The 288,358-nt window shown below is 44.4% G+C and overlaps 1 long non-coding RNA gene across 1 annotated transcript; it reads left to right on the forward strand.

Annotated features, from left to right (window-relative positions):
* The first annotated feature begins 58,740 nt into the window (after nucleotides 1–58,740).
* Nucleotides 58,741–213,344, forward strand: LOC138247358 (uncharacterized). Its single transcript, XR_011194466.1, has 3 exons — nucleotides 58,741–58,868; nucleotides 128,844–128,990; nucleotides 212,194–213,344. It is a non-coding gene; the product is annotated as an uncharacterized lncRNA (long non-coding RNA).
* Nucleotides 213,345–288,358: the final 75,014 nt, after the last annotated feature.

Here is a 288,358-nt window from a genome sequence, read left to right on the forward strand (position 1 = left end):
ATCTTGGTCAGTCTCCAACTCCTTCATGGGGGGGTGGTTTGGCGGAAAAAAGGTTGGTAGGCCGATTAAGGTGGAACTGAGACACCACATCTTTAGTAGGAAAACACCTGTTGAGCAGTAATTTGTTTAGGACAAAATATGTAAAAGGTGGGCAAGTACCAGAGGCCTGTAAGTGACAAACACGAAGGGCTGGAGTAAGAATTATATGTGGCAACAATGGAAACTCTCAAATAGAAGTCCAATTAGATTACAGCTAAGAACGTTAAAACTAAGCCCAAGCCATATTCACGAATTTTAATTTAAAATAAAAATTAAAAAAAATTACATACATTTGAGTCCCTTGAAAAAGCGAATGGCACTGGTGACCTGAATAATGATGGTCAATCTGTCTGGCACAAAAAGGTTGACAAGATTACAATGTGTCCTATGACACTGCCAAGAACATACCCCAGTTGGGGTAAGGACAAAGCAAACTGCAGAATATTGGCCACCCTAGCCTTCAGTGTCAATAATAGAACACAAGGAAACAGGTTTACTCCACGTACCAGAAAGGACTGATTTACTTGATGGCAGACAAGCTGTTAAGATAATGTCAACCACTTCTGATCAGAGACAGAAAGCACTCAAATGGCCCCACTATCTCCAGGCATGAAAGTGGAGAGCCTGGAGATTGGAGTGCAGAATTTGCCCTCCCCACTGGAGAGTACATTCACTCGGAGATGAAGCACACCATATAGAGAGGTGCAGAATATCTGTGTATCACATCTTTCCCACCCAATCTGGTGTGATGAAGGTTAATTGGGCCTAGTGTTGGAAAGCTTCCTCACAATTACAGGAAATTAGACTACAGGAGCAAACATAGTGTAGCGGAAAGAGCAAGGCACCTACCTTTGGCAATGCCTTTTCTGGTACAGACTAACTGCAGATTACTCTCACCTTGTGAACAGATACCAAAGCAGTGCCTCCCAGGAGGGTCTGTGGAATGGGTCAGAGCAGAAAATCCTATGGGATTTTGCATCACATTGAGCTTTGTTTCTTTGCTCCAGACACTCATGATCCATATGGCGCTGTTGGCTGAGGATGCCAGGGCAGATGTTGCCATACTCTTTGGAGGAAAGTACCCTTTTTGGCATGGTTAGCCCCCACTTTGTGCCTGGTTTGTGATTTGATTTCAACTGTTGATGCACTAGGTGCCTGCTAACCAGGTCCCCAGGGTCAGCTCTCTTTCCCAAAACTGCAGTTTTGCACAATTGGCACACTCTTTAGCACACACTGTAAGTCCCTAGTAAATGGTGGCCTGGGGTACTAAGGAAGGTCCCCAAGGGCTGCAGCACCAGTTGTGCCACCCCTGGTTCCCCACACCAAACCCACACAGTACTGCCACTGCAGGCTCTGTGTGTTCGTGCAGGACACATTTCAAACACGACCTGTCACACACACACAGTGTGCCAGGTCCCCTAAGGCAGGGTGCATTAAGGCACATGTGAGGACATATGCGAAGGACCAGATATACCCCAGGTATATCCCAGTTGTTTCTGAGACATAGTAAGTGAACAGGGAAGCCATTTTTAATGCATATGCCAGACACTGGTCATTACAAGTTCCCTAATTACATGATCGCCTCTCTGAATCCTGGTATGTTTGTAATTCAACATCTCAGAATAATAAACTCACTGATTCCAGTGACAGATTTATTAATAAATGCACCAAGAGGGCACCTGAGAGGTGCCCCCTGAAAATGTACCAGCTACTAATGTGTTGACTAGTAGGTCCTAACCATTCAGCCGCCACAGACGCGTTTCTAACCCCCCAGGACAAAGAAGAGTTGCACCCGCAGAAGAGGTAAAGAAGAAGCAGTTGACCATGCCAGACTGCCTGCTGACCTCAAAGGACTTTCCCCAAAAAGCATTTGGGTACCCGGCACCTTACTGGACCCTTGCACCCAACTGCCCTAGTGCCGCCAGGTGTGACTTGGTGTGGTCCTGATCAGTGCCTAGTTCTTACCTTTGTTCCCTGAAATTGGCCTCATAAGTTGTTGTTAACCCTGTGTTTGCTGAACATTGTTTTCCTCCATGGGATAACATCGAAGAACTTTAATAATTGCACTAAGTGTTTATTTTTTAATCTGCAAAGTATTCATGCTTGAAAACGTAGTTACCCAATTACGAAGTTCTTGGGCAAAACATATAAAAAGAAATGTTTTTTCTCGAACTTGGTCTCGGATTCATTCTTAGAGTGTGTCATTTATTGTCTCTTTGAGTACAACAAATGCTTAGCACTACCCTCTGATAAGCCTAACAGTTTTCCCACAAAATAGAGCATTAGTCCTATCTACTTTTGCCTCTGCAAACCAATTGGGGATCCACTGAACTTTCTGCAAACTTGAGTGCACCATACAGCAAGCCAGCTAATTACACTGTTGTTTAAGATCTGTACCAACTGACCACAAAAGGGAGGAAGGCCTTGAGCACTAGTCAATTAGTCTGTAGCTCTGTAGCTCTAGCAGACTGATATGTAATCTCCAGATCACCCAGATGCACACACCCCATCCAAAAGGTAAGGTGTCCGTCACCATTGTGGCCACTACTGGCAGTCAGGACTGGAATATGAGAATGTGTTGAACCATAAAAATCATGTTCCGAATGTCCTGAATCCTCTGTGGAGGAGGGAATGCTACGAGTATGGTAGTATCTAGTGCTGCTTCTATGAAAATGACAAACAGGAAGGGCTCCAGATAAACCTGAAGACATTGATTGAAGAGCCCAAGTAGAACAGACATACTGTCCTATGTAAGTGGTGCAAAACCATCTTGTGTGAACCAGCTTTCAGCACTCAACTGTCAATTTAAGAAAACACTGATTCCTTCTGAAATAAGCTTCTATCACTTTCATGAAGGCTTGCGGAGCTGATGTAAGGCCTAATGGAAAGGCTTCTAACTAGTAGAGAACCTCACTATAAATTGAAGATACTTCCTATGCTCCAACAGGATTAGGGTGTGAAAATAGGCATCCTTCAGGTCGATAAATACCATCAAGCCTTCTGCATCTATCGCCAAAAGGACTAGAGTTAGAGACAGATTCTTGAACTTCTACTTGCATGAGAAGAAATTCAAGAGCTGGGGATCTAAGATCAGAGGAAGACTGCCATAATTTTTGGGGATTAGAAGTATTGAAGGTAGGATCCCTGTCCTTTATCCTGCTCTAATACTAACTCCACTGATCCTTTCTGCAGCAGGGCTGCCATGTACTGCTGCAGATTGCTCAGATGTTCTGCTTGAAGATACAGACAGGAATGCATTCTGGGGGAGTTGCTGAGGAAAAGGTAGTGTAGAACCCTCTAACTATTTGTACGAACTATAGGTCTACTGTAAAAACCTTCCAATCCTGTAAATAAGATGTTACCCATCCTCCCACTGTCTGTACTTTATAGCAAAACTACTGTGGCTTCCCCAGTGGTGCCAGGGAGGAGGAGGAGGAGGTCATACATCTAGCAATGGAAACAGTTATGCCCAGTTTTGATTGTGTGACAGGCTTCATCCTGTGTATTGTGATCTTCCTCAGCAAAGCATGTTTGAGATGGTCTGGTAGGTTAGAAACAACAATAGCTGCTGTATACCACACGGCATACATGTAACAGCCAGAATGACATGCTGCATTATTGGCTCTTAGACCTAGGTTCCCCAAGGAAAATACTTTGTCTAAACTTTAATGTTTGGGATTTTCTATCAGGCTGATGAGTGAGGAAGGCACCTGGGTTTAGCCTATTAGTTCCTGAGGACTTGAATTAGTAAACTCTCAGAGGAGGAGTAAAGGTAAAGAAAGACTAGATCCCTGGGAGCAAGTCTATAGCTTCTTACTAGAGTTCTATTCACCTCATAAGTAAAGGAAGCATGTGTCTAGGGTTTTTACTGTTTCTATCACTCCTTCATTGAAGAGAAACAGACGTACATTGGATGGAGCTGATGTTTGCAGAACATCTGTTAATATGGACGATGCTCTACTGAGGAACTGATGTTAAAGAGTATCTGCTTATATATATATATATATATATACATATATACATATATACGTGTATATATATATATATATATATATATATATCACACAAAAGTTACAGGGAGTCCTCTAGAGCTTGTTATGTCCCTGTTGCCCAGACAGGAGACAGATGGGTGGTCAGCCAATTGACCTTTTAATTCACTCAGGTTAGCCTTAGATGAAAGGAGATGAAAGGAGATTAGAGAAAGGAGCAGATCAAATCTTCCTTCTCAGGGTGCAAGTCAGTTCTTCAGCAGTAGGGCAGACCTGCAGGGTACAAAGATTGATAGAGAGGCCAAGTCAAGTGAAGGAGATAGAGGTATATGAAGTTGAGTGAGGTATAGTGGGTACTTTGAGAAAGAAGAGAGATAGACAAAAGTGGGTTCGAGAGAGCTGAGGTCAAGAGAGAGTGTGTAAAGTCTTACAGCTGTAGTGTTAGAGAAAGAGCAGCTAACAGAGAGTGATAATGAAGAAGTTGAGGTGAACTAAGTTGAAGGGAACGACTCAGGAAGATTATTTGCAGCAACTGCCTGAGAGTGTAAGAGTTGGGATTGCACAGTACAACCATGCACATTAAGGGCTTAAGTGTCAACATTAAGGCCCTCATTACAACCCTGGCGGTCAATGTTAAAGCAGTGGTAATACCGCCAACAGGCCGGCGGTAAAATAAAATGGAATCACGACCATGGCAGAAACCACTAACATAGACAGCCACTTTAACACTCCGACCGCCATGGCAGTAGAAACAAACAATGCAGACAGGCGGACCATAATGTACCGCCCACTGTATTACAAAGCACCAATCCGCCACCTTTTCCGGGGCGGTACCAATGTCATCAAAAGCACAGCGGAAACAGGACTAGGAAGGGAAACCACTCAACCCTCAACAACCTACAAGGAACCAGGACGCCATGGAGCCCGAACTTCAGGTGCTACCAATGTTGGTTTACCTTCTCTTCTACTAAGAGCAGCTATGACGGCGGTGACGACCACGGTGAGTACTGTGCCTAGCACACAGGGTAGGTGGGGAAGAAAAAGAGAGTGACACACACATGCAACACCCCCACCCTCACCCACAACACCATACACACAAATACATGCCGCAACATTACATATACACCCCGTAACCCCCTGGAAGAACGCAAGGACAAAAGAAAATGATTGTAATGAGTGTAATCATCGAAAATTCAGGTATGGAAACTGTAGGAGGCTGGCCTGGATTGTAGTGGGTACCTTGTGGTACTTACACCTTGTGCCAGGTCCAGTTATCCCTTATTAGTAGATTAGAAGTGTTCTAGCAGCTTAGGATGATAGAGGTAGCTATAGCAGAGCAGCTTAGGCTGAACTAGGAGACATGCAAAGCTCCTACCATACCACTTATATCATGTAGTACTATATCAGAAGAAAACTGAATACTCAGAGTTACCAAAAATAAAGGTACTTTATTTTAGTGACAATATGCCAAAAGTATCTCAGAGGATATACTCCCTTAGGAGGTAAGTAATATACACAAAATATACATGCAAACCAAAATCAGGTAAGTAAAACACTTAGAAAAGTAGTGCAAACACCGTAGAACACATTAGAATGCATTAGGAGAAAATAGGCCTAGGGGCAACACAAACCATATACTCCAAAAGTGGAATGCGAACAGCGAATGGACCCTAGGCCTAGTGTAGTGTGCAGAGGGTTGCTGGGAGTGTAAGAAAACCCTAAGGGTGTCCAAGATACCCCACCCCAAGACCCTGAAAAGTAGGAGTAAATTTACCCTACTACCCCAGAAAGACAGTAAAGTTGAGATAGGGGATTCTGCAAAGGCAACAACAGACTGCAAAGCACTGAAGATGGATTCCTGAACCTGAGGACCTGTAAAGGAAGGAGACCAGAGTCCAAGAGTCACGCAAGTGTCCAGGGGGGGCAGGAGCACACTAAACCCCGGATGAAGGTGCAAAAGGACTGCCTCCGGGTAGAAGAAGTCAAAGACTCTGCAACAACGGAAGGTGCGAGAAACTTCTCCTTCAGTCAGAAGATGTCCCATGACGTGCTGGAGGATACAGAGTTGTTTCCATGCAGAAAGACCACAAACAAGCCTTGCTAGCTGAAAGAGTAGCAGTTGAAGATTTTAGGTGCTGCCAGGGCCCAGGAAGGACCAGGAGGCTGCCCCTTGGAGGAAAAGACATAGGAGGCACCCTGCAATAGAGAGAGCCCACGCAGAAGCAGGCAGCACCCGCAGAAGCACCTGAACAGGCATTCAGAAAATCTGATCATGGCGGTCGTCTCAGCACAACAAAAGACAGTCCCACAAATTTTAAGGCCAACTCAGTGAGTTGGGCAATGCAGAACGGGGTGCTGGGAACCTGGGCTGTGCTGTGCACAAAGGAAGTCTTGCAAAAGTGCACAGAATCCCTAGCAGCTGCAGATCACGCAGTACACTGGATTACTGTCTGGAGTTGGGAGGCAAGGACTTACCTCCACCAAATTTAGACAGAAGGGCCACTGGACTGTCAGGGTCACTTAGATCCAGCTCCTGTGTTCCAGGGACCACGCTCGTCAAGATGAGAGTGGACCCAGACGACGGTGATGCAGAAATTTGGTGCCTGCATTGGCAGGGGGAAGATTCCGTCGACCCACGGGAGATTTCTTCTTGGCTTCCAGTGCAGGGTGAAGGCAGACAGCCCTCAGAGCATGCACCACCAGGAAACAGTTGAGAAAGCCGGCAGGATTAGGCGCTACAATGTTGCTGGTACTCTTCTTGCTACTTTGTTGTGGTTTTGCAGGCGTCCTGGAGCAGTCAGCGGTAGATCCTTGGCAGAAGTTGAAGAGAGAAGTGCAGAGGAACTGTTGTGAGCTCCTGCATTTGTTATATGAAGAGAAACCCACAGGAGAGACCCTAAATAGCCCTCAGAGGAGGATTGGCTACCCAACCAGCTAAGAGCCTATCAGGAGGGTCTCTGACATCACCTGCTTGCACTGGCCACTCAGAGGTCTCCATTGTGCCCTCACACCTCTGCATTCAAGATGGCAGAGGTCTGGGACACACTGGAGAAGTCTGGGCACCACCCACGGGATGGTGATGGACCTGGGAGTGGTCTCTCCCCTTCCCTTTGTCCAGTTTTGCACCAGAGCAGGGGCTGGGGGCTCGCTGAACCGGTGTAGACTGGCTTATGCAAGGAGGGCACCATCTGTGCCCTTCAAAGCATTTCCAGAGGCTGGGGGAGGCTACTCCTTCCTAGCCCTTAACACCTATTTCCAAAGGGAGAGGGTGTAACACCCTCTCTCAGAGGAAATCCTTTGTTCTGCCTTCCTGGGACTGGGCTGCCCAGACCCCAGGAGGGCAGAAACCTGTCTGAGGGTTGGCAGCAGTGATAGCTGCAGAGAAAACCTCAGAGAGCTAGTTTGGCAGTACCCGGGGTCCATGCTGGAGCCACGGGGAAGCATGGAATTGCACCCCAATACCAAAATGGTATTGGGGTGACAATTCTATGGTCCTAAACATGTTACATGGCCATGTTGGAAGTTACCATTGTGAAGTTACACATAAGTATTGACCTATATGTAGTTTACGCGCGTAATAGTGTCCCCGCACTCTTAAAGTCCGGGGAATTCGCCCTGAACAATGTGGGGGCACCTTGGCTAGTACCAGGGTGCCCTCACACTAAGTAACTTTGCACCTAACCTTCACTAAGTGAGGGTTAGACATATAGGTGACTTATAAGTTACTTAAGTGCAGTGAAAAATGGCTGTGAAATAAAGTGAAATTGCTTGAGCTCCCTATGGATGGCAAAAGAAATGCTGCAGCCCATAGGGATCTCCTGGAACCACAATACCATGGGTACCTAGGTACCATATACTATGGGTACTTAGGTACCATATAGTAGGGAATTATAAGGGTGTCCCACTGTGCCAATGAGAATTGGTAAAATTAGTCACTAGCCTGCAGTGACAATTTTAAAAGCAGAGAGAGCATAAACACTGAGGTCCTGGTTAGCACAGCCTCAGTGATACAGTTAGGCACCACACAGGGAACACAAACAGGGCACACTTTATGAGCACTAGGGTCCTGGCTAGCAGGATCCCAGTTACACAGTCAAAAACAAACATACATACAAGTAAAAATGGGGGTAACATGCCAGGCAAGATGGTACTTTCCTACAGAAACAGGTCTGTAACAGATCAGTATATACAAATATGTACAGCAACTACACAAGTCCGGATAGTGTTCCAATCATTGTCCGTGGACAAGTGGTCCAAAAATGTATGGGCGAAGCCCACTCATGATACCTGACTGTAAACGGAGAGAACACTGCTCGGGCATCAGGTCAAAAATAAACAGGCACCTCAGGGGGAAGGGGAGGAGGGCACCTCAGCCGGATGAAGGGACAACGCCACTGCTCCACAAGGGGGCTCCATGCCACAGAATGGTCCTGGGGAGTGCAAAGCCAGAGTCTCTCAAGTCTCTCAAGTGGGTGGTTTGCCCACTGCTTTATCCTGGGGAGTGCAAAGCCACAGTCTCTCACGTTTCTCAAGTGGGTGGGTTGCCCACTGCTTTATCCTGGGGAGTGCAAAGCCACAGTCTCTAAAGTCTCTCAAGTGGGTGGGTTGCCCACTGCTTTATCCTGGGAAGTGCAAAGCCACAGTATCTCAAGTCTCTCAAGTGGGTGGTTTGCCCACTGCTTTATCCTGGGGAGTGCAAAGCCACAGTCTCTAGTCTCTCAAGTGGGTGGGTTGTCCACTGATTGGTCCTGGGGAGTGGAAAGCCACAGTCTCTCAAGTGGGTTCACTGCCCACTGCTTGCTCCTGGGGAGTGCAAAGCCACAGTCTCTCAAGTGGGTGGGTTGCCCACTGCTTGGTCCTGGGGAGTGCAAAGCCACAGACTCGCAAGTGTGTGACATGTTCCACTGGTTCTGGAGGGGGTTTGTGCCCAGAGTGCTTCATCCTGTCAAGGACTGGGGTAGTGGATGGATCTCTCCACTTGTTCTAGAGGGGGCTTTCTGCCCAGAGTGCTTCATCCTGCCAAGGACTGGGGTAGTGGATGTATCTTTCCACTGGGTCTGGAGGGGGCTTTGTACCCAGAGTGCTGTACATGCTGTGTGGCAGGTCCCATTCCCTCACTTGGGTGTGTATGCCACAAGATTGCCTGGGAACAGGTAGCATGATATTCCATGGAGTCAGGGACACACTCCACCCTGCTGCGACTTTGCCTGCCAACTGCTGGTACTAACAGTGATGGTTGTGGTGCATCACATACGCTGTGCAGGGTCCAGGACGTCTCCTGCAGCCTCGGACAGCTGTCCACTGGGAATGTTGTCCATGTCGGCTGAGGTTGCACTGTCTGTGCACGTTGTGGGGGCTGGTGGCGGTGGCAGCGGTGGTGTCTGTGGCGGAGATGCTGCCGGTGGTGCATGAGTCAGCCCCTGTGAAAGGAGACAGCAGAACATCTCCTGCAGCCTCGGACGGCTGCCAACTGGGGATGATGCTGGGGACTGTTGCTGAGGCAGAAGATGTGAAGGTGGCGGTGCAGGTGGCAGTGCAAGTGGCGGGGCAGGTGGCGGGGCAGGTGGTGGAGCAGATGGTGGGACAGGTGGCGATGTCCAATGCCATACTGGTTGCTGCTCTGTTTGCCAGAAGGGGTGAAACAAGTCCCTCAGCCGGAGGCTCCGTGCCCTGTGCTAACTTTCCCTTGGCCTTGTGTCCCTTCTCCACCTTGGAAGTGGCTGCTGGGACCTTGGCACTGTCCCATTTTGGCTTGGAGGAGGCCTTTCTGGGTGGTTAGTGTGGCTCTTCCCTACAGCATGTGGGCACCTTCTTCACCTTGGCAGGTGGCAGAATGGACTGATCCTTGGCCTCGTTAGGTGGCACACTGGCAGCCCTGATGGGTGCCACCCGCTATGTTACAGGGCTTGCAGGGACCACAGTGCTGGAGGATTTGGTGGCTGATGTGCTGGGCTGGGATCTGGACATCCTGGCCCTGGGGGGTGGGTATAGGGAAGAGGTCAATGTTAGCCAGGTAACGTTTTTTAGACACATTGGGATGGAAAGATGGAGGGGGTTTGGGAGTGGAGGAAGAGGTAGTGGTTGTAGGAGGTGTACGTCTACTGAGTTTGGTTGAAGGTGCATGGGCTGGAGGCTGTTGTGAGGTGGATGGCTATTGAGTGGGTGTATGCCTGTGTTTGTTTACTTTGTGAGGAGGGCTCACAAACACACTGGGGGAGGACACAGGGGATGTGTGAATGATAGTGGGAGTGGTGATTGCACGTAAGCGGTGTGTGGTGATGGGCGTGCTGGTGATGGAGGTAGTGGCTGAGGATGTAGTGCATGCAGGTGTGAGTGGAGACAAGACTGGGAGGGGGGAGGAGGATGTGGAGGAGGGGGACACAGTGGAGGCAGTGGATGTTGCAGTGTCTGCAAGGGGATGGTGCTTGTGTGAGTGCCTGTGGGATGTGTGGTGATTATGTTTGCCTGGTGTGCTTGGGATAGGCTGAGGTACAGGGGATTGGGTCTGGGAGGTGGAAGTGGAAGGGGGGAGGCTGGACACAGGGACAATAGCTGCCATCAGTGCTGAGGTCAGAGCCTGAAATGCTCTCTTTTTGGGCTGCCACGCCAGAATGAATGCCCTCCAGGTATGCATTTGTTTGTTGCAAATGCCTCTCAACACCCTGGATGGCATTCAAAATGGTTGATTGCCCAACAGTGAGGGCAATAGCCTCCTCACTGAGGGCAGCAGGGCTGACTGGGGCAGGGCCGAGGTGCCTGGGGCAAAGGAGATGCCCACCCTCCTGGGGGAGCGGGCACGGGAAACACGCTGAGGGGCTGCTGGGAGGGCGGTGCTGGTAGGGGGGTGGCAGCTGTACCTGTTGAGGTGCCCACCACCGCACGGGAGCTCCCATCAGAGGAGGAGTTGCTGGCGTCTCCTCCTATCCCCATCATGGAGCTCCCCTCGCCCTCCAGCCCACTGGTGCCTTCAGATTCTATTAATTCACCCTCCAGGGTCATGGGGGTTGCAGCTCCCTCCTGCTCCAGTGCCAATGCTCCTCCGCCAGATGATGCTAATGCCCAAGAGCCCAAGTAGAACAGACATACTGTCCTATGTAAGTGGTGCAAAACCATCTTGTGTGAACCAGCTTTCAGCACTCAACTGTCAATTTAAGAAAACACTGATTCCTTCTGAAATAAGCTTCTATCACTTTCATGAAGGCTTGCGGAGCTGATGTAAGGCCTAATGGAAAGGCTTCTAACTAGTAGAGAACCTCACTATAAATTGAAGATACTTCCTATGCTCCAACAGGATTAGGGTGTGAAAATAGGCATCCTTCAGGTCGAGAAATACCATCAAGCCTTCTGCATCTATCGCCAAAAGGACTAGAGTTAGAGACAGATTCTTGAACTTCTACTTGCATGAGAAGAAATTCAAGAGCTGGGGATCTAAGATCAGAGGAAGACTGCCATAATTTTTGGGGATTAGAAGTATTGAAAGTAGGATCCCTGTCCTTTATCCTGCTCTAATACTAACTCCACTGATCCTTTCTGCAGCAGGGCTGCCATGTACTGCTGCAGATTGCTCAGATGTTCTGCTTGAAGATACAGACAGGAATGCATTCTGGGGGAGTTGCTGAGGAAAAGGTAGTGTAGAACCCTCTAACTATTTGTACGAACTATAGGTCTACTGTAAAAACCTTCCAATCCTGTAAATAAGATGTTACCCATCCTCCCACTGTCTGTACTTTATAGCAAAACTACTGTGGCTTCCCCAGTGGTGCCAGGGAGGAGGAGGAGGAGGTCATACATCTAGCAATGGAAACAGTTATGCCCAGTTTTGATTGTGTGACAGGCTTCATCCTGTGTATTGTGATCTTCCTCAGCAAAGCATGTTTGAGATGGTCTGGTAGGTTAGAAACAACAATAGCTGCTGTATACCACACGGCATACATGTAACAGCCAGAATGACATGCTGCATTATTGGCTCTTAGACCTAGGTTCCCCAAGGAAAATACTTTGTCTAAACTTTAATGTTTGGGATTTTCTATCAGGCTGATGAGTGAGGAAGGCACCTGGGTTTAGCCTATTAGTTCCTGAGGACTTGAATTAGTAAACTCTCAGAGGAGGAGTAAAGGTAAAGAAAGACTAGATCCCTGGGAGCAAGTCTATAGCTTCTTACTAGAGTTCTATTCGCCTCATAAGTAAAGGAAGCATGTGTCTAGGGTTTTTACTGTTTCTATCACTCCTTCATTGAAGAGAAACAGACGTACATTGGATGGAGCTGATGTTTGCAGAACATCTGTTAATATGGACGATGCTCTACTGAGGAACTGATGTTAAAGAGTATCTGCTTATATATATATATATATATATACATATATACATATATACGTGTATATATATATATATATATATATATATATATATATATATATATATATATATCACACAAAAGTTACAGGGAGTCCTCTAGAGCTTGTTATGTCCCTGTTGCCCAGACAGGAGACAGATGGGTGGTCAGCCAATTGACCTTTTAATTCACTCAGGTTAGCCTTAGATGAAAGGAGATGAAAGGAGATTAGAGAAAGGAGCAGATCAAATCTTCCTTCTCAGGGTGCAAGGCAGTTCTTCAGCAGTAGGGCAGACCTGCAGGGTACAAAGATTGATAGAGAGGCCAAGTCAAGTGAAGGAGATAGAGGTATATGAAGTTGAGTGAGGTATAGTGGGTACTTTGAGAAAGAAGAGAGATAGACAAAAGTGGGTTCGAGAGAGCTGAGGTCAAGAGAGAGTGTGTAAAGTCTTACAGCTGTAGTGTTAGAGAAAGAGCAGCTAACAGAGAGTGATAATGAAGAAGTTGAGGTGAACTAAGTTGAAGGGAACGACCCAGGAAGATTATTTGCAGCAACTGCCTGAGAGTGTAAGAGTTGGGATTGCACAGTACAACCATGCACATTAAGGGCTTAAGTGTCAACATTAAGGCCCTCATTACAACCCTGGCGGTCAATGTTAAAGCAGTGGTAATACCGCCAACAGGCCGGCGGTAAAATAAAATGGAATCACGACCATGGCAGAAACCACTAACATAGACAGCCACTTTAACACTCCGACCGCCATGGCAGTAGAAACAAACAATGCAGACAGGCGGACCATAATGTACCGCCCACTGTATTACAAAGCACCAATCCGCCACCTTTTCCGGGGCGGTACCAATGCCATCAAAAGCACAGTGGAAACAGGACTAGGAAGGGAAACCACTCAACCCTCAACAACCTACAAGGAACCAGGACGCCATGGAGCCCGAACTTCAGGTGCTACCAATGTTGGTTTACCTTCTCTTCTACTAAGAGCAGCTATGACGGCGGTGACGACCACGGTGAGTACTGTGCCTAGCACACAGGGTAGGTGGGGAAGAAAAAGAGAGTGACACACACATGCAACACCCCCACCCTCACCCACAACACCATACACACAAATACATGCCGCAACATTACATATACACCCCGTAACCCCCTGGAAGAACGCAAGGACAAAAGAAAATGATTGTAATGAGTGTAATCATCGAAAATTCAGGTATGGAAACTGTAGGAGGCTGGCCTGGATTGTAGTGGGTACCTTGTGGTACTTACACCTTGTGCCAGGTCCAGTTATCCCTTATTAGTAGATTAGAAGTGTTCTAGCAGCTTAGGATGATAGAGGTAGCTATAGCAGAGCAGCTTAGGCTGAACTAGGAGACATGCAAAGCTCCTACCATACCACTTATATCATGTAGTACTATATCAGAAGAAAACTGAATACTCAGAGTTACCAAGAATAAAGGTACTTTATTTTAGTGACAATATGCCAAAAGTATCTCAGAGGATATACTCCCTTAGGAGGTAAGTAATATACACAAAATATACATGCAAACCAAAATCAGGTAAGTAAAACACTTAGAAAAGTAGTGCAAACACCGTAGAACACATTAGAAGGCATTAGGAGAAAATAGGCCTAGGGGCAACACAAACCATATACTCCAAAAGTGGAATGCGAACAGCGAATGGACCCTAGGCCTAGTGTAGTGTGCAGAGGGTTGCTGGGAGTGTAAGAAAACCCTAAGGGTGTCCAAGATACCCCACCCCAAGACCCTGAAAAGTAGGAGTAAATTTACCCTACTACCCCAGAAAGACAGTAAAGTTGAGATAGGGGATTCTGCAAAGGCAACAACAGACTGCAAAGCACTGAAGATGGATTCCTGAACCTGAGGACCTGTAAAGGAAGGAGACCAGAGTCCAAGAGTCACGCAAGTGTCCAGGGGGGGCAGGAGCACACTAAACCCCGGATGAAGGTGCAAAAGGACTGCCTCCGGGTAGAAGAAGTCAAAGACTCTGCAACAACGGAAGGTGCGAGAAACTTCTCCTTCAGTCAGAAGATGTCCCATGACGTGCTGGAGGATACAGAGTTGTTTCCATGCAGAAAGACCACAAACAAGCCTTGCTAGCTGAAAGAGTAGCAGTTGAAGATTTTAGGTGCTGCCAGGGCCCAGGAAGGACCAGGAGGCTGCCCCTTGGAGGAAAAGACATAGGAGGCACCCTGCAATAGAGAGAGCCCATGCAGAAGCAGGCAGCACCCGCAGAAGCACCTGAACAGGCATTCAGAAAATCTGAGCATGGCGGTCGTCTCAGCACAACAAAAGACAGTCCCACAAATTTTAAGGCCAACTCAGTGAGTTGGGCAATGCAGAACGGGGTGCTGGGAACCTGGGCTGTGCTGTGCACAAAGGAAGTCTTGCAAAAGTGCACAGAATCCCTAGCAGCTGCAGATCACGCAGTACACTGGATTACTGTCTGGAGTTGGGAGGCAAGGACTTACCTCCACCAAATTTAGACAGAAGGGCCACTGGACTGTCAGGGTCACTTAGATCCAGCTCCTGTGTTCCAGGGACCACGCTCGTCAAGATGAGAGTGGACCCAGACGACGGTGATGCAGACATTTGGTGCCTGCATTGGCAGGGGGAAGATTCAGTCGACCCACGGGAGATTTCTTCTTGGCTTCCAGTGCAGGGTGAAGGCAGACAGCCCTCAGAGCATGCACCACCAGGAAACAGTTGAGAAAGCCGGCAGGATTAGGCGCTACAATGTTGCTGGTACTCTTCTTGCTACTTTGTTGTGGTTTTGCAGGCGTCCTGGAGCAGTCAGCGGTAGATCCTTGGCAGAAGTTGAAGAGAGAAGTGCAGAGGAACTGTTGTGAGCTCCTGCATTTGTTATATGAAGAGAAACCCACAGGAGAGACCCTAAATAGCCCTCAGAGGAGGATTGGCTACCCAACCAGCTAAGAGCCTATCAGGAGGGTCTCTGACATCACCTGCTTGCACTGGCCACTCAGAGGTCTCCATTGTGCCCTCACACCTCTGCATTCAAGATGGCAGAGGTCTGGGACACACTGTAGAAGTCTGGGCACCACCCACGGGATGGTGATGGACCTGGGAGTGGTCTCTCCCCTTCCCTTTGTCCAGTTTTGCACCAGAGCAGGGGCTGGGGGCTCGCTGAACCGGTGTAGACTGGCTTATGCAAGGAGGGCACCATCTGTGCCCTTCAAAGCATTTCCAGAGGCTGGGGGAGGCTACTCCTTCCTAGCCCTTAACACCTATTTCCAAAGGGAGAGGGTGTAACACCCTCTCTCAGAGGAAATCCTTTGTTCTGCCTTCCTGGGACTGGGCTGCCCAGACCCCAGGAGGGCAGAAACCTGTCTGAGGGTTGGCAGCAGTGATAGCTGCAGAGAAAACCTCAGAGAGCTAGTTTGGCAGTACCCGGGGTCCATGCTGGAGCCACGGGGAAGCATGGAATTGCACCCCAATACCAAAATGGTATTGGGGTGACAATTCTATGGTCCTAAACATGTTACATAGCCATGTTGGAAGTTACCATAGTGAAGTTACACATAAGTATTGACCTATATGTAGTTTACGCGCGTAATAGTGTCCCCGCACTCTTAAAGTCCGGGGAATTCGCCCTGAACAATGTGGGGGCGCCTTGGCTAGTACCAGGGTGCCCTCACACTAAGTAACTTTGCACCTAACCTTCACTAAGTGAGGGTTAGACATATAGGTGACTTATAAGTTACTTAAGTGCAGTGAAAAATGGCTGTGAAATAAAGTGAAATTGCTTGAGCTCCCTATGGATGGCAAAAGAAATGCTGCAGCCCATAGGGATCTCCTGGAACCACAATACCATGGGTACCTAGGTACCATATACTATGGGTACTTAGGTACCATATAGTAGGGAATTATAAGGGTGTCCCACTGTGCCAATGAGAATTGGTAAAATTAGTCACTAGCCTGCAGTGACAATTTTAAAAGCAGAGAGAGCATAAACACTGAGGTCCTGGTTAGCACAGCCTCAGTGATACAGTTAGGCACCACACAGGGAACACAAACAGGGCACACTTTATGAGCACTAGGGTCCTGGCTAGCAGGATCCCAGTTACACAGTCAAAAACAAACATACATACAAGTAAAAATGGGGGTAACATGCCAGGCAAGATGGTACTTTCCTACAGAAACAGGTCTGTAACAGATCAGTATATACAAATATGTACAGCAACTACACAAGTCCGGATAGTGTTCCAATCATTGTCCGTGGACAAGTGGTCCAAAAATGTATGGGCGAAGCCCACTCATGATACCTGACTGTAAACGGAGAGAACACTGCTCGGGCATCAGGTCAAAAATAAACAGGCACCTCAGGGGGAAGGGGAGGAGGGCACCTCAGCCGGATGAAGGGACAACGCCACTGCTCCACAAGGGGGCTCCATGCCACAGAATGGTCCTGGGGAGTGCAAAGCCAGAGTCTCTCAAGTCTCTCAAGTGGGTGGTTTGCCCACTGCTTTATCCTGGGGAGTGCAAAGCCACAGTCTCTCACGTTTCTCAAGTGGGTGGGTTGCCCACTGCTTTATCCTGGGGAGTGCAAAGCCACAGTCTCTAAAGTCTCTCAAGTGGGTGGGTTGCCCACTGCTTTATCCTGGGAAGTGCAAAGCCACAGTATCTCAAGTCTCTCAAGTGGGTGGTTTGCCCACTGCTTTATCCTGGGGAGTGCAAAGCCACAGTCTCTAGTCTCTCAAGTGGGTGGGTTGTCCACTGATTGGTCCTGGGGAGTGGAAAGCCACAGTCTCTCAAGTGGGTTCACTGCCCACTGCTTGCTCCTGGGGAGTGCAAAGCCACAGTCTCTCAAGTGGGTGGGTTGCCCACTGCTTGGTCCTGGGGAGTGCAAAGCCACAGACTCTCAAGTGTGTGACATGTTCCACTGGTTCTGGAGGGGGTTTGTGCCCAGAGTGCTTCATCCTGTCAAAGACTGGGGTAGTGGATGGATCTCTCCACTTGTTCTAGAGGGGGCTTTCTGCCCAGAGTGCTTCATCCTGCCAAGGACTGGGGTAGTGGATGTATCTTTCCACTGGGTCTGGAGGGGGCTTTGTACCCAGAGTGCTGTACATGCTGTGTGGCAGGTCCCATTCCCTCACTTGGGTGTGTATGCCACAAGATTGCCTGGGAACAGGTAGCATGATATTCCATGGAGTCAGGGACACACTCCACCCTGCTGCGACTTTGCCTGCCAACTGCTGGTACTAACAGTGATGGTTGTGGTGCGTCACATACGCTGTGCAGGGTCCAGGACGTCTCCTGCAGCCTCGGACAGCTGTCCACTGGGAATGTTGTCCATGTCGGCTGAGGTTGCACTGTCTGTGCACGTTGTGGGGGCTGGTGGCGGTGGCAGCGGTGGTGTCTGTGGCGGAGATGCTGCCGGTGGTGCATGAGTCAGCCCCTGTGAAAGGAGACAGCAGAACATCTCCTGCAGCCTCGGACGGCTGCCAACTGGGGATGATGCTGGGGACTGTTGCTGAGGCAGAAGATGTGAAGGTGGCGGTGCAGGTGGCAGTGCAAGTGGCGGGGCAGGTTGCGGGGCAGGTGGTGGAGCAGATGGTGGGACAGGTGGCGATGTCCAATGCCATACTGGTTGCTGCTCTGTTTGCCAGAAGGGGTGAAACAAGTCCCTCAGCCGGAGGCTCCGTGCCCTGTGCTAACTTTCCCTTGGCCTTGTGTCCCTTCTCCACCTTGGAAGTGGCTGCTGGGACCTTGGCACTGTCCCATTTTGGCTTGGAGGAGGCCTTTCTGGGTGGTTAGTGTGGCTCTTCCCTACAGCATGTGGGCACCTTCTTCACCTTGGCAGGTGGCAGAATGGACTGATCCTTGGCCTCGTTAGGTGGCACACTGGCAGCCCTGATGGGTGCCACCCGCTATGTTACAGGGCTTGCAGGGACCACAGTGCTGGAGGATTTGGTGGCTGATGTGCTGGGCTGGGATCTGGACATCCTGGCCCTGGGGGGTGGGTATAGGGAAGAGGTCAATGTTAGCCAGGTAACGTTTTTTAGACACATTGGGATGGAAAGATGGAGGGGGTTTGGGAGTGGAGGAAGAGGTAGTGGTTGTAGGAGGTGTACGTCTACTGAGTTTGGTTGAAGGTGCATGGGCTGGAGGCTGTTGTGAGGTGGATGGCTATTGAGTGGGTGTATGCCTGTGTTTGTTTACTTTGTGAGGAGGGCTCACAAACACACTGGGGGAGGACACAGGGGATGTGTGAATGATAGTGGGAGTGGTGATTGCACGTAAGCGGTGTGTGGTGATGGGCGTGCTGGTGATGGAGGTAGTGGCTGAGGATGTAGTGCATGCAGGTGTGAGTGGAGACAAGACTGGGAGGGGGGAGGAGGATGTGGAGGAGGGGGACACAGTGGAGGCAGTGGATGTTGCAGTGTCTGCAAGGGGATGGTGCTTGTGTGAGTGCCTGTGGGATGTGTGGTGATTATGTTTGCCTGGTGTGCTTGGGATAGGCTGAGGTACAGGGGATTGGGTCTGGGAGGTGGAAGTGGAAGGGGGGAAGCTGGACACAGGGACAATAGCTGCCATCAGTGCTGAGGTCAGAGCCTGAAATGCTCTCTTTTTGGGCTGCCACGCCAGAATGAATGCCATCCATGTATGCATTTGTTTGTTGCAAATACCTCTCAACACCCTGGATGGCATTCAAAATGGTTGATTGCCCAACAGTGAGGGCAATAGCCTCCTCACTGAGGGCAGCAGGGCTGACTGGGGCAGGGCCTGAGGTGCCTGGGGCAAAGGAGATGCCCACCCTCCTGGGGGAGCGGGCACGGGAAACACGCTGAGGGGCTGCTGGGAGGGCGGTGCTGGTAGGGGGGTGGCAGCTGTACCTGTTGAGGTGCCCACCACCGCACGGGAGCTCCCATCAGAGGAGGAGTTGCTGGCGTCTCCTCCTATCCCCATCATGGAGCTCCCCTCGCCCTCCAGCCCACTGGTGCCTTCAGATTCTATTAATTCACCCTCCAGGGTCATGGGGGTTGCAGCTCCCTCCTGCTCCAGTGCCAATGCTCCTCCGCCAGATGATGTTAATGCACACAAGAACATGGTGACGAAACAAAAATGGGGGAAAGACAGAAGAGACCCATGGTCAATGCCTGCAACACCACTACGTTGGCGGACACAACACACAGGGAGCAGCTCTATGCTCTAGCCCATGCACTAACAGTTCAGGGGAAAGCACATGCCCATGGGGGACTCTGCCTAGACCCATTTGATGCACAGCTGCAACCCACCGGAGCCTGACTAGGTGTAAAAGGCCATTACTACTTTTGGGGTTGGATTGGCACTGAGCCTGCAAAACAATGGACCTACCTTGGCGCGTCTGCCCTGGCGTAGGGGAATCCACAGCCCACTTCCCCAACCAGAGACCTCATACAGCGTGCAGAGTCAGCTGAATGAGACTGTACTCACTCCCTTGTGGCTTCTGTGATGCCCTTAAGCACCCATCCAACTCAGGATATGCCACCGGCAGGATCCGGTACATCAGGGGGGTCATGGTGCAACTGGCACGTTGGGAGGTCATCTCCAGCTGGGCCTCCGCCGTCTTGTTGCTCCAGTGGGCAGGTCCTTCCATCTTTTGCAGCAGTGGGTGCTCCGTCTATGGTAGACCCCCAGGGTCCGCACTTCCTTGGCGATGGCACGCCAAATACCCTTATTCTGGTGGGCGCTGACCTAGTGGAGTGGAATGGTGAAGTAAGAAGGGATGTAACTCCCCCATCCAGTTCTTCTTACTCATTGGCCCCAAACCTCCCACCCTGGCCCAGAAAAACATACACTCACCATCCTCACATGCTGGCCTCTGGCCCCCCGTCTCTTCCATCCACGACTCTCCATACATTCATGTGCCATGAATCATGCTCACTGTGTACTCACCTGTTTGTCTGGAGGACCGTAGAGTAGCGTGTACTGGGGAGGACCCCATCCACCAGTTTCTCCAACTCCTCTGCAATGAAGGCAGGGGTCCTTTCCCCAGACACTGTAGCCATTGTCGCTTCTAGACTCAGGTCACAGCAGCACTTGCAGTGTAGGTCCTCTCCTGTTGAAGGTCAGGTATCAAGTGAGTAAACAGATAGAAAATGGCAGTCACGTCCACGGCGGTGCGTACCTTCACCGCCGGCGTATATCATCATTGGCTCCTGGAACCCATAGGGCCCAATGATAACCAATGTTGAATTGCGCCGTGGTCTTCAACGGCCTACCGCGAAACTGCACAACGCCAGTGCAGTTACCTCATTTAGCCTTGTCCGTCCTTACAGGTCAGGCAGCAGCCATTTCATGGGGGCACATGGCAGGGCAACTAACTGCGTCACAGCACTTTTGGCCAGTAATACGGACAGACAGCGCCACACACCTACCACATCACGATTGCTCTAAACAGCCTTGTGAAATCCTCTGTGGTGTATGACCCTCTGCTCACCCTTCTCCTCCATAGGGCACTTACAATGGGGCAGGTGATGAGATGGCGTCATCCTCCTGTATACAGACCCTTGGTCGACCGGTCGACATTAGAAGACAGACACATCATTATCACCTACAAACTTGATTGTCCCACAATCCATGAACTGTGTGCCCAGTCGGAGCCAGACCTGATGTCAGCTATCTGCCATCCCACAGGAATCCCCCCTCTAGTGCAGGTACTGTCAGTGCTCCATTTCCTGGCCAGTGGGTCCTTTCAAACAACAGTGGCCATGGCATCAGGGATGTCACAGCCAACGTTCTCTATCGTGTTGTCGAGAGTGTTGTCTGCCCTTCTTAATCACATGCGCAGCTCTATTGTTTTCCCTCAGGTGGAGGATTTGCTCACAGTGAAAGCTGACTTCTATGCCCTGGGACATATCACCAACATCATTGGTGCCACTGATGGTACACATGTGGCATTCATCCCCCCGCAGGAATGAACAGGTGTACAGAGACCGCAAAAGCTACCATTCTATCATTGTGCAGATGGTGTGTTTGGCAGCCCAGTACATCGCCCATGTGAATGCCAAGTATCCTGGCTCAGTGCATGACGCTTAAATTTTGAGGAATATCAGCATCCCTTATGTGATGGGCCAACTCCTGAGGCACCATGTGTGGCTAATAGGTGAGCCCAAGGTCCCAACACAGTTGACATAGGAGTCTGGGTATGGGAGAGTCCCTAAGGGTTGGAAGATGTCAATATTTGCAGGTGACTCTGGTTACCCCAACCTGTCATGGCTACTGACCCCAGTGAGGAATCCTAGGACAAGGGGAGAGTAACGCTACAATGAGGCACATGGGCGAACTAGGAGGATAATAGAGCGCACCTTCAGCCTCCTGAAGGCCAGATTCCGGTGCCTCAGTCTCACAGGTGGCTCCCTATACTACTCACCAAAGAAGGTTTGCCAGATCATCGTGGAATGCTGCATGTTGCACAACCTGGCTTTGCGACGCCAGGAGCCTTTTCTGCAGGAGGATGGGCCTGATGATGGTCTTGTGGCATCTGTGGAGCTTGTGGACAGTGAGAAAGTGTAGGCAGAAGAAGAAGATATAGCCAACCAAAACAACATCATCATGCAATACTTCCAGTGAGACACAGGTAAGAGGATGGCACTGCTTCTCTCATATCATACTACTGTAGGACATAGCATAAATCTGCCTTTTTAACTCGGTGTATGGACCCTGACATGTCACTTTGGCTTTCAATTTCACCGATCTGGGTCCCACTTTCTTTCTTCTGCTATGTTTACTGCTGCCCAACAAATGTCTAACATTGGTATGTGAACATGAACATTGACATTGCTATATTTCTGAGAGGTTGCAATTACACATTTGTGAAAGGACAGACTGACTCCAGATTCATTTGTGATTCAAGGGTGTTTCTTTCTGTGAAAATAAGTGGAGGGGGCTGTGCAATGGGCTGGGATGATGGTGGAGGAATGTCCATGGTAGAGTCCAGTCTCTTGGTCTCACAGGTGCATTGTCCAAGGGGGCATAGGAAGTGGAGTAATGGCAGTTCAAAGTTGTCAGGGTGACAAAGTGGGACAAAAGGGTGACAATCAGGAGAGTGTTATTTCCTGGCGGGGGTCTTGGCAATGTTCTCTGTCTTGTTCCTGGATCTCAGGGACCCTTTGCGGTGTGGTTCTCCTTCTGCAGGGGGTGGGGTGCTGGTGGCCTGTTGTTCCTGTGGCGGGACCCCCTGTCCACTAGCACCGGCGGAGGTGGAGGGCTGTTCATCGTCCAGGCTAGTGTCAGGGGCCCGTTTGTGTGCCACTGTGTTCCTCATGGTGTTGGCCAGGTCTGACAGCACCCCTGCAATGGTGACCAGGGTGGTGTTGATGGACTTCAAGTCCTCCCTGATCCCCAGGTAGTGTTTCTCCTACATCCACTGGGTCTCCTGAAACTTGGCCAGTACCGTGCCCATGGTCTCCTGGGAATGATGGTATGCTCCCATGATGTTTCCCTGTTATCCTGTGCCTCTGTCCCCTGAACCGTGTGCACACTGCCACTGACCCCAGGTCCCTGATTGTCTCGGGTTGGTGGGTTTACGTGGGGTCCCTGTAGTGGTGGACACACTGCTGATTGACATGTCCTGGGGACAGAGGGATGGGCCCGCTGGGTTGGTGCTGTGGTGGTGTTTCCTGAGAGGGGAGGGTCTGTGGTGGTTTGTGACAGTGGCAGTCGAACCGACTGTCCAGAAGTCCCTGATGGGACGGGCTGGTCATCTTGATCCGGCCGTGCAGAGCTGCTGTCATCACTGTGGGTCTCTTCTGTGGGGGGACTGGATATATCTGGCACCTCCTGTCCGGTGACGTTGGGTATGGGTCCTGTTGGGGTGTAGTTATTGTATCTGTGTGTGCCATCTTGTGCAATGGGTGAGTTACCCTCTACTCCTGTGCTTGCATTATTGTGTTGGCCCTTGTGTGATTAGTGATTTTGGGGCCTGGGTGAGTATCTGTACTGGACATGCTTTGGTGATGGGTGTCCATGCAGGGGTGTTGCATGCAGGGCTTTGGATTGGGGTGGGTGGGTTGTGATGGTGGGGCATATGCGAGGTGTTGGAGTGATGGGGGTGAGGGTGGGGGTATGTGATAGCATGCAGATGGGGTGGGGGCATATAGTAGTAAAGATATGACTTACCGTAGTCCAGTCCTCCTGCTACTCCTGCAAGGCCCTCAGGATGCTGTATTGCCAAGACTTGCTCCTCCCATGTTGTTAGTTGTGGGAGAGGAGTTGGGGGTCCACTGCCAGTCCTCTGTACTGCTATCTGGTGTCTGGATTCCACGGAACGCACCTTCCACCCGTTGGTCGTTCCACCTCTTCCTGATGTCATCCCGTGTTCTTGGATGCTGTCCCACTGCGTTGACCCTGTCGACAATTCTCTGCCATAGCTCCAGCTATCTAGAAAAGGAGGTGTGCTGCACCTGTGATCGGAATAGCTGTGGCTCTACCCAGATGATTTCCTCCACCATGACCCTGAGCTCCTTCTCAGAAAACCTGGGGTGTCTTTGCGGGGCCATGATGTGGTGTGGGTAATGTGTGAGGTGATGTTTGTTGTGCTCTGTGGGTTGGTGTGTGTTGTTTGAGGTGCGTGGATGTTGTATGAGTGATGGTGTTGTGTGCCTGTGGATGCTGGTGTTGTGTTTGCTATTCGCTCTCTCTGCTTCTTCCAAAAATGTCGTTGTAAGGGGTTGTGGGTAATGTGGGTGGGTTTTTTTATAGTGTTGTGAGTGTGTGGGTGTGGTGTGTGTTTGTGTTTCAGGTGTGTATTTTTTGAATTGTCCAATGTGGTAAGTGTGTGTATTTTTAGCACAGCGGTGTGTACCGCCAATGGATTATCATGGTTGAAAGCCTGCCGCGTTGATTCGTGGGTCGTGATAGTGTGGGCGTGTTTTTGTTGGGGAGACAGTGTGGGTTTTGGTATTGCCAGTTATCACTGACCTTTGGTGTGGCAGGCTTGTGTGGTTGTCTGTATTGTGGCAGATTACAAGATGTGGTTTGAAATACCTGTAGCGGATTTCCGCTGTGGCCACGGTATGTTGGCGGCCTTCAGCACGGCGGTAAGCGTGATTTACCGCCAGGGTTGTAATGAGGGCCTAAGTGTCTACATTTTGTGCCAATGAAAAGTCACCAAATAAGGCAGCACAAAGTGTTGACATGGCATTTATTTCCTAATGCAAAACTTGATTTCCACTGGAAAGTTGGCTAAATGTAACACAAAGTAGGACTATTTGCTGTTTTATGTTGCTATACATCAAGGTGTCTTTTCCATGCTACTACTCATGGTTTTTAATGAAAAGCTCTATCCATTGATATTTGAAGGCAGGGCATTTGAACAAAAAATATGCTGCATTGACTAGAAATGAGTCTCAAACCTTTCTCAATTTGTATGGGTGCTATATTTTATGGGCACTGTGATTAGGGCAGGAATTTTGAATTTTCCATTTACTTTGCCATCTGGCCACTTGGTAGGTAGGTCCCTTGTGCAATTGCACAGCTTGACTATTCCTTAAAATATCACTGTTCACAAATTGGTGGAAGGGCATTTCAATATACAGCTGATACACCCCATTCACCTTGGGCATAAAAAACAATAAGAACCCCCTCAGGTGAATTGAACTGTCTAATTAATCTTATGTGCAAATATCATGTTTGATGTTGTTTGAGTACCTCATTCTCCTTCTCCATTCTTGCAATAAATCCTTTCATGGAGAACTGGGGGGTTCCCAGGGCTAGATCATTTGTACAATGATAATGGGGACAATCAGCTCCTTTCATCCTAAAAGCACCAGCAAATTTATTTAGCATATACTGGGGGCACTAAAACCAACTTGGAACTGATTTCTTACATTTCTGAAGCCGTTGGTTTTTGGAGTGTAATCACTTCAACGCATGGTTTTGTCAATGTTTAGGCATCAGATAACACTTATTTCAAGAATATGGTGGGGAAAAGTAAATAAATGAACTTGATAAATAGATCTGGTTTTCTTCCAGATATTGCAGTGCATTCTTCCCCTCTGGCATCTGTATTGTGAATCTTATCAATACACATTGTGTGAATATATTTTTATGTACTTTTAAAGTACTTTAATCATTTAGTTAAAACATTTTACCGAAAGTTTTTAATTTAAAAAAGGAATTTATTTAGATATATTTTCTAAAAAGGCATGATTTGTTAATTCATTCTTGGAGCTTTTGTCACAAGTTTCAATAAAATCATGCCATTCAGGAACCAAATATTACAGTATACGTTTGTGCTTAGTTAAGCAGTTAATCCTTAATCACGACTGTATGTACAAGGCAGTTCTTAAAATGAAAAAAAGAAAACATTTTACTTTTAAACCTCCTATCTATAAACGCAGTCTAAGCATCAAACCATCACTATTTACAATGGCCTTCATCGATAATTTATCTAGTTGTGCAATCTCTGATCAATGCTATTGTGCTATTGGTAAATTATTTAGATAAATGTGATTTCTGATAGCAAGATATAGGCCTTCATTATGAGTCTGGTGGTCTTAAGCCTGCCAGACTCATGATGGCGGTCAGGCCACTGCGCCCCTGGCAGTTTAACTGCCAAATTACGACCCTGGCAGTCGGACCACCAGGGAAACATCACCACCACCACCAGAAACAAGGTTCCCAATGGGTAGGTGGTGGTTGAAGTTGTGCTCAGCCACAGCAATGCTTAAAGCAGCACCGCAGTACAGATCACAACTTCATTTTTCACCAGTCTTTTCATGGGATCCCGCCAAAAAAAGGCTGATGGAAAGCCAGTGCTGGGGGCTACAGATACGGCAGACAGTTCACACTCCAAGGGTGCTGGGGGCACCATGTGTGTGACGGCATCCCTGAGGAGCCAAGGCCAGTGGCGCCTCATGGCTTCCATGAGGCTGACCGGCAGAAATCATAGATTTCTGCGGTTTGTGCAGGCAGCCCAGTGGAAACCACCAGCTCTGTAGCAGTCTCCTCTCCACAGAGCTGGAGGGCTGACGGTCAGCCAGCCAAACTCATAATGAGGCCCATAGTCTAGCTATTGTGAATTCTATTTTTACATCTATGATTTTCATAGAGGTGATTTCTTTTAATAGTATCACGCAAAATAAGATAACTGTAATTATGTTCTAGCCCAATGTGCTTGCAGCCCTATTTGGTATTCCATATTTCATGTCCTATTTCTGTAGTGACTGTACCTCTAAGTCCCTGTTTATGTTATATATGAGTAGTGACAACACTTTTTAATCTTGGACAGTATAAAAGAATTGCTAACAGGTATCATAGGTTAACAGATATAATTAAAAGATGTTGATGATCTGGAGAGAGGCACCTGGCTGCTAGTCTACAAGTGCTGTAACATTCCAGTAGCCCTAGCACTTATCTACCTAGCAATACTATTTCTTTGTAATTAGTATGTTGCATAATTTATAACAGAGTTTATCCTATTGTGTTTTTTAACATATGTAATGTATCATCAATGAAAAATAACAGATGAATATGTTAACAACTTTCCAACTTATCCCTTTAGTAAGAGTGGGATCAAAAGATGCAACATGAAAACATATATGAACTATTACTATTAAATTATATGCTGATACCATTAGTGACTTATTTTGACTCAGTTTTGCAATCTTTTTCTATTTCTTGTTAGTGTCAAAAGCAGGTCTTCCAGGTGACTGCTTTAAGGCTTTCTTGGTCTGAAGAAATGAACTTCCACCAGCAAAAAAAACCTCAAGCTTCATGTTTGAACAAAAAGGCCTAAAGAGTACCTTAGAAGTAGGTTATAGATGGAGTGAAAAAAATGGGAGACTGGGAAAAAACCTTCCAACCACTTTAGGCCACAATCAAGAAATGTAGCAGGAAAAAGTTAATAAATGGCATAAGGAAAGGATTTGCAAATAAGTCAGGAGAGCAAGAACTAGCCAAACAAGCAGAAATGTGCTGCACTGAGATCCAGTTTGGTCTTCCTCTGTATTGTGCTTCAAGGAACTGAACCTTGGACACAGGAAGTAAAAAACTTCCCTAATAAATTAGTAAAGTGATGTCTGTCCTAAGGGAAAAGGGTTACTTTTCCAAAAGAGAAATACTTGAGTGGAACCCCTTAAAAAACAACAGAGGAATTAATAGCTCAAAAGAAACCAACTAGAAACATTGGTACATGTGATAGTACAGAAAGGCCACAGTTTATTGCAATGATTTCCTATATCCGTGACCTTACAGCTTTGCTGCCTGCATATTGAAACCAGACTCACCCCACAAAGTTGAGCACAGTACACAGTAGAAGAATTATGAGCTGTGTACTTTGAACCCTGGATAGGAAATGCACAAATCCCAAAGCATCAGCCCACAGTTGGCTCCCAGGTACACAAAAAACATGACATGGCACAGATGTCTCCTAAGCATTCCATCCTGAGATCACCACTGAGACAAGCAACTTCGGACTGACCCAGTAAGGCCAAAATCTCAACAGTATTCCCTCTTGGGAGCTCTGGGCTTCTTAAGGTAACTTGCAAAAAAAACAGTTGAGTAGAAGAGGACCATGAACTGCTTCAGCTGGTTCCTAGAAACTGTCACAAGCAAAATAGCTCTCCCTATCAATGTGAAATTGTAATTTCCCTTTGTAGTATAGGAAATCTGAAAAATCATCAGTCTCATTTGGAGACTGACCATTAATTAAAACAAGTGGTTGCTCTTTTTTACGTGGTGCACTTGGTGGACTGACATTAGATCTGAAAAAAGGGAAATATGGAAAGAGGGGTGAGCCCTTCAAGAAGTTCCTAGCAGTTACTGGAAAACGTATCTTAATAATCATAAAAGGGCCAAAGACTTTAGGACTAAATTTAGACCTTTGAACTGAATGAAGTAGATTAGTAGGAGAGACTCAAAGCTTATCTCCCACATTATAGCAAGGAGCCAGTCATTAGTGCCATTTGGTCTGTTGACTATGTTTAACCTTAGAGAATAATACATTCTGTACAAAGATTTGTCCTTTTTGGATAATATGTTCTAAAAGTACTTGACCAGGCAAAACAGAGGACCTAATGACCAAAACAAATGTATGGTTGCAAAGACCAAATTGGAGTCTTTGTGACAGCAAAATTGCATTTTTAAATGTACAAAACTCATGTTGTAATTTGTAGCACCTTACCAAATCACAATTTGGTTTTGCAAGTTTTGAAAGGTGTAAAGGGGGGTGCTTCCAATTACTGGTTCCTTCAGTTAGGTATTAATATCTTGTGACTGAAATCCTGACAGAAAGCATTCGTGTTTTACCACTAGGTCAAAGGAGGTAGTAACCATTTGCAAATGGGAAGGGGTCCTGAATGAACCCTTTCCCCTTTGTGAATATGGAAAAACATTTTTAGGAGCAGGCAGTAGTGTCTGGGACCGCTGCCTACTCTGAAAAAATGGTTGTAAAATTCTTTATTTATTTTAAACACCTTATAGACATGGTGGTCTGCTGACCTCGGCAGGCAACAATTCCTATGACTCGAGTAAATCATAGTAGGTCACTCGGTAACCTATCTCATGTATATTATTGAGGTAGTTCGGGTTGTGACCCACAATGATTCAGTGTTTTGTGAACCAACATATTAATTTATTGGTTGGTTGGAAAATTGCCAATGCATTTAAAGTCGTTGCAAAAATTGAGACCACTTGTACCAAATCCATTATATTATATTCCAAATAAGAAATTGCAAATTGCAAATGGGTATTGACGCATTTAACAATTCTTTATTTGGAACACTAGTAGATGAGGCTCTATGTCTTTAACTTCTGGAAAAGTTCAGGGATTAAAGGCTTTCAATGCAAACAAATGGGCAAAATCCAGAAAAGGAGTGAATACATACATATACACACACAATGCAACGGTAAGAAAAGAATTACAATTGTCTTGAGAGTCAATATTGTATGTACCCTAATAAGGCGTGAATTATCCTCTCCACATGCCCTTTGCCTGAGGATCAAAGCCCAAAGTTAAAAAAATCATTGCAGAGAGATGTTCAGAATTCAGAATTAAATATATTGGCTTGAATTCCTGAGTGCTTTTAACTGGTAGACCTTAAAGTTACCAATGTCTCAATAGACTACAATAGACTTTCAGAAGATGAGGGAATATTTGGCAATGCAGAAAATATGCAAGTTTGGTAAAATAACCGACCATGACCATTACAGTTGTGCAACATTCAGATGGGGAAGTTTACAACAATATCTATACAATAATTTCCCCAGTTTTATGAGTGTAACATCAGTCATGAGTAACTCAGCTTTTCTTTTAATTTGACTTTTACATTGGGCACAAATGTCACATGGGGTGCCATATCCTGACACATCTAGGAGTACAGTTGGTCACCACGATTGTATTTTGGCAGAAAATTATACTTTGATAGTCTTTATCCCTGATTACAGAAATCAAGGGGTTAAATTTAAATATTTAATTTCTTGGGTCTTTTGATAAACTTGATCTAAAAAGGGAGAAGTCAGGACTACAATGAAGACTTGAGGAGGAAGTAGTTTGTCTTTGGTACCAAGAAATCTTGTTTCAGGATAACAATGAGATAAACTGTTGTCTATTGTGTTGTATTGTGAGTTCAAGGAATAAAGGTAATTAAACATGTGTACTTTTGTAAAAAGCTAGCCTTCTCTGGTATGCTAACACTCTGCCTGTGGACAATGGTTCTTATTAGGAATCCAACTGGATATAGAATGAAGAACAAGCACAATAACAGAATACAATAGAACTGTTCATGGATGCAATGGGGAAAAAGCAGTAGTCACGTATTAATTGTGTTAAGATTTATCTGTATTCTTACAAATACTATAAGTGTCACATTCAAAGTGTCCCTTGTGAACAATGAAACCAATGGAGGTAGTATAACAGAAGGAATTTGGCCATTACATCTTGGGATACAATATACATGAGATCACAGATTTGTCAAAAACATACTTTTCACGAGTTCTATAGTTATTGAAAGTATAGCTATAACAGCTTTTCATTTTCCTACTGCAGAGTATTCCAATATTTAAGGACATGAATTGTAACACATCGAGGACTTGTGACACATTTATTTTTATCCACCATTGAGTAGGGCACTTATTTGAATTCAGACGCCAGATTTCTTCTTTTTTCCTTTTTCATTTAAAGTAAGAAAGTGTGCCCTTAGTGCTCATTGGTGGTTTCTTTTTTTTCTCCTACCTGGTGGATAAGACCTGGAACAACCGCCCCCTGCACCTCAGACCATCACCATTGCTCTAGCAGATCAGGAAGGGCCTGAAAACGTGAATGTTCAACCAACAGGAAAACTGGCAGTTTGTCCGAGCCTTGAGACCCTCACGGGTGATGCAGCTGCTCTCTACAAATCCAATTGATTGACTGATGGATGTAGATCTATTGAGGATTATAAATGTCAACAATTCTGTCCTGGGATATTGAGAATTGGATTACATGCCAGGAAAAGGTAGTAAAAAACAGGGAAGGAAAAGAGAACACACTGGGTACTTACAGGGGTGATGCACCATAGGGAGTAGACCTTGTGGACTGGCATCTGCAAGCAGGGGATATGCTGACTGACTCTCTATGACAGAAGAGAGTTCTCTATAGGTATGACAAATGCCTAAATGTTACACGTATGCAGTGAACTTTTGGAAATGAGCATCTTTTGTGATGTATCCCCCAGATTGTTATCCTTCACTACTGTACCTCTGCTGAACCTATTTTTATTGGCTTTTGGACATGTTAATAAAATCGGTACACATGTGATTGATGCATTTAATTTATTTATATGTCCCTAGCAGATAATACTTGTGTACCCAGGGTCTTTAAATTAAATGTTACTAGTGGACAGCACTCGCTGTACCACTCGCTAAAGTACCACTGTCTAACATGTCTTAGGCCTGCCATTGCAGATCTGTGTGTGCAGTTTTTAAACTTCCACTTCAAACTGGCAAAATAAACCTTTTGTCAGGCCTAAACCTTCTGTTTTAATACTTGTGAATCATCCCTAAGTTAAGCCCTAACATTTCATAGCACGGTGTGCATGGTATTTAAGGTGTAGAACATGTGTATTTAAGTTATGCATGCCATGGCAGTGTTTTTCACTGTGGCAAGGCTAGAATCCAATAGAGTAAAACTAGGCTACCTAAATACATTTAATAAGTAATAAGCTTAGATTGGGAAGAGCTAGAGAAATACGTATTCCACTCTTTTGAATTGTTATTTAAAAAGTGTTTTAATGGTAAGGTTGGGTTTTAAATTATTATTATGAAAATTGCACTTTTAGAAAGTTGGCATTTTCCTGCCTTAGCTTAATATGCCTTCTGCCAATGTCCAGGGACAAATGACTGTTAATGGATCTCCTGTTGTCTCATATGTATTTCTTCCCGACACTGGACAAAAGGACCTTGGGTGTGGGGAGGGGTCTTCCTCTCCTGAGCAGAATGCCCTGGGTAGTTGAACCTAGCCATTACTGAACTTGAAAGGGTAGCCTGAGGGCTGAACCTAGCCCCTTTCTGACTTTAAAAGATCCCTACCCTTTCAATGGCAAATGCAGCTCATACCTGGGTCTGCCTGCCCTTTGTTTCACTAACCAGGCTGCAACAAACCCCAGCATAAATGGAAGAACTGACCTTAACCAGTTAGAAAGTTCAACAATGGGGGTGTTCCTCACCCAGAGGCTAGCTGGCACTGGGCATAAATGTGGCATTCTCATCACCTCTCATCTTGGACCTGAGAAGATTCAGAAGATGGACTGCACTGCTGTCTGAAGAAGTAAAATTGGACCTGTTTGCCTTTAGCACGGGACCCAACAATTGACTCCAAGGGTCAGTTGGCAAACCTCCTGTTTGATCAACAGGAACACATCAAGAGTCCTTCCATGTAACTGATCAACTTACCAACCCCAACTAGACCTGCCTGAATGCTGCTACTGACATCAGCTGGAGAAAGTCCTGATCCCCAAGAGGTGCCCCCTCAGATCCTGGACACTTGGCGGGTCTCGGGTTGTACTCCTCCTACTACAAAACTGTAAGTCTCCAGATGGAAATCCAGATGTTGGGGGATCTTTGTGACCATGAAAGACAGCCCTTGTCTCCTGCCATCACAAAAATATGACAGCAACCTGCTCTTTCCACCGACAATGATCTCTTTGTGGCTTTGGGCAAAGCAGAGTTGCAGCAAGGCCCTGGATGGTGCTCTTTCCATTGACAATGATCTCCTTGCGGCTTTCGGCAAAGCAAAGCTACAGCGTTTCCTTGGACTGTGTGAAAAGGTAAACTCTTCACCAGGATGAACCTGCTTCCTGCATCTGGCCTGCTCTCTATTGTGGTCCACTTGAATTTGTGACTTTGACCTTGTCCAGCTCAACTAGAAAACCAGGACTGGCGCTTTGTGCTTTTTGGTGCTAATTTTACCTGAAACTTTAAAAATTCACAAGTCCAGTTCTAGTTATTGGATTTTGGTTGTTTTGGTGTCATTTTTGTTATTAACATTTACTATATTTTGCTACATAGGTTTTGAATTTTTCTTATACTATGTTTTCACTTTATTACTTTTGAAGTGCTGCGTACATATTTTATAAATTTCCTCTAAGTTAAGCCTGACTGCTTTTCTGCCAAGCTACCAGATGGTTAAGCACAGATCTATTTAGTGACATTTGTGGTTGTCCATGCAAAAGATTGTGTTTATTATCTGAGTGGGCCTCTCACCTGGCTCAATTAAAAATCCAGTGTCTTATAGTTTCTCAAAGTTACCCACTATGAGGGTGAGCAGCTTACATATATACAGGGTAGAGGAGGAGGTAATGATGTTGACCATGATACCAGCAATGATCCAAAGGACCCCAAGGAGTACGAAACTTTTGAACAGCACAAGAATGATGGAAGGAAAAAACAACATTCTCAAGTCTCAGCTAATTACCCAGTTTCTTACAACCCGTTACAAATAGGTTCTGCAAAATGGCCCCTTATCGCAGACATCTAATAAATCTAGGATAATTTGAGATCAGCAGTCAGTTACCTGTCACAATGATTTGATGATACAGTAGATCATGAAGCTTAGAATGAAGTTGGTTTGGATTGGGAGTGAAACAGTCAGCCTTGGAACATCAGGACCATGGTTCCAATCCTGGCTTAGGCACAAAGGGCCAGATGTAGCAACTTCTGCATTTGAGATTCGGAAATTGCGAGTCTGTGCGACTCGCAATTTCCGAATCGCAAATGTGGATGCAGAACGGTGTCTCAGACACCGTCTGCGACTCGCTATGGGGTCACAAAGACCCACCTCATAAATATTAATGAGGTGGGTCACATTTTGCGACCCCATAGCGAGTCCCTGCACTCACAGGGATGGTGGCCTGCTGAAGTCAGCAGACCTCCATGTCTGTGACTGCTTTTTAAATAAAGCAGTTTTTTATTTTTTATTTTGCAGCCCGTTTTCCTTAAAGGAAAATGAGTAGCAAAAGAAAAAAAATAACGAAACCATTTGGTTTAGTTTTTTCAGAGTAGGCAGTGGTCCACTGGACCACTGCCTGCTCTGACAAAACATTTTGGGCAACATTCACAAAGGGGAAGGGGTCCCATAGGGACCCCTTCCATTTTGCGACTGAGTTACCACCAGTGTGACACTGGTGGTAACTGTGAATTGCTTTGCGACCGCATTCGCGGTCACAAAGCAATTCTGCATAGAGATGCGAGTCGCAAATAGGAAGGGAACACCCCTTCCTATTTGCGAGTCGCATTCACAATTTGCGAGTCGGTACCAACTCGCAAATTGTGAATGTGCATCGCAGAAGGCTGTTTGCATGGCGCAAACTGCGATTTTCACAGTTTGCACCATGCAAACGGCTTCCTACATCTGGCCCAAAATCCCATGGTTTTGGGCAAATCACTTAACTTCACTGTTATTTGCCAAGAATAACAAACAAGAAACCGTACAAACCTGACTCAGTGACATGAACCTTGACGGCTTTGACCCCCAAATTTAGCAGCAAGTCAATTGGATTCACCGTGAACACCAACCTCACCCTCAAGGTCACCTTCAAATACTAGAGGTACAAAGAAGGTCAATATGTCCAGGATTGGGTAGTGGTTGAATTATGTTGTGTTTAAAACATAACTGTACCGAGGACACATTTTTATTATGCAAACATAATCTCACAAACTTCCTGAACGTAGGGTTTCATATATTTGTCACCATTTTATCGGTCTCACTTACCAGCAGTCCAAGCTACCTGTGTGTGAAAAGACCTACTGACAGCCCAGATTGGGGTTAGCATCCACCCATTCTGTACAATTAGTTGGGTTTATTGTAAATCTCATTTGATTGCTTTTAATCCATGAGCTTCAGTGGGCTTTCCTTAGTCTTCTTGTGTTTGCCCCTCTCCTACCATATGTTCTCCTTACTTGTGTACTTCCACTGCTTGATTTTCCAGCACTCCTTTTTTTTTCTTTTTGGTTAAGCACTTGATAGGGCTGCATGTATTTTCTACCTGTCTCCCTTCTTTTATTCTTCTTCTCATCTCCTGTCTGCACTCTGTGTTGCTCTCTTTCTTGCCTGTGAGCTACTCCCGCATAACCTTCCTTTTGCCCCAGCCTCTGTGTTGCTCACTCCAGCTGTGTCCCCTGTGTTGCTTCAAACCACAGACCTCAAAAAATAAAATAAACAAAATCACCTTAATGCTTTTTTTTTTTTAAACCAAACCAATTTGGATTGCTGAGTATAAAAAGGTGGTTATGTTATTTTGGAGGGCCACGCATATATGGTGCACACACATTCAAAATTATGAACCTAGCTGCATCATTTCTCTCCTCCTTAATCATAAAGCACAGCATCGGGGATGCCATACAACACCACTAAAACAATTGGCAAAGCCAATAGGTCACAAAGGTGAGGCGTATTTGCTTTGTCAAATGTTTATTCTATTAAGTGTTGTTTTACATGTTTATGCATTTTCACATATTTTTCTCTCTCTGGATAGTATTTTAAGTAGAGATCATCTTGCAGAATTTGTGATACTCACATAGTCAATACACTGTCTGTTCAAATAAGATGCCCAATGGTATCTTTATGGATTTCATTTGTAATTTATTCCCTTACATTCAATTTTATGCAAGATACTGGCCCAGTACATTTTTTGTGATTTCATATACTTTTGGTAAAAATCAAACACATTTTGCAATGGAAATATTTCTCAATTTCTCCCATTCCTGTTTTTAACTCTGCCGCTAAGTATTCCCATGACAAGGACAAGTTTGAATCCAATAACCATGTCTATGCTCTGACTCCAAAGGAGGAGTAGGTGCAATTCACTGAACCCGATAAAATCTGATATTGTGGGGTTCCTAATTCATTGGGTGTGATAAACACCACCTATTGCAAGTCACTGGGGAATAACATGCAGATTGTTATTCTTAACACACCCAAAAGCTGCATGTTATGGTAAATATGGTTATCTGAATATATATTAATTAAAAGAATATTTTGTTTAACACAATATTGTGTTCTAATGCTAATAATGAAAATGACAAAAACATAAAAAAATATTGTGGCGAGTAATATCACCCGAAAACATATATAAAGATTGTTTCTAATATATGCAAAGCTTAAAGTAGTAAATGTTAAATATTATACTATATGGAATTATTGTCATGTAAAGTAAATACATTCCACTTATTAGCTATTACTATATATAATTATATTTATAAAAATACACACACCTGTTCATATATCCGATCTTTCCAAAGCACCCGGATTTGCTCCCTCTGCTTCCGTTCTACCTCATTGAGGTAGAATGGAAGCAGAGGGAGCAGATCAGGTAGAAAATGCAATCTTTTCACAAAACCAATAGTAAAGCCATTCACTCAAGACAGTGATAGAATGTCGAAATCGAGTTTATTAATACTCCTGAAAAACCATGACTCATTTCGGCCTGCTCACCTTGCTCACACGACCAACATTCTGCTAAACACACCCTTACAAACAAAACAGTGCTCAACATAATGAAAGGCAGTGATCATTGTTGCAATATGCTAGCAATCTTGGAAAAGTCTTACTGCAAACAAAAGAATGCAACATAAAGGAGGTAATTCATTACAAATGTAGTTGACACACAAAATGAGTAGACTCCTTCTGTAAATATATACACTTTAAAATAGATTGAATCCTTTGGGCAAATTATACACATGCACAAATTATATAAATATATATGAAATATTTTCACTTCCTGAAAACCAACAGAAGCCAAATGAGGTTGATGTCAGTAGATAAGCATCTTTACATTTAAAAACATATTAGCTTTACTGTTGTTTTTTTTTTTTAAAGATTACATATGCATGTATGTGTTTGTTTATTAGGGGTGGACGGAACTCGTGGCGTTGTACTCTGCGGAATTCCACTGAGTCACATAAAAACTCAGTGAGATTCCACAGAGTTCCACCCCCTGGTGAGTGCTTCGGCCACCTACATATTCTTAAAGGGCCAGCATTGTAACACAGGTATGAATGTGAAAGTAGTATAGTTAAATATGTCACAAGTGGGTTTATGTACATTTCTAAACAATTTTGTCTCATGGTCTTGAATGAGAAACTCATGGGAGATGACGCAGCACATGAGCATAGTTGCAGACACAGGCACCAGCACTGGCAGACACTGATGCCGCTGTCTGAAATTGCCTCACTCTTCCACTTTACCCCCACCATCTGGCAGATCTTTGTCCCACCTGGCAGTGGACTGCTTTCATCAGCTGGAGAAGGGGTGCAAAGCTGGAAGCTGAGCAGGTTACTTGAAGCCAGAAGACAGGAGTAACCATGGAGCAGGTGATGCAGCCTTACATTTTCAGTTCCTGCCCTGTGCAAGCACTATGCCCCTGACTTTCTCACCTGAGCACCAGTTGTGAAGGTGCCGCAGAGACATTCGGCTTGGCATGGGAACCTGGCCTGCTGTTTATAAACAAATGCACTGCATTGCTGCCAGGCGCTTCTGTGCGATAACAGGATCTGACCTACATGCCTCAATTCCTAATGCTCTGGTGTTCACCTTCTGATCTACAGGGCTGGAGCACAAACCACACCCACCACCCTCGTCTCACCTTGCACAGCTTGCACTCCTCTATCTATAATTTCAGCTAGTGGAAATTTACACTGGGTACTTCATAAGTTTATATTTATATATTTATACCTCTCACCAACACCTTATTTCCCAGGCCTGCTGGGGGACCCACATATCTGTGGGAGAGATGGACACCGGCGCTGTTTGCACCTCTCAAAGTGAAAGAAGCCCAAACCACCATGGAAAGGGGACCAAAGCAAGCCCTCCTTCCCAACGAAAAGGTAGTGTACTAGTATATATAAACATTTTGGGTGTTTTTACTCGTTTTTAACTTTTTCATGCTGATTTTGCACTTTGCTAATTAATTTCACCGGCGGTGCAGAGCAGCAAAATTTATTTAGAAATTCTACACACAAGAGTAATGCAGAATCAATAAATTCCACCAATAATGCCGGCTGAATTAAAAATTCCACCCACCCCTACTATTTACATAAATATATGTATATAGTGTGACACAATGAATGAAAGGTATTTATTTTACATTATATTCATCTTAATTTTTTTAATATTTCTAATATGTTCAATTTAATACAATAAAAATCATAGATGTGAATATATCAATATCCACAAATATAGAGGTATATCCTTTACACACAATGGTGCTTTCTCTGCCCTACCCTCATGGGGGTGTCACATTTAGTGGGTGCGGTTCCCAGCTCTTGAATCCACTTCACAGCACCAACATACCTGGTATACAATATGCGCTTTTAGACCTGCATTAATCTGATGTGTTTGTAATCTGATGTGTTTCTGGATTCACTCAGCAATGCTCCTCACCCCATGACATTGCTCACGTGAGTCACTGTACTGATTCATTTAGAATAAACACATCAGACAAATGTAGTCCTGAGTGCGCATTTTGCCTACCAATATGTTGGTGCTGAAAAAAATAAAATATATATATATATATATATATTTATTTCAAAATACTCCTGGTACCATACAGAAAGTTCCCGGACACCAGATGGAAGTCCAAAATACTTTATTCACCAATGCTTCCTCCCAGTACAACGTATTGGATTTTATCTGTATTATGTGGGTTTCGTGGTACATTATGTGATAGATGTTACACGGGTGGGGGTGTATTTATATTTGGGTAGGTAGTATGACACATATATATACACACACATATATATTTTTTTGAATAGCAACACAGGGTTGTTAAGGAATATATGTACATTTAATGCCCATCCTATGTTCATAAATACAATGTTATCCAGTTTACACTATGCTTTTACATTATGGATCTTTTTGGATATTAACAATATTTTATATTTAATATGTAAACTATTTAAATGAGGATAATTAATTGGTGTTTAAATAGAACAAATAATGTGGATAAATTTGTGATTATAAAATCGCCTTTAGCATTTTGTATGGATTTTGTACATTTTAAGATGGTGCTGATATTTGCACAACGCAGCGTAGTCATGTATTCCGATAGTCCTTTTTTTATGTTTAAGCTGGTTGTGGTATATAACTTGTGTGTAATACACTCTTAATTGTTACGTGAGCAAGGCTACGGCTGAAAAGCATTGTACTGAGAGGAAGCATTGGTGAATAAAGTATTTTGGACTTCCATCTGGTGTCCGGGAACTTTCTGTATGGTACCAGGAGTATTTTGAAATAATTGGTGGATGGCTAGGTCCACGCCCGGACCGCTACTGAATTAGCAGCTTCGGATGTCTGGCAAAGTTTGGTGATTTTATATATATATATATATATATATATATATATATATATATATATATAAATCCTGCACACAGATGTGCCTGAGAGCCCCAGTGCCACTGCTGCAGTGGCTGCCCCAATTCTAAAGGAATGAGTCCCAAATTCAGTTGAGTCAAAAGTCACCATGGACAGAGAACGCTTCAGTATCCTAGAGAATTTGTACCTGGTTAGAGGGGTGCTATCCCTGTGAACTAGTGCGGACCACCCCCCCATATCCTGGGGCTGATGTGTCATGTAGACCTCCAAGTTATGGACAGGACTCATTAGTGGAGGCCCTTTGCAATAGTACGTGGTCACTCCTCCCAACCTGACCAGCCTTACAATGAGAAATGTTAATCACTGGGGTCAGCGCTCCCTCCAACCACTGGATGTTTATCAGATGTAGCCCCCCAGTATCTTTCCTGCTGTTGGCCACCAACTCACTCAGCTTGAGGGGTCCATAAAAGGCAAGGGTAAATGCTGCCCTGAATAGGCTGACCTCCCCCAGGAAGCTACATATGCCTCTATGAGACCCCAGAAAGGCTGCAGCTTGACAGCATTTTTGGGGCACCTAGAGTCTGGTCTGGCTCTTTCATACCACTGCCAAGCCTTCAAAGTACTCTTTACCAAGAAAGATTTAGTTCTTGCAGGGCGCCACAGCAGTTCTGCAAAGAAGGAAATTGTTCTGGTGTTTGCCCCTGGAGCAACCAACCGACCGGCCCTCATCCCTAAGTGTCCCCATGAATACCATGACTGAGTGTGTAGCAAACAAATCAGATGTCCGAGTACGTTCCAAGAATTCTGAATAAGCATTAAAAAAGCCCTCATTGGTCCGTTTGGTCCTGGGCATTAAACTGGCTGCCACAAAATCTGGTCATCTTGGGCACCTATTTGCCACAGATTATCCGGGAAGGGCATGGGGAATTTTTCTGCTCCAAGATGGTGGAACCTGAAAACCTACATCTTAAAATAGGACAAAGCGTCAGCAACATTGTTGAACACAGCAAGTACAAGCTTGCTTTTAAATAGCACATTCAATCTCAGACACAGGAGCACAATTTCCTTCAGAACCCTCAGAATTATCCTGCGTTTTGTGGCTTACAAGTTGATGCACTCTACCACTGTCATGCTGTCAGACCAGAAAACCACTGACTGATTGTAAAATTGCTTAGGCCAAACTGACAGAGCTATGAGGATTGGGAACAGATCTAGAAAATCAATATTGGCTACCAACCCAGATTTTACCCATTGGTTGGGTCAGCAATGCACAACCCACGCCACCCCAAAGATGGCTCCAAACCCTATGGCTCCAAACCCTTCATTGCCTGCTGCACAGTGAACAGACCCAAGATCCTGTTGTTCCTAGGCTGCCCTGGCCACATGACGGTTCCATTAAAGTCACTTATGAATGATTCCCATATCCTCATATCCTGTTTGACCTCACTGGAGACCCTGGTGCTTTGAGATTTTACCTTCAGTCCTAAGATGGTCTGGGCAATAGAACGGGAGAAGGGACGCCTCATGAAATGATCTGTAAAGCTTAATTAAATTGCCCTATCAGCACTTGTGGCTGGTTGAGTGTTATCTTCCTAACTCTCAGACATGCCTGCAACACCTGGAAAAACACTTTAACTTTCTCAAGTGGAGCCTGGACACCCCTGCCATAGAATTCAACTCAATTCCAAGAAACTCAATCATAGTTGCTGGGCCTACGGTGTCAGGTGTTAGCCACGGCACCTACATTGCCGATCGGGATAACATAGTCCTTTTGGACTACATATCCCATGACGCCTAGAGGGGAAGAGGTCGCTTAAAAAGCAAGCACATACAGGAAGTAATGTGCGTTATTCGTTTCCTAGAAACCCGTCGGAGGGGCAACGAGGGCTCTTGCTGACGGCGTTTCCGAGGTTGAGTTGTTTGCAAGGAGGTTTAATTCCTCCTTCGGTTTTCCGTGGAGCCTGGGACCTTCCCGATATCAGGGGGAGTGTCGAGTTTATTTTCCCAGAGGAACCTGCCACGAAGGAGAAGTGGTAGCGGTGAGACGATTTGGTGCCGGAATCCCTCACCTTTCTTTTTCAGTTCGATAAGGACACTGGTAACTTCTGAAGCACGGCGGTCTTTTGTTTGAGTTACCAATAAAGCACGATTATCCTTGGGGCCAGAGAACATTATAGTTTTGGCTTCGACAAGGGGTTAATGTTTATTTTTGCGGGAATTGAACTGCCGGGACGATTTTTCTTTTCGATACGTAATGAATTAACACCGGGTTATTCCTACAAATTGCGTGACTATGATCTGGGGCTTAGTGGATTAACTGAGTCATAGAAAGGACTACGAGATATGTTCTTATCATCGTTAATTTTATTCCCTTTCTCTTTGTTCTGTCTCCTCATTATTTCGTGACTATCTTGTATAAATGTGGGTGTTGAGCAACCCCTTGGAGATCATCGGTATTAATTGTTGGCTTGGGGCGTCCATCTATGATTCAGATGGAGCACAGATAGGTGTTGGATTAGTTCTGCCCTCATGAGTTATGGGCAGGTACGGTCGTTGGTACTTTAGCGAGACATTGCGAGAGTAGACAGGCAATGTGATATTAACTCTGTGTATTCCTCTCTTTACAGATATCCCGTCCCTGCTGTTCCTTCCCCTTCCTTCCCTCACCCGATTACTCCAATGCACCGTGATTTATATAGGTGACTTGGTGGAGTCAGGAGGCGGACCCTTATTTGCATCGCGCCGAGTCTGAGGAGCATCTACAACGTGACAGAATAACGCACCCACGAATAATGCTCCTCCCGCTCGGTGTAATGCAAAGATGGCGTCTATGGATGATGTATTACAGGCGTTAGTAGTAGTGCAACAAGAGTTGGCTAATTCTAGGGTGGAGGCAGCAGCGTTAAAGGAAAAGGTAGAAAGGCTTACTAGGAATCCCTTTGATGCTTCAGCATCCACACCACAGGTAACCGTGAATGTCTCCCCTCCTATCCCTTTGGCCAGCCCGGAACGGTATTCAGGGGACCCCAGGAAAGTTCAGGCCTTTCTAACTCAGTTGTCTCTACAATTCTCTTGTAGACCCGCGTCTTTTCCCTCTAACCTTTCCAGGGTAATGTTCGCTATTTCTTATCTCTCGGGAGATGCAGCCAATTGGGCCGTACCATTAGTCAGGAACGATGACCCCTTGTTATCAGACTGGAATGCCTTTCGGACGGCGTTCGAGAGGGTGTTTGATCATAGAACAACCACTTTTAGTGCTGACAGGGAATTACTGGAGTTGAGACAGGGGAGGTCTGATCTGGTCTCTTATCTCACGACCTTTAATAGATTGGTGGCAGAATCAGGGTGGCCAGAAGAGAAGAGAATGTCTCTCTACTATCAAGGTTTACGAGACGACATGAAGGATATACTCGCTCAAATAGACCCGCAGCCTTCCACTTGTACAGATCTTATGAATCTTACCCTGAGACTGAATCACAGATTAGCAGAAAGAAGGGGAGAGCGTAGAGCGGGGGATAGGCGACCAGGCATTCCAGAAAGGGAAGTGCGATCTGTTTCTACTCCCAATGATATAGGTGGGGAGCCTATGGACGTGGGAGCCATTAGGGCACCCTTGTCGAAGTCCGAGAAGGAGAGTAGGAGGGTACAGGGGTTGTGCATGTATTGCGGCAGGAAGGGTCATTATGTAAGAGAGTGTCCCCAGAAACCACGTAAGAGATTCTCCTACTCCCCCACCCAAAAGGCAGCGGTTACGGCAGGAAAAACATCGGAGAAAGAGGAATTGCCCGTTATAGAACCCCAACCGGTGTTACGGTTAACTTCCTTAGCCCTTTTTCCACAGGAGCAAAAGGCGTCCCACCTTTTGTTAGCAGTGGAGCTGGTGTCCAAAGAACGAAATTTTCCAGTATGGGCGATGATAGACTCCGGAGCCACGGGAAATTTCATAGATGCAGGGGTGGTTAGGAGATTGGGACTTCCTAGCATTCCGAGAAAGGACCCCGAAATAGTGTTGGCGGTTGATGGTACACCGCTGAAATCTGGGCCCCTTACAGAACATACTGAGGACGTTGGGTTGATCTTCAAGGGGGTATCTCCGGAACATAAAGAAAGAATTAGACTGGATATAATAGAGGCTCCTCAGTATGAAATTATTTTAGGAATGCCCTGGTTAAGAAAACACAATCCTGTTATAGATTGGCAAACCAAGACGGTTAGTTTTCAGTCCTCGAGGTGTGAGAATAACTGCTTCTTGTATGACGAATCCCCCATGTTAGCATTGGCTCAAGGGTTACAGTTGGCCACAGTGATGGAGAAAACAGTGATATTGCCCTCTGTTTATGCCGAGTTCAAGGATGTGTTCGACGAAGGTCAGGCTGAGACATTGCCACCCCATCGTGTATATGATTGCAAGATAGATCTGATTCCTGGAGCTCTCCTTCCTTCCTGTAGGGTATATGCTCTATCAGACCCAGAAACCAAGCATTTGAGAAAATACTTGGATCACTTCCTGGAGATCGGGTTCATTAGACCATCTTGTTCTCCGGCAGCCTCTCCACTCTTTTTCATAGCTAAAGCTAATAAAGAGTTGAGAACCTGCATCGATTATCGAATGCTGAACAAGAATACAGTGAGGAATAGATACCCTCTTCCTCTCATTCCTGTGTTATTGGAACAGGTGAAAGAGGCGGTAATCTATACAAGGTTGGACCTGAAGGGAGCTTACCATTTGGTCAGAGTCCGCGAAGGGGACGAGTGGAAAACGGCGTTTAAAACCCGTTATGGTCTGTTTGAGTACTTGGTAATGCCGTTCGGGTTGTGTAACGCCCCGGCGGCATTCCAGTATTTTCTGAACGATGTTCTCAATGAATACGTAGACCGTTTCGTGATCGTTTATATAGATGACATTCTGGTGTATTCCACATCCCTGGAGCGCCACTCTGACCATGTTTCCTTAGTACTCCTAGCATTGCGACAGCATAGTCTTTTTTGCAAACTGAGCAAATGCGAGTTCCATGTCCGGAAGGTTGAGTTCTTGGGGGTGGATTTAAGCCCTGAAGGGTTTTGCATGTCGACAAGAAAAATACAGGCTGTTCAGGAGTGGCCAGTACCCACTAGTGTGAGAGACGTGCAATGCTTCCTTGGGTTTTCCAATTACTATAGAAGATTCATCTTTCATTTTTCTCACATTGTGTCACCTATAACAAGGTTACTAAGAAAGGGGGTGTCTTTTGTTTGGTCAGAGGAAGCAGAGGAGGCCTTTTGCTTTTTGAAACAGGCCTTCTGCTCCGCACCTATACTTCAACATCCCCAGCCGGATGCCCCTTTTATCGTCGAAGCGGATGCCTCGGATATAGCGATAGGGGCCGTGTTATCACAAAGAAACAAAACCTCCGGACAGCTTCATCCTGTTGCGTTTTTATCTAGGAAACTATCGGCTGCGGAACTTAACTATACGGTGGCAGAAAAGGAATTGTTAGCCATCAAAAAGGCATTCCAAGAATGGCGACACTACCTATGGGGAGCTCAACACCCGGTCACGGTATATACGGATCACCGAAATCTGCAGTATATGAAGGAGGCAAGACAACTTACCCAGCGGCAAATGAGGTGGATGCTGTTTTTTTCAGAATACGAGTTTGTGGTGACCTTCCGTCCTGGGGTTGACAATCGCAAGGCAGATTCACTGTCTCGACAAGAGGACGTGAGAACCATTGCTTCAAGACCTGAGGAAGCAATCATCAAACCTGAACGAGTGCTTTGTGCCCTTCATATCTCCCATTTCTTAGAAAAGGTTTCTAAGCATAAGTCTGCTGCTCAGTGGAAGAAATGGGCGGAGTTAAGTCAGGACCGTACCCTTAAGCATGGAATACCGTTGCAAGGTAATCGTTTGTATTTGCCAACACGTGAACTCCGAGTGCAAGCCTTTAATTGGTGTCATGATGCGGTAACGGCTGGTCATCCTGGTTACACCAAAACGGCGCAAATAGTTCGACGACATTTCAGGTGGGAAGGTTGGGCTAAAGACGTTGCGGCCTGGGTGGCTCGGTGTGAGATATGTGCACGGGCCAAGGGAGAAAACGCGAAGAGCCAGGGCAAACTGATACCTTTGCCCACTCCGGATAAACCATGGCAAACCATTAGCGTGGATTTTGTGGTAGGATTACCAATGGATCAGGGGTACAACGCTATCATGGTGGTAATCGATAGCCTTACCAAGATGGGTCATTTTCTCCCTTGTAGAAATCTGCCTACAGCCAGTCAAACCGCCCATCTAATTTTGTCTCAAGTGGTGCGGTTACATGGTCTACCGAGAACCATTATTTCGGACAGAGGCCCCCAGTTTGTTGCTAGGTTTTGGCGTATGTGGTGCAAGGTGCTGCGCATTGAATCCGCACTGTCCACCAGTTTTCACCCACAAACCGATGGCCAGACGGAGCGCCTCAATCAAACCCTGAAAAAATATCTGAGGTGCTATGCAAAGGACGCTCACGAATCCTGGGTTTCGTTGCTATGGCTGGCAGAACTATCATACAACAATGCTTGGCATAGTTCGATACGAGAATCTCCTTTTCGTGCTAACACGGGGTTCCACGCGGAAATGTTGCCCATAAACATACCTAGGGAAGTCACGGATCAACCTACGGTTCATGCCATGATTAAGAATCTGCAATCCGTGCAAAAGAAGATAAGACTCAATCTAGAGAAGGCCAAAGAACAGTATAAAAGGTGGGGTGATGAACATCGGCGTGAGGGGCCGGCATATCAGCCAGGCGATCGAGTGTGGCTTTCCACCAAGTATATACGCTTCAAGATGCGTAGCGTCTTTCATCCTCGTTACATTGGTCCCTATGAGGTGTTACGCCAGATAAACCCTGTGGCTTACCGTCTCAACTTACCTGCTTCCTTAAGGATCCATCCGGTATTTCATTGCAGCCTTTTGAAACCGGCTCTTTCAGCGACCCGGCAGGCGGTGCCTCCGGTGGTCAGAGATGGGCAGCTGGAGTACGAGGTGCGCAGAGTGTTGGATTCCAAACGACGGGGGGGTCAGCTGTGGTACTTGGTTTCATGGAAGGGGTACAATGCTGAGGACGATTCATGGGAGCCGGAAAGCAATGTCCATGCCCCTAGGGCAGTACGGCTGTTTCATGCCCGTCATCCCTCTAAACCTGGTCCTAGGAGGCGCTTTGGAGGCGGGCGTACTGTCAGGTGTTAGCCACGGCGCCTACATTGCCGATCGGGATAACATAGTCCTTTTGGACTACATATCCCATGACGCCTAGAGGGGAAGAGGTCGCTTAAAAAGCAAGCACATACAGGAAGTAATGTGCGTTATTCGTTTCCTAGAAACCCGTCGGAGGGGCAACGAGGGCTCTTGCTGACGGCGTTTCCGAGGTTGAGTTGTTTGCAAGGAGGTTTAATTCCTCCTTCGGTTTTCCGTGGAGCCTGGGACCTTCCCGATATCAGGGGGAGTGTCGAGTTTATTTTCCCAGAGGAACCTGCCACGAAGGAGAAGTGGTAGCAGTGAGACGATTTGGTGCCGGAATCCCTCACCTTTCTTTTTCAGTTCGATAAGGACACTGGTAACTTCTGAAGCACGGCGGTCTTTTGTTTGAGTTACCAATAAAGCACGATTATCCTTGGGGCCAGAGAACATTATAGTTTTGGCTTCGACAAGGGGTTAATGTTTATTTTTGCGGGAATTGAACTGCCGGGACGATTTTTCTTTTCGATACGTAATGAATTAACACCGGGTTATTCCTACAAATTGCGTGACTATGATCTGGGGCTTAGTGGATTAACTGAGTCATAGAAAGGACTACGAGATATGTTCTTATCATCGTTAATTTTATTCCCTTTCTCTTTGTTCTGTCTCCTCATTATTTCGTGACTATCTTGTATAAATGTGGGTGTTGAGCAACCCCTTGGAGATCATCGGTATTAATTGTTGGCTTGGGGCGTCCATCTATGATTCAGATAGAGCACAGATAGGTGTTGGATTAGTTCTGCCCTCATGAGTTATGGGCAGGTACGGTCGTTGGTACTTTAGCGAGACATTGCGAGAGTAGACAGGCAATGTGATATTAACTCTGTGTATTCCTCTCTTTACAGATATCCCGTCCCTGCTGTTCCTTCCCCTTCCTTCCCTCACCCGATTACTCCAATGCACCGTGGTTTATATAGGTGACTTGGTGGAGTCAGGAGGCGGACCCTTATTTGCATCGCGCCGAGTCTGAGGAGCATCTACAACGTGACATACTGTCTTGCCCTACACCAGTGGGACCCCAAAATCCCCCATCCATTTCTGAAATGTCCCCAAAGCCCCAGCCATTGCTCAGAACTGGGTGGACCAAGGATCAGAAAGGCATTGAGGTAGTGGAGCACCCACTGGTGTCCTGACTGCTGCCTAAAAACCCATTCAAGAAACGTGCTAAACTTCGCAAAATAGAAACAGGACATGAAGCAGCCCATCAGCCTACACTTATCAAAGTAGTAAGCCACTTCAAACTTGAAACCCAGGAGATGGAAATCCTCTGGATGGACAGGGAGCAACCGGAAGGCAGACTCAGTATCAGACTTCCCTATCACAGCCCCAAGCCCAAGCTCCAGCAACACCTGGATTGCTTGATGAAAAGAAGCGTACTTGACTGAGCATAAAGCCCCATGACACAGGCCTGGACCACTCACCTGAAATCCAGGTTTCCACAGGACCAAAGAGGAAGACCCTCACCCTTGTGGACTAGATCGTCACTGCTGAGGTTCCAAGCAGTGAGCGAAGAGTCCCGAGGGGTGAGGGGTAGGGAATAGGGAGATGGGAAGAAAGGGTATGAGACAACAGGTTCTTATACACCTCAGATCTGCAGTGCTCGCTAGTGGGATGGTTTCTGTTGTCTGATTAAAGGACCCTGGGCAAAAGAAAAAAATAGTGTTAACAGTGAGCAATTAATTCACCCTGCTATCTTTCTTGGTATATGTTTAGGCAATTGACCATTGACAAAATACACACCAATAAATATCTTGCTCTGAATCTTTCAGCAGATGAAACAACAGTGTTCAAGTCACACAAAACTTCTAATATTATGTCCTTGTTGCACAATATCCCCACGTTCCTCTACCACTATATGCACAATACTAAATGGAGTCAAAGATCCTTAACTGGTTAAGTATCAGTAGTTAGGAAAGTTCTTAAACACCTATTTAAGCTTACATGTCTCTTGGGAGTATGGGAGTAAAAATGTCACACTGTTTCAAACAAAATAATATTCCGGATTGCTATCAATTTCAAGTAAGCAAAGTCATTCAGCAAGAAACAATGCCCAGTTTTCACCACGCCACTTTACTAAATTAGTTCCCAAAGTTTGATGCTGTTGATCTTTTCAGAATTTCCCCTACAAAACTAACACATTTTTAAGTTTGTAACTCTATTGAGCCTTTTTTTATTGAAATGAGAAGCCTCGTGTAGAGTCCAGTGAGTCTTTCACTTGGTTTTCTCAGTAATGTAATTATCACTAACCTTTAAATTTCAGAGGCGCAGTAATATTCTTACTGTAACATGCTTCTTTTCTCTTTCTCTTTTGCAGGAGTTCTGTTGCAGGAGGACTTCATTCAAAGGGAAGCTTCTGAGAACCAGGAAACAGGAGCGGAATCAGAAGACTGCAGATCTATCGGGAGGTGGAACCACTTAGGTAAGGATCTTGAAGCCAAGCAATGAGAGGCACCATGGGTGTGGTTTAAATAGGAAGCCTCTCACATGGCCTGACATGGGGAGCTGGGGGAATGAGTCATGGTTATTCCTCATGTGCTGCGAGGAGGCAATGTGCAAGGAGATGAGTCATGGAGAGCACATTTTGAAGACGTAAAAAACATCACATATTGAAGTAATAATATTGTACACGCCTTCTGAGTTACAATATACATGAAATCAGATTATACAGAGAATACACAAAACATAAATGTTCACTAGACTTATATAGAAATGTTCACCAGACTTATACAGAAATGTGCAGGTCCTGGGATCAATTAAGAGTACCTAGAGAGTTGCAAATAGCGCAGGATGAGCTCATTGTAACCATCAATAGCATCATTCTCAGAACTCCCCTTGCGGGCCGACAGGTTGTAAATCAATCTGAACTCCCCTAGCTCTTTTTTTAGGATCCATCCCTGGGAGGAAAACAAACAAAACCATCCATGGGAACAAGGTCACTGGGCACCCGCCACACTGCCCAAATTCTGCTTTTTTAGGATCTCTACCCTAGCCACCACCAGGATCTGACGGACTGCTAATTTCTATGGTAAGGGGAACCCACATAACCTGCTACCAGAATCCTAAATCCTTCCTTAAAACCCTCATATAATATCTAAGCTGCAGCCTGTTTAGTGTAAGTATTGAGCCAAGGAACCATTGCCATTAGGTTAACTGGGGAGGGAGCTTTGTCAAATTCCAAATTGTCATTCCTGCTTTTTGGTGAACTTTTTATAACACTTAGATTCCGGATGGGAGGCTTGACCACAGAAAGAACAGCAATCTTTGAATCAGCAGGTTCCCGGAGGTCAGGTGCAGGCATGACGTTTGAAATACAGCAAGCCCCTTTCTTTGCCCCACCTGCTGGGACACTGGTGGACCCTGTCCCTGCCCAAAAGAGCTGACCAATAGTACCTTGCGGCTGATTTATATATCAGAGCCAAGTGATAAAGTCAATCTGGTCCCATCCCAGGGTGGTCCTATTGGCTTTAATCTCCTAAACGCTTTATCATAATCCTTTCAGGTCACCCCACTATATTCATCCTGAGCACCCACAATCCTGTTATGATAACAAGCCAACTGCACATCGATATCATTAAACGCTCAACCATAATGGTCTGATAGTTTGAGAAACCCCTGACCCAATTCACAAGAGTCTCGTCAACCTTCTTCTTGTGTGTCCAATGGCCACAGTCCATAGGGTGCGCACATTCTTTACAACTCTTGACCTCCTCCTTTTCAGACTTCTAAACTGGCAGATCAAAAATGTCCATGTATACTCCTTTCCATATCTTCTCCTTCACTTCCATTGAAACATGCAAACCCAATCGCTCATGCGCAGAGTGAATATCACCTAAACCCATAGGGGACAAACAGGACCTAGTACTTGTAATCACTGCCCCCTGGGCAGGGGGAGACATCACCGTAGCCACCGCCCCCCCCCCGAATGGTGACACTCACTGCAGTTTTCAATGCAGTAGACTTTTGGTTCAATGGCTACACAGGAACCCCACCAGCCTGCTGGACCTGACTTTAAACCAGTGCTGAAGGCATTACGGAGGAGGCCCCATCGACACCCCTAGTGTGCCTGATCCCGGTCACGGTCCCCATGACCCCTGATAATCCCTTCTGCTTCCCAGGTGAGACACTAGGGGGGTCACTATGACCCCAGCGGATGGTTATAAAATGGAGAAAAGTACTGCCAACAGGCTGACGGTACTTTTCCCCATATTAAGACATTGGCGGATTGGCTCCAGCCATACCACCAATGTACCACACAGTCTGCCATGGCGGTAATGATTGCCGGGCTGGAGGCTTCAGTCTCCAGCCCACCGGCTGTCACTTGCCCGCCTGCGGGATTATGACCCCGCCTACCGCCATGGTTTTCGTGGCTCCCTTACCGCCATGAAAACCATGGTGGTAGGCACTACCAGTGACAGGGAATCCCTTCCCTGTCACTGATAGGGGTTTTCCCCGTCCCCTTCCCCCTCCCCAGATTCCCCCATCTCCCCTCCTCCCCAGATCCCCACTACATACACACACCTTCATGCACACACAAACACAGGCATACACACTCCTACCCACATTCATCCACGCATTCATACATCCATTCACACACACATACACACACACTGACATACATTCAAACACACACATTCACACAACACCACATACAGGCACTCACACATCCATACATGCACACACATACAACACGCATCATACACCCACATACACACATGCACATACATACACACACACACAACGCCCCCATCCCTCTCCCCTGTTGGAGTACACTACTTACCTTTTGTGAGGGGGTCCTCTGGCAGAAGAACACCGCCAGGCCGTATCATGGGTCATGATATGGTCTGCAGCGGTCTACTGGTATGGCACTGCTGCTGGCAGCCGCGCCACCTTACCGCCATCCACTTGCACGTCCGCAGACGGATTTCCGCCATCCTTCTGGCTCAAATTCGGCTGTGGTCATAATCCGGCTGATGGCAGGTAGCCACTGCAACAGTCTTTTGGAGGCCTTTACCACTGTGGTAGGTGGTTTTTACCACTAAGGTACTAATGAGGGCCTAGGCATCACCCTCACCAATCCCGACCAAGGCGCCTCCCACCAGAGGAGCAGGCCGCATTCCCACCTCTGAGAGCCAAAGCAACACAGATGCTAAATTAATCACCAGGTCCTGCTATACATGCCTACCAGTAGAGGTCAACACTATAGTAAGACCTGCACCACCATTCTGCACAATGTCACCAGCTGCCGCAGACCCAGTTACCACTGCGGCAGTACCCTGCACTTCCACCTGGCCAGAATTACCCGCAGCCTGGGCCAAGCTCCCTGGTACGACACTTATGGATGGGACCAATACATTCGCTGTAATGGGCTGCACTGTCACCTGAATAGGTGCATCCGGGGTCAGGGTCAGACCCTCTGCCGCTGCCACCAAAGAGCTTGTGTACTGATTCCCTTGTGTGCCCAGATTGCTTGCAGTATACTTGCAGCCTGCCCCTGTAGCTCCTTCCTATGCCTTCCCTGCCCAAGGGCTCTGTCAGGGATCTGGGGTAATGCTCCCTGAGAGCCACTCCTGACCTCCTAGGTGTCCACTTGTTCCCCATGCACCTCAAATGGCTGCAACCTTAATGATGTAATGTGGACTATAGCCACAATAGAATCTGCCACCTTATTATCCGGCACCAGGAGCAAACAGGAAGGTAGCCCCAAGTAACACAGCCCACGGCTTCCAGAGATTTCAGAGCAAGGGGGTTACCTGGGAGGAAGAGAAGGAAGAACCACAAAAGACAACACAAACTATATAAGCCCTGGATGCAGGTCAAACCACAGACCAACTGGTAAAGCCCACCAATACTACAACCCTTCCAGATCAACCCCACTTCATCAAGCCAATAACCAGATCCAGAAGATATTCACAAAGAAGCAAAACAGGCCCCAAATTCACTGGGTTAAACACCCCTATATGCTTAGAACCTTGTCAAATGACCTCAAAATCACACCCTCTCATCTGCAGCTCCAGGGGCCCTGCTGGAGATGTCAATGAGTCAAAACTCTGATCAAGTGAGTAGACCTCATACCTGTGTCGGCACCCAGCGAGGCTGCGACTGGGCTGCTGAAGCGTGTCTCACGAGGTGCACAACAAGAAGCAGAGCATGCCAGAAAATCCTGCAATATTAAAGAACAACGCAACTTGTGTAGAGAGCGCAGGAACTGCTGCAATCGTTGTCTGTGTTCGGCTAATGAAGGAAAAGATCTGCCCGGTGACTGTGACCCCTTTTATGGGTGGGGCTGATGTGAGCATCGTGTTTGCATTGCCCAGAAGCACTTGAAGTGCTTCCGGGCCACGCTGGCACTCCAACCAATACCATGTTAGGGGGTCGTAGGCACGTTGCGATCTTGCCCCCGCCCAGGTGTACGGCCTGGCGCGGACTTGCCATATGTGTGGCTCCCCTGATGTGGGGGAGCCTGATACATGTTCCTTCCATACATCAATCACTTTTAATTTCTTCCTCTTCCCCTTCACCAGCACCGCTTCATTCCAGCATGGTGTGAACTCTAGCCACTGCTCTGGTGGTTTTCAAGCCAATTGATATGGTGAGCTATCCTTTTTCCATGTCTTCTTGCCCTTAGCCCTCCCTATGCTGGTATAATATTCTTTCCATTTGAGGTCATGCATGCAGGAGCTGGTCATACCCCATGATCTGATGCTACCTTCTGGGCAGCTACCTCCTCCACAAGCAAAGCCCCAGAGCATGGGGTAGGCACACTCTGGAGTGGCTGTGGGGCTTCACAATGACTTGCCCCACAACAAGATATTCTTCTTGTGCACAGGAAAGTCCTTGCTCCTGCACTCCTCCATTGAGGCCAGTGCTCCCCAGTATGGACTTTTCCAAGACTTCTGGCTGCCTCTTTTGTCATCCTCATACCCCAACATCCATTTTATTTATTTTCACTCATGGCTGTGAGTGTGCAAATACTGACGGTGCCACCAGGGTCAAACTGGGACAGAAAATAGGCCAAGCACCAAAATTAAAGTGGCCCCAGGAGCGAAACAGGTAACTAAAAGTAAGTGACCCACATATGCATGTAGTCCAGTTTTGGACTTGCAAAGGCATGTTGTATATGTGTTTCACAAGGTTTTGGAGTCTGCATGTATTACAGGCAGATAGTTGTCGATGACCCCTGAAAAAAAAAAAAAAAAAGGTCCACCAGCCCCTAACACACCCTTGCCACTGAGAAGTACCAAGTACAGCTCTTTGGGCCAGTGTTTGTAAGACCTCCAGCCGTATTTATGTACACATATAGACAAAAACTCAATTTCATCATTTTTATGCACCCATAGTTTTACATCTTGTTTACAGAATCGAATCCTAGCCTTGACAGAAATGCTAGTACAAGGGCGTTACCTACCCATAACTAAGATTGTTCCTGTGCAGCCATCGAAACATAACTTTTACTAGTGAGATCATCACCGGTTTTGGGACCCTTCCTCTTAAAACCCCTTGTCAATAACACAGCAATGGATGGGTCCCTCATTATGGGAGGATCCCATTCACCAAACTCCCATACTGGGAGTTCCTAAGCAGGAAGCTTGGCTGCCCTTAGGATACCTACCTTAGGCACCCCCTGCACCACTGTTCCTCGACCTCCAGGGGAGTGTGCTAGCTTTTGCCAAATGCTCCAGTCCAGGTGATGCCAGGTAATGCCTGGGTGTCAGCAACCAGCCCCCTGTCCCACTGCAACCTCCTTTTGACTTGCTACCAGGACCCCTTTGAAGGTCCAGTGAAGCAGCTGGTATTTTGGTATATAAGGATGCCGTATATGGACCTGAAAGGTCACCACCAATCATGACCGCCCCTACCAACCAACATAAATATGACATACAAGTATGACCTGCACGAGAAAAAGGTGTTAGATCATGACTCTAGCCAGCACAAATGACTTCAGCTAATCCCATTTGAATCCTGCAAAGAAAATTGCACAACCTTACATCTGCTATTCCTCCTATACAAACACACATGAGCATACACCCCTGCTGCCCTTTGCTCTGAGGATGGTGGGTGGAGAAAAGAAGCTCTCAAACTGTACGGCTCCTGGGGACACCTCCAGGCAGGAAGGGCTGCACTTGCAGAGTCACTGAAGCGGAGCATGCAGGTGAAGAGGAAGTGGTAGGGGAGCAGCAAGAAGGATTTATTGTGCAGCAAGTTGTTGTGAGGTGGCAGGAGGGAAACCAAAGAGACTTGATCGCCACCTTGCATTGCCTTTTAAGGGTCAGGGCTGACTCTGGTTGGTGGGACTGACCCCAAAAGCATGTTAATGCTTCAAGGTTCCAGCATCAGCCAGTCAATCACATCCCCGCCATCCCCAAAAAGGCTGCTGCAGCTCGCGCCACGACCCTTGTTCAGGCCCTGGCCTCCCTGCCATATACATGGTTCCCTCAAGTTGAAGGAGCCTCTGCAATTGTGTTTGCTGCAGGCAATATCTGTGTTATGTTGGAGAAAACAACATTAAAAACTGGCCCACCAGACCATAAAACAGGCTCACAAACCTAAAAAAAAGGCCCACACACTGATCTGTTAGACCACCCCCTTGAGCACTTCCTGATTGCCCTGTGAGCCAGTCCGACTCCCTGGGCCGATTGGCACGAGGAACGCATATAGTCTGGCTTCTTCTCCACCTGCACACCTCCCAGGACAAGGAGGTCCTCCCTACCTGACTTTCTATTATCCATAAAGATGTCCAATAAACCTTTCTTCTCTTGCATTACGCCACTCTCATGCCCTACCTCTATACGCATAAACTGACTTTTTCAAAACCACCCTGACTGTCACTCGTCCACTGTGTCACCTTCTCAAAAAGGCAATAGTATATTGTCAGCCCTATTATGGCCAGGGAGGGGTAGAGTTACCTGTTGTCTAAATTAACTTTCTACCTCCTTACCCAACCAACGTACAGAAAATGACTTCACCCGAGACCAATGTTTTAAGTTGAAATTGAAAGATCTTATGCCGTATTTTATTTATAACATACAAAACATTAATGCATATCACAATGCATAATGAACACCACATTAAATATTTACACAGTACCAACATTTCCTATTTACATGATTGTTACAAGCCGAGCCTTAGCTTAACAGAGCCTCTAAAACATTGAAGTCCCCTAACCATAACTACATCGTTCCTGTCAGTGCTTTAAATGGAAAAATAGAAGTGCAGGTACTCTGTAATAGAGTACCTGCTTGTTTCTGAGAAGTGCCGGTACTCTCCAATTAAAAGTATTACGTTTTTCTTGAGATGTGCCGGTACTCTTCCTCTCAAAATAAAAAAGGGCCGGTACTCAGTACCGGAGAGTACCGGCCCATTTAAAGCACTGGTTCCTGTGAAATCAAAGAGAAAAAACAGTACCTGAGTGAGATCATGACCGGCTTCATGACCCTTCCTTTCCATCACTCGGCCAGAGAGCTAGAGTCTCCATATGGGAGAACCCCACCTTCCCACTACCTTGGAGCTCTTGTGCAGAGGAGGGCGTACGCCACTAGGATACCTAGCCTGGGCACCCCCTGCACCAACTTTTCTCTCCCCCACAGGGCCAGTGCTATGTTGCACCCCACTGCACCTGTGTGGGACATGACAGGTAAGGACCGCATGTCAGCGACCGTCCCCAGCCTCCCGCACTATGCAACTTTCTTACACATTGCTGCCAGCACCCCTTTGATGTTCCTCTGACACTGCTGCTCTACCAATTGTTTTCCTATACAAGGATGCCGTAGGGGACCCAAAGAGTCCCCGCCAATCATGACCTCACTGGCATGATAAAATACGACAAAATGGCATTACAAAGACCTTTAATTGAAATGAAAATTAACATTAGACATCGAGTACAAGATAAATCAATGACAAAACCCTTCCTTGAGATCTAAACCCTCTTTATTGCTTTGCTCTGGGGATGGTGGGCTGGAGAAGCAAGTATCCCTGTGGTGCAGCTCCCAGAGGGCAGGTGCAGTGGAGGACGGCAGCTGGTATGTGGAGGAGCTGGCAGGGCAGTCGATGTGAAGTGCAGGTCGTTTGAAAGCTGAAGCAGAGACCCGCTTCCAGTGCACTGTCCCTTTTAAGGGCAGGGCCAGGGCAATGCCGACCCCGCCAGAAAACTTCCTATATCCCCAGAAGGACTTGGGGCCAGATGCAGGAAACAAATAGCGAGTCGCAAACGGCAAAAATTGCCGTTTGCGACTCGCTATTCGTGTTTCCCAATGCAGAAATGCATATTGCGAGTCTGTACTGACTCGCAATATGCATTTCAGAATCGCAAATAGGAAGGGGTGTTCCCTTCCTATTTGCGATTCTGAGTGGTATGCAATACCATTTGCGACCGCATATGCGGTCGCAAATGGTGTCACAGTTACCATCCACTTCAAGTGGATGGTAACCCACTCGCAAATTGGAAGGGGTCCCTATGGGACCCCTTCCACTTTGTGAATGGACCCACAAATATTTTTTCAGGGTAGGTAGTGGTCCAAGGGACCACTACCTGCCCTGAAAAAAAACCGAAACTAAAGGTTTCGGATTTTTTTTTTAAGTGCAGCTCGTTTTCCTTTAAGGAAAACGGGCTACACTTAAAAAAAAAAAAACTGCTTTATTTAAAGCAGTCACGAACATGGAGGTCTGCTGACGACAGCAGGCCTCCATGTTTGCGAGTGCCTAGACTCGCTATGGGGCTGCAATTAGCGACCTACCTCATGAATATTAATGAGGTGGGTCATTGCGACCCCATAGCGAGTCGCAGACGGTGTCTGAGACACCGTACTGCATACCAATTTACGAGTTGCAAATTGCGAGTCGCATGGACTCGCAATTTGCAACTCGCACATTTTTTTTTTGCTACATCTGGCCCTAAGCCCCTCTGGGGTCACATAGTTGTGGTCACACTGCCAAGCGTGTACACAGCCCCTCTCCTGTGGCTGGGACACCCCCGCCATAGCTGTCTGCTCTCCCAAGCTGGAAGAGCATGAACCAGACTTGACGCTATAAACTCAGCCACTTTTATTTCCTTGCCCAACAAATACCCTTGCAGTACTCCAACTAGACCAGCCCCCAAACAGTCTGCACACCTCAAGGTCGGATGCTCCCCAAGCCACCATTGTAATTGTGTAAATGATATTACAAGTCCCACAATGCACCATGCTTTTGGTTAGACAGCAAAACCAGGTTAAAGGAAATTATGATAAGTGAGGACACTCCTATTTTAAATCTCCTTGCTAAAAACAGTATATTTGCATGTGGAGAGCTATTGACTTAAGAAATAGTCTCCTAGGTGGACCTCGCAATATAAGGGATCATCTTTGTCTTCGAATTACTGCTAGATTGTGTGGTGCTCCAAGTTCAGAATGCACATATTTGATATGAAACAAGTGAAGCCCAGAGCAAGAAACCCTGTACAATATTTACATAAAAAATAAAGTAGCCGGATGCTTCATTCCTGAAGCACGTGCAGTCTGCCGGTAAGGAGAAATCGGTAAATATACGATCAAACGGAGTTTATATTGGAGTTCAGTTCAGCTGGAAACGAGATAACACTTGGCCGATAACACACCTCTTTTACTGAAGGGTCCAATTGCTATGAGCAATAGAGGAGGCCCAGCCGGGATTTGGCTTTCAGGCTGCTCTATTCTTGGTTACACTTTTTTTTTATCTGCTCAGCAAGCAAGTGTAAACCAGGCATCGAGTTTATCTCAAAGTCATTGGGAAACACCTGACGCACATTGTTAGACACTGTTTGGTTTTGGCTCCCGCATAGAAACCTTATCGGCGGCTAGGAACCTGCCACGTGATTTTTTGCCAGTGAAGAAAAAAAAATACGCTTTATCTAAAAAACCTTCAACTTAACTAAGTGGGACCTGTCGAGATGATTGCATCACGGCGGGAACCTGGTTTACTCGCTGTTTAAGATGTAGTTTTAAAAGACCCCCTGGCTCTTACCGATAATTTATATTCTGTTTACCACCGCGCTTATCACTTGCAAATGAAAGCGTTTAAGCACAAACGTGGATTGGCCTTAATCAAAGTTCACGAAGGCCACTCTTTCGCCTGCCTCTTTTACATTGACAGATCCAACTACTTCAAACATCAGGGGCGCCTGTCCCTCCCGGATTTCTCACCTTTCCCCCCCGCCCTTGTCACGTGCTTCGTTTAAACAATCAATGATGACCCCCCCCCCCCCCCCCCCCCAAGTGATTCCACACCCTGAGGTGTCGTTAGCAGAACTACTAGACTCTGCTCTCCCAAACAGCAGCCGTCAATGAAAGCAGCTACTTAAAATGGAAAGAAAACAACTGAGCCGTGCATAAGAACACAAGGCCAATCTTGTACAACCTCCAGTGCAAGCAGGAGCTTTCAGTCTCTTATCACATAAACACGGAAGCATCCTTGATTCAGGTAAACACCGCTGACAGCGAGAGTTGCCAAATGATCAAACAGGTTTTACTCTGATTGATTCGCTAGGGTTTACATTCGCATTCCTATGCAAATTAAGCTTTGCAGCCTGTCACTTGTTCAAACACGAAAATGTGATCTTTTTTCATCTGTGACATCGGGGAATAGTTTTGGGAAAGCCTTTAGGGGCATCGAAAAAAGAAGATATTCTAAAGAAATGTTTTTCCAAAGCAGTGACAAATCGCATGCTCCTACTATACTTCGCGTGTATGTCGCGGTATTTTTACAAGTATCCCGCGATGTAAGCCAAGTGGCAAGAAAACTGCCGTCTACAGCCTGGCGCTCACAACAAGCTACTTAAAACTAATTTCGGCTGCCCCAGTCGAATAATGAATAAAAACATACCGTGTACAAATGGAGCCTGAATGTGCTCTACTTTGCGGAACTAGTAAAATATATATGAGGTATGTGCTCAACTGGAAAAACACCCCAGCCCACCATTCTCAGTTGACGGTTCAACACTTCAAATCATAATGGCCATGTGCAATATGTATGAAAGTGAGGCATCATGTATATCGAAAATTATTAGATAAGAATTTTATTCACGTTAATTGCTCTGATCAATAATTCCCCTCCTCCGCTAAACCTCGGAGCAACTTTCACTTGTAGATGATAAAGCAGTATGTAAGTAACAAATTATTATTTAGCGCTCGATTCTAAAGATTAATTTTATTTTTCTTCTGATAGGAGTGCTTTCTTGGTTCAGGTGACAGTACAGATGAGTCACTTATTAAATAAGAGATGGATGAACAGTTATTGCCTGCTCTGTCTTTGTGCTGTTTGCCACTTCACCCACTAAGGTGCTGAGCCACAGGCTCCATCTCTCTGCTGTGTATTTATTCTGTTCGACACCCCCAGGCCCCTGCACCGCACCTTGGGTCCACATGGTACTCCTATGCGCCTCTCTAATCCACCTGTGCCATCGTTTGACTCTCCAGTATGTTCTCCACCACCCCAGCACGAGCCTAGGTTGTCAATTTCATAAACCCCCTCAAATATCTGGCTCTCCTTTGGCATGATCATAAACTCTCAGTCAATACCTTTCAAGGCTCTACAAGCCCCACCTGCCTATATTTCTTTGAAAACGGAGGCCGTCCTCCAGTGCTGTATTTGGCTGCCAAGAAAATCCTCTTTCACATCACTCCAGCAAAGTGGTACTCTCAGTCCATAGGCTCCTCAAACATATTCTTCTTTAAGAGTAGTTGTAGCTCGCTGGGATTACAGGGGGTGTGTTGGCGCAAGGGGGGGGACGATATTAATAAACGTAAAAAAATATATATATTATTATCTCTGTGCTGCTCCTCCGTCTCCTCAGCAGGCAAGCATAGGCTGCCAGCCTGCTTTGCGGCCCATCCTGACGCCACTCAGAGAAGCATTAAGATTGGTTGGAAGCTCCCAGGCAGACTGGAAGCCTGTGCCTGCTCTCACCAGCCCGGCAAACACAATCCCGGGCTGGCGAGAGCACAGTGCGTATGTATGTTTGGCCGTGCTCTGTGCCCTCCTTTCTATGGCTGTCATCTCCAATGCCCGCCCCTCTTACTACATAGTTTATTACCATTTTATAGTAAAAGGTTTGCAGCTGCTTCTGCTGGTGGGGAGGATGTAACGCTCCTCCATCATAACGAAGGAGCCGCCACTGCTAAAGAACAAACTATAGCAAGTGCAGCTAGTAGTTAACTTGTTGGCCACAGGACTAGGTTTGATTCATGGCTTCAACATTTGACTACATATGTTGTCATGCATTAAACCATGTTAGCTACCTATGCTGCTGGTTCCATTATCTCTTGAAAATGAGGAGCATCAAGAAACAGGCCAACCCCATTATTGAGCACTCTGAAAACTGCTCATTTCAGATCTCTTTTTTTTCTGGTAATGCTCTGGGGTCTGAGGCTGAGCTTGGACTTTGGTAAACTGTGACAGGTCAGAACCATACTAATCATTATATTCAATACATTATGTGTTAACATACACAGTTTCCATTGACTACACATATTAGTGGTGTGAACCTACTGCAACCCCCAACTTGGAAATCACACTGTACAGCAGCATGGCAATACAACAAGCCCATTAAAGTGCAGCGTTCTGATGAGACACAGTACAGTCACTTTGGGTTAATAGAAGCTAAAGTTTTACTTAACTAGTTTTACAGAGGCGCTGTATTGATAGAAACATCATGTTGGCACAAACCTAGTTTTGTGAAGATACATCACACCACAACTATACTTTATCACAGTCTTCAGCATTAGCATATAAGAGTAAATTGCTGGCTATGGCAGAGTCTCAGGATGACATTGGTACATAGAAAGAAAGTGACATTACGTATTCACACTTTGCAACATAGACATTTGCTTGTGCATAGAGCCATTAATTGGAGCTTAAAATGGTAAAGCATGATCATATGTACAAGGTGAGGGACCATCCAAGGGAGGGTGGGCAGGGGTACCCAAGAACAAGGCTATTACTACTACTTTTACTTATACTTACAACATAGTGCTTTAAATGGGAAAAAATAAGTACAGGTACTCATAAAGTGGGGCCAAAGCGTAGGCTATGGTGTTCACACTTAATGTGGTTGAGATTATCTTGGTGCGAAAGGGTGCATAATCACACAGAGACATTTCTTGTATCTTCAGAGTATTGCTTTTGTTCTTACATGTACCGAAGAGTATATTATCTTCAATTTTTGTGTATAGATTACCTCTGCATTTGGCACATGAGAAACATTTTGTATTTTTATATTTTTTATATTATTAAAAGTAATCAATAATGTGGGAACTTTGTGAAAGGAACCTTGAAAATTAAACAGCAGGATCAAATGCTTTTTAATAACGTGCCAAGTGTATTTTAAATGCATGTTCTACAAATGAATGCTATTCTAATGTACGGTGTAATAGAACGAGGGTACCCAAAAACGTCAAACCACCATATCAACAATGCCATCTATAGGCAGGTTAATCCACCACTTGGCCTTTCTATAGCCCAGAGGGCTCTTCTCAGTCAATCGCTTGCACCACCAAGAAGGGCTTGGTGCTCTTTTGGCATTAATTTGAAATGAAAATGTATTCTTACAAAAACACCAGCACCTCATCCTTGAAAACGTTTCACAATAGATGTATTTTTATGGAAATAGTAGATTGCAGTAAAAACCCTGGTTTTAGCCTATTAGTATACATTAAACAAAAAAATCGGCACTTTTAAACAGATGCCTGCTGATCACTCATATGAAAATTGGCATCAGTTGGGGTTGTCTCAACAAACAAGACTTTGTAACTACCCTAAAGAACCCTTTATAGCAACCTTTGAATAACACCTGGTTGTAAAACACAGCAATAAGAATCTACCCCTGTGCCTCTTAGTTTGCAGGCAACTCCTTGATGCCAGGCCATAGCTTTCAGTGCTATATTAGAAGAATTGTAAATTATGAACTGCAATACAAGAAGTTACACCCTGAGAAATCAATATCAAATACAAATCCGTATTATGCATGTTACACGTTGTGCTTTGCAGCAGGCACATAGCCCTCTACTTCATAAGTCAAAACTATGAGGAGACAAAACTCAGATCTCTTCAGCAATTGCATGAACCACCAGCGATGCTGTTCTTGATATTATCACCTGAAAAGTGCTGGGTGCACAAAGATTTCTGCAGGTGTCTTAACCTTGCAAGATATTTTAAAATTCAGCCCCTTTGTGAACGATTAAGTAAGTCAGAACAGATCTGCTGTCACATTGTCCGTATTTTCAATTTCCTTATGGCAATGTTCAAAAATTAAATATATGTTGACTGTAAGGCTCTGCTTTTCCTAACTCCACCCACTCTCAGTTGTCACACCTTGACCCCCAATTTATGGGATCCTGGAGTAAATAGTTTTCCATTTTCAGCACTTCTTTTGCTACACAATAGAAGTGGGTACTCTGCAAGATGACACTTGAATATATATGGGTTGAACAAGTTATTTTCCTTAACCTTTTGTGGAATGGTTAACGTCATTAAACTCTCTGTCTCATTAGCACCTAGTAGACATTACCCAGCTGCTCCTATCTGAGACATTATTGTTTCAAAGCTCGTTCCTGCTCTAAAGTCAGATCCTTTCTCCCAGAGCTACCCAGTTAACCCAAGGCAGAATGGCCTCTTCAAACCATAGTACAGATCTGTTGAAACAGTGTGGCCACCCCACAGAAAAAGGCATATTGGCACTGGGGAGATCTGGGGGGTGTTAGACCTGACAGCCTTAGGGTAGTCACCCCTAACTTTTTGCCTGCCTCCCTCCATTTTTTTGGACACTGTTTTTGCTGGTTTATAGACTCTGCGCACTTTACCACTGCTAACCAGTGCTAAAGTGCATATGCTCTCTCCCTTAAAACATGGTAACCTAGAATCCTACCTGATTGGACTATTAATTTACTTATAAGTCCCTAGTAAGGTGCACTTTATGTGCATAGGGCTGGTAAATTAAATGCTACTAGTGGGCCTGCAGCACTGGTTGTGCCACCCACTTAAGTAGCCCCTTTTTCCTTGTCTCAGGCCTGCCATTGCAAGGCCTGTGTGTGCAGTTTCACTGCCACCTCGACTTGGCATTTAAAAGTACTTGCCAAGCCTAAAACTCCCCTTTTTCTACATATAAGTCACCCTTAAGGTGTGCCCTAGGTAACCCTTAGGGCAGGGTGCTGTGTAGGTAAAAGGCAGGACATGTACCTGTGTAGTTATATGTCCTGGTAGTGTAAAACTCCTAAATTCGTTTTCACACTACTGAGAGGCCTGCTCCCTTCATAGGCTAACATTAGGGCTGCCCCCATACACTGTTGAAGTGGCAGCTGCTGATCTGAAAGGAGCAGGGAGGTCATATTTAGTATGGCCAGAATGGTAATACAAAGTCCTACTGACTGGTGAAGTCGGATTTAATATTACTATTCTAGAAATGCCACTTTTAGAAAGTGAGCATTTCTTTGCACTTAAATCCTTCTGTGCCTTACAATCCACGTCTGGCTGGGCTTGGTTGACAGCTCCTTGTGCATTCACTCAGACACACCCCAAACACAGGGTACTCAGCCTCACTTGCATACATCTGCATTTTGAATGGGTCTTCCTGGGCTGGGAGGGTGGAGGGTCTGTTCTCACACAAAGAACTGCCACACCCCCTACTGGGACCCTGGCAGACAGGAGTAAACTGAAAGGGGACCTGGTGCACTTCTTAGCCACTCTTTGAAGTCTCCCCCACTTCAAAGGCACATTTGGGTATAAAACAGGGCCTCTGCCCTACCTCATCAGACACTTGCTGGAGAAGAAACCTGAACCAGAAACTACATCCTGCCAAGAAGAACTGCCTGGCTGCTCAAAGGACTCACCTGTCTGCTTTCTACAAAGGACTGCTGTCTTGCTGTTGCCCTGCTGTCTTGCTGAACTCTTGTCTGGCTGTGAAAGTGCTCTCCAAGGGCTTGGATAGAGCTTGCCTCCTGTTCCTTGAAGTCTCAGGACCAAAAAGACTTCTTCCTTTCACTTGGACGCTCCGTGCGCCGAAAATTTAGACGCACAGCTTGTTTCGCGGCGAGAAAAACGCCGCACACCGACGCTGATCAACGCGACGCTCTCGGGACGATCGAGACTTCGACGCACAACCTCGCAAGGACAACGCCGTCCGACTTTCCAGGAGAAATCGACGCGACGCCTACCGTGAACGCGAAACTTTGACGCACGGCCTCGCAAGGACAACGCCGCCCGACTTCCGAGGAGAAATCGACGCGACGCCTGCCGTGAGACCAAAATTTCGACGCACGGCCTCGCAAGGACAACGCCGCCCGACTTCCAAGGAGAAATCGACGCGACGCCTGCCGTGAAATCGAAACTTCGATTCGCAATCCCGCAGAGCGACGCGCAGCCGGAAAACAAGTAGGAGAATCCACGCACAGACCCGGGACATCTGGTAATCCCCGCGATCCACGAAAAGAGACTGTCTGCGCGCCGGAAAACGACGCCCGACTTCCCCGCGTGGAAAAGAACGACGCAAGTCTTTGTGTGCTGAGGAGAAATCGACGCACACACCCTTTTTCCACGCATCTCTTTTCCTGTGGCCCTCTGAGGAGATTTTCCACCAGAAACCAGGTACTTTGTGCTTGAAAGACACTGTATTGCATTCTAAAGACTTAAGACACTGTATATCACTTCCCGGTGATATTTCTACAATTTTCCATTGCAACTTTATTCTTTTTGACCTACAATTATCCTGATAAATATTCTATATTTTTCTAAACACTGTGTGGTGTATTTTTGTGGTGCTATATGGTGGTATTGTATGATTTATTGCACAAATACTTTACACATTGCCTTCTAAGTTAAGCCTGACTGCTCGTGCCAAGCTACCAGAGGGTGGGCACAGGATAATCTTGGATAGTGTGTGACTTACCCTGACTAGAGTGAGGGCTTTTGCTTGGACAGAGGGTAACCTGACTGCCAACCAAAAACCCCATTTCTAACAGGGGGCTATACTTGCTACAAGCTAAACCTGGTACAAGCGCTTCAATGGATTGGCCAAGCAGTGCCAAGACGGGGCTTGTGAAGCTGGCATCCACTTACCAGCTCCTGTGGGCACTACAGATAATAAATACTCAGGCATTAATGCACTAACACAGTGGCATAAAAACACTCATGTACACAGCATTCAAAACATTCTCCCCTGCTTCCTCACTGTCACTATAACCACCTTCAACCTGGCTACTGAGTGGTGCTTGTGCACTCTGCTTATATCACCACATTGTCTTCATCTAGATTTCCCACGAGTCCCAATATGGGCAGTTAGCAGGTCCCACATCACACACATACAGTGTGATTGACTTCATAGTGCCTGATTGGACCCTGTGCCATCAATCACAGTGTGATGTTGGCACCTTCCAAATTCCTGTTAACCCTTAATTGATGCAAATAATCAATGCAGTGCAAAGTTAGATTGGCACTCAATTGTCAGAGTGATGCACTAAAACGCTCCTCTCACAGACTGTCAGCAGCTATTGAGCAGACCCTGAACCTGCCTTGCTGTCTCACGAGTACTGGTACTCTCCTCAGCCAAGGATAATTTCCACTACTCAAGGGCTGGAAATTCAGAAGTGCTGGTCTTTGTTACTGGTGAGTACCTGCCCATTTAAACCACTGCTTACTGCTATTTACATTAAAAAGAGCGCCACGTCCTTGGTGGTGGGGCATGGCATTAGGAACAGGAGCAGCCCTGTGCAGGGTCCCCCGGCTCTCATAAAGTGCTGACCATTCCAAGTGGTTCCTGTCACCTGGCAGCACAAGATGCAAACGGGGCGACAGGAGATGCAGAGTCACACGTTGTGCATCATATCCACCTGCCTCCACTGCAATGGCCAGTTGGGTTAAATGGTCATTAGCCCCTGACCTTTGCCTTTTTAAGCAGAGCATTGCGGTGATGGAGGGGTGAACCATTGTGAGGGGCCTGAGCGCAAGCTCTACTTCCGTCATCCAGTGCAATCTGCAAGTGCTGATGCTCACAGTCCAGGGCCCTGAGGAGCAGGCACCATGTCCTTCAGTATCACATTGCTTCAAAGAAAAAAAATACATTACTTGCTCACACTTTTCAACATATGCGTTGGCTTGTGCCTAGAGCAATTACTTTGAGCTTATAAAGGTAAAGCATGAAAATATGCACGAAGGTGAGGAACCCTCCAAGGCAGGGTGAAGGAGACCCAAGAACAAGACTACTTACCACTTACTACTTACATTCGTTCTCTTCCATTAAGAACTCCAACCAAGACTCCTCATTGTTAGATTTGAGAGTCTATGAAATACAGTAATTCTGTTCTAAGATTCAAAAATGTTATATACATGCCCCAATGAGTTGATGAAAATGAGACATCAAATCACCTAACAAGCAAAATTCCCCAGAGCCATTGTTGACCACCTAGCTGGCCCTTCAATATCAGTCAATTTCCCTGAGGCCTCTACTGTTGCTTTGGAGACCCCAGTTGAATTTACCACAGGATAAACTCTCCTGTTCTCCAGTACAAAGGGAGCCCAGGTCAAGTTGTACGTTGAGCATCTGTGTTATACCATGCCAGAGCCAATCTTAAAAGGGATCCCCCATGGCATCCTTTGAGAAATGGCCCCTGGCAATAAGGCTATCACTTGGTCCAATGGTACAAGCATCATCTCCCCCACTTCCCCTGGCTATGCCATGGACTACCCATTAAGGGCTGGGGACAGTACCTGTAGGACCTACCTTCATACCCCGGTTCACTGCCATGACACTTCCCCTACAGGGAGCAAAATGTAAGTCAAATTCAGAATTCACCTGACTTTTAAATGTCTGATGCCAAGGTGCCTACCTGCCTTGTGGCCAACCATGAGTCTACCCTGTCATAGGTTCAAATGGGTAACTGATCATCTGTTTCTTCGTATGCCCGGCGGCCTTCCTTCAAGCTGAAGAAACTTGCTGTACTGTGAAGACTAACAGGGAATCCACAAATAAATGGTTAGTATGGGGGGACAGGTGCACACAATCTTTGTGAAAATATTGATCACTTTTAGGCAGTCTTGAAGTGCTGTCTTTAGCATTGATGTGGTGAATAATCTCCTTCAGCAGCTGCTTGAGTGCCTAGCTGACTCACTGAGCCCTCTGGAAGAGGAACCCATTTTCTAAGCTTGCCAAGGTATGAAGTGAGACCATGCAATAACAGCACCAGGAATACTGTTTGCCATCCATGTACTCTTAATCATGAGTAGCTCAAACATATCTGTCCTGCCAATCCTGCGAAGTCATTATCATCAATGTGCATTATGATGAGCACAGGTAACTGTAGCCCTCCAGTTGCTGTCTTTTCTGCCAGGTGGTGTAGACCCTTCATGCCCAATGAAAATCCAGTGCATGCAAAGGCCAGCCTTCTCTGTCCACCACCGGTAAGTACTAGAGATGTGCAAAATTCACATAATTCACAGTTGAGGAAGTATGTAATTTTCTTTTTTATGTACGTCAAATACTCATTGTGTGAAATGCAAATCTGTCATTTCATGCTACATATTAGCATACTCCTAGGATACTTTCATCAATTGTTGGTGCAAAGATGCATTTAACAAAAGCATTATGAACAGCCCCATGTTCTTATGAGTTAGAGGTAAAAATGCCACTTTTCCCAATACATTTTTCCAACACACGGCGTGTAATTATATGAAATGGCATAATAGCATAATTTCAGGAATTTTGTGTAACAAGCATAAAGAGAAATTTCCAAAATTATGCAAGTTACACTTGCCTCATTTAAATTTTGCCCAGACCTAGGAATCACCCTTGTTAAATGCAGACCCTGCTCATCTCACATGCCTTATCTCTAGCCTTTCTAACCTTGTTAAGTCTCTTTGGGACTCAACCCTGGAACAGACTGTAAAAACGTATAGAGGCCAATTTGCTCCCCACAGTTACCTATGCAGAGAAATGTTATTTGACAGAGATACCAATATTCTTGATACCTTAACATCTAGAATTTACAAGTTATTCTTTGGTCTGCCCAAATTAGCATCCCAGGCTCAAGTATGGCTCGAATTGGCCTCTCCTAACAAGTAATATGTGTGCCATAAAGTGACGTCATCAAAAGAAGACACTTTACATTGGCTACTATCGTTAGAAATTGACAATTTGAATGACAAAGAAGTTCAGCGATCATTTTTGGAGGAATCTCTGAATCTCTTGCAAGGGAAATAAGTTAGAAATTTTGCTGTCACCCATTCTGTATTAACAAACGTTTGCAATGCAACAGGTCTCACATTAGAGCTCTTAGCGTTGTAAACTCTTAACCAGACTTTTCTTGCCACATAAACTAATAATGAAAAGTAACCTGGTACCCCTGGCATTTTGGTGAATTGACACCCATGGGTGCCCAGTCACCGTACACATGAGCGCAGTGGCAGTCACCTGGTGTAGGAAGTTGGCTCTGTATATAGTATCTCAAAGTGAGAGAAATTGTGCACAGAGTCCAAGGGTTCCCCTTAGAGGTTGATAGTGGGAAATTTAGATAATTCTAATGCTCTATTTCATGGTAGGGTGGTCGAGCAGTAGGCTTATCAGAGGGTAGTGTTAACCATTTTTTGTATACACAGAGGCAATAAATGAGGAACACACACTCAAAGACTTAACTCCAGGCCAATAGTTTTATTTAGAAAAATAACTTTTCTTAATTTATTTTAGAACCACAAGATGCAAGTTTTGAGGTAAGTACATAAAATGCAAGGTACTTTATACAGGTAAGTAGAGAACTTTGTTATTAAAACAGTAGTACACAGTTTATGTTAAAATGGCAATAATCGATTTTAAAAGTGGACACAGTGTAAAAATCAACAGTTCCTGGGGGAGGTAAGTTTGGTTAAGTTTCTCAGGTAAGAAAAGCACTTACACAGTCAGTCTCCTGGGCATAGGCCGCCCTCCGTTGGGGGTTCAAGGCAACCCCAAAGTCACTGCACCAGCAACACAGGGCCGGTCAGGTGCAAAGGTCAAAGGAGGGCCCAAAACACATAGGCGCCTATGGAGAACAGGGGTGCTCCGGTTCCAGTCTGCTAGCAGGTAAGTACCTGCATCCTTGGGGAGCAGACCAGGGGTGTTTTGTAGAGCACTGGGGGGACACAAAGAGGCACACAAAATACACCCTCAGCGCCACAGGGGTGGCCGTGTGCAGTGTGTAAGGTAGGCATCAGGTTTGCTATAGGAAGCAATGGAGGGACCCGGAAGTCACTTAGGCGATGCAGGCAGGGCACAGGGGGGCTTCTCGGGCCAGCTACCACCTGGGCTAGGAAGAGGGCCACCTGCTGGTCACTCCTGCACTGGAAGTTGGTTCCTCTCAGTCCTGGGGGCTGCAGATGCTGTGCTTGGTCCAGACATTGGGTTCCTTTTTACCAGGCAGTCGCGGTCAGGGGGAGCCTCTGGATCCTCTCTGCAGGCGTCACTGTGGGGGTCCAGGGGGGTCAACTCAGGTTACTCACATGGTTGCAGTCTTCTGGGAGTCCTCTCTGCAGTGTTTGTTCTCTGGAGCTCGAGCCGGGGGCGTCGGGGGCAGAGTGAGAAGTCTCACGCTTCCGGCAGGAAGGGAGAGTTATTTCTAAGTTGCTTTAAAGTTGCAGAAATGTTGCAGGTTGTGAACAGTGCTGCTGTTCTCAGGTGTTTCTTGGTACTTCGGGTTCAGGGCAGTCCTCTGAGTCCTCAGAGGTCACTGGTCCCTGTCCGATGCGTCGCTGTGCAGGTTCTTTGAGTCTGGAGACAGGCCAGTAGGGTTGGGGCCAAGTCAGTTGGTGTCTCCGTCATCTCTATGGGGCTTTCAGGTCAGCAATCCTTCTTCTTTGTGTAGGTTGCAGGAATCTGATTTCCTGGGTTCAGGGTCACCAATGGCTACTGTCCTGGACGGTGGCTACACCCTCGTGGTGCCTCCTCCCTGAGGGGAGGGGGGCGCATCCCTAATTCTATTGGGGGAATCCTCCAATCTCAAGATGGAGGATTTCTAAAGGCAGGGGTCACCTCAGCTCTGGACACCTTAAGGGCTGTCCTGACTGGTGGGTGACTCCTCCTTGTTTTTCTCATTATCCTCTCCTGCCTTGCCGTCAAAAGTGGGGGCAGTGGCCAGGGGCGGGCATCTCCACTAGCTGGGATGCCCTGGGATGCTGTAACAAAAGGCATGAGCCTTTGTGGCTCACCGCCAGGTGTTACAGTTCCTGCAGGGGGAGGTGAGAAGCACCTCCACCCAGTGCAGGCTTTGTTCCTGGCCACAGAGTGACAATGGCATTCTCCCCATGTGGCCAGAAACTCGTCTGGTTGTGGCAGGCTGGCAGAAACTGGTCAGCCTAGCACTAGGAGTTGGACTGGTATTTAGGGGGCATCTCTAAGATGCCCTCTGGGTGTATTTTACAATAAATCCCACACTGGCATCAGTGTGCATTTATTGTGCTGGGAAGTTTGATGCCAAACTTCCCAGATTTCAGTGTAGCCATTATGGAACTGTGGAGTTTGTGTTTAACAAACTCCCAGACCATTTACTCTTTATGTCAACCCTGCACTTACAATGTCTAAGGTTTTGCTTAGACACTGTAGGAACATAGTGCTCCTGCACTTATGCCCTCACCTGTGGTAGAGTGCACCCTGCCTTAGGGCTGTAAGGCCTGCTAGAGGGGTGACTTACCTATGCCCCAGGCAGTGATGGGCATGGCACTCTGAGGGGAGTTCCATATCGACTTAGTCATTTTCTCCCCACCAGCACACACACGCTGTTAGGCAGTGTGCACGTGCTGAGTGAGGGGTCCCCAGGGTGGCATAAGACATGTTGCAGCCCTTAGAGACCTTCCCTGGCAACAGGGCCCTTGGTACCAGGGGTACCATTTACATGGGATTTATCTGTGTGCCAGGGCTGTGCCAATTGTGAGAACATAGGTACAGTTAAGGGAAAGAACACTGGTGCTGGGGCCTGGTTAGCAGGGTCCCAGCACACTTTCAATCATAACTGGCATCAACAAAAGTTAAAAAGTCAGGGGGTAACTATGCCAAGGAAGGCAATTCCTTACACCTGGCCTATGACAGAGTCTGTTTCCGGCACACACAGCTCTGTTGTGAATTCACACTGCACCTATAGCACAGGAAGAACATCAGGTTAGGATTCCAAAATTATGAATTTTCCTCTCGGGAGTCTGCTCCTCTGCTCTCCGGAGACTGGCGCCCCTGAGCCCAGCACTGCACGGGCTTCATTTTCTTGTTCCTGCTCTTCGGGATGATGGGGGGAGGAGAGGAGTGGGAGGGTACCCTCACACAGGATGGTGGGGAGCAACTCCGCACCGCCTCCCTAGCAAGTGTCCAAGAAAACACATAATAGTGAACAGGTGCTTGGAAGCTGCTCCCCACACAGCTCTACCTGAGCGTCCTTCCTTGGGCACGGCAACCGTGGAAATACGCATCTGAAAAACACTCCCGGGTAACCTGAGCTGAGCTGAGTGAGGGACTCTGAGTCCTGTGAAATCTAAAAACGTAACAATTTACAGCCCGGCTTTTTATGTGCGCACTTCAGCCTTAATGTTAAAAAATACACGATTTACCATTGGGACAACAGCACACCTAGAACAGCATGCAGTGGTAACCAGCAGAAGTCAACAATTAAAAAATAAAACCACGTAGACTAAAAAATCTAATGTTAATACATGCATACTGCAGGACGTTTCAGAGTACTAGGCATAAAAAGGTTTCTACTTTTTTGGGCATTATACAAAATACATCCAGAAGGGAACTTCTACTAGTTAAATAAAACAAGGGAAAGAGAGGGAGGGCGAGCTGCCCCCGGAAAAGCCCTCCTCTGGTGTTGGCTTTATGTTTACAGAGGGAGCTGGTTGGGAGGAGGGACAGAACACACACTCACAGTGTAAGACGAACAGGCAAATACTAAAAAAAAAAAAAAAGTCCCCTACAGAAGAGATAAACAGGACATAGCATAATTAAACAGTAGTTGGTGCTGCTCCCAAAGTGAAAAAGGCAGAACTGCCCACTAACAAGCAAGGATTTTTGAAGGACACTGCATCGAATTCTTAAGCTCAACCTAAAAATGGAGCGGATAAGAACATCCTGTAGACTTCCAGGCTCGAAGATAAAAATTACCCCAGGGGATCGCAACTGTGAACCCTGACTTGTCCCTGCTACTCCTGACACTGTCTTTGCGATGAGGTGTCAGACAAACAAAAATTAAACTCCTGAATCTTTTTTACTTTTAGTAGTCAGCAGTTATTTTGACTACTAATGTGAATAAATATGTCCAGGCGTGTAACACAAGGCTACAGTGAAACAAAATGTTTCCATATGAAACTTGACAACATCACCATCATTGGTGTCCTGGCTGTTCTACTATGAGAAGCTCCTTTGCTAACATTGTAGCTTAGGAAGGCATGGAAAAGAATCTCACAGCTCGCGGTAGAAAGAAACAGTCTTGAAATATAATTGTTTATTTTCCTTGTGGAAATGGCCGAGGTTAAAAATTGACTCAATGACCTTGCTTTCTGTTAGCACGAATCGGCATAGGAGAAAGACAGGAGAGAGTGAAAAAGAGAAAATAGGGGAAGTTGACTAGGGAAAGAAAAAAGAGGGCAGGAGGAGGACATTGCAGAGTGGCAGGCCATTGACAGAAAGACTGGCAGATGTGTGCTTGTCTGTATGTGCAAGAGAGATAAAAAGTAAACCTGCCAGTTTTCCATTTTTGCTCAATGTTACAGATAGACTCAGACAGAAAACAACATGTTTCCTGCCTTTATTTTTTTAAATGGAAAAATACAGAAAATTGGTCTTCTTTTGAGTCACTTTTCATACTGTTTTTTATCAAGCCCAGGCTAACAGCTGGGCAGATAGACAGTGTGTGGAGTTACAAAACAGGGTGAGATTTCCTTAAATATATGTCAACATCCATTTATTCTGTAATGCTATTTACCTGTGGGTATTTTGGGTACAGCTGTTTTGTTTTAGCAGAAGGAAGAGAATCCACCATGTCTTTCCCCAACCAGGAAACATGTCTCATGAGCCCCCCACCATAGATATTCGTTTTGGGTCTGGCCATGAGTTCTTAAACCCTGGTAAGTGGAAAGGCCACATTAAATAAGACTCATAAATATTCCGTCATGCAAAAGCTACCAATCTATCTTCCTCATGCTTGTGTTCAAGGAATCCAACTTAGCTCCTCCATGAAAAACAGTCTCCCTATGCAGAGAATTCAGCATATGAGAAGTAATCCTGGAAAGCATTTTCATGCAACAGTCCTCAGGAGACAGGCCAGAAAATTCCTTTTCTCAGACTTTTCTGAAACTATGCCTAAATATGACATTACTGTTCAGGCTCCCTCAAGCAGGAGCCTGTTTTCTTGACAAACGTCAGCTGTGTTCTCTCTGACTCCTGAGTATGGGATATAGTGTAAATATAGGTCTTCAATTGTTGATAGGACCGTGGTGATGTGCATATCATGCCCCCTATTTCCAGCTACCTTATCCACAAAGCTTGCATGGGCAGGCAACCAGAAACACATTGGTTCTCCCCGTGTGACATTTCCTATATTCTGCTTTTCGACCAAAGAGCCTTGAGAGCAGGCTAGATGTAGGGATCCTCAGGACCTAAGAAGGAAAGAGCTTATTTTACAATTGTGTGGCAAAGGAGCTGGCCTTCTCCACTTCCCTGGAATGGAATCTCAAATATTCATGCATCTTAAAAAGAGATAAAGCATCAGCCACTTTGCTCAGGGCCTCAGGGACAGGGTTAGCTATAAACAAAGTATTGTTTCTCAGACATATCAGCACACTACTTTTAGGAAATCTCAGTTCCATTTTGCATTTGGCATGCTGTAACGTAATGGACTCCATCGCTGACATGCCATAGGGCTAGAATAAACACAACAAGAAGTCATCCAGGTAGTTAATAGCTGTGTTTGTTCCTGACACTTGGCCAAACACCCACCCGAGCTGAATTGTTCAAAGTAGGAGCAGGACACAGAGCATCAAGGAGTATGCATCTGTCATAAAATAAATTACCCTCAAATTGAAACCTCATACAATTTAAATCCTCAGAGTGAACTGGAAGTGAGCAAAAGACTGACTCAACATCACCTTTCCCCATGAGGGCCCCCAAGGATTTAAGTTTGGCTACAATCTGGTCTAAAAAGGCATACCTCACTGAACACAAGTAGGGTTCAATTACTTCATACTCACTGATATAAAGAATAAACTTACTACTGATATATGCATATACATAGGTCTACGTTATTACTAAATATATTTAATAATAAGTTACAGAAAACAGCAAACTCAAACCAGTGGGTTAGTAGTATGGAGTGCCTTCACATTTCCCAGAGCATTGCATATTACTAAAGATACTAAATGAAACACACTGGCAACATTGAAGACAGCAGCTGCATCATACCATTTGTGTTCAGAAGAACAACCCTAGGCAGCCATATATGATTCAACCATCTAAGACACAATTCACCATCCCACAGACTCCTACACTACATCCCATGGCCTGTAAGTGTCACTGTCATAGTTGAGGGCCTCCAAGCACCAAAAGTGGAGCCTAATTCCCATGGCTTATATCTGCCGGCTCTTAACCTTTGAATATCCCTAAATCAAATTGTTGAAAATAAGAAGGGATCAATTGAGTGCTACTCCCCCACAATAAGGGCAATCACAGCTACTTTTATTCCCCCTCGCCATTATACGGAAAATAATTTTGAGTGAATTTTTGCTCAGTGACACTTCAGTGCCCCCTCATAACTGGTAAGCCAACACCAAGAATTACAGTGAAGAAGAAAGTTGGGATGGTTTTCAAAAGAAATAGTTTTAAATGGTACACATGTGCCCTACCACACCTACTGCAAATCTCCTTTGGGCTCCTTATACTTATGAACTGCACCACCTTAACAAATTATGTGGTTCAGGACCTGGAATCTGGATTTCTCTCCACATATACCAAGCGCGTTTTTGTGGCGGCATACAGGTACATAGGTCTTCAATTGTTGATAGGACCGTGGTGATGTGGATATCATGCCCCCTATTTCTAGCTACCTTCTCCACAAAGCTTGCATGGGCAGGCAACCAGAAACACATTGGTTCTCCCCGTGTGACATTTCTTATATTCTGCTTTTTGACCAAAGAGCCTTGAGAGCAGGCTCGGTGTAGGGATCCTCAGGCCCTAAGAAAGAAAGAGCTTATTTTACAATTGTGTGGCAAAGGAGCTGGCCTTCTCCACTTCCCTGGAATGGAATCACAAACATTCATGCATCTTAAAAAGAGATAAAGCATCAGCCACTTTGCTCAGGGCCTCAGGGACAGGGTTAGCTATAAACAAAGTATTGTTTCTCAGAAAAAAAAAAATAACCGACTGAAAAAATGCAAAAAGGTTTATAACAATATCTGCCACATGGGCATGAATTACAATGTTTACTGTATAAGGAACTCCTTTGGGCTCCTTATACTTATGAACTGCACCACCTTTACAAATTATGTGGTTCAGGACCTGGAATCTGGATTTCTCTCCACATATACCAAGCACGTTTTTGTGGCGGCATACAGGTACATAGGTCTTCAATTGTTGATAGGACCGTGGTGATGTGGATATCATGCCCCCTATTTCCAGCTACCTTCTCCACAAAGCTTGCATGGGCAGGCAACCAGAAACACATTGGTTCTCCCCGTGTGACATTTCCTATATTCTGCTTTTCGACCAAAGAGCCTTGAGAGCAGTATGTATTTTTGGTCCCATTGGACTTCACTCTAGTGATCTTTCAAGGAAGGTGACTACCCCTCAAGATGTGCCTTCAGTGCTATTGTTACCAGAACCCAGGTCTCACATCTATATAGAATGTGTTCTTTGTCTGTAGTGTATCCTACTAAGGGACAACTTGCCTTTGTACCTGTGAAATTGCTGCACACTCTCTAAAGCGAAGAGTATCACAGAAGAATTGCAATAGGAATCAAATACCATGAAGAAAATCACAGAATAAGTTGATGTGGTATCAAAACTCCCTAGATTGTAAGAGTAAACTAACATCAGGCTGAATTCACACTATTTAAGGCCTTCTCTAACTCCTATAAACTATAGCATGGTTCTAGGCCGTATCTGGGACTGACAACATGCACTTCAACCTTAGATCACCTTCGCATAAGTGACCACCTTCCCATAGAATACCAAATAGAGCCAAAATACTTTGTAGCAGTTCCCATATTCTCTTTACAGCAAAGTCAGGTTTTTCTCAACAAAAGCTTGAGGCCAATAGTTTATATCACATCAAATGACCAGTTATTGAGTTATGAATCATGTTGTCACCCATTTGCCCATAACACAGACCACTGCAAGGGGACTTCAGTGCCACTGAACACCATTGCTTGTGCATGCACATGTTGAAATATCAGCTTCAAAGACACAGCTGACTCCTACTACACTGACCTGCAGTACTTTCCTCGAACTCCAAACAGCCTCTACCCTAATGTTAATATCCATGCCTAGCATTCCACTCACACCTTCCTCCTGCTAGCCCACCTTCAGCAAAATGAGACACACATTCCATGGGTGGCATGACTGTGAATAAACTGCTTAGACTGGAACAATTAGTATTAGAGGACTAAACCATGAATATATATTAAAGTATTTCCGGAAAATATAAATTGACAAACGCATTTATACACAAGCCAGGCAATGATGCCTGCTTATGTTACAAATTTAGCACGTAAAAGGCAAGCTGGTAGATTAATACATGTGATACCACAGAGAAGGTGACTGAAAGCTCTGCTTGTTGCATTTGAAGAGAACGGATTGAATTGAGCTCAAGACTATTAGGAGCTTCAGACCATATCTCTTGGAGTACCTTCATTTGAAGTAGTCTTAGGGTAGACATTTTATTGAACATTCTATCTAGACATCTACTCATGTTAATTTGTAGATAGAGCACTTTCAATCCTGAATCATTCATTGAAAATTCAGTTGAGCCGCATCCTTAATTTAATGCTGTGCTGTGCTGTGCAGGAAGAGGTCATCCCTGTGATAAACACATTACTATGAGACTGGAGAAGCAGGTGAGGGCTTCGTTAGTGCTGGATTTGATATTGGTGGTTGTGCTGTTCTGTGCTTTGTGCACTGGATTGATTTGCTTAATATCTAGTGATGGATAGGTATATCCATCCCAGGAAGTGAGGTGGATACACTATTTTGGGGGTTTCAAAATCATCTTCAGGTATAATGTAATGAAGACAACCTTACCCAAAGTCTCATTCAGTTAGTTTAAGTTATTCTTTTGGAGAATGTGTGATTTGGAATCTGTTGAATCCTTTTGTGTTGTTTCTGAACTCAGGCCCATTTAAGAGAAGCAGAGGTATGTTTACAGTGCTGGAGGGGTAAAATTATCTTATACCACTTGATAGCGTGGTTTCTATGATTAAGACATATTTGTTGTTTCCATGGATAAAAAGGAGGCTGCTATGGCCTCTCCTTCATTAAATGTGCCACATTCTTGATCCGAACAGTGTTATATTTGTACCTATATTCTAAGCTGTCACTTTCCCCTAAATACTTTCAACTAATTAGTCATAGTTATGATGGAGGTTTGTGTTTCATCCATAGTTGTACTCATCATTGCTATAATATCCTCTTTGCCACTTAGACAGTCACTAAACACACGTATAGCCTATGTAATTGGTTTCCAACCTGTGGTCCAGGGGCTCCTGGGGGTCTGCAAAGCCACTTCAGGGGGTCTACAACTGCTTAGAAAAATAAATATTATTAACAGATTAGATCCCCAGCTTTTAGTAATGATTCAGTGAAGGGGTCCCCGGATTCCAATAATGGTTCATTGAGTGTCCCCGGGTTCCAGTAATGATAAAGTGGGGGTGCATAGAAGTCAAAAGGTTGGGAACCACTGGCCTATATCATAACTGCAACTTTTGTCAGCTGCTTGTTGTTGATCCTGGATTGACTTGCTGAATTTATCCCATATGTCTAAGAGGCCATTCAGCAAGCATTTCTTGGTGAGTGGCATTGGTTCACTCTTGGCAGCCATAAAATAACTTTACTTATTAGGCATATCATATACATTGATTCCTTTATTATTGTTCTCCATGGCTCATTCTTCCCACCAAAATCAGATATTCTGCTTGCTTCATGGATGTAGCCCCCACCTGAATTGGGAGCTTCAAATCCAAGGCATTTGCCAGGTAGTGAGCTTTGCAGAGAATAGTTGTCCATACAGAGGCAGCAAAACTATAGTGTTCTCAGCCACCACAGAAGTGATATTTGCAAATGAAAAAAAGTACCACAGGCCATTAACAAAAGTTAGAAGAAAGGCCACCTCATTGCATGAAGGCGATCTCTTGGACTCCTGTCAAATACTGTCCCCATGTATTGGACCCCTGTCAAATACATGGGGACAGAGGAGTGCAGACTGTCCAAGCAGGGAATCCATTGAGATTGGCTTGCCTCACTTAACACAGATGGCCCTTCACTTCCCTATCTGCAGCTACTGGCTACCAACTGCTATAGTAATTGAAAATCAATTTGGTATATAGCATTTGCCCCACCATTAAAGTGCTGAGATTCAAGGGTTGATGTCCTTGCTATATTGGTGCATTTGCCAGTATCAAGGTGGGCGATGGAAAGGAAGCAGCCTCGTGCCCCACATGCCAATGATGACTACTTATTTCCCCTCACTCAATTTATCCCACTCTGGGTTTGCAATTCTGCAGTCACCCCACACATCCAGGCTCTAGAAGCAGGCACACTCATAGCTCCCCTGCAGGGTTTCAGATACACAAACAGTGTTTGGTGTCCCTTCTCCTGAATTTCTTGACTACCCTCCCTCCTAAAAATTGGTATACTTCTAGATGGAAATCAATGATATTTTGTATACTAGTAAAATGTTCTGGTAATGTTTGCCTCTAATATTAACTTCTTGTACTCACTCTGCAAAAAGGTCTGTCAGAACACTGGCTCAGGTCTTTACTGAGAGGGTACTAGAAGGCTGTCTTTATATCAAAGCTTAACTGGTGTTGAGTAGGCATTGTTAAATAGTATTTCTAAATGCTTTGAGTATGCACAGTCTTTAAGATATCTATTGCCCTGATGAATCTGCAAGAAATTCAAATCCAGTGAAACATGTCAACATATTCAATAGATAAATTACAACATGTAGAGGTTTGATTTTATCTGTTGCCAGGACACTATGGATAAAGTCCTTATAGTGGAAGACAGACACTTCACTAGTTATCTATTGATGAAAAGTATGATTTGTCATTCAATCTCACGTAGTTCAAGGGAGGTCATAGATCAAGATTACAATACAAGGTGGCAACACCACTGGTCCCAGGCAGGGACAAAATAAGGAGAATCCTCAATTGACATAATACACAAGTGGGTTCCCTTTGACTTGAGTTGATCCATTTATTGTTTTCCATGAGTTACACCAGAGATGAGAATTCCAGGAGACTGTTCATTTGCCACAGTACTTCCTCGGATGCTCCCATTAGGTGTTCTGGCACATTTTTATAAATGTATTTTGTCTGGCACTGCAAACTTGTAGAAATGGACCAATAGGGGGAACAAGAAAATGTTTTTTTGCATTTACTGTCTAATAGATGTTTGGGCACTTCACAATAGCTGGTAGTCTTTGATTTACTCATGTTGTGATTCTGCAGATGCTTGTTTTTGTTCCACACGTTCCTTTTCTTGACTGCTGAACCACATCACCGCATTACCATCAGACCTCTCAGCTCCCTGCGAGAGTAGTCCTGGCACCTCCTGACCCTCAGTACATCTCGAGGGCAGTAAATACACTACACAACCCCTATATGGTCATGTGCTCTCATTGAAAGGGCAGCCTGGGTGCAATTACTCTTAGAAGTCTGGATTTGCAGGGATGAGTGATGTCCATGCTAGAGATAATCTCTGCTTGTTTGATCTTGAAACACCATTGTTGACCAGTGATACCATTCCATAACGAATAATATAGCCATCACAGGAGATTTGAACAGGAGTGCGCTTTCTGAGACTCCTCATTATTTGTACTATCACATCCCCGTTCATCATCATAATCAGTCTGTTTTGTGTGCCCTAGGTTCTTATTTTTAGGCCTGAAAGGGAGATTGGATCAGTTGTGTCTAATGACTAGAGTGGAAATAGTGAATACCTTGGGAAGTTTGACCTGCATTTATTTTCCCCTGTTCTTCGAAACTAAGGAATCCTGCTTGTCTCAGTTTGTGACATTGAGGGGGGAAAGTTTGACAGGGGGTGTTTCCTTTCCTAGGAAATACGGTGCTTGGATAACACTGTCATTAGCAACTGGGATGTGTAAGATCGAAGGTACCTGTCTTTATCAGTTTTTGGATAGTAAGCTGAAGGGTTGAAAAGATCTTATTGATCTTTTGAGTGTTAAATAAAGGTATAGAAATCAGTACTTTTAAGTTGCTCACCAAGGTTGCTGTATCAAATCTATCTACTCTTGGGTGAGGATAATCTAAGGACATGTGTAGGGGAGGAATCTCTGCTGGCTAACTGCCTGTGGAGGAATAAATGGAACATAGGCCCTCATTACGACCCTGGCAGTCAGTGATAAAGTGGTGGTAATACTGCCAACAAGCCGGTAGCAATAAATATGAAAATATGACCACAGCGGAAACCGCTCAGACAGCCACTTTAACACAGTGACCGCCAGGGCGAAATCAACAGGCACCACAGCGGTAACTGCCTACAGCCAGGCGGAAGGCAATGTTCTGCCCAATGTATTATGAGACACCAATCCGCCACATTTTCCGGAGCTGTACCAACGACATCAAAAGCCTGGTGGAAACCTGCACAGAAGGGAAACGACTCACCTGTGGAGACTCAGGGAACAACCACGCCACCATGGAGCCCGAGTTGCATGTCTTCCCCATGCTCTTTTACCTTCTGCTCCATTACGAACAACAACGGCGGCGAAGACAATCATGGTGAGTACTGCCACCTAGCACACAGAGGAGGAAAAAGAGAGTGACACACACATGCAACACCCCATCCCCCAACACCATACACATAACCAGATGCAGTAACATTACATTTACACCCTGTACCCCTCGGGAATAATGCAAGGACAAAAGGAATTGATTAAAGTGAGTATAATAAGATAAAATAGTATAAATACGAGCATCAAAATAAAAAAAGTATACACATATTTACCAATGTAGGGACACTGGCCAGTCTTCTATGTCCGTGGGCCACAGGGCCACATCACATAGTCCAAGGCCCCACCTTACTCCTGCAACAACACGGAGAGAACACTGCAGAGGCATCAGGTCGAAACCTCAGGGAGACAGGGAATGGGGAGGCACCTCAGCCGGAAGATGGTACATTGCTACTGTTCCTGGGGGGGGGCAACATGCCGATCACTCTGTCCTGGGAAGTGCAAGGCCACAGTCTCACAAGTGGGTGACTTGCCCACTGACTGGCTCTGGAGGGGGCAACATGCCCTGTGCTTGGTCCTGAAGAGTGCAAGGCCACAGTCTTTCAACTGGGTGACTTGCCCACTGCTTGGTCCTTGGGAGTACAAGGACACTGTCTTTCAAGTGGGTGACTTGCCCACTGCTTGGTCCTGGAGAGTGTAGAAGTCACAGTCTCTCAAGTGGATGACTTCAACCATTGGTTCTGGAGGGGGCATTGTGCCCAGTGAGCTTCATCCTGGGGAGGATGGGGTGAGTGGATGGCTTTTTCCACTAGTTCTGGAGGGGGCATTGTGCCCAGTGAGCTTCATCCACGGGAGGATGGGGTGAGTGGATTGCTTCTCTACTGGTTCTGGAGGGGGCATTGTGCCCTGTAAGTGAATGGCTTCTTCCACTGGTTCTGGAGGGGCCATTGTGCCCAGTTAGCTTCATCCTGGGGAGGATGGAGTGAGTGGATGTCTTCTCCACTGGTTCTGGAGGGGACACCGTGCCCTGTGATGGAGATCTTGGGGAGTGCAAGGTCACAGTCTCTCAACTGGGTGTCAGACCCACAGGATTTGCTGGGGCCAGGCCGCACAACAGCCCATGGATGCAGGACTACACACTGTCTGCCAGCAGTGACGGCTGCTCAGTGGTGGTGCTGCTGGTGGAGCTGGAAGTGGTGGGGGGAGGCTCCAGCCCATCCCCTGCAGCCTCGGACGGCTGCCCACTGGGGCTGTTGCTGCTGCTGGCGGTGCTGGTGATGGTGCTAGCAGTGGTGGGGGGAGGCTCCTGCCCATCCCCTGCAGCCTCGGACAGCTGCCCAATGGGGCTGCTGCTGCTGGCAGCGGTGCTGGTGGTGGTGCTGGCAGTGGTGGGGGGAGGCTCTAGCCCATCCCCTGCAGGCTTGGACAGCTGCCCACTGGGGCTGCTGCTGCTGGCAGTGGTGCTGGTGGCGGCCCTGGCGGCGGTGCTGGTGGCAGTGCTGGTGGTGGTGCTGGTGACAGCGCTGGTGGTGGTGCTGGTGGCAGTGCTGTCAGTGGTGGGGGAGGCTCCAGCTTTTCCCCTGCAGCCTTGGACGGCTGAACCACTGTGTTTGGTGGTGGGGGCTCTGACTGAGTCCCAGCACCAGGCCTCTTGTCCTTTCTGCATGCTGGTGCAGGCCCCTTGCCCTTCCTGCCAGCGGCTGGGCATGGCTCTTTGCCCCTTTTGGCAACAGCTGGGGACTGGTCCTTGCCCTTCCTTTCAGCAGCCAGGGATGGCTCCTTGCCATTCCTTTTAGCAGCTGGGGGTGCCTCCTTGTCCTTCCTTGCAGCAGCTGGGGGTGCCTACTTGCCCTTCCCTGCAGCAGCTGGGGATGCCTCCTTGCCCTTCCGTGCAACAGCTGGGAATGCCTCCTTGCCCTTCCGTGCAACAGCTGGGAATACCTCCTAGCTCTTCCTTGCAGCACTTGGTACAGGCACCCTTTCAGTGAGGCTGCCTGGTGCCTGGGATCCTCTCCCACCTGGAGTAGCTGTGGACACTACTGTGCCCGTGGACTGGGTGGCTGAGGTGTTTCCCTGGGTTTTGACCACCCTGGCCTGACGTGACAGACCGGTGGGGGAGGGCTAGGGAAGAGGACAATGGTGGAGAGTAAAAGCTTCTTAGAGACGGGAAGAGGGAGATAGTATGGGAGTGGAGGAAGAGGGAGTGGTGGTAGGAGGTGTCTGTCTAGTGTGTTTGGGTGCAGGTGCATAGGCTGGATGCTGTTGTGAGGTGGATGGCTGTTGGGTGTCTCAGTGCTTGCGTTTGTGTACTTTGGGAGGAGGGGGCACAGACACAGTGGGAGAGGACACAGGGGACGTGTGCATGGAAGTGGGGGTGGTGACTGCCAGTGAAGGGTGTGTGCTGTTAGGTGTGCTGGTGATGGGGGTAGTGGATGAGAATGTAGTGCATGCAGGTGTGAGTGTAGACTAAACTGGGAGGGAGGTGGACAAGGAGGAAGAGGGGGCCACAGTGGAGGCAGTGGATGTTGGTATGTATGCTTCTGGATGCTGTTTATGTGAGTGCCTGTGGGATACATTGTGGTGCTTTTATTTGCCATGTCCACTCTTGTGTGTTGACCTCGGTGCATGCTGGTCTGACTGTGTGCTTGGGATAGGTTGGGGTTTAGGGGAATGGGATTGGGTAGTGGAAGTTGGAGGGGGGAGGCTAGAAACAGGGACAATGGCTGCCATGAGAGAGGAGGCCAGAGCCTGGATTGATCTATGTTGGGCCGCCATGCAGGGTGAGTGCCCTCCAGGAATGCATTTGTCTGTTGCATTTGGGCTGCCAGCCCCTGGATGGCATTCACAATGGTTGACAGCCCAACAGAGATGGATCGCAGGAGGTCAATAACCTCCTCACTCAGGGCAGCAGGGCTAACTGGGGCAGGGCCTAAGTTGTCTGGGGAGAAGGAGATGCCCACACTCCTGGGTGAGCGGGCACGGGAAACTCACTGAGGGGCTGCTGGGAAGGCGGTGCTGGTACGGGGGTGGCGGCTGTACCTGGAGCTGGGGTGGGCACAGAGGTGTCTGCCACCACCAGGGAGCTTCCATCGGAGAAGGAATCTGTGTCTGAACTGTCCTCTCCTGTCTCTGCCGTGGTGCTACCCTTGCCCTCTGTCCCATTGGTGCCCTCACTGTCGGTGGATTTGGCCTCCTGGGTCCTGTGGGGTGCAGCTTCCTCCATCGCCGGTGCCTCTGCTCCTCTGCCAGATGATGTTAATGCACATAAGGACAGGGTAACAAAACAAAAAGGGGGTAGACACAAAGGATACACTTGGTCATTGGCACCAACAACACCACCGTTGGCATACCCGACACACTCACACACAGGAAACAGCCCTACGCAGTAGGCAATGCACTACCAGTCACAATGCTAGTCACCAGGCCATGGATAGGGACACCTAACATCAATTGCAGCATACCTGAGACCCATAGATCCCTGCCCAGTAGTGGATGCCTACTAGCTTGGTTGGAGTACTTTCACATCAGAACCCTGTCCAACATGGGACTAACCCTGCAATACCAGGCCTGGCCTAGGAGCACCCACAGGGCCCAACTCCCCCACCCAGATCCTGCCTCGCCAGGTGCAAGTTGTATATTGGGGCACTGTACTCACCCCCATGTGGCTGCTGTGATGCCCCCAAGCGCCCATCCAGCTCCAGATAGGCCACCAACCGTATGCGGGCCATCAGGGGGATCAGGGTTCGACAGGCACCCCTTCCTCGTTGGGAGGCCATCCCCAGCTGGGCCTCCGCGGTCTTCCGTGCCCAGCGTCTCAGGTCCTCCCACTGTTTGTGACAGTGGGTGCTCCCCCTGCCGTAGACCCCCAGGGTCCGCACGTTCTTGGTGATGGCACACCATATACCCTTCTTTTGATGGGCACTGACCTGCAGGGAAATGGACACAGGGAAAGGTATTAGTCCGACTGTCCTGCCTGTTACACTCATGGCCCACCATGCCCCTTCCCATCCCCATTAGCACAGACATGGCACACCATAGATGCTGCATGCTCCCCCAGGCCCATCTACCACCCACCCCCTACGTGAGACCTTCACACACAGCACTCCATGCATTCACGCACCATGCATCGTACTCATGGTTTACTTACCTGTTGGTCTGGAGGCCCATACAGCATTCGGTACTGGGGTCGGAGCCCATCCACCAGTCTCTCCAACTCCGCCGAGGTGAAGTCAGGGGCCCTTTCCCCAGTCACACGCGCCATGGTAGGTCCCAGACACAGGTCACAGCAGCACATGCAATGTAGGTCCTCTCCTGTTGAAGGTCAGGTAGCAAGTGAGTGAACAGATAGAAAATGGTGGTGAATCCACGGCAGTGCATTCCATCACCGCCGGCGTACATCACCATTAGCCACTGTACCCCATAGGGCCCAATGTTAAACAATGAGGCGTTGCACAGCAGTTTTCAACTGCCTCCCGCAACGGTGCACAATCTCAGCGGTATTACCTCATTTCACTAGGTACCTCCATACAGGACAGGTGGACCCCATTTCAGGGGGGGGGCAGGTCATGGATCCTAACTTTGTAACAGTACACAAATGCACCATTTGGACATCTCCAACAAAATACTGTTCAATCACAACATGCATTGACCTGTAGTGGTAGAAATAAAGAGATAATGACCTGCTGCTCACCATTTTGCCCCATAGATTGCAACCTCTGTGGATGAATAGGAGATGGAGACATCACCCCATGTACAGACCCCTAGTGGACTTGGCAACAATAGAGGATAGGAACATTATTCTCACCTATAGAGTGGACAGGGCCACAATCCTAGAGCTGTGTGCCCAATTGGAGCCTGACCTAATCTCTGCTATCTGTCACCCTACCCGGATCTCCCCTCTTGTGCAAGTGCTATTACTGCTCCACTTCCTGGCAACTGTTTCCTTCCAAGTGACCGTGGGGTTGGCAGCAGGAATGTCTCAGCCAATGTTCTCAATAGTGCTGACCAGAGTGTTGTCTGCCTTGATTAAACAGATGTGCAGCTACATCATTTTCTCCCAGGTGGAGGATTTGGCCACAGTGAAAGCTGACTTCTATGCAATGAGACATATCTCCAACATTATTGGGTCAATTGATGGAACACATATTGCATTTGTCCCCCCCCCCGGCGAAATGAACAGGTGTTCAGAAATCGAAAGAGCTTTCACTCCATGAATGTGCAGATGGTGTGCCTGGCGGACCAGTACATCTCCCACATCAATGCAAGAAATCTTGGGTCTATGCATGATGCCTTTAGCCTGAGGAATACAGCAGTCCTCCCAGCTTCCCTGTTGTCCTGTGCCTCTGTCCCCTGAACCGTGTGCCCACTGCCACTGACCCCAGGTCCCTGATCGTCCTGTGAATGAAAAGAAAGGGTCCAAACCACAAAACTTCCTGTGTAGAAATGCCTTTTCATATAGCTGGGCGTGGGAGCTTAACCAGAGGACATGGACCCTAGTCCTCCATGAGAAGATACTTGCTAAAAGCAGGTAAGGTCCCACTATATAAGTGCGATAATTTTCCCAAAATTAATTTGTCCTGAAACAGGAAACCTTCTTGAAGAAGACTATAATCAAAGTCATTATTGCTCCAAGTCGAATTTAATTTTGAAAGACTAACAACTCTCAGTGGAGATGCAATCAAGTCTGAGTCCCAAACAATATGCTGAAGCTCAGCCAACACGTGTTTCGCCCCACAGGTGCGTAAGCCAGGGCTTTCTCAAGGCTGAAAGAGAAAAACATCATAAGACAAGGCAACATAGTGTAATTTAATATAGTTTTGATAAAGAGAGTTGTTAAAAGAGACACCCAAGAAGTGGAAAGCCAAAAATCCGTGAAGAAGGTCATGCAACTCAAAAGCATGATTCTTGATTTACATGAAGAACTTTTGCTTGGTGGTGAGTGAACCAAGCAAATATAGAATTAGAGAGTTGACAAGAAGAAAGTAGTTACGGGTAGCTATTACGAATATCCTTACAAGGTAACAATTATATTAAGAGAAATAATCTAAGAACAAAGTTAGATGTGCCAGGACTGGCTTGTGAAACAGACTTAAAAAACAGAATTATAGAGAGAACAAGGGAGAGTGATTTAAGTGGGCAGAGTTAGTATGGCGCAGAGAATTAATATTGTGGTTAGGAACAAGTATTGTGACTAGACAAAAATAAGGAAACAACATACCATACTATGTAGAGTACATTCGGATAGCATATAAAATCAATTGTACAAGCAGTAGTTCACAATAATCTGCAACGTAAATGTATACATATCGCCATATAACTCAGTATTTTGGTGAAACAAAGGTTAACAATCAAACATAGATGTCTGAGAAAAAAGTAACCTGAGTAAAGATATCTGATTTTGAAGGACTATATGAAAAATCTATTTATAAGAGATACAAAGAACTTGAAAATGCAATTTCACACCCTGAGTCTGGGAAGACTGCTTTATAGATATACTACTATTTTATAGATATGCTAATATTCAAGTGATGACAGCGGCCAGAAGGAATAAAAAAAGTTGCAAGGAACGTTATTGGTCTAGTAAGAATCAAACTAATGGTAATACTCACAGAGTAAATTATGTTGCCAAGTAGACATATGTAAATAAATGGGTACGAGTGACTGATAGGTACAGAGTTTATACTAATTAAGGTGTCGAAAGATACAATGTAGGGAATATATATCAATGGTTGCACATACATCAATCCTGTTAAGGAGCGACACTCACCCATTTCATCCCGGTAGTGTGGTAAAGTAGTAAATATTAACATCCGTCGCCAAATCTTTTTCAAAAAGGGACAAACGCACTGGTTTTACACCGCGTCTTTTATCCATGGCCAGTGTGTTATGTGTCCTACCTCAGTGTTTTTAGTGAGGTACCGACACTGGAGAAGGACTAACTAGGTAGAACGTTTTAGACGGCCAAAAACAGTATAGGTGGCGCCATCTTGGTACATAAAAAGGGCGGCGCCATCTTATAATGGTGAAACGTTCGTCCAAATGAAGGGCGGTAAATACAACAAGGTAAAGATAAAGGAGTTAGACAGCTATTATTAAAAGATTATTTATATTAATTATACAAACTACTGAGAATGATGAGGAGTTATGAGGCAACGTTGTGATTGTAATGGAGAAGGTGATAACCTAAATATCTTTTGACAAAAACATATATTTTCGACAAGGAAAGAAATGTAGGATGAACTCATTAACTTAATTATGCATAATCCTTTGCCAGTGAAGTTACTCTAACCATATTTGACAAGCTGTTTAAAGCAGAGAAGAAGATTCTGCTGAATAGACAAAAGGTGCCTATGTAGTGAATCAAAAGTTAATCTGGGAAAGAAAGACAACAAATTTAAAATAAAATACTTTAAACGAGTCAGTAAATTGGCCTATTTGGTAATATAAGTCACAAAGTGATGATGAAGCAGGAAAAATTCTATTTACAACAGCCAATAATGCCACTCATGATCCTTATTGAGTCCATTTTTGACTGTGTCATGTTGAATAATCAGTCTGCTTTCCTCCTTGCGCAGTCGTAATGGAGTATTGCCACCTCTAGAGGATGATCTGATACGTTGAAGGCCACAGAATGTAAATGTATGTTCACGAGGATGAGATTCAATGAAATGTTCTACAAGAGGTGCCTTCATATCTAATTTCTGAATGTTACGGTCCCTCACTAACAACACTGAGGTAGGGCACATAACACACAGGCCATGGATAAAAGACGCGGGGTAAAACAGGCGCGCTTGCCCCTTTTTGAAAAAGATTTGGCGACGGATGTTAATATTTACTACTTTACCACACTACCGGGACGAAATGGGTGAGTGTCACTCCTTAACAGGATTGATGTATGTGCAACCATTGATATATATTCCTTACATTGTGTCTTTCGACACCTTAATTAGTATAAACTCTGTACCTATCGGTCATTCGTACCCATTTATTTACATATGTCTACTTGGCAACATAATTTACTCTGTGAGTATTACCATTAGTTCGATTCTTACTAGACCAATAATGTTCCTTGCAACTTTTTTCATTCCTTCTGGCCGCTGTCATCACTTGAATATTAGCATATCTATAAAATAGTAGTATATCTATAAAGCAGTCTTCCCAGATTCAGGGTATGAAATTGCATTTTCAAGTTCTTTGTATCTCTAATAAATTGATTTTTCATGTAGTCCTTTAATATCAGATATCTTTACGCAGGTTATTTTTTTCTAAGACATCTATGTTTGATTGTTAACCTTTGTTTCACCAAAATACTAAGTTATATGGCGATATGTACACATTTACGTTGCAGATTTTTGTTGAACTACTGCTTATACAATTGATTGTATGTGCTATCCGAATGTACTCTACATAGTATGGTATGTTGTTTCCTTATTTTTGTCTAGTCACAATACTTGTTCCTAACCACAATATTAATTCTCTGTGCCATACTAACTCTGCCCACTTAAATCACTCTCCCTAGTTCTCTCTATAAGTCTGTTTTTTAAGTCTGTTTCACAGCCAGTCCTGGCACATCTAACTTTGTTCTTAGATTATTTATCTTAATATAATTGTTGCCTTGTAAGGATATTCGTAATAGCTACCCGTAACCACTTTCTTCTTGTCAACTCTCTAATTCTATATTTGCTTGGTTCACTCACCACCAAGCAAAAGTTCTTCATGTAAATCAAGAATCATGCTTTTGAGTTGCATGACCTTCTTCACGGATTTTTGGCTTTCCACTTCTTGGGTGTCTCTTATAACAACCCTCTTTATCAAAACTATATTAAATTACACTATGTTTCCTTGTCTTATGATGTTTTTCTCTTTCAGCCTTGAGAAAGCCCTGGCATACGCACCTCTGGGGCGAAACACATGTTGGCTGAGCTTCTGCATATTGTTTGGGACTCAGACTTGATTGCATCTCCACTGAGAGTTGTTAGTCTTTCAAAATTAAATGCGACTTGGAGCAATAATGACTTTGATTATAGTCTTCTTCAAGAATGTTTCCTATTTCAGGACAAATTAATTTTGGGAAAATTATCGCACTTATATAGTGGGACCTTTCCTTCTTTTAGCAAGGCCCTGATCGTCCTGTGTTTGTGGGGTGGCCTGGGGTCCCTGTAGTGATAGACACACTGCAGATTGACGTGTCCTGGGGACAGAGGTATGGGCCCGCTGGGCATGTGCTGTGGTGGTGTTTCGTGAGGGGGGAGGCTCTGTGGTGGTGTGTGACTGTGCGCGGGTAACCGACTGTCCAGAGATCCCTGATGGGCCAGGTTGGCCAACCAGATCCAGGCGAGCAGAGCTGCTGTCATCACTATGGGCCTCTTCTGGGGGGGAATGGATGTCGCTGGCACCTCTTATACGGTGACATTGGGTGGGGTACCTGTGGGGATGTGAATGCAGTGTTATTGTTTCTGCATGTGAGATATTGTGCATGGGTGTGTTGCCCTCTATGGTTTTTGTTGCCCTGGCAGATTTGCCTTTGTAGGAGTTTCTATTTGGTCGGCTAGGTGATGCTCTCCGATGTGCATGCAGTGGTGATAGGTGTCCATGCAGGTCTGTGAGGGGTATCCATGCATTGGTGTTGCATGTGGGGCTTGGTATTGGGATGAGTTGGTTGTGATAGTGGGGTATGTGGGAGGTGGTGAAGTGATGGGAGTGAGGGTAAGGGTGGCGGTTTGTGACGGCATGCTCGTAGGGGGATGATAGTAATAGAGATTTTACTTACCAGAGTCCAGTCCTCCTCCTACTCCTGCCAGGCCCTCAGGATGCATGATTGCCAAGACTTGCTCCTCCCATGTTGTTAGTTGTGGGGGAGGAGGTGGGGGTCCACCGCCAGTCCTCTGTACAGCAAGTTGGTGTCTTGCTGCCACGGAACACACCTTCCCCTGTAGGTCCTTCCACCTCTTCCTGATGTCATCCCTTGTTCTGGGGTGCTGTCCCACGGCGTTGACCCTGTCCACGATTCTCCACCATAGCCCCATTTTCCTGACAATGGATGTCTGCTGCACCTGTGATCCAAATAGCTGTGGCTCTACCCAGAGGATTTCCTCCACCATGACCCTTAGCTCCTCCTCTGAGAACCTGGGGTGTCATTGTGGTGCCATGGGTGTAGTGTAAGTGGAGTGGGTGAGGGTGTGTGGGGTGATGTGTTGGGGTGTGTGATATAAGGTGCGTGGAGAGTGTATAGGTGGTGGTGTTATGTGGCTCTGGTTGTGTGGATGCTCTTGCTGTATCTCTCTCTGGAGGCAATTATTTCTAGTCATAAAGGGATGTGGGTAATGTGGGTGTGTGTTTTATTGTGGTGTGTGTCAGGTGCGTGTAGTTTGAATTGTCCAATTTGGTGTAGTTTTGTTTGAGTGTGTGTATTTTGAGTGCGGCAGTATGTACCGCCAATGATTTACCGCCGTTGAATGTCCACCGCGGTGATTCATGGGTCATAATGTGATGGGCGTAGTTCTGTTGGTGTAACGGTGTGAGTTTGGATACTGGCAGTTTATCACTGACCTTTGGGCTGGCGGACTTGTGTGTGTGGCTGTATAGTGACGGACTGGTATGTGTGTGTCATAATATGCTTGCCTGTTATCCGCCACAACAGCGTTATGTTGGCGGCAGTCGGCATGGCGGTAAGTGGGATTTACCGCCAATGTCATAATGAGGGTCATAATGTGTAGCGTGGCATTTAAGGGGACCTCGGGACCACCACACAAGAAGAAACCTGAGCTATATAAGTCTTTGGGATCTCAAAATGGATAAAGCAGATTTGTATACACAGTGCACCTTAGAAAAAGACAGAGGATGAGAAAATAGTCCCGAGCTGCAATCCTCAATCCACTGTGATGAGGTAATGATGTCTGTATGTGTGTGTGTGTGTGTGCTGTGCTGCAGAATGGTAGGTTTCACTGGGAAGAAAATAGTCCCTGTGTAGACCTTCTGGGTATACATTTTGGCGTAGACACCCTCCAGTGAGGTGCAGACACATAGGTTAGTGGAAGAGGGTTGAGCCAGGTGATGTTGGAGGCCGAGGATGGGTTATGGAGAATTACTGTGTTGTTTTGGCATGTTGTAACCTGCATTTTGCACACACATTTCTACTGATAACACAACATTGAGTAAATGACATAAGGCCAAGAGATATCTTGTTTTGTATTTTGTAGGATGTTCCGTATACCTTAACCTAAAAAGAAATGTGAATTTGGATAAGGTTGGTGAGGACATTTTCCATGTATCTCATTGAGTAAAATTAGATTAGGGTGAATGCCTATTAGGGAACTCAAGACTTTGTAGAGAACAGGAGAACCATGTTGCAAGGGATGAGGGGTTACCTGACTCACTGAGATATGTAAGGGTTGTTCACTGAGTCAATAGTCAATACAACACTAGTGATGTGCCTAGCAATAGAGTTTTCTCATGTTAGTGACTGTGAAAGGGGATCCCACTGAATGAAGAAGTGTATGATTTTGGTATATGGGTGACATGAGTGTTCCATTTCCCTCAGTGACAGGTATGTGGGATTTAGAGCAGGGGTGGAAAAAACACCCAGGCCAGAGTCTTTGGAAGTACACACATGAAAGTGAGGGTTCTGGTACATGTTAACAAAGTGGTCATTAGAATGGGTTTGACAGATGCTACAATATGATTTATTAGGAGGTGAGGGAGGGTGGAGGTTTGCTGAATTGGCTAATGTGTGGGCCTGGGACCAGTTGGTATGGCTCAATCCGCAGCGAGGAAAGGAAAAGGCTTTAAGTTATCATTAAGAAAATTGTATTGTGTTTTTTTTTTTTTTAAATATTTTATGGACCTGAAAAACAAAAGAGTTTTCATGGTACTTGAGACAAGTCCAAATGAATAAATGCATCTGGGACGGGTAGCTAATCTAACCACTTACTGAATTTAAAAAAAGTATATTAATCATGACCTTTCAAGTCCCTCCAACAAACATGTGTCAAGAACCTTACTACTATATAACATACCTCTGTAGAGAATCCTATCTTGATCTAATGGGAAGCAGGAGTCAGCTTAGCCCTCTGACTTGTAGACTCGTGTCCCTATCACCCAGTGACTTTTATCCTACTTAGTTTGCTCTGTTTTAGCAGAGTTATTTAATTATATATTTCCAAGATGGCTGCATTGTGTCTAGTTAGGCCAATGTTTTAGTTTCATGTTATTAGTGCCACCGCACTAAGGCATCACTATGAAGCGACAAAGATAAACAAATTCACATTAGGTACTTTCCCTCTTCACCCCTTTGAGGGAATTGTTTACATAAATTGCTGTCCAAAGTATGTCTTGTTATCTATTGTTTGGGAACAGGCCTACGTCAGGGGTCCGAACAAATCTGTATAAGTACATCTCACACAGACAGATAGTCAGAGTGATTCTGTCCAGATACCATCACTACTATCAATGCTGCATGTAGCCGTGATGCTGACCCAGTCTTCATGTCCCTATGGAGTCTGAGCTAGAGACCTCATTCCAAGGTAACGAGGGTTGGAGGGTCTCTTCTCATGGACATGGCATTAGCAGATTAGGTTTAACACACCTAGCTCTTTCTAGGTTAGATTCATCATGCTAAGGTATTAGAACATATTTCATATCTCATGTCATTTCATGTTATTGCAACATGGTGGGGTTTTCATATTAATGACTCTCACTTTCACAATTCTGTTTCAATGCGACAGCAACTAGCGATTTCATTGCAGTTGAGACTGAAAACGGGAGCGTTCTCCCACCCGACAGTGTTTATGATCTAAATACACAAATTGAGGGAGACCTAGAACGCACCATTGGTGTGATCTTCTGGGATAAACTTGGTTGTGATATCCTACTGGCCAAAAGGGACTGGTCACCTGAACACGTCCTTAAGCTACCACATGGGGAAGATGTCTTCTTGCCTTCTTTCTTGGATCTTGTTCAGAAGCGGTAAAACAAGCCTATGCTGTCAACAGAGCATTAGCGCAGGCACCTGCATTATACCGCAACCATATAGGTTGGGACAAGGATTCTCCTTGTCATGTAATACCCATCAGGTCTACACCCCAGCCTCAGCCACACTATTCTGTTAAACACGAAGCAAAAGCTCCAGTGAGGGAGATCCTCACTCAGTTTGAGTACCAGGGTGTAATAGAGCCCCGTGTCTCTGCAATGAATAACCCATTATTACTCGTTGCAAAATAGACCATTCATACAGAATAGTCTTAGATTACAGACACTTAAACAGTCATACACGCACATATGCTATACAAAATTCACATAGCACAGCAATAATTAACAATATAGCACGCAAAAAATATAAAACATTAGATTTCTGCCAAAATTTAGCACATGAAAGTCGGGACCTGAGTGCTTTCTCATTTGACTCAAAAAAATGTTTTTGCCGTTTGCCCCAAGGTTACAAGAACAACCTAGGGCTGTTCTCAGCCAGTGTAACATCAATATTACATGATATTGATCCTCAGGCGTTTTCTTACGTGGATGACGTTTATCTCACAGATGACGACCTCAACATTCATCTTGCAGGGGTCAATCAGATCGTTCTAAGATTCGCAGCCCCTGGCTATAAATTTAATTTTAGGAAAACAAAAATACCCTTTCTCAGTGTATTGTTCCTGGGATATGAGCTGTCAAACGAGGGCAAGAGCCTGACCAACAATTTCTAGAAAAAAAATTGCTCAACTCCAGCCACTGAATACAAGCAAGAAATTACAGTCTCTACTTGGTTAATTCAATTTTGGCAGAACGTATGTTCCTGACTATGCACAATGTATCAAGCCACTTTATAACTTAATACACCCTGATTTTTCTAGCAAACACTGGACGGTTGAACATACATGCATCGTTAGAGGACTACAACAGGACATGCTAGAAGCAAAACACTTACACACTTGTGAAAACAAAACAAATATGGTCATCAGAATAATTTACTTATATCACCTTTAATGAGGGGGACACAGTGCCCATAGCATATAAATCACAATTATACTCTAATGCAGAACATTGTTTTGCTCCCACAAAAAAAACTGCAGTTCAGATGGTGTTCATCAAGGAGAGGCCACTTGCTCAAAGAAAACGCATCATTGTCGTTTCCTCAGTGCCAGCCTTAGAGGATGTCACCAAAGCAAGCGTTCCAAACAGTAAAGCATTATATCCAGGCTGGATTCAGTGGGCAGCTTCTCTGACTGCCACTGATGTAGACTATATCTTTGATCCAAAACTTCAGGCACAAGAGTCTCTCCAATACGAACAGGAGTACCCCGCACCTCTAGATATTTTGCCAGATGACAGATACCATGCTGTCATTTACACTGATGGTTCAGCACAACCAGCTGTAGGTGCCAAACATCAATACTCAACTGCTTGCACAGCCATGAGTGGAGTGATGAAGGATGGAGTTTTCTACCCTCAAAATACTTACATGCAGACCCAAGGAGACTGCACAGCTCAGCTGGCTGAACTCAAAGCCCTTATCTTAGTACTAGAACACACAGAGCCAGGACTACTCATTTTGATTGTCTGTGACTCATACTACTGCATCCAGTACTGCAATTATTATCTTAATCAATGGTAGGTGAACAGGTGTAGAGACTCCAAAGGGAACACCATAAAACAAAGAACTCTGTGGGGTAGGGTGGCTGATCTTAAGGATACGCTACTTTGTGTCTATGTAGTACATACATTGGGCCATCAACACGTAGGAGTACATGTTATCAGCAACACTTTGGCTGATGAAGCAGCCAAATCTGCAGAAGCTACTGCTTCTGGAGCTGCAGTGACTCATTCTCAGACGAGATTGGATAATGACAATTTGGCTGCAGTGAAAGCTTCGGCTGAACACAAGCCTCTTCCAAAAGCAAACCCTATGAAACACACTTACCACGTCAGTGCACAGAATGTTGCCTATGCAACAATTCCTTGGGTTGGAGATTGAGCAATCCCCAATGAAGACCAGAGATTAGATCTCATCAAAGCAGCACATGAGGGTGTTGCATCTGTTCATGCTGGTATCTCGCCCACAATAACACTCTTACAGAAACGCTTCTGGTGGCCAGGTCTATACAAACAGACAAAGCAACATGTCCTTTGTTGTGAAATTTACCAGAAAATAAAGGGCAACAATGTTAAATGCCTACGGCAGACATACCTCCTAGTGTCCAAAACACCACTACAATATGTGTACCTGGACCACTGCAGTCCACTCCAACCAGACGGTGCATACAAATACATCTTAGTCACTGTAGACTATTGTTCTAGATTCCTGTGAGTAAGGCCTCTGTGGTCGGCTGATGCTCAAACTGTTATAAAAGACTTGCTGATCTTTATCGGTACATATGCAGTTGCAGCATTCCATTCAGACCAGGGCCCTGCTTTTGCCTCTAAGCCATTCAGAGACACGACTGGGACGATGGGTGTTGAACTCCATTACTCCTCACCATACCATCCAGAGGGCAATTCGGTCATGGAGAGGAGGAATCGAGATCTAAAGAAGTCCTTAACAGCAAGAGTATTAGGTTCAGGCCGTGGTTGGCCTCATCACCTATATGGGGTCCAGAAAGCACTGAATGATCTGCCAAGACGTCCTTGGGGGACGCACTCCCTATGAGGTTCTCTTTGGGATTCCTATGTATGTCCTTGATCTTGATGGCCCTGGTATGGTGGCTGCAGATACACCATTTGACATAAGTGAAGGTCTAACTGTCCTACAGAAGCTTCCGCAATTTTGTGATGATAATTCATCCGCCAGTGCTGCCATTTTAGGAATAAGGGATTTACCAATAACATCTACTGGCTGGATATCTAAAGCTGGGGATCTGGTTCATGAGAAGATTGCTGTGAAGAAGGAAATTGGCCCTTCCTACAGAGCACCGGTCCAGTCCTGGGAGTACAAGGTACCAGAACTGTCATTTTACAACCTCTGCCAGGCTCCAAAGCTAACAGATTAATTTCCTTTGACGACTCACTACTCAACAGGATATACCTCTTCAAAGCAGAATGAACAACACTACGTCTGATGACACAAACACATCCAACGATGCTACAACTACCGCCTCAACCATGGGGAGGGCAGAAAATGAGCTATTGTTGGTTCGATCACTAACTCTGAAGAACATTCTTAATGCACGTTCTCTGTTTGTAGTATTTGGTTTCAGTATTACTAGTTGCTAAATCAATCATTGTGCCAGCCAGTGGTAATGTTTAATAATGGGCCAGAACACACAATGGATGGGATAGTGCTTTTATCATTTTAGGTGCAGATGATCAAAAGGCCCAATGGTGGGTAAAGTATTACCTCTCCTTGTCCAAGAGGAGTGGAACAAAAATAAGCAGAGCACAACTGGAGATACTTTCAGTAGCTGCAAAAGATGGTTGGTGGAATGAGATTGGAAGAAGGCAAGCTAAGAGATGCTTGCTTTGTTAGGATTTAGTGTCCAAGAGGGATAAGGGAAGGGAAGGTTACTGTACATCCAATGTATTCTATAGCTCAGACACAGTCAAGAGCAGTAGTAGGGCAGGGTTTTTTAAACGTTACTTTCTGTTTCTTTTTTTTTTGTTCCACGATCATCTACTGGGCAGCAGCTTGTAGACAATTTTATTTGTCACCATGCATGACACCTAACATGTTTCTAGTGCCATTTATAGTATGTGCTTTTTTAAATCAACAAACTGAATTTACGGAACTGAACCTGTCATCTGCAAATTACACGCAAATATTTACGGATCTGCCACTTGAGCCACTGCTCTATCTCCCTAAGGTTGTATCCTATAAACTGTACAGTGGCGGCCCGTCCTTTAGGGCGGAGGGGCCACCCCCCCCACCTTTTGCCCCCCATGTAGAGTGTCTGTCAGGCTGAACAAAGGTCAGCCTGACAGACACTCTTCATGTTCAGGTCAGGCAGCCAGGAGCAGACATGCGCGATTTGCGCAGACTCCTGGCTGCCTGAGCTGAACTTTGCTAGGCTGAGGAGGTCACAGCTCCTATGGGCGTGACCTCCTCGGCTCAGCAAAGGTGCCTCGAGGCCCTCCCCTGGGTGACGAGGAAAGCGTCACCAATTGACACTCTCCCTGGGCGCTTCAGTTTAAGCCCTGAAGTGCCCAGGGCGAGTGTCAATCGGTGACACTTCGTCACAGAGTTGGGTGGGGTCAGCAGTCTCACTGACCCCATCCCACTCTGTGGCAAGGCTGGGACTGCTGCCTTCCCTCATTGGCTGACCTAAGGTCCGCCAATGAGGGAAGGCAGCAGTCCCAACCCTCCTGGGACCTGGAGGCCGAAGGTAAGTGTGTGTGTGTGTGTGTGCGCGTATGTGTCTGATGTTTCAAATTGAATGTTTGGTGCGTGCGTGCATGTTTGAATGGTATGAATGTTGTTAATGGATGTGCATGCGTGCGTGTGTGAAAGAATTAGTGTGTGTGATGTTTTAAAATGAATGTTTGGTGCGTGCGTGCATGTTTGAATGGTATGAGTGTTGTTAATGGATGTGCGTGCGTGTCTGTGTACGAAAGAATGAGTGTATGTGTGTGTGCCCCGCCCTCCCCCCTCCCTTCTAAAGCTGCCGGCCGCCACTGAAACTGTAGGCCACATGAAACTCCGTGGTCTTAGCCAAAGGAGTCGTTTTATTGATATTGCAATATCCGACTGGTAGGCTAGATACTTATCAGTGAAGCCAAGCCACTTCATTAACCCAAGAGTTATTTTTACAAAATATACAAAATTTGACACCAGAGTTTCGGGTTACACACATATCTTCCAATCAGGCACATTTGCCCTCTGAATTTACTTTCCAATATCACACAGTTCGAACAATGATCTGCAGAGCACGTTTGTAATCCTGCCCAGAAATCTAAGTTGTATTATTGTATATCTTATCTATGACCTTTAGGTAAATATCTTTGCGGGGTGTGCATTAACTTTCTTCGATTATAACTTGTGACATAGATGTGCGGATGTATGTAAGACATGCATTAATTGTCTGAGAAGTGTAGCTGGGATTGTAACATGTAACACAGAGGCAACAGACCACTCCCTTCAATAGGTGCCTAATTGTGCTCCTAGAGCTGCAAACTGGAAAAAGCAAATGATAGCTATGAGGGTGCAAGTGTGTGCTTCTCTGGGCTTGCTCGCTCGGGTTGGAACCCTGACTCCCAGGTTACCCACAGATTTCAGATGCAGGAGTGATAGCATTCAGAATAATTAATCCCGGACCCTTATCTTCCCACGAGTTAAAAGGGAACTTGATAGGCGGCCCTCAGTGAGTTATGTAGTTTGGATAGAGCTGATAATGTGTTTACTTGCATTTCTGCTCTTCTTAGTAATTTCTTAAAGTATTTTCATGCTGCTTTCTGTTTTTTAATGAATTATAAGCTTTTGGTCTTTTTTTATAAAGCATACGTTTCACATCAATCATTGGCATATTTCCCTGCAGGTTATGTGGTGCTGACACAGTGCCATAGATAACCAGGAGTGACTTCCACTTGTGCGGTAGTCACTGATGATACATTGACAGACCACATTTTGCTGGTGTGCTGGTAGGGTGTTGAAAGTGACTGAACTGCTGGCAATACAGTGGACAAAAATTCGAAGGCCTACTTATTTCTAAATGTATGACTTCCACATTTTAAGCTTTGTCATTCTAGTTAGAATCCACTCTTGTATTTTGAGGAATCGATATTTGTAGATTGTACCCAGAATAGCACCACATTGTAGCATTCTGAAAACAAAATGTCCTTCTATATTCTGTAATGTGCTTAAAGTATGCTCGCATGCTTGCAACTAAAAATAAGCCTTCAAATTCATCACTATCTCCGAATGTTATTGCCATCTCCATGATTTGGTTGGGCAGCACACGGAGCATAGGTACTGGCTTATGATAGCATGTTTGTTGCTGACAACATCTGTTAATACAAATAGTTTCAGAACTTGCATGTGCCACGTAGGTTCACATTGCAAGTGTATTACTCCTCAAGGTCTATGATGGATTTTAATTGTTAAAACACACACGGAATTTATTATGTTCTAGTGTGAGGAATATTGCACAATACAGTTTCAAAAATCTGCGCCTTTATTTCACAAGTTACAATCGAAGGGGAGCATCTCAGAAGATTAATTCACATACTAAAAAGATATGTTCCTCAAGATCATGGCTAAGCCACTCAATGAATGTGCTACTGGTAGAAACCATCAGTATGTACAATGCAATTTGCATAAATCATACCAGTAATATTGCTTAAAGGGATTATAAAGAAAATAGGCTCCATACACAGATTATCCTGACTTTTTTGGTGAAATCACATTCTATGCCTCAAGGTGCATGGTATATGTGTGATTTGATGCAACGAAGTCTTTAATACCCTTCTGAATGCAGGACAAGGTTGATTCCAACTTTAAGTGCTGCGTTTATTAGATGTGGCTAAGGCAGATTTCTCAAACACAGGCACTGTTAGACATATAGAGACTCTTTAGGTAATGTCTTACAATAGTTTATAGATTATCTGTCATAAGCATAAGACAGTGTAGGCTGTGTAATATACTCAGATATACTTCATTGAATCTTTTCGGTCCATTCCCAAAATCAGATTGGTTAGGTAATTATAATTTCTCTCTCATGTAGTTGGCTGTGGAGATTTTTACATGCATCCTTAATGGATCCTGGTTTTAAGTGTGACATAAAAGATTCAGTCATTGAATTTATGGGCTTCATCGTTGGAACAGTCATTAATACTACCACCACATGGGAGATTTTAAAAGTATATGTAAGGTGGCTTTATCTTCAAGGAGGTAGGAGAGCTGAAGGCCTTGAATAAATAATTAAAATACTTGGAGACTAAACTGGGGCTTCTTGGATTGCCAATAAAAGATAATAGAAAAATGTTATATTCATTTTAGGGAATAAAAGATAATGGAGTTAGAGATGGGAGGGATGATGACAATTTAGGTTCATCATTGGCAATGATTCAGAAATGGGAGGCATATGTCACTGCGGTGTGGAAAGATGATCTTAACTGAGCAGTTCTGGTAGAAGGTATAACCCTGTCTTAAATCAATGCTACAATCGGGGGTTTGTTTGGCTTGGTAACCCTTGGGGCAGGCAGTTTCAGAGCAGAATTCTGTGAAGAATAGGCAAGTTTTTGGCTCCTCACGTATTGTCTTTTTAATAAGCATGTGATCTTTGTGATCCTCATACTCACTGTCTGGGGGTGGTAATAGAGATCTTGTTTGTTAAACCAGGTAAGGAAAATTCCTACTGCTCATCGTACAGTGAACCATTATTAATAGTAGGAATAGTAGTTAATAGTGGTTATTATTAACAACAGTTAATAGCTAGTTTACTGATAAACACACATTAATTTAGCAAATGCAATAGCAAATAGTCTGGTCACTACTTCTCAATGTAGACAGGTAGAATTTGTCCTGAAACAGTACTCATCCAGCTTTACTGTCCTAAGAAATTTGGGGAAGGTCTTGCTGATTCTTCCTATTAGTTGTAGGAGAACCAAACAGCAATCTACTTTGGCCTATGGGGACTTCCTTGGATATTTGACTAGGAAACTGCAGCCAATACAGCATTTTACTTATTTGGAGCCCTAAATGTATTGATACTGTATAATCAAATTTAGCAAATCTTCTTTGGTTTTCTGGAACAAATCTGGCCTAATTCAAATGTCTACTACAAAGCAGCACATATTCAATAACCCACATTATTGCAATGAAAATTTAAGAGATATGCACCTTCAAAAAAACCTAAATCATTCACCCCTAAACTCATAAAAGTACATCAATTCAATGACAAGAAGCAGTTGAAGGGCTCTCTTAGTCTGAGCAGCTAAGGCATGATGTCTTCTACTGACCTTTATCAGAGCAGAATGTTAGAAACTCTTAAAAACATGGCTGTTTGTGAAACAGTTGGCCAGTTTTAATTAAGTTCTCAGTCTTCTGAGGTCAAAGCCTACCAGATAGCACAGCTATCTGATTTGCTGAAGACATCTTGTGGGGCATTCAGAAAACGTCCCTGGGAATGCATTCCTCCTGTTGCTTACCATTGGCTTTGTGATTTGTAACTCACATTCTCTTGCTTACTGTTTGCTGTCTTCTGAGAAAACATGCTGTTTAGCTTTCTTTATCTGGCTTCAAAGTGAGATGGTTTATGTGACAGTCTTGCTGGATACTGGTGATAGGAAAGGTTTTTTTTCTAGCACACAACAACATTTAAATGAACTGTGCAAATGAAGTATTTCAAAATGTAATAGTATTGCGAACACACAAATGGAGCACATGTTTTGTTAGTTCTGAAGTGTTTGAAACGTCCATTATTATGAGCAAAACAAATCAATACACTAGATGATGACACTTCCACACATTGTTTGTGAGCTGTATAGATTTATTAGTAAAACTGTATATCTGTAGAAAAGTTATGGTCATTTCAATTGAAAATGTTTTCACCATGCATACTTCATTCCACACCACTCCAAATGTAATGCAAATGTAATGTTCATTTAAATTGAAAATGTGTTCATTGTGCATGCTTCACTCCACACCACATCATTCTGCTCTGCACTACTCCACAACTCCACATCCCTGTGCTCTGCACCACTCCACCTTAAATTACTCCACATCACTGCACTCTGCAGCACTGCACTCTACTCCACTCTACACCACTGCACTCTGTGCTACTTAACTCCATGCCTGTCTGCTCTACACAGCTCTACTCTCTGCCAATGCACTGTATGCCACTCTACTCTACAAAACTGCACTATGTGTCACTGCATTCTACACCACTCCAGGCACTCAAATATACTCTGCCAAACTCCACTCTACACCAATGCACTCTATGCCACTCTGTAACACTGCACTCTGTCACTGCACTCTATGCCAATAAACTCCATGTCAACACACTCTGCTCTGTAACACTCAATTCTATGCCACTGCACTCTTCACCAAGTCATTCTAATCTACTCTACACTACTGCACACTTTGCCACTGCACTCTACAGCGCTCTAGTGTTCACCATTACAGTCTATGCCACTCTACTCTGACTTTGCACTCTGCCCTGCACCATTCCATTCTAGACCACTTCATTCTTTTCTGAAGCAATCTACTCTACACCACTGCACTCTGTGCCTCTCTAATGCACTCTATGCCACTCTACTTTGCAACACTGCACTCTCTGCCACTGAACGCTATGCCACTCTACTCTGCACTATTGTACTCTATGACAATGCATTCTACACCACCCTGCTGTGCATCACTGCAATCCACTGCATTCTGCTTCACTGAACTCTACACCACCTCATTCTCTGCTATTCCACTCTGCACCACTGAACACTCTGCCACTCTACTCTACGTCACTCTATTCTGAACCACTGGACTCTATGCCACTGCACTCTATGCCACTGCACTCTAATCTGCACCACTATACTGAGTCATTGCACTATGCACCACTCTACTTAACATCATTCTAGTCTACACCTTGCACTCTGACATTCTACTCTACAACAGTGCACTCTACACCACTGAACTCTGTGCCACTTTAGTCTGCACTACTCCACTTTACACCACTGCATTCTATGCCACTGTACTCTATGGCACTATATTATACTCTGCACCACTCTATGCCACTCTACTCAACATCACTCTGCTACCGCACTGTATGACACTCTGCTCTACTCTATAACACTGCTCTCTATGCCACTCTAATCGACTCTGCTCTACTCTACCCTGCACCACTGCACTCTACGCCACTACACTCTACTTTGTAACACTCTAATGTACAACATTGCATTTCACAACGCTGCATTGTACGCCGCTGAATTCTATGCCACTTTACTTTGCGCCAATACAATTTACATCAGCCAATTCCACTCTACGTCACTTCACTTCAATACACAACATTCTAAACCACTCTACCCCACTCTTTGCTGTTCCACTCTGCAGTACTCCACGTCACATACCTCTATGCAACTAACCTTTAGCCATGCTGAACAGCAGCCATGCTGGTGTACAACATAGCTAAAACACATTGGCAAAGCCAATAGCTCTTGCATATGCGTGACTTATTGGCTTTGCCTATGCTTATTTCTTACTTTTAGCCCTAGTACGCCCCTTTGAGCTGCTATGCGCTTTAGAAATGTGTAAATAAATTAAATATGCACAGCCTACTTAGGGTCTTTGCATTTCTATATTATATCTTCCTACAGTTACACTCAACTGCTCTATTTCCAGACAATGAAAACACATTCAGTTCGTTAGAATGGGAGTTGGTGAAACTGTTAAAATTTAAAGCCGACTTCCTACTCTACATTTGGCTACCGGTTTATTAGTATAACCAGAGGTACAGTGTAGTAGTGATCTTGATGGCCTCGCATTTTTGCATCAGCTGTGCACCCTTAGTCTTATTTACTTCACGAATGTCATTGACAGACCCAGAGTTTCTGGCCCGCCATTTGTTTTCATCTCATACCAAAATAAACGTAGCAACTTTAATGCAAGTGATCTTTAAATGCCAATATATTTTGGTCTGTCTATCACCTGTGAGGAATCGAAGGTATGCCCCCTCTGAATCCACTGATAAAAATAAAAAAAATAAAAAAAAGAGAACAATCTGCATTGTTCATTTCCCATAAATCGCTGCTCGGACACAGAAGAGGATGTTTCTAATACCCACACGATGGCAGTAATGCCCCATAATCATCCTTTTTCACCAAATCAGAGCTGTCATCTACAAAGCATGCTGCAGTTACGTCCCCAGTTACCTCAATTTGCACTCCACCTGTGGAAATATATGAATTCCAGTTACCATTTTACAGGTGAGATTAACTTTCACATCTTTCAGAAATGAACATCTTAATGATTTGTAACCCGTTTCCTGAAGAGAGAAATTTAAAAGGAAAGGATTGCAAAATTGTTAATTCCACCTTTTTTTCTGAAAGTTATCTTGCGTCCTCCTTGTGAGGAGACATGGGTGTTCCCTTCAGGCCATGCCATTATAAATGAAATCTCGAAGCTGTTTCTGTCCAATATGTGTATGAAAGTTAAACACGTGTCACTGTCCCCCACGACAGGAACCACGAGTCCACCCCAAGATGCACAATTCAGGTGTGATTATCTAGTTAGCCTGAGCTGTGCCAACAACAACAATGTATGTTTACATTTTGCTGAGTTACTCGCTCAGAAATACTCCTTTTTTAAAAGCTCTCTCAGTAACCATCTGGTATGTCTGAATAGGGGGTCCAGGAAATGATCATTTTCTTTAAACAGTTTTTCTTTTTTTTTTGTTTCCTATTCTGAATATTTGGAAGTGAAGAAAAAGGATGAGATGATCAATTTGTATTAGTATGAGAAAGTAAGCAACTTTCAGAATTATATCTGCAATATTTATTTCTGGGTGTTTGGGCATGTGTATGACATGAATGTTGATAATGGATGTATCCAGGGTAATGGTGTGAAAGCGATTATTTCTCCTCCCTGGTAAACACCATTGAAACATAGATGATGATTAAGATTAGTTAATTAAGATATACATTATTGTGTCCTTAAAATAGAAAAGTAAGGTTATTGAAGGCTGCGTCCCCCTTCATGACCCATTAACGGGGCGCATGACCCAAAAAGTAGTAGCACTCACCGTTTTGAGCAGGGAATCCGTCCATTCAGACTGATAGTGAAAATGAGAGAGAGAGAACATGCATCTGCAGGTGAGGATGGAAGTTGGCTACAAACAAGAAGCAATATCCCACAAAAGGGGCTGACCAAAATGTTTATATTACCCAAGACAGTGATTGTTAGACCTGGCAGCTGTTGGCGTGGTTTTCCTGTACTTTTCTGCTTCTGACCCCCTGTTTTTGGATCCTGTGCTTTCATTCGTTTTTGCTGGTATTGGTACTCTGGGCACTTTACCACTGCTAACCAGTACTAAAGTGCAAGTGATTCCTGTCTAAAAGATATTGGTAATTGGACTTTCTGTCTAAAAGATATTGGTAATTGGGTTTTCATAATGGGCGCATCTTATTTACTGGTAAGTCCCTAATAAAGTGCACTATGTGTGCCCAGGGCCTGTAAATTAAATGCCACTAGTGGGCCTGCAGCACTGATTGTGCCACCCACATTAATACCCCTATAACTATGTCTCAGACCTTCCACTGTAGTGTATGTGTGTGCAGTATTGCACTGCCAATTCAACCCGGCAAGTGTACCTACTTGTCAGGCCCAAACCGTCCCTTTCACTACAAGTAAGTCACTCCTAAGGTAGGCCCTAGTTAGCCCCATGGGCATGGTGCAGTGTATTTAAAAGGTAGGTGTAGGAAGTTGGCTCTGTATGTGTTATTTCAAAGTAAGAAATAACATGCACAGAGTCCAAGGGTTCCCCTTAGAGGTAAGATAGTGGCAAAAAGAGATAATACTAATGCTCTATTTTGTGGTAGTGTGGTCGAGCAGTAGGCTTATCAAAGGAGTAGTGTTAAGCATTTGTTGTACATACACACAGGCAATAAATGAGGAACACACACTCAGAGACAATTCCAAGTCAATAGGTTTTTGTTATAGAAAAATATCTTTTCTTAGTTTATTTTAAGAACCACAGGTTCAAATTCTACATGTAATATCTCATTTGAAAGGTATTGCAGGTAAGTACTTTAGGAACTTTGAATAATCACAATAGCATATATACTTTTTACATAAAACACATATAGCTATTTTAAAAGTGGACACAGTGCAATTTTCACAGTTCCCAGGGGAGGTAAAGTAATGTTAGTTCTTGCAGGTAAGTAAACCACCTACGGGGTTCAGATTGGGGTTCAAGGTAGCCCACCGTTGGGGGTTCAGAGCAACCCCAAAGTCACCACACCAGCAGCTCAGGGCCGGTCAGGTGCAGAGGTCAAAGAGGTGCCCAAAACACATAGGCTTCAATGGAGGTAAGGGGGTGCCCCGGTTCCAGTCTGCCAGCAGGTAAGTACCCGCGTCTTCGGAGGGCAGACCAGGGGGGTTTTGTAGGGCACCGGGGGGGACACAAGTCAGCACAAAAAGTACACCCTCAGCAGCGCGGGGGCGGCCGGGTGCAGTGTGCAAACATGCGTCGGGTTTACAATGGTTTTCAATGAGAGACCAAGGGGTCTCTTCAGCGGTGCAGGCAGGCAAGGGGGGGGGCTCCTCGGGGTAGCCACCACCTGGGCAAGGGAGAGGGCCTCCTGGGGGTCACTCCTGCACTGGAGTTCCGATCCTTCAGGTCCTGGGGGCTGCGGGTGCAGGGTCTTTTCCAGGCGTCGGGATTTCAGAGTCAGGCAGTCGCGGTCAGGGGGAGCCTCGGGATTCCCTCTGCAGGCGTCGCTGTGGGGGCTCAGGGGGGACAACTTTGGTTACTCACAGTCTTGGAGTCGCCTGGGGGTCCTCCCTGTAGCGTTGTTTCTTCACCAGTCGAGTCGAGGTCGCCGGGTGCAGTGTTGCAAGTCTCACGCTTCTTGCGGGGATTGCAGGGGTCTTTAAATCTGCTCCTCTGGATACAAAGTTGCAGTCTTTGTTGAACAGAGCTGCTGTTCTCGGGAGTTTCTTGGTTTCTTGGAAGCAGGGCAGTCCTCTGAGGATTCAGGGGTCGCTGGTCCTGCGGAAAGCGTCGCTGGAGCAGTTTTCTTCTGAAGGCAGGAGACAGGCCGGTAGGACTGGGGCCAAAGCAGTTGGTGTCTTCTTTCTTCTTCTGCAGGGGTTTTTCAGCTCAGCAGTCCTCTTCTTCTTGTAAGTTGCAGGAATCTAAATTCTTAGGTTCAGGGAAGCCTTTAAATACTAAATTTAAGGGCGTGTTTAGGTCGGGGGGGTTAGTAGCCAATGGCTACTAGCCCTGAGGGTGGGTACACCCTCTTTGTGCCACCTCCCAAGGGGAGGGGGTCACAATCCTATTCCTATTGGGGGAATCCTCCATCTGCAAGATGGAGCATTTCTAAAAGTTAGTGTCACTTCAGCTCAGGACACCTTAGGGGCTGTCCTGACTGGCCAGTGACTCCTCCTTGTTATTCTCATTATTTCCTCCGGCCTTGCCGCCAAAAGTGGGGCCGTGGCCAGAGGGGGCGGGCAACTCCACTAGCTGGAGTGCCCTGCAGTGCTGGAACAAAGGGGGTGAGCCTTTGAGGCTCACCGCCAGGTGTTACAGCTCCTGCCTGGGGGAGGTGTTAGCATCTCCACCCAGTGCAGGCTTTGTTACTGGCCTCAGAGTGACAAAGGCACTCTCCCCATGGGGCCAGCAACATGTCTCGAGTGTGGCAGGCTGCTAAAACCAGTCAGCCTACACAGGTAGTTGTTTAAGGTTTCAGGGGGCACCTCTAAGGTGCCCTCTGGGGTGTATTTCACAATAAAATGTACACTGGCATCAGTGTACATTTATTGTGCTGAGAAGTTTGATACCAAACTTCCCAGTTTTCAGTGTAGCCATTATGGTGCTGTGGAGTCTGTGTTTGACAGACTCCCAGACCATATACTCTTATGGCTACCCTGCACTTACAATGTCTAAGGTTTGGCTTAGACACTGTAGGGGCACAGTGCTCATGCACTGGTACCCTCACCTATGGTATAGTGCACCTTGCCTTAGGGCTGTAAGGCCTGCTAGAGGGGTGACTTATCTATACTGCATAGGCAGTGTGAGGTTGGCATGGCACCCTGAGGGGAGTGCCATGTGGACTTACTCGTTTTGTCCTCACCAGCACACACAAGCTGGTAAGCAGTGTGTCTGTGCTGAGTGAGGGGTCCCCAGGGTGGCATAAGATATGCTGCAGCCCTTAGAGACCTTCCCTGGCATCAGGGCCCTTGGTACCAGGGGTACCAGTTACAAGGGACTTACCTGGATGCCAGAGTGTGCCAATTGTGGATACAAAAGTACAGGTTAGGGAAAGAACACTGGTGCTGGGGCCTGGTTAGCAGGCCTCAGCACACTTTCAATTCAAAATAAAGCATCAGCAAAGGCAAAAGGTCAGGGGGTAACCATGCCAAGGAGGCATTTCCTTACAGTAGGACATCTACTGGTGTGTTGTACATGTCCTGATAGTGAAATACACTAAATTCGTTTTTCACTATTGCAAGGCATATCTCTCCCACAGGTTAGCATTGGACTACCTTTAAATCTCTTTGAAGTGCAGATTCCCATTGGGAGCAGATAGAGATGTGGCGTTTGGGGGGGTCTCTGAACTCACAATTGAAAAATACATTTTTTGGTAGAGTTGGTTTTTAGATTGTCTGTTTGAAAATGCCACTTTTAGAAAGTGGGCATTTTCTTGTTTAACCATTCTCCGCCTGCCTGTGGAATCCACGTCTGGGTGAGACTAACAGTTTGGCTGTTTGTGAATTCCCTCTAGACAGTGATGCACAGGGAGCTGATGAGTGTCCTGCATGTCTTGATGAGTCTCCTGGATTAGAGTGGGGAGGGAGGAGCTGACACGTACACTGGAATGGGCTGTGCCTGCCCTAACACAATGCAGACACCGACCCCCTGGTGTGTCTATGGGGACAGGCCTGGGCAAGGCAAGATCTTGTGAACAACAGAGACGTTCCTTTGAAGTTTGCCTTCTTCAAAGGCAGAAATGAGTATAAGTAGTGGACCCAAAACCCCAGACTTTCAGATTACTTCTGGATCAAAAGGAACCTCTGCCAAGGAGAAGAGCTTGATGCTTGAGGAAGGCCTGCCACTCTGACAGTTGCTTCGTTGTGCTGGCCTGCTGCTGCTGCCCTACAAGGGAAAGGACTGGACTTTGTTTTCTGAAATCTTGCTTGAAGTTTTTCCAAGGGCTTGGACTGAGCTTTCTTCCTGTTAAGAAGTCTCAGGGACATCAAAGACTTCACTTGCCTGTACCTGGGTACTCTTGCAAGTCAGGGTTCTCAGCCAAGTAATGTCAAGCCAGTTTTGGGCCCTTGGAGGGGAGTTCTGGTGAGAAAACAAGAAGATCCAGGCACACCGACTCTGGGCAACTCCAGAACCAGCGCTGCTGCACGCCTACATGCCGCTGCCTGCAACACGAAGCCGTTATTCCCACTGGAGTCCGATGACTCTGGCTGACATTGCAGGCCTGATGCCAATGCTGCCCCACTGACCTACTGTGACTTTGTGAGTCCTGAGTGCTGTGTCACCGACGTCCATGACACCCAACTCTGTAGCGGAGCCTGGAGGCCCGTGGCGTGACCACAACCCTCTGTGGTCGTCCAACGTGTCTTGATCCACCAGATTCATTGACCCTGCCGGATTGTTAAGGACTCATGCCTCACACAGACTGTGCATCACCTCCCCTGCTTCGCAGTAAGGAACCAATGCCACACCAGATCCAGCTATGCCTCACCTATCTGACTCCGTGCACCGGCTTGTTTCCTCATTTTCCAAGGGTACTGTGCCGGGGGGGTCCATGTTACTCCGTGACTGGCACCCCCTCCTCACGAGTGGCATTGGGTTTTTGGGAACAACTCTGTTAACCACGTCACAATTGCCCACGTTGGAGCTGTTCTGTTTCTAAGTGCTTTATTGAAGTTTAATCTTTGAAAATGTCTATCTTTGCTTGTGTATGTTGGATTTTTGTTGTTTTGGTCTTGTTTTCCTCAGGTGAATATTGGCTATTAAATTGATGTTGAGTACTTTTGGGGTGCTTTCACTGTGTTACTGTGTGTATTTGTGCAAGTACTTTACACATTGCCTGGCTCCTTGTGCCTAGTTATCAAGGGGTGAGCAGGGCTTTTCTTAGGTGTGCATTTCCCGTACCCTGACTAGAGTGAGGTTCCCTGCTTGAAAGAGTGCACACTGGCTGCCAACCAGAGACCCCATTTCTAATAATAATGAGGAGTACTATCTTGTTTGAAGACATTTCACTGTGTTTCATTTTGGAAACAGAAATTTGCTAAAATTCTACGCAATTAATCAAATAACGGTGGGCATAAAAGGGAGAAACATAGCCTTGTTATTAAGAAGAAAACATGTCAAGACATAAACTCTTGAAACAGAATTTCCCTCAGGACTGAATAATGAAGAAAAACTTAAAATACATTTGTAGGAATGCACTGTCTGCTGCTCTGTATCACAGTTTAGCTAGGACTGAATAGCTGATTTTAATTGTTTTTTACTTTTTTGCACACAAGGGGAAAAACAGGCTCTCTTTCACTGAAACAAAAGGTGGTGTACATGGCTGCCTCATATCTCCACCCTTTTTCTTGATGATCTGTAATGTGACGGTCATCTTCTGACACAATAAGGTTCTATTTTGTCATTAAATACATGAGGAAGAATTGGAGATTAACAGTATGAATGGCCCACTTGGGCTTGAAAGTTTGTGTCTTTGATTTTTGGTTTTGAGGCTTATTTTGTGGATTATTTGGATAAGCCTCTACAATTAAAAAAAAAAAAAAAAGGTTAAATATATTTTGATGTATTTTGGAATATGCAGAAGATTTTCCCAATATAGCCTGGCAGCCTGCCATTGTGGGCTATACCAGCCATTACCCCCCAAGTAATTTGCCGGCCGGACCTGAAGGCGAGGACCATTAACACAGGAGCAGGAGTTTAATGCCGACATAGCACAGCTACGAAGGGCTATAAGGCTATTAGGAAACTCCTCTACTGAGGGCAGAATGTTCTAATAAATAAAACAAATGCTTTGTGAGCCTAAGGGGATTTTGAAATCCCCTCGGCTCCATGAGTTCTTTGTTCACAGCACCAGCTTTGAACAAAAAACATTGGAATATTGGAGCTCCGGTCTCCTATCAACAATTAGAAGCCTGGAGTACTCCCTTGTTTTCAGTGGAGCTCCCAACATTCCAATGTTCTAATGAGGCTTAATGTTTTATGAAACAGGAAGGATGTTTATAATTAGTAACCTTATCTATAGCACACTTGATCAATGTATTTTCTTGTTAAAAATGGAGTTAACAAATTTGATTAAAGTTTTTTTAGTTGTAACATTGTGACAACTGAATATCATTCACTGGACGTGCTCACACAAATGCATGAAATATGCAGATGACATTCTGCTCAATATAGCCCTTGAAACTGAGTTGGCCTTTTGGACAAAATCCATTAGTGTATGTCCTTGGTCACTTCTTGGCTGAAATGTATTTCCTTAAATTTCAATTCCAAGAAGACTCAGGCACACTGGCTTTCTAAGTCCATTCCTTTTTGCTCCTTTTTTCACCCCCCCCCCCCTTGGCCAGAACCACCTCCCACTTGCAAAATCCAAGAGGAATCTGAGCTTCGCTTTGGAGGAAAATTTGTCTGAGGATGAACAAGTTAACAATCATACCTACTCTTGTTTACTCCTCTTAGGGTGCTTAAAAAATATCCCTTAGGCTCCTTGCTCAGGCTTGCTAGATTATATTGCAGTATGCTATCTGTAGTCACCTTGACTGTTGCAGCTTTTTGTACCCAGGAGCCTCAAACAATGTGCTGAAGAAGCTTCAGTGAATCCAAGATATGGCAGCCAAAATAGCTCTGGGTCTACTAAGCTCTTCTCCAAATTCTTCTGCCCTTGACTCCTTACACTGGCTGGCAGTAGTTAAAAGAAATTCTTGTTTTACCTCTGTGCATAGTCCACAAGGCTTTTCATCAATTTGGCCCAATCTGTCTGAAAAATATAATCAAGTTCTATGTTCCTTGTCACCACCTTCATTCTCAGGAATCTTTTCTTATTTTTATTCTCAGGGTTAACTGAGTACGCTCTAGTGGTAGGCAATTTGGGGAATTTTATGCCTCTATCTTTGCATAGGATGTTGGTTTGCATCAAATTTAGAAAAGCTTTAAAGACCTGGCTATGTGTACATTGATTTGGTTCAGTTTGGTCTTCTGATTTGATTATTCTCTCTGTTTGGCAGTGGAGTGGTAATTCTGTGCTCAATTCTCTAATGCAAGGGCACCTTCCCGGTATTTGGGCTCAACAGAATCTGTAACATACCATAACATACAAAAAAAATTACGGCTTTGTCCTTTTTTGTTTTCAATTACTTCATATGCACTGAACTACCTCAACATGCCATGTACGTGAGCAAGGCCAATTATCTCTACAGAAATACATTGCAAGTTATTTGTAAATAAAGAATTACTGTGCCCTTGCACTCATGGGTACCCTGAATGTATGTTTACCTTCTTCCCACAGAGTAGATATGGCAATGTGCTAACGTGGTATATGCAAAAGACACCTGCAGGTCCTTTTTCAGCATTGATCATTCTTAAATCACCATCAAAATTCAGTCTTATAATCTGTGGCAATAATTCCAACAAGTGAATGCAATTGTTTTGCCCCCAAGATAGGCAGGGCTCATGATGGATTGGAAGGAGGAAGAGGTGTCACATAGAAAACTCAGGATGGATTTGAGCATGTGGAATTATGGCTCCGTTACACTGATGATCTTTTCATTGTTTGGCAAAGAACAAAAGAGACAGCTGCTGAATTCATTAAGAGTTGAAATAATAATGAGTATAACCTGAAATTTAAAATTTGTGTTAATTAATATTATTCTTTTTTGTTAAAGTTATTGGGCGAATAATGTTTACAAAAATGATTTGTTATTTTAATTTATTGAAATGTATATATTTTGAATAATATTTTTAGGTAAATTATTTATAACTTTTTGGACTTATATGTTTCAGGGTTGGTGGTTTTATTGGGAAATACGTTGGGCAGTATTTTAAAGAAAAGTATAATTTTTTTTTATTTAAATAAATATTTTAACATTTTGTATTAATAATTTAATTAAGGTTAATACTTCAAATGCGTGATTTTAAATAGTAATTATATTTGTTTTTATATAAATTAAATTTTCATGCAGTACTATTTTTAATAGAGTTAATATTGAAATATTTATCAAATAGTTGGTCATTTCAATATTTTTTAAATATCTTTATTTGAGAGTATTTATAATAAATTTGTTTGCATTTTCATTTCTTTTAATTTCACAAGTGAGTAAGATTGGATTTTCGAATTTTAAAAACATTCAAATATATTTCTGAATTTGGAGTATCATTTTTTGTATTTATAATACACTTCTAAGTATGATTTTACCTTATGTTTGTTCAACTGCACTTATGGGTGTAAATAAGCCTCGCTGTTTTAACTGCTCTTACCCTAATGTTTGTAGAACTGGGGTTAGAAAAGTAAATCTGATCCCTCACCCCTCACTCTATATACATGTATTGTCTTCATTATTACTTGATTTGGAATTGAAATAGTAAAATTGACCCTTGGTTATATGCATTTTCTCCACTGTTATGGACTATGCATCCAATAGTAAGTCTGACCACTACAAACATGCACTCTTTCTGAAATTAATTTGGACTCCGGTTAGAATAGTAATTGTTATCCGCTACATATTACTTTCTGTAGTGTTAGTTGGATTAGAGTCAGAATGGTAAATATGACCCACCCACCTATACATATTTTTTCCCATGATAGTTGGACTGCAATATTAAACCCGACCTGAACCTGTGTTTTGTCACATTACTGTCACATGTCAAGGCAACTTTTTTGCTTGATACTTTCAATTTAGTAGGCTGGAGCACAGGTTTTTCTACAAGAGCCACCTAAGTTGATTTTATTTTTTATCATCACTAAAAGATGAGCATGGACTGTAGTGAAAAGTTAAAGATTGAGAAGCTCAGAATGAGCATAGAACAATCTGCAAGCAGACAGACAAAATGGCAGTGCTTTACAGTATATATACAGTATCCGCAGTTTGCAAGACTAAGATTTCAAGAACAACTGCAGATACTGATATGGGTGCCATAAATGGAGACTTGAAAAATGGTATAATTTTTATCTCTTAAGTTACTTCAAGGCATTTGTAAACTATGAACAACTGTATAAGGTGACACTACTGCATATACCTACAAAGCAAGGGGGAATCTTTTGGCATTTCATATATGTGGGGTTACGGTAGAAGCATACTGCCCTCTGAGGTGCCAACCAGTACAAACAAGCAGGTCCTGAAGAGCTCAAGGATCTCAGAATTGACCACAGAGGTCCCTTGATCTGGTTAGATTGCTGGTTATTCAGATACATTTTAAGAGCAAGGAAGCAATGATGAAATCAGTAGAAAAAAAAATGGTTCAAGAGGGTGTGTGATCGACATTCTGTCATTACCATCTCAAATACACCCTTTGGTAGATCTCTTAGATGCCTATGTTTGTCACTGTTGTGCAGAGTGGGGACTCATCAGATGTTCACACCTATCTTCTCTCATCAAAGTAAAATATATGTCAGCTGGTTCAAGACGTTGAAATGGGCACAACGCAAGCTTTACGCTATGAAGACTATGCAACATAATGGTAAACAACATTCAGAAGAAATTTAATGAGCTGCAGAGCAGTGTTAATTTATATACAGATCAAAACCCAGTTAATAGAAATTAAATTTAAGAATTCAAAAATGCCTGTCAATTAGGCCAAGTTCATAGCTTTATTCTCATAGAGTAGTTTGGGATAACATAAGCCTCTACCCAGAACCAGGGCCTCAAGTTAAAAGTTCCAGGTGTTTTCTGATGTCAAAGTATGTCCATTCAGTTCAGTCTCCCTGAAGCAAAGGCAATAGAATGATGAAGACATTGATGATGGGTTTGTTCTCTGGGGCAGCACTCATCCTCCCTCTTGCAGTCTCCATTCATACATTATCACAAATGTTTGCAAACTTATATGGGTAACCCTACATTAGGCATAGGGTAATCTTTGCCATTCCTTATTATAGTTTCTGCATGTTTTTAGTTATTATGAGTCACCGCAAAGACAGCTGTATGTTAATGTCCATGAACATTATATTTCATTTAAAAATACTCAAAGGAGTCTTTGAACTTTAGTTTACACTGGAAGGTCTGAAGGTAGCTCCCCAAAACACTACAAGTCAGCTGAAGCCAGTCTGTGTTTGGTTGTGGGGGCTCGGGCTACTTCATTAAGGATGAGGGGTGAGGAGAAACTAGTGGCTATTACTCCTACTTGCTTCTGACTGCAGAATCCTATCATGTCCACTACTTATGTAGCGTAGATAACTAAATCACACGGGCATGTAGGTGCTGACATTGGCAAATCAATGAGAGGTCAGGTTACTTAATGATGTTCTGAAAGTCTGCAGGTTAAGATAAATTGAATGATTTGGAGTTGGAGCTGTTTCTACTTTCAAGTGTCAGCTATTACAATTTCACGAAGAAAGGTGATATATGCATTGATTAGAACAAATAGGCCACAGCACACAGACTATATTGTCCAATCATATGGTGGGGATGATAGATCCCTGGTAGTGCGTTTGAAGGTTTAGAAGAAGTAAACGGTAAAGAGAAATCTTGAGTCTTGTAAGTAGACGGTGTCCTTTATTTGTAGACGTTAGAAATCAAAGTGTCATCATGAAAAAACAGCCAACACGTGTTTCGTCACACAAGTGACTTCATCAAGGCTGCAAGGAGATAGTAAATGAGAGCAAACATTGGTATATATATGCATGTGAAATCCAATAATGTGTTACTTGGTGACCAAGTCAATAAGGGTCCAAACACGATGCAGTGACTGGTGATTAGTGTCAGCATTTGCATAAATGTGGCTATACATGGCCGAAGGGTTGTGAGAGGGACCGTTACTACAAAAATACATATTAAATATAGTGACACAGTGTGAAGGTATGAATAAAATTGAAGGAAAAAGCTTATATGGATGGTGAGTATTTAAGTGTGAATAGGTGTGACTAGTGGAGTGGGACTAGAATAGATCAGGCATGAATATAGGTATATATAATAAACAAGAAAGATATAAACCAGGACATAGTCCGAAAGTCAAAGAGAAAAAGCCCCAATGAGGTAGGGGTATGTAATTCATACCTGGGCCGTGCGGCCAGAGTAGTAGAGAATAATCAGCTAAGTAGGCTGAAATAAAGAAAAGAATATCTGGGAAGAAAGAGAAAGGGATTATATACGCAAAAAGCCTTCTAAGCGTGGGAAAAAGAGAATAAATAGTGTACATACCTTGTTAGGAAAATGTAACTAAGGGTAATGACACTGCCCGAGCAGCAACGGGTAGGTTGAGTGTTGATAGCGTAGGTTGATCTCGTAGATTGATAAAAGTATGAGAAGCCCTGATAAGCCTATGGTCAGACATATAAAGGTATTAAAACCAACATGAGAAACCATGGAAGCTAGAGTCATGTAACGGAAGTTATTATAACTAGAGCCATACGTGTAAGAGGTTAGGATACCAGTGTTAAAGTGGCTCTCAGGGAAACAAAAGGCAAGTCCGAGAAACAATGGAGAAACTCCTAAAGGTATCTAAAATTCACAAATAGTCAAAAGTAGCAGGGAGCCGGAGTCCAGAAAGGGCGCGCATTAAAGCAGCCAGAAATAGTAATATATGCATTGATATTGGAACCTTTGCTGTTGTGTCTTGTTATTTCTCCATCTGGGTCACTAATTGTCTGAGGTGTTCCACAGATGCTGGGCAGTTAGAGCTGTCTGTGTGCTCCCAAGTGAGTAATTATTATGTATTGCTGATTTCCTTTCATTTTCTGTTTATTTTTATGAACGGATTTACAATACAAAGAGGATAGCAAATTTTGAGTACATACTTTAAAATGATTGTTTTGCCTACTAGGGATACTGGTTGTATCCAAATTTCAACAGCAAAGAGAATAGGAAAGGTGTTTCCATCCAGAAATGGATCATAAAGGTTTTGAGACAGGCACATACTAAATAGAGTGTCACATTGCCCACTGAAACTAAGAATCCTTTAGTAATGGTAAACAATTACTAACCATTTACTTTTTTAAAATTAGTAATGACAGCTAAAACATTGAGATGGAACCGATATGTAAGGGCCTCAAATGTCCTCACAGAGAGAGACCTGGATGTTTAGATCATAAAGCTGACGTTTGAACATAGCCATTTGCATCATGGCTTCTGACAATTCTGCCTAAGTCGAAATAGTGGAGGATTTCCAGAGTGTTCAGAAATAAACTTTGTCACAGCCAGTGCAGAGTCAACCCATTGCGTTGTGTGATTTTGTGATCACAACCGCCCTATCCGTATCGTGTAGAAGGTACAGCTCTGGAGATTGGGCAAACTGATAGTCATTGCTTGCAAATAGGTGAGACCCCACTAAGGTCCATAAGGGTTGTAACATCGGACAAGCCCAGAAAATATGGATAATGTTGCTCATTGCATCTTGGCATGTACAACATAAAGACAATTGGGAGAGTTTGGCCTTAAAAAATATTGCTGGCAAAAATAACAATCATTCAGGACCTTAAAGTAATTGATCTTCAACTGAGATTCGTAAACATCTGCCATTGTTTTTCAGAATAGTGAGTGGCCAATTTTGCATTCCATTTGGTTCATAAAAACGATGCAATGAGTTTAGAGTATAGTTAGGTAATGAGCATCTTGTACAGGCCAGCACCAAGCTTGTGTAGGTGTTAGAAATGGGGTCTTTGGTTGACAGTCAGGTTACCCCCTGTTCAAGCAAGGACCCTCACTCTAGTCAGGGTAAAAGAGAATCACCCTCAGCTAACCCCTGCTTACCCCCTTGGTAGCTTGGCAGAGCAGTAGGCTTAACTTCAGAGTGCTAGGTGTAAACACACACAGTGACTTAATGAAAACACTACAAAATGACACAACACAGGTTTAGAACAATAGAAAATATTTATCTAAATAAAACAAGACCAAAACAATACAAATCCAAAAAACACAAGTCATGTTATCAATTAAAACAAAAAGAGTCTTTATGTAGTTTAAAACACACACTAACACTGTTAGCGTGAAAACGTATCTTGGCTGCATCAAAAATAATCCTGCACGGTCGAGTGTGTGTCAAAAAGGGTTTGCGGTGCATCAATTCCTCTCACGAGCTGGACCTTGCATTCTTTCTCCTTCCGTCGGGTCGGGGCTCGTCGTTTCTTCTCTCCGCAGGAGAGCGATGCACCGATCTGGTCAGCACTCTCGGGTCCAGGCAGGCCTTGTGTTGTTTTTACACGCCCAGCCGTGGAAATCCAGCTGCATGATGATTCAAAAACTATTCAGCGCGGGTTTCGATCTCCGAGTCTCTGTCAGCGATGCTGCTCATCATTTCCCCAGCTCCGTGCGTCGATTCTTCAGTTGTGTTTCAGGCGAGTGTCGATTTTCAGCCACGCAGCCGGCAGCGCGTCGTTTCTTCAGGCGCAGATCGGAGTCACATCGATCTTTTCCCTGCACGGAACTCTGTGTGTGGATTTCCTCCTCTTAGGCTGCCAGCTTCTCCTTTTAGGATCCCAGTAACTGGCTGGGCACCACAGGACAGAGTATGAGTCTCTCCAGAGACTTCAGGTGCTGGCAGAGAGAAGATTTGCTCTCCCTGAGACTTCAAACAACAGGAAGCAAGCTCTAAATCAAGCCCTTGGAGAGTTCCTCCCAAGATGGAAGGCACAAAAAAAGTCCAGTCTTTGCCCTCCTAATCTGGCAGAAGCAGCAACTGCAGGATAGCTCCACAAAGCACAGGCACAGGCAGGGCAGCTCTTCTTTCTCAGCCCTTCAGCTCTTCTCCAGGCAGAGGTTCCTCTTGTTTCCAGAAGTGTTTCTAAAGTCTGTGGTTTTGGGTACCCTTCTTATACCCAATTTCTCCTTTAAAGTAGGCCTACTTCAAAGTAAAGTCTCTTTTGAATGTGAAATCCTGCCTTGCCCAGGTAGACCCCAGATACTCACAAGGGGGTTGGAGACTGCATTGTGTGAGGGCAGGCACAGCCCTTTCAGGTATGAGTGACAACTCCCCTACCCTCCTTCCTAGCACAGATGGCTCATCAGGATATGCAGGCTACACCCCAGCTCCCTTTGTGTCACTATCTTGTGTGAGGTGCAACCACCCCAACTGTCAAACTGACCCAGACAGCGAATCCACAACAGGCAGAGTCACAGAAATGGTATAAGCAAGAACATGCTCACTTTCTAAAAGTGGCATTTTCAAATGTACAGTCTTAAAATCAACTTTACTAAAATATGTATTTTTAAATTGTGAGCTCAGAGACCACAAACTCCACATGTCCATCCACTCCCAAAGGGAATCTACACTTTAATCAGATTTAAAGGTAGCCCCGATATAAACCTATGCGAGGGACAGGCCTTGCAACAGTGAAAAACAAATTTAGCAATATTTCATTGTCAGGACTTATAAAACACATTACTATATGTTCTACCTTAACCATACACTGCACCTGCCCTTAGAGGCTACCTAGGGCCTATCTTAGGGATGCCTTACATGTAAGAAAAGGGAACGTTTATGCCTGGCAAGTGGGTACACTTGCCAAGTCGAATTTACAGTTAAAACTACACACACAGACACTGCAGTGACAGGTCTGAGACATGATTACAGAGCTACGTATGTGGGTGGCACAACCAATGCTGCAGGCCCACTAGTAGCATTTGATTTACAGGCCCTGGCACCTCTATTGCACTTTACTAGGGACTTAAAAATAAATCAAATATGCCAATCATGGATAAACAAATTGCACACAATTTTACACAGAGAGCATATGCCCTTTAGCATTGGTTAGCAGTGGTGAAGTGCTCAGAGTTCAAAGGCCAACAGATACTGGTCAGAAGAAATAGGAGGCAGGAGGCAAAAAGATTGGGGATGACCCTGCATAAGCAAAAAAGTCCAACACAACCCCCAACCAGCCTAAAGCCGGGGGACAACAATCAATACCTTGATGTACTTCCCTGATTAGGGCGATAGAACAAGCACTCAGGCCCACAACAGCAAGGGCATGTTCCACCTACGCCTTCCTGACTCCAGTTGGATCCCTCTGTCCATACTCTCAGGGCCCACTAAACTAACCCATGGGGAACCCTTCTCGATATCTGCAGATACCATCGGTGCAGCACCTAACTTTACTTCACTCACAGATATATCCCAGTGGGCAGATAGTACCACCATTGCCAACACAGTGGTGTTGCCCACTCCACCCCCGGGGTGTGACTCTCGTCCCACACCCAGGGATGACTCTGTCCACCAGGACTGTAAGCCACAGTGACCCCTGACTGTCAGGGATGAGAGCCCGACCTCAGGCCTCTCCAAGCACTGTGACTGTGGAGAGTGGGGGCGGTAGCCCCAGGTGCCTGGCACCCTTTGACCACTCTCCCTTCCACCAGGTCAGTGATGACAACCGGACCCTAGTCCTCCCCTCTGGGGCTCTGTACCGTCCCTCCAGGAGCGGCACCCCCGGGGCCAAAAATTGTCAGGGTGCTTGTAGAAGCAGTCCTGAACAATTCTCCCACCAGTGCAGGAATGTTAACCTGAAACTGGTCCTCCAACCTGGGGTCTGTACCTTCAGGTTGGTCCAGTGCCAAGGGTGAGGATTCCCTCCCCCTGCCTTCCCATCTGGGGTCTTGCACCCCCAACTAGGAGTGGCCCCCCCAGAAGACAACATGGTAGGGGCACTGTTAGCAGTAGCCCCTTCCTCCAGGTCAGGAGGGACATCCTGAACCTGGCCTTTCAGTCCACGGTCTGTACCTTTTAGATTGCACTGGAGTTAGGGGTGAGTCTCTCTCTTGCCTGCCCCTACTCTCAGGGTTCTGCACCTCCCCCCCAGGGAGAGTACCCCTTGAAATCATACCGGGGGGGTGATTGGGGAAACCGCACATCCTTTCAGGTTAGAGTTTACCCCCTGCACCTGATCCTCCAGTCCATGGTCTATACCCTCAGACTGGACCACTGCCTGGCAACCCCAGACCTCATGGGGGGCATACCTACCCCACACCAGGTCAGAGTTTGCCCTCTGAACCTGGTCATCCAACCCAGAGTCACCACCCTGCGGTTGAACCCCTGCCTGGCACGCCAGGACTTACTTGGGAGCACACCTACCCCCATCAGGTCAGAGTTGACCCCCCTGAACCTGAGGTGACCCAATTGTGGAGGTATGTGTGCAAGAGGGACATTTACAAGGATTGCCTATGTGGGCTCAGGACCTTGATCAGGCAGGAGTGCAGTTGGAGTTAAAGCCATTGTTGATCAAGGAGGCAGTGATATTCAGCCTAGACGTGGAAGAAGTAATTAAGGGAATTGACATCTATGAGTCATTCCAAAGTATATATTCCTTGTTATTGCCACATGTGCCAATTGATGGGGTATCCTGCTATCTTGAGTTTATCCCTGGATCAGATATGGATTTGAAAATGCAACCTTTCATTGTGTCTGAGAAATGTATGATGTTGCAGCAATGATTTCCTAGAGGCTAGTATGAGTGAGTTAAATTTCTTATCTGATGTTGGTTGGCAGGCTTATAACAATTGGGGGCTTCAAGATTCTGTGAACAAGGCTTTTGTCAAGAGGGACCAGCCAGAGCAGAAGTGGTAAGCAAGCTGTGAGAAGTGTTGTACAATACTGTAGACTTCAATCTTTTGGAGGCCAAGTCCTTCGGACGAAATTGCCATGTGTAGACATGAGCGAGGCCAATCTTGGGGGCTTTCCTTGATAAATGTAGGTTTTCTTTTTATGATCTTCATATAGGGGAATGTAAATGCAGAACATGGTCAGAACTTAGGTATATCTCAGAGCTACCACTATTTTGAGAATTTTGATCCTGCCCCATAGTAAGAGCTAGAGCTCCCCTCCACAGAAAATTGTTCTCCAATTGCACTATCAGGAGATTAAGGTTCTCACTCAACATATTGAGTATACTTCCACTTCCTAGTATACCCAGATACTTCAATGTTGTGGATTTCCACTGGAAGGGGAATTGACCCACTGTAATGAATTTGAACATTGGGTGTGCCTTACTCTTACTCCAGTTAGTTTTGTAGCCTGAAAAAATGGAAAACAAGGCTACCATGGACAGGAGTTTGTGAATAGATCTTCTGGGTGCAGCTAAATTCATTAGAATGTTTTCTGCATATAACTTACCTTTGTTTGGCCTGAGCATGTGTGGATGCCCTTGCTCCTGCCAACCAAACAGCAATGACTAGCAGTTCCAGAGTTATCAAAAACAGCAATAAGAACAAAGGTCATCCTTGACGTGCACTTCCCTGGATGGAAATGGCATCCAACAAAAGGCCATTACAGAAGATTAATGTTGTGGGGTCTTTGTATAACATGGTGTTATTAAGATGACGTTTGAGCCAACCCCATCCTTGTGTGGTGTGTCAACTTCAGACCCACCAAGGGCATCTGTCATCAGTTTGGGTGGTTACAAATGCCTTTAATTGGGGAGCAGCACTTTCATAATTTCCATGGTATATCTTCTAGGCTTCCGAGGAAAGATTTTGATTCCCGTGGACCCAGAAAATCTGCCAGCTTGCCAGCCACTGTCATCATCATTAGAGCCAGGTCAAACTGCCTGTATCAACTCAAGGCATTTCAGTCCAGGACACAAAGCATGGCATTTCTTCGTAACGATGTTAGCATCCAAACAAAAGTCCACAGAAAAGAAAATCTGGTGTCTTTTGTAAGTATATTGACCATGCTTCTTCACCTTCTGTAAGATCTATGAGTTTGGTCCCTCAGTCTTCTAGGACCTCTAACCACTTGTCTTGAGTGGTCTAGATGAGAACTAATTACTAGGATCTCTGAATTGCAGTTCCTTGGCTGTGTCTGTGGAGGATTACAGCTCCTTCATGAGGGATTCCAACATGGTGATTGACATTTCTGACTGGCATCCTTAGAAGCAGGTAATTTCTGGTTAGCTTTTGGCCCTCTGAAAATAACTGCCTGTACTCTTTGGAGCCAGGCATTGGAACATTTATGACACCCCAAGAAAAGTGATGGAAGTTGTGACCCAGAGCACAATAATGTTATGAGTGATTTATTGCACCAGTAGCATTGATCTGTGTCTCGAGCTCACCAAACAGGCATGCACAGTTGGGAATAGTATATCCTGTTAACATCATTTTGTGCCAGTTGGGTGGTTTTCCCTTTGCTAAATATTTGTCCTGGTTCCTCATGAAGATGAGTGGTCCTGCTGTACAATGTGATGGATGGGGACTAAGTGGTGGTCATATGGTGCTCCCTGGTGCCCCTGTGAAATCAGGGAAAGAGCAGTTCACATCCTGGTGGCTGTTGTCCTGATATATCCTGCCCGAGGTAAGCTCTGCACTAGATGGATTTTCCAAGGGGTGATGGTGTTGTCAAGTCGGCGGGAATCGGCTTGATGCAAGCAACAGCAACACTGGACCCTCCTGTAGTGCCCCTCGCTGGCATACACGACATTCAGCATTGGAAGGAGAGTGGAAGTGCCTGAGGTAATGTTTCAAAACCAGAGGGATGCTTCACCGCTAGCAGCCTGCAAGGTTTATAGATACCTTAGCACCCCTCTTACTGGATATAATTGAATTAATGGAAGCCAGTGCAGATGCACCTCCTCTTACAACCAAGTGTTCATTACAATATTTTCAAAAAAGAAAGATCCTCAGTTCTACTCTTACATGCCTATTTTACTCATAAACTGTAACACTAAACTTTGCTAAAGAATTCTGCCAAATTGAATTGCAGCAAGAATAGTAAAATGGGTGAACAGTATGGATATCTCTATTTTTTTTGTAGAAAAATCTTGGCAATCCTACAGGAGGATTATGCTAGACAAGAAGAAGGCCTTTGAACATGGTCTTATCGGAGAACTTGTCTGTGATAGAATTTGGGTCAAGAATGCTTAGTAGAATTAAACTACTATATACAAATGTGTCTGTCATGATAGTACGGGTAACATTTCTGATAAAGGGTTATACGAAGAAGGAACTGTCAGGGTTGTCCCCTTCCCCAGCTGCTATTAGCTCTTTATTTAGAGCCCTATTTACTGTATTTGAAGAAATCTACTGACCTGCAACCCCTAAAATTAACTAAGAAGCATTGGGCTAAGCAGCCTGTACAGACGATATGGCCTGTTACTTTTAAACCTCAACTTGCTATCTTGGTGCTATAAGCAGAAGCTTCATTTGGCGTATCATCGACATAAGGATAAATCAATCCAAGACCCAAATCTTATATAACCACCCTGGACCATCTGGTAATGTACTTGTTGTGCAGATTTCCCCCTCAGTGTCCTGATAAATCACTTGACCCCCTTTAATTCCTTTAATTCCCAAGAGACAAGGGGTTCTGAGCCTCCCTTTTTAGGACTCTCTTACTGGGAAACCTACTCTAATCAATTCACCATGGTTTTAATTCACAGTGATATACAGTCTTGTCATCTTGTCATCCACATTTTCTGAAGCTGAGCTCTAGAACAGGGTTATTGAGCTCACCCTTGATTTAAGACTCCCTCAGTATTGTCCACAATTTAGAAAAATATTAAGGACAAAATGGCTATTATTCCAATCATAAGATAAACTTCTCTTTAGAATAATCTGGACTTTTCTTTCTTCTAACATGTTTATTTTGTTGATAAATGAGTTAATTCAGATCTTCAGAATGTTGGACAACTCTTTGAAGGTCAGCAATGTCCCTCCTTTGATGACTTAAGTTCTCAGTATGTCATACCTGCTATCTATTGGTATTTTAAAAAAATATGCAAATGCAATATTTCTTCTCTAATAAAATTACAAATTTAGGGTGTTTGTACAGACTGCTAATTAAAGCTTAGCCGGATGACCTACATATCATGGCATAGAAATGGTCTGGTAAACTATTCAACGTAGTTGATATTACAGAGTTTATCCAGTTGAACAATCGGTGTGTCAGTGTTTCAAGACTGAATCTATGTCACTATAAGTCAACCAGAACCCTTACTGTACGACTAAAAGATTACATGAATGGGGCTGTCACTCTAATTCAGCATGTTCTTGATGTGAGAATGCATGGCAGACACTATACATATCTTTTGTCACTTGTATCACCGAGTCCAATATTAGGCACAGGTGTTTGAAGAGATCTCCATGTATACCTAGAGGATAGTTTGTCTAACCCTTGAAGTTTTAAGTTGTTCTATGGGAATTTCAGACAAAATTAGCAGAACTGTCTTTTTTATAAGTATATTGGCTAGATTCAGAATAGCACAGCTGTGACTGGATTGTGTAATTCCCCTCTGTTAACTACTTTGGGGAATCAGTTTTCAAATATCAGAAGGCTGGAACTATCCATCATCAAAGGCAGCCTAGAAAGGAAACAATTGAATCCAATTTGGGCCCTTGTCATTAACTCGATGGAGTGTGCCAATAATTAGCTCATGATGTTATTTGCTTTTATTCTGTCAATTCATTTCGTTAATACATATTAAATCTCTTTCTATTTTGTGACTTGGACTTAAGGCTTGATTTAGATCATAGCATTTGGGCTGCCCCTCCTCCGTGACTGAGGTTTCTATTCATCCGTTATGCTTGTGGAGATTCCTCTGACTCATTTACATGTTTGACAGAAGCACCCTTTTTCCGTATTGACTGAGGTTGATCCATTATTCTAACGTTTGTCCTCCACCTGTGGTGTGCATTCACCTGACATCAGAAAGCACTCAGTCAGTGTTGGCAAGATGGTGTACTAGCTGCCAAATGTGAATGTATCAGTCACCACAGTGGTGTTGCAGGGTTCTTTTAATGGAGTAATGTCATGGAGGATATATTTGTTGACGCATCTTTATGACTTAATGAAAGATGCATACATAAAACATATGTGAGATTGTTGTGAATATTAAGAAAACCTGGTTTACACATTATAAAAGCCACACCTCTTTAACCTAAACTCCATTGCCTTTCTGCTGTTGCAGGACCATCATCAGATTAGTGATTCTTAGCATTATGTTTTGTTGTCTCTTATATATTTTGTTCTTGCAATTATTGTTCCTTAATTTGTATTGACATGGCAGGAAGAAGGAATCCCAGATTTTCAGTCAGATTTAACAGTAATGGTGAATGAGATTTTTAGGGTAGCGCCACAGTTGTTTGGTTACCTTTTTCAGACTACTGCTATGACACAGAAAAGGCAAATGTGGAATAGAATAGTGTTGAAAGTGGATGCTGTATCTTCCATCAGACAAGTAAATACACAATCACTGAAATGATCTGTGGTGGACAGCGCACTTCCTGACCTCTAAAGTGCGCATGCATGCCCAACAGACTGGTGGTTGATCTCTCAGGCCGTTCCAACTCTTTCCCTGGGCGGAGAAGGTATTGGCTACTCCGCACACTGAAGGCTTTCGGGAATCCCTGGAGGAGTGGAAACTGATAAGTGATTATTTGTTTTTTTTTTACTTTTTGTTTTACTTTACAGCCTTTTAGTCCTTATTGAAGTCTAATATTTTGTCACAAGGCTTATGCTCCACGTCTTAGCATGCTTTTCATCTACTTACATCAATTGTACTCTGACTTCAGTTCATCTTACATCTGCCTTTCTGTAGTCTTAAGTATTTTCTTTAGCATGTTTTTAACTTTGTAAATGTCTTAATGGTTATGGTGAGTTGTTTGCTTCAAAGTTGCTCTGCCAGAGTGCAATGTCAGTGTGTAAGCCATGTGTTCACTGGTCTCTACGGTGTATCACGTTTTCGTAGTGGGACACTACAGTGACTATTACTTATATGTCTTGCTTATACTGCCTAACATCACTAGTGGCTTTTAAATAAAGTAGTGATGTTTATCAAATGTTTACAAATGTCTTCAGTTTAAGTAAGCATAAGGTAATAATAAGTTTAAACTTTCCATGTATGCACTCTATTGCCAAGGTTATGTATTCAAACGTCACATTACCTTCCCATGCATATAGGTTTAATACATTTTCTATTTTGCTGCAATTGCTAATCATTTTTAAAAATGATAAATCATTTTACTTTTATTGAAATGATTACTGCACATTTATTTGCCATAGGACATCGGGCCTCCTTTGAGTATTATATTGCACTTGATTATGACTCTTTTATTTTCTTATGTTTACATTTGTTATTGCAATATTTAAAGGAGTGTTTCACCATACATCCCAACACTATTCTCATATATTTCTGACAACAAACAATTCAAGATGTTGCTAAAGATAATCAGCCTGCAGTCCACTGTTATATTTGTAAAAACAGGTTTTAAGCTGGGGCAGACAGGTTGGGACATGGCTCTGACAGGATTAGGCATAGTAAGCAAGGGTGCACAGTTATAAGCTTACCTTTAAACGCTCTTGTAGTCAGTTCATCCAGCCAATTTATAACTCCATCTTCAATATCTCTGAGGCATATACTTACCCCATTACTCACTTGTGTCTTCTTTGTAAAATATCATTCTGCCCACAAAGGATACAGGATCATAGATGGACCTCCTTTGGTTCTAGGCCTTTCTGTAGCAGGTCACACTCAACAGTATAGTTTGGTTCAGGTTTTTATTTGTTATTCAATGTGTATACATTATATTGTGGACTTGCGGATTTGTGTGGATGGCTTACTAAGTTTCAACAGTGACAGATTTCATGTCTGTGATGTTACTAGTTCATTATACCCTTTAGCCCTTGTAGTATGGTGTATGGTTTATGTAGCTCATTTCTGACAAACAAATGTGTCTGGCCAACTCCTGTTCAGGGATTTTAATTTTTTTGTAAATGATTTCAACCTTTTTTTAATTTGAATTATTTTAATGTAATTTTAGGACCCACAGACAGAGTGGAGGTCCAGAGCAACAATGGAAGCAACCCATCCAGCAATCCAACAGAGGCTCAAACCTTTAGTGAACGTACGTCTTCTACTGGACTTGATTATAAGGAGGAACAGGCTGGCAGTTTATCAGGCTGCATGGGTAAGCCTCACTGCTGTACTTGACCCTTTCCACAGGATCATCCCTAAATGCTTTGCCCTCATCCTCCTGTTTTCTGAAACAAATTTGGTTGCCTTTCAAGACTCTGTGCATCTTACCACTGTTAAGCTGTACTAAAGAGTTTCACCTTTAAATGAGGTTGAATTGACTTACACCCAACTTGCACATTTTATTTACTTGTAAATAACTAAAGTGGTACTACATGTACACAGGTCTAGAAATTAAAAGCTACTTAGTAGTTCTGCAGCACTGATTGTGCCATCCACTTAAGTAACCTTGTAAACATGTCTCAGGCCTGCCACTGCAGCTTGTGGGTGCAGTTTTAAACTGCCATTTCAATCTGGCAAAATAGATCTTTTGCCAGGCTTAAATCTTTATTTTTAATACATGCAAGTAATCCCTACGGTAGGCCTCTAAACAACCACACAGGGGAAGAAGCAGTATATTGAAATGACTGGACAAGTGTTTTTAGGTTTTACACTTCCTAGTAGTGAAAAATGCCTAAATGTGTTTTTCACTTTTCGGGCCCACCTCTCCCATAGGATAACATTGGGTTGACATTACATTTAAAGAGTGCTAAACTTTGATTGGGAACAGGTGAACATTTCATGTTTGGTGTATGAGAAATTGTAATTAAAAATCCTCTTTAATGATAGTCAAATTTTAAGTTATAATTTTCAAAATGTCTCTTTTATAACGTTGGCATTTTCCTGCCCTATCTATTTGATACCTGCAGCATGTTCCAGAGACACATGACTGTGTAGGTGGCAGTTTGATTTTGTTTTCCTCCAAGATAACCACAAAATAGAGGGATGAGGTGTGTCTGGATGGACCATCAACTTGCAGGATGGGCGGGGTGGCTCTGGGTTCAGCCCCACTTGCAACTGAATAGGCTGTGCCTTGCCTTCACAGAAAGTATTTGTCACCACTGCATTGTTCATGCAGCAAGCTTGGAGATAGGGAAAGGGTGACAGGAAACTTCACGAACTTCAAAGGCAATTCTCCTACTTCAAAGAAAGCACCAGGTATACAAATATGACCCTCAAAATCTTCAGTAATCTCCTAGTCCTGTGGATACTGAAGAATAAAAACTGCTGTGCTGCTTTGTGCAAGTAGGACTGCACATCTTCTGCCTTGTTACTCTGTTGTCCTTCTTGTTGAGAAGGAAGACTGAATCTTCACCCTTCATCCAAGGCTGAAGTGACTCCAATGGTCAGCTGACTGACCTGTTCTAAACTACAGGAACATAACAAACTCCAGAGGCTCCCTGTAACTGCCCAGCTGACCTGCTCCCTTGACCTGCAACTAGTTCTCCTCAGCCCTGCTGGCCTCTACTGCAGTGAGTTTCTGACTTGCTAGAGGCGACCTTCATCTCCTGGTCTCTTGGAGTGGCATCAGTTGAGCTTCTCTCCAAATAAAAGAAGAAATCCTGATGTTTTGGGCTCATCGCGACCATGAGTGGGCCAGTTTGTCTCAGGATCTTGATACCCACACCACCCCGAATGCAAAGCTCTAGTGAAACTGACTCTTTGTGCCACAGCGACTGCCAGCGATACCTGTTAATGCAAGATCAGCACTTCACACTACAACATCTAAAGGTTGCACTGACCAATAACGTGAAGTTCCAGCAACAACTATCCGTGACGCCTGACATGATCTTTGTGCTGCAGCGATGGGCATCCATGAAGCCCGGCCTGCTCATTGAGCTACATTGACAGCCAGCTACGTCTCTCTCCCAAATCCTTGTGTTCCTTTCATCCATGAACAGAACTCTGTGTGCTGCACTTTGGAAAGTAACTTTTACTGAGATTAACCTGGTTCCTTTATGTGGCCTCCTCTCCATCGTGGTCAGCCTTAACTTGTGACTTTCACACAGTCTTGCACAAACAGATAACCATGAGTGGAGTTTTATGTCTTTAAGTGCTTTACTTATCTGAAATCTTTAAAAATGCATCTCTCTGGTTCTACTGATTGCATGTTTCTTGTTTTGGTGTCAAATAGTTTATTAAAGTTTACACTTTTTTTCAAAATTGGTGTTGCGTTTTTCTTGTGTTGTATTTCCACTTTATTACTGTCCTAAGTGCTACATAGATACTTTAGACATTGCCTCTAAGTTAAGCGTGACTGCCTTGTGCCAAGTTATCAGAGGGTTTAGCACAGGTTAATTTGAGGTTTGCTGTGTTTCACCCTGACAGATTGTGGTTGCTGCTTGAGTAGGATTTCACCCCCCTCAATTTCCAACACTCATGCTGCCTGTGTCTGGTACATTTACAGAGAGCATTGACTAGGCCCATATTTCCCAAATGTATATATTTCCTCTCTGTGTCCCTATCACTAAGACCACCATTTTGTGAGCTACAAGATCTGCTGCAAACCCAGTAAATACACTAATGGTGTACTCCTCTACAGAGTTGCAGGGTAGTGCTGCTAAGTTGAGGCCTGGAATGCAAGAGCTGAGTAGTTGTAGCACTACTGTGTGCCATAATATCATGGGTTTAGCCTCCAGAAATGAAAATCAGATAAGTTAGTTGAGCAATCTTGTTCAAAGATACAATGATCTCCTGGGCATGAAATAGAGTTGCAGATGGTACACAGACATTAGGAGACGGCCACTAATGATCTTCTACAGCATCTAATCAGAGTAAGTGTGCAGCCATAACATTGTGGTGAAGGATGGGTTCCAGGACATTTGCTGTGCAATCAGAAATCCCTCACCCACTTTCTGTAGGCATCCACCTTTATCTACCCCTCAGTAAAGAACCTCCCCAGAAAGGGTTCACCCAGAATCCAGTGGAACAACTGAAATCACATCCTAGCCTCAACACTGAAAACGTCAGTTCCCCTCCGGAGTGGAAGGTCATCCAGAATCTGTACAAGAAGATCCCAAGAAGACCACCACCAAAAGACATAAGCGTTAAAGTTCTCCTGTGGACCAACAGCATAAACTTGTCAGCGCATTCTAAACAACGTTTGTCTTTTATGAACTGCAACTTCTGAACAAGCTACTACTAACTTTGGACTCTGCCTAAAATCTCATTCCATTCAATTGTGTTATTCTGACTCTGGAAATGTTTTCTATTTTTAGTATAGGATTATCATAGCAGTGTATTTAATGTTACAGGTTTAGGTTTATTGGTAAATAAACGATGTATTAATAGTTGTTTGTGTTGTTCTTCCAGTGTTTAGTTTTTTGGAGAATATATGTTATTTATTGCTATAATCAAAACACTCCTACTGAATAAGCATATGCTTTTTGCCTATTTTATTAATTTTAGATTGAGGGCCAAAGATACAAATACTTGTCATGGTTTATCAAAGATGTCTAAAGTGAAACTTGTTAAACCTTCTACTTGTTTGAAGGTAATCAGGTTAAAATATAAGGCATTGTGTACAGTATTAACCCCTTCGCTGCCAGGCCTTTTCCCCCTCCTGTGCCAGGCCTTTTTTTGCCTATTTGGGGCAGTTCGCGCTTAGGCCCTCATAACTTTTTGTCCACATAAGCTAACCAAGCCAAATTTGCGTCCTTTTTTTCCAACATCCTAGGGATTCTAAAGGTACCCAGACTTTGTGGGTTCCCCTGAAGGAGGTCAAGAAATTGGCCAAAATACAGTGAAAATTTCGTTTTTTTCAAAAAAATTGGAAAAAGGGGCTGCAGAAGAAGGCTTGTGGTTTTTCCCCTGAAAATGGCATCAACAAAGGGTCTACGGTGCTAAACTCAGCAGCTTCCCAGCTTTCAGGAACAGGCAGACTTGAATCCGAAAACCCAATTTTTCAACACAATTTTGGCATTTTACTGGAGCATACCCCATTTGTGCAATTTTTTGTGCTTTCAGCCTCCTTCCAGTCAGTGACAGGAATGGTCATGAAACCAATGCTGGATCCCAGAAACCTAAACATTTCTGAAAAGTAGACAAAATTCTGAATTCAGCAAGGGGTCATTTGTGTAGATCCTACAAGGGTTTCCAACAGAAAATAACAGCTGAAAAAGAAAAATATTGAAATTGAGGTGAAAAAAACATCAATTTTTCTCTACTTTTTACTCTGTAACTTTTCCCTGCAATGTCAGATTATCGAAAGCAATATAGCGTTACGTCTGCTGGACTCCTCTGGTTGCGGGGATATATAGGGATTGTAGGTTCATCAAGAACCCGAGGAACCCAGAGCCAATAAATGAGCTGCACCCTGCAGTGCGTTTTCATTCTATACCGGGTATACAGTAATTCATTTGCTGAAATATAAGGAGTAAAAAATAGCTATCAAGAAAACCTTTGCATTTCCAAAAAGGGCACAAGATAAGGTGTTGAGGAGCAGTGGTTATTTGCACATCTCTGAATTCCGGGGTGACCATAGTAGCACGTGAATTACATGGAATTTCTCAAATAGATGTCTTTTTTACACACACCCCTATATTTGGAAGGAATAAATGTAGAGAAAGACAAGGGGCAATAACACTTGTTTTGCTATTCTATGTTCCCCCAAGTCTCCCGATAAAAATGATACCTCACTTGTGTGGCTAGGCCTAGCGCCCGCGACAGGATATGCCCCAAAACACAACGTGGACACATCACAGAAAAAAGAGCTGTTTTTAGCAAAGTGACTACCTGTAGATTTTGGCCTCTAGCTCAGCCGCCACCTAGGGAAACCTACCAAACCTGTGCATTTCTGAAAACTAGAGACCTAGGGGAATCCAAGGAGGGGTGACTTGTGTGGCTCGGACCAGGTTCTGTTACCCAGAATCCTTTGCAAACCTCAAAATTTGGCTAAAAAAACACATGTTCCTCACATTTCTGTGGCAGAAAGTTCTGGAATCTGAGAAGAGCGACAAATTTCCTTCCACCCAGCATTCCCCCACGTCTCCCGATAAAAATGATACCTCACTTGTGTGGGTAGGCCTAGCGCCCGCGACAGGATATGCCCCAAAACACAACCTGGACACATCACAGAAAACAGAGCTGTTTTTAGCAAAGTGACTACCTGTAGATTTTGGCCTGTAGCTCAGCCGCCACCTAGGGAAACCTACCAAACCTGTGCATTTCTGAAAACTAGAGACCTAGGGGAATCCAAGGAGGGGTAACTTGTGTGGCTCGGACCAGGTTTGGTTACCCAGAATCATTTGCAAACCTCAAAATTTGGCTAAAAAAACACATGTTCCTCACATTTCTGTGGCAGAAAGTTCTGGAATCTGAGAGGAGCCACAAATTTCCTTCCACCTAGCATTCCCCCACGTCTCCCGATAAAAATGATACCTCACTTGTGTGGGTAGGCCTAGCGCCCGCGACAGGATATGCCCCAAAACACAACGTGGACATATCACAGAAAACAGAGCTGTTTTTAGCAAAGTGACTACCTGTAGATTTTGGCCTCTAGCTCAGCCGCCACCTAGGGAAACCTACCAAACCTGTGCATTTCTGAAAACTAGAGACCTAGGGGGATCCAAGGAGGGGTGACTTGCGGGGCTCGGACCAGGTTCTGTTACCCAGAATCCTTTGCAAACCTCAAAATTTGGCTAAAAAAACACATGTTCCCCACATTTCTGTGGCAGAAAGTTCTGGAATCTGAGAGGAGCCACAAATTTCCTTCCACCCAGCGTTCCCCCACGTCTCCCGATAAAAATGATACCTCACTTGTGTGGGTAGGCCTAGCGCCCGCGACAGGATATGCCCCAAAACACAACGTGGACATTTCACAGAAAACAGAGCTGTTTTTAGCAAAGTGACTACCTGTAGATTTTGGCCTCTAGCTCAGCCGCCACCTAGGGAAAACTACCAAACCTATGCATTTCTGAAAACTAGAGACCTAGGGGAATCCAAGGAGGGGTGACTTGTGTGGCTCGGACCAGGTTCTGTTACCCAGAATCCTTTGCAAACCTCAAAATTTGGCTAAAAAAACACATGTTCCTCACGTTTCTGTGGCAGAAAGTTCTGGAATCTGAGAGGAGCCACAAATTTCCTTCCACCCAGCGTTCCCCCATGTCTCCCGATAAAAATGATACCTCACTTGTGTGGGTAGGCCTAGCGCCCGTGACAGGATATGCCCCAAAACACAACGTGGACATATCACAGAAAACAGAGCTGTTTTTAGCAAAGTGACTACCTGTAGATTTTGGCCTCTACCTCAGCCGCCACCTAGGGAAACCTACCAAACCTGTGCATTTCTGAAAACTAGAGACCTAGGGGGATCCAAGGAGGGGTGACTTGCGGGGCTCGGACCAGGTTCTGTTACCCAGAATCCTTTGCAAACCTCAAAATTTGGCTAAAAAAACACATGTTCCTCACATTTCTGTGGCAGAAAGTTCTGGAATCTGAGAGGAGCCACAAATTTCCTTCCACCCAGCGTTCCCCCACGTCTCCCGATAAAAATGATACCTCACTTGTGTGGGTAGGCCTAGCGCCCGCGACAGGATATGCCCCAAAACACAATGTGGACATATCACAGAAAACAGAGCTGTTTTTAGCAAAGTGACTACCTGTAGATTTTGGCCTCTAGCTCAGCCGCCACCTAGGGAAACCTACCAAACCTATGCATTTCTGAAAACTAGAGACCTAGGGGAATCCAAGGAGGGGTGACTTGTGTGGCTCGGACCAGGTTCTGTTACCCAGAATCCTTTGCAAACCTCAAAATTTGGCTAAAAAAACACATGTTCCTCACATTTCTGTGGCAGAAAGTTCTGGAATCTGAGAGGAGCCACAAATTTCCTTCCACCCAGCGTTCCCCCACGTCTCCCGATAAAAATGATACCTCACTTGTGTGGGTAGGCCTAGCGCCCGCGACAGGATATGCCCCAAAACGCAACGTGGACATATCACAGAAAACAGAGCTGTTTTTAGCAAAGTGACTACCTGTAGATTTTGGCCTCTAGCTCAGCCGCCACCTAGGGAAACCTACGAAACCTATGCATTTCTGAAAACTAGAGACCTAGGGGAATCCAAGGAGGGGTGACTTGTGTGGCTCGGACCAGGTTCTGTTACCCAGAATCCTTTGCAAACCTCAAAATTTGGCTAAAAAAACACATGTTCCTCACATTTCTGTGGCAGAAAGTTCTGGAATCTGAGAGGAGCCACAAATTTCCTTCCACCCAGCGTTCCCCCACGTCTCCCGATAAAAATGATACCTCACTTGTGTGGGTAGGCCTAGCGCCCGCGACAGGATATGCCCCAAAACACAACGTGGACATATCACAGAAAACAGAGCTGTTTTTAGCAAAGTGACTACCTGTAGATTTTGGCCTCTAGCTCAGCCGCCACCTAGGGAAACCTACCAAACCTGTGCATTTCTGAAAACTAGAGACCTAGGGGAATCCAAGGAGGGGTGACTTGTGTGGCTCGGACCAGGTTCTGTTACCCAGAATCCTTTGCAAACCTCAAAATTTGGCTAAAAAAACACATGTTCCTCACATTTCTGTGGCAGAAAGTTCTGGAATCTGAGAGGAGCCACAAATTTCCTTCCACCCAGCGTTCCCCCACGTCTCCCGATAAAAATGATACCTCACTTGTGTGGGTAGGCCTAGCGCCCGCGACAGGATATGCCCCAAAACACAACGTGGACATATCACAGAAAACAGAGCTGTTTTTAGCAAAGTGACTACCTGTAGATTTTGGCCTCTAGCTCAGCCGCCACCTAGGGAAACCTACCAAACCTATGCATTTCTGAAAACTAGAGACCTAGGGGAATCCAAGGAGGGGTGACTTGTGTGGCTCGGACCAGGTTCTGTTACCCAGAATCCTTTGCAAACCTCAAAATTTGGCTAAAAAAACACATGTTCCTCACATTTCTGTGGCAGAAAGTTCTGGAATCTGGGAGGAGCCACAAATTTCCTTCCACCCAGCGTTCCCCCACGTCTCCCGATAAAAATGATACCTCACTTGTGTGGGTAGGCCTAGCGCCCGCGACAGGATATGCCCCAAAACACAACGTGGACATATCACAGAAAACAGAGCTGTTTTTAGCAAAGTGACTACCTGTAGATTTTGGCCTCTAGCTCAGCCGCCACCTAGGGAAACCTACCAAACCTGTGCATTTCTGAAAACTAGAGACCTAGGGGAATCCAAGGAGGGGTGACTTGTGTGGCTCGGACCAGGTTCTGTTACCCAGAATCCTTTGCAAACCTCAAAATTTGGCTAAAAAAACACATGTTCCTCACATTTCTGTGGCAGAAAGTTCTGGAATCTGAGAGGAGCCACAAATTTCCTTCCACCCAGCGTTCCCCCACGTCTCCCGATAAAAATGATACCTCACTTGTGTGGGTAGGCCTAGCGCCCGCGACAGGATATGCCCCAAAACACAACGTGGACATATCACAGAAAACAGAGCTGTTTTTAGCAAAGTGACTACCTGTAGATTTTGGCCTCTAGCTCAGCCGCCACCTAGGGAAACGTACCAAACCTGTGCATTTCTGAAAACTAGAGACCTAGGGGAATCCAAGGAGGGGTGACTTGTGTGGCTCGGACCAGGTTCTGTTACCCAGAATCCTTTGCAAACCTCAAAATTTGGCTAAAAAAACACATGTTCCTCACATTTCTGTGGCAGAAAGTTCTGGAATCTGAGAGGAGCCACAAATTTCCTTCCACCCAGCGTTCCCTAACGTCTCCCGATAAAAATGATACCTCACTTGTGTGGGTAGGCCTAGCGCCCGCGACAGGATATGCCCCAAAACACAACGTGGACATATCACAGAAAACAGAGCTGTTTTTAGCAAAGTGACTACCTGTAGATTTTGGCCTCTAGCTCAGCCGCCACCTAGGGAAACCTACCAAACCTGTGCATTTCTGAAAACTAGAGACCTAGGGGAATCCAAGGAGGGGTGACTTGTGTGGCTCGGACCAGGTTCTGTTACCCAGAATCCTTTGCAAACCTCAAAATTTGGCTAAAAAAACACATGTTCCTCACATTTCTGTGGCAGAAAGTTCTGGAATCTGGGAGGAGCCACAAATTTCCTTCCACCCAGCGTTCCCCCACGTCTCCCGATAAAAATGATACCTCACTTGTGTGGGTAGGCCTAGCGCCCGCGACAGGATATGCCCCAAAACACAACGTGGACATATCACAGAAAACAGAGCTGTTTTTAGCAAAGTGACTACCTGTAGATTTTGGCCTCTAGCTCAGCCGCCACCTAGGGAAACCTACCAAACCTGTGCATTTCTGAAAACTAGAGACCTAGGGGAATCCAAGGAGGGGTGACTTGTGTGGCTCGGACCAGGTTCTGTTACCCAGAATCCTTTGCAAACCTCAAAATTTGGCTAAAAAAACACATGTTCCTCACATTTCTGTGGCAGAAAGTTCTGGAATCTGAGAGGAGCCACAAATTTCCTTCCACCCAGCGTTCCCCCACGTCTCCCGATAAAAATGATACCTCACTTGTGTGGGTAGGCCTAGCGCCCGCGACAGGATATGCCCCAAAACACAACGTGGACATATCACAGAAAACAGAGCTGTTTTTAGCAAAGTGACTACCTGTAGATTTTGGCCTCTAGCTCAGCCGCCACCTAGGGAAGCCTACCAAACCTGTGCATTTCTGAAAACTAGAGACCTAGGGGAATCCAAGGAGGGGTGACTTGTGTGGCTCGGACCAGGTTCTGTTACCCAGAATCCTTTGCAAACCTCAAAATTTGGCTAAAAAAACACATGTTCCTCACATTTCTGTGGCAGAAAGTTCTGGAATCTGAGAGGAGCCACAAATTTCCTTCCACCCAGCGTTCCCCCACGTCTCCCGATAAAAATGATACCTCACTTGTGTGGGTAGGCCTACCGCCCGCGACAGGATATGCCCCAAAACAAAACGTGGACATATCACAGAAAACAGAGCTGTTTTTAGCAAAGTGACTACCTGTAGATTTTGGCCTCTAGCTCAGCCGCCACCTAGGGAAACCTACCAAACCTGTGCATTTCTGAAAACTAGAGACCTAGGGGAATCCAAGGAGGTGTGACTTGCGGGGCTCGGACCAGGTTCTGTTACCCAGAATCCTTTGCAAACCTCAAAATTTGGCTAAAAAAACACATGTTCCTCACATTTCTGTGGCAGAAAGTTCTGGAATCTGAGAGGAGCCACAAATTTCCTTCCACCCAGCGTTCCCCCATGTCTCCCGATAAAAATGATACCTCACTTGCGTGGGTAGGCCTAGCGGCCGCGACAGGAAACACCCCAAAGCGCAACGTTGACACAACCAAAATTTTGGAAGAAAACAGTGCCTACCTGTGAATTTTGGCCTGTAGCTCAGCGGGCACCTAGGGAAACCTACCAAACCTGTGCATTTCTGAAAACTAGAGACCTAGGGGAATCCAAGGAGGGGTGACTTGCGGGGCTCGGACCAGGTTCTGTTACCCAGAATCCTTTGCAAACCTCAAAATTTGGCCAAAAAAACACTTTTTCCTCTCATTTCTGTGGCAGAAAGTTCTGGAATCTGAGAGGAGCCACAAATTTCCTTCCACCCAGCATTCCACCAAGTCTCCCGATAAAAATGATACCTCACTTGTGTGGGTGGGCCAGGTGCCTGCAACAGAATAAGGCCCAAAACCTGAAGAGATAGAAGGGATAGGTATTTTTGCAATATATCATTTTGATGTGTGCACATACGTCCGTGATGTGCCAAACACTAAAATAGTGAAAAGAAACACTTAGGTTATGTGAAGAAGACCCCTCACCCACCAACCAAGTTGGTGGCATGCTTCATCATCGGGGTCCCACCCGAGGCACCTAGCGTGTCACAGGTGTGCTGCGACGCCTGATTACAGCGGAGCAGGTTTTGTCATTTTTTACAACACATACTGGTTGGATTTGGCACGAGGGTGAGTGATGGTTCAGTGGATCAAATTTTATTAACAAGAGATTTCACAAAAATGAAATGCACTGCTAATAACTGAAAGGCAAAAAAGTGAACCAATGACTCACAGCTCGTGAGCTGTAAAGCCGCGACAAGGCACCAACCGCTTTACAGTCCATTCACACACCTTTCATACATGACACGCACAAGACCATTCACACCGCCAGCCACGGGCCCAGCACATTACAACACTCACATCGACAGACCGCGCCACTCAAGGGCCCATCACTTACATACGCCACATGCCTGATACAAGAATCACACCAGCTGATGGGAGTGTGGACTGCCGTTTGGCTTGCACCGCCAGCCAAGCGCCACCCCACGCACACCGCCAGCCAAGCGCCACCCCACGCACACCGCCAGCCAAGCGCCACCCCACGCACACCGCCACCCCACGCACACCGCCAGCCAAGCGCCACCCCACGCACACCGCAATCACTTTTTTTTATTTATAAACAACAAATAAACTACTAATTATAAAATAGGCACAAAACTACAAACACAAAACCTCAAACTAAATACACGACAGATGCCAACCGTGGAAAATATAAAACAGACAGCTTACGCTCACGGTATTTCCCAAAAGTTTTTCCTTGTGTGGTAACTTCTTAAACAGCTAGGCACACACAGCCCAGGCTTTGAAGGGCATTCGGGGCAGTACATCCGGCTCTCCCTCCGGATTGATCTCCGGGCACATACTCTACATTTCTTTGTGGGCATGTCTTTTTTGGGAGTGGGAGGAATGTGATCTGGAAAGTGCCGATCTTTCAATCTAGCCACATCCTCCACCACTTCTACTCTAGGAACTCTTGCCGGTTCCACCACAATAAGGCTTTCTATCACCGACTCCTGAAATTTAACAAAAGTCATCCTTGACTCAGGTGAACAATCCTTGTATACAATAAAGGCATTAAAAGTTGCCAAATGAAATAAATGTAGGGCCAACTTTTTATACCACACATAGGACTTACGAAGAGCAGTGTAAGGTTCCAACCTCTGATCTACTCTATCAACACCACCCATGTGCCTATTGTAGTCCAAAATGCACGCAGGTTTGCGCACTTCCGCAACCTGACCCCAAACAGCCACAGGGGAAGTACTCTCATCATGGATGGTCGATAGCATGTACACATCCCTCCTGTCTGAAAATTTCATAGCTAACAGCTCATTATTCCGCAAGGCACTGCACTGTCCCCTCTCAAGTTTTTTACAGACAAGCTCCCTTGGATAGCCTTTGCGGTTAGAACGGATTGTGCCACAAGCAACAGTGTCCACCCTAAACAACTCCTTGAACAACTGCACTCCAGTGTAGAAATTATCTACGTACAAATGGTGACCTTTGTTAAACAGCCGTCTAGCAAGTTCCCACACAATTTTTTCGCTAACTCCAAAAGTGGCCGGACAACCAGGAGGGTCAATACTGGAATCCCTACCAGTGTAGACCCGGAAATTATAAACATATCCTGTACTGCTTTCTGACAGCAGATACAATTTAATCCCATACCGTGCCCTCTTACTAGGGATGTACTGCTTAAAAACTAAACGCCCCTTGAAAAGGACCAAAGACTCGTCCACACTTATCTCTTTGCCTGGAACATAGACCTCTGAAAACTGATCCACAAAATGATCAAGGACAGGCCTAATCTTAAAAAGGCGGTCACAATCAGGGTGATCTCGTGGCAAGGCTAAAGCATTGTCTACAAAATGCAGCATACGAAGAAGAAGCAAATACCGATTACGTGTCATAGTTGCAGGAAATATAGCAGTTGCCATCAAGGGACTAGTAGACCAATAAGAAGCCAGTGACGGCTTCCTGATCAACCCCATCAAAAAAGACAAACCTAAAAACCTTTTCATCTCTTCCAGATATGTGGGAACCCAATGAGTAGCTCTAGACTGAGGCTTAAGTCTGGCAGCGTTGTCCCGCAAATATTGCTCTGCATACACATTTGTCTGCTCCACAATCTCTTCCAAAAATACATCGTCCATAAACAAGTGAAAGAAATGGACAGGCAGAAAGTTTTCCGTATTAACTCTACACCCTGGGAGACTAGTAAATGCAGGTAACTGTGGCTGCTCCATGTTTGGGGCAATCCAGGTGTCAGGTCTTCTAATGGGAAACCCTTCAGCCCCAGGCTGCTGCACTCTTGGCACATCAATGTCCTCCTCTAACTCAGGCCCTTCATCTGCACTGAGAGTAGCTTCCTCATCAGAAGAATACTCTTGGACAGAAAACTCACTTCCAGAATCTCCTGCTTCCTCCTCTGCCTCAGATGCAGAGTCAGTGTCGTAATCATGGTCTGAAGACGACTCAAAGAGCATGCGAACAACCTGCTGAGCGGTCACTTTGCGGCTAGCCATGATCCTAACAACAAATGGATTGCCAACAACAACTAGCACTAAAATAAGTAATAAACAAAGTGTAGCTTTATCACAAAGAGTTATGTACTACAAAAAACTATACCACTCAGTTGCCTGAAATAGCTACTCACCAAGCAACTACTCTGCACAGACACAGCAATCACCAATGATATCCCACTAAAAAGAAAAAAGAAAAAAGCAAATTAGACATATGACAACACAAACATCACTGTGCTCAAATCTAAGGACAATGTCAAACACACAATACTGCATTTAGTACACCACCTACAAACATGTCATTCATGCATGTCAACAATACTCCTTTGGAGTAAATTGCTTTCACTTACCTAAAACATGCAGCTATGCAAACCACTGGACAACTACTGCCAAAACCGCTAAGATCCACAGCAAAGGAAGCAAAAGCGTTGAACTAGAAGAAAAAGAAGAAATAAATTGTTATAATCACAAATACAAATACTTTGCCTGTTGACAAACACCCCACCACCAAGAACTTAGAAGTTGTCCCTGGTACCTAAGTGGATCCTGCCCCCCCTCGGGGGTAGATGGGCGTAAAAAAATTAGCCGAAATGGGCAACACCTCTGTGCCCCCTTTTAGGGGGCAACCCTTCCCAAAGGGGGCACCCCCAGCACAAAACAAAAAAATCCCTGCCGTATTGGTGGTTTCTGCCCTCCTTGGGGGCAGATGGGCCTACAAAATTACACACACACCACACAATCCCTGGCGCCTAGTGTGCTTCCACCCCCCCGGGGCCAGATCGTCCAAAAAATGACTGGTCTGCCATCGGGGGGCCGAAACAGAAAAAAAAACTCCCCAGGGGAGAGACCTTTGCCCAAGGGGTTGCCCTCAAAATAAACAACAAAAACAAAATCCCTGGTGTCTAGTGGATTTTGCCCCCCCGCCCCCCCCCCCCGGCGGCACATCAGCCCAAAAATTGGCAATCTGCCCCCGTGGGGGGAGGGGGGGGGCAAATACTAAAAAATGTGTCCCCCAGTGGGACGCCCCTTGCCCAAAGGGTCGCCCCTCCAAAAAAAACTTTACAATAAAAATAAATCCCTGGTGTCTAGTGGTTTTCAACCCCCCTCGGGGGCAGATCTGCCAAAAAATCTGCGGATCTGCCCCCCGGGGGGGGGCTAAATACAAATAAAAATTCCCCGGGGGGGCCACCCTGGCCCAAGGGGTCGCCCCCAAAACATACACAAAATATAAAATCTTGGTGTCTAGTGGTTTTCGCCCCCCCCCGGGGGCAGATCCGCCGAAAATTCGGCGGATCTGCCCCAGGGGGGGGGGGGCGAAATACAAAAAAAAATTGCCCCCGGGGTGGGGCGACCCTTGCCCAAGGGGGTCGTCCCCAAAATAAACATAAAATACTATATCCCTGGTGTCTAGTGGTTTTCGCCCCCCCTGGGGGCAGATCCGCCGAAAAATCGGCAGATCTGCCCCCAGGGGGGGGCGAAATACAATAAAAAAATGCCCCCGGGGGAGGGCGACCCTTGCCCAAGGGGTCGCCCCCAAAATAATAAATATAATACATTTTCCCTGGTGTCTAGTGGTTTTCGCCCCCCCCTGGGGTCAGATCCGGCGAAAAATCGGCAGATCTGCCCCCAGGGGGGGGCGAAATACAAAAAAAAATTGCCCCCGGGGGGGGGCGACCCTTGCCCAAGGGGTCGCCCCCAAAATTATGGCAAAATAACACTATCCCTGGTGTCTAGTGGTTTTCCGAAAAAACGGCGGATCTGCCCCCAGGGGGGGGCGAAATACTAAAAATAATTGCCCCCGGGGGGGGGCGACCCTTGCCCAAGGGGTCGCCCCCAAAATATTGAGAAAAATAAATCCCTGGTGGCTAGTGGAGATTCCTGCTCCACGATCGCGGGCTCTGCCCGCGATCGTGGAGCAGGAATCTAATGAAAACAGGCACCGGGGGAAAGGAAAAACCCTTTCCTTTCCCCCGTGTCTGTTTCCCACCACCCCGACCCCCAAAAACGTAGAGGACTCACCTTTCGTGTCCTCCTCGGTAGACGCGCTGGAAGCAAATGGCTTCCAGTGCGCCCGGCAACACTAGATGACGTCAGCGCGCTGTGCGCGCGCTGACGTCATCGGATTGCCGTGGGGGGGGCGGGGGTGGAAGGGGAAGGTCTTCCCCTTCCATCCCCGCCTGGGGGGGGGGGAGGGGGGTGCACGGGGGGGTGCGCTAGCGCGCCCCCAAGTTCCCCTGTGCCTAGGACGAGATGATCTCGTCCAAGGCACAGGGGAACTGTAGCCTTGGACGAGATCATCTCGTCCAAGGCACAGAAGAGGTTAATCAAACATTCATATGCTAAAAAAGTACAAACGCAAGTAAATTCAAGATTTTATTTGTTTAGAAAAAAATGAATACTTGATAACAGAAAATGATGTGAAATGTCAAGAATCCACGTAGCAGAACTCAAGTTATAATTTTGAAAACCTTTTAAGCACAAATTGTGACTCAAATCATAAAGCAACCATGATGAACATCTTGTCGTGCAGGAATGGGATACATTTAAAATTAAGTACAACTGTGGTGGGGAAAACTTTATCTTTGGACTTGTTGTTTGTTTTGGAAGTTAGATTCCTTCAGTGGGAGCGGCTGCAAAAGCAGAATGAAAGCTGATGCAACCTCCTCTGATAGATGAGCTGGAAGTCTTGTTCCCACTCGGGTTCTCCACGTGGATTTCCCTTTAAAAATGACTAAGTAGACGCTTCTGCCTGAGGAGCACAATTTAGCACCACACCGGTGTTCAAGGAACTGGGAGGGACACTTGTCTGGTGAATAATACTTACTTCAGCATTGTCAAAGGAAGGGTATAGTGCATATCCAGTGTGAACTGGTCATCTGGCCAATTTACAAGCCTGCCCAGAATTTGCCTAATTACTACTGAAAAAACTAAGGGGGTTATTCTAACTTTGGAGGAGGTGTTAATCCGTCCCAAAAGTGACGGAAAAGTGTCGGATTTACCACCAGCCGTATTACGAGTCCATTATATCCTATAGAACTCGTAATACGGCTGGTGGTATATCCGTCACTTTACCGTCACTTTTGGGACGGATTAACACTCCTCCAAAGTTAGAATAACCCCCTAAATTGTTTAAAAGTTGCTGTTCTTCTTTTGATCTTCTCATACACGTGATTGTGCTGATTTCCCTCTCTTAGAGTGCTGATTTTAATGTCAGTGTCAGCGTGTGGGTGGAGGACACCCCTTATTTTTTTAAAATAATAGGCCATGGGGTACTTTTGTTCTTCAAATTGCAGAGATGCAAAGGTACACAAGTCAGCACCAGGGGTGGTGCTGGGTTCTTTTGTGTGTGGATGGAGCACGGCCATTTGAAGCCTTATTTGGGTAGGAAACTGCAACAGACTCCCATGATGGCCAGATGGCCTCTACACACCCATACATGATGGTTCCTTGGCTGGATAGAATCCACAGTCCTAGGGGGAGTGCAAATCATTCATCAGATGCCTTTTATACCGAGAGACAGGTCTAAGATACTTTATTTAGATAAATTACATGTTTATTAATAAGCCATTCTCATACAAATATTATTTTAATTTGTTAACATTTATTTGTAATATTAATGTTTTGGTATATGAAATTGACCTTCACCTTCTCATTGTCATTCTAAATTAGAAGATTAAAAAAATAAATAACTGTGAGGTATCCCTGGACCTGTATATTACAAGAGTTGTGTTAGCAAAGCTCATATTTGTCAGTTGGATTTGATGAAAGCACTCCCCTTCCAGTCACTACCTGACTCACATTCATGTGATTTGAGTGCCAAATACACAGAAACGCATCAATATACATCAGGTTCTGACAAATCTTACCTTGAAGACATGTACATTACTAGTGATTGCGCTCCCACATTGAAACTTACACCAATCATTCGTCAGTGATCCACAGGATGACAGCGAGATGTTTCCTATTAAACAAAATATACACATTTTAAATATTTTGAAAATCTTACACTTTATGCAAGTTATGTGGTCTCATGTCAGCTCTCAGAGCAGTTTTTGTGAGAAAGTTTCTAAGCCTCTGATTTTGGCTTTTCATTAGGAGTCTTACACACTAGCACCAAACCAAGAGTCCAAGGGCCTGGGCAACACCTCTTGCGGGAGTAGGACTCTCTCCACCGGGGACCAGATGCAGGATGCATGTAAGTTTCATGGTATTTGGAGCTTGTTGTGCATATGTAGCTCACACATGAGGCACACTGGTGGTCCATTTTCCTTCCCCAGGCAGCAGCGCAGTCCTTTCCTCAGCAGGTCTGCAGGGCAGTTCTACCAGCAGCAGGGCAGTCCTTCTTTAGAATCTTCCACAGGTCCTGAATGACCTGATTTGGGGTCTTAGAGTGCCATCTTTTATCTTGCTGCCAGCCATTATGAATGGGCAAGCCGTGGCCCAATCCCAAGCTACTTTTGGCCAGGTCCCTGTAATTTGCAGGGTTTGGTTCGTAAATGCCTAGAGAGAAAAAAGGCTAGTGTTAGACTCCTTTGTGTGTGTGTTGCAGGAAGGTATTATGAAGTGTCATTCAGGACTAGTTACAACTCCTTCCCAGCAATCCTGCTAGGGGGGACCATCCTGTCACCTTGTTTGTCCCCATGTCTTATATGAATAAACATCTCATCACAGAAGAGACAGACTCAGTCATGTGGTCCTATTTAGAGGCAGTAGAGCACTGCAGGATTGGGCACAGACCAGCAAACTTTCTAAAAGTGATATTTCATATAATGCTAAAAGCAATACAACTTTAGCATTAAAGAGTATTTACTATACAATTCAAAAGAATCCAATAAGTTCTTCCTAGCTGCTCCCAATCTAAACATACACTTTATTAATTATAATAAGAAGCCTCAAGAGATAGCCTTAAAAAAGGCTTAGGCCTGGTAAAAGGTTTATTTTGCCAGATTGAAATGGTAGTTTAAAACTGCACACACAGGCTGCAGTATGGAGCCATTGTAAGTATGTTTAAAATGGCTACTATACTGGGTGGCACAGCCAGTGTTACAGGACAAAAGTAGAATTTAATTTACAGGCCCTAAATATGTGCTGTACATTTATTAAGGACCTACCAGTAAATTAAAGTTGCCAGTTAAGTGTATAACAGAAGTGCCATGTTTTAGGGGAAGAGCACAAGCACTTTAGCACCGGGTAGCAGGAGAAAAAGTGTAAACAGTTGTAATGGCAGTCCTGTCTGCCATGGGGCCATGATCTGGCTCAGAGAAGTGTCAAAATTAGGCCCGGGCATAGAACTCCGCTCCTCTGGCGAGGTTTGTGGAATTCGGGCACTTCATGCTACTCAGAGTAGCACAGAGTTCCCAAATCCCGCAATCTGGAGTGGAATTCATTAGTGCGCGTGAGATTTGGTTTTAATGCTCACACGTACCACAATACTGTCCGGCCACTAGCGCGCGCAAGTCTTGGCGTTCGCTCATGCTGCTGCATCCAGACATGCATTTGAGACTTTGTTTACTTGTGCTGCTTACAGCCACAACTGTGGCCAAAACGGATCTGCTCACAAGCACATATGCAACTGGAATAGATTTTCTACTTGAGATGCAAGCTATTCTAGTCAAAAAGAGGTTTTTGAGTAGATTTTCTTCTCCAGTGGACATTTAAAGTTGATTTTTAGCGTGAGAAGCCTCTTTCTTTTTTTTCCCCAAATAGGAAGGATGTGCCCCAGAAACTCCAACTTCCTGTTACTGTCCAACAGGCTCCTCCCAGTGCCTTTTTCCATCTCCTGGTCACTTTTCACTTGGACTTCGAGGTGGAAGGATCACTCTGTCTCCTGGATGTATCTTTAGACTTAAGGACTTTTTTAACTCGTGTGATTTCACAAAAAACAAATGATTGTATAACAGTGTTGTTTGTTTGCTTGGGCATGCACCAGTAATTCCTTGTACTTTAATGTGATTTTAAACTTTTGCAGTGGTGGTTTGCCTAGTATTACTTATATTGCATTTTATAGATGTTTCACCCTTTGTGAAGTAAAATTGCTGCACAGCTCTACCTTTTCTACATGTTTGTAACATTTGCAATATTATTTTACTATGTGGCCTACATTTCTAAAGGGCCATCTAGTCAGTAGGAGCCAGTACTAGTAGTCCTCAGTGTATAGTATATGCACATGTTTCAGTGGTATATGTTTTTAAAACTTCATTTATGGGAGGGATGGCATTGGATTAAATTCAAAATGTTGGCTAATATTTGCATTTCATGTGGTTTTTTTTGTTGCAAAAAGTGTTTGTTGTGGGGTCCTATTTGATGGCATAGGAGGATGTGCGTTGTGAAAATGTTATGACAGTTAATTTTAGTGTTTTGCATTGCTGAATTATTGTTAGCGATTGCATCAGTATTAACACCATGCCTCCTTATGCCAGTGTGTGTGTATGTTTGTGGGTGGGTGTGCGTGTGTGTGTGTCTGCCATCATCACCCATTTGTTTCTTTTCTCCACGCCAAGTGGTCAGGGGACATTTTGTGTAGTCTATTTCCATAGGCTTGCATGTGGGTATTTGTTATCAATGACTCCTTGTTCACAGTTGTTGTTTGACTATGTGGCTGGTAGCCATTTTGTGCATCCAGCCATGTGCTTTGGCCATAGGCTCGCATATGCTCTTTGTTCCGCAAGCCTCCATGCGCACTGTTGTTGTTTCACCCGGTGGCTGGTAGCCATTTTGTGCATCCAGTCAGTGTTCCTTTGCTATAGGCTTACATGTGTTCTTTGTTTCCCATGCCTCCTTGCTCCTTGTTGTTGTTTTGTTCATCCAGCCAATGTCGCTTTGCCATAGCCTTGCAGGTGTTCTTTGTTCAACATGCCTCATTGCTCCTTGTTGTTGTTTGAACATGTGGCTGGCAGCCATTTTGTGCATCCAGCTAGTGTGTCATCTTATTTGTTTAATTTAAGTTTATATTTTAATTAATTTTATTTGTTTATTTTAACTTTCTACTTTAATTTTCAAATTTACTTTTTCTATTGGATTCTTTATAATTCATTTTTTAAACTTTATTTTATATTTGTCTTGCTTTCTTTCCATTTATTATGCTTTTATTTTTTAGTTTCTTGTTTTTATTTTAATTTTGTATTATAGATTTTTTGTAAATGTTTTCATTTAATTTTTTATTTTTATTTATTTCACTTTACTATGCCTTGATCCATCCATCCACCAAAAGGTGTAATAATTCCATTTCCTCATGGATATCCTGGATGCAGTAGACTGCAGACACATCAGCATCATAATATTGTTTTAATGAGTAGTCCATTTCCCCTGGACCACCTTGCTGCTAAAGTTTTTTTTTTAAAGAATTAGTCCATTTACCCATGCATTTCTCTCTGACTACCATAGGTATCTCCTTTAAAAACAGATGGAAATAAAGCAAAGAGCTACATCTCCCTGTTGTGCTGCCTGAGTTGAAATGACATTTTATGGTGTGGCGGTGTTGCTTGACATTACATCGTTTGATTAAATTGATATGTATTGCATAAGTAATCAACCACACTAATATTGCATTTGTACTATTTAAACCTGCAACAGTGCCAGGTTTCACTCAATACATGTTTTTCTCACTTATTTGCATCACCTACAGTACTATCAAAGAGAAGGCTGGTACAGTTACTTCAGTCCACCAAACTCTTCCGTTTGTGCATGTTAGTGCCACTGCCCACAGAGAGCTTAAGATGGCTCCAGAGAAAGTTGCTCCCAAGAAAGTTGTCATTGAGAAGAAGCAGCTTTCCAACATTGATGTGCTGACCGCAACCTTTTTCAGGAGACTTGCCTGCCACATAGGCCTCCAGAGAGGTACGTGGGAGCAGCACTCTTGCATCAACAGCACCATCCCAACCTAAGCCCAAGACCATGTCAGTGAGGCAGCCACTACAATCCTAGTGATGAGGAGAAGCAGTGACGTTGAATTGGATTTGTCCCTTTTACAAAGTAGTACTTAATTGTTTCAGAAAACAGAGCAAGCTGCACCTCAGCAGCAGCCAGCAATAGTAGATCTTCCTGAAGTTGGACCAGAACAAAAGGTCAATCTTCCTGCCAAGCAAGAACCTTCTCTTTTAGAATCAATGGCTCCCAGATCCCCAACAAGAAAAAGGAATGGTACTACTCCACCTTTTTCTCCAATCACCACTTCTGATGATGATGATAATAGGGACACGGAGTGGACCCTGGAAGAGTCCGGGATACTTCAGGAATGGCAAGGGAAAAGCAAAGTTCCCAAAAGCCTTAGAATCAGGGACGGGGATGATGATGAGGAGGAAGATAATGATGAGCCAGTCATTGTGGAAGCTGGCACAGAAGAGTCTGAAATTGCTATACAACCTGCTCCAAGGGATGTGGCACAGGCAGTACTGCCAGCTCCCATGTTTGCATGGCCTCAGCAGAGACCTGCACCACCCTGTACCTCATTAGAAGTATTCACTGCAGAGAGGTAATCAATATTCCCACCTACCTCCATTTCATCTTCAGGCATTGGCAGTGGGCCAGTAAGATAGCACCTTTTCCCAGTTTGGGACTTTTATACCGTAATGTAAATCTAGTGGCCTAAATTGTATGCTCAGGAAGGCTATTAATATAAATTATCATCTCTGGAAGTAGAGAACCCATATAGTCAAGTGGTCCTCATAGAGAAGTGTACACCCAGTTTACCCAGGCTGCCTGCCCTGGAGGGCTTCTGTTCCCCAGACATGTCAGCTCTGCTGGATTTCTCCTCTCTAAAATATACACTATAGGACCTAATTTATAATGTTAGCTTGAACCTGTGAAAAGCAACTGTGTTATGTCTATAGTAGCCTGAGAATGATTGCCAAATGTACAAAAACAACACCTGACACTTGTTGTGAGAAGACTGAGACTAAACTGACAGAACGTGGCTGCACAGCAAGTGAGATTAGGGTATTTCAAAACAATGGCACAAAGGAAAAAATGTGCAATGTACAACAATGCAAGGCAAAGCCTTCATGATTTCTAGAGTGCTCTAAAATGAGGCATATAGTGAGTCCATGCACAGGTCTCATGATAAAGGGGGTCATTATGAACACGGCGGTAACAACTGCGGTGTTCATGCTGGCGGTCAAAACACTGACCGCAAGCGACCCCGGAACCCCGTCGGCCAAATTACAAACATTTCTGTTGGCCGGCGGGCGGAAACATTGTTTCCGCCTGCCGTCTCACAGAAAGGCCCAGCTGGGACATTGACGGCAGCACCACATGGAGCCGCCGTCAATGCCTCTGTACGGCAGGTGCAGTTGCACCCATCGCTAAATTTACTGCCCAAAAATCGGGCAGTGACCTGCTTGATGGGGCTCTGCACGGGGCCCCTGCACTGCCCATGCAAAGTGCATGGGCAGTGCAGGGGCCCCCAGGGGTGCCCCGGGGCACCCCCTCTGCCAGCCTTTCCCTGGCAGGATAACCCGCCAGGAAAAGGCTGGCGGAAATGGGAAGTCTCCAAATTGGATTTGTTGCCACGGACAATGGTAGTAACATGGTCAAGGCCATGGCAAACAGTGGCTATTTCAGGGTCCTGTGTTTGGTGCACTGCATCAATCTGGTTGTGCCAGACTTTCTCCAAACAGAAGACATAGTCAGGAACATACTGACTACCTGCAGGTGAATCTGCACTCATCCCTGCCATTCTTTTAGAGCCTAGAAACAATTGCAGATTATTAAGCATGGTAACAGAGTACCAGTGAAAGCCCTAGTACAGGAGGTGCCAAAACGGTGGAACTAAACCTACTATATGCAGTAACATCTGTTTGAGCAATACAGAGAGATCAATGACTATGTCATTCTAAGAGGAGGGGATGCAATTGTAAATGCTATGACCATTGATGCAGACATATGGGGCCTAGTCAAATGCCTGACACAGATGTTGCTCCCTTTTGAGGTTTTTACATGGGCAGTTAGCAAGGAGGGCAGTATGAAGGGCCAAGTAATCCAATTGTTGCATCTGCTACAGGACCAGCTAAAGAAGGTTTCTGAAAGGTCCACACGTGGAGGTGTGAACAAAAACTCAGAAGCACATGCCTTGGTTGAGAGCCTAAACTATGGCTTGACTTGTGATGCATGGCTGCAAAATGACATTATCTGCTCGAAAGAGGACATCTGTGCTACTCAACTTGAGCCACGCTACAAAAAAATCTTACCTTTTTCACTTCTTTTTCTTATGGGGATGTTTCAAAATACAAGAAGCAGATTGTTGAGTAAGCCGGAGAACTGAAAGAACAGCTGTAACTTAGAGACCCTCCCCGCAGTTCTGAGGTGCTGCCTTCAACTTCCAGAGAGGGCAGTCTTGTGTCAGAAGCCAACAACAGCAACAACAGCATCAGAAGAATTGGAACCAACCTTGCCTTGGTTTCAATGGCAGCTCATAAGTCTAGTGCAGAGGTGAAGGCAAAAAAGTTCGAGCAAATGGCAGCGCCAATGACACTTCAGAGAATGTTCCACGGCTATCTGGATGACCCAAAATGGGTGTATGTGGATTAAAAACCATTGTTATATTTTTATGGGAAGATGCACCAATGGGAGAGCTCAGCAGGATGGCAATAAAGTATCTAGCTTGTCCTGTAGCCAGTGTGTCTGCTGAACATGTGTTCACTGCAGCTGGTACAGTTGTTACAGTGAGAAGGATCAGACTCTCACCTCAAAATGTGGAGAAATTAGCCATGATCAAAATGAAACAGCATTTTATACCACCTGATTACACTGTCCCTGAAATACCACAGGAGGAAGAAGAGGAAGATAGGTCAGAATCAAATGTGTTTGCTGGCCAGCTTCTTGGTGAACCACCTGAGTCTGAGGGCAAACTCTACTTCTTGGATTGAGTATGGCAGTGCCACCATAGAACTTTTTTATTATTTCTCGTTGAACTTTCTTTCTTTCATTGCACAAAATAAATAAATAGTTGGCCCTGTGTACAGTGAAGAAGCCCCCACATTACCTTCAGGACATTGGAGACAATACCTATCTCTCTCACATGTCATTGCCTATCCTTATTTTACATCATCTAGCAGGGCTGACCCAGAAGACCATTCAGTAAAAGACTGCCAGTGACAATGCAAATTGCAATGTGTTGCTTCCATCAAAGAGGAAATAATATTTTTGTATCAATCGAGCACTGTGCTTGGATTGGAAGAGATAACTTCTAACTGAGTGGTGATATATTGAGTGATTGTGAGTGATGATTGATGATGTACATGGTGACTGACATTGAGGGAGGGAGTTCAACACATTTATAAACTTGATTTCAATGACTTGCACTGTTTGAGGGCTGATGAGTGATGATGTATTCCTGAAAGTGATTTGCCTTTCAAACTGAGTGAAATTTACCTGAAGTGTCCACTCCTTATTTCTGATCCCTCAGCGACCAGATCAGTCACTTTAGTTACCAAACACAATCTACACAAAATACTCCAATTCTCTTTCGCTATTTGCTTTTCAATAGCAGGGCACTACTTAGTTCTGCCTTACTCTGTTTGCGACTGGGACGGAGTTACTCAGAATCAGGCGAAGGAGGGAGAGAATGAAAGAACTCAAGGGGGGACTACCTCAACAGCTATAAGGAGAAGGTTATTGACTTCAAAGAGAAACCATGATGATGGTGAAGACTCTGAGGCCTAGTACTCACTCAGCTCTGTGGACTGGAGAGATGTGCGTTGATTTGGGAAATGCTGCTGTGTGTGTTTATTGCATTGCTGGTTCCAACATGAAACTCCTCTTTGTGTTCTTGCTCTGTCTCTTAGTCTTCTTGGTACACTCTTGACTCCTCATGAAGCTTACCTTGCTTCCTTTTGTCCTTTGTCCTTCTCCTTTACTCATTAACACAGTTACTGTTTTTCAATACACAGGCCTTCTCCTAGTCCTCTCCTGCATGAACAAAACTTGGTGAAAGCTCAACACTACAGCTTATCTACTGGACGGGTTCAGTCAGAAACCCAAGAGTGGTGGACATTCCAAGAAAAATGGAGATGCACCACCCAACTTGGCAATACAGTATAATTTTCCTTTTAACAATCATAAGTTTTAGGACTAGGTGGGTTAACTTCAATCCTCCATATTTTTCAAACCTAGAAGGCATAACATTTAGAGAACTATTATCTCGGGTCTCTCTGGTGCAGGAATACTGCATGCAATGCATTTAACTGAACTGTGTTATACATATCCCTTCATTGTTCCTTCCACAACAGATTGATGGAGATGTGCTGCTCAGTGCCCTGATGAATGTTGTCATGCTTTCCTTTGTGTAGCGTTTGTCTTTGCCACACCTTTCCCCAAATACCCTTACCCTTCCATTCATTGAGCCCCCAATCCTCTTCCCTCGGGCTGAGTGATTTTTTTAGGTGTGACTCAATTTTACACAATAAGTGGATCACAGCCTTGCTGGGGCGGGTGGTGTGAGTGAAACCAACTTACTGCATGACCTTCTATTCCCTGAGAAATATTCCACACTGGACCAATCAACGTCATCATTAAGGTGCTGTATTGTGTGCTGTGTAAATGCTTAATCTTGTCCAACCGCTCCTGATTCTGAGCCCACCTCTCCTGACTCAAGGATTTCATTTCCTTAGTTTAGTTTTTAAATATTAGCTCCCCATTGCTGAGAAGAAGTTCATAATGATAGTTTTTACTACATATCAAGTCTTCTTTGTTGTGTGTCAAATACTGTCATTGTGGCAGTTTGGTCTCAGTCTTCCTGAAGTTGCCTTATAATACATGACCCACTAACTCTCTGTTTTCTTTCAGTCTAGTTGACAGTGATGGATTACCATTTGAATAATCCTGCAGTTGGAGTTTGCATAGGTGGCACCTTGTGTTTTACCTAGCTCGCTTCTACTCCTACCACCCCCTTAAGTTAAGATGCCACCTTGGGAAACCTTGCAGTAAGAAGACTGAGGTATCAGCCCTTGCCTCACCTATTCAGATAAGAGAAGAACAATGGATTTAAGTGAACTTGTTTAGTTGGTAATTAACTTCTACCAAACAGATTTTGTTTTTGTGTATCTAGGTTTTTGTAGACAAAACAAGCAATGCAATAATCCCCTAGTGTCAATACGATTACAAAGGGCAGTAAAGCAAGGATAGAAGTAAATGACGTATACTTTTTTTTATCAGGCTGCTATAAAAGACAGCAGTGCAAACCAAAACATCAAAATAAACATTAGAAGCATGAATGAAGTAAAATACATGTTTTCCTTTTATTTTTTAACAAATAGGAAAACCTATCCTTGCCACCCACCACAGGCCCACCCTTCTCCCCAAACAAATTGCACCGCCCCCAAAAAGTCCAACGAAAGTCCAAAGTGAAACCTGTTCCAAACTCCCTCCCCACTTTCAACCAGTCCCTCCCACTAAAACAAAAAACTATAAAAAGGGATCAGAAGAGGGTATTATCTACTGGGGCCCGGAGATGGTCAGGGCTCTGCTCAATCCTGTCAAGCCAGCTCGCCATATGATCCACCTGCTGCAGGATAGGCTGGAGTAATGTCCTGTCAGAGCGGGATTTAGTGGCAGCAGATGCAGTCTGTACCCCTGACAGCTGGCAGCGGCACCAGCAATGTGATGGCTGGGAATCTGGAGGCTGGGGCTGGCATGCTGCTGATGAACTGGGCCCTGGGTCAGAGATAACGATTTCTGTCTGTTCATCCTCCAGGACCACCAGCCACTGGTATTCGGCCTGGATATTCTCCAGCATCTGCAGATGGGCCACTATCTCCTGGCTGGTAGGGGGTGCTGATCCATCAGAAGGAGTAGCTACATACTGAAAAACTAAAATAAAAAAGACAATGCATAAACAATGCTCTGATCTGAAACCTCTTTAAAAATAAGTAGTGGGTGACACAGTAACAGTACGTTTGATGTGATTATGATAAGGAGAGTCACAGGACCAGGTAAATGCACTGACTGTCTGGTAGAGACAAATTAAGGCAAAATAATACCAGTTTTAAAAAATAGCGATTTTTTTTTTTTTCTTTTAAAGGCTTTTCTAGTAACGAAACAGATCCTTTTAGTGGCAAGATAAAACGAAATTACCTCTCATTTAGGAATAAGGCAATATGCACTATGATATACAAGTTGTTGTGCCAAAAATAATGGAGGCATGCTAGCCAGCACTTTGGGCACTTTGCTACTGTCAAGCTTTAATTCCAGTGGCCCTGCCCTTCTCCAAATGACTTTCACTTAGTTTCTACCCTGACTCCAAGGAGGCAGATGAATAATGCAAAATATACTACATCACACACGTCACATATACTATGCAGGTATATGACCCTATCTGCCCTAATTTGATGGTGGGGAAAAGGAGGAACTGCACTACGGGGAAAGGAATGGGCTATATAGATTGTATTTGGCATGTTTGTCACATAGTATCCCTTATGCCAAACTTAAAAGCAAATCAGGCACTTACTAGTCCCACTTTACTCACTGACCTCACCCACCACCACTAATTATTTTCAACAAATTTATTAGATTGGCAGTAAGGAAAGGAAACTTGACATACTCTACTACAGGGTAAGGCAAAAGGATTATGCAGGGTAGGTAGAGCTTTTGCTGTAGAATACAGTGATGTAAATGATCATCGTTTCATCATGTGCCTAAGCTTTGGCCTATTCTTTTTACTGTAATAAACAAAAGTCTAAAGGGAAAAATCTTAACAGGCGTAAAAATAAATCTGTTATGGGAAACCATAAAACATACCTTGGAAACACTTCACATGGCCATAAAAATGTAGCACATACCAAAAATGGGTTTTTACATTTTTTTAGTACGCTGGAATGGAAGAACTTAGGACAAAATAAATGAGTGAAGTATGCGAGGGGAAACACTCCTTGTGCGTTAGGTTTGCAATGCATTGAAAACTTTGTAACTGCTGCTTTAACTGAAGCAGATGCACATTGCACAGCGAACTCTTCAGTCACATATAGAACCATACTGCTCTTCTTTAGTCATTGGTGGTGCAATTGCCATGGGCAGGGAATGGGTTGATGAATGATGATGGGTGGGATATATAGCTGCCTCGCTTAACAAATACGGTGAATCAAGGTATTAGAAGAATACACTTTAAAATACCCCCCTCTTTCAACCATAGCTTTGATAACCAACCATGAAACAAAGTAAGCAAAGTAGGGTGAGTAGCATGCTCCTCTCCAGAAAAGCTTCCTTGTTTATTTATCCAAGCAATTATTAAATCATCCTTTCGTTCTTCCTACCATATTCACCCATAGCCACCATGGTTTAAGCTTTACTTTCTCCCATCCACTCTTTTGCCAAAATTTCCAAACCATTATCCATCCATTGAGTATCCACCTTTTCTTTCAATCATCCTTTCACCCATCCATCCATTTACCCAATACTCACCCACGCATACTTTCACCCACCCTGTATCCTTTCCTCCTTTCACTCATTTGACCCATACTTTCTGTTAAACTTCTGCTCTTTCTCGTTTCCATAAAGCCATTATTTTTAGTGTACATTATATGAGCTTTTGCTTAGTTCTGAAAAGAAGAGGCCATAACCCAACCACCGCTGTAGCTAGTAAAGTGGGCATTTCAAGATAATGAGTCACACAACAATGCCCTTGTAGCTAGTGAGTATAACAGTAATTGTCAATAAGCAAGCATTGTGACTTACCACCGCCTTTACCTGCCACCACTTCTCCCCCTGCTCCTTCTGCTGCTGCAGCAGAACTTGAGTCAGTGGCACTCTATATGGCTATAAAGAAACATTATACATTTTTTAGATGCCAGATATGCATCCCCTTAATTTTTGTAATCAAAAAAATACAACCGCCATACATCACTACAGTTCAGTTACCATTGCAGTATACTGTATCAAAAAATATCACTCTAGGCATTTTGCTGGTTCATAATGTTAGAAGAGCCAGGTAGTCAAGCCAACCAAAAACTTTTCATAAAGGAGAAGCAGAGCTATATAGCTTATGATGATGCGTCTGAATCATTGTAGCGCAAAGAATGTGTAGAATAATAATTGTCAGTGAAACACATATGGTGTTGGTTGGCAATGCAATGGGACCTCATACTTTCCAGCCATGTTGCACTGTCATAGGAACAGCTGGTACACTGTATAAATTAATTACACAGCACAACATTTGTGGTTGTGTGGGTGGTCCATGACCAAAGCCACCCTGACATTAACTGTTAGAGCATGAAAAAGAAAGCCTTCTCAACAAACAAACATGGTGAAAATTAATATTAATACTTGCTTTTTTGAGCCTGCAATCTTTACAGTAGAAAGTAGAGTAGTTCTTAGTACAGTACCCCAAGATTTATAGGGGAGAGGTAAAGATTTCCAACACAGCAAAATAAATCTACAGACTAGTACAGAATAAAAAAAGTCAGCTGCCTAAGTAAAAACATGAAATAAGGAAAAAAAATGATAATGCAGGGATACCAGGAATTAAACTGAAACTGGATAGGGGAGTTGGAAAAAAAGTGTAAAGAAATGAACAAGGCTAAATTAAAGTAATAAATAGTGTTCAGAGGTAAAAGTTAGAAAAATATTAGTAATAAATAATAGGACTTACTGGGGTAAGCAGCGCCCTCAGCAGAGGTGCTGGTAGTTGTCGCCTCATCCCCAGCTGTTCCCAGATGCGCCTCGTCACTGCCCCTCTTCTTGCCCTTGGGTTCTGATGTAAGACATAAAGAAAATAAAAGAAAATAGATTAGTGGTACAGTTAATCTACACAAAGTTATTATGACAGGCAAACACAGTAAAATTGTACTTATCTAGATCAAATCACCTATGGTACTGGTATCGACTATCATTGAGTTGGCTATGCTAATCTTAAACTCCCGATTCCAAATTTCCTCAACAAAAACTAGATTTGGAACTAATGCATTGCAATGAATGATCCTTTATTCTATTCTCATTTCTCAACTCCCTTGATGGACCAACTCAGTCTCCCTTTTTGCAATGCATAGATGCAAACTAGATCAACACATCACCCCTTCGAAATTACTTGGGACTGGACGAGCTACATAAAGAAAGTCCCAGAGAACCCTAACTCACAGATATCACTAATTCACATGGTGACAGGAGCACAGAGGAGTCTGCATTGCAACAGCTTCTTAAATAATCAGCCAAAGTGAGCACGGACGAGCACCATTAGGTATCACTGAGCACCTACCTAGCTCTAACTGGATCACATAATAGTATTCCTAACGTAAATGAAACGTAACTTACCTCAGTGTGAGAGCATGATATTTGGAAAAAAGCTAGCATTGTAGAACACAAACACAATAATATAAATAATACTCACGGAGTCCCAGAATCTTTAGTCCTAGAAAGTCAAGCTGGTCCCGCTCCGGTCGATGAAATCCGCCTAGTGATGCATCAGCTCCTGGGTTGTATGCTGAACCTATGAGATGTGCCAAGCACACCTGTGCACCTTCCCCAATGCAGCTGATGCTCTTGCAGGGGGTGACCATTTCTAGGCCTGCCACCAGCTACCAGCATGGAGGGGAGGTAGTGCTGCACATATAAAGCCAGTGCTGCCATCTCTGCCTCACAGATGATGGCCCCGGGCTGCACCCACAAGGTAGATGGCTGTTCGGGGTCATGGTTCTGTCACTCCCCTGTTCACCTGTACAGCCCTGCTCTGCCATGGCTCTGGGTGATGGGATGAAAAAAAGAAACAGGAGAAGGAAGGAAGAAATTACTAAGGAAGTAAAGGGAAAAATAAACAAAAATACAAAAGTCACAAAAAACATGAAAAACATGAAAATTATGAAATAAACACAAAAATACACAGACACAAAAAGACACACTAATACAATAAATAAAAATGAGAGGTAGATTGTTTAGAAGGATGGAGGATTGAAAAGAATATCAAGGGTAAAACAAACAGTCCCAGCTCCATAAACAGGGTGAAAAACAAGATGGACGCGCCCATGCAAACCGCGTGGTGCCATTCACAAGAAAGTACTCCACATTGCATTTGACGTAAAACGCAAAGCAAACAGGCATGATGGGGAAGCTGTGCCTGCCCACCCGCAGAACTCTGCGTAGCACAGCAGAATTGTTTTTCTGCTAAACGGAGTTCCGTGAACTCCTGCCACCCCTAGTCAAAACCTCTTCCTCTAATCTATCCAACAAGGCCCTCAAATGGCAGAGGTCTGCTGTTCCAGTTACATGCCCAAAGTTTATGGCTGTCACTGGGGAATGAACAGATGTTCTCCCCCAGCCTATAACTAGAGTCAAATTAAAAGGCACACAAGGCGTTTTATAGCACATAAATGCACACTTTCTTTAACTGGCATTTCTGAGTCAATATGACAAACCATCTTTACCACAGGAAGGGGTTTGTCAGTATAAATTCAATGATATGAAACATTATAAGGCTGCTCCACTGCAATCCACAATTGCAGCTAGGAGTAGTGGTAATGTCTCCCAGGTTAACCGATAGGAAGGGGAGCTTTCATAGATAGTGAAAACACATATGGGCATTCTTCATTCCCTGGTGTGCAATGGCAGGCTGGACACGTGTAAGAACCCCATAGGTGCAAGTGCATACACACGGGTCTGCTATGACAGGCTAGACTCATGTTTAAGAACATCATAGATGCAAGGGTGCATACCCAAGCTTGCTATGACAGGCTTGACTCATGTTTAAGAACACCTTATGTGCAAGTGCTCACCGGGCCTGCTTTGATGGGCTGGACTTACATTTGAAAACACCATAGGTGCAAGGGCACATACACAGGCTCTTATGACAGGCCCAGCACCTATTTAAACCACCAGTGGGCACACATGCCCACACTCGCCAGCAGTACTTCCTAACATAGATAGGAAAGGCACATGCACTTTCACACTGTACTTGCTAAGGTCACTGGTTAGAGAATCAGCTAAACTTATGGGAAGAGCCATTCCTTAGGTAAGGAAAACCCATGTGGAGGTTCTTCACTACCAGGGCATGGGACACTCATGTGTACCTTGCCCATTCTTTTGTCTACCAAGTAGCACTGCCCTTCAGGTTTTCTCAAGTTGTAGCGAACGGCCCACTCAGGATTGACTACACAGTTAGAAGTGCTAACCTGAGCACAAGTACAGTTGAGCCTCCATAGGCCTGCATTGTCAGGCCGGGTACATGCTAGATAGGCTATTCTGGTGGGTGGCACACTCAGTGTAACATCCCACTAGTGGCAAGGGCTGTAGCTGTAGCTAGCAGGGCACTCCTGGGTAGGGGTCCCAAACCAATCACATAAGCAAGCCTTCCTGGCATGTCTAGGAAGGGTGCACACACTTTCCTACTGAAGTACATTGGGAAAGTGGCTAGAGCCCGAAGGTCATGCAATGAGAGTCGGCAAAAAACACAGGAGGAAAATGCAAAGAGTTTCAGGAAAATTCCCAAAAAACGGCCATGTCAATTAGGGTCAGATGGCTGAAGCTCACAAGCCCACCTGTATAATTGTCAAGTACATGGGAAGAGTAGATAACAATGACCAGGTTGTTCAGCCATACAATGTGAGTCATAAAACTCGCACTTAGTATAAGAAACTGTATATTTACCTAGATAACAACATATGTTGTTTATCATCAGACAACCACAGAAATACAGCAGTCCTATGTTCTAGAGGATGTGGCAAGGCTGCAGGAGTGACACTTTGCTAATCACATTCCTGAAACACCTAAAAAGGCTCAACCATGTTGTTGTCGTAAGGTCAACTCTAAGGAGGAAAAGAAGCAGGAGATTTATGTTTATTGTCCCCAGTGCCCATCTCAGCCAGCCCTGAGATTTCCTGATTGCTTTATGTTGTATTATACTAAAGTGAAGTATTGGTAAATTGACTGAGATGGAGCTGCCCTTCAGTAAACCTTTCAATGGATGTGCATGAATGCCTACAATCCATGGGTCACTACTTCTAGGTAAGCAGCCGCAGAATTTTAGTTCCTCTACTTCAAGAAATCATTGACACTCTTATGGCCTTCTCGACACCTTTATCTGCTGTCGGATTATGATAGGTTTATCTTTATCTGCTTGCGGATTGACAAGTTTGCCAATTGACAAGTACTCTATAGTCCCCTCCCTTCACATAATGGTGGATAAAACATATGCCACGTTGTCAAGGAGTATCCGTTGTGGCAAAAATTTAAAGACTTGACTAGATTTTGAAGTGCTTGTTAAGGGACTTATACAGGTGAGACTCACTAGAGAATAAAGGTGTACCAAAAAAAAACCTAATAATAGAAAAAAAAAACCTTACCTTTTTGCCGCGCTGCTCCATCCGCGCTGCTCTGCTCCATCGTTGCAGACACAGGCTCCTAGTCTGGTATGCATCCAATCCTTTGACAGCGCGCCCAGCAAGGGTGCTCAGAGGCAGAGTGGGAGCCTCTACCTGTTCCTCCAATCCGGCACATTCCCGGGTTGCTGAGTTGGACAGAGCCTACTGCGCATGTATGTTTGCCTGGCCTTAGATGGCTGGCCAAACACACATAATTACTGAGGGGGAGTGCTCAGCACCCCCCATCTGCCCTCATCATGCCCATGCCCACTTTTACCATAAAAGGTTTGCAGCTGTTGCTGCTGAGGGGGGGGGGTTCCGCTCCTCCGCCATAACAGAGGAGCCGCCCCTGAACCTATGTATACTACACAAGGATCACCCTGATTTCCCTCAAGAACCAGAGTAAATGCAGTGAGTCAAACAAACGACCCATGTGACTTATTCAGCAACATTTCTACTCACTTTAAAAGTGTACAAACTGAATTAGTAATTTGTATCATAACCAATGTTGCTGAAAATGGGCACAGAAAACAACATCTTGCATGATGACTGTTTTCACATCTTCAGTGTCAGATGTGAAGAAAGTCGTCATACAAGATATTGTGTCCTGTACCGTTTTTCAATAACATTGGGTTTGATATAAGTTAGAAATAGGGGTGGGTGGAAAAATTCACTCTGCTCACGGAGTTTGCAGAATATGGACATTCCAGGCTTCACAGAGTAATGCAGGTTTCTCTAAATTCCACCATCTGGTGCGTGGTAGAATTTATTTTTCCGTTAGCGCATGAGAGACATGTTTCTGGCACACATTGGTGAGCTCCACAATACTCTCAGGCCACTTGCGAGCACACATGAGATTTTGCGCCAACTAGTGTGCCTTCCAGCCACAAGAGCACCATAATAATGCCACTGGTGAGCACGAGCAACCACAAGTAAATGTAGCTGCGCCTTGAGCAGATTCTCTACTTGAGAAACTGCTAAATCTACTCCAAAAGATGTTTTCAAGTCAGTTTTCCACTGCTATGGACCATTAAAGTTGATTTTTTTAGTGTGAAGAGCCTTTTTTAAACTTTTTTTTTTCTCCAACAGGAAGGAAGTGCCCCAGAGACTCCAACTTCCTGTTCAGAAGGCTCCTCTCAATGCTTTGTCCTTCTCCTGGTCACTTTTCATTTGGATTTCGAGGTGGAAGGCAGACACTCTCTTTGTCTGCTGCATTGACACCATTGGATTTAAGGACTGTGTTTTTGTGATCTCACTCAAGTAAGTTCCAAAAATATTTTATAAGGGTGTTGTTTGTTTTATGGGGCATGCACCAGCATTTCTTTGTACTTTTAGTTGATTTTTAAATTTTATTGTGGTGGGTGGCCTGGAGGTTTAGTAGGGGCTCAGTTATTTTTTGTGTTTTGTTTTTCACCTTTTGTAAAGGAAAAATGTTGCAGAGTTCAGTACCTTTTCTCCATGTTTCTGATATGTGCAAAGTTCATTTATGTTACTATTTGCTTGCTGGTTCACCGTGTGGCTGTTTTGTGTAGCCAGCCAGTGTACCTCGCCATATGCTTGCATGTGTTCTTTGTTCTCCATGTCTCCCTGCTCACTGTTATTGGTTTGACAATGTGGCTGGAGGCCACTTTGTGTATCCAGCCAGTGTACTTTGTCATAGGTTTGCAATTGTTCTTTGTTCTCAAATGCCTCATTGCTTGCTGCTGTTGTTTGAGCATGTGGCTGGTGGCCGTTTTGTGCAGCCAGTCAATGTGCATTGCCATGGGCCTGCATGTGTTCTTTGTTCTCCCTGCCTCCTTGTTGAGTATTGGTTGACCATGTGGCCAGTAGTCATTTTGTGAAGCCACAGTTTATTTATTCTTGTTATCAAAGCCATTTTCAATGGATATTTGTAGGAGAGGGCTATGGCTTTTTATTTTTGTTCATTTTTTTTTCTTTGCCCTGATACCAGTTTAATAATAATCTTGAGGATCATTGTAGTGTGTGTATATTATGAATATGATTATGAGGAACAGTGCTTTATATTACATGCATTGTTTTGCATTTTTCACCAACAACTCCTTGCCACATAACGAATTTCTCATACCCCCGTAAAGCAAACATGATCAATTAATTTAATTGCTTTTTATTTTATTTTGTTTATTTTTTAATGTTTTTGAATTTTGCCTCCATCCATCCACTTCTAACTGCCATAGGTGCACAGTCACACAACAGCATTAATTTCTTTTAGGTATTATTCCATTTCCCCCTAGACCTCCTGCCTGCCATAGGCGCACACCAGCCTTAATTCTTTAATGATTATTCTATTTTCCCATGCACTTCCCTTACTGCCAGAGGTCTCTCTCTTGGAATAGATGCTCATAAAGCTAACACTTTAAAATGGTTGGATATATTGTTGTTAATTATTTAGGATAACAACTTAAGTAACCAACCACACTAAACTCTATTTTCTTGGTTTGTACTTATTCAAACTGCAACAATGCCATGTTGCACTATAAGTTTATCTTACTTGTTTGCTTTTAGGTGCATAAGAGAAGAGACATCACTCACAGTATTGCCAGACAGAAGACCTGTCCAAAGACATATGACCACATAACATGTGACGTCAGTCCACCAATCTTTTCTGCTTGTGCAGCTCACTGCCACTGCCAACTGACAGCTTTAAGATGGCCTCAAAGAAATATGCAGCCAAGAAAGTGACCAGTGAAAAGAACCAGCTTTCCACCATTGGCATGCCGACCACAACAATTTTCCAGAAATTGCTGCACCTACCTCTGGGGAGGAAACTGGGAGGAGCACTCCCACATCAACAGCACCACCCCAAAATAAGCCTTAGTCCATGTCTGTCAGTGAGGCAGCCACTACAGTCATGGTGACAGCAATGAGCTGTGACGTTCAATTAGATTTGTGCTTTTTGCAAAGTAGTGCCCATTCATTTTATGAAACAGAGCAAAGTGGACAGCAGCCACAGCCAGCAATAGTATATTTTTCTGTAGTTGAGTGGAACAGGATGTTGAGCTTCCTACTGAGCAAAAACTCCCTCTTTTAGAATCTTTGGTTTCTAGGTCACCAGCACAAAAAAGGAAGGGTACTCCACCATCTTCTTCATGGACCCTTCTGATGAAGATCTGGATGTGAATTAGACCCAGGCAGAGTTTGAGAGACACCAGGAGAGGCAAAGGAAAAGTTCCTCAAAGTCTTAGAATTATGGAAGGAGATGAGGAGAATGACGACGAGCTAGTCATTGTTCTGAAAGGTGCCACATAGGAGACAGACATTACTCCTCATAGTAGACAGACATTACGCCTCCTGTTCAACCTGCTTCAAGGGATGTGGCACAGGTACTACCACAAGCTTCCATATTTTGTAAGACCCCTCCTGAGACCTGAAGCAAGCCCTCCCTCAGTAGAAGTATGCACTGCAGAGAGGCGATTGATGACGCACCCACCTACATTTATTTCTTCCTCAGGCATTGGCACTGGCACACTAAGAAAGTTCTCCTTCCTAGTTTGGGGATTCTTTATATTTAGGAAGCAGGAGAATAACATTGATATATTCTTGATTTGCCACATGAGTGTTCGAGGTAAGCCTTGTTCACATTCTGGTATTGGGGGCAAAATGACCCATATAAAAAAAATCATGCAATCGGGTGTGAGCCGCACCATAAAAAGAACTGCTGCATGTGATGGTGGTGAAGATAAGGGGAGTGGGGAATCATCAGCTTCAATCACGGTGAAAGGTGATGAGGAAGAAGAGGGTGACATCTTTACACAGAACAGTCCTGTCCCCAGCAGTGCACCAGTATCTCCTGCCTCAGCAATCTCAATATAGCACAAGAGTCAGATGGAGACACCATGGCATATAGTTACTGCCCCATGATGCACATTGAGTCTACCATGTCTCTGTCGTCTGCCTCAGTTGCCCCAGATAAGAAAAAAATCCAGTCTACTGTCATGAACACTCACCTGAAAAGCAGGACATCTGCGGGAGAGACGAATATACCCACTGACCTCCTATGACACCTCTTAACACTTCTGTTTGGTTCTCAGGAGTCTTGGCAGGTGTCACAAAGGGGAAGGGGGATTGGAGGAAGGAAAAGAGAGAGAGAGAGAGACTGCTTGCTATGCAGCCTGGTCCAGCTAAACACCCATTTCTTGGGTAGGCAATGGGTCAGTGTCTGCATTCGATCAGGCTGTGTGTTATGCATGCTCTGGTTTGAGAAGCAAAAACTGGTATTAGTGACACTTACAGAGAGGCCTACTGAGTATGTGTAATACACAGTGTTAAGAAAAGTCTGCAATCACATGAAACCTTTGCAGAAATCTTTTTTACAAGTCCACTCTCCTCACATTCGAGTTATTCACACTAGGGTCGATGGTTCTAGATAGAGTAGGTAAGAGTTTCTAATGATTCACATAAGTAAGGCTCCCTGGCCTTGGTCTTAGGCTTTAGGAAAGCAAACACTGTTATGAATGCCAATATCACACAAAATTCACATATTAAATATAATCATAACAGAAAGGTAACCTAAACATAATGACACCTAGCGTTCTAAACACCCTAAGAATATCTATGCATAATCACAAGGATTGTTATTAGTGTGCCTATGTCCCAAAATGTTCACACACAGTCTGATTTCCAGTTGAATTGGTTTTGAGCACCCAATAGGTTATGTAGTGCAAATTTAGTAATAGTTCTCAAGCAAAAGAGTTTCAAGCGTCATGACTCCTTCAGCAGACTTGCTTCACTTATCTGACATCCGGAACGTCTAGAAAACATTACATGCTGCTGCAGGCTTTATTGACATTCAATCCACTTAGCTGTCAAGCGAGGAGTCTGGCAAGCTAAACACACTGCAGCAGGCTTGCCGGCAACCGCTCCACTTAGCTGTCTCATGGGGCAGGAGGAGTTCGTAGACTGGAGACGTCGGGATAAAAGAAGCGCAACCTTCCATGGAACAGGGTAGGAAACCAAACAAAGTCAAGCAAGGCTCTGCATTGGGTGTGGCTATTTATAGCCTGGCTGCATGATCATTGCAGCGCACATGGCCTCAAGTTCAGCTGACAGGAGGCTACATGAGAATTGCATAGCAGATTGTAAACAGCTGCTGAGGGCAATGTGTAGTGGCATGAGGTTAAACATGCACCCTAGAATTCAACAAGCATTGAATATTGTAAAACCCCATAACACAGCAAGAATTGGTCAGTGGAAGATAATTCCTCAAAAGAATAAATAGAATCAAAAGGAGCCGTTACAGTTTGATTTAAACACAAGCATTGGTCCACACACGAGTCAACAAAGGAATTACTGAATGTGAGGGTCAAATTAGCACATGATTGACTAATGGTCCCTGGAAATGTTGGCAAATTATACAGGGCATGACCTAGGAATCCCTGACATCTACTTTTACAGGATTGTTAGGCAGGAGGGGACCTAAGACCACAACCACTCAACAGCATGTTTGTTCAATGGGAAGCTGGCTAAAATGTTAGCCCTAGTCCTCCTCCATTTTTCTTTTGTGGAAGGAGTGGGATTTTTAGAAGTTGTAGCAACCATCTGCCTGAAACAGAATGTCCCAAACTGCACCTATTTTGGCAGAGTTGCTGGTCCAGCAGTCCATCATGATGTGCTGCATTTGATTGGATAAGCTTTGCAGTGAAGTGTTGTTTACACTATTCCCCTGATGACAGACATGTGGACTAGTAGTCAAGCAACTGATTACATATCTATCACTGCACATTGGTTCTATTTTGTGGGGGTTAAGCTACAGTTGTATACATATCTCAGCACTGAAGATACTTTTAAGGGTGATCATCAGCATGCAACAGTAGCTATGTTTGCATTGGAGAAATCCCATACAGCTGCAGACATCTTGGAAGACTTTAACAGCAAGGTGTGTGAATGGCTGCGACACAGAGGGGTCTCATTTAGATTTGTTGCCATGGACATTGCCAGTAATATAGTCAAGGTCATGGCAGATGGTGGCTATTTCAGGGTTTGTGCTTGGCACACTGAATCAACCTGGTTGTGCAGGACTTTGTCAAAATAGAAGACATAGGCCCTCATTCTGACCTTGGCGGTCTTTTCGCGAGACCGCCGAGTTACCGCCGCGGTGAAGACCGCCGACTACGGCGGTATGCCGCTGTGCGCATTCCGACCGCTGGGAGCGTTCCGCCGGGAAACCGCCAGCAGCCACACTGGAGGTCGGCGGAAAAGTGGAGACTGGTCAACCTCCACCGCCACGCCAGCAGAACACCGCCCACAGAATTACGACCCACATATCTGTGTGGCGGTCTTCTGTTGGCGGTGTTCTGTTGGCGGTCACCTCCCCATGGCTCCCGTCGCCTCCCGGAGGACCAACGCACAAGGTAAGTTGACCGTCCGTGAGGGGAGGGGGAGGGGGAGTGTTGTGTGATGTGGGCGTGCATGGGGGTGTGCGTGTGAGTGTGTAGAGGGGGTGTGTGAGTGCGTGTATGCGGGCGGGGGGTGCTGCTGTGTCTATGGGTAATGTGTGCTGTTCGGCAGGTGCGCATGTCTGCATGTATGTGTGCGGGTATGTGTCCCCGTTGTGTATGTGTGTGTAGGGGGTGTGTATATGTGCATGTTGGGGGTGTGTGCATGTCGGGGTGCATGTATGTGCATGTCGGGGTGGGGGTGGGGAGGGGGTTCGTACCACCTCTGGGGGGTTGCAGGGGGGTGGAGGGTGTGGGGGGAGGACTCGGGTGGGCAGTGGGGGGTGGGGGAGATCCCTATCAGTGCCAGGGAAGGAATTCCCTGGCCCCGATAGTGCCTACCGCCATGATTCGCATGGCGGTTCCCGACCGCCAGAAACCGCGGCGGTAGGCAGGGTCATGATACCGTTGGCGGTCTTGGGACGACCGCCGGGCCGGAGTGCGCAAACTCCAGCCCGGCGTTCATGACCGCCGTGGCGGTCGGAGTGGGGAAGTGGCGGTCGATCGCGGCGGTGACCGCCGCGGTCAGAATGCCATTTTTCTGACCGCCGGTCTGTTCGCGGTCCGACCGCCGCCTCTCCGCCGACCGCCAAGGTCAGAATGAGGGCCATAGTCAGCAACATAATGACTACCTACAGAAGAATCTTCACTCATTTCAGCCCTTCTTTTAAAGCCCGGAAGCAGTTGAGGATTGTTCAGTGTATACTAATACATTACCAATTAATGGTGGTATACAGAAGGTGCCAACACATTGGAACTCAACCTATTAAATGTTGGAACATCGGTTTGAGCAGTACAGACAGATCAATGACTATGTCATTCAAAGAGGAGAGTCTGCAATTGGGAAGAGTATGACCCTGGATGCGGACAAATTGGGCCTAGTCAAATGCCTGACACAGATGCTACTCCCTTTTAAGGTTTTCATATGGTAACTTTGGAAGGAGGGCATATTACAATGGAGTGAGCTAGGCTGCTGTTGCATCAGTTACAGTACAAGTTTGCATTCACCGGTGTGAATGTAAATGCAGAAGCGCATGCCTTTGTTGAGAGTTTAATCCTGCACTTGGTTGTTAATTCAAGGTTGCAAAATTACATCATGTAGTTCGAATGGTACATCTGTGCACACAATTTGATCCAGGGTAAAAAAAAATTCTGTCCACTGTCATTCCTTTTGCTGAAGGGGATGTTTCAAAATAAAAGTGGTGGATTGTTAAGCAAGCCAGAAACCTGGACGAAAAATGGCTGGAAATTCCTAGTCCCACTCCAAGGAAGTAGTTCTGGAGTGCCACCTTTAACTTCCAGAGAGGGCAGTCTTGTCTCAGAGCAGCCAAAACCGGCAACCAGAACACCAGAACCAACCACAGCTACAGGATTAGAAGAATTGTCCCAAAACTTTGCATTGATTTGGTTATAAGTGACAGGTCTTACATCCAGTATGTGCAGAGGTGAAGCCAAAAGAGATTGAGTAAATAGCAGCATCAATGACCATTAAGAGGATGTTCCAGGAGTATCTGGATGACCCAAAAGAGATCTATGTGGATCAAAATCCATTGGTGTATTGGTATTCGAAGATGCACCAATAGCCTGTGCTCAGCAGGTTGGCAATAAAGTACCTGGCTTTTCCATAACTAGTGTGTCTGCTGAGCATGAGTTCAGTGCAGCTGGTCCAGTTGTCACAGTAAGAAAGACCAGTCTCTCACCTCATAACATTGAGAGATTAACCATGATCAAAATGAACCAACATTTCACACCATACAATTATACCATTCCTGAAACTACACAGGACGAGGAGAATGGTTGGTCAGACTCAAGTGTGTAGCTGACCAACTTTTGAATGAACCACCTGAGTGTGAGGACGAACTCTACTACCCTGACTGAGTATACCACCATAGAACTTTTAATTATTTATTGTCTAACTTCTTCTTTTTTTTTTTTTTTTTACAAAAAAAAAGATATGGCTAGTAAAACATGTTTGTGTCTGATTTATGCTGCTCCACCAATTTTAGTCACATAAATGGTCGGATTGAAAGTAGACCAGTGTGCAATGAAGACAACTTTCCATTTCCTTCCGGACAGTGGAGATAATGGCTGCCTTCCTCTTATGCCTATCCTTTATTTATTTTTTTAACATCACCTAGCGGGACTGCCCCAGAAGAACATTGACTTGGAAGACTGCCAAATTTGAATGTGTTGCTTGCATCAAAGAGGATATACAATTGTGTATCTACCTCCGTGCTTTGACTGGAAGATTTAACTATTGCACCAATGAGTGATGATATATTATTGAATGATTGTGAGTGACGATCGATGATTCATGTGGTAGCAGACAGCGAGGGAGTATGTTCAACTAATTAGTAAACTTTACAATTTATCTACAGCATCCAGTCCATTTTTCTGGTTCTTCAAACACAAGACCAGTCACTTTAGTTAACAATTAAAATCTACACAAAATACTCCAATCCTATTTCTCTACTTGTTCTTCAAAAGCAGTGCACTACAGGTCTATCAGGTTTAGGTCTGTAGTTGGACAGAGTTACTCAGAGTCAGAAGGAGGATGGAAGGACTCAGGGAAGGACTACCTCAACAGCAGAAAAAGGAAGTTATCAACGTCAAAGAGAAACCATGATAACAATGACTCGGAGGCCTAGTACTCATCTCTGTGGAATGGAGAGAGGTGTGTTGATTTGGGAAATGCTGCTGAGTCTTTTACACTGGTAGCAAACATCAAGCTCATCTTGTTTTTGCTCTGCCTCTGAGCCTTCTTGGTACACTCATCGTGAGGCTTAACTTCCTTCTGTCATTCTCCTTGACTCTTCTATATAGTTTCTGTATTACAATCCACAGTTCTTCTTTTCTCCTGCATGAACAAAAGGTAAAAGCTGACCTCAATACTCCTGCTTACCTACCGGACTTCTTCAGCCAGGCACTGAAGTGTGTTGGACATTCCAAGAAAAATGCAGATGCACTGCCCAATTTGGCAATACAGTACGATTTTACTTTTAACAGTCCTAATTTGTAGAGCTGGGTGGGTTCACTTCATGCCTCATTTTCAAACCTAGATGACAGAACATTTAAATATCTAATAATAATTTGAGTGTCTTGGGCTGAAGGAATGTTTGCAATACATTTAACTGAACTGTGTCATAGTCATTCCTTTATTTCCTTCAACATCAGATTGATGATGATGTGCTGCTCTTCACCCTAATGGATATTGTTGCTGTGTTCTGTAGTGTTTGTCTTTGTCACACCTTTCCCCTAACCCTCTTCCCCCAGGCTGTGAGATTTATTGTGGTGTGACTTAATTTACACCGACACACACACTTGGTGGGGCGGATGTGGTTAAAGGTGATGCTGACTCACTGCGGGATTACCTGAGCAAAGCCCACACAAGCCCCACTTATCCACCACACTTAAAAGTGATCCATATATTTTAGATTTAGAAGAACATCATTTGTCAACGTCAACATTATCATTCAGGCCTTGTGTTGTGCAAATGCTTAGCTTAGTATACTTTTCCTGACTCAAGGATTTTGTAACTTCACTTTTCATTAAATTCCACGCTCTCCATTGTTCAAAATAATTGATTATTGCTAGTGCTTGATATCTGGTATTCTTTGTTGTGTCAAAGTGGTAGTAGTCTAGTCAGTCTTTCTAAAGCTATGATACAAATGTATAACCCACTAACTTCATATCTTTCTTTAAATTTAGTGACCTGTTTTGGATAGTCCCTTTGATTAATCCGGCATTTGAACACCTTGTGATGCCACGGAGACCAGCGGGGCCCCACTTGCGGGCCACGGTCAGATCATCGGTCTGCATCTCAGATGGCCATTTCTGCTGCGGGCCACTTTTCTGCTCGTGACCTGTTTTTTGGGCCGCAGCGCGACCTAAAACTTTCCTTTTGGGCTCTGTTTCCCGCTGCAACCGCTTTTTGCCTTCCTAGTTTTATTTACCTGTTTTTTGGTTCTTTTTCTTCTTTTCTTCTTTTTCTTCTTTTTCTTTTTTCTTCTTTGGCCATATTTCTCCATCCCAGGAGTCTGTTTCCTTCCCTGCATGCTTTACTCCCTACTTTTTATACTATGGCTATTTTCCCATTCACATAAATGTGGCTTTTCCCAATCCAAGATGGTGTCTTCAATACTTCCTGCATGTATCTTCCTGTTTGTCAGTATACAAGCACAGTTGGTCTTCTGTTCCTTGCGTTGCAAACACTTCCGTCCTAGTTCTGCTCCTTGCTCCTGTATCCTGTGATTTTGGATTTCTCCTGTTTTTCTCTTCCTGCAGTTTTTGTTCCACACTTTTTTGTGCCTCTTTTTTTTTCTCTTTCACATCTTTTTCAGGAGTTCCTTGATCTGAGGTTTTTCCCAAGTTAGTTTTTTTTTCCTCCGAGACTCCTTCTGGAGGTTATGGCCTGCTTGGCGTTATATTATCAGCAGCAACGTGGCTACTGCTAAGGGTCGCCCCCACCTTGGTCAATCCAGAACAAGCAAGAAACCAGGTGGTGCCCAGAGACTGGCTGTTTACAGTGGTAAGAAGCATTTAGGTTGTGACAGATTGCAAAGCAAAAAACTTCTGTGTTGCTCCGAAACCATGGAAGGACCACCTGAAGATGTCATTGAAACTGCACAGTCCATGCTTCATACCGTCCAGCAACAGGCACAGCAATTACAACAACTGCATGCTGAAAATACTGCTCTGAGACAAGGTCTGGTGTCTTGATCCATTGATGTACCTTCTATCTGCGCCTAAACACCACACTATTCTGGAGTTTCAACCCTCTCAGTTTACCCAGGTTAGACCAAGGTTGGTTATTTGATAGGCTCCCCGTGTGGCCCAGCCCTAGCCTGGGCACCCCCCTTGGTAGCTGCCAATGACTCTTTATTATCCAACTATTCAGGTTTTCTTCAAGCCTTTAAACAGATGTTCGATCGACTTAGACTGGAAGCCGCTGCGGAAGAGGCGTTATGTGAGATACAACAAGAGAATCGGGATGTCCTGACTTACATAACCTGTTTCAAACAACTAGCTGGTGAAACCACATGGGTTGAATGCACTTTTGTGACACTCTTCCATCGAGGGTTATGAGACAAAATTAAGGATGAACTGGTGCATTCCACCCAGGAAGAATCATTGAAAGAACTGATGGACCTGGCACTTAATATTGAGTACCGTTTATGAGAATGTAGATTGGAGAAACGAAGGTCCAGGTTTCAGTCCCAGTCAGTAGCAATGCACCCTTCTGCACGTTGCTCTGAAAAAAAAACAATTGGAGAAACCAGTTTCTACAGAAGAAGAACCCATGCAAATAGATGTTGCTCGTGGACCGTTATATGAAGCAGAGCGAGAAAACAGACGACGCAAAGGCTTGTGTCTTTATTGTGGCAGTGCGGGTCATTTAATTAGAATGTGTTCAATCTGTCCCATCAGACCGTCAGGAAACACCAACTCCCGTCTCCTGTAAGAACGAAGGTGACGGGAGGGATTGAGATACCTTCCATCTGCTCCTCAAGAGAAGATACCACAGCTCTTTTTATATTTTCAGTAACTCTACAGTGCCCTAACCAGGAAGAACAAGTATTTGCGTTATTGGATTGTGGAGCCAGTGGAATGTTCCTAGATGAGAAATGGGCTAAGGAAAAAGGAGTACCTCGTGTTCCTAAAGAGATCCCTGAACATGTTTTTGAGCAGGTAGCCTCTTTCTAGCATTGTTACCCCCACCTTTAGCCTGTTTATGAGTATATGTCGGTGTGTTTTTACTGTCTTACTGGGATCCTGCTAGCCAGGACCCCAGTGCTCATAGTGAAAACCCTATTTGTCAGTGTGTTTTATATGTCTCACTGGGATCCTGCTAGCCAGGACCCCAGTACTCATAGTTTGTGGCCTGAATGTGTATAACTGTGTAGTGCCTAACTGTGTCACTGAGGCTCTGCTAATCAGAACCTCAGTGCTTATGCTCTCTCTTTGACTCTAAAATTGTCACTATAGGCTAGAGGCCATTTTTACCAATTCTAATTGGCACACTGGAACACCCTTATAATTCCCTAGTATATGGTACCTAGTTACCCAGGGTATTGGGGTTCCTGGAGATCCCTGTGGGCTGCAGCATTTCTTTTGCCACCCATAGGGAGCTCAGACAAATCTTACACCAGACTGCCACTGCAGCCTGAGTGAAATAACGCGCATGTTATTTCACAGCCATTTTTCACTGCACTTAAGTAACTTATAAGTCACCTATATGTCTAACCTTCACATGCTGATGGTTAGGTGCAAAGTTACTAAGTGTGAGGGCACCCTTGCACTAGCAAAGGTGCCCCACATAGTTCAGGGCCATTTTCCCGGACTTTGTGAGTGCGGGGACACCATTACACGTGTTGTTAGACTTTTCATCCTTGGCGTGGTCTCCCTTAACTTTTTGCCTCTGTTCCCCAGGTTGTTGATGTGTGCTGGGCTCTGATTTTACTGTTTTTGTTACTCTGGGCACTTTAACACTGCTAACCAGTGCTAAAGTGCAAGTGCTCCTGTTTAAAATGTGTACGTAGTTGGTTCTCCATGATTGGCATATTTGTTTTACTGTTAAGTCCCTAGTAAAGTGCACTAGAGGTGCCCAGGGCCTGTAAATCAAATGTTACTAGTGGGCCTGCAGCACTGATTGTGCAACCCACATAAGTAACCCTGTAATCATGTCTCAGACCTGCCACTGCAGTGTCTGAGTGTGTATTTTTACACTATAAATTCGACTAGGTAGGCCCTAGGTAGCCCCAAGGGCAGGGTGCAGTGTATGGATAAGGTAGGACATATAGTAATGTGGTTTATATGTCCTGACAGTGAAATACTGCCAACTTCGTTTTTCACTGTTGCAAGGCCTGTCTCTCTCATAGGATAACATGGGGGCTACCTTTAAATATGATTAAAGTGTAGATTCCCCTAGAGTGTAGATGGACATGTGGGGTTTGGGGTCCCTGACCTCACAATTTAAAAATACACCTTTTAGTAAAGTTGATTTTGAGATTGTGCGTTTGAAAATGCCACTTTTAGAATGTGAGCATTTTCTTGCTCAAACCATTCTGTGACTCTGCCTTGTTTGTGGATCCCCTGTCTGGGTCGGTTTGACAGTTGGGTTGTTTTTCACCTCGCACTAGACAGTGACACAAAGGGAGCTGGGGTGTAACCTGCATTTCCTGATTACCCATCTCTGCTAGGAGGGAGGGGTGGAGTGGTCACTCTCATCTGAAAGGACTGTGCCTGCCTCTGACAATGCAGACTCCGACCCCCTGGTGTGTGTCTGAGGCCTTGCCTGGGCAAGGCAGGATTTCACAAGTAGGTGTGAGTCCCCTTTGAAGAAAGGTGACTTTAAAGACTAAAATGGGTATAAGAAGGGCACCCAAATCTGCAGACTTTAGAAACACTTCTGGAACGAAAAGGGACCTCTGCCTGGAGAAGAGCTGATAGCTGAGGAAGAAGTGCTGCCATGCCTGTGACTGTGCTTTGTGGAGCTTTCCTGCAGTGCTGCTTCTGCCAGAGTAAGAGGGCAAAGACTGGACTTTGTGTGCCTTCCATCTTGTGAAGAAATCTCCAAGGGCTTGAGTTAGAGCTTGCCTCCTGTTGTTTGAAGTCTCAGGGACAGCAAAGACTTCTCTCTGCCAGCACCTGGAGTCTCTGGAGAGACTCCTGCTCTGACAAGTGGTGCCCTATCCAGTCCCTGGGCCCTTGAAAGGAAAGCTGGTGGAAACCCAAGGAAATCGACGCCGCTGCTGAATCCGGTAACGCCGCCTGCACCTGACGCCGTGACCTTCGCTGGAACGCGACGCTCTTCGCAGGCCTGACGCCGCTGCAGCCCCGCTGAAGTCCGCGACTCCGTGGAAGTCGCTGCACCATGTCGTGACCGACGCCGCTCGAAGTGCGTGGATTCAACGTTTCGCCCAGACGCCGCGATCCCCGACTTCGCGCTTCGGCTTGTTTTCACTCTTCACCAAAGGTACTGTACTTGGGGGTCTACGCAACTCCGTGTCCGGCGCTGCTGGTGTTGGTTTGTTGGGAACGACTCCGTCACGACGCCGTGTTAACATCTCATTGAAGCATTTTTGTTTCTAAGCGCTATTTTTGAGTTTATTCTTTAAAAATTCATAACTTGACTTGTGTATGTCAGATTTTTGTCGTTTTGGTCTTGTTTTGTTTAAGTAAATATTTCCTATTTTTCCTAAACTGGTGTTGTGTCAGTTTGTAGTATTTTCATTAAGTTACTGTGTGTGTTGGTACAAATACTTTAAACCTAGCGCTCTTAAGTTAAGCCTACTGCTCTGCCAAGCTACCAAGGGGGTAAGCAGGGTTAGCTGAGGGTGATTTTCTTTTACCCTGACTAGAGTGAGGGTCCTTGCTTGACTAGGGGGTAACCTGACTGTCAACCAAAGACCCCATTTCTAACACATGTCTAAGATCATGAAATTGTCCCCCCATGCTAAATATGGTATTGGGGTGACAATCCCATGCATCCCCTGGGCTCCAATATGGACCCCGGGTACTGCCAAACCAACTCTCTGGTGTTTTCCCCACAGACAGGGTTCTGCGGGGTTTGGGCCCCTCCTGGGGTTTGGGCAGCCCAGTCTGAGGAAGGTAGAAGAATGGATTTCCTCTGATAGAGGGTGTTACACCCTCTCCCTTTGGAAATAGGTGTTAAGGGCTGGGGAGGAGTAACCTCCCCCAGCCTCTGAAAATGCTTTGAAGGGCACAAATGGTGCCCTCTTTGCATAAGCCAGTCTACACTGGTTCTGGGAAACCCCAGTCCCTGATCTGGTGTGAAACCGGACAAAGGAAAGGGGAGTGACAACTCCCCTGTCCATCACCACCCAAGGGGTGGTGCCCAGAGCTTCTCCAGTGTGTCTCGGACCTCTGCCATCTTGAATCTAGAGGTGTGAGGGCACACTAGTGGCCTCTGAGTGGCCAGTTTCAGCAGATGACGTCAGAGACCCCTCCTGATAGGTGCTTACCTGACTAGGTAGCCAATCCTCCTCTGAGGGCTATTTAGGGTCTCTCCTGTGGGCTTTTCCTCAGATAACGACTTGCAAGAATTCACCAGAGTTCCTCTGCACCTCTCTCTTCGACTTCTGGCAAGGATTGACCGCTGACTGCTCCAGGATGCCTGCAAAACTGCAACAATATAGCAGGAAGACTACCAGCAACATTGTAGCACCTAATCCTGCAGGCTTTCTCAACAGTTTCCTGGTGGTGCATGATTTGGGGGCTGCCTGCCTTCATCCTGCACTGGAAGCCACAAAGAAATCTGCAGTGAGTTGACGGAATCTTCTCCCCGCTCCAGCAGGCACCAAACTTCAGCGTCACTGGTACTCTGGGACCCCTCTCATCCTGACGAGCGTGTCCCCTGGAGCACAGGTGGTGGACCCAAGTGACCCAGGCTGTCCAGTTGTCAAACTGTCCAAATTTGGAGGAGGTAAGTCCTTGCCTCCCCTCTCCAGATAGTAATCCCGTGTGTCACGTGAACTGCAGCTGCTAGGGCTCCTGTGCACATTTCCAAGGAATCCTTCATGCACAGCCAAGCCAAGGTCCCCAGCACTCCTTCCTGCATTGCTCAACTCCCTGCGATGACCTCCAGCTTCGTGGGCCCCTCTTTTGTAATGGTGAGATGACCGCTGTGCTCAGTCTTCTTGAACCTGTGTTCCAGGACTTCTGTGGGTGCTACCTTCTTGTGCGTGGGCTCTCTACGTTGCTGAGGGCCCCTTCTCCCAAGTGGCGACATCCTGGTCCTTCCTGGGCCAGAGCAGCGCCCTTTTTCTTCAACCGCAACCTTTGCAGCTAGCAAGGCTTGTTTGCAGTCTTTCTCTAAAGAAACGGCTCTGCATCCTCCAGCACTCCGTGGGACATATTCTGCTTGATGGAGAAGTTCCTAGCGCCTTTCATTGTTGCAGAATGTTCAGCTTCTTCCATCCGGAGGCAGCCATTTTGCACCTTCATCCGGGGTTTCTTGGGCTCCTGCCCCCCTGGACACTTTCAAGACTCCTGGACTTGGTCCCCTTAATTTGCAGGTCCTCAGGTCCAGGAATCCATCTTCAGTGCTTTGCAGTCTGTTGTGGTCTTTGCAGAATCCTCTATAACGAGTTTAGTGTGTTTCTGGGGAAGTAGTAGCACTTTACTCCTACTTTTCAGGGTCTTGGGGTGGGGTATCTTGGACACCCTTTGTGTTTTCTTACACTCCCAGTGACCCTCTACACACTACACTAGCCTAGGGGCCCATTAGTGGTTCACATTCCACTTTCTTAGTATATGGTTTGTGCTGCCCCTAGGCCTGTCACATCCTATTATATTCTACAATGGTTGGACTACTTTCTGACTGTTTTACTTGCCTGATTTTGGTTTGTGTGTATATTTTGTGTATTTTACTTACCTCCTAAGGGAGTATATCCTCTGAGATATTTTTGGCACATTGTCACTAAAATAAAGAACCTTTATTTTTAGTAACCCTGAGTATTGTGTTTTTTATGATATAATACCTATATGATATAAGTGGTATAGTAGGAGCTTTGCATGTCTCCTAGTTCAGCCTAAGCTGCTCTGCTATAGCTGCCTCTATCAACCTAAGCTGCTAGAACACTACTAATCTACTAATAAGGGATAACTGGACCTGACACAAGGTGTAAGTAGCATCAGGTACCCCTTATAAGTCAGGCCAGCCTCCTACATTGGTGGTGAAGCGGTGGGATAAATACTTGTAACTGCTTTACTACTTTGTCATTGGTGCTTTTCATAAGAAAACCATATTCCAAATACTTAAACATATACACAGTTAACATAAACAGTCTAACTCTCTTTCTAAAAACTCTCTAAAAAGTTTTGAAAAGTTTTAAAACATTTTTCTCTTTTCTTTAAAAGTTTCTAAACTTTTTTCTCTCTATCCTAAACTCTTTCTTGCAACTATGTCTGTAGTAGATGCCACTCCCAAAGTTGTCCAGACAACTTATGGCAATTTAAACTTTAAATGTTTGAGGGGTCTCTCCATAGAAAGAAGTTTAAGTATTGGTAAGAACCCTACCAAAGATCTCCTTAGCCTTCTCCTAGAAAGTGACCAGTACCAGTCAGGCCCATCTCAGGGTCAGGAGGTAGAGGAGGAGGGTACCCTGGTGCAATCAGGGGAGGGCCCTGAGGACTCTGTAGAGGGTTCCTCAAAAGACCTGTCAGCTAACAGGCCATCTATTGAAGCTGTTAGTGGGAGGGGGTCACACATCAGTAGGGCACCTTTCACTCCAAAAGACCAGGTAACTAGAGTTCAGGCAGTTAGAGACAGGTCCACTTCTGCCAATTCCCACATTACCTCTGTGTCAGAGAATTCCCAAGCCTCCTACCCTAAGGATAACACCCTAGACAGGGAATTCAGAAAGCTGAGGTTGGAAGAGGCCAGACTGACGCTGAGACAGCAGCAGTTGGCCTTAGACAGGGAGTCTCTAGATGTAGAGAGGGAAAGACAGAAGTTGGGGTTAGTTCCCCATGGTGGTAGCAGCAGTGTTCTTGATAGTCATCCTGTTAGAGAAACAGATTCAAGAAACCTGCACAAAATTGTCCCCCTTACAAGGAGGGGGATGCCATAAACAAGTGGTTTGCTGCACTTGAGATGACCTGTATGGTGCAGTTGGTCCCTCAAAGGCAGTTGGCTGCTATCTTGTGGCTATCTTTCACTGGTAAGGGTAGAGATAGGCTCCTTACTGTCAAAGAGAGTGATGCCAACAACTGCAAAGTTTTGAAAGATGCACTCTTAGATGGATTTGGCTTAACCACTAAACAATACAGGATAAAGTTCAGAGATACCAGAAAAGAGTCCTCTCAATACTGGACAGACTTTGTAGACTGTTCAGTGAAGGCCTTGGAGGGATGGTTATATGGCAGTAAGGTGACTGACTATGAAAGCCTATACAATCTTATTTCGAGAGAGCATATTTTGAATAATTGTGTTTCAAACTTGTTGTACCATTACTTGGTAGACTCAGATCTCACCTCTCCCCAAGAACTGGGAAAGAAGGCAGACAAATGGGGCAGAACAAGAGTGAGCAGAAAATCTCATACAGGGGGTGACAAGGATGGCAAGAAGAAAGATGGTGAAAAATCTTAGGATAAGCATGGGGATAAAAGTAAAATCAAAGATCCTTCTTCACATCCTAAACACTCTTCATGGGGTGGGGATAAATCACCTTCTTCCTCTTCTTCACAATCCACACACACTAAAAAGCCTTGGTGCTAGGTGTGTAAAAAATAAAGACCATAGGCCAGGGGATAAGTCCTGCCCAGGTAAAGCCCCTGAGCCTACCACCACTAATACATCAAACACTAGTGTCCCTAGCAGTAGTGGTAATAGTGGTGGGACTACTGGCAACAGTCAAAATAAAGGTGTAGTTGGGTTCACTTTTGGGTCCATACTAGAAACTGGGGTAGACAGTCCCAAGACAGTTTCTGTCACACCTGGTGGCATTGACCTTGCCACACTGGCTTCTTGTCCCCTTACAATGGATAAGTACACACAGTCAGTTTTAATAAATGGTGTGGAGGCCCAGGCCTACAGAGACACAGGTGCCAGTGTTACTTTGGTCACTAAAAACCTGGGGTCCCCTGCACACCTCATTGGACAACAGTACAAGATTATTGATGTCCACAACTCCACTCAGTTCCTCCCCTTAGATATAGTTCAGTTCAGCTGGGGTGGAGTTACTGGCCCAAAGCAGTTGGTGGTATCACCTAGCTTACCTGTAGAGTGTCTCTTAGGTAATGACCTAAAGGTCTCAGGTTGGGCTGAGGTAGAGTTTAGTACCCATGCATCCATGCTGGGTATCCCTGAGGAATTGCTTCCTCTCATTTCAGCTGAAATGAAAAGGCGAAGGATGGATAAAGGCCTGAAATCTCAGGATCCTTCTCCAACAACAGGTAAAAAGGGCATCAAGGTATCCCCTACCAACCCTGCCACTAAGGATACCAGTCCTGTGGTGGGAGAAACCTCTCCTGGGGTGGAACCTGTACCAAGGGAACCATCAGCAAACACAGCTGTACTCCCTGAGGTGAAAGTACCTCTCTGTGGGATAACTAATCCTGATGTGAAAAATTGCGCCATTTTAGTTAACATGGATCATCCCTCCAACCCTCCCAGAGAAACTTTAGTGCAGCAGCCCTGCACTGCCTTAAAACCCTGCATCCTCCAGCACTCCGTGGGACATCATCTGCACGACAGAGAAGTTCCTAGCACCTTTCGTTGTTGCAGAATCTTCAGCTTCTTCTTCTATCTTGAGGCAGCCATTTTGCACTTTCATCCAGGGTTTGGTGGGCTCCTGACCCCCCTGAACACTTTCACGACTCTTGCACTTGGTCCCCTTCCTTTGCAGGTCCCCAGGTCCAGGAATCCAACTTCAGTGCTTTGCAGTCTCTTTGCAGAATCCTCTATCACGGGTATAGTGTGTTTCTGGGGAAGTAGTAGCACTTTACTCCTACTTTTCAGGGTCTTGGGGTGGGGTATCTTGGACACCCTTAGTGTTTACTTACACTCCCAGCGAACCTCTACACACCACACTAGCCTAGGGACCCATTTGTGGTCCGCGTTCCACTTTCTTAGTATATGATTTGTGTTGCCCCTAGGCCTATTGCATCCTGTTGTATTTTACAGTGTTTGCACTACTTTTTGACTGTTTTACTTACCTGATTTTGGTTTGTGTGTATATTTTGTGTATTTTACTTACCTCCTAAGAGAGTATATCCTCTGAGATATTTTTAGCACATTGTCACCAAAATAAAGTACCTTTATTTTTAGTAACCCTGAGTATTGTGTTTCTTATGATATAATACCTATATGATATAAGTGGTATAGTAGGAGCTTTGCATGTCTTCTAGTTCATCCTAAGCTGCTCTGCTATAGCTGCCTCTATCAGCCAAAGCTGCTAGAACACTACTAATCTACTAATAAGGGATAACTGGACCTGACACAAGGTGTAAGTAACATCAGGTGCCCACTATAAGCCAGGCCAGCCTGCTACAATGTTCAAACAATAGATGGCTCTCCTTTAACTTCTGGACCAGTGGTGGATACTACTCCTACACTTTGCCTGCAATTCAGAAAACATAAGGAATACATTGCCTTTAACTTGATATCTTCCCCTAACCATACTTTGATTCTGGGTATTCCTTGGCTAAAACAACATAATCTGTATATAAATTGGGAGGCACGGTCTAGATCACTTTTATCCCACTCTTGTCAACTATATTGCTGTTTGACAGATTCCTATTGGTCTCCGAAAGGGTCCATTTTCTCCGCCAATGAAGCAAGAAGTACCATTAATATGATTCAAGGAGTACCCAGATGCTATCATGGGTTCTCCGGCGTGTTCCAGGAACCTCAAAAACCCATTTTGCCTCGTCATCTGGATTATGACTGTGCTACTCCTTTGATACCTAGGGACGTGGTTCCATTCGGAAGAATGTATTCCATTTCAGAGCAGGAAAGGAAAGTACTTAAGGAATACATAGATGAAAACATGCAAAGCGTATTGATTGTTTCGTTTTCTTCACCTTTGTGCCAAATAAGACTAAAGACCTCCACCCCTGTATTGACTTTTGAGAGTTGACTAAAATTACCATCAAGGATACATATCCCCTACCTCTTATTAAGGATATTTTGGAAGCAGTCCAAGGGGCCACGATATTCACCAAGTTAGATAAGCGGGGTGCCTATAATCTTTTACGAATTAAGGAAGGTGGCGAATGGAAGACTGTTTTTTGTACTCTGTTAGGCCATTTTGAATACTGCGTCATGCCTTTTGGTCTGCCTAATGCACCTTCCATATTCCAAAGATTTATGGATTGAGTTTTATCTGATCTTTTGAACCAAAGTGTCGTAATCTATCCAGTTATTATTGTGGTATAATCTCATTGTCCTGAACACCATCGTAGCATGTTCTTCAGGTTCTGGAAAGACTCCGACAAGACAATCTGTACTGTAAGCCTGAAAAGTGTCAGTTCAACAAGACCAAGGTTCAATATCTTGGTTTCTGTATCAATCAAGTTGGCATCGCCATGGTCCCAGAAAAGGTTCAAGTTAGACTAGAATGGCCTTCTCCTGCTTCTGTTAAGGAGACAGTGCTTTCTAGGGTTATCTAATTTCTATAGACAATTTATAAAGGAATTTGCCCAACAACAAGTTCATGTAAAACAGACCATCAAAAAAGAAAGCCTAAAGAAGGGTTTCATTTAAACAGAAGAAGCAGAAAGGGCCTTTCACAATCTAAAACGTGCCTTTACACAAGCTCCGATATTACGTCATCCTGACACTACAAGGAAAGTTATAGCGGTCCCTGATTCATCAGATAGAACTTTTGGAGCCGTGTTACTACAAAGACAAGAGGATGATGGCCTAGAACATCCTGTATTTCATCTATCCCATGTGTTGTCAGATGCAGAACGAAACTATTCCATGTTGGAGAGAGAATTATTAGCATTAAAAGCTGGCTGCTAGGAATGGAGGCATTTTCTTATGGGTTCACAGGAAATGTTTGAAGTTAGAACTGACCATCGGAAGCTACAATGCCTCTGCAGTTTTCAATGCCGGAACAGTCGGCAAGCCAGATGGGTTTTCTTTTTTAGCCATACGATTTTGTAGTACCATGCATACCTGAATCCCAAAATTTTGTAGCAGATGCTTTATCCCACCGATATCTGGAGAGCACAATTACTACTTTTCCACACATCACAGAGCCACATCGAATAGTGGGAGTTGTTCAGTCCTTTTTCGACCGTGTGAAAACAGAGTATCAGAATTTACCCATCGAAGAATGGAACGCTTTTAGTCCCCACTTACAGAAGCATCAGGAATATTACTCTTATAAAACACCTTATTTGTGCCTGCTAAGAAGGTGCAAACTGGTGCCTTTCAAATGTGTCATGACTCCCTTATTCCTGGACATCATGGAATTAGGAACACACAGGATCTGCTCCTCCACTCCTTTTGGTGGCCCACATTAAAATATGATGTTGAAGCATATGTAAGATCTTGCCAATATGTGATCAAACTAAGACACCTCGGTCTAAACCAGCAGGTTTATTGATGCCCTTGCCTGTGCCATCAGTTCTATGGCATACGTTGACCACAGATTTTATATATTCATTGCTGTCCTCTGTGGGCTATCCGGTCATAATGGTAACGGTTGACTTTTTTACTAAAATGGCTCAATTTTGTGCCCTAAACAAATTACCCACCGCTAAGGAAATGAGTCAGGTCTTTCTACGAGATATATTTTGATTGTATAGCCTCCCTCAAGTAATCATTTCCAACTGAGGACTTCAATATGTGTCCTGTTTTTGGAGAACGCTTTGTAAGTTTTTACAAATTGAGGTGGCTCTATCATCCGTATTCCATCCTCAGACCAATTGTCCAACAGAATGCCTAAATCAATGATTTCCTACTGTGACCTGCGGAGACCACTTGCGGGCCGCTGTCAGATCAGCGGTCTGCATCTCAGACGGCAGTTTCTGTCGTGGGCCGCTTTTCGGGTTGTGACCATTTTTTTGGGCCACAGTGTGACCTGAAACTCTCCCTTTGGGTTCTGTTTCACGCTGCAACCGCTTTTTGCTCTCCTAGTTTTACTTATCTGTATTTTGGCTCTTTTCTTCTTTTTTCTTCTTTTTCTTTTTTCTTCTTTGGCCATATCTTCTCCTTTTTAGGAGTCTCGTTTCCTTCCCTACATGATTTGTGCCCTACTTTTTATACTACAACTATTTTCCTATTCACTTTAATGTGGCTTTTCCCAATCGAAGGTGGTGTCTTCAATACTTTCCTGCATGTCACTTCCTGTTTGTCAGTATATAAGCACAGTTGATCTTCTGTTCCCCGTGTTGCAAACACTTCTGTTCTGGTTGTGCTCCTCACTCCCGTATCCTGTGATTTTTGACTTCTCCTGTTTTTCTCTGACTGCAGTTTTTCATCCACACTTTTTTGTGCCTCTTTTTTTTTTTTTACATCTTTTTCAGGGGTTCCTTGATCTGAGGTTTTTCCCATGTTTGTGTTTTTTCCTCTGGGACTCCTTCTGGAGGTTACAGCCTGCTTGGTGTTATATTATCAGCAGTACCATGGCAACTGGAAAGGGTGGTCCCAAACATGGTCAATCCAGAACAAGAAAGCAACCAGGTGGTGCCCGGAGATTGAAGATTGCAGCGGTAAGATGCGTTCAGGTTGTGACACACCTAGGTGGGAGTGAGACCTCCCAAGTGATGCCTTCCCTGTTAGCGCACTTCCACCACCATTGAGAAGGCACCTTGGGAAACCCTCCAGTCAGGATTTGAAAGATTGAACGAAGTAGCTTCATCTATTCAGGTAAGAGAACTATGAAGTGAAGTGGACTAATTTAGTTAGTAAGTAACTAACTTCTACTGCAGATGAGTATTTGCTTATCTAGGTTGCTTTAGGTAATATAGTGAGAGGCATCATACCCCCCAATGGACAATAACATTACAGATGGTAGTAGGACTAAGGTATTAGTTACTATAACTAACTGGAATACATTTTGGGAATCAAATTACAAAAACAGGCTTCACAAAAAGGCCTCAGTGCAGAGCAAAAGTGAAACACAAAAAACCTTCTTCAGGCATAAAGTATAATATATATTTTTTCCATCTGCTTAACAACACAACACAACAAAATTAAACCCACCCTCTCGACCCATAACAGAACCAGCCCTACCTTCAAACAATATCGCCCCAACCAATGTCCAAAATAAATGTTCAAGTAAAAGTCAAAAAGAAAGTCCAAAAGAAACTGCCCTGCTCAATTCCCACGCTCTTCACCCATAAGAAAACGTCCTCCCACCAAAACAAGAAAAAAAAAAGGGCTCAGAAGAGGGCGTTCTCTATGAGGGGCTGCAGTTCTTATATGTGGGCCTTGAGGCATGCACTTTGACCACCAAAGAGTGCCAGCTCACACAGCACATATCGATGTAACAAGCGGTCCTGGGAAGGGGGGGCAGCAATGGTGATATGGTTGCAAGGGGCACCGGTGTTGAGATGGCCCGGAGGATGGATACTCATGTGGTTAGTTGGAGGAACTGAGTTCTGGGGCAGGGGCTTGTGCTTCAGTGTTCTCCACCTCCTGTCTTTGATACTCTGTCCGGGTGGCCTGCAACCTCTGCCACTGCAGCTGGGCTGATTTCTCTTACTGTGTCAATGGTGGTGGTAGATGAGCAGGAGTAGCTTTATATCGAGAAATAAAAATTTTTAAAAAACGACAAATTGTGAACAATGCTCTTTGCAAACACTTGTTTAAAATTATATAATGGCACAATAGCAGTTCATTGCTGGTCCCCTAGGTGTTTAGGATTAGGAGAGTCACAGGGTCATTTTACCCACACTTGCCTCACATAAAATCACTGACTGGCTGAAAAAGAATTAAGGCAGAATAACATTAAACAAAAGAGTGTTTTTTTCCTTTTAAAAGATTCCCTAAAAAAAACACACTTAGGCACTTTGGGGGTTATTCCAACTTTGGAGGAAGTGGTAATCCGTCCCAAAAGTGACGGTAAAGTGACGGATATACCACCAGCCGTATTACAAGTCCATTATATCCTATGGAACTCGTAATACGGCTGGTGGTAAATCCGTCACATTTGGGACGGATTACCACCTCCTCCAAAGTTGGAATAACCCCCATTGTGTGGAAAAAGTTAAATAACTCTCATCAAAAAGTAAGGCATCATCAACTATGGAGTACAAGTAATCTATTGTTGTGCTAAATTCATGGAGGCATTCTATCTAACGCACTGAGTACTACTTTGCTTTTCTCCATGGTCTGTAGTTGGGATAGCTGCAATGGACAATTATCTTACTTTGCATCCAATACCCCTGCTTTTCTCCAAATGCCTTTCAATTCTACCCTGACTCCAAAGAGGCATATGAATAATATACATCACACACGTCATGTATAACAAGGGCATAGTAGATATCCTGTCTGTTGTAAGTAAGCAGTGGGAAAAACAACTGAATTACAGGAAAAGGAACAGTATATATAGATTTTATTGGATACATTTGTCACAAAGGCCCTCATTATGAACACGGCGGTAAACACTGCACCTCCAGCGGTGGCGGTAACAACCGCCAACAGACGTGCAGTCCGAACCGCCAAATAATTAACCAACTGAAACACAGGCATCCTGAAAACCACTCACCGCCAGCAGAGGAGTGTCGACAACGGCGGCAGATCCCGCCCACAGGCCGATGGAAAGGCCCTACCCACCCATCAAATAATGAACCACTAGACCGCCGTTGGTTCCAGGGCGGGAACCACTGCCATGCAAAGCCAGGCGGAAACAAACCAAATAAAAGGAAACACTCACCGGAGGCTCACACAACACGCCGCAGCAGACATGGATAGAGAGTTGCAGATCATGCCAGCCCTGCTCCTTGCCATATACGCCATGACCGAGACCACCGACTAAGACGAAGACGGTAAGTACCGCAACCTACTAAACAAGGGAAGAAAGGGCACAGTTACATACCCACCCACTCCACCCACCCTGCAATGCTCCCACAACTCTTCACAACAGCACAAGCCAAACACCCAACAGCAAGAGGTACTTACCCGATACAAGGCAACTCCAACCTATTCAAAGTACATACATGTGCCCAACACCCCCAAACAATTAAACGAGACACCATGGCTCCAGAGTGTGCCTCTAACAACACAGGCCACGCAATAACCTTTGTTATGCTCACTGAGAACCACAAGTGCTTATAAGGCCAACGGCCAGTCCATCGTGCAATAAGTCCAATGGGTGTCAACACCAGGACAGTGCGCGCTTTACGGGCATCTAGAATGCAAAAACCCAATACTTGCAAGATAAAGTAATTTATGCATTGTGATGATATGTTATTGTTTAACCTTTTGCATTGCAGAATTCCATCCAAAAGATTCATTTTTAAGGTGTTTATAAATACTGTACATTTACAATGTATTGCTGCAGACATTCAGAGTGTGTTAGGGTGTGGTCCCTATTTGGATTTTCCAGTCTTCTGCACTCATCTCTCATTGGTGATCACTGTTTCCAGGCGGTAAGACGGTGTTTGGACATTTCCCAACACGGTAATTGAGAATCTTCATATTCTTGCTTTTAATTCTTAAATGAATAACAGATTACTTGTGCGCTGCCATTTTTTGACATTTGTATAGTGGTTTGCAAATAGGGAGGACGCGCAATTTATTCCATAAAGATTTGACTTCGTTATTACATTATTGTTCATTGTGTGCTGATATTTCTTGACATTTACATGATATTTTACGAGTTGGCAAGACGTGCAACTCGTTTCATGAGCATTTGACTTTGTTGTTCATTGCGCGCTATCTTTTCTTGACATTTACATGGTGGCATTCGAATCGGCGAAACGCGCGATTCACTTCTCGTGTGTAATTCATGCTGTTCATTGTGCGCTATCATTTTCTGGCATTTACATGGTGGCATTCGAATCGGCAACACACGCGATTCTTTCCTTGAGTGTTTTTTCATGTTGTTCATTGTGTGCTACTATTTCTTGGCATTTGTATGGTGGCATTTGAATCGACAAGGCGCGTAATTCTTTCCCTGAGTGCTTTTCATGTTGTTCATTGTGTGCTACTATTTCTTGGCATTTGTATGGTGGCATTTGAATCGGCAAGACGCGCAATTCTTTCCTCGTGTATAAATAATGTAAGTTACTGTGCACTACCATTCTAAGACATTTTCTTGGTAGCATTTCAAGTTGACACGTCGCATGATTTATTCCTTGAATCTACGTTGTGTGATTTCATGGTGCACAAACCTTAATGGTGTTTAATACTCATATAAAAATCTGCAATGTGCGCAATTTACTTCCAAATGTTTTTTCTGAGATGAACACAACAATACCAGAATTTTAGATGTAATGCTGTGTGTTCCTGATATGTATTCATAAAAGGAGATTCATATGGTTGTTTAGAAATTGCTCAGAGTGTTTCCTGATTCTCATGCTAAAGAAAGTACTTGAATCTGAAAGTCCTATTTAACTTTTCCTGTTTCCTCCTCAGGTATTCGGTCATCTAAAGCCTAGTCAGTTTTAGGATTATTCCAGGGTTGTTCATGTTTTTTCGGAAAAGACGAAGCTTAGAGTTGTAGCATGGTACTGATTTCATGAGATGTAATTTTGATGTTGTGTTTTAACCTTTTGCTTCCTACAGGTCTCCGTCCCAGCTGTTCCCGTCCTAATCCCCTTTTCCCCACTTGGACTCTCTTAGACTCTGTGATAAATCTAATCACAGTATTGGAGCTGTCTTGTGGTGGAAGTGTTGGGAACGTGCACGGACCCCGAGGATCTGGTGACTCTGACAATGGGCCACGATGGTTCCAACTTTACTCCCACAAGTGCTAAGGTACTCCCCCTCATAGGGGCAACAATGGGGCATCCAGGCACCTCAGGGAACAGGAGCAGGGGATGGTGGGGATTTACGACACAGGGCTTAGACTTTCGTGTGGTAGGTGGAGGGGGTTTGGTTTTGCCCTTGGAAGGTGGGGGAGTGGGCTTGGACCAGGGGGTGGCAGATGGACCTGGTTCAGCACAGGGCTTCTTCCTCTCTGGGGAAGGGGCACAGGAATGGGAAGGGTGGACAGGGGCAGGCTGTAACGTGGGAGGTGTGGACATGGCAAGGAGGTGAGAACGTTTAGGGACAAGACGGGGTGGGCCAGTGGGTTGGAATAGGTCAACACAGGAGAGGAAAAGTTTCTTAGGTGCAGTTGGGGTGGACCTGGAGGAAGGCGTGGAAGCGGAGGTAGAGGGAGTGGTTGTGACAGGTTTAGGTGTGCGTGATGTGGGTGCAGGTGACTGGACAGTATGCTGAGGTGTGGTGGATGTGTGATAGGTGTGTGTTTTGGTGAGTTTGAGTGTCCTGGGAGGAGTGGGGTAGACACAGTGGAACGAGACAGGCTGCCAGTGTAAATGGATGTTGTCTGGGTGTCTGCTAGTCTGGTGAGTGTGCTGCATGTGTCAACTAAAGTCGTTGTGGTGAGTGCAGGTCTGGTGTCTGGGGTGCTCGAATGGATGTGTGCAATTGTGGTGACTGCAGGAACAGGGTCAGCAACATTGAATGAGGGTGCAGTGACTGTGGGTGTGCATGTAGAGGGGACAGGGAGGCGGAAGAGGTGGGCACACTGGGGGAAGTGGATGTTGATGTGTGTGCATGTGTATGTTGGCTGTGTGTATGGTTGTAGTGGGAGGTGTGGTGCTTGTGTTTTGAAGTGTGCTTCTTGTGTGTTGAGGTGTGTGCCTGTGTGTCAGATTGTGTGCTTTGGACGGGTGAAGGGAGTGGGTTGCTGGAAGGGGTAGAGGTGGTTGGAGGGGGGATGGAATGACCAGGGAAACTAGCTGCTGTCCAAGAGGAGGCCAGAGCCTGAAAAGATCTCTGTAGGGTAGACACAGCACCGTGAATGCCATCCAGATAGGCATTGGTCTGCTGCACCCCTGATGCTAGCCCCTGGATGACATTGACAATGGTTGTCTGCCCTACAGAGATGGTTCACAGGAGGTCAATAGCGTCCTCTGTTAGGGCAGCAGGGCTGACTGGGGCAGGGGATGAGGTGCCTGGGGCGAAGGAGAAGTCCACCCTTCTGGGTGAGCGGGCACGGGCAACTTGGTGGGGAGCAAATGGGAGGGCAGTGATTGTATGGGGGTGGCAGAAGATGAAACAGTAGGGGTGGGCCCACTTGGCGTCAGATGACTCTGCCTCCCCACTTGCCGGTGCCTCAGCTCCCTCGCCGGATGATGCTGATGTACACAGACAACACAAGAGAACATGAATGGGGAGACAAAACAGGAGAGACACTTGCAAATAGCTGAATGGAGGTACATTAGTGGGTCACACATACACCCACCCAGAAAATCTTCCACCAGGCAGCACCTACCGCTATACACATGGCTATGTCCCTAACCAGTGCCCAATACCCTGATCAGCAGCCCTTCCCCAATGAACTTAAGGACCTGACATACTGCAGACTTGACCCAAACACCCTACTCCCCACAGGGTCCATTATGTAGATGGACATCAGTCAGAGTCCCTGCCACTAGACAGCCTAAATACGAATGCACACACACACATCCATCAAGGGGCCAAAACATGATGTGTACTCACCCTCTTGTGACTGCTGTGCAGCCTTCAAGCACCCATCCAGGTCCTGGTACACCACCGTCAGGATGCGTTGCATAGGGGGGGTCAGTGCCCGACAGGCACCCCTTCCTCGTTAGGAGGACTTCCCCAGCTGGGCCTCGCAGATCTTCCACACACAGCGCCACAGGTCCTCCCACCTCTTCCTGCAGTGGGTGCTCCGCTGGTTGTAGACTCCCAGGGTCCTCACTTCCTTGGCAATGGCATGCCAAAGTGCCCTCTTCTGGTGGGCGTTGACCTATATGGGACACACAGAAAAATAACACTGAGGTCAGACACTGGCCAATCATATACAGCTGACTATACGTCCACTATGGGACGGACATTTCAAACAGCCTAACAACACACTCACGAAGCATGTCAGGAACCCTGGACCATACAACAGTGTCACAGGTGCACACATGTATGCAGACAACACCCACCACTACACACATCCATGCCCCCAATCCTCCTACTCACCTGTATCTCTGGCCGTCCGTAGAGCTTGGGGTACAGGGGCAGGACCCCGTCCATGAGCTTCTCCAATTCCTCGTTGGTGAAGGCCAGGGCCCTTTCCCCTGCAACACATGCCACTTCCATGACCAGAGGCAGGACACAGCAGTACACTCAGTGGAGTACTTGCAAGCATGAGACCAGGGAGTCAAGTGAAGTTGGGGTGACGAGTTTGCGTACGCACCGCAGCGGTGTGCACCGTCACCACCAGCGGTGATCATGATACACTAAGATTGCCCATTGACAACCATGTTAACCAATGAATTTGCGCACGGTGGTAAACACAGCCTTACGCTATTACGTCAACTGCTACCGGTATGAGGTCACTTCTACCACAACACTTCTGGATTACAGGGGGCAGACATTTTGGCCTTAACTACGCAGTTATAAAACCCTCATCTGCACAATGCAGGCCCTATTGTCCCCTAAACACCCATAGGCATGTAACATAATACATTACCTCACCTGACCAGTCCTGATATATCATTCTGGTCATGTTGCTGTAGTATCAAACACACTAAGCATTAGTGCCATCTACAATCATGCCAGCTGTGCTGAATGAAAAACAATGTGTGCAGATGTATGTGTGTTCCTCACACATGTTTTAAACTCCTCCTAGGTACAGACCCTTGTGGTGAGGAAGGGCCCCATCGGTGTACAGGCCACTTGCTGATTTGCGGAGCATGGTGGAGCGTCACCACATTATTAATTACAGACTCACTCATGCAACTATTCATGAACTTTGTGCATTACTGTATCCAGCACTGACACCGGCAAATTATAATCAGCATGCCATCCCTACTGAAGTGCAGGAGCTCTCCGCACTCCATTTCCTAGCCATAGATGGCACCCACATAGCTATCATCCCCCCAAGAGTCAGTGAACATGTGTACAGAAACAGGAAGAACTTTCATTCCTTCAACATTCAATTGTTGTGTACTGCAGACCAGTACATCTCACATGTGAATGCCATGTTCCCTGGATCAGTCCATGATTCCTTTGTGCTGAGGAACAGTAGTGTGCCACACAAAATGGAACAACTACAAGAGGACAGAGGGTGGATCATAGGTAGGTGTTTCTGACACTTATTGCCACATAGCAGACAGCCAGGCTGTCTGCCTCTGAGGGTTGTCAATGAATGTCCTGTTTTGCACCTTTTTCTAGGTGATTCTGACTATCCCAATTTGCGTTGGCTCCTGACACCAGTGAGGAATCCTGGAACAGATGCAGAGAGGAATTACAATGAGGCCCATGGACATACTATGAGGGTAATAGAGCGCACAATAGGTCTCCTGAAGGCTAGATTTCATTGCCTACATATCTCTTGCGGTTCCCTGGCCTATGGGCCTGAAAAGGTGTGTAGAATAGTGGTGGCCTGCTGCATGCTGCACAACAAGGCTGTGAGAAATTCTATCCCCCTCTTGGAGGAGGAGGGTACTGAATATCCAGACCAGCTTCCTGAGAGTGGGGATGAGAGTGATGGTGATGATCAGGAGGGCGGAAGATGTAGAGACCAGGACCCAACTGATACAACTCTACTTCCAGTAACTTTGTGGGACACTTGGATGAGATTGCTGTCTGTGCATCATACTGTCAGTGTGCCTTGTCCTCTGTGGGGTGTTGGGTCAATACTTATTGCCACTGTGATCAGGTCTGCATAGGACAGATTACAATGTAGTATAACATTTCAACACATCTGTAGGCACAACAACATGTAAGGCATGTGGTGCATTTCCTGCTAATCAGATAACAATAAAAGAGTTATCATACAGTTGCATCCATACTTCACTTTGTTTCAACTTAATGACAGGGGACATTGTAACAGGTGAAAAGGTGTTTTATCTGGTGCAGGGATGAAGGCGTGCAGATTACAGTGATGGGAGTGGCCTGCTGGTGGTTGAACAATATGGCAACATGGTCACAGCAATGTTGGCAGTAGTGGTAGGTCCATCAATGTTTACAGGAGTTTGTTGTTGTTTTCACACGGTTTGGTGGTTGATTCAGTGGGACACTTGGAGGACAGTTCTTGCCAGAGTCACTTCTTTGAGGGGGCCTTCTTTTTGGCAGGTGTTCCTGTGCCATATCTGGGCCTGAGTGTCCGTCTGGGCACCTGGTGTTGGCCGGTACAGGTTGAGATGGATGTCCCCTGTGTGTCCTGAGAGGGTGGTGCATGTGCAGTTGCTGCTGATGCTGTTGTTGTCCGGTCTGTATCCTGGCCTGTAGTAGGTGCTTCCTGGTCTGTGTGGGCCTCAGGCTGTGTTGGGACAAGGTGCAGCAGCGCACCTGCTATGCTCGCCATTGTGGCATTGTGCAGTTTCCACTGCTCCATGGCCTCTTGGTGGTGTGCTAGCTGCATCCTTTGATTCTGCTCCAGGGTGGATACTATCTGGGCCAATCTGTCCTGGGTATGGTGATATGCTCCCAGGACCTCCAACATCACGCCATGGGCTGCAGCAGCCATCCTGTGGCCTCCCCCCTGGGCCACTGATTCCCTCCCAATGGGCCTAGCCCCCTGTGCCTGTGTCCCCTGCACAGGTCTGGGGGTACCACTTGTACTGGGGCCATTGTCTTCCTGCCTGTTGGTAGGCGGTGACTGCGGCCGCTGTACTTGTGTTCCACCAGTCTGTGGCCTGGATACATTGTGTGGGGATTATTGGCTGGGTGGTAGGGGTGTCAGTGGTATCCTGGGTGGGGCTAATGGATGGTGACAGTCCAGGTCTGTGTGAGGAGCCAGGGTGATCATCAGTGTCCAGGGTTCCATCCCCAGTGTCCTGGGAGGTGCCTCTGTCTCCCTGTGGGCCACCGCCACTCCTTGTCCTGTCCGGCAGGGTGGCATGGGTGGTGGTGCCTGTTGGGAGGAATGGACATGTCTGTTACATTAGTAGGATCGGATGGGGTGCACAGGACTGGCATGTTTGTGCAGGTTTCACACCTTGGGGACATGCCAAGGTTGCCTTCATGAGGTTAGCTTTGCTTTTTAGCTTAGGATGTGGATGTGCATTGTGGGTGCTGTAGGCCATTGTGATTCCTTGCAGGGGTGGGTGGCTGTGCACAGGGGGGGGGCGGGCCTGTTGGTGGGTTTGTGGGCATGCAGGGGGACTGAATGTAATGATTGAGGCCTGGGTGGGGTAGTGGTCCTGGTGGTAGTTGGAGGGATGAGGTGGTGCATGCATTCCATGTGTGATGGATATGGGGTAATTATAGATGACTTACCCGAGCCCATACCTCCAGTGAGTCCAGTGAGTCCCTCAGGGTGCAGGATGGCCAGTACCTTTTCCTCCCAGTCAGTGTAGTCGGGTGGTGTTGGTGGAGATCCTCCCCCAGTCTTCTGGACTAAAATGTGGTGCCTGGAAGCCATGGACTTGACCTTCCCACGCAGGTCATTCCAACTCTTGCAGATGTCATCCCTGGTGCGTGGATGGTGTCCCACTGCATTGACCCTGTTGACTATCTGCTGCCATACCTCCATCTTCCTGGCAAAGGGTGTGTTCTGGACCTATGCCCAAATAATTGTGGCCCCACCTTTAGGATCTCGTCCACCATGGTCCTTAGCTCCCTTTCTGTGAAGCGTGGGTGTTTTGGGGGTGCCAAGGTAAGTGTTGTGAATGGTGTCTTTTGTGGATCTAGGTGAGGGTGCTCTGTATCATGGATTGTGGCGTTAGGTGCCTGCTTCTGGAGTTCTCTGTATTGGTTGGCCTAATTTTGTTGCAAAGGATTGTGGGTTGTGTCTGTGTGTTTTATAGTGTTGTGGATGTGTGTCAGGTTTGGGTTCCAAACTTACCAATGTATGCATTTCTTACTGTTGGGTCCACTTGCCGCCCGTGGCGGTCTGTACCGCCAATGGTCGTTCGGCTTCCACTAACTGCTGCAGTGATTTGTGCTTCATTATTTTGAGGGCGGGGTGTTTGTGTTCGGCGGTGGCGAGGTAGGAGGTCCAGCATTTCCGCCGTCAAGGGCCTGGCGGTAACTGGTGGCAGCGAGATTTTTGGCTTTTTCTGATTTTTGCATCATTATATGGTGGGTTTCTGTTCACTGCCAATGGCGGGCTTCTGTTTGCCGTCGCCACGGCAGTCGACGGTGTTAACCGCTGTGTTCCTAATGAGGGCCAAAGTATCTCATCCGCAAAACATCAAATCACAGCCATATAATCCCACTTTACTACTTGGCCTTGCCTTCAAACACAAAGCCCATTCACTTGGCAGTAAGAAAACTTTACTTACTCTACTGCAGGGTAAGAGTAAGGGAAAATGCTGGGTAGCTAAGCTGGTACAGAACTTAGTAAAGAAGAAAGGAATGATGTACTAGTAGATGACTGAGTTAGCACTTGGAGGAAAGGAAAACACACTATTTTTTTGTTTTGGTTTGCAATGCATTCAAACCTTTGTAAATGCTGCTTTAACTGAAGCAGATACATCTTGCACAGTCAACATTGCAGTGCCAATTTGAATAATGCTACATTTAGGTCATGGGTCGTGAAATGCCATAGGAAGTGAGGTCATGAATGATGATGGGTTGGATTTGCCTCTCTTAACAAACACAGTGAGTATATTAGTAATTGTCAGAAACCAAGCAATGTGACTTACCTACGCCCATCCCTGCCACCACCGGGGCTCCCCCTTAAACTGCTGCATCATGCGCTGGCCCCAGCACTGGTGGTCTGTGCGGCTCAAAAAAACATTGCTCATTTTAGGTCCCAGTTATGCCTCCATTTTTTTTATTGACAAAATACAGCCACAATACACCACTAAAGTTCAGTTTGTATTCATTTCTATTGTATCGAAAATATTTGGACATTTTTTTGTTTGACAGTTCATAATCAAAGGGCAGAGATATGATGACTGTGAGTCATGTGAAGTGCAATGAAGGGGTAGAATAAATTGGTCAGTGAAAGACATATGTGGCCTGATTACGACGTTGGCAGGGGGATTACTCCATCCCAAATGTGACGGATATTCTGTTCACTGTATTAGAAGTTCCATAGGATATAATGGAACTTGTAATAAGGCAAGCGGGATATCCGTCACATTTGGGATGGAGTAATCCCTTCCGCCTAGGTCGTAATCAGGCCCATGGTTTTGGATGGCAAATGCAATGGACCTTCCTGTCATGCTGTATTGTCATCAAAACTGCTGGTATGCTTAATAATACATACAACACTCTCTTGTTGTTTTGATGTTTGAACACTAGAAAGAAAAAGAAAGTCTTCCCAATAAACAAGCATTTAAAATAGCTTGCTTGGGTCTGCAAACTGCAATCTTCACAGCAGAGTACCTAATCTATTCTCTTAGTTTTTCTGTACCACTCTACAGGTTATATAAGGTAGGGAAGAGGGAATGCTTTGTACCAAAGCAGAAGAAAGCTACAGTTTAGTAGAGACAGGAGGAAGTCACCTACAGAAACATAGAAAAAAGGATAATGCAGGGGTAACAAGAATTAACAAACATTACGTAGAACGAAGTGAATTTGAAAAAATGTTGCAGTATAAAATAAAACAAGAACAAATTATTCTAAATGGGAGAGGTATAAGGTAGGGAAATAAATAATATTAGCAGGAGAAATTACCCGGGCCAGCAGAGGTGTCAGCAGCAGAGCAGGTGTTTGTGGTGGAACTTCCACCCACTGAGGCACTGGTGGTGGTAGCCTCAGCCTAACCTTTCAATGCCCTCTTCTTGCCCTTGAGTTCTGTGGTATGAAATAAAGAAGATAACACAAATAGATTAGTGGTATAGTTATATAGAAAATATTTTGCAATGGCAAAGGCAGTAACATATTGACAATGTACTTTTGAAAATCAGACAGTCCATATTGCTAGTATCCATTTGACCTATTCATAATTTCCTAAACCTGAGCCCTATTCCAAAATTCCTAAACTATATTTGTTGCTACTAATGTGTTGCAAATAATGTATCCTTGCTTCTCAACCCCTTCTGATGGGCCAACTGAGTCTGTTTATCTTTTGAAGCGTAGATGCATACTCCACATCACTGAGAGATTGCTTGTGATTTTACCAGTTACGTAAAAAGAAAGACACCAAGAACACTAACCCACTGATATTACTACTTTCACTATCTTAGTGACAGAGGACTGAGTCTGCTTAACTTCCTAAATAATCAGCCCAAGTGAGCACCTACAGTGATGAGTACAGCTAAGTAGCACTGTGTACCTGGCTAGCTCAAATTGGATGACATTATATTTGTAATGTTATGTCAACTTAACTTACCTCTAAGTGTGAGTAGCATGCTCTTTGAAACAAAGAAGTATTAGCATTGTAGAACAATACAAATAAATCACTACTCACCGAGTCCCGCAAACTGGGTGCCCAGCAGGTTTTGCTCCCAGTCGAGGATGTCTACACAGAGGGGGTGCAGCTGCTGCTGGGTGCGCCGGACTCAAGTTCTCCTCTGCACATACCTGTGAACCCTCACCCACAACAGCCAACACTACTGCAGGCTGCACCCACTCCTGGGCCTGCCGCCTGCTGTCACCATGGAAGGCAGATGACATTGCACAAATAAAATGAGTGCAGCTACCTCTGCCTCAGAAAAATTTCATGGGGCTGCACCCCTTAGCCTCTTTGGAGACCGAAAGATGGGGTTTAGCACCTGCACAGGCACCATCTCGCCCATGCTCTGCCATGGTCCTGGGTCGGGAAAAAAGGATAAGGAAAAAGGAAGGAATAGAAAGGAACAAATGAGGAAGTAGAGGGAAAACCAAAAAAAAGTACAAAAAGTTGAAGAAAAAAAACATAAACTACACAAATACACTGACACAATAAAATTAAAACAACAGTGAATGAGTGGGAGGGGATGATTGCAAAGATTTGACATAGATTTTATATAGGCCCAGCACCATACACAGAACAAGTAAAACAAAATGGCCGCAGGTTTAGGTGACCGCGTGGTGCCGTTTGCAGTCACTTTGCAGCGCAGAACGCAATGTGGGCACCATTGAGTATTTTAGGCACTCCACGTAAATCTGCGAAGCAGAACTTCACGAGTTCCACCCAGGCCTAGTTAATGATAGAGTTTTCACACTGTCAAAGCAAAAATAGAAGTGTTGCATAATGAGTCCCACATGTTTGGCTTCATACTTTAAGGAACTTAGACAGTATTCCCCAGCATGTTTGCCCTAATTTCAATGGTAGATATGCTCGCTCAGTTCGAGGAATAGACCTCTGAAGTCCGACTCAAACACCCCCAACTTGAATCCACAAACTGGAATGTTACAGCACAGTAAGTGCTCTGATGGCGCATGACAGACACATTTTCTTGAGCTCCAAGTAGCTAATGAAGAACAGTATTAGTATATATTCGCTTGGCAATTATACAGGAATAGTCAGGAATCTGAGGAGGACATAGACATGAATGGGTAAGCAATGCTTATGGCAGATGTGCTTTCCCAGGAATATTGCATTGGTAGAAGGCAGGTAGTTTAGGTGCTCGGTAAGGAATGTCTCTAACCAAGGTCAACGAGAGCCCTAGCCATGGGACTCCCATTGACTTTGATTTTATCATGGGCAGTAAGCCTAGCCACACAAGTGAGGTACCTTTTTTATTGGGAGGCTTGGGGAAATGCTGGGTGGAAGGAAGATTGTGGTTTCCTGCAGATTTCAGAACTTTCCATCACAGAAATGTCAGGCAAATGAAATTTTTAGTCAACGTTTGAGGTGTGTGAAGGATTCTGGATACACAACTGTGCTGAGAACCATGCAAGTCAGCCTACTCTGGATACCGCTAGGTATCTAGTTCTAAAAAAATAGACAGGTTGGCCAAGTTTCCCTAGGTACCGGCTGATCTAAGGTCCAAAACCTAGAGCTACCCACAATAGAAAAAGGGTCCGTTTCCAATGGATTTTGCATTTTGGCCATTTCCTGTTACGCACGCTATGCCTGCCTACACAAGTGAGGCACCATTTTGATTGTAATTCTTGTAAAGGAATGGAATAGTAGAACATTTGTTATTACCAATAGGATTTCACTGTATTTGTGCCTTTCAAATGTAAGCCAGTGTATAAAAAAGATGACATATAGAAAAATGCCCTCTAAATCGTGCACTAGTATGGGTGCCTACAAATTCAGAGATGTACAAATAACTACTGCTCCTACACTCCAAATCTTGTGCCTATTTTAGCAAAAACATTGAATATATAGGTTTCCTAGACACCTATTTTTCACTCTGCCTATTTCACTATATTGAGTTTGTCTATACTCAATACTCAATGAAAAAACATTATATGGGGCAGCTCATTTGTTGGCTCAGGGGACCTTGGATTTTTAGAAGGTCTGCAAACCCAGTACCAGAAGGGTCTAGCAGACATAATGGTATATTGCTTTTGTAAATCGGACACCGTGACAAAAAGTTACTGATGAAAATGTTTTGACAAATGTCAATTTTCCTACTCATTTTCAATATTTCTTTATGTTAGCAGTTATTTTCCTTTGGAAAACCTTTGTGGATCTACACATATGATCCCTTTCTAAATTTATAACGTTGTCTTTTTTACAGAAATATATAGCTTTTCTGGATCACCTGTGGGTTTCACACTGGTTTCCACCACAAACTGAAGGTAGGTTGAGAGCACAGAAAATAGAACTAATAAGCTGCCTCTGAATACTGTGGTACAAAATCAAGCTTTTTTATTCAACTCTGCATGTTCCTGAAAGCTGGAATGATGGTGACCTTAGTACAGCAAAACATTTGTAGATGCCATTTTTAAGAAAAAAGCCAGACAATTTAATCTGGAGCACTTTTTTTCTATCTTCTCCAAAAACTGAAAATGTACCCATATTCTGCCTATTTTCTCGGTCACCCCCAAGAAAATCTACAAACCCTGGATACCTTTGGTTTCCCTAAGATGTTGGAAAAGAAGGATACAAATTCAGTGAGGATATCGTATTGGGAAAAAATGTCATGGAGCCCTAAGCACAAACTGCCCCAAATACCCAAAGAATCGCTCAGCACTGTGGGGGACGCAGAAGCTAAGGGGTTAACTATTATTTTAAAGTTGTGTAATAGGGTGTATCCTATGGAACTCGTAATACGGCTGGTGGTAAATCCGTCACATTTGGGACGGATTACCACCTCCTCCAAAGTTGGAATAACCCCCTTAATGTTTAGAAAAAGTAAAGCTTTGTTTATATAACATGAAAAACATAAACATCATTACTAATAGAGATGAAACATTATTTTTATTAATAAAATAAATGAAATACATTAAAACAATATTATCCCGACTAAATCAATATATTTCTTATAGCATTTCAGTATTTTCAAATAATGTAATCTATTGTTGCAATTTTATAACTAATTAAAAAATACATTTTTATATAGTACAAACATTTATTTTATAATAGTTTTGTAAAATAGCTATGTTCTTAAGCAATACTTTTTAAGGACAATATACATATTAATATGTGTATTTCTCTATAATTTTAACTTAAATAATCATTGGACCTCCAGCCTCATAATCAATGCCCAATAAATCAGTCATCAACTGAACAACAATGCCCCACTTATTGTATCCTTAAAGTGGAGGTATGAGGCTTTTGAGAATGGTTTCAGATGCAACAATATAAGGATAATAAGAATCTCAGAAGCTACAAAACTAAGGAAGATTTATTATATGGGTAATGCAAATATTAAGAGATGAAGGATTCGCAAAAGGGCAAGATGATTTTTCTGAAGCACTCTCTTCTGCCTACAATCTTAGAGTGCCAATTATTATTCCTAAGGCAGAAAGTCCGTAATGGACTGCTGCCTATTTCCAAGACTATTTCATCAAAGAGAAAACTCTGTAATAAAGTTAGAAACAAAAATTATTTTAAGATATAGGCAGGTATACCTTTTCAATTTTCTCCGATTACTAAATCAGCTCAGCAAAAAGACTGGGAGCAATGCGCGCCTGTCAGTTTGAATTTCCCAAAATGGTAATTTCCTCATTATTTGTGGCCCAGGGGAATGCTGATCTTACATGAGCCAGAAGAATTTCAGGTGTGTATGGCAAATACTCAGAAGAGAAAATGAAACAGTAGATGTTCAACCGACTACAGCCAAATAGCATTCTATTAATATGCTATTGAAGTTTGTGCAGTTTCGGAGGGTAATGCCTCTTTTCTGGAATGTAATACAGCACTCTCTTCCAAAGAATCAGGAATGTGTGCCCACCTCTTTCTGACATCAGCACCAAGTAGCGATATCTGCATACACGGTAGACTAGGAGCTTGGGGGGTGCAGATGGAGGGAAAGGAGAGAGGAAAAAAAGCAGGAAATAGGGAGAAAAAAGAGGGAGGAAAAGATGAGCCCACATCTAAAAGTGAGGTTTAACTTTGTTTCCATTAAATAACGAAGGAGATAAATATAACTTTTAAAATTCTGTTATGATAAGTAAAAAGGTTAAACTCATGGGCCAAACAAAGTAAGATTAGAGAAGAAATCAATCAGAATAGACTGAACAGCTAGTGTTTACAGGTTAGATGAATTGCAAATCAAGACCGTAACAATTTTTCTCTGATGGAACTGTCTTCTCATACTACTACCCAAAATATGGCACTAAAGGATGCTACTATCTGAATATTTTACTCATCTTTTTAAGTCAAATATAGCAAGGCAGATTGTGAAGGCCATTGAGGTATAATTACACTTCAGGTACATCATGTACTATTAAACATATGTGCAGTTTACAGTGAAAGTTAAGATAATTCAATATTAATTACACAGATTCTGGAAGAACTTACAATTGCTACCGGTAGCTCTGTTGTAGCCAGAGATTCCAATTGTATTCAATCTCCACAACTAATAACAAATGGTATGCTCATATAACTAATGTTAGAAATACCATCTCACTGATGCCCGAATTATTTAAAAAAGCTGACTCTTGAAGGTGGCGATATCCTTGATAAAATGTATTATTTTTTCCCCAATACTCATTACAAATATTCTAATGGACAACTTTTCTTTAGCCATTCATCAATAGTACATTATATGGAGATACTACACAATGTGTGCTTTAGATCACACACCAATCGATATCAATGTAAAGGTAGGAACAAGGATGGGGCGAGGCTTGGATGCGTGGTGGATGGTGACTTGATTCTGCTGCTCCTGCCATTTTGGCTAAAAACTTGCAGTAAGCGCAACCCAAAGGCAGCCTTATGAAACTCATAAAACATTGATGGGAAGATTTGGGGCACATCGAGGATCGATATCCCATGGGGATTATCAGTGTTTTACTGAGATGATCTTCCTGACTCTTTGACACAAAAGCTTGCGAAAATCAAAATGGCCACCAACATTAACAGGAACAGGCATATTGATCTGGACATTTCTGAGATTGCAACACAAGTAAGCATTCCTCTACTCTGCTGTGGGTCTCAATGTAAATCAGCCACATTCTACCTACCAGTAACACATTTCTGTCCTGACTAGGGATCCTAAAAACTTCTTGCAGCTCTCTTTTGAATGCTGGACCCTAAAATGGCAATTCACCACAAGGCACTTCGGAGACTAGGAACTGAGTGTGTGTCTGCCAATGTCTACACATATAGAAAGTTGAACATTTTGTAAAGTTCAGGATCTTTTGAACACTTGATGTGGCTTGATGCAATCTGCCCTTGTTTCACTGCTGCACTCCATGAGTTGGAAAATGGGTTACTGGTAAGGGTAGGTAAGTACAGAGTATCTGACCTCCTGGAACTCTTCCTCAGATATGCGTCACAGGAGCCCTCGGTGGAGATTTTTACCTTCGGACTTAGTCATTTTTTCGAGATGAAAATTCTTCGACCTTGGCAAACCTGAATCTTGATCTGACGTCCTTGGAGCCCTCTTCGAATACACTGCCTGGGAGGTCCCGGTCAACATTTTACGTTCTGATTTAGTCACTTTTTCAGAGATTTTCTTTACTGGGATGAACCTGCAAGTCAGGCTGGGCCATGGTTGAGGTAATCTGGCTAGAGTTGCCACAGCAGGTCAGTCCCTTTTATGGAGCTTTTTTTCCAAAAGTTCTGCAAACTTCTGGACCTTCTTCCAGATGTTCTTTTAAGGTTCTTTTGAGGTCCACAGCTCACCCCAAGGTTCCAGAAGCTCTGAGATGCTCCTTGAGGGTGCAGACTACAACTCCGAGAATGCACCTAGCGCAAACTCCAAATTGGCCACTGGACAGTGGTCAGCTGGTCAGTCTCTTCAGGAGTTGGTGCAGGGAACTTTGGTTAGCAATTTTTCACCTGTAGCAAACAGGGAGCCCCTCCTTGAACTAGCTGAAGCCAGGCAAAGTCCTTCTTGTCGTGAAGCCCAAGTGTGCAGCTGGCGCAGTCCTCCAGAGTACAGTGTCCATGTGCAGGTCAGGGGTCCAGCAGGTAAGTCCTTCTTCTCCTGTAGTTCTTCCTTGTTTGAATCTGGTCGGGATCTGAGGTATGGGTGCAGGTCTGCCAGTTTGATCTTTGTTCCTGGGGGAAAACAGGGGGGTCCTGGTTCTCAATAAGGCGCAGGGTCTTTCCTCCTGTGATGACCACTTTCCGGGAAGTTGGGCAAAAATCAATCCCAGGGAGCAACATTCCTCAAAAATCCATCATGGCTGAAAATGATTTTTGGAGGTTACATCTGGCTGAGCCCACCCACTGGTGTGCTGAGAAATCCTAAACACACCCCTCTCCTGACCTCTCCTAATCTAATCAAGGGGGCACCTAATTATCTGGGTTTGTAGGATGTGAGGGAGGTGCTGGGTTGCTGCAAATGTCCTTCCCTGCCTTTGAAGACCAGATTGGCAGCTCCCCTCTTCCTCCTTCCCATCTGCTGATGGATATCTTCTCCCCCAGGCACATCTCTTTGTGTTGAGCCCAGGGCACTTCACACCTCATCAAGCCAGCCTGACCACGCTCCCAGAGGCTGGTCAATCAGAGCAAAGAAGCAAAACACCACAGGGCTGAAGTTGGCAACCTCTTAGGTAAAGTTTAAAACTCTTTAACTGAACAAGTTGTGGGATTTCTTAATTTGATACCAAACTTAAGGTATCTGGCACTTAAGGGGACTTTATAATTAGAATAAAGTCACCCCATTCTGGCCTACGAAGGCCATTCACTACAATGAGGAAAAAAATAATTTGGCTGATTTTCCTCACCAGGGTTTATACAACTATTTTATAAGGTCCCTGCTTATAGTTACATGGCACCCAGCCCTAGGGGGCATAGGGCACACCTTAGGAGTATATGTACAAATAAGGTAGTTTAAGACTTTTGAACTATTTTTAATTCCAAAGTCGAATTTCCATGTAACTTTAATTTAAAAGCAGCCATCAAGACAAGCGTGCCTTTAAAATGACACTGGCACATCAGCAGTGCACCTATGGGTGCACCACCTATGCTGGGGGTCCCTAAGCCTACATGCCCTACCATATACTAGGGACTAGGTAGGTTGACTTACCCAATTATAATTAGCCTAATTTGCATTTTATGCAGAGTACAGGCTCTGGGACTGGTTAACGGTACCCAAAGCACCATTAGAATCAGGAAAACACCAGCAAAAACTGAAAAATGGGGGCAAAAAGTTTGGGGGCCTCTGCAGTCAGCCCTGTTTTCTCAAACAGTAAAGGTATTTATCTAAACAAAACAAGACCAAAACGATAAACATCCACAATACACAAGTCAAGTTATCACAAAAAATGCAAAAAGAGTCTTCATGTAATTTTAAACACGTGTTAGTGTGAAAATGTACCTTGGGTGCGTCAAAAATAACCCTGCACTGGTGAGTGTGCGTGAAAAAGGGCTTGCAATGTGTCGAGTTTCTCCTTTCATTGGGTCGGGACGCGTTGTTTCTTCTCTCCGCAGGAGTGATGCGTCGATCCGGTCAGCACTCTCAGGTCCAGGAAAGCCTTGCATCGTTTTTACACAGCCAGTGGTACTTGTGTCAGACATCCAGCCGCACAATTTTCCAAAAACCACATGGCATGATTTCTCCATCAGTGGTGCTGTGCGTCATTTCTCTATCGATCTTCGGGTCACGTTGTAGGCGACTGATGATTTTCAGCCACAAAGCCAGCGGCACGACGATTTTTCAACCGCAGATCGGAGTCACGTTGATCTTTTTCCCACACGGCGGGCAGTGCATGGATTTCTTCCTCTTAGGCTGCCAGCTTCTCCTTTCAGGGTCCCAGGAACTGGATGGGCACCACTTGGCAGGGTAGGAGTCTCTCCAGAGACTCCAGTTGTTGGCAGAGAGACGTTTTTGCTGTCCCTGAGACTTCAAACAACAGGAGGCAAGCTCTAAATCAAGCCCTTGGAGATCTTAACAAAGAAGGAAGTCACACAAAGTCCAGTCTTTGCCTTCCTACTCTGGCAGAAGCAGCAACTGCAGGATAGCTCCACAAAGCACAGTCACAGGCATGGCAACTCTTCTTCCACAGCTCTTCTGCTCTTCTCCAGGCAGACGTTCCTCTTGTTTCCAGAAGGGTTTTCCTAAAGTCTGTAGTTTTGGGTGCCCTTCTTATACCCAATTTCTCCTTTGAAGTAGGCCTACTTCAAAGTAAAATCTATTTTGAATGTAAAATCGTGCCTGCCCAGGCCAGGCCCCAGACACTCACCAGGGGGTTGGAGACTGCATTGTGAGAGGGCAGGCACAGGCCTTTCAGGTGTAAGTGACCACTTCTTCCCTCCCTCCTAGCACAGATGGCGTATCAGGATATGCAGGATACACCCCAGCTCCCTTTGTGTCACTGTCTAGTGTGAGGTGCAACCAGCCCAACTGTCAAACTAACCCAGACAGGGAATCCACAAACAGGCAGAGTCACAGAAATGGTATAAGCAAGAAAATGCTCACTTTCTAAAAGTGGCATTTTCATACACACAATCTTAAAATCAACTTTACTAAAAGATGTATTTTTAAATTGTGAACTCAGAGACCCCAAACTCCACCTGTCCATCCACTCCCAAAGGGAATCTACACTAATCAGATTTAAAGGTAGCCCCCATGTTAATCTATGAGAGGGACAGGCCTTGCAACAGTGAAAAATGAATTTAGCAATATTTCACTGTTAGGACACATAAAACACATTACTATATGTCCTACCTTAACCATACACCGCACTCTGCCCTTGGGGCTACCTAGGGCTCACCTTAGGGGTGTCTGACATGTAATAAAAGGGAAGGTTAAGTCAAATTTACAGTTAAAACTGCACACACCGAAACTGCAGTGGCAGGTCTGAGACATGATTACAGAGCTACTTATGTGGGTGGCACAATCAGTGCTGCAGGCCCACTAGTAGCATTGATTTACTGGCCCTGGGCACCTCTAGTGCACTGTACTAGGGACTTACTAATAAATCAAATATGCCAATCATGGATAAGCCAATTACATACGCATTATGTAAAGGAGCACTTGCACTTTAGCACTGGTTAGCAGTGGTAAAGTGCCCAGAGTAACAAAAACAGTAAAATCAGATTCCAGCACACATCAACAACCTGGGGAACAGAGGCAAAAAGTTAAGGGAGACCACGCCAATGATAAAAAGTCTAACACCTATAGACTGGACAGGGCCACAATCACAGATCTGTGTGCACAATTGGAGCCTGACCTGATATCAGCTATCCGTCATCCCACTGGGATTTCACCTCTTGTGCAGGTTCTATCTGTGCTCCATTTCCTGGCAACTGGTTCTTTCCAAGTGACACTGGGCTTGACAGCAGGAATGTCACAGCCAACGTTCTCAATTGTGCTGGCAAGGGTATTGGCTGCTTGGTGAAACACGTGCAGCAACATTTCTTTCCCCCAGGTGGAAGATTTGGCCACTGTGAAGGCCAGATTCTATGCAATGGGAAATACACCCAATATTATTGGGGTGAATGACGGTACACCTATCGCGTTTGTCCCCTCCCCACCAGAATGAACAGGTGTTCAGGAATCGGAAGAGTTTCCACTCACTGAATGGTGTGCCTGGCAGACCAGTACATCTCCCACATCACTGCCAAGTATCCTGGGTTGGTTCATGATGCCTTTGTTCTGAGGAATAGCAGCATCTCAAATGTGATGGCCCAACTAGAGGCACAGGGTGTGGCTAATATGTGAGCCAGAGTCATCACCCACTCTATTTCAGTGTATGCCTTCAAGTATTATCCCATAGGATTGTGGAAGGCTAAATTTTGTCCCTCATTATTTGCAGGCGACTCTGGCTACCCAAACCTGTCGTGGCTCCTGACTCCTGTGAGGAATGCCAGGACAGGGGCTGAGAACTGTTATAATGATGTACATGGGTGAACCAGGAAAATAATCAAGAGGACCTTCAGCCTCCTGAAGGTCAGGTTCAGATACCTGCTTCTGACAGGTGGATCCCTGTGCTACTCGCCCGAGAAAGTCTGCCAGATAGTAGTGGCAAGCTGCATGTTGCACAACCTGTACCTCAGACAACATGTGCCTTTTCTTCAGGAGGAAAGAACTGGAGATGCCCCTGTGGCAGCAGTGGACCCTGAGGACAGAGAGGATGAGGATGCAGAGGATGAGCATATGGACAACAGAACATCAGTTATACGGCAATACTTCAAATGATACACAGGTGAGACAGTGCAACTAACCATTACTCTGACTATTGATGATTTCTGTGTGGTTGTAGCATGAAGGCATTCACGTCCTTTGCATCTCAACTTACTGTCACATATGGCTTGTCCTTCTACGGATGTTGGTGATATGACAACAGTGTCCTGATGTGTTTACTGCACACAGCTACAGGTCATTATTTGTATGCTATCACAGTGTTGAGATCATTTGCACTAGATGTGACTGTTCCCATAAATGCACATTTTCAACACATAAAACGGTGTCACTCAAATTGTGGTCAACAGTGTTTATTGTATTGCAAATAATTGTATGAAAAGTGAAATGGAATGGGGTGATGGTAGAGAAAAGTCCAGGGTATTGTTCCAGTTTGTTTGTAGCACAGGTCCATTGTCCAAGGGGCCATAGGAAGGGGACCAAAGGCAGTTCAAAGTGAACAAGGTGACAGGGTGGGACACAAGGGGGACAATTAGGAGAGTCTCATTTCCTGGTGGTAGTCTTGGTCTTGGCAAGTGTCTCTGGCTTCTGTCTAGGTTGCAGGGAACGTTTACGGGGTAGTTCACCTTCCGCAGGGGAGAGGTGCTGATGGCCTGTTGGTCCTGTGGCAGGGCCTCCTGCACACTAGCTGCAGTGGAAGTGGAGGGCTGGTCAATAGACTGGCTTTTGGTAAGGGCCCACTGGTGTGCTGTCCATTCCCTCATGATGTTGGCCATGTCTGCCAGCACCTTTGCTATGAAGATCATGGTGGTGTTGAGAGCCTGCAAGTCCTCCCTGATCACCTGGTGGTGTTCCTCCTGCAGCCGCTTTTTCTCCTGCATTTTGTTAAGGATCTGGCCCATCATGTCCTGGGAATGTTGGTAGGCCCCCAGGACATTGGTGAGTGCCTCCTGAAGAGTCGGTTCCCTGGGCCTGTCCTCCCCCTGGTGCACAGCGGTCCTCCCAGTGTACCTATTGCCCTGTGCCTGTGTCCTCTGAACGGTTTGCCCACTGCCACTGACCCAAGGTCCCTGATTATCATGGGTATGAGATGTGGACTGGGATCCCTGTACAGGTGGAGACACACTGCTGATTGACGTGTTCTGGGGACAGAGGTGTGGGGATGCTGGGTGGGTGCTGTAGTGTTGGATACTGATGGGGAGGCTCTGTGGTTGACTATGAGTAGGCTGGGGTGACCGAGAGACCAGTGGTCCCTAATGGGCCAGGTAGTTCATCCAGATCCTGGAGTTCAGAGTTACTTTCATCACTGGGGGCATCTTCTGTTGGGGGACTGGTTAGTCGAGGCACCTCCTCTCAGCTGAGATTGGCTGGGGCATTTGTGGGGATGTAAGTGATGTATTGTGCATCATGTCTGTGACAAGTTGTACATCCCTGGCTTCCCCTCTATCGTTGCTGTTGCCCTGCCACCTTTGTTTGTGTATGGTGTTGTATTGTGGGATTGTTAGTTCTCCATGCTGTGCATGCTTTGGTGATGGGTGTCCATGCAGGGCTGGGAGGGATGCCCATGCATTGGTATAGCATGCAGGGCTTGGCATTGGGGTTAATCATATGTGTAGGTGGTGTGTGGGATGGAGTGGAGTGATGGGATTGAGGGTAAGGGTGTGAGATGGCATGCAGGTATGGGGGTTTATAAGTAGTAAATGTTGACTCACCAGTGTCTGGTCCTCTGGCAACTCCAGTGAGTCCCTCAGGATGCAGTAATGCAAAGACTTGCTCCTCCCATGCTGTGAGCTGTGGGGAAGGAGGTGGGGAGTCCACTGCCATTCCTCAGGATGGCGAGTTGGTGCCTTGCTGCCAAGGAATGTACCTTGCCCCATAGGTTGTTCCACCTTTTCCTAATGTCATCCCTTTTACGTGGATGTTGTCCCATGGTCTTCTTCCTGTCCACGATTCTCTACCATAGTTCCATCTTCCTGGCAGTGGATATTTGCTGTACCTGTCCTCCACACAGCTGTGGCTCTACCCTGACTATTTCCTCAATCATGACCAGCAACTCCTTATTTGTGAAACAGGGGTGGGTGCCTTTGTGGGGACATGGGTGTTGTTTGGTGTGTGTAAGTGTGTAGATGTTGGCTACTGTGGTTGGGTGTGCGAAGTGGGGTGCGGAAGGGATGTATGGGTATGTGTGTCTAGTTGTCGCAGTGGTCTTGATGTCAGTCTGGTGGCAATAATTTGTATTCGTAAAGAGTTGTGGGTGATGTGGGTGTGTGTTTTATAGTGCTGTGGGTGGGGGTGGTGTGTGCATGAGTGTCAGGTGTGTGTATTTGGTATTGGCCAATGTTGTGTAGTTTAGTGTTTGGGAGTCCATTTGGAGCATGCTGGTTTGTACCGCCAATGGTTTACCGCCATTGAATGTCCGCCATGGTGATTTGTGGGTCATAATGTGGTGGGCGTTGTTTTGTTGGTGTCACGGTATGGGTGTTGTTACTGCCACTTTAGCACTGACCTTGCGGAATTGTGTATGTGGCAGTATTCTGTTGGATTGGTGTGTGTGTGTGTGTGTGTGTGTATGTCCTAATATGGAAAATGGATATCTGCCACCACAGCGGTATGTTGGCGGGCGTCACTGAGGCAGTAGGTAAGCAGGATTTACCGTTAATGTCATGATGAGAGCCTATGTGTGCTAAGATTCGGGGCTTCAAAATACAATACACTGTTTGCTGATATAAACAAAAAACACTAATGAAAAAAAATATTTTGCAATGATTAGCAGAATTGGAACAGAAATCTAAATACTCAACATCCGAGTTCTTTGGGTAAGGAAGTATGGACTGAATTAATGTATACTAGATCACTGATTAAATCATTGTGTGCAGCTAAATTTACCCAACAAACTAAAAACTAATGGGCATTGCAGATTTGAATTGGATGAAAAGAACTGAGCTCTTTTAGTGGCTCAGGTGAGAGATGCTACAAGGGCTTAGAAATAATTGATCAAATAGTTGACCAATGATGCTTCAATCTCTCAATTGTAGAGGCCTGTTCAGAATACTATAAACCCTTATACGAAACAAAAAGAACAAACCCAAGCAATAGAGCAGCTTTTGGATCAAGCTAATCTTCTGTCTCTTTTTTTTAGGGCAAATGGAAGTACTAACAGCTCCAATAGCACTTGAAGAACTCCAAGAAACTAAAAGCAACCGGCCTAGATGCAACAAAGACAGAATTATATGAACTATTGATTAATGCAATATATGCCTTTTTCTGGAAATAATTAACTCAATATGAAAGGAAAAAACCAGCAGCACATGGAACAGATTAGATTCTTTTTAAAGAAAGATAAGCTTTCCTGATGTATGAGCTCATATTCACCTAGACTTACTGTGTATGTGTTAGACCTGACATTATTGGCTTTTCCCTTATTTTTGCTGTGCTTGTTTTTGTTAGCATTGGGACGCTGTGCACTGTATCTCTGCTTACCAGTGGTGACATCAGTAAGCCCTTAGTAAATGGTACTGCATGTTCACAGGGCCTGTATATTAAATGCTACTTGTGGGCAGGAGTTCCCATTGTGCTACCCATTAATGTAGCCCTGTAAAACGTGTCTCAGGCCTGTCACTGTAGCATGTAGTAGTTTTAAACCACCATTTTGACCTGGCAAAATAACCCTTGAGCCAGGCCTAAACATTCCTTTCTATTAAAAATAAAGTCACCCCCTAAGGTAGACCTTAAAGGATCATGAGGCAGAGTACCTGGTATTAAAAAAGTAGGGCATGTGTACTTTTTACATGTCCTGACAGTGAAAAATGAAAGACACTTTTCACTGCGGCAAAGCTATCTCTCCTATGGACTGATACTAGGTTAGCTTTTTACACTTAATAAGTGAAAACTTCAGTTTGGGAACTACAATTCATTTTTCCACTCATTTGAATTGCAATCTAAAATCATCTTCAATAGTGAAATTGGATTTCATGCTACTGTTCAGAAAATGCTACTTTTAAAAAGTTGGCATCCTCTGGCCTAAACACAATATGCTTTTCTGCCAGTGAACAGGGTCACGTGACAGTGAATGGCTCTCCTGATGTGTGTTGTGTATTCCTTACAGATATGGGGATAAAAGGAACCTGGGTTTAGAGGGAGTGGGACATCCTGACAGGATGGCTGGGGAAGAGTTCAGCCCTGCTCTAATTAGACTTCAAAGGACCTTGTAGCACACACAAAGGAACACAAGGTCTGCCCCTGTCTTTGTCACTCTAAACCAGTGGGTTTCAAACTTTGCATGCCACACCCCTCCCCCCACCAGGAACAAAAAATAACCTGCCTCCCTTCATAATTTTTAACAATTATTCTATTAGGTTGGCAATGTATAAATATGTCTAGACTTTTTTAAACATTGCTATTGTTCTGTTAACTTGTTACAAATACAATAAATTATTTTCTGCCTAAAACTAAGCATTGTTATCTGCATAATGCCTATTTTGGCCAGAGCATGCCCCCTCTCCTTGGGATCGCTTCAGGCCCCCAGTTTGAAGATCCCTGCCCTAGACAGTTTGGAGCCAAACACAGGATAACGACTAAGTGGAACCAATTTTGGAGTAGGCCTGAAATTGCCTCTCACTCAAAGGCTGGCATTAGTTATAAATGTGGTACCTTCAGAATCTTTCATCAGAACACTTCTGGACCTGCAGAAGAGTCAGCAGAAGGGCTATTCTGCTGCCGGAAGAAGCCAACCTGGACCTGCTTGCTTTGAACACAGGATCTCCAGATGTACTTCAAGAGTCAGTTGGCCACCTCCTCTCTTAGCTAAAGGGACACAACAAGCTTCCAGAGGAGTCCCTGAAAATGCCTAATTGAACAGCACCACATGGGTCTTTCTCCTGGCCTCTGCTGGAGTGAGTCTTGATCCTCAAAAGGTGGGCTCAGGTCCTTGACCCTTGGCTGGCATCAGAGCATACTATTATTACTTCAGATCTACAAAAGCTGCCCTGCAGGTGGAAATCCAGATGTTTGAGACACTTTTGACCATAAGCAGGCTCCTGGAATCACCAACAGTTGCCAAGTCTCCTGCCAATGCAAAATTCCAATGGCGACCTGTTTTTTCAGGCAAACAACTACCAACCATGTCTCCTGCCAAGGCGAAGCTCCAGCACCGACTGCTTCTCGCACTGGCATCTACCTCATGTGGCCCGACCATTACAAAGCTAGAGATGAGGCTCACAGCGTGGACTTGGACATTGAGAAGGTAAACTCTTTCACAGGGCAAACCAGATCCTGTATCCAACCCACGCTTCATCGTTGTTCATCTAAACTTGTGACTTTAACCCCAGCGAGCATGACTAGATAATTTCAAGTGGCATTTTGTACTTATTGGGGCTATTTTTACATGAAATTTTATAAATCTACGGTTCTATGGCCAGATATTTTTATTATGGTGACATTTTATTTATTACATTTAACTCTATTTTTCTAAATTGTTTTGGGATTTTTTCATTGTGTTTTTACTTTATTACTGTTTGAGTGCTACTTAAATATTTTACACATTGCCTCTAAGTTAAGCCTGACTTCTTTTGGGCCATGCTTCCAGAGGGTTAAGCACATGCCTATTTCGTGACTTTTGTCAAGTATTATGTTTATGATTATGTTTATGATTTGAGTGGTGCTCTCACCCCTTCCAACTAATAACTCAAATTCTTACGTTATAGATCATAAAATATCCACACGTCCTATTGCTAAAGGAATAAATACATTTATTGGTCAGTTACTAAAGTGTTGGCTGCATGGATTTATTTCAGAGAAAGACATGACTGATACCATTGTATCACAACGACATTGGTACTGTTGTGTCACAAAGACAGCAGTAGCTTTGATTGACTGGGCAGAAACAATTAAAAAAACAATAAGCTTAATATCTCTTTATGCTGAAAAAACCTTTAACTGAGTGGAATGACCATTTCTTTGGTCTACATTAATAAGATATAAGTTCCCTCTTTCACTTATCAAATAAATGAAATTGGCATCCACAGATCTGAAAGCAGTGGTAACCGTTAATGTGTTGCCATCAAAACTCTCCAAAGTATCACAAGGCACCTATCAGGACTGTTTGGCATCTCCAACTTTCTTGTATACTGCCTCTCTTTTGCAGTTAGTTATAATCAAAGGTTATTCTACTCAGTTATCTGTATTAATCATACTAAATAAGGTATGACATATGCCAACGATGTTAGTTATTGTAACTGATCTCGATTTAGCTATTTTCAATATAAAGACTATTGTCAAGTATTTTGGAAAGGTTTCCAGCTACAAAACACAAATGATACAGGTTAGCATTTCCTTAGTAACAATCCACTATTTTGTTCATAAATTAAAATATTTGAGGATATGGATCACACCTAGGGCCAGATGTAGCAAGGGTTTTGCGAGTCGCAAACGGCGAAAAACGCCGTTTGCGACTCGCAAAAGCCACTTTGCTATGTTGAAATGCATTTTGCGAGTCGGATCCGACTCGCAAAATGCATTTCCGAATCGCAAATAGGAAGGGGTGTTCCCTTCCTATTTGCGATTCGCAATGGTATGCAATTCCATTTGTGACCGTGTATGCGGTCGCAAATGGAGTCGCAGTTACCATCCACTTGAAGTGGATGGTAACCCATTCGCAAACGGGAAGGGGTCCCCATGGGACCCCTTCCCCTTTGTGAATGGACCCCAAAACATTTTTTCAGGGCAGGGAGTGGTCCAAGGGACCACTCCCTGCCCTGAAAAAACCGAAACAAAAGGTTTCGGATTTTTTGAAATGCAGCTCGTTTTCCCTTAGGGAAAACGGGCTACATTTAAAAAAAAAAAAAACTGCTTTATTTAAAAGCAGGTCGCTAACATGGAGGCCTGCTGACTACAGCAGGCCTCCATGTTAGTGAGTGCCCATAGTCGGTATGGGGCCGCAATTTGCGACCCACCTCATTAATATTAATGAGGTGGGTCTTTGCGACCCCATACCGACTCGCAGAAGGTGTCTGAGACACCTTTCTGCATGACATTTTGCGACTTGCAAATTGCGAGTCGCTAGTACTCGCAATTTGCAATTCGCAAAATGTCATTTTGCTACATCTGGCCCCTAATTTCTTGAAAAAGCAACACTTATTCCCCTCTGATGGTGGAAACAACATGGTTACTTAAAAAATGTTGGTTGACTGGGGTATGAGCCACCGTAATCATGCTGGCTACTGTGGCCTCCAGAGCCTCAACCTTCAGTCCATTGATAGTGATCCACTGCCTGTACTTTGAAGTTTTAGATTTTATATAGGTTTTTGGCACTATCTCTGGCTCACCAAGGGACTCTAGGCTAACCTCATTAGTCTCCCCTACACTCACTGGAGCTTTCTCCTCCCTCACTTTCTGTGACTGCCCACAACTGGAGGGAGGGTGCCTCTTAGAGCACTTGGCATCTCCCTGGATATGCCCAACTTGGTAGCACATATAGGGGCATATTTATACTCTATCTGCACCGAATGTGCGTCAAAACTTTTGAAGCACAATCGGCGCAAACCGTGCACCATATTTAAACTTGGACGCCTGAGCCCGCGGACGTCAAAATTCCTCAGTGTGCATCATTTTTGGGATGCGGGAAACTGCCTTGCGTTAATGACATTCACGGTAGGCGTTCCGCCCAAAAAATGACTTTAAGGCCTGTGCGCCTTATTTATACTCCTGCGTCATTTTGACGCACAGTAGGGGGAGGGCCTTAAAAAACGGCACACAGCCTGATGTGCGCCGTTTTTTAACGCCTGTGTGGGGGCAGGCGTTAAGGGACCTGTGGGCTCACTTTCATGGTCTCTGACCATGGAAGGAGTCCAGAGGTGCCCTTCCCTGCCCCCAGGGACTCCTCCTGCCACCCTCGCCCACCCCTGGAGGACACCCATGGATGGGGGGACCCATCCCAGGTAAGTTGAGGTAAGTATTTTTTTTTATATTTTTGAAGTGGCATAGGGGGGCCTAATTTGGGCCCCCCTACATGCCACTGTGCCCAATGGCATAGCCATTGGGCAAGGGGGCATGACTCCTGTCTTTGCTAAGACAGGAGTCATTTCAATGGGGGTAGTGCGTCACAAAATATGGTGCATGAATTTTGCCTCAAACCTGACTTGCACCATTTCTTGACGCACAACCCCCATTTTCCCCTACACCGGCTACCGTCATTCCTTAAGTAAGGCACCTGCATGGCGCGTAGGAATGGCGTTAGCCGGCTGTAAAGTTTTTGACACAAACCAGTGCCAACGCTGGTTTGCGGCAAAAAGTATAAATATGGGCCATAGCATTTAGGAATAAAATGTCCAGTTTTCTTATCTATGAAGTCTTTCTTCTGGTGCCAGATTGGGTTTGGGACCTTTGCTCTGTGAACTGTTTTGTGGGCCTTTTGAGAACTCATTAGTTTTATTCTTATCTCTCCCCTCTTTCTTGTGTTGGTAACCCTGACCACGCTCCCTACTGTTGGCTTGTTTTTCAGCAGCTACTCCCCAGTATTCCCCAGTATTCGTTTTGGACCTTGTGTACCCTGAGAACAACTCAATAGGCAGCAAACTACTTGTCTATATCATCACCCACCGCCTACATAGGCTCAGCTCGTGAGGTATTATGACTCTCACATCTCCAGAAGATTTGTTTCGCTCCAGCGTCCTCATGTTTTTCTCATGCACCAACAGTAATCTCCTTTTCAGCTAAGGCCATCTCAACCACCTTCTTCTTCAGTTTTAGCTTAGCCTGCTCTAGCTCCAGCTTAATCTTCTTCTCCTTCCTCCTGTCTTCCAACTCCACTTGCAAGAGGCACCTGGAGGATACACTGCTCCATCTTTGATATCCTGGTTTCTCTCTGGGAGGTAATTGAGTTTTACCTGCAGGCCAGGGTCCCTCACCCGTTCCTGATGCTCAGCTTCACTTAAATCCAAGTTCTCCTCACCATCTTCACCATTATCCTATCCTGAAACAGAATGCCACTTCTGTGCCTCTGCAAAGGCTCAGAGAACTCCCTGGAGATCCAGCTTGGTAGCCTTCTTTTGTTTATAGAGTTTCAGCAGATCAGCCCTTCTGACGTCATTAAAGTTGCACAGCTCCATCTCCATGCTGAAGGAAAAGAGAGGTAAGGGTACTTACGTTTAGGAAAGAGGTGATACATCCAATGGAAAACTAACAGGAAACTTAAAAAAGTGTCACTCTGATGTTAAACTATTTATATGGGATCTTTGTACAATACAAACCGCTGTATGGCATTGCACAAACACAAGTCCTGATCCACACTGCTGAACAACTGTGTGAGAAATTGTCTCATTGGTTGACTCGTTGGCTGGGGTGTGTGACCTGATCAAGCAACAGCCACAATCTATTGCAGGATGAACGACAAAAAGTCACTAAATTAACATGTGCTTAACCATCCGCTAGAGGCAAAGTGTTTAGGCAACAAAGAAACAGTAATCAACAAAAGAATAAGAAAAATACCAAAACATCTTAGAAACATAGAGTCAATTTTAATCAATGATTTGACACCAAAATGACAAAATAGTAATGGAGTAATGAATTTAAAAAATGTTTAAGTAAAAACTAGCACGTAAAGTTCAAAGCACCAACTGCAGACATCAAGTCCCTCGGGAAAATAATGGCTGACCACAATGGAGCAGGATTCGAATTCACAAAGTGAATCGGGCCCAGTCAGCGTTTACCTTTGGACTTAAAATGTTCTGAGAAAAAGTGTCTGAGAAGGTAAAGTTCAATGGGGCTAGACTGCAGTAGGTGTCCGAGGAGGGAGCTTCACTATCGGATAGCCTTGAATCAAAGCCATGGTGAAGATTTCTATGTTCGGAAGTGGTGAGGTAAAAGGTTTGAGGTAAGTCTGACAAGTCGAAAAAATATCCCTTTTACTTTAATATGGTGTACAACACTACAGTTTTTAATGCTACATTCTGACTAGAACTTCCTTTTACCCTTTGTTTTGTTTAGTGAATTTCACTATTTTTAATAGAAATTGTTCTACGATTTAACCCATAAATTCAGTTTATTAATATACATTTTATCAATTTTATAAATATATTTCATTCGCATGTTAATTCTTGTTGTATATTTTAAAACTAAAAATGAAAAAAATTAAGGTAAGGTAAGGTAACTTGTGTAGTCTTTCTATGAATGCACTGCACCAAGTCTTTCTTTTTTATTAATTTTAGAGATTGGCAGATCACTTCAAATCAAAAGCACACATTCAATACTAAAACAAAAGCACATTTAAAACAGCAATGCGCAATTTCTATAAGTGTATCACTGCCTATGTGTGGGTGTGTGAGTGGTTGTTTGAGTGATGGTGTGTGTATGAGAGTAGCTGTGTAGATGTGTAAGTGGGAGTGGGTATGCGAGTAGGTGTGTCAGTGGTTTGTGGGTCTGTAAGTGGGCGTGTGAATGGCTGTATGTGTGTGTGAGTGGCTGTGTGGGTCTGTGATTGGGTGTGTGAGTGGTTATGGCCAGCCAATCACAGCAGTGCTCTTGGTGCATGGATCCATGGACCTGCTGTGGTGGATCTGTGTCTCTTTCTATACATGAATCTTTTCCCTTTATTAACTCCAAAACTACTGATTTACAACAAAAAAATAATCACTCTTTCTGTATCAAGATCTAGCTTTCTGCTAAATTTGGTGTCATTCAGCAGTTCGGGCTGAAGTTGTGTCTAAAATTCCTGTGGGAATTGTATGGGGAAAACCCCTTTTCTCGGTTCTTGCATGATGGATCACCCGAAAACTTTCCAAACAGCAGCTGAGATGACTGGCAAACTAGTTTTGTGAAGATTCATCATCAAACTGCTCCAATGTTATTAGCAAAACAAAAGATGCTCTGCCTATGGAATATACATTCTAATTATAACTACTGATGAACACCAGTAGACACCAGTAGGATAGTAATATATATATATATATATATATATATATATATATATATATATATATATATATATATATATAGATATAATACTAAATATTATTATATATTTCAATCATCCACCCGAATGGTGGTGCTCTGTGGTGCAATGCCACTTCAGCGCACGTAATCCATAACTCCTTTGTCATTTGAAGAAAGAACCAGAACTCCAGCGCCATTTGTGTTTTCGTTATTCCATAGTACAGCCAAGAGTCTGACATCCATATTACACTTACTACATACAACACCTTGAGTGGAGTCTTTTTCAAGAGAAGTTTCAACAACAACAGTGTCCTGCTCTTCATATAGACAAATGCACCTCCTGCCTTCCTTCCCAACCATTGTGCATTGCGGATGAGCCAGCGGCAAATGTATTAATTCTTAAATTCCCAGCAAACACCTACCAATAATTCAATTAGTAATATTTGAATTACTTTGTCAAAGTAGATACTCCTGTGTGTTATGTTCTCATAGTCGAAAAGTACCTCTTTCTGCATGTTCACCTCCATTTTTTGTTTTTTGGACTGATGCTGTTGAGTGTTTTGACTCTGTGCACAGCGACCCAGCTAACCCGGCCTCATTGCTTGTGTTCTTACACCTAAAACATGTTGAATGTGGCTACACTCATAACTAGCTTATGTAACATACTTCTAAGTCCGAAGCACATGGTACAAAGTGTACCCAGGAAATGTAATTTAAATGTCAATAGTGGACTGCAGCACCCACTGTGCTATCGTCTACAGTGACAGTGCAAGCATGACTGCAGACCTACCGCTGTAGCCTGACTGTGCAGTCTTAAAATTGCAAATTTGACCTGCCAAGTAAATTTCTTTAGGCATGTTAAAACATTCCTTTGAAATATGAATAGGTCATCCCTACGCACACCTTACTGCCCGTAAGACAGGGTGCTAGGTATTTAAAAGTAGCATATGTAAAATGTTTGATAAGCATGTCTATACAGTAAAAAGGCTCCAAAAGCTATTTTCACTCCACCAGGATTGGATGTTATATGAAAACATCATGATACAATATTACATTCAATAATGTTATGTCTGTCTAGGGAACAGCTAGAAATGTTATTTGTGGATGTTTTGGAATATTTCTTACAAGCCTAATTCACTGGTGATGTAGGATTTATAATAAATATTTTGAAAAAGGATTTTTTCACAAAGTTATCCCGATCTGAAGCCTCTAGAGGCCCATTTACAAGAGCTCCAAGTGGCAGCTGAGTAGCCCCTCAATGAGATGAGAAAACAACTTCTGCAGCACAGAACAAAGGCTTTTGGCATAGGAAGGTATTAAATTCCTCTGGTAGGATGACCAGATGGACTGTCCCCGGGAACCTGATTACCTTCAAAGAGGTGTACCCTGTCACAGGCAGCGTTAGATAACACTTGGGCAAGGCCCTTCTTGGTTTTCCACAGTCATGAAAGGCATCAATCACAGTGGGAGAGACGCTTCTCTAAAACTGAGTTGAAGTGCCCACAGAGGAGGGATGCTCATTTTCCCGGCCACACCTCTAGAGTAGGCTCACAGGCTTTGCACAAATGGAGAAAGGTTCCATCATCTTGGATTTGGGCAGAGAGGGGCACTGTGGGATTGTTTTCAGTAAGGCACACAGGAACTGCTGCAAAGGTTGGTAGGGTTACCCCTGGAACTTTTTCCCTAGTGGTTAGAGAGAGACCAAGATCCCCCCCACCCACTTGCTAGTGCAAGACATCAATGTGGCACCCTGGGCACCCTTTTCAGAACACTACTGAACCAATGAAAGAACGACTGCACCTACTGTTGAAGCTTGTGAGACCTGAAAGGTTGGAACTGTTTCCATTTGTACCCAGGACAAAAAAATGGATTCTCTCTAAGGGACAGTTGGCTGGCCTCCAGCTACAGAGGCACAACAAGCTGCTAGACACCAGTTTCCTGGAGTGAGTTTTGACTCCAAAGTGCTCTTCTTGAGGTTCTGTGACCCTTGGCTTTGCCAAAGTGTACTCTTCCTAATATCCTGAGAAACCTGGGACTTGGAAACCTTTTGACTCCAAGTACCTCCAGACTACTGAAACAAACCTGCCGAGTCAATCCAACAAAGGTGAGTTGCTGCTGGGCCAAAGTTTCAGGTTGCTCGCAGAGAGGGTATCCCTCCTTGTGGAACCCGGTTCAGCTATGACTTGTTGCCTTGCTCTGCTAGCAGACTCTGAGCTCCAAAAAAGTGACTAAGTCTGAATGTAGAAATCTTCACCAAGCTGAGACACCAAAAATAACTGGCATGTGAGGGACCTTCCTTGGACTCTAATTTTGAATTGCTACCACTCTGAGCTTTCCCGGAAGAAGTCAAAGGTTTCACTAGGACCTTGACCGATGGCTATCTGGCCCAGTGCAGCCATGGTTGGCTAAAGGCCACAGCCTGCTGTCTTGCCCTGCTGAGAAGTTTTTACTTCCATTTCAAAGTTTAAAGTCAGAAGGTAAAACTTCCGACTGAGTTAAAGCTGATTTCAGTATCTGACCCACACCCTATTGCGTTGGCCTTAAGTCACACCTATTTTTGTCCTTTTGGTGTCATTTTCTTCATTAAATTATTCTCTATTTTTATATATTTGAATGGGATTTTATTGTGCTGTTTTTTCAAGATATTAATTATTTTGGTACTTCTAAATGCATTACACATTGTCCAAAGTTAAGGTAGTCTATTGTGTGCTATGCCTCCAAAGATTGAAATTGTGTTTAAATTACTAAAACCTTTACTGTACCTAAAAACAAATAGTGCCATTATTCCTTGTGATGAATTACAATCCCCCCTCCTAGTAATGCACTTTTTCACAGTTATTATCTGCATATCAGTAAGGAAAATAGGGGACCCTTTTGTGGATAATGCCATGGGAATACTCCTAATTATTGTCAGAGGTATTTATTGGGGATTTGTTGTTCATGTTAGTAATTTTAGACTGTGCCTCAACAGGTGATTTAATACAAGTGTAGTAATAAACATAGATTTAGTAATTGATTATTAAAGTGCAGAGATCATACCCCAGGTAGTTACAATAGTTGACATGCTTCTACTGTACAATCTTACTGTTGCTCTTCCCTGCTTTCATTGTTGGTGTATGCAATTATTTGGATCTCTGTTGAAATACTGGTTTATAATTACTGCACATGAAAGAACAGCAAGGCATAAAGAATAATTGCATTTCTGCAGAGGATAAGCTATATATTACAATTTTTCAAGGAAAGGAGGCGCATTATAACCCATTTAATGGTGCACTTCTTGTGAGTGAGCCACGGCCCTGCTCCATATTTAATAAAGGGAATATGGCACTGTGGAAATGTATAGACACGGAGAAAATTGCAAGCATTTGCAGACCTTTGCAGCCAATTAAACTAGAGTATACATTTAATTCTTTCGACAGTCTACTTATTGGCCGTAAAATAATATAGCGGTTAGTATATATTGTAACTGAACACGTTTATATTATGATGACATCATCAGAATGTGCAGCTCACAAGTGAGCATTTTTCCCAACTTGACTCAGAAATTGCAGAGACAAGACATTTCTTTGTAGTGTCTTTACCTCTTTATATCTTGGGGGTGAGGAATAAATGGAGGTTTGGAGGCAAGGTGGTCTCAGAAGTGATGGGTGCATGCGCAACATTTGTACCACCCCTTTATGAACATTATTTGATCTCTTTTAAGAGGTGACTTTTACGCTAGAATCCTTTGGCTTGCCTGCTTTCTTTTGTTAATGTTTTGATAGAGGTGGGGCAGCTGTGGTGTTATCACCTTAGCTCCAGCCTTCCAGCAGCCTCAAATGTCTTTTGAGTGTTAGTGGCCTACTTTTGGAGAGTGGGTATGCTAACTCACAAACAAATGCAGTGTAGTCCTTCAGAGGTAATTAGTTCAGAAATACGCCTTTAGAAGGTCAGGTTTGGGCAAATTTCTAGAGTGCCTGCATAGAGCTGCCAGGCATGCTAATATCGATACACAAATGCTTCTTTTTTCTCATACGGATGTGAAGAAAATGCATAGCAAGTCAATTTGGAAATGCCACGAGACAGAACGTTTTTGGGAAAAAAAAGAAAGAAAGAAACAAGCACTGCTATCTGCAAATCGTATTGGTATGTTTGTATCAGTGGGTCGATTTTGGCAAGTAATAAAACATGTAGTGTAATATTGGTGGCAGAGTAGTAGTGCATGTAATTATTTAAACTCCCTAGAATACGATATAGGATGTAGTAGACAGAAATTGGAAAATAGAGTGTTGGAGACTTTTGGCCTAAATCAAACTAAGTATACTGAGAAAGACACAAACTTGATTTATCTTAATGTTTCCCCACTCTGAGCTTTTTATAATGAAGATCAAAGTTACAGTTGAATTATTTAGTAATAGTAGCTAGTCTTGTGCTGTCCTTCACAGCTATAGGTTCTAGCAAGGCTTTGCTGAAATTCTTTTCACCCTCTTGAAGTCTCTAAATCAAAGTTAAAACTTTGAATGAGACAAACCACTAACATTTACTATGTGCCTTGGACACCTGTAAACTAACATTGAGTTTTCAGGTTCATTGGTTTTGAAAGCCCTATATTATGTAAATAATGACCTTTGAATATTATTAGCATCGCTCTTTCAACCATTTTCCTAAATTCACATGTTGCTTTTTATTTAGCTTTGTTTGCAAAGTAGTCCTGGCTAATATCAATTATTTATTTTGTTCATCAATACCAAGACAAGGCATGCAGTACCCCACTTGTTGTGCAGTCAACATCCCAAGGAAAATGTTTTGAGTTCCACTTTACAACATCCAGCTTGATGTCTTTGCTTGGGAGGAATGTGTACATTTTGGTGTGACCGTGAACCTCCTGAAAAGTTGAGCTTCTAGATCAGACTTCTCAAGACCCAATTTGAAGTGCCTGTTGACGAAGATAGGTTAGCTCGACAAGCATGTTTAGCATTTCTTTTGTAGGCTGAGAGTTTTGTATTGTCTATTTTACTGAAATATATGATATATGAAGGGAAATGAAAATAGTGGCATGGTAAGTACATGCCAGTGGGTCATAGTAAAAGTTCAAAAAATGAGGCAACCCAATAACCCTTAGACCTGGGTAATTAACTATTACGAACACTAGGGTCCACACAGGGGGAAGTGTATGCTTTCACTTCCATGGCAAAAATAAACAGTAAAAAAAAATAAGGAACCACTTATATTCAGTCCGGTATCTTTAGGATTGTTCAATATCACATCTATTTATTGAATCATCCATTTCAATTTCCAAATTTACTTCATGGATTAATTATCATTGTTAGTAAGTCATAGGTGCTCCTAATCAAAAAAGTGAAGGTGAGTATTGTGATACACAAGGAAAGTGCTGGTATTATGTACAATATATACAAAGATATACAAAAGTGTGGTTAAAAATTTTACGTGAACTTCGAGTAGGCTCCTTCAATCCAGGAGTCCTGAAGTCGCTGAATTATGAAACATCAAGCCACACAACTTATGTTGACGTTTCGACCCTGGGAACAGATATCAATCAGCAACGGGTCATCATCAGGACTGGGAATTTCTTTATAATGATAGCACCTATCACATCTGATGTATCTAGTTCACTTATTGCAGTTATCTCACAAGTGACAGTAACCAGAACCATTGGTCGTCATCTATCATTAATGGCATCAACCCACATGTCGTATAGTGGTAATCTTATTGGAAAAGGAATCACTGTATCATTGGAGTCTGTAGCATATATGGATGACTCCACATCAACCGCCGCACTTTCTTTTACAAGAAAATTAGCCCTCCTTCTCCCTGTATTGTGTTATTGTCATTCTGCATTGATAAAACATTCCCCTTACTCCTCGCTCAGTACGTGACAAAACAAGATGATAGCGAAATCGTTGACTATTGCATCACTTAGTGTTAATGGGCTGTTAAATTATATAAAATGTAAAAGATACTGTCATATTTATCTTCCAAGCAAGCTAATCTTGTTCCTCCACAGGAGACAAACCTGTCACTATCTGAAGCTAAGAAACTGATGTGAGACTGGCTGGGAAATGTCGTCTACAACTGTCGAACATCCTGATAAGATAGGGATACCTTTACCTGTCAGACTAATTCCATAAAATGTGGGGTGTGAATACTTGTGCTGAAATCAATCCCCTGTACAGTCCTTCATACCTGGTCATATGATGATGGGGGCTATATGGTTGCTAAACTACATCTAGGCACACGAGTAGCTAGTCTAAGTTTAATCTATGCACCAAACTTTGGGTAACTGTCTTTCTTTCTTATACTACCCAGGATTGATAGTGTATGGGGTACCGCATATACAATTTTAGGGGGCAACTGAATTTTATCACCAGATGCAATCCTTTACAGAACTGACACACTTCAATTATTAGTAATAAACACAGAGCTGTGTTAAGGGATGTCTAGGTGACGATGGCCTGTTAGACTTCTAGCATCCGGTTCACTAAACTCATTGTAAATACTCTTATCTGTTGTGTGCGTATAGTACACAGTTGGGAATAGGTTATTATTTGGCATCACAAATACTACTGCTACCTGGTAAAAGACTGGGCAATTTCAGAAAGGTCTCTCATGGATCATAACCCAACAGGACTACAAATGGACCACTGCTGTCCCTAATCATAGGTCTATACAGTAATAATTATGCAGGGGCAAAATGACAGAAATAAATCCTATTGAAAAGTGCGTACCTCAAGTTTGTGTCCTAGCCTCTACTTTGTTCACTCTTTATGATCACGAGGTAATAAAGCAATTGTGTAATTGCAATAATGATTCCCCCAAAATAGGTGGTCAGAAACACCTACTCTCTTATTTGCAGATGATGCCCTATGATTATCAAGAACTCCAGATGGCTTGCCAGTTGTACTCAGTAGGGGGCATATTTATGGGAGGGTTGCATCATGCTTGCACCACGCAATGTGGTACGTGCGTAATGCAAACGTCTAAGTCAGATTTTTTAAGCCACTCAAAGCCACAAACGGTCTGGAGTAAGTTAACGCAAATCACAATGTTGTCTTACTCTCCCCTGGCTAGGCGTTTCATGGGCATTGTGTGGGTGTTCACACACAGCTCCAATGGCTTCTGATGCACTCCCAAATTTACAAGAACAGTAAACCTGGGAATGTGCGGAAAAGATACTCCTCCCCAGGAGAGATGAGCATTATGCAGTACACATAGACAGAGGAATATGCCTCTCATGATTGGTTGCATACAGGACGGTGTCCCTTCCTGCACAAAATAAATCCTGCATGCAACTCAAGCACTCTTGCACCCTGGTGCAGTGGTGTGGTGTTGGCGCTAGGCTGCCTGTGTTGGTGCTAGGCTGCCAAAAGGGCTCCAGCACAACGGAAAATGACAGGAATGCATGAATGCCTTAAATATGGCACATCCCTGCCCTTTCCTAGTGACACAGTGCAGCGCAGCAAAATGCTTGCTCTGCTGTATTGCACCATTATCCCATAAATATGTCCCTTAGTTCTCAAGTGTCTGTGATTCAAATGGTTTAGAAATTAAGACTAATACAACAAAAATTATGTCCTTTAATTCACACAGGACCTTCATAGGAAAGATACATTTCCAGGGTATCCCTTTTGAGGCAGTGAAGGAGTTTGACTAACTGGGGGTTCAGCTGGCAAATGCTTTGTCAGAGTCAGCACAGACCAAAAATAAGGCACTTTTGCAAAATGGAGCTAGGACTGTTTTAAAGACCTTACAATCTTCTTCCAATCGCCCTTTATATCCAGCTCCGGGGGTTTATTGAGCAAAAGTGGTTAGTGCAGTGGTCTACGATTCTGAGATTATTTCATCACAATTGCCAATAACTGAAGAAAGATTTATTCGATCTCTTACTGATCTCATACAGAATGTCCCCTTGATTCCATTATGTTTAAACTTGAAGCAGCAGAACACCATGCATATTGCAAATCTCAAACCACTCTTGTATTGGATAAGGTTGTGGTCAAGCATACAATTAGACCAGTACAAGATGCCTTTTATTTAACTAAAAAAGCTAGATGTAGGTTGCAAGATACCTTAGTTTAAATGCATTAAAGTAGGGTTCATTAATCTTGGCATGCGTGAACTGTAGAATAATCCATCGTCAAGAAGCAACGGGATGATTGAACAACTGAAGACCAGATACTGGGCATATATTACTGAAAAATGTTATTTGAAGTCACCCCTAGGCAGTTTGACGGCCGAATTACTCGATGTAAAATGCTCACCCTTCGTTGAAGAGATTCTCGAGAAGACTGAGTCCCCTGATGGCAGAGCTTTATTTCTAAAATTTCTATATGGTATTGTTTCTGTTAACAAGTTTCGCAGTAGGTGTTGCTATCTTGGTACAAGCATCTTCAATGTGTCCATCCTGTGCCCCCCTTGAAACAGTCGCTCGTTTTAATGTTTTTCTGTCCAGCATACCGGCATCAGGAGATTGTGGTTGACTCCCATGTGTATCTGGGTGTGAGGAATTTTTAGAAAAGGCGAAGTTGAAAACCCAAACATAAGTAGAGGTGAGCAAAGGATTTCTAACTTTGGTGCAAATCCTATGGACAGCTGCAAAGGCCACAGTTAAGAATCAGCTGACAGATAACGAGGGCTTATGCAATTGCTAATAAAAAGCATGGCGGAACAGCTGGTTGTCTTGGAAAAAGCATTTATTTGCTCACTGGAACATATAATGCTAACCCTACACAGATGCCTAGGAGACGGTTAGAAGATGGGCGTAAACCCACTACAAAAGCAGAATATATGCTACTTAGGCTGCATGTTTGTCGCTACCAACAGGATGGCTTCCATTGTGACTTTTATAAAGGGTTTAAAGAAGTTGCAATTGAAGCGTTAGATGAGGCTTATAAAGAAACTGAATAAATGGGTTCCTTGCCATTTCTTTCTCAATCAGAGCGCTGATTGCCGTGCTCATGGAACGAAGGAAAGACCCATTGCTCTGCATAAGCTATTGACAGATTCCTTTGCTTAAAGTAGATATTAAAATTCTGCCAAAGATACAGGTAGATATGTTTAAGCAAATTATGCCCACTCTCATCCATCATAACTAAGTGGGATTTCTGACAGGTAGAACATCTAGGGATCACATGCATATTGTCTCCCATTTTCCATGCCTTGTTAATGAATCGCAGGATGAAATACTTAAGCTCGTGGTGGGAAAAAAGGCGTTTGTCAAGATACAGATGGAATTACATGACTCGCCCCTCTCATCAAATGGGACTTGGTCATGACTTCATTGCCAGAGTGACATGGCTATACAATCACTCTTTATGGAAGTCAGATGGAGAGCTTTCCTGTCTGACCCTTTTCCAGTTTGCCAGGGGACATGGCAGGGTTGTCTTGTGTCACATTATTATTTCTGATAGCCATAGAACACTTCGAAGTAGCCATATGCCAATCCAAATTAATTTCAAATGTGGAGACATCAGCGGAGCACTCTAAACTCTTACCATATATAGATGTCATATTACTTACACTCAGCAAACTACAACAATCCTCAGCTCTCATGATCATGATAACTGCTTTTCATGGTCTGGCCAGACAGCATAGCAGTCCCAAGACAATTATGCAGGAATCACCAAGAGAGGGGTTTTGGCTGCCGCACATATTGGGAGCCAGGAGTAAATGTTTTGATTTGGCAGAAGTTGTGTCCCTTCACAAAAAAAGTACTTGCCCGTCCATACAGCTGTGATCATTTTGTTTATTTATCCAGCTGCCTGAAGTTGAACTTTCAGGGGTACAAACATTACATTGTAATGCTATCAAAGTATCTTGGGTAACCAGGTAATTTATGGTGTTTTTCTCTGGCAGCAGCACGGATGGGAGAAAGGAGGTCATTAACCTAAATGGAGTTTTAGGTCTGGCTTGACAGTGATTTAATAAGCTACATCTATTGGCATTGGCAATGCTTGTTGCAATAATTCAAGTTACAAAACGAATGGCACACAAGTTTAATAGTGGAGGATACCTTGAACCCATTAGTTGCCCAAACACATTCAGATTACATGTGTACCTATCTTTATGAGCACGCCTTCAAACCATATAATGGTTGTAACTTTCACTTTAATTACATATTAGGTATGTTACCATTGATGGTTAAGTGCGCAAAACTGATATGAATTGGCACTATATTTTTTCAGAATGCATCTTCCCATCAAAAATTGAAGCAAGGGTGCATTTCACAATAACGTATAGTGCTAAATGATAGTTTTGGTTTTCGTTGGGTGTAATTTCATATAATTTTGCTGAAATGTCACGTAATAACGTGAAATCAAAATACACAAAATTTGCATAACCCTAGGAATGAGTCTTCTGAGTACTGAACATGATTACAAAACCCTCCATTTGCTACAAGTTAAACATATGTGTCAGAGAAACCGCTGATGCCCCCAATGGGTTAAAAGATAACTCACAAAAAGTTTTATAGGACTATAGTTATTATATGCATCTAAAACGTCTGCCTCATTGACTAAGAATTATGCGGATAAAACCATGGTTAACACAGGGAGAAAGACAAATAGGGAGTTTGGATTTGTGAGAAATTGAGTTGTTTGTTGAGGAGGGTTTGAATCCCTCTCAAACAACAGCCACAATTCTTGTTGTAGTGACCCACAAAAGTCACTAAATTCTCCTCTGCTTAACCCTCTGGTAGATTGGATCAAAAGCAGTTAAGCTAAACTTCTGAAACCAAATTAGAAAAAGAGTGCATTTTAATATTCTATTTGACAGCAAAACAAAAATCCAATTTGTAGAACTGGAATTCTGAACTTTGAAAGTGATAAATAGTACGTAAAAAAAAAAAGTGCCAACTGCGAACTGGGAGCCATGTGAAACCGGGGCAAATTCAAAAGTTATGACTGACCGTGATGGAGCACGATTCAGATACATGGCCCAGCATCGATTTACCTTTGAAGTTAGAAAAAATGTAAAAGAAAAAATACTGAGAAAGTAAAGTTCAGTGGGGCAAGACAGCTAGCGTGTCCGAAGAAGCAGGATCTTTATCGAGGAACAGCTAGGAGAAGTCGCAGTGAAGATTCCTACGTGAAGACTTAGGGCCTCATTACAAGTTTGGCAGTCCATGCACCACCATGGTGGTGGCGGTCCGACTGCCCTTGGCTTGGAGGTCGGACTACTGTATTACCAGGTATGCGGGCCTATGGAGCAAAGACCACTTTGGTCCTGCTGGCACCACCAGGCAGCGCAGTGGCTGTGGTCACAAAGCAGCACAAACAGGCCGGCAGAGCCTATTTTTCTGCCGGACACATTATGAGGTTGCACACCGCCAATGTGACCATGGCAGTCCAACCACCACGTCTCAGCAGGCAGAAACTGAGAGTATAAAGGGAGAAACTCACCTGCAGGCAGCCTTACATAGCCAGTGCTGTCGTGGAGCCCATCACACACATCCTTCCACTGCTCATCAATGGAGCCCAAAATCCACATCGCTGTGGGCACAACAGAACGTCAGTACACCCAACAATCTGTGTCATTAATCTCAACAACAGATTGTTGCACCATCATCCAGAGGATATGGGGGCACGGTATGGGTACCAAGTACACTTGCTCTTGTGTACACAGTTGGAGTCAATCACAAAGGACACATTCACAGCCTTTAGGCAAGTCACTCACACTTTACGGCAACATCACACAAAAACACACACCTGCACATCTAAGACACAGGGAGAGTGAAGTGTATAGAACATTGTGTCATATTCCAACAACACAGCAACATCACACATAATTCAAATGACACCCTCACATTGCACATGTGCCATGGGCTGTTGTCAGATTAAGTATGAATGTGTCATGAAATACAACCACAACTCTCATGAAGCATCCCTGGTATGGACCCACACATCAACAATATTCCAACAAAATGGAAGGAAAATGGGATGCACAATAATCACAAAGACAAATATACAAAGCTTTCTTTTCAAACAATACCTGCACAATAGGGAAGGGGGCATCAGGAGCATTCAGGGAAGGAGGCTGCACTGGGACACAGATAATTTTGTGTCTGCCCCTAAAACTACATTTGCAAAGTAAATGGCTCTACATGTATCTCAGGGACAAACAATACTAGAGCCAAGTGGCATGCTTATCTGCAGAATGTGGAAGCGCATATCAAGAAAGCAAATACAACAGCAGCTGCACAGGACACACATCTAGATGAGGCAGCTGTAAGGTACACACAGCAAAATGAACACATGCACAATCAAATGCAAATAAAGGTAGTTGAACACCCCCATGGCTGCACAAACAAAACTCAAGCTGCCACACATGAGACCAATATACAGTCAATATCAGTGGGACAAGTCTAACACCATACACTCTGATATTGGACAACAAAAGATGAAATACTTACCATATCAAACAGAACACAATGCAATGATACCACAATTACATTAACAAACACATATCCATACAGTGAACATCTACCTTTGTCTGATGCACTCCATCCACCAGGGAGCACCCTCGGATCCATGACATCATCATATCTTCAACCTGGCTAGCGCCACCATAGCACCAGGACTCTGCCAAACTTTCAACCAATCCTTCTAGACAACCACCTTCCCTTCAGATTGGAAGCATGCCAAAATCAACATGCTACTCAAGAAACCCACCGCCGACCCTAGGGAGCTGAAGAACTACAGTCCCATCTCTGTGCTTCCTTTTTCAGCCAAGGTAATGGAGAAGGCCATGGACTAGCATCTCACGGAATTCGTTGAGACACACCATATCCTGGACCCATCGCAATCCGGATTTCGAAGCAACCACAGCACCAAAACCACACTCTTAGCAGCCACCGACGACATAAGCATCATACTGGACTGCGGAGGCACGGCCGCACTCATCTTCCTCGACCTCCCCGCTACATTTGTCACCACCTCCCACTCCAGTCTGTGCGACAGGCTACACAGCACCGGCATCCGAGATAAAGGACTGGATTGGATCAGGTCTTTCCTCACTGGAAGAACACACAGTGTCAGACTACCACCGTTCACGTCAGTACCCAAAGACACATGCTACGGAGTGCCCCAAGGATCTTCACCCAGCCCAATACTTTTCAACATCTTCGAGGCCCCCTTGCCAAGATCATTAAACAAAAAGGGCTAAAGAATCTCCTACGCTGCCAACACCCAACTGATCCTCTCCCTGTCCGAGGACTGTAAATGGCAAGAGAAATTTCCACTGCGGGATTAGAGCAGTCGCCACCTGGATGGAGGCCAGCGGCCTCAAAATCATCATGGACAAGACAGAGATCCTCGTAATCAGCTCTACACATTCTTCTTGGAATGATTCCTGGTGCCCACTGCTCTGGGAAATGCCCAGGCCCCAGAGACGCAACCTGGGCATCACCCTAGACTCCTTTTTCTCCATGACAAGCCTAGTCAAAGCCGTCTTGCTTTCACACTCTTCCACTCCTGCGGAAGATTTTCAGGTGGATTCCTTCCAACACAAGAAAGACAGTCACCCACGCACTTGTCACCAGCAAACTAGACTCAGCAACGCTCTGTATGCTGGCATCACCAATAAACTACAATCAGTACTACAAAGAGTCCAGAATACAGCAGCCAGACTCATCCTGGACACACCCTGAAACAGCCGCATCTCCTCCCACCTCAGAGACCTACACAGGCTCCTAGTCAACAAGCACATCACATACAAACTCCTGACCCACACCTACAAGGCACTGAACAACATAGGACCGGCATACCTCAACCACTGCCTCGCCTTTTATATACCTAACAGACATTTCCACTCCTCCCAGCTTGCCCTCGCAGCCATCCCCAAGATTCAGAAAAGCACAGCAGGAGGAAGATCCTTCTACAACCTGGCAGCCTGGACATGGAATATGCTACCTCTCAAGGTCAGGCAGATCGCATCACTAAAGCAGTTCAGGAAGCATCTCAAGACCTGGCTCTTCAACTGAGCAGCACACACACAAGCAGCGCTTTACAAATCCTTGATTGATTACAACAAATTGTTAGGTTACATGGATTACCAACTAAGATTATTTCAGATTGTGATACACAATTCACATCAAAATTCTGGAAAGTCCTATGTACTACAGTAGGAATTGAGTTGGCTCTTTCAACATTCGATCATCCCCAAACAGATGGTCAAATGGAGAGAGTTAATTTATCCTTAGGTGTTTAACCTCCACTGTTATTACTTAATGGGGCCAGGCCACACCATTAGCCAAGTTCTCATATTTTAATAGTGTTCATACTGCCTTGGGGTGCTCTCCTTTCTTCTTCCTCACCAGTTATCATCCATGGTCCCTTCCAGTGATCTTACCTAACACACCAGAGCTAATGCCGTCAGTCTCTCAAATGTTACTGACATTACAAGACAAAGAAGAACAAACTAAATGTTTAGCACAAAACAAAACAAACTAATCATGAAAGCATAAACCAATAAACGTAGAACTCATGAACCTAAATATAACAAATAAGACATGGTGTGGTTATTCACTTGCAACATCAAACTTGAGGGCCCAAGGAAACGTCAACCACAATTCAAAGGTCCTTTTCTGATTGTTGATATTCTGAAACCTGTCACAGTACATTTACACTTCCCATATGAATATGCTATACATCTAGTGTTTCACGTTTCTATTATCAAGCCAAGTCATCCACACACAAAAAAGGATATACCTCCTCTTGTAGTGGTAGTAGGAGATTATAAAGAATATGAAGTACAACGTATCGTAAGCACGAAACACATTCAAGGAAAAAAATATTTTTTGATTGATTGGAAGGCTTACCCCCATCAGAATTCTCTAGGGAACTAGTCTCCTTTGTCCATGCCTCTCGCCTGATCCATCTTTTCTATGCTCTGAACCCCACGGAATCTCGGCCTGTTAGTCGGCCTTTGGGAGGGACAACTGTCATGGTCCCAGCTGTGAACAGGGCTAGTTATGTCTTATTGCCCCCTTATGAGTGATATCAGAGATGTTTTTTCCTTTTTATCACAGTACCAGTTTGAATCGTGTTATGCCTTTGAAACCTTGTGTAACTTGGCAACTCAATAAATAACATAATGGCAATGTTTAAAGCAAATCTGGACCAATGCTTGTTGTCAAGATAACTTCTGAAAACCTGGGCCTCATGTCAACTGTCGGTCCTTTGATTGATCCTCCTAATAGAAAAAAGACAGTTGTGTAGCATGTGCAATTACAATAATAACAAACAAATTCCTCTGTTTTTCCCATGTGTTTTCTTGCACCTGCTTTGTGCTGGCTATAAAAGCAGATGTTTCAGACTAAATCCTGCTTAGCCCCACTTTCCTGTCTGCAGTCTTTCGCAGCCTTCTCTTCACAGTGTCAGTCCTTCCTTTGCAGTGGCATCCATACCTTCACAGTGACAGGCTTCTCCTCACAGCAACACAATTCCTGAGTTCTGACCTAGTATTTCCAATCTCCTACGCAGTTACCACAGCACCTGTAAAAGACAGGCAGCTTGCAATTCGTTTCTTGCATCACGCTTTCTTGCGCTGGCAAAAAGACACGAGTCATCCTAAATAAGGCAACACAAGTTTCTCTGTTTAATGTGGGATCTTGATCAGCGCTGATTAATTTGCCTTATGTAAAGCCAGCAATAATATTCTAATCAATCTTGTGACTGTAAAGACATTAGCGAAAAGTTGAATTTCTTGTAATAGCTATGCCTTCCTGGATCATGTGCTCATAGTTGGTTTTAAATCCATGTTTTTTCAATCAGAATCTTCTGTTGATGTTTTAAAGACTTTTGCGACAATGTAGAACTATAATCTGATTGCCATTGCATATTTGCAAATGGAACTTAAACTCCTGAGACTTTTGAACTACTGAAGAAGTTGTAGCAGTCTCAGTGGAAATCCTTGTACATGATGATTCTAGTTCATGATAATTGCTGGATTATTATTCAATCACACTTCGGAATGTTTTTAGTGTTAATTATAGGTATCTTGATTTGACAAATGCCAAAGATCTGTTTAGTTTTTCCTGTTTTAAATCCGAGTTGAGACCCTTGTATCTGAATAATCCCAGTTTGCCAGGATCCTGAATCCATACCAGAATCCAGATATCCTTGAGCCCAGCATGCATATGGTATGGTATATGTAGGGGGCAACGTTGGTAGTTTGTTGCTGGGGCCTACTTGACATCATGGTCATGTTTGCTAATAACAGCTGTTGTTCAAGTGTGATCCGGAACATATTGCAACCCTTTTTCTATTTGTATTTTCAGCATCAGCCTGGGCAAGCCAAGGAGACAGGGCACAGCCAAGTGGGGAAGCTGCTGGCCATGGTACCTCCAGTCAAGACACCACAAACACAGGGGGACCTAGTGGCCCAGAGGAGTGCCAAAGAGGAGACCATATGTACATCCTCATCATCAGATTCTACCTATTCCACCTCCACTGGCCACTCCCTAGTGGTGGTGGACCTATCCGGACATACTCCTATACCATCTTTGTCTGTCACCTCCAGCACTATTGCTACCCTCCCTGTTGCTCCCCATCCAGTTGGCCGGTGCCCGCTCACCCAAGAGGGTGGGTGTCTTTTTTGCCGCAGGCACCTCCACCCCAGCCCCTGTTACCCCAGCTGCTTGAGTGATGAGGCTAGTGTCCTCTTAGGAACACTTCTGTCAGTAAGACTGCCATTGTGAATGCCATCCGGGGGTTGGCCAGACAACTTGAGTAGACCAATGCTTTCCTGGCAGGCATTAAAAGTGCCATTGTCTCGCCTACAGAGATCTTTTCATGCTCTGCCCTCCTCCCTGACATCAGCCAGTCACTCCCCATTCTTGAGTCCTCTTTGGTGATGGGGGTCCAGGAGTTCAGTATCTGGTGAGGTGCTAGGTCCACGGTGGTGGGCAATCCTGGTGTGTTATGGTTCCTGAAGCCTTCATAGATGCCCTGGATTTTATGGTGAAAGAAGGTGGGAAGATCATTGCAGAGGTCTTGGGAGGGAGGGGTGGATGAGGTGTCTGTCCTGTGGTTCGTGAACTCTTTGACATTGGCAAAGAGCTCTTTGCTGTTGCGAGTGCTGGTGTTGAGATGTGCTTGAAAGGTGGCTTTTATGGAGGCTCTGATGTTCTGTTGGTGCGTGGTGGCAGCATTCTCGTAGGCTGTGCAGTCTTCGGTTGATTTGCTGATCCTACATTTCCATTCCAGTCGTCTGCTGGAGCGCTTGGTTTCCAGTAGGTCTATTTGTAGGTTTGTTAGAATATATCACTAAACACCACGGCTGAGGATATGTTTCTGGGGGAAATGAAGTGAAACATTTTGGAGAACATATCTACCACTTCCAGATTGGTTTTAAATTTGTTAGATTCTGGTAAACCAGTGATAAAATCCAAACTGATCGAATGCCAAGAAGCTGTTGGAATGGGTACTGGCTGTAGAAAACTCAATGGTGCTAAGTGTTGAGTCTTATTACGAGCACAAACAGGGCAAGAATTTATGTAAGTCTGAACCTCTTTTCAAATATTTTCCCACCAGAATTTTCTCTACGGGACTTCTGGATATGCGGGGGCCCAATTAAGGCTGAGTCATGGTTGCTTTCTCTGATTTGGTACCTCAAATTTCCATGTAATATAAACGTATTTTGGTCATTTAAAATGGTAACCTTCTTTTATGCTGTTTTTTGGGTTAAGCAACTGTTGGACTTTTCATCCTTAGTGATGTCTCCCTTAACTTTTTGCCTCTGTTTCCCAGGTTGTTGATGTGTGCTGGACTCTGGGTACTTTACCACTGCTAACCAGTGCTAAAGTACAATTGTTCATATACAAAATGTGTATGTAATTGGTTCATCCATGATTGGCATATTTGATTTACTGGTAAGTCCCTAGTACAGTGCACTAGAGTTGCCCAGGGCCTGTAAATCAAATGCTACTAGTGGGCCTGCAGCACTGGTTATGCCACCCACAATACTAGCTCTATAAAAATGGCTCAGACCTGCCACTGTGGTCTTTCTGTGTGCAGTTTTAAACTGCAAATTTGACTTGGCAAGTGTACCCACTTGCTAGGCCTAAGCCTTCCCCTTTCTTACATGTAAGGCACCACTAAGGTAGGCACTAGGTAGCCCCATTGGCAAGGTGCAGTGTATGGTTAAGGTGGGACATATACTAGTGTGTTTTATATGTCCTAACAGTGAAATACTGCTAAATTCCGTTTTCACTGTTGCAAGGCCTATCCCTCTTATAGGTTAACATGGGGGCTGCCTTTAAATATGATTAAAGTGTAGATTCCCTTTGGGAGCGGACAGACATGTGTAGTTTGGGGTCTCTGAGCTCACAATTTAAAAATACATCTTTTAGTAAAGTTGATTTTAAGATTGTGTGCTTGAAAATGCGACTTTTAGAAAGTGAGCATTTTGTTGCTTAAACCATTCTGTGACTCTGCCTGTTTGTGGATTCCCTGTCTGGGTCAGTTTGACAGTTGGGCTGTTTGCACCTCTCTCTAGACAGTGACACAAAAGGAGATGGGTGTAGCCTGCATATCCTGATGAGCCATCTGTGCTAGGAGGGAGGAGAAGAGTGGTTACTCACACCTGAAAGGGCTGTACCTGCCCTCACACAATGCAGTCTCCAACCCCATGGTGTGTGTCTGGGGCTTGGCCTGGACAAGGCAGGATTTCACAAACAAGAGAGACCTTTCTTTGGATAAGCCTACTTCAAAGGGCAAAATGGGTATAAGAAGGGCACCCAAAACCATAGAATTTAGAACCCTTCTGGAAACCAAGAGGAACCCCTGCCTGTAGAAGAGATGAAGAGCTGAGGAAGAAGAACTTCCCTGCCTGTGACTGTGCTTTGTGGAGCTATCCTGCGGTTGCTGCTTCTGTCTGTGCAAGAGGACTAAGACTGGACTTTGTGTGCCTTCCTGCTTGAGGAGAACTCTCCAAGGGCTTAAACTAGAGCTGGCCTCCTGTTGTTGAAGTCTCCGGGACAGCAAAGAATGCTCTCTGCCAGCACCTGGAGCCTCTGCTGAGACTCCTACCCTGCCAATTGGTACCCATCCAGTTCCTGGGACCCTGAAAGGAGAAGCTGGCAGAACAAGAGTAAGAAATCCACGCACAGACCACCGTGCAGGGAAATCATAGACACAACTCCGAGACATGGCTGAAAAATCAACGCTCGCTGCTGCAGAAAAGACGTACAGCATCGCGGATGGAGGCTGGTGAGATCACAGCCCGCGCTGCGTGTTTTTTTAATCATTGTGCAGCAGGATTTCTGACGCAAACATCGTTGGGTGTGTAAAAACAACGTGAAGCCTGCCCGGACCTGAGAGTGCTGTTCGGATCGAAGCATCGCCCTCCTGCGGAGAGAAGAAATGACGCACGCCACCCCGACTGAAGGAGAAACTACACACGGTTTCGCTCGTGAGTGATATCAACACATTGCAAGTCCCTTTTGATGCACACTCGCCAGTGCAGGGTTACTTTTGATGCACCCAGGTGCATTTCCACGCTAACAGCGTTAGCGTTGTGTTTAAAATCACAAGAAGACTCTTTTTGGTTTGTAACTGATAACTTGACTTGTGCATGGTGGATGTTTGTTGTTTTGGTCTTGTTTTGTTTAGATAAATATTTTCTATTTTTCTAAACCTATGTTGTGCCATTTTGTAGTGTTTTTATTGAGTTACTGTGTGTGTTGGTACAAATACTTTACACCTAGCACTTTGGAGTTAAGCCTGCAAGCTCGTGCCAAGCTACCAAGGAGGTGAGCAGGGGTTAGCTGACAGTGATTCTCTTTTACCCTGACTAGAGTGAGGGTCCTTGCTTGGACAGAGGGTAACCTGACTGGCAACCAAAGACTCAATTTCTAACAGCAACCAATCGTTGGCCTTAACTGTTTGTAGTATTTTCTTAACTTCTGTCAAGAAAGTTATCATCACTGCCACAGTCTTTTCATAGGTATAATATTAGGATGGGGTGTTGACCTTTTCTTCTTTTTGCCCTAACCTAGACAAAATGTCTGATTGTAATTTATTTGTTCCTGGTCGATAAGTGATAAGGAAATAAGAATCACTGAAAAAGGATAGCCAACCCATTTGGCGAGGTGTGCAGGCTTTTATTGAAGTGAGTTGCAAGTTTGCATGATCTGTGAAAAACTGTAACGCTGTGTTTTGCCGCCAATAGGTGATGATGCCATTCTGCAAAAAAAGGTCTTGATGACCAATAACTCTCTCTTTACCATTAAGTATTTTTTTTCAGCATGAAGCAGTTTTGATAATAATACGCAAAAGGGTGCTGATGGCCGGTCTTGGGACTTCTCTGAGATAACTCACCACCAATGGCTTTTTTTTAAGTTTCTGTCTCAACAATGAATGGCTGGTCAGGATCCGGATGTAACGTAAAGGGAGCTGTTGTGAGTTTTTGCATTAAGGTTTGAAAGGCCGTTCAGTCGCTTCTGACCAAAGACTGCTTGTCCTTTCTTTAATAACTGAGTAATTGATGCCTCAAAACCTTGAAAAACTTGCAGTAAATCTCTGATAAAAGTTGACAAAACCAGGATCTCTCTAGATCTCTTTAAAAGAAGTAGGTGACAGCCAAGAAAGAATGGCGTCTACCTTTTTTGGGCTCATTATAATACCTTCCGGAGAAAGATGGTAACCTAAAAATCCCACTGACCTTTAGTGAAATGTACATTTATCTAACTTAGCCAAAATAGAATGCTCTCTCAAACACTCAAGAACAGTTCTTACATGCATGACATGATCCTGCTCAGTATTAGAGAAAATCTAAATATCGTCTATCTAGACAAATGCACAAATGTCCAAAACGTCATGGAGAAATTGTTTATAAAATACTGAAGTGCCGCTGGGGCATTACAGACACCAAAAGGCATTACAGTATGCTCAAATAGGCAAAAATGTGTTCTGAAAGCCATTTTCCATTCAACTCCAGCTTTAACATGTATGTGGTGGTAAGCACTGCATAGATCTAACTTTGCATAGCTAGTGGAGGCATGTACTTGATCTAATAGAACAGGAACAAGTGGTAACGAGTAACGATTTTTAATCGTGTCCTTGTTGACCGCGCAAAAGTCGATGCAGGCCCGTTATTCCCCATTCTGTTTTGGGATTAAAAAGAGGGGCGAGGAAACAGTTGCGGTGGAATGCCGTATGAATCCTAGTTGTAGCATTTTCACCAAATATTTATATGAATATTGGGTTTCTGTCTCGGTCAAAGCATAAATTCTACTGGATAGGAGCACTGCCCCAGGAAAGAGATTGATTCTACAATCATGTACACAGTGAGGTGGTAACTGGGTAGCTTTCATAGGATCAAAGATGTCTGAAAAGTCATGATATTCCTGTGGTACTGTGTTAGGATGACAATGATGTGCATCCACACAATGACTTGGAGCTTCTTGATAACATGTTGTCCTAGAAAAGGAGGAATCTAATGGTATAGTTCTCAGGACCCAATTGATCTTTAGGTTGTTAAGCTCTAACCAGGGGAAGCCTAGAATCATACAAAAAGTTGGTGTATGAATAAGATCAAAGATTTCGTATTCTGTGTGACCGTTATCCCCAACCAAGGTCAAAGGTGTGGTATCAGTCCAGAGGAAAGAGCTGAACCATCAACTGCTCTCACAGGATCTGGTTCTGATTTTGTCACTCAAGGATACTCAATTTTTCAGCCAGGGATAGATCAAGAACATTTCCAGTGGCCCCGGAGTCAATGAGAACAGGAAAATTATGTACTTTTTGTGGAGCTAGAATGAAATTCATTCAAATGTTTGAGTCTTGGGCCTAACAACATTAGTGACATATTGCGAAATCTGAGGAACTATAACTCTTGAAGAGGCAATCTCATCATTCTTCAAGAGTGTTAGTTTTCCTGCACTGTGTCATCTGTATCTGTGCAAGCTACGGTCTTTTTCTTTTTGGGCTTGGCAGTTCAATCTCAAAATGACCAGGCTTGGCACAATGAAGACAAAGATTAGCCTTAAGCCATCTGTCCTTCTCTTCTGATCACGGGGGCCCCTTGATACCTCAAATTTGCATGGGTTCTGATTCAGATGCCCTATCCTTGTCTTTCCTTTCTGTTTTCAGGACTACTACTCTGTCATTTTGTGGGTACTCACTTCTACATTCACCTAGTCAAAGTTCCAGTTTAACAAACACATCAATGAATTCTGTGCAATTCTCAGGTAATTCTACAAAGAATGTCAGTGAGTCTTTTAGATTGTCCATAAGACCTCTATAAAAAAAATATGCATTTTTCCTCAGGTCAATGTGTTTCAGAAATAAAGTGATTAAACTGAGTAATGTAGGTTACCCTGTCACAAATTTAATAGCTCATTGTGGCTGGACATGTTGCACAAAGAGGCTGTTAGACCTGACAGCCTTAGGGTGGTCACCCCTAACTTTTTGCCTGCTTCCCTTCACTTTTTGGACACTGTTTTTTCTGGTTTTAGGACTCTGTGCACTTTACCACTGCTAACCAATGATAAAGTGCATATGCTCTCTCCCTTAAAACATGGTGACGTTGGTCTATACCAAACTGGCTTATTTAATCTACTTGTAAGGCCCAAATAAAGCGCACTAACTGTGCCCACGGCCTGTAGATTAAATGCTACTTGTGGGCATGCAGCACTAATTGTGCCACCCACCTAAGTAGCCCCTTAACCATGCCCCAGGCCTGCCATTGCAAGGCCAGTGTGTGCAGTATCATTGCCACTTCGACTTGGCATTTAAAAGTACTTGCCAAGCCTTAAACTCCCCTTTTTCTACATATAAGTCACCCCTGAGGTAGGCCCTAGGTAACCTATAGAGCAGGGTGCTATGTAGATAAAAGGGCTGGACATGTTCCTATGTAGTGTATATGTCTTGGTTGTGTCTTGGTTGTGTAAAACTTCAAAATCCATTTTACACTGCTGTGAGGCCTGCTCCTTTCATAGGCTAACATTAGGGCTGACCCTCATATACTGTTTGAGTGGTAGATTCTGATCTGAATGGAGTAACAAGGTCATATTTAGTATGGCCAGAATGGTAATACAAAATCCTGCTGACTGAATTTAATATTACTGTTTAAGAAATGCCACTTTTAGAAAGTGAGCATTTATCTCCACTTAAATCCTTCTGTGCCTTACAATCATCATCTGGCTAGTTTTAGTTCATAGCTCCCTTGTGCAATCACTCAGACAACACCAAACACAGGATGCTCAGTCACACTTGCACACATCTGCATATTGAATGGGTCTTCCAGGGCTGGGAGAGTGGAGGGCCTGGTACTTACATGTCAAACGACAGTAGCCTGACCTCAAACAAAGGACTGCCACACCACCTACCTGGACCCTGGAAGATAGGATGGAACTGAAAGGGGACCTTGTGCACTTCTAAGCTACTCTTTGAAGTCTCCCCCACTTCAAAGGCACATTTGGGTATTTAAGCAGATTCTCAAACCCTACCAACTCAGACACTTCTGGACAAGATACCACTGTAGAAGAAACCCGGAACCAGAACCTGCAACCTGCCAAGAGGAACTGCCTGGCTACCCAAAGGACTCACCTGACTGCTTTACTGCAAAGGACTGCTGCCCTGCTGTTGCTCTGCTGAGAAGTGCTCTCCGAGGGCTTGACTAGAGCTTGCTTCCTGTTCCTTGAAGTCACAGAACCAAAAAGACTTCTCTACAACAGAACTCCTTATGTGGCAAAAATCGACGCACAGCCTGCAAGAAACAACACACAGCCTGGATCGCGGTGAGAAAATCACCGTACACCAAACCAGAATGACGCTGCCTTGCTCCTCGCAGAGGAGAATGATGCAGCACCAGCGTTGCAACCGGATCTTCGACACACGGCCCACTGGTTTGACGCAAAGCTGAACTGGAACAATACAGCCCGACTTCCTGCAATAAGAATAGACGCAGCACCTGTTGTGTGACAGAAATTTCCACGCAGCCCCTGTGACTTCATTCTGCACACCCAGGATTTCTCTGCATCATCCATGGGGCATCCAAAAACCCTGCAACCTGAAGAGGATCCCAGTCTACATGCCGGAAATCGACGCAAAGCCTGCCCTGCTTGACGTCGCTTCGTCTGTGTGCGTCAGAAAAATCAAAGCACACCTCCTCATTTTCCACGCATCTCCTCCTTGCTGAGAATTTGAACTTTGTGCTTGCAAGAGACATTTGTTACTTTTTAAAGAATAAAGCCTTCTTTTATCATTTCCTACAGTTATGATTCAAGGTGTACTTATCAAATCTTAATCATTTCAATCTGCATTTAACCAGATAAATATTATATATTTTTCTACATGCTGTGTGGTGTATTTTTGTGGTGTTATACTGTTTTATTGCATGATTTATTGCACAAATACTTTACTAATTGCTTTCTAAGTTGAGCCTGACTGCTCAGTGCCAAGCTACCAGAGGGTGGGCACTGGATGATTTGGATTGTGTGTGACTTACCCTGACTAGAGTGAGGGTCCTTGCTTGCACAGGGAGTAACCCGACTGCCAACCAAAGACCCCATTTCTAACAGAGGCTATTCATTGCTGTCTTAAAGGCTGTGAAATTGTATAGGGTAGGGTCATTAGATTTTATCAATGGCCCAATTAGCGGCCATTCCACCCATAAAAGAAATAACAAATGAGACTGGCTGCAAATCTGGGCCTTATAAATGAAATTTAATTGGCACTGACTCATGAATACTGCAAATCATGAGCTATCTCTATTTACCTTTCTGACTTAGCCACAGGAACCAGTCTAGGAGTCATGACGGTAACATGTAAGTTTGGTCTGGACGAGTTGAGGGAGAAGTTTCCACAAAGGGATTGTAAGTAGTACCAAATGTAGGTGGGCTTAAGATTGAGTGATTCCCTTTCTGTGAAGTATCCCTCCACTATGTGAATTTAGTTTTGCTTCAGGTTAACTACTCCCTTAAACTTGCTTTCTCTACTTTTAGGTGTTGCACTTCTATCTGAAATGTGTGTAATATATCACTTATCTGGGTACTCTCAGAAGGATCTCTGCTCATGCTCGGAGTGGAGTAATGTGTCCGTGTTGACGTTGTTGTCCAGAGGTAACACACTTTTTTGTGGCTTAGCCTCCAGTTGCGAGCCACTCACCTGAATTTCAGGTGGTTCCAATGAGGGGACGATAACCCCCAAATCCCATTGAGAACTGACAAGGCAGAAATGAAGGACACACTGCAGCCCTGGGAGTTTCCAAGGTGAAGAGGGGTTGGGATGAGAGAGAAAGGTAGAAATACCATGACTTCTGCATATTCAGATTTCTCTACCTCAGGCACTGCTGTGCTCAAAGATATCTGGATTTTGGCTCTGGATTCAGGATACTGGCAATCTGAATTATTCAGATACAAGGATCTGGACTTGGACTTCCTTGTAATGAAACCACACTTTAAAACAGGCAAAACTAAACAGATCTTTGGCATTAACTAAAGTCAAATCAACATACCAATAATTCACACTAAAACATTCCCCAGTGTGATTAAAGAATTATCCAGGAATTATTTTGAACTGGAATTATCATGTACAAGGATTTCCACTGAGAGAAAATAACTGGGTTAATCACAACAAAGCTACTTCAAGTTCCTCAGTAGTTCTAGAGCCTCAAGAGTTCAAAATTCAAATGCAATAATGCAGTGGCAATCAGATTATAGCTCTCAATTATCCCAAAGGTTTTTAGAAATCCAACATCAGACTCTGATAGAGAAAACAAGGATTAAAACAAAATATGAGCACAAGATCCAGGAAGAACCAGCTATTACAAGAAATACAACTTTCCTCAGTCACAAAATTCACCCAAAGATTATTATTTGCTTCAGATAAGTTTGATTAATCAACACTGATCAAGATCCCAAATGAAACACAAAAACTCATGTTACTCTATTTGAGATGATTTGTGTCCTTTTGCCAGCACAAGACAGCGCAATGCGAGATATGAATTTTCAAGCTGCCTGTCTTTTACACGCACTGCTGTGATTGCTAACAGAAATACTAGGTCAGAAGTCAAGAAGCACGTTGCTGCAAGGAGAAGCCTGTCGCTGTGAAGATATGGATGCCACTGCAAAGAAAGGACTGTGAAAGGAAGGCTGCAGAAAACTGGTGACAGGTAAGCGTTGCTTCCAAGATAAAGAGGCTAAGCAGGATTTAGTCTGAAACACTGCCTCTTATAGCCCGTCCCAACCAGGTGCAAGGAAACTTATGGGGGAAACAGAGGAACCTGTTAGTTATTATTGTAATTGCACAAGTTTCTCAACTGTCTTTTCTCAATTAGGAGGTTCCACTAAAGAACAGCCAGTTTTCAGCAATTGGCATTTGCTTTCTGGATTACCTGGATGAGGCCCAGGTGTTCAGAAGTTATATTGACAGCAAGCATTTGTTTAGGTCTGCTTTAAACATTGCCATTATGTTAATAACTGAGTTGCCAAGTTACTCACGTTTTCAAAGGCATAACATGATTCAAACTGATACTGTGATTCAAAGAAAATAACATCTCGAATATCACTCATAAGGGGGGAATAAAGCATGACTAACCTGCTCACAGCTGAGACTATGACACCTTCCCCATTACACCTGTGCAATGCACTTTGCCACATGATGCCACATCAATGGCCTGGAAATGCACATTGTAAATAAAAAAAAATCTATTCATGCATGTCTTGTTCCTAATTGCTACTGCAATTGTACCTGTCAAATGACATGCAGTGACAGGTGATGGTATTTGTCAGCCAAGAATCAATGTTGACACACTCCTGTATGTGGCATCACATGAGATTTACTCCCATTGCAAATGCCCTATTCCACACACAGGTTGGCATGCACATATATGTGAGGGAATACAGGAATCGTCCCATGAACACAGGTAGACCGTGCATTAAACAGCAGCATACACAGTTTGTTAAATTTAAAAAGGACTCATGCCAACATGTAGGAACAAGGAATGTTGGAAAAAGTGATTGCACACAAATCATGCCCTTGGACATTGTCCACTTACCAAGGGAAAGTATTGATCTGTAGCTGCACCCAAAGAACAATGTATGCTCTGTCACATTTTTGATGGCCATCTTCACATTATAGACAGTAATGAGGCACAAGCACCCGTCTCATGCTGAAGACAAGTAGCCTCTTGGTGGCAGATACCAATATACTTATTTGAACAGTCACATGGCTGAAGACAGTGATCCATCACTTCCATTCATTTGGCCTGTAACATTGAGGAGTAGGGGTCTGTTGCATAAAATTTACACCTACTACAACTACACACAGTACTTGATTGTACACAGCCATATTTTGTCCCTGGAGAACAAATTATTTGTGGATTGCCCACAGTTGTGTCCTAGGACCCTTAGCCAAAAGGCAAGGCACATCAGTATGCACCACATCAGATATCTACAGTCACTCATCTCCTGTCTCACACATGGCTCAGACCTAATCATCAGGAGGAGATGTCAGAACCTAACACATTAACATGGCAATGTGACAGGCAGGAATATGCCCTGTACTCACCCCCTTGTGTCTGCTGTGCTCTCCTCAAACTCCCATCAAGGTTTGGGTATGCCATGACTTGTGCAATGAGTTGTATACTGGTTGGATACTAATAGCTGGCATCAGATCTGACTCCAACTGATGGGATAAGTCCACTACTGTTTGCCTATCCAGGTGGTACAACATAAATATATGCTATTGCACCATGGTCTAAAGGTCTTGCAGTGGACCGTATACAGGATGTTGTTGCAGTCTCCACCTCCTAGGGTCCCTATGTGTGACAATATGTGATTTGTAATATTAGTCAGTGTGTCCACAAACAACATACATTAAGCATGCCAACAATGTCATGTGGCAAAGCACATAGACATGACACCCAGTACACATCACAGCTGGCAACTATACGAGGGTCACATGTGACCCCACAGTTTTCAATAGATAAGTTCACAACATGGGTATCGATGAAACTCAAACATGTGCTCACACTTGCACATCAAAACATGACTGTATATTCCGACCGCCAAAAAGACCGTCAGCAGTGGTGGCCCATGCACCGCTGTCAAATGCCATTTGTGCCCTGCAACACACTTCACTCGTGGTTGTGTAAAAGGACCTACATGAGAAGACAGAATAACTATTTTTGTGATGCAACAAAACATATGTTGTAGGTGACACAGTTTATAAAGCCAAATAGAGCATTTCAGGCCGACGAAATGGCAGATGCCTGACCTACTCCGCTGGACATTTGAAACTGCCCGCGACTGCTAGCAGAAGTCAGGGCAGTAGGGGGTTGCAACCGTGGCAGACACACCCATAAGCTAATGTTGTTGCCTGTGGCGGTCACAAGCTCAATGGCTGAGCCCTCTGGAGGTGACGACCATTTATGTGGCGAACATGACCGCCATGTTCTACACATTCACTCACTTGACTCCTTGACACTACTGCCAGCAACACCTCCACTACCTTAGATGTTGTGTGCCACCTCTGGGAGCAATCATGCCACATCCAGCAGGTAATAAGGCACCTGCCTTCTCTCTAGAGGAGCTGGAGAGGCTTGTTGATGAGGTCCTACCCTGGTATGAGAAACTCTATGGCTCACCAGTGAAACCTCATATGCACAATTAATACTGTTTGACACCATCCTTTTCTCCTCACAGGCTACAATGTGCCCCTCCATGCCAGTTAGACATCTTGTGTGCCTGTTGCTGCAGTCTGTGTGGCACCAATGGGATGTACATTGTACAAGTATTGCTGGCCAGTACTATATATTAAGTTAATTCACTTTCTGTTGTGCAAGTTTTTGGGGGCCCTAGATCCTCCTTGTGTTGGATGCACTAGTTAAGGAGATTTACTGCCATCCACCAAAATCTCTTTCTTTACAATGGTTGCAAATGTTAGACAACATGTATGTGCATGACAGCATGATCTGTGTATGCATCTTGTCTGAGTCATTTGAGTATCTTATAAGCAATGTGTATAGTACAACAGATCTTTCAACCCACATCTGTCCTTGCCAAACTGTAGTCTGGAAGGCATATCCTGTCTCACTCTGTCCTTCAGATTGCCACACAACCACATGCCAAATTGCTGATGGCCACATGATTTACTGCCATGCATGGAAGAGATGGAAATGGAGTGACCTGTAGGTTCTATTTGCTCCTTCTGCAGAGACTGTCAAATGCATCTCCTAGGATGGGACATAGTACAGGTTGGTGTAGAGTCACTGTGGCTATGCAACTGTGGCACTGTGCCTACTCCCTGTATACCATTTAATTCTGTCAAGTGGACAATATTATGCTCTAGTGCCACAATCTGCCCTGAATGCCTTAGTCCATTGACTAAATTAGGAATGGTGACTGGGGTACATCCCTGAAGTAGTCCACATGTGAATTATGGATCATTGTCAATGTGGGTCATTGAGTCATTACAGGTCCCTTACTCCCACACCTCTGTTATCACCTTCACAGAAGGCATTGTTGTGTTGTAAAGGCTTATTGCACTGATGACAGACTCACAGTGCAGACAGTGTTTTGATTCCTGGGAGGCCATGATATGCGAGTCAGTATCTTGGTCATATAGCAGAAAGTGTACTTTGCATACCTTTGTATGTTGGATGCCATCTTGTAAGATAGACACATATGTCCAAAGGAGTTCTCTGTGGTACAGGTACATACCATAGAACCCACCCCTTGACATGAGATGAGCCTGCATTTGGTAGGTCACATGTCCACAAGTGCACAAGGAATAAACTTGATGTACCCACCATACCATCCTCTTCATTGTCACTCAAGTGTGAGGGTGAAATCTGTGACATCTGTACTATGGCAGTTGGCTGTAGGGACTATATGCAGTTAGTCAATCTCACAAAGTGTGAATGTATTTGTCCATGCTGGACTCAGAAGTTTACCCTTCAGAAGCCTCTTCTAGTAGTGTTGCATTGTGTTGCATTGTGTTCAACTCACAGCACATGTTGCAGGATAATGGGCTGCCTGATGTCAGTAGGCCTATTTAGTCATTGGAGGCCCTAAGCAGGGTGGTGGGTTAGTCTGCAGATGGATATATATGTATGTAGTTATGTCCCTGTAATTATTGGCTTGTGTGCTTTACAATTGTGGTGTATTGACCAATTGAAAATGCCTAGCTTAGTGTTTCTAATATGTGTGTGACTCAAACATTGGTGCCATAATCTATGATTGTAATCTCTTGATTTCTCTCTTGCATGCATGCAGGTTAACACCCATCAGAAGAAAGAGATATGGGGAGCCATCACCCAGAGAGGTGCATGTCGCAAGAGGTGGGAGGACCTGAGACGCTGGGCCAGGATCATCGCAGACGTACAGCTGGGGCTGTCCTCCCACTGTGGGCGCGCTGCATGTTGGACCATGAGCCCCCTAATTTCACGCATCCTGGCAGGGTCCTTCCAACATACAGTGGCCATATCTACTGGTATGTCATGACCTTTGTTCAGCCTGGTGTTAAAGGATTTCCTCTCAGCAATGTTGAAACACATTGACAGCTATATCAGCTTCCCCCAACATGAAGATTTAGCTAATGTGAAGGCTGCCTTTTATGCTTTTGGCCACTTCCCACATGTGGTGACGACTATTGATGGCACATATGTTGGCTTAGTGCCACCACAGGCCACTGAACAAGTATATTGCAACAGAAAGAACTTACATTCCCTCAACGTGCAAGTTGTATGTGTGGCAGATCTCTACATATTGCATGTCTGTGCCCATTACCCTGGATCAGCCATAATTCCTTCATTATGCGGAACAGCACCATACCCCAGCCGATGTCACAACTGCACCAGAGAGGGCCTGGCTGGTTGGTAAGTCACGTCTGTCCTGATTGTGTGTGCACAATGTCAGGTGCTACACTCATGAAGTGAGTGACTCGTTGTTGCACTTATGTCCCATTGCTTAACAGAAGACTCCACATATCAAAACTGCCTTGGTTATTGACACCAGTGAGGAATCCAACCATGCCAGTTGAAGTCTGCCTCAATGAGGCCCATGGAAGAACACAGAGGCCAATAGATAGAGCTTTTGGGTTTCTTGAAGGCTAGATTCTGCTGTCTAGACCAAACTGGGGGATCCCTCTTCTATCAACTAGGAAAGTGTGTCAGATCACTGTGGCATGATGCATGCTCCACAACATCGCTCTGCAGTGGAATATCTGTACATCCCAGAGGAGGGGGAGCCAGCAGTGCCACTGAGTGTGACTCCTGAAATGCCAAGAGAGGTTGACAGTGTTGAAGAGGAAGTAGCTGATCTGTGGGAAGATCTCATCAACAGCTACTTTGCATGAATGTATGTCATGTTTCATGTTAACTGTAGTTGTACGAATGTGTGGAGTTGAGCATTTTGGAAACCGATAGGGAGCTGATATTCAGCCAAAGGCTGCTTGACAAGATAGCTTTTGACACATCCCCACCTTGGTGATGTGGCTTTATTTGAGTCAGTTTCCTTCAATGTACTTTGTTTTCCAGTTTCTTGCTGTGTGACTTGTGTCATAGGTATTTTGATCAAACTTATACTCAATGTTTTGTTCTTTGTACAAGTACCTTCACCCTGACATCTTCATGTGGGCATTTCACAGTTGTGACATTAGCAGGTATCTGATGCTGTTCTGACATACAATGTGGACCTGGATCATTCCAGTTGATGTAGGCCGCAGAGTTTGAATGTATGAGACCTGTACCAAGACAGTTTGCACAGTGTTTGGGTGGAGGTACAGAAGTAGCCATTCCACTTGTTTGGTGTGTTGTAGCAGGCCTGATGTATTGTGTCATCATGTCATAAAACATGTACTGCTACCTTTTGACCAAGTCATATTTCCTTCACATTGGCTAACCACTCATTTTGTATGACCTATATATAGCTGTAGACGTGCTTTATCATTGCAGGCCACAGTGCCTGTGTCCCAACACTGACATGTGTTTTGTCATACCACCAGAGGCATGGTAAGTTGATGAGCCAAAGGAAGGGGTACACTGTTGTTGAAAAGCGCTAGGGGGAATGTATGTCCCTCCGCTCCCCCGTTAGGGAGGCCATGTTGGTATTGTGGACCTCCATCTGTTCCCACATTTCTTTGTGCATGTCCCTCTGTTGTTTCTTGATTTCCTGGAGTTTGGTCAACACCTGGCCCATCACACCTTGGGACTCCTGATAGACCCGTAAGACATGGCTGATGGTGTCCAGGCCAAGAAGAGCCCCAGTGGCCTCACCCTGCTGGCCTACAGCCTTCCTCCCACACACCCTACCCCCACAGCCCTGCGCCCTTGCCACAGGGTGCCCTCTCCAACTTTTTCATGGACCATCATTGTCAGAAGTATTGCTCCGCAACTCAGAATCCAGGACTGTGGGAACTGAATGGCAGATACTGTGCTAGGTACACAGGTTGAGGGCAAATGGTTTCCTGTGATGTGGAGGCAACTGGGTTGGGAGGTTAAGTTGTGGGCACAGTGAGACTCACTGTTGCCATCTGACCAGGTTGCCCAGATGGGCCAGAACTGTCCTCCCTGTCTAGACCTCCAGGAGTGTCATTGTCACTGAGGGATTCATCCAGGGGATAGTGGCAGTCTGTTCTGTGGCTTCTGTGTGTTCAGCGGCAGCTCCACCTATTGATGGTAAACATACATTGTTACTGGTTGTATTGTGGCATCTACCTTCAACGGTTTTGAGTTACAGTGAGCAGAGACCTTGTTTCGAAGTTAAGTTGCAGTTAATCCTATTGTGCAAAGTAACCATGGTATTGGGTGTATTGACATGATGTGTGAAGCTTGCCAATTCATTTTTGCTAAAGCAGCTGCTGAAATGTGCAGATCATTTGCACTTGGGAGGATGGCCTGAAAATGACATCTTGTCACCAGTGCAGGAGGCAAAACAGTGGCTAGGCAAGATATGGCTTTGCCTATTTTTAGGCCTAGTTCAATGTGATGCAGGCAAAACCAGGACTTTGTTGTATGTGTGACTGGAGTCATCATGTGCACAGTGCAGTATGAATGTGTCTGCTGCCAATACCAATCTGGTGAGGCATCTTGAGGCCTTAAGAATACTTGTTGTTCACACTGGGTAAGGTGCCATTCCTGTCCTCAAATATTTCATCTTTGGTTAGCAAGTCAAGATGGTGCTATGTAGACAAATATGCCTCTGATTTGGGCATGAGCTCTGCTTGATCACTCTCAGGTGAGTATACTTGATTCGAGAGTTGACAAGCAAGGGTATTTGGACAAGTGGCCACTATGCTGCTGGCTGGAGTAAGAGTAACAGGGCCTTCTGGGAGTTGCAGTCAGGTCAGTCCCTTTACTTCCCAACACTTGGCAAATGTTATCCTCCCAGGTGAGTACACTTCAATTGAAAGTTAAGGAACAAGGGTATTTGGGCAAGTGAACATTGGCCCGGTGTTTGGAGTAACAGACACAGGGCCTCCTGGGTGTTGCAGTCTGGTCAGTGCACCTACTTCACACCCTTGACAAATAGTATCCTCCCGGGTGAGTACACTTCAATTGAGAGTTGAGGAACAGGGGTATTTAGACAATTAAACAATGGGCTGGTGGTTGGAATTACAGAAACAGACCCTCCTGGCCTTAGCAGTCATGTCACTTCCTGCACTACAAACACAATACAAATGTTATCTTCACAGATGAGAGTATTTCAATTAAGAGATTACAAAAAGGGTCTTTAGACAAGTGAACACTGGACTGGTGGTTGGCATTACAGAAACAAAGCCTCCTGGGAGTTGCAGTCAGGTCACTCCCTCTACTACCAATTTGACAAATGGTATCCTTCCAGGTGAGTACACTTCCATTGAGAGCAAAGACACAGGGTTCTTTGGCCAAGTGAATACTGGGATGGCGGTTAAAGTGAGAGAAACAGGGCCTCCTGCAAGTTTCAGTCAGGTCACTCTCTCTACTACAAACACTATACAAATGTTATCCCCCCTTTTGCGTACACTTTAAGAGATAGTTCACAAACAGTGGTATTTGGACAAGAGTCCACTGTGCTAGTGTTTGGAGTTACAGAAACAGTGTCTCCTGGGAGTTGAGGTCATTTTACACTCTCTGCTATACACACTATACACATGGTATCCTCCCAAGTGAGTACACTTCAATTGAGTGTTGAGGAGCAGAGGTATTTGGTCAAATAAAAACTGGGATGTTGGTTGGAGTTACAGAAACAGTGCCTCCTGGAAGTTATAGCCATGGCCCTCTCTCTCTACAATACCACACAAGTGTTGGGTCTTACATATGTGTAGGCAGACTGCATTTAGATTTAGGCATACATTTACCTGTTGAGACATACCATGAGTCCTGGGATTATTTTTGTATATTGATTGACTTACAGGCCCCGTTTGGACCAATGGCATGTGATGGACCTTAGTAGCTGTGATGTTGGGTCCAACAATACAGATTGACAGTATCAACACCCAGATACTCTGGTTTTTTAATATTGGTCGGGTACATGAACAAGACAGTGGGTAAAGGTAAGCTATGAATATGCGTAACATGGTATTTGTGTGACATTTTTTGTGTTGAGACTTAACATACTCCATTCTCTCCGGTATTCCTGTCAAACCCTCAGAATGGACAACATCTTCTCCTCCCATTGAAAGAGATGTAATGAAGAACTGTCAGGGCCACCACCAGTCGCCTTGGCCTACAGCTGGTGCCTAGAGACCAGGGAACAAACCTAGCCCCTGAGTTTGTTCCACCTCTTCCTGATGTCCTCCTTTGTGCACAGGGTGGTGCCTACAACATTCACTCTGCCAACGATCCTGTCCCACATTTCCAGTTGCCTGCTGAGAGGAATGTGCTAGACGTGTGCCCCCAAAACAATTGTGGCTCTACCCTTATGATTTCATCCACCATGACTCTTAACTCATCTTCTGAAAAACATGGATTTTTAGAATGAATGTAACCTGGTGGAAAAAATAATAAAAGAGGTGACAGTGAATTATTAAACAGGGGGAAGTGCAAAAGTGTGTGCAGGTTGTTTTGTGGGATGGTGAAAAAAATAAGGGTTACTAAAATATGGAAAAATATGAAAATGATGGTCAGTGTTTTTTGTTGTGCAGTGGAAATATAAAGTATTGTGGACAGTGAAGGGGTGTGTTTTATAGGGTCCTTTGCAGGTGTGTCCACTGTGGCAATGTGTGTGAGCTGTGTTGAGTTTTAGTTCATCCAATGTGCAGTTGTCCGGGAACCACCATGGTATGGATTGCCACTGGCTGACTGCTGTGAAGGGACCACTGCAGTGACTGTGTGCTTGTAAAATGCTCAGTGGATGATCCAGTGCTGGTGGCCAGACTGCCTACTTCCAGGCCGCCACGCTGGTGGCAGTCTGCCTTTTTGCTTGATGGTCAGCGGTTCTACCTCTGTAACTTGTACTAGAGTGGCCAGCATGGGGGTTCTATCAGGACTGCCAACATGGTTGTCTGGTTGTCTAGCGTTCTGACCACCAAACTTGGAATGATGCCCTTAGTGTCTTTTTATGGAAGTTGAAGATTTCCAGTGAGATGAAGCTGCAAGCTGTAGCTGATTAGGACTCCATGAAGCCGGATAGCGTTCTGCAAAGGAGACACCAAACAAGATTTGCTTCTACATAGAAGAGCATAGCAGGAACTGCTAAGAAGTCAGGCTAACCGGTGATGCAATTTTGGTTAATAAAATAGCAGACTGGTCTTGGTGTCCTCTCACAGAACCTTTTGGAAGAAAATTGTTAAAGTCCCAAGTTTTAGATTTGGGCTATCTTTATTACCACTTCCAAGGGTCCAGGATGAAGAGGTACCACTTGGAAGGTCAAGATTCACTTAGTGCGGGCTCAAAATGTTGGAGCCTTTTTCATCCCTTAGGCTCTGATCAGGAGGTCAGCCAACCACCCTTGAAGCTATTTTGGAATCCTTGGGTTCAAGGAGAAGAGCAGTGCTCAACCACCACTTCAGACCTCTGGGGCTCAGGGTCCGCGGGAAGCAGAGCAGTCCTTCTGAAGTACACAGCAGGCTACAGCAGCAGACAGTCCTCTGAGAGTCTTTCTGCAGGTCTAGGGGTGAACTGAAGAGTAGCTCTAAGGGTCCCATTTTCATACATTGTGCCTCCTTCGAAGTAGTAAAAGGTTCTGGAGGCTTCCCCCAAGAGAGGAGTCTGAGATGTCCTTCCTCCCTGCCCTGGCTGCAGGCACAAAAGGATAGTGTGAAGTTCTTAGTGTGTGAGCAGGGCCCATCCTATTGATGTGTAAGTGGGATGTGCACAGCTCCATTTCCCCCATCCTCCCAGTGATAGCCCATTTAGGAGCAATTAGTCTGTATATTGTGTGATTTTCTGGGAGGACTATAAAAACGACAACTGCCAATTACAACTAGTCATTTGACCCAGGATACAGGCTGCAGGCACCACATAGGACAAACATATGCCAACTCTCTAAAAGTATCATTTACATAATTGTACACTAAAATTTGACTTTACCATTAAAAGGGATTTTTAATTACAATTCCTTAGATACCAAACATGATTTTCTTACCTACTCCCAATAAAAAGTTAGCACTTATTAACTACAATACAATAACCCAATGTTATCCTATGGGAGGGGTAGGTCTCACAGTAATTAAATGCTAATTTGTACATGTCCAATTTTTAAATTACAGTGCACCCTGTTCTATGGGTTGTCTAGGGCCAGTTTTGAGAGTGACTTGTTTGTAATAAAAGGGAGTTTTAGACCAGGCAACGGGGTTATTTTGGCAACTCAAAATGGAAGTTTAAAACTGCATGCAGTCTGCAATGGCTAACCTGGGACATGTTTTAAGGGGATACTTAAGTGAGTGGCACAATAAGTGCTGCAAAACCACTAGTAGAATTTCATTCATGAGCCTTGTGTATATGATATACCACTTCACTAGGGACTTATAAGTAAATTAAATATACCAATCAGGTGTGTTCTAGTTGTACAATGTTTTACTGAGTGAGAACAAGCACTTTAGCAGTGGTTAGCATCCCTAAAGCCAACAAACACAAAATCAGAGGGGCCAAAAAGTTGGTAGAAGAGCACCCTAAGGCTGAGTGGGCTAACAGGAATGCAATGCTAAACTCCATAAACATGCTCCACCATAAAATAACTCAGTTGTGTGTATAAAGAGGCATCTATTAACTGGAATGAATGGAAGGTGCTCAGAGTTTCACCTTAGACCAAGGGACATAGCTTCAAGGGTGTGTTTGGGTTGTGACAACCACCTAGTACGTTTTTGATCTGCTTGGCAGTCGAGTGCAGGCTTCCTAACCAGAAAGGCAGTATAGGATGTCAACTGTCAGTAACAGCATTAAAATATTTAAACCAAACGGTCTCCCACATACACATAGGAAGACAGGGGACCAAAGGAAACAATTAATACATACTGATGCCTGATTGACCTAATGTTCTGAATACAAAGCTATTCGCCACCTGTTCCTTTCTTTGATAATCTTTATTCAGTATACGCAAATAGTATACCCATGAAAGCATACAATGATATATATGTATATATATATATATAAAATCAATAAAATTGTTCAAAAAGTACACCTTCTAAAGTCATCATTACATACAATAGCAAACACAAGAAAAAGTGCTGAAGTGACAATATAAACTGCAAGAAGTGCGCTTTTACTCAAAAGCAAAAGTGCTACCTATCACTAGTAAACTGTTCCAGCAATGGGAAATACCAAATGTAGTTCTTTACTTTCCCACCAGCTTCCTCAGGCAAATGGCATTAGGCAGAAATGTATATACCATCATGCAGATGTACTTTGATTGAAGGAGCTGTAAGTAACGCAGCACAGGTCTACAGCTTCTAATTTTCAAGTGCCTCAATAAGGGAATCAGAAACTGTTTGCAAGAGAGAGTATCTAATTTGCAAAAAAAGAAAAAATAAAGAGACTGGGCAGATACTGAATCACACAGACAGAGTTCCAAGCCTTCTTCATGATTGGCAGAACAGGGATAAGAAACCAACAAATTAGCTATGCCAAATCTAAATCTAGTCAAATAAAATCTCTGTGAGTGGTAAGGAGGAAACATTAAATATGGTTCCATGGACACCGTAATAAGAAGAGGAAACAATTCCATTACCCACTTCTTTTTAGGTTCAGACTCTAGCCTTTGTTGAAGAAATATAGCGATCAGGTTGTTTTTAAGCTGTTTTTTGTAGATGCATACTATTAATGAGGGATTTAAATAACAGTCTTCTATCCCCAGCAGGGCCAAATGCTCCATTATGTAAGATAACCAAGGGAGGTTCGTACTTTGTCTAGGGACTTGCAATCATTGATTAGAGCTTGATTAAACAAAGTTTCTTGTTTGTCCCATATTGATCTCCATAATAGCACAGGTGCTACTTTAACATACTCTAGTAATGGAACAAGACCCAATCCTGTGTGACAAAGATTTATTGGAAGACTACTAGGAACAGACAACAATCTTCTGAGAAGTGTATTGTCTGTCACCTGGAGAGCATCCACATTGCAAAAGCCCCAAACCCCTGCTCCAAATCTCACCAAGGCAATGTAGTGAGCATTATATATACTAATCATGGAAGACAGGGATTTATTACCTAGCGTCCTTGCAAATCTGAAAACTGCTTCAGTGGATTGTTAACTCTCTGTTTCCTGGTATTAATTAGCTAAGACCATGTGGTTTTGTTAACAAATGGAACACTCAAGTATAAAAAAATGAAACATATGAGAGTTTCTCACCATTAGTATGGCGCGGCCGAAGAGCAGAACAGGTTTTCCTTATAACCAAAACATGTGTCAGTCAGTCAAAAATCTTTATTCGGCAAGTTGCCATAAAAGTGCACATACACATATAAAATATATATCACCATAAAATACAATCCTTATTACTTGATTCAGAAGACCGAATTCTTCAATCTACAATTATTACATAACTAATTATCAGAAATCCAAACATATCTCTTAGCCCTTCTGAGTCAATAAATACTAAATAACACTTATAAAATCCTACATAATAATAAAATTAGAATTAAAATTACATTAGCAAACAGTGACATCTACCAGTTCATATCGGTTTCTAATAGTAATAGCTGATTTGATAACGCTTAAAATTGAGCTGCACATTTGTTTCGATGGAAGTCTTTGAATACCAATCAGTCCCTCCTTATGAGAAAAAGTATGTAATTTGCGCAAAATTGGCAATATAAAAGTTTTCCTAGGAACTGAATAAAGTAAACAAAATAAAACAAAGTGACAGGTGCTTTGATTAGAAAGGTTGTCACAAGGACATGGCGGTAACGATTTTTGCCACATACATTTTGTTGGAAACGCCACTCTAAAATGAATCATATTAAATCTAAAAAGTACAAGTAAAGAGTAAAGAGAGGGGATAGGAAACCAGATGAAATAGGGTTCTATCAAGTTTGAAGTTGAAATCTGTACATATAATTCAAATTACTTCAATTTCTCAGCCGCTTGGTATCTATGATTCATGGTATACTCTATGCATTGAGATTTAACAATTTCCTTGGTGTTTACAGGCATGAGCTCAGGATTGAAATACATAAACTCTAGGTCCAATTTCCGAAAAAAGTTTTGAATGAAATTGAGCCATAGAATTTAGTTGTGATTAGCTAGTGAGATACAATCTTTAACACATTCTTGAGCTAAAGTAGCCGTGGGGTTTAGCCATACTTTTATCCACAACAAAAGTGGAGCAATATCAATAAAATCTTTAATATAGCAAATTCCCAACTCCTAATGACAAATAATATTCGCTACATTTTTAGATACCAGAAGGAGCCGATGGAGAAATTTATTTTCCACCCGTTGTAAGATGGTTGAGCTTGTGCATCCCCAAAGGGCCCCCTCAATAAATTGCCACTGAAACACATTTGGATTTATAGAGCGTGATAATCTGATGGACTGGTCTGTGTCCTAGTCTACGAGCGAAGCGAAAAATTGCTTCCATGTTTCTTTCCATTTGTTGAGCCTTTAAGTCCAAATGGGGGTTCCATGACAAAGAAGAGCTTAGGTGCAAACCTAAGTAACAAAAATCTTTCACCTTTGTTAAAATGTTTCCCCCCATAATGAAACATTTTGTTCGAGTATTTCTGGAACCACAGATTATAACATGGGACTTTTTAAAATTAACTTTCAGATCAAGCTCTTGTGTATATGTTAAAAAAAGATCCAAAAGAGTCTGCAAACCATTTGCTGTACGGGCAAATAAAACGGCATCATCAGCATATAATAAAATCGGGAGTTGTCTGGAACCCATCCTAGGGAAATCCTTGTCATTTTGTGCTAAATAACTACACAGACCATTAGTATATAGTAAGAATAAAAAACATGCAGAGGTACAGCCCTGTCTAACACCCCGTTTAAAAGCAAGGGGATGGGACCTTTCACCATGTTGACCAAACTGGACTGAGATAGTAAGATCAGTGTATAACCGTTTAATCAGGTCCAACAAATCCTGCTCAACCCCCATTGTATCCATTAATGCCCACAGTTTCTCTCTGTTCACCATAGCAAATGCACTGGATAGATCAATAAAAGCTAAGTGAATAGATTCTCTTTTGACAGTAACATATTTGCTCAGAATGAGGTACAAATTTAAGGCCTGATCCACTGTACCTAAACCAGGCCTAAATCCATATTGAATTGGGGATAGGATCTTTGTCCTTGTCACCCAATCCTCAAGCCGATTCAGAATAACACTCCCCAAAATCCTTGCCGTAGAGTCAATGAGAGAAATGGGTCTATAACAGATGGGATCAAGCCTATTACCTTTTGTAAAGATCGGGACAATTATTGCCGTTTGCCAAGAGGAAGGAATAGAGCTTTTAATGGCACTATTCAGAACATTTGTAATTAACGGGGCCCACAAATCAGGTAAAGATTTAAATAGGTCCACTGGAACCCCATCGGGACCAGGGGGTTTCCCTGATTTCATTTTTTTTATTACTGTGGTTACCTCATGTATCTCAAATAATAAGCCGCTCTTATTTGGTTTTGGGGTAACCAATACCAGAGGGTCACAATCCTCCTTTCCATAATTTGGATCATTTACTGGCTGAAATACTGATGTAAAATGTTTCACCCAGACCCCATTGGGTATCAGACAGTAGTCCTCCTTATTATCCTGTCCTGAAAAATACGGGTGATTAAGCACCTTCCAAAATTGTGTAGGGTCCCTCAATTCCGTGGCTGCAATGAGATCTTCCCATGCTCTAGATCGAATTTCGTTCTTCCCATCCTCAAGGGCTAACTTATATCGACCCCTAGCCTGTTTGACTAAATCTCGGCCAAATGGGATAGTTTTAATAGCTGTTTTTAGGTCTTTGTGAGTAGCCGTACAGGCCGAATTAAACCAGCATTGAGGTTTTACACCTTTAGAAGGCTTGGCATACGTTAATGCCTCAGCGATAGTGCAAATTAAAGACTCATAAGCAGCTACGAGATGGACATAAATAGGTTGCGAGGACAAGCATTTATCAATATGAACCTTATTTTGTAATATAATGTCCTCATGAAAAGTGTTAATATCTACTCTGTCCCACTTCATACGTAGGCCGAAATTTCTTTTAAAAACTGCTCTCTCTTTACCTTCAATACTGGGTAAAACTACCCTAGTTTTAAGGGCTAGTTTCATGCTCAAAGGATTTTGGTCACTAGCACAATGAGATATTATCTTAAAGTCCAGAATTAGTTCAGAAAGTGAGGAATAAAATCAATTATGCTACCACTGGAACTCCCCTTGTAAGTGGGTATCTTGCATATCTGACTATTTGTCATATCCCTCGCATAAACAAGATCAAATTTATAAATAAGAGTATTCAAAGCTTCGCCTTGATTAGAATGAATGAAGTGTTTAGATTACTCTCTGCCTTCTATAAGTGCACCACTCCTATGAGATGATTCATGAACATTAAAACGGAACATTAAAATCTCCAACCCATATTATTTCTAACTCCCTATCCTGGAGTTTTTCTAAGGAGTCTAGGAGATCTATTAATTCTTCAAGGCTTCCTGACAAGGCGTTACATGGAATATTATTATAAAAATTCAAAAGTAAAATCTCCTTACACCCTTCCATTGATAATTGGATCACCATGAAAAAGGCAGAGGACCAGATCAAAGACACCTCCATTTTTGGGGGTTGTAAGGACACAAGTACCAAAAGCCCACCACTTGCTCTACCCGCTGTGGATGGAAGTGCTGATTGACACACAAAATAATAACCATCCAAATAGAAAGGGGCCATAGTCCATGTTTCCTGAAGGCAAATAATATCATAAGTAGATACAAACTCCAACCATTCTAAATTTTCAACCTTGGATCGAAGCCCTGCGATATTCCAACTAATTAAAGATAAAAATTCAGTACGTTTCTGAGACCTATTCATTGGCTACTTAATTATAGCAGCATCTGTAATATTTTGGAGTAAAATATCTGGCTCATCGGACCCTGTCAATATTTCCGAAGGCATATGCCCTACCTCCATCTCAGTTTCCATCAGGGTACCAATTATATTCCCCGTCCCATCCGCTTGTCAATCATTAACATCAAGAGATGACAAATTCTGATAACAATCAGGGTGGAAAATATGGGCCTGTGAAGATATCTTTGACATTACTACATTTGATCCACTGGGGACATTAGTAGAGGAAGCTATTAAAACGGTTGGATTATAAAAGAAACTTAATGGGAAAATCCTAATCCCACTAACCCCTTTTGCACACCATGACAAAGTCATCAGCAGATAGTTAACCAAACGGGGGTTGGCAAAATGAATCACTATACAATCTCCATCATGTACTTTTTAGACAGACCCACCCACTTCACCCTTCTTGCGATGATAATTTTACTATTTCAATCATCTTGATGTCTAAGCTTTAGCCTCAGCCAATGTGCACATTTCCTTATTAAAGACCTGGTATCTTCCTTCTGGGTAGAATCAAGAGGAGGCACGTTAGCTAAGACCAAAACATACGGCATACTGTCCGGGGGAAGCTGTAAAACTTCCTTTTGAGCAATTGAGGATCTGGGTCTGAGGGCTATTTCACGTTCCAAAGGGGTAGTCGTACTACCAGTCGGAATAGACAAAGATTCTGTGGGTGGATCACCATGAAGTCCGCAAGTGGATATGCAGTGAACCAAAGATTGATTCTGATCAGATAAAAAATTTACTTGCTGTGAGTCTTTATATTCAGACACCATTTCATTGGTGAAACTAACCGCAGGTTTTATACCGTTTTTTTCAATGGGCATTCGGGACAAAGATTTTAAAATGGTATCCTGTAACTGCTCAAATTTAGTACTGATTAGTGATGTTAATTTCTCCTCTAGAGCTAAAAAAAAGAGGTTTAAGCGTTAGGTCCAAATTAGACAAAAGATTATCATAAGAGAATCCTACATTTCTGGTATCAGAACCTAACGCGAATAATGATGGTGCTGCCGTAGAAAGACGATCAGCCAGGACTTCCAATAATGAAGTGGTTTCCGTTGCCTTCGGCACCTGTTTTGAAATTTTGCGATGTCCTCTTGCTTTCCTTTTTTTGGGGGGAGGAGGAATCACAACCAAATGGTCCATAGTCCCTTCATTACATGCATTAGGAGATTGAGGAGAATGCAAATCAATTATATTGACTTTGGTTTGAGGTAAACCATGATTGGGGGTGGCAGCCAAAGGATCTGCGGTCTGAATTTATACCACAGGCTCAAGAGGAATTCTTTGAGTCAACAGCCCGATCCTTTCTTCTACTTGGACAATTTCCGTTTCAATGGCCCTGATAACTGATGATAAATAACCAGTTATTGATGATTGAACATGTGATTGAACATGTGTACCCTGTGTTCCTTCAGCCCCAGATGTAATATTTTTCCTTTTACCCATCACCTCAGTATATAACAGAGGCCAAGAATGCCCAAGATTAGAACAATTCACACGGTGGTAACAAAGGGCCAAAAGTAATATATATCAAAAGGTACATAAACTGTTAGGAGCTCTTCAATTGACAGTTCTAATTATTTGTCTTACTTTCTCATTTCTTACGTGGATATTATTATCTCATTCCTCAGGACTGCAACATCAGAGGGGGACCCAGCCCGGTCTCATTCGGTTACAGACGGGCAAAGGACGGGCCTGCCCTTGGCCCAGGCTCTGCCCACGCTGCGGGAGACTGCCGGGCGTTTTACGCGCTACCTTCAAGGGCCCCGCCCCTCTGCTCCGTGCTTGGCTGGTGGCCCAAAAGGTCCACAACAAGGCAAAGCGAAGGTGAAATATTCCACGCTGCGGGAGACTGTCGGGCGCTTTACGTGCTAGCTTCAAGGGCCCCATCTCCTCTGCTCCGTGCTTGGCTGGTGACCCAAGAGGTCCAAAACAGGGCAAAGCGAAGGTGAAATATGTGATTTTTGTGGTGTTTGTCTTTAGATTTAAATCATTCATAAAAAGATTAAATCAATTGAGTAGTTTCTGTAAGGTTATTCCTGTTCTTGGAATTAGAACACAGTCGTCAGTGTATAGGAGAGCAGGCAGTTTGCTACAACCAATCTTCGGAAAATCAACTTCTTTGGCATTAAGAAAATCCTCTAGATCATTTACAGAAATACAAAACAAAGAGGGAACCAGTATGCATCACTTCCTTCTGCCCTGATTCATTTTAAATGGGTCACTAAATTCATCATCCTTCCCATACCTCACCTGACCCATCACTCCATTACGCATCGAGGCAAGGAAATAAACCAAAGGAGGGTCAAAACCCATGTTCAACTTCTTGGCCTAGAGGTTCCCCCTGTCCACACAGTCGAATGCGGAAGTTAAATACATGAAACTAAGGTAAATTGAACCACTCTTGGCCATGGTATATTTAGAAATAACCAGATGGAGATTGAGGCATTGCTCTAAAGTGCCCAAACCCTGTCTAAACCCATACTGGATTTGAGAGAAACATCCCTTTTCAATTACCCATGCTTCGAGGCGCTCAAGAAGGATTCTCCCTATAAGCTTGCTGGTAGTATCTTTTAGGGAATTGGGGTGATAGCAACAGTGTTAGGATTGATTAACCTTTTTGAAGATGGGGACTGTGTTTGAACTCAGCCAGGATTTAAGGAGACCATTAATAACCACACTTCTCAAGATGTTGATCAAAAGTGGGACCCACAGAGTCTGGGGCCTTATTGCTTTAAGTGCAATTTAAAGGCCGGGCAACCTCACTGTATCTAGGCAAGACGATTCCCTCACTATCTCCTGATAGCAGGGTAAATACTCAGTCAGGGTAACTCTCAACTCTGTCATTACAGCTATATAGCTTGGAGAAATGTTCAGCCAATTTGTGCTGTCTTACCCAGCCCTAGTCTCTCGCAATTTGTTTTAACACATGCAGAAAAATCCTATGCATTTTTTAACAATTTCTGTCGAACCACCTGTGGCGCCTGCTTCCTCCCTCCTTCCAGTAGTGAATTGTGAGGAGGTTAGCAATTGACTGACAGATTTCCTTGAATGCCATGATCTTAGGTTTCAACTGGTCTTCCAAGCAAGTTAGCACTAGGCCCTTGTTTGTTTTTGACAGTTCCTCGCAGATATGGTGGTGATACACCATAGCCCATTTCCGTAGGGCCCCCTTATTTGGATTGTAAGCTAATGGAATATTAAGAACAACTGGGGGTTGGTGAGTCTTACCAGCATCCACATACAAATATAAGGGGTAGTGATCACTTGGACAATATGGGGAGATTGCAAAGGCAATGTTCTTTGGGCTAAAGGAATGGGACAATGCTATAAAAACTATAAGACTACCTTTCCCTCTACCTGGAATAGAAATGAGCTCAGTGTTGATGTTGCAATTAACCCCTTAGCTGTTGGTCCCCCCCCCCCTCAACCAGGGTTGCTGAGCCCCTTTTTGGCTACCTGGGGTACTTTGCACTTAGGACCCCATTACCTTTTGTACACATAACTATCCATGCCATATTTGGGTCTTTTTTTCCCAAACTTCCCGGTATTGTGAAAGTACCCAGAGTTTGTGGGTTCCCTTTGAAGAGACCAAGAAATTTGCCAAAATACAGCTAAAATTTGGGTTTTGGGGGGGAAAATGGGAAAACATTGCAGCAGAAGAAAGCATCTGTTTTTTCCCTGCAAATGGCATCAACAAAGGGTTTATGGTGCTAAAATCACCGTCTTCTCAGCTTTTAGGAACATGCTGACTTGAATCAGAAAAACACATTTTTCAACACAGTTTTGGCATTTTATTGGGACATACCCCATTTTTACTACTTTTTGTGCTTTCAGCCTCCTTCCAGTCAGTGATCAAAAAGGATGTGAAAACAATTGTGGATCCTGGACAGCTAAACATTTCTGAAACGTAGACAGAATTCTTAGTTTAGGAAGGAGTCATTTCTGTAGATCCTTCAATATTTTCCTAGAGACAGTAACAGTTGAAATAAAAGAAATATTGACATTGAGTTAAAAAAAAACCAGCCATTTCTGTCTACGTTTTCTTCCGTAACTGTTTCCATCTATGGTATATTTTTTAAAGCAATATACCGTTACATCTGCTGGACCCTGGGATATACAGGTTTTGGAGGCTCATCGAGAACCCAAGGTACACAGAGCTAATACATGGGCTGCACCTTGCAAAGGGTTTTCATTGTATTCCGGTAATACAGCAATTCCTTTGGCAAAATATAAAGAGTGAAAAATAGGTATCTCGGAAACCTATGTATTTCCGAAATGGGCACAAGATAAGGAGTTTAGAAGCAGTAGTTATTTGCACATCTCTGAATTTGGGGGTCCCTATACTAGCATGTGAATTAGGGCATTTCTCAAAATTATCTTTCTTATACACTGTTGTGCAGTTGGAAGGCAAAAATGTAGAGAGAAAAAATTGGCAATAACTCTTGGTCTTCTGGGGGCATGGCCAAGATGGCGACCGATACGGGTGCCTGAATCGCAGGCTCCGTCCCAGACCCGAGACATCATCCTGATCGGTGCCCTTGAATGTTAAAAGCAAACAAGGGCAGGTTGCCGAGACCTTCCAGATGCAGCAATGAGTGCAATAAGGGTCCAAAATAGAGCGGATGCATCCCTGCAGCTGTTGGAAATAGTGGAGGCCTAACGCACGGCCGAGACCGGGGCCTGAGTGGACTGAGGAGGAAGCCGCGCCCACATTGACATCATAGGAAACACAGGGAGGGGCTGCGTCGCTTGAGAGAGGTCGCACGGACGACCATAACTGAAGCCCTGAGTGCTGGAGAGTGCCGGAGGCTGCTGCGCCCCACCAGATCCCAGTGGGAGCGCAACGGGGAGCAGCGCCGAGGCAGTCGTACTTCGGTGGTTGCCCGACTGAAGTAAGGCCCAGCGGAGGATCGTGGCTGGGGCAATGGGAGGCGGAGGGAGCAGGAGATTAGCGCAGAAGGCCCCAGGCCTACCTGGGACCGAAGAGGTGGCGCCACACACAAATGGGTCTCTGCGGGCTACATGGTCCTTCCCTCCACCGCGCACCTCCTCCCCCCCCTGCGCTGCGGCACTGCTGGACCCCACTCACAGAGAGGAGTGGGGCCCACATGAGAGGATCGGCGGACCTGCGCAGGGCACTGGGGAGCAACAAAGCGATATCGGAATAAAGGGGAACTGCAACGGGTTGGACGTGCCTCGGCAGCCCCTTATGATATAACCTTTTGCTGAGACTTTGGGCAATCAAGGCCCGTTGCTTGAACAGATCCGAGAACTTGGAAGGGGGGGAGGAGAAACTAAGGTCTGAAGCAGAGAGACCGGTAACCAGGTGGGCAGGACAGCAGCGATAAACATCAGAAGGGAAAGAGCGACTTACCTGGGCTGGTGAAGAGACCACTATTGGGGGCACGATTTCCTTCCCTCGCGCTTACATTAAAATTACCAGCAATCAAGGCCAGAACAGGTCCGCAGTGGGAAACCAGGGAATCCTGATGAAACTTAGGAGACAACACATGGAGCCGGGCGAGGGTGGAGAAGAATTCTGCCACCCACTGACACACTGCAACAGGCGCTGCACCAGGCAAAAGGGAATCGGGGCCCGGTGGTTATTTGGGGGCCCAATTGTGTAACACCACTCCCCCTTCTGAACACATAGAGACCCTCATAAAAAGACAGAATAGGGGAGCCTGGTCAGAGCGACTGCACTTCTGACTATTGGGGGAACCCCACAGGAGGAAAACTGCATGTCAATAGAAGGAATTGAATGTGTAACGGACATGGCAGGCAAATCTAAGTCAGCAAAGGCGCAGGAGTGACCAGTACCAGTTGAAAGAATAAGAGAGCAACAAACAACGCCCAGCCTACAATCCCTAGGACAAACCCTGCAAGCCAACTCAATACAATTTGAAAAAATACTTCAAGCAATTATGGACACCAAATCCTCAGTAGAAAACAAAATCGATAGTGTCCCAAGACCTCAATCTACTGAGGGTGGATCATTGTAACCTAGCAGAGCGTGTTGGGACAACAGAGAACACACTAAGGGCCAGATGTAGCAAAGGGTTTTACCCATTCTGTGTCTATGGGAAAATGTGTTCGTACATATGGCCCTAAGTGAGCTAAATCCTGTAGTAACAGAAAACCAAAAACAAATCCAACGTCTGGATGTTGAGATGAAGGTCCTATGGGACCGAGCGGAGGAAGCAGAAGGCAGGTTCTGACGCAACAATGTTTGCTTTCTGGGGTTTCCCGAAAGATCGGAGGGGCAAAACTCCAAACTATTCCTGGAACAGTGGCTGATCAAAGAAGTGTTGCATGGAACCCCCTCAAAGTTCTTTTCAGTGAAAAGGGCACACACAATTCCTGGAAAACAACCGGCCCCAGGACAACAACCTAGACCGCTTATAGCGAGATTTCTAAACTTTAGGGACAGGGACGCAATCCTGCAGCACTTTTGCAGCAAAGGCCCCGTACAATACGAGGTCTCCTCCGTCACGGCGTATCCGGACTTAACCCAGGAGGTACAAAGACAGCGTAACTCCTACATAAAAATCAAACAATGGCTCCGTGAACATGACATTAAATATGCGTTAATGTTTCCTGCTAAGCTAACAGTCATCTCGGGAGACCGAACACATTTCTTTGCGTCCCCGGGGGATGCATGGACGTGGTTGCATGCTAAAGGATTAGCACAGCCACAGGAGGGTCAGAGAGAGGAAGAAACATGGCACTCTACGGCATCGAGGAGAAGATCCAGGAAACGATCGAAAGCCCAACACACAGAAACACAAGCGGCCGCGGAGAGAGCCAGAGTGCTGAAGGAAGCGTTACTTCACACACAGAACTCCTTTGATGCACTACAGACTATCACAAATGATCACACAGATTCGGACTCAGTAATCTCTGACTCCACGATCCTGGTGGCCCTCAGGGGCCCGAAATTTACACCTAGATCCGCGGATGCACTCTGATAGTCATCAGTCAATCGGAGAGTCTATTTGTCCCCTGGGACAGTTCAAAACAAGATGGTGAAACATGGACCTTTGAAGTGGGTCAGAGAAGAAGGCTATCATCCTCACAGACATAATGGCTAAACTGAAGCTTTTATCCAATCACAGCCTTGGAACATGTAATATCAACACGAAAGAGATGGGAGGGCCGGCATCACGAGTGTGCTGAAATGAGTAATTTGAGTACTCCCAGGGTGGGGGCCCCTAACGAGAGCCACCACTAGGTATCCCCATGTCCTTCCAGAAGGCATCCATATGGAAACAGGTTCTTGTTGCTGAGAGAGTAATAAAAACTTTGATGTCATGGATGATGACTAAAACAATACAAATACAGCATAGTTGTTGGGGTTTAGTTAGGGCAGGGGGGAGGTGGGAATGTTTACACGTTTGTTTAATGGGTCTTTTCATAAGGCGCGATATTTTGCTACAGCTGATATATCCAAATGAACGGGGAGGAAGGCGAACACTGCACCGGGGCGAAACTATATCATTGGCCTCAACACACACAAAAATCCCTCACAAAAGAATATGGCACAGGTTACAACTCGTGTTATGCATGAATATATTATAATAATAACATGGAAGGTACGGGGGATGGCGACACAGGGTAAGAAACACCCTATACATGCTCGTCTCAAACGAAATGGGATACACATTGCCATCCTACAAGAAACACACCTATTAGAATCTGATCTGAAAATACTCAGGGGACAATGGGGCGGGAAGATTATGGCCACATCATACTCGACCTATGCAAGAGGGGTATTAGTATGAATTGCACAAAGTGTACCATATGTCCAACACGCACTTAGAATAGATCAGGGCGGCCGATATGGTGTAATAGAAGGGAAACTAGATGGTAGACAGCTCATGTTAGTTGGGATAAACGCCCCCAACAATACACTATCTGAATTCCTGCGTTCATTGACACCAGTTCTCCCGATCAACCCTGAGGCCTCAGCTATTTGGGGATGGGACTTCAATAGCACACCGGACACGGAATTGGACAGGTCAGAACCACCCCCAAGGGAATAACACTAGCCCACTAACGACATGGGCGGGAGTCATGAGGATGTATGATATCTGGCGCATGGGACATCCAACAAAAAGAGAATACTCATTTTACTCAGTGCCACATAAAGTGCATACCAGAATAGATATTATATGGGGGACCCCTGACATATGCTCCCTAACAAGAGACACTGAGTACCTGGCCATAACGCTGTCCGACCACTCCCCGCTAAGACTGACAATAACATGGGGGAGAAGACGTCCTGCGATCCCCACTTGGCGTTTACAAGTGGAAGCTCTTCAGGACCAAGACTTCTCGGAAGAACTGAACACCACAATAAGACAATATTTGGAGATTTATAAAGACTCAGCAGGCACAAGAGCAATGGAATGGGATGCCCATAAGGTCGGTGTCCGGGGGTATTGTATGTCGGCCAGCTGGGGAGTACGGCGCTCCCTCCACGTAGAGGTCACTCACTTAGAAAAGGAAGTCAGGAAACTGGAAGTGACAGTGGCACAAACCAGAACATCATATACAGAATTAAAAGACGTGCGTGTTAAATATGATGAGGCAGATCTAAGACTTCGCAGACACGACTACAACTATCACTTGACACGACTACAAACTGAAGTAGATAGATCGGGAGACAGTTGGCGTGGCTCCTGCATGAGGACCGCCGGCGCTCCCCCATAGGCTCCATACGCCTGGCTAATGGAACTGTGGCCACCAACCAGGAAGCAATCAATAAAGCATTTGAGGACTATTACACCAGTCTATACAGGGGGCAGACAGAATGTACAGATCGGCGATTGGGCACATTTCTGGGAGGGCCACCCCTAGTAAAATTTACACAATCGGATAATGAAGCTCTAGAAGCCCCTATACAAATGGAAGAAATGGAGGCGGCCATCATGCAGATCTCTAGAAACAAAGTGCCAGGCATTGATGGCCTACCAATAGAATATTATACCAACTACTCCAACCACCTGAAACAACACCTACTTGCGGTGTTTGAGGAAGCTTGGTCCAATAAGATACTTCCACCAACACAAAGAGAAGCATTAATAGTGGTCCTGCCCAAGCCGGGACGGGACCCAACAAATGTTAAATCCTATAGACCACTTTTGTTGTTAAACTTAGACTGTAAAATCCTAGGTAAGATATTAGCAAATAGGCTGGCCTCCATTATACACACCCTTATACATGAAGACCAAAACGGTTTTATCCCAAAACGCAACACATTTCTAAACATTCGCAGACTTTTGAGCATAATCTGGGATACCCCGATAGAAGACTATGACAGTGTGGCAATGTCACTGTACATAGAGAAATCATTCGATACACTGGGTTGGGACTATTTGTTCATCACCATGCAAACAATGGGATTTGGTCCTAGCTATGTACGCTGGGTGCAGACATTATGGGCCATATTTATACTTTTTGACGCAAAACTGCGCTAACGCAGTTTTGTGTCAAAAAAATTAGCGCCGTCTAACGACATTTTGAAGCGCCGTGCGGGCGCCAAATTTATACTTTGACGTACGGCGGCGCAACCAACAGGTGGGAGTCATTATTTTGTGACGCACACAGCGGCGTTCCGTCGTAAAGGAAACCAACGTAAAGGCGACGCACATCACTGTGGGTCGATTTACGACAGCGCAATCCGGAAAGCGCTGGTTTTTTCCACACTATTGCGTTAAAGTTTTGCGCGAAAACTGCCCTCTCAGCAGAGGAGAGCCAAAATGGATCCCAGATGCCAGTACAGACCCCAGGAGGATGAGAGCAGACCAGGAACCAGCCAGGAGGATCCATACAGGAACCAGGACATTTTTAGGAAAAAAAGAAAGTGTCGCTTCAGTGAAGAGGAGCAGGAAATCCTGGTGAAAGAGGTGACGGAACACCAGCACCAACTTTTCATCTCCTCTAAATTGCCACTCAGTAGGAGAGAGGCCATATGGAAACAAATAGTGGACAAGATCAACAGTGTGGCTGAAGAACGCCACACAGTCACTGAGTGTAAGAAACGCTAGCATGACTGCAAACGTAGGACAAAAGAGAAAATGGCCAGGAACAGGAAGGCAGCAATGCAGACTGGAGGGGGGAGTCCAGCACAACAGGAGGCCCTGGACCACATGGAGGAGATGGTCACAGCCGTCATCCCGGAGGAGATCGTCACAGGGATTCAAGGACAGGACAGCGCAGACTACCACGACACAACGCACATGCAGGGTAAGTCGCATGGGGAATTAAATTGCAATAATGGGGACTGTAAGCAGGCGGGGGGATATCTACTACACAATGCATGTAAGTCAGCACATATATGAAGTGGCATGGGTAAAGGGGCACGGCAGGGGGGCATGCCCAGCATAGACTGAATCTGGGGCACGACCAAATACAGCACCAACAACAGTCCCATGGGGCCATCCTGTAATTACAACAATAGAGCCAAGGGAAAGCAGCAACAGGTGTGAAGGCCACTACGTCAAACTCACATCCAGGCACTTGTATTGCAAAATCTATCCTACATCAACTAGGTCCCTATCAGTAATGCAGTAGCCAAAACAACAACTGCAATGTAACTGCCACAACAGTTGACAATAATACCTCTCATCTCTGTGCAGCTATAGTACCAAATGGCAGGAACCTCCCCATGGAACATACATACCCAAATTAGGGGGTGAGGATGACATCCGCAACTATTCATAGAAATAAGACAAAGGCACCAGTACACTCAAATGCCGAATGTCCATACGTGACACATACATAAGCCAAACTAAACAGCAATAGGAGCCACACAGCACTAACGACACATACATGCTGCATACGTCAGGGTCCCTCACGTGCCTGGCTAACAAGGCTACATCACTAATGTCATACTGCTCAGACAACACCTAAGGAGGGGACACAGGCAACTGGTCACTGAAACACACCTGCAAAGTCTGACAACCAAATAGGACCTTCATACGATAAACAGGCCAATCCAATTAAACACACATGACCCAACATCATCTTCAAACATCAACAATGTTTACATCCATACCACATCCTAACATTGACATGCATAGGTAATGCCACGTAACATGTACAGTTCATGCAATGTGAATAAAAAGTGTATGGGGCAGGTCCTGAGAGGCAAGTGTGCTGGCAGGGCAGTCACAACACCCACAGTCAGTCAAAGTTTATTGTGGCAAGTGTAACGTATACTTTGTGCATTAGGCTCAGGCTGGAGGCCTTTGTGCATCTTACCCTGAATGTACTTATACTCATTTGCTCACATCTAAGAGCCTCAGAGCACTTTGCACTAAATGCTTCTCATTGCCCTTCCTATCAGTTAATTTAGCAAATAACCAGTCCTAAGGTGTTGTTAATTAGTCAAATCACACTGTTTTGCCTACTTCTGCACTGGAGTTTGCCAGAACATATTCACTCTGTGCCCCAGTCAAGGATACAGTCTGGTACTTTGCTGATAGATGTGGTAGGGGTTAAGGTTTGGCATTCCTGCGTAGGGAAACTTTGTCATCACGATGACATATGACTTATAAAATCACTTCCTTGTCCCAAGACACGCAAGAGGGAATTTCCAAACAGAGAAACACAACTAGATGCTGCCTGCCTTGCTGCTGATGCACAACCAGATCACAGACCATTCCTCTGATATGAGGGATGATGTCTCCCCAGTGATTCCGACAGGCAAGCTCCAAACTTAACATGCTGTGCTATACATAGAACAAGCAGAGGGAGAGTAGAAACTGTTAGGCACCATGATAGCTGTGTACTAATGTATTACTCTCCTGCGGACTATTTCAATTCTAACAGTGTGTATTGTTTGGGTTATTGTGGCTCACACCTAAATTTCAACAAGTCAGTTGTACAATGAAACCTCATATTAAACAAATACTGTCTTTCTCATTTGTGTATGGGAACATACCAGAAAAGACATAATTATGTAGGATCTGAGTGACCACGACTTCCCTGAGAAGTTCCAAAGATGTCATGCGCTCGGATGTCTAAACATTCCTTTGATGTGGGAGACCAGAGGCACTGCTAGTTAGTCTGAGCAAAATGAAATATCAGGGTGACAGAGTTATTTACAAGTGGGTCAGACTTAGACCCCCACACCATTAGCTATCCTGCTGCCTAGAAAGACAGTAATCACATGTAGGCTAATGAGAGCCCACCCAACAAAATGTCCCTCCATAACAATAGTTAAACACCGAGGGAGGAGTAGGACAAAAACACGCCTATTCCTAAATAATTACAAAGCAACACCTAGAGGCGATCAGGCAGACATGTCTGATAGCTCCATTTCATACATGTGACACACAGGTGGGCCATAGGCCTACAACAATGCCCTATGACGGACAGCAGATACCAAGACAAACACAGAGCACAAAGTTAAGGCATCCAAAGGCTTGTATCTTAGTGCAAAATTGTCACAACACAGACACACTAATTGTACCCTGTTTCATTGCAGAGGAACACGGATCTCCTGCCGATATGCCTGTCCCTGAGTTCCCTGATGACATGGATGACGAGCCCATAAACATCCCACAAGAGACCATTCAAATGGTCCAGAAGAAGCAGCCACCACAGGAGAACCACCCGCCACCCCAATTGTAAGACCTGCCAGCTCCAACACAGCTGAGGACTCAGACGACACTGGCACCAGCTTAGAAAGAACCGTTGTTGGGTTCCAGCGGGAGCTGGCCAAGGAGGTGCGGGTGGGGATGCAAACTATGGCAGCCAGCCTTGAGGGGGTGCGTTCGTGCATGATGTCTACTGGTGATCAGGCAGCTGCAATGCAAGCCCGAACATCGCTCTTGCAGGAACTTTTAAAACACAGAAGGAAATCTGCACAGCTGTCATCCAGTTGACACAACAACTACAACTGCAAGCCAGTCAACGTGTGCACGAATGCAACATAGAACCCCTCAGGGCCGACCTGGCTGCCTACCATCGTGATATGGCTGCCATTCTGAAAAACCAGCAGGCCCTCCTTGCTGCAGTACTGCCCTTCATAACTCCACAGGGATCAGCCCCCGGGATGTCTGCCTTCTTGTCTTCTAACACTGAGGTGTGTGTTGCCCCTTCACAACCAACAACAACAAGGACACACCAGGCAACACACAAATCAGAAGAAGAAGACATGGAACAGATGACATTCACACGCAAGAGTACCCGGAAGCCCTAGTCCCTGCACCATGGCCTACTCTGACCAAGGTCCTACGTTTTGTCGAAGGCCAGTCTCACTACAACTACACTCAATGACTGTTTAGCAATCCACTGTATGACTTGTCCCCATTGCCAGTGAATGTCTCTCTCCAACTATTTGCCAATTCCTGTTCCTCTGCACTGTCTGTGACATCACCCCAGCATGTCAGGAGCATCATCCACACCCCTTCTGTAGGATCACCATGTAAGAATGCACCAGAACGGACTCAGCAAATATGGTGAATGGACAATTTGCACTACACCACCTATAAATAAATAGCACTTGCACACCTATTGTGTCTCTGTGTCATTTCACACTTCAACTGTGCAGTACCTAACTCCAAAGTGGCTGTGTGGCAACCATGTGGATTCTCTATACTACTGTCCTGATTTCATGTATACTGAAACATCTGTGCAGTGGCCAGGATTGCATCATAGCCTTACCATACTGAGGAAAATAACTGATGAAGGAACTAAGCACACACAATCATGCTGTGTTGGACAGAATGATGCACCATCTATCGCTATTCCAGAGAACAAATGGTGGCTGAGAAATGTAGGCACCATGTAATACATAAATATGAATTAATGCCGCATGATGTAAGGAATCATGAACAAATTACACTGCATCAATCACCCTCACGGAGTATACTTCAATGAAGGAAAGTCATGCTGAATCAGTACACACATGATGTAGGTCAGCAATGAAAGCAACAAGACAAGAGTGTGAACAACTCCTCATCTACAAAGATCTCCCTGAACTTCACACTGCTGTCCCACCTATCAATTTACCCACAATAACAAGTCTGGAAGCACTCTTTGTGAAGTAGGATACATACCAAAACAAAACCTTGGTGATCAATGCACACTACCAATGGTGGGTCTCCCACATGGTGGATACTTACCAAGTTAGCACACGGGTAGCTGGGATGTGAAACCTCAATTTCCTGGGGATGGCGAGCATAGGACACAAATGTCATACTAAAACATTCTGCTACACTGATGTCAAGGCCATGATAATGTAGCACCTAACGCATCATGTAAAGGGTTTACTAAATATTTATTTCAATTGAGTAATACAAGAGGCAACTAAGGGAAAGGTAAACCTACACTAATCTAACCTGACTACTACTAACCCACAACTGTCCCTAACTAACCTAAGCTAAACTTACTCTACACATGTAACGAAACGATCTAAACATCAACCCCCCACCCACCATTATGAGACAAGACACATGCAGGACAACACTTACTAACCTACACACATACTATACTATCCTAAACAAACATATATTTTTTTGTGATTTTCAGATTTTTTTTGTTTTTTTTGTTTTTGTAAACAGGAATCCCAACATTGACAACACACAAATACCAACCCAAAAATATAAGATAGAAAGAATAAGGACCCCCCACCCCCTTCCCTAACACTAACTAAGCTAATTACCTATACTTATCCTAATACTAATCCCCAAAACCCAACTAACAGTAGAAAATAGGAAAGAAGTGAGAGGGGAGGGGTAAAAGTTCAAGAGGGCAAAAGTGCTACAGATTTGCCCTCCGTAGTGTGCGCCTGATGGAGCGGACCCTCTTTTTGAAGTAACTCATGTCCTCCCTCAGGTCGTCCACCTTTTTCACTAACTTGTCCAATTTTCTGGTCAATGCCAGGAAGGCAGCTGGGTCCACAGGAGGGTCTGTGCTGGTTTGTGTGCCGGCGGAGGTTGATGTTGTGGCAGGAGTTGGTTGGCCACGGGAGAGTCCTGCTACCACCACACGGCTGGGTCCAGGTCGGGAGGAAGATGCAGGGTCCATTGCTGCAGACGTTGCTGGGTCCACTTGGGCAGACCTGGTGGATGTGGTGTTGGTGGTTGGTGGTGGCACTGTAGGGGGAGCCTGTGGTGTGGCCCACCACGCCCCGGAGGCCCGATCAGAATGGTACTTGCGGCCCATCCTCCGATACCCACACTGCACCTGCAGGATGTGCCTGTATCTCATGGCACGGCGCTGAAATTGGTTGCGATCTGCGGCACTCATGTTTGCAGCTGTGAAGAGAAAAGGCAAATATTTACCTTTGGATTTGCATTGGGTGGAATAGCACAATGAGTTATGTGTACATTACTAAAAAAGGATTGGTTGCAGCAATTGTCACAACATAGTTCACGGAAGGGCTCAGAGGAAGTACATGTGAAGCATGCATACATAAGGGCATATCACACCTAGCATATCCATGTCTCTACATGATGGATGACATTACCCTAAACTACTCATCCAAATCATACCTAAGGCATTTGACATCATGGCAGCACCTCTTCCGCATACTGACTTCACTACATATGTCACTCTATGTGATAACAATCACACTCCTCACTCAATGCCATTTGGATTTAGTTGTGTGCTAAGATTGAACCCATGGGCCATAACCAAATGTCTACACTAGGGGCCAGATGTAGGAATTTGGAAAATGCGACTAGCAATTTGCAATGCTGAACGTTGTCTTTGACACCGTCTGCAAGTCGCTATGGGGTCGCTAAGACCCACCTCATTAACATCAATGATGTGGGTTCCAAGTTGCGCCACCTTAGCGACTATGGGCACTCACGGGGATGGAGGCCTGCTGGGAACAGCAGACCTCCATGGCCGTGACTGCTTTTAAATAAAGCAGGTTATTTTTCCCCAAGTGTAGGCCGTTTACCTGAAAGGAAAATGAGCTGCACTTAGAAATAAATTACAACAACTTCAATCTTGGATAATTTCACGGTAGTTAGTGGTCCCTTGGACCACTGGCTGTTTTGTACAGGATTATTTTGGTCCACTCACAAAGGTGAAGGGTTACAATGGGGACCCCTTCCAGTTAGCAAGTGGGTTACCATCCACCTCAAGTGGATGATAACAGCGACTCACTTTGCAACCACGTACTCGGTTGCAAATGGAATTGCATACCACTGTGAGTTGCAAATAGGTCTGGAAAACCCCTTCATATTTTGGATTTGGACAAGCATTTTGCAAATATGTTCATAATCACCAAATACATTTCGGAATAGGAAACAGACGTTTGCAACTCACAAACAGAAAATTATGACATTTGCAACTTGGAAACAGTTTGCTACATCTGGCCCTAGGTACTAACTCAAGTCACAAAAGGTGTCAAGTACGTGTAACATACTGGTTGCTACAGTCCTAGGTACCCTATTTCACATTAACATCCCAGTCTTTGATGGTGGTGTGGGAAGAACAACCAACAATCGCATGTTCAATGCACACCCAGGAGTGTATAGAAGTTCAACAAGTATGTGACTTCACACACAACACCTATGAATGGCTAGCAACATGTTGTAGTCAGCCAAACATTGTCCTATCCAAGGTCCACACATGTCAAAATGATATGACTTAGGCCAACATGACATACTATCAGTGAGGCATGTTTTACAACACACACAGAGGAGGTAGAACACCCATTCTCATGATTCGACAGAACACCTAGGCCATTGCACTCAAGTCACACACACTTCTAGTTCACCTTGTGGAAGTACATGCCCCCGGAAGATCCAACCTACAGTGTACACAGTCCATCCTCAACTAGGAAGAAGCACTTGTCATCAAAGCCATGTGCCTAAGCTATATGGGAGACTGTCAGTCTGATATGCAGACTCAGTTCATGCCAAGTCCCCGACCAAGTCTTACATTGACCAGTGTATTCCAAATGAATCATCCCATTCCCCATTGCGGCCCAACTGGAATGACCTACAGCCCCTCAATCTGAGAGATGGCTAGGTATTGCTTTACAGAAACATAAGTCCAATTTGATATCACACTAAAACAACAATGCAAATGAACGGCCAGCGCATCAAATCATGAATTCTCTTGAACACACAGTAGTCCATCATGCTTCATTACCAAACAATGAATATAGCACTCAGGCGACACTCACTGTAGGTATCGGGTCACCAAAATGTGCCACCTCTCCCACGGTGTACGGGGCTGGTCCACCTGCAAAGCATGAAAGGAAGAATATACTCAGACTGGATGAACTGACAAATCATTTCAGTTACAATGACACTGTGTGAATATGACATGGTAATGATACACTTTCCCACATGCTCATACTGCATGGATGACTTTGTATTCAACATTAACATTGGATGAGTCTCCTGCTACAGTTACACACCCTACTACACACATGCAGTGGCCAGGACAGTCAGGTGTCGTCCAAGTTAACCCTCCATTAGTATGCCCCAACAATAATGTTATCCATACATCTCAGCATGTGCATCCCAGAGAGACATCCCAAAACTGGTTCCATGAGGACTGCATGACCACTCACAATCAAACAGGCTAGGTGGACATGTTCAACACACAGCAACCACACACACATGTGACATATCTGTGGACAACATATCTAACTTCATGTGACGTGAAGGCAACACACATGTATAGCATCATCATGGGTTACAAATTTTCTGTCTAGCTATGGCGTCTACATATGTAGGTATGTTGTTCTACATGACTTACTCACTGGCCATTATGACCTGTAGAGTACAAATAGAGGCATTAACGTGTTGCTTGTCTGACACAATTGCAACACTACATTATATACAGCTACAGGCATCTGGTATGTGTAGAAAAAATGAGCCATCTGACTGCTAGCATATGTATACCTTTGTAGCGCAGCATTTGCATCATTTTGTCACGCAGAGAGGGGCCAAACTTGAAAAATACAGATATATGTTGTAAGTTGCTGCTGTTATTGCGTGAAAATGTGGTGCAAAAATGGGGATATATGTATATAAACATGGGCCTAGATTTCCCTAGCATTACACACAGTCAGCTACTTATCTAGCAGATTGGGTAACAATCATCACATGTTCCCACACTGATTTCTATTATTCCCATGTAATTGATTTGTACTCACCAACATGGCCACCAATCCTGATTCCCAGGTGGTCAAGCAGGTCCTGTTCCCTGGTGATCAGATCTGCCCAGCGGTGCTTCAATTGATGGACATTGCGCATGCTCCCGTAGACCCGGACCAGGTGATGGCGCACCTTCTCCCACCGGATTTTCCTTGCCTCCGTGTGATACCCCTGTATCACACGGCCCCCAGCCTCCAGCATCAGTGGGAGGAAATGGCTAACTAGCCATATGAATCCCCCCAATTCATCCTCACCCATCCTGGACAGACGAGGCCTACCTGACATATTGAAAGCAAGAGTAATTGACAAATGAAATAAGAAAGTAAAAGTGGGAAATGGGGAAACCCCAACCCCAAAAACTATGCTACCCACAACAAACTCCCACAGACAATACAAACATAAACAGGAATAGACAATACTAGACTAAACAGACTGAGACAATGTTATGCAACAAGAATAGATTCACAAAAAGACAAAATACAAGGGACACAGGACACAAAAGCAGTAAAACACAGGACAACAACTTTCACACAACCACACAGTCTAGATAAATCTGAGACTGCAAAGTGAAAGTGAAAGTTAACTCCCAGTACAGATTTTGTAAACAGGATATCCTATTACATCACTTCCTGCTGAAAATGGCCGCCGTTTTTATTTTCCCGTTATGCGTCATATTTTCACGCATACACAATTGTGCGTAATTTTTTTTGACGCATAACATTGCACATGATGCTGAGTCAAAATATATGATATGAATATTAATAATTTTTAATGTACATGAGATGACCAACATATTGTCCATGTTGTGTCAATTTTACCACGCATACATCATGGGCGTCATATTTTTTCCACGTACAGTAGTGCACATGATGCTGAGTCAAAAAATATGATATGAATATTAATAATTTTTTAATGTAAATGAGATGACCAACATATTGTCCATGTTGTGTCAATTTTACCACGCATACATCATGGGCGTCATTTTTTTCCACGTACAGTAGTGCACATGATGCTGAGTCAAAAAATATGATATGAATATTAATACTTTTTTAATGTACATGAGATGACCAACATATTGTCCATGTTGCGTCAATTTTACCACGCATACATCATGGGCGTCATATTTTTTCCACGTACAGTAGTGCACATGATGCTGAGTCAAAAAATATGATATGAATATTAGTAATTTTTTAATGTAAATGAGATGACCAACATATTGTCCATGTTGCGTCAATTTTACCACGCATACATCATGGGCGTGTTTTTCCACGTACAGTAGTGCACATGATGCTGAGTCAAAAAATATGATATGAATATTAATAATTTTTTAATGTAAATAAGATGACCAACATATTGTCCATGTTGCGTCAATTATACCACGCATACATCATGGGCGTGATTTTTTTCCACGTACAGTAGTGCACATGATGCTGAGTCAAAAAATATGATATGAATATTAATAATTTTTTAATGTACATGAGATGACCAACATATTGTCCATGTTGCGTCAATTTTACCACGCATACATCATGGGCGTCATATTTTTTCCACGTACAGTAGTGCACATGATGCTGAGTCAAAAAATATGATATGAATATTAATAATTTTTTAATGTAAATAAGATGACCAACATATTGTCCATGTTGCGTCAATTTTACCACGCATACATCATGGGCGTGATTTTTTTCCACGTACAGTAGTGCACACGATGCTGAGTCAAAAAATATGATATGAATATTAATAATTTTTTAATGTAAATGAGATGACCAACATATTGTCCATGTTGCGTCAATTTTACCACGCATACATCATGGGCGTCATTTTTTTCCACGTACAGTAGTGCACATGATGCTGAGTCAAAAAATATGATATGAATATTAATAATTTTTTAATGTACATGAGATGACCAACATATTGTCCATGTTGCGTCAATTTTACCACGCATACATTATGGGCGTCATATTTTTTCCACGTACAGTAGTGCACATGATGCTGAGTCAAAAAAAATATGATGGAAATTATACTTTGATGGCTAAATATGTGAAACTTTTGGATACATTTATAATTGACTCTGCATTCTGTGCACTCATGTACATGAACAAATTATGACGCCCATGCTGTATGCATAGAATGTTGAGCAATTTTTTTTATTATGCCTTCATGTTTTTAACTTGGGGAAGGTGATTTGTCATGGTCAAACGGTGCTATGTGATACACATTTGTGGATGGATATGACACATGTCCGTTGTAGTATGTATAGAGGGCATTCACACTGTAATGTTTAGGATACGTTAAAAAATGTATTGACCATATTTGTCAACATATTTTGGGTAATTGCTGATGGCTATTTTGAAATGATGGATGGGATACCATGATGTATTCCTTCTCCAAAATGTGTGCCCAATTATGATGATGATGCTTTTATCTGTAGTCCTAACAGGGAGTGCAATAGTCACTTACAGTTTTTATGGGGCTAACCATGTCCCATTATGATTTTGTGTTTCTGATTTGTGTTGGACTTTTGACATGTAGCCCACACATGTGCCTTATGCATGTGTTTAGTTCACAAGTACAAGATTCTTGTATGTTTGGGGGGCGGTAGAGGTGGACTTAGGCCCCCAGCACCCTAGGATTTGACCATCCAGAATAGTTACTGTATCCATGGGTTTTATTTATTATATTATGGCAAACCTGCAGCAGCAGGCTAATGTAAGGCCATATGGTATGAATGACTGTTGACCATTCATTAATCTCATTAGCCCATTTGACGTTTGCAATAATGATGATTTTGAGCAAACTTGCATAACATTTTCCGATGACTATGTTTGCAATACTCTCAGCGTTCCTGATGTGCTGATGAAAAATATTTAGTTGTTGTCTGTGTCCCTTTCTGCATTAACTGGTTTAGTGGCATGTTACATTCTTCCTGCTAGGTTCAAACTGGGACACAACTGTGATGGTCTACTTTCAAATATTAGGTTGATTGTATGACATATGTGTACATGTGTGTTGGAATGTGGATCCACTATCACCTGTCTGGGTGTATGTTGTCACTGCGACTTCAAGGTCTCCTCCTGAGTTAGTGGCAGCTAATGTTGTTCCAATTGTGTATTGCTCATCTCACACACTTGAGAGAAGCCATTGATGACATGGTCACGTACACATGGATGGTCCCACCCTGTCTCTGAACACGTGTGATGTGACTTTCAAATGATCTACATTTTTGGGCTGGGTGAGAGACTGTCTCAGGTGTTTGGATCCGGCATGTGTAATTGCCACATTTGTACTCCTGTTGGCCTCTGTGTATGGTAATGTATCATGTCACATCCTACCCTCTGTGCATACATTTGTGATGTTAATTTTGGTTGTGATGATTGTTATAGCATTATTGCTCAATGAGACGACATTCTTCTTCAGCAATTTCAAACTAAAGGTGGTCAGAAATGCATAGGCCAAAGCATGATGTGGTGTTTGTTATCTGTGTTTATTTACAATTGTGCTATACAAGTTATTAAGATACATTAAGAAAAAAAATTGTTGACAAGCTGTTGGCGCCTACGCACTCCTGCTGCCGTGTTTGGTTGTTCCCCCTCCTGTTGCAGGCCAGCATCCTCCTCTTCGTCATCCTCAGGCATGTCTGGGTCCAGTTCAAGGAGGGGAATATTCCTTTTTACACATATATTGTGCAATATGGCACAGGTGAGTATGATCTTACAGACCATCTCTGGGGAATAGAGTAGGCTACCGCCAGTGATGTCAAGGCAGCGGAACCTTGACTTTAGGATCCCAAAGGTCCGCTCCACAATGCTGCGTGTCCTCTTGTGGGCGTCATTGTATGCCCGCTCTGCAGCAGTATTTGGGTTCCCAAATGATGTCATTATCCAAGGCTGGATGCCATACCCCTGATCAGCTGAAAGAGAAACACAGAATGGGATCAATTAGATGTAGGAGGCACTGTTGTACGGATCTTTGATGGCAGTAGTTGTCTTGTGTTGTCTGTGACTCTTTTGTGTACTAATGTGACAGCCTATGGTTGTTGGTGAAAACTTTGGCATTTAGTTTTTTTTCCTTGGCTGAGCAAGTGTTTGTTGCCTAACTGGTTGTCAGCAGGATGTATTGGTTTTTCCAGTACAGTGTGTCCTCCCTAGCATTGTGACTTGTGATACAGGTGTCCGTGTGTCCTCACTGGGGGTGTGATGATAGTTCCATGCAGAGTTGAAACATGAAAGTGTATTTGAAACGTTCATATGAACATACCCACGCCATCCCATACCTCTAAACTTATGCATTGTATTGGTGTACAGGTTATTGTGAGACTTCCAATTTGCAAGGTGACATTTAGGCAACCACAGTCATTAATGTCTTCACATTAAGCTGTAGAGTAAATTCCAATGTGTGACAGGTTCAATGGTGACTTCTGAAACATGGCTAGTGATGTGAGTACCTCAGTGTGTTCCTGTCTAGATGTTGCTGTTGTGGTGTATGTGTTGTTTGTCCTAGGGGGTTTCTGTGCAGTGTGTATATGAGTTTGGTTTTTGTCCTAACCAACAAGTAGTCCATTGCCATACCGTCCATCCTGGAAGTGTTGGTTGATGGTGCAGTGACGGAAGATGAATGTGTCATGTACACTCCCAGGATATTTAGCCACAATGTTGGTGATCAGTCCTTGGTGATCGACTATGGCCTGCACGTTGATTGAATGTGTGTGCTTCCTGTTGGGGTAGAGGTGTTCTGTTGCAGCAGGTGGCACAAGACGTACGTGTGTGCAGTCGATTGCACCAAGGACGTGCGGGAAGCCACTGATGGCGTAGAACCCCTGTTTAGTTTCCTGCTGCTTCTGCAGTGTGTTAGGGAAGCAGATGTGGCGGGGTGTCAGGCGAATGATGGCATCCAGTACTTTAGGCAGGAATGCGGAGAATGATGGTTGTGATATTCCACCAACCAGGGCACCAGTTGTCTGAAACGAGCCACTTGCCAGCAGGTGAAGTACGGCAAGCAGCTTTGTTTCTGTTGGGATAGTGCGGGGAGTCGCTAAAGTGGGGGCCAACTGCTGTTCAATATTTCTCAGCAGCTGCTGAATGGCCTGCCAGTTCAACCGGTACCTCTGGATGATGTCCCGTTCCCTGAGGCCATGCAGGGTTGTTCTTGGGCGGAATATCCTCTCCTGCCTTCTGCGCTGTCTTTGGGGTCCCTGCTGTTGTTGTTGTGGCTGCTGTTGTTGCTGCAGGGCTCTGCGTCTACGTGCACGCTGAAGAAAAAGCACCTCCATGTCTCCCTGTTGCTGCTCTGCTGCTCTGCTGCTCTGTTGTTTGTTCTGTGTGTTCTGATTAAGTACAGGTGTGTTTGCCCCATTTTAACGCCTGCCTTGACCCAGGCGTTAAAATTTCACGCTATTCGTGCTTTGCGTCATTTTTTCCGCCGCCTACCCCGCGGGAGTCATTTTTGCCCGGAAGCATAAATACGACACACCCTGCATGTCATTAACGCAGGGCGTGGTGCCGCTTCCAGAAAATGACGCACATAGCGCCATTTTCCTTTAGCGCCGGCTCGGGAGTCAGGGTTTAAATATGGGGCAACGTTTGCGCTGAATGTGCGTCAAAATTTTTGACGCACATTCGGCGCAAACGGAGTATAAATATGCCCCTATATGCGGAACCCCGGGCCAGAGTGAAAACAGGTGACATCATTTTTGATAGCTTCCCATTAGGCAGAGGCACTAGACAGGGCTGCCCGCTATCTCCTCTATTATTTTCCATAGCTATGGAACCCTTGGCCACTAAAATGTGGTCAATGGGGGAGAAATGGGGGGTATTCAGTGCAGGAACTCGCCATACTATATCACTATATGCAGATGATGCACTGATATATGTGAGAAGGGGGAGTGTAGTGATGCCCTTGGTGATATCCCTGTTGGAAGACTATGGGAGAATATCGGGTTTGGTGGTGAACTGGGATAAATCCTGTGTATTCCCACTGACTAATTGGTCCACAGAAAAAAGAGAGAACGCGCCGCTGGGTCACTTGAAGTGTTGCTTTGACACATTTAAATATCTAGGGGTCCATATCTACCACAGATCTGAAGACCTCCGGGATGGCAACTTGGGACGAGCATTGAAATCTATGAAAGGATCCCTGCAGTTCTGGTGCTTGCTACCGCTATCTCCGTTAGGCAGAGTGGCAGTGGCGAACATGTTATTACTACCTCGTCTTCTCTATTTCTTCGCAGCATTGCCGATTGTGGTGCCCAGGAGCTTCTTCTGTGAATTGAATACAGTTTTAACAGGTTTGATATAGGGAGCGGGCAGAAACCGAGTGGCATTAGCCACCATATACTGCCCACTAGAAGAAGGAGTGCTTGGCGCCCCTAATTTTGAACAGTATTTTGCCTCTGCGCAATTACAATGGAAATTGAATTCGATACACAGACCAGAAGCGGCAGAATCTGTGTGGATCAGAACACAATTAAAGGGACTACCACTGATCACATGGTTGTCCAATGTCATGGCGAGAGGGACCTCGGGTAACCCGCTAATGCTGGCCGCGTATACCTGCTGGTCACGGTACATTCAAAAACCTTGCACCGGGTCTCCGTATTCCCCCCTTGTCCCCCTGGGAAAGATACCGGGATCGAGGGGGGCACAGGGAGTGTACTCGATCAGCATTTAGGCGGAGGCAGGGATATCGACAGTAGGAAACTGTTTTGAGGATGGAGCACTGATGTCATTTGAAGCCATAAACGACCCAGGTCAATTTATGGCATACCACACCATACGCCGCTTAATTAAGAAGGTGTGGGCGTCATCTGACCGGGAACCAACTATATCCCCCGTATTTCATCATATGTCGTCATGTGACACTCAAGATAAAATTATAACACACCTACACAAAACTTTAAATAGCCCTCCCAACATTGGACTAGAAAAGGTAAGGGATCAGTGGAACACTGTACTAACGAATCAATTAACGCAAGAGGAGTGGTCACAAGCATTGCAGCACACACAAAGGGTATCCAGAAACCCCAGATTTAGATATAGTCAATTCAACTACACCCGCCAGACGTACCTTTCACCTGCTAGGTTAAAGGAAATGTTTCCAGGTTCGGACCGAGTGTGCCCCTGCTGTGGCGAGATATCCACCCATTTCTACCATATGGTCTGGGAATGCAGCCCTCTCGTAGACGAGTGGTGGAAAATAGTAACTGATGTCTCAGAGATAACAGAACACTTATTTACTCCGGATCCAGGTTCCTGTCTACTGGGAGTAAGAGTACAGATACATACACAGGTTTGCAGACCTAGCATTCATAATGTACAAGAGATTGATAGCAATGAACTGGAAATCTTTGAAGGCACCAGATGTGAAAGCACGGAGAGCTTTGACATTAAAGTGGTCGCGGACAGAATATCGGGTATTACGTAAATTATCAGACCAATGCCAAACACACACGGGAAGTGACACATGGGAGTCATTTAATGCTAAGTTGGAAGCTAAAAACGACGAGCACCTGCCGTGATAACGGACAGCATCTCGAAACGGAAGGGAGAGATGACATATATAGAGCCCAACCCTGCGAAGGAGGAAGTGAAGCAAACGTATATACCGCAAACAAACACGCGGACAGGAACTAATCAAGATATATGGGAGAAATGACACAGGGGACAGGGGAAAGAATTGTCGAGACCCTCTTCTGGTCCACAATCACATACCCACAACACTAACAATACCCCAGAATAGTCAGAGGGAGGAGCATAAGTAAACCGCAAGGGAGCCACAAGTAAAAGATGAAACATTTGTTCTAGCCAGAACAATAT

The sequence above is a fragment of the Pleurodeles waltl genome, chromosome 7 (genome assembly GCF_031143425.1).
Source record: "Pleurodeles waltl isolate 20211129_DDA chromosome 7, aPleWal1.hap1.20221129, whole genome shotgun sequence".
In the NCBI taxonomy this organism is placed as follows: Eukaryota; Metazoa; Chordata; class Amphibia; order Caudata; family Salamandridae; genus Pleurodeles; species Pleurodeles waltl.